Genomic DNA, 288,358 nt, shown 5'->3' on the forward strand with positions numbered 1-288,358 from the left:
ATCCTCATTTTACAGATGAGGTAACTGAGGCCCAGAGAAGTGAAGTGACTTGGCCAGTATCACACAGCAGGCAAGTGGCAGAACAGGGGCTAGAACCCAGGTCCTTCTGAATCCCAGGCCCGTGCTCTATCCACTAGGCCACACTGCTTCCCTTGTGTCATTGCTTGGATAAGTGTTTCACAAGTCGACATTTCTTCAGGGCAGCAGCCGGGCCCCCAGCTCCAATCAGGGCTACACAAAACTGTTCTCTACAGGTTGGGCTGGGGACAAATCTCCAACCATCTTTTCCTCTGGGATTGGAAAATCGGCTTTCCCATCCCATTTGTGTTTCTAACCCGCTGAAAACTTTGGTTAGAATCATTTTGTAATCCAGGAAACTCTTGGGCATGAATTGTGGCGTTCTTTCTGGTCTTCTCATCCTACCATATTTGAATCCGTGGATTGGTCCCGTGTGATGTATCCATGCTTTCCCAGAGCTTCCTGCTGGATTGCCCTTCCCTTCCATGATATCCTGAACAAACACTGAATTTTCCTGCCGTTCTTTGCCTTTCAGCAACCGTGAATTCATTAAATGTTTTCTTTGGAGTGCTTTGTGACGTAGTCATTGTTTTCTCAGTAGGACCGAAGACTATTTATAGAACAACGATAAGACGGGTAAAGACAACCCAGGTGAAGATTTTGGTCAATGTTGATGGTGAAACTTAGGTGCTTTCTGTCAGTTAAACATATTTATCAAACCCTTACTTTGTGCAGAGCACTGTACGCTGCACTAAGCAATATAAGACACAGCCCCGGCCCACAATGAGTTTACAGTCTAGAGGGGGAGTCTGTGGCCTCCTTCTCCTGAAGCGTTCGAAGTCATACCAAACAGGGACTCAGTGGGGAGACTGAGTCAGAAAGTCTTGTGTTCCAGTCCCTGCTTCTCCACTTCTCTGCTGTGTGACCTTGGGCAAGTCACTTGGGTAGATACAAGATAATCAGATCTGACACAGCCTGTGCTGCGGTCTATCAATCAATCAATCGTATTTATTGAGCAGTTACTGTGTGCATTGCACTGTACTAAGCGCTTGGGAAGTACAAGTTGACAACATATAGAGACAGTCCCTACCCAACAGTGGGGTCACGGTCTAATGTGGGGGAAGAACGGGTGTTTAAACCCAATTTTACAGTTGAGGAAACAAAGGCACAGAGTAGTTAAGTGACTTGCCCCAAGTCACACAGCAGAGGAGTAGAGTTGGAATTAGAACCCAGGTCCTTCTGGTTCCCAGGCCCGTGCTCTATCCACCAGGCCACGCTGCTTTCCTGTAAGCTCTTGACTGTAAGCGCCTTGTGGGCAGAGAATATGTCTACCAACTCTGTAACATTATACTGTCTCAAGAGCTTAGTACAGTGCTCTGCACACAGTAAGCACTCAATAAATATGATTGATCGTCGTTCCTGCCAGTAGTGTTCCTGCTGGGACATTGTCTTCCTTAAAATCCTCTTTTCCCTTTCTAAAGACAGGAATCTCAAAAAATGATGTTTCCTTTTGTTCTAATGTATCCTATTTTCTCTTGAGAGTGTGTCACAGGCTCGATGACCAGGAAAACAGATGTACAAGACAGAGATTCCTAGGACCTGAGTTCTCCTTTCTCGTAACATCAATTTTCCACTCTTCTTGGTGCCTGTGGTTCCCTATCACCCTTTCTGAGTAGACAGCCTCCACGGAATGCTAAGACACAAAGGGGCTGGAAGCAAGGAGATCCGCCCTTTCCTCTCCATCCATACCGCTACCCTGCTTGTTCAAGCTCTCATCCTATCCCGTCTGGATTACTGCATCAGCCTTCTCTCTGATCTCCCATCCTCGTGTCTCTCCCCACTTCAATCCATACTTCATGCTGCTGCCCGGATTGTCTTTGTCCAGAAACGCTCTGGGCATGTTACTCCCCTCCTCAAAAATCTCCAGTGGCTACCAATCAATCTGCACTTCAGGCAGAAACTCCTCACCCTGGGCTTCAAGGCTGTCCATCCCTTCGCCCCCTCCTACCTCCCCTCCCTTCTCTCCTTCTCCAGCCCAGCCCACACCCTCCGCTCCTCCGCCGCTAATCTCCTCACCGTTAGGCCTCGTTCTCGCCTGTCCCACCATCGACCCCCGGCCCACGTCCTCCCCCGGGCCTGGAATGCCCTCCCTCCCCACATCCGCCAAGCTCGCTCACTTCCTCCCTTCAAGGCCCTGCTGAGAGCTCACCTCCTCCAGGAGGCCTTCCCAGACTGAGCCCCTTCCTTCCTCTCCCCTTCATCCCCCTCTCCATCCCTCCCATCTTACTTCCTTCTCTTTCCCACAGCACCTGTATATATGTATATATGTTTGTACATATTTATTACTCTATTTATTTATTTATTTATTTATTTGTACATATCTATTCTATTTATTTTATTTTGTTAGTATGTTAGGTTTTGTTCTCTGTCTCCCCCTTTTAGACTGTGAGCCCACTGTTGGGTAGGGACTGTCTCTATATGTTGCCAACTTGTACTTCCCAAGCGCTTAGTACAGTGCTCTGCACACAGTAAGCACTCAATAAATACGATTGATTGATTGGAGAGCAACAAGCAAGTAGGCAGACAGGGTGTAGCACGTTGTGCAGCTCATGGGAAGTTTTTGACATCCATGATCCATTTTCCTATTCATGATGTTTCATGGATCCATGATCCATGAGAAGCAATGTGACTCCTCAGTGGAAAGAGCACGGGCTTTGGAGTCAGAGGTCATGGGTTCAAATCCTGGCTCCACCAATTGTCAGCTGTGTGACTTTGGGCAAGTCACTTAACTTCTCTGTGCCTCAGTTACCTCATGTGTAAAATGGGGATTAAGACTGTGAGCTCCCCCACCCCGTGGGACAACCTGATCACCTTGTAACCTCCCCAGTGCTTAGAACTGTGCTTTGCACATGGTAAGTGCTAAATAAATGCCATTATTATTATTATTTTCATCCCAAGTGACTGTAACATAGTGCTGATACTCCGCTATAGCTCCATATTCCAACAGGTAGTTTTCTTGGTTACCAGTTCGGTAGCCTGGACCCAGGTTCTAATCCCCGCTCCACCACTTGTCTGCTGTGTGACCTGGGGTAAGTCACTTAACTTCTCTGCTCCTCAGTTCCCTCATATAAAATAGGGATTAAGACTGTAAGACCCATATGGGACAGGGACTTTGTCTAACCTGATTATCTTATGTCTGCCCCAGTGTTTAGAGCAGTGTCTGGTGTAAAGTAAACACTTAACAAATACCACTTACAAAAAAATGTAAAGAGTTGGTAGTCGTGATTCCTGCTCACAGTTGTTTTACAGTCTACAGAGGGAGACAGACAATATGGTGGATTAGAGGTAAGGGAAATAGTAGAGTACAAGAATATTTACGTAGGAATTGTGGGGCTGGGATGAATATCAGGGCTGGACAGATGGGTAGAGGCTGGAGAGGTGCCCTCTGAGACGTGTCCTGACCTGAGTAAAAAACACCGTAGCCTAGTGGAAAGACCCTGGGCCTGAGAGTTAGAGGTCATGGGTTCTAATCCTGACTCCGCTGCTTATCTGCTGTGTGACCTTAAGCAAGTCTCCTACTCTCTCCTGTCTTCTACTCATGTTTAGGTATCCGTGGCTCAGTGGAAAGAGCAGGGGCTTTGGAGTCAGAGGTCATCGGTTCAAATCCCGTCTCCGCCGCTTGTCAGCTGTGTAACTCCGGGCAAGTCACTTTCATTCATTCATTCAGTCGTATTTATTGAGCGCTTACTGTGTGCAGAGCACTGTACTAAGCGCTTGGGAAGTACAAGTTGGCAACATATAGAGACGGTCCCTACCCAACAGTGGGCTCACAGTCTAGAAAGTCACTAGACTTCTCTGTGTCTCAGTTACCTCATCTGTAAAATAGGGATTAAGACTGTGAGCCTACATGGGACAACCTGATCACCTTGTAAACTCCCCAGTGCTTAGAACAGTGCTTGGCACATAGTAAGTGCTTAATAAATGCCATCATTATTGTTATTATTATCTCGTGTTTTCAAATCCTCCCCAGTGCTTAGCACAGTTCTTGGCTCATAATCAGTGGCATTAATAAGATAGCACGGTTTTAATAAATGCATTACCTTTTGATTGGAAAAGGCTATGGGAGCAGCGATGTCAGGATGGGGGAAGAAGCACGTTTTATAGCTATAGGAAATCAATCATTTATTGAGCACTTACTGTGTGTAGAGCACTGTACTAAGCACTTGGGAAAGTACAATAAAACAAACACATTTCCAAAAAGTTCCCTTCTTCCCAACAGCTCTCTGGGAAGGATACTCTCGTTCTACACCCCAAGCCTGGACCCCGTGGCTTCCGTTTCCAATATCCTAAAATAACATTTTTTTTTTCACAATAAGTGTACCTACAGAAAAAGGGCAGAGGATGGCACAGTTTGCATTGAGTTTGGCACTCCTCATGGTGAAGGTCTATATTTCTGGTTGAGGAGATTGCTTTTGCCATTTTCAAGGTCCATACATTCTTTTATGGAGCAGTCATGTTAATGTAGCAAAGGGCTTTTAATGAAGCTCAACGTCAAGTTACGAGAGAACGAGAGAAACGTCTGAGGAGAGACAGCAGAAAACTGCAGCTCTGGAAATTCTCAGCTCAAAAAGCAGCTCAAAAAGGAGTTGTCTGAACCGAAAAGAGGCCCTCCCACCCCACCAATCCTTCATTCATTCATTCAATCACATTTACTGAGCACTTACTGTGGCACTGTACTAAGCCCTTGGGAGAGCACTTTGCAACAACAAAAAGACACATTCCCTGCCCGCAACCAGCCCACAGTCTAGCAGGAGCTGAGTCTCTCAAGAACCAGAGGATCCCATTGACAGTAGCATTAGTGACTGAACAGCAAAGTCCTTTCAAGAAGGTTTTTCCAAGGGATCTGAAAAACAGGTTTTCGGGGTGGTGGGGGGAAACTTCTGAGGAAGCAGATGAAGAGAATGAACACATGCATGTATTATAACATAGAATATTTCCTAGAAGGGTTTCAAAGTGAGTATGTGGGGAGACGACGGGGGTGGGATCCTCACCCTGAAATGAATTCACTCTAAGACTCTCACTTGGCTTCCTGGAGTGTATATTTTGGAACTTCTTAGTTTAATTTTGGTAATTCCTTTTTCTCTCTGTCCCTTTCCCAACCTCCTTTTGCTTTTTTTCCACCTTTCCCCTTTCTCCTTCTAATAATAATAATAGTTATTATGGCATTTGTTAAGCGCTTACTATGTGTCAAGCTCTGTTCTAAATGCTGGGGTAGATATAAGCTGATCAGGTTGGACACAGTCCCTGTCCCCACATAGGGCTTCCAGTCTTAATCTCCATTCTACAGATGAGGGAACTGAGGCACAGAGTCAGGTGACTTGCCCTAGGTCACATAGCAGACCAGTGGCAGAGCAGGGATTAGAACCCAGGTCCTTCAGTTTCCTCATTGGTATAAAGGGGATTAAATCCTCCTCCCTCCTACTTAGACTGTGACAGGAACTGTGTCCTACCTGATAATAATAATGATGGTATTTTTTAAGCACATACTATGTGCCAAGCACTGTTCTAAGTGCTGGGGTAGATACATGGTAACCCGGTTGTCCCACGTGAGGCTCACAGTCTTAATCCCCATTTTTCAGATGAGAGAACTGAGGCACTGAGAATAAAAATGATGATATTTGTTAAGGGCTGGGGGAGATACAAATTTATCAGGTTGTCCCAAGTGGGGCTCACAATCTTAATCCCCATTTTACAGATGAGGTAACTGGGGCTCAGAGAAGTGAAGTGACTTGCCCAAGGTCACACAGCTGACAAATGGCAGAGGCAGGATTAGAACCCATGACCTCTGACTCCCAAGCCCGGGCTCTTTCTACTAAGCCACGCTTAGAAAAGAAGGGACTTGCCTAAGGTCACACAGCAGACAAGTGGCCAAGGCAGTATTAGAAGCCATGACCTCTGATTCCCAAGCCCATGCTCTTTCCACTAAGCCACGCTGTTTTTACTCTGTAGTTATCCCAGTGCTTTGAACAGTGCTTGGCACACAGTTAAGCGCTTAACAAATACCATTATGAGACAACACCACCACCAAAAAAAAATCTTGTGCTGTACTCTCTTTTTGAGTGTGAGCTCTCCTGGGGTGAAGAGCATCATCACTTCTCTGACTTCAGAGGTGGCCTGATTTCCAAGTGAAGAGCCCTCTCTCCTGAACCAATTTTCCATTGACACCGTGGGCCACGTTTTCTATTTTCCTCTGCATTTACAGCTTTTTCTGTGTTGGTGCTTTGAGCCTCGGTTTATCTATCCCCTTAATTTGACTGCCAAAGGTACTCTTTTTATTCAGGTTGGGAATAGCAGATCCGGAAAGGCGTTATGAAGGGAGAAACTAAACCACTGTACTGTGGCAATGTCTGTAATGATCACTTTCAAAGTACAGATTCGACTCTGCCAGGATGTGCATGAAAGACACCGGTTTTTGTCTGGGATAATGGTTTCTTTCATATACTTTGATGCACAAAGATATATTCCCCGAAGGACATTGCTAAGAATCCAGAATCACGTTTGGAAGGAATAAGCAAATCTTTGGAGAAAACTCGGGAAAAAACAGCTGGTGAGGAGAGTTTGGTTATTAACTTCCTGATTGGGAATGTTCTTTCATCCTCAAAGTGATCAGCAGTTGGAGTAATAGTGCAATAGTCGGAAGCAGCCTTGCCTAGCGGAAAGAGCCTGGACCCGGGAATCAGAGGACCTGAGTTCTAATCCCAGCTCTGCCACTTGTCTGCTGTGTGGCCTTGGGTAATTCACTTAACTTCTCTTGTTCCTCAATGATCTCACCTGCAAAACTGTGAGCCCCATATGGGACATGGACTGTGTCCAACCTGAGCACCTTGTATATACCCCAGTGCATCTCATGTGGGTCAGTGTCAGTGTTTAACTTGAGAAGTCTGTATAATAATAATGGCATTTATTAAGTGCTTACTATGTGCAATCACTGTTCTAAGCACTGGGGAGGTTACAAGGTGATCAGGTTTTTCCATGGGGGGCTCACAGTTTTCATCTTCATTTTACAGATGAGGGAACTGAGGCACAGAGAAGTTGAACAATTTGCCCAAAGTCACACAGCTGACAAGTGGAGGAGCCAGGATTTGAACCCATGACCTCTGACTCCAAAGCCCGTGCTCTTTCCACTGAGTCACGCTGCTTCTGTATCTGTATCTGCTTCTGTATCTGCCCTGGTGCTTAGTGAGCCCGTTGTTGGGTAGGGACCGTCTCTATATGTTGCTGATTTGTACTTCCCAAGCGCTTAGTACAGTGCTCTGCACACAGTAAGTGCTCATGCAGAGAAGCAGCGTGGCTCAGTGGAAAGAGCTCAGGCTTTGGAGTCAGAGGTCATGGGTTCAAATCCCGGCTCCACCAATTGTCAGCTGTGTGACTTTGGGCAAGTCACTTAACTTCTCTGGGCCTCAGTTACCTCATCTGGAAAATAGGGATTGAGACTGTGAGCCCCACGTGGGAAAACCTGATCACCTTGTAACCTCCCCAGTGCTTAGAATAGTGCTTTGCACATAGTAAGCACTTAATAAATGCCATAGAAAAATAACTAAATACAATTGAATGAATGAATGAATACAGTGCCTGCCATAGAGCAAGTGCTTAACAAATGCCATGTTCTCTTTTTTAAAGAGAGAAGCAGCATGGCTCAATGGAAAGAGCATGGGCTGCCGAGTCAGGTCGTGGGTTCTAATCCTGCTCCACCAATTGTCAGCTGTGTGACTTTGGGCAAGTCAGTTAACTTCTCTGGGCCTCAGTTCCCTCATCTGTAAAATGGGGATGAAGACTGTGAGCCCCACGTGAGTTAACCTGATTACCTTGTATCTACCCCAGTGCATAGAACAGTGCTGGGCCCATAGCGCTTAACAAATACCAATATTATTATTAAAACCACAAAAATCCTATGTTTAAAGAATCAAGCTTTGTTTTCAGTCATACCATGATATCAGGAACCAGACATTTCTCCCACTATGTTTCTGGATTAACTGAAATCCACTATTACTAGGAAACTTAGGGATACGGACACTTAGTCTCTCTTCCAGGACAGAGATCGATGTCCAGTTGGATGGCCACGAGTGGTGTGACCACCCTGAGACAGGCACCCTTGGGCAATATGGCCACCTTGCATAACTTCACAAACTCAAAGCCACAGAATCACCAATAAGTCAATCAAGCAGTGATATTTATTCATCTGTATTCACCTGTCTACCTATTGTGATGCCTCTCTCCCCCTTCTAGACTGTGAGCCCATTACTAGGTAGGGACCGTCTCTATATTCATTCAATCGTATTTATTGAGCGCTTACTGTGTGCAGAGCACTGTACTAAGCACTTGGGAAGTACAATATGTTGCCGACTTGTACTTCCCAAGCACTTAGTACAGTGTTCTGCACATAGTAAGTGCTCAATAAATACAATTGAATGAATGGATTTATGGAGTGCTCACTGTATGCAGAGCACTCTATTGAGGGCTAGGGAGAGTGCAATACAATGGCATTGGTAGACCCATTCCCTGCCCACAATGAGAAGCAGTGTAGCTCATGAGGAGTAGCGTGGCTCAGTGGAAAGAGCACGGGCTTTGGAGTCAGAGGTCATGGGTTCAAATTCCAGCTCTCAAGGAAAGAAAATGGAATTTATGTAAACTGGGTTCCCAAGACTGTGAGCTCGTTTTGGGCAGGAAATATGTCTGCTAATTCTGTTGTATTATACTCTCCCAAACTCACCGTTCAGTGCTCTGCACATAGGCTCCGCCAATTGTCAGCTGTTTGACTTTAGGCAAGTCACTTAACTTCTCTGTGCCTCAGTTACCTCATCTGTAAAATAGGGATGAAGACTGTGAGCCCCCCGTGGGACAACCTGATCACCTTGTAACCTCCCCAGTGCTTAGAACAGTGCTTTGCACATAGTAAGTGCTTAGTAAATGCCATCATTAATGAGCTTACCAGTAAAGATGGCACTTAATTGGAAACCAAGTACAATGTGATTTTTTTTAAAATGGTATTTGTTAAGCACTTATTATGGCCAAGCACTGTACTAAGGACTGAGGTAAATACAGGTTTAACAGGTTGGACATGTGCCTGTTCCAAATAATAATAATAATGACAATAATAATAATAATAATAATAATAATATTTGTTAAGTGCTTATTCTGCACCAGGCACTGTACTAAGTGATGGGGTGATACAAGAAAATAGGGTTGGACAAAGTCCCTTGTCCCACACGGTGCTCATAGTCTCAATCCCCATTTCACAGATGAGGTAACTGAGGCCCAGAGAAGTGAAGTGATTTGCCCGGTCACACGGCTGACAGTTGGCAGAGTCAGGATTTGAACCCATGACCTTCTGACTCCGAGACTTGTGCTCTATCCACTATGCCAGTGATCTTAATCTCCATTTTATAGATGAGGTAACTAAGGTCCAGAGAAGTTAAGTGACTTGTCTAAAGTCACACAGCAGAGAAGTGGTGGAGCAGGAACTAGAACCCAGGTCCTTCTGACTCCCAAGCCCAGGTTCTAACCAATAGACCACCCTGCTTCTCATTCCCCACAAAACATATTCATTCTCAATACAGTCCTTCTTACTGAGCAACAGAGAATGTCAGTGCTACCCAACACGGAGCTCTTCTGCAGAACCCTACACTCCACTGAAACTGCCCTCTCAAAGGTCACCAATGACCTCCTTCTTGCCAAATCCAACAGCTCCTACTCTATCCTAATCCTCCTCGACCGCTCAGCTGCCTTCAACACTGTGGACCACCACCTTCTCCTCAACACACTACCCAACCTTGGCTTCACAGACTCTGTCCTCTCCTGGTTCTCCTCATCTCTCCGGCCATTCATTCTCAGTCTCCTTTGTGGGCTCCTCCTCCCCCTCCCATCCCCTTACTGTAGGGGCTCCTCAAGGGTCAGTTCTTGGTCCCCTTCTGTTCTCTATCTACACTCACTCCCTTGGTGACCTCATTCGCCCCCACGGCTTCAACTATCATCTCTACGCTGATGACACCCAAATCTCCATCTCTGCCCCTGCTCTCTCTCCCTCCCTTCAGGCTCGCGTCTCCTCCTGCCTTCAGGACATCTCCATCTGGATGTCTGCCCACCATCTAAAACTCAGTATGTCCAAGACTGAACTCTTTACCTTCCCTCCCAAACCCTGCCCTCTCCCTGACTTTCCCATCACTGTAGACGGCACTACCATCTTTCCCGTCTCACAAGCCCGCAACCTTGGTGTCATCCTCGACTCCGCTCTCTCGTTCACCCCTCACATCCAATCAATCACCAAAACCTGTGGGTCTCAGCTCCACAACATCGCCAAGATCCACCTTTTCCTCTCCGTCCAAACCGCTACCCTGCTAATTCAAGCTCTCATCCTATCCCGTCTGGACTACTGCATCAGCCTCCTCTCTGATCTCCCATCCTCCTGTCTCTCCCCACTTTAGTCTATACTTCACGCTGCTGCTAGGATCATCTTTGTAAAGAAACACTCTGGGCATGTTACTCCCCTCCTCAAAAATCTCCAGTGGCTGCCTGTCAACCTATGCATCAAGCAAAAACTCCTCTCTCTCCATCCCATCGCCCCCTCCTACCTCACCTCCCTTCTCTCCTTCTACAGCCCACCCCACACCCTCTGCTCCCCTGCCACTAACCTCCTCACTGTACCTTGTTCTCACCTGTCCCACCGTCGACCCCCAGCCCACGTCCTCCCCCTGGCCTGGAATGGCCTCCCTCCGCACATCCACCAAGCTAGCTCTCTTCCTCCCTTCAAAGCCCTACTGAGAGCTCACCTACTCCAGGAGGCCTTCCCACACTGTCCCATTTTTCCTCTCCTCCTCCCCATCCCTCCCCACCCTACCTCCTTCCCCTCCCCACAGCACCTGTATAAATGTTTGTACAGTTTTATTATTCTATTTATTTTACTTGCACATATTTACTATTCTATTTATTTTGTTAATGATGTGCATTTAGTTTTAATTCTATTTATTCTGATGACTTGACACCTGTCCACATGTTTTGTTTTGTTGTCTGTCTCCCCCTTCTAGACTGTGAGCCCATTGTTGGGTAGGGACCATCTCTGTATGTCGCCAACTTGTACTTCCCAAGCACTTAGTACAGTGCTCTGCACACAGTAAGCTCTCAATAAATACGATTGAATGAATGAATGAATAATAGTAATAATAATAATGATGGTATTTGTTAAGCGTTTACTATCTGCCAAGCACTGTTCTAAGCGCTGGGGTAGATACAAGGTAATCAGGTTGTCCCACGTGGGGCTCACAGTCTTCACCCCCATTTTACAGATGAGGTAAATGAGGCACAGAGATGCTAAGTTACTTGCCCAAGGTCACACAGCAGACAAGGGGCAGAGGTGGGATTAGAACCCATGACCTCTGACTCCCAAGCTCGGGCTCTTGTCACTAGGCCACACTGTTTCAGAATTGATCAAACAATCATATTTATTGAGCCCTGTGTGCAGAGCACTGCACTAAGTGCTTCATTCATTCATTCAATCATATTTATTGAGCGCTTACTGTGTGCAGAGCACTGTACTAAACACTTGGGAGAATACAATATAACAGGGTCCATAAATCCTCTGAGTTGCAGCTGTCAATCATGCCAGGACCTTCTAGCAGCATCTCGTAATAATGCCAATATCCATTGGGCATCAGCTGTCAATCATACCAGCATTCTGAGGACAGTTCTGTGGAGAAGCAGCATTCATGCATTCAATCGCATTTATTGAGGAAAGCAGCATGGCTCAGTGGAAAGAGCCTGGGCTTTGGAGTCAGAGGTCATGGGTTCAAATGCCGGCTCCACCACTTGTCAGCTGTGTGACTTTGGGCAAGTCACAACTTCTCTGGGCCTCAGTTACCTCATCTGGAAAATGGGGATTAAGACTGTGAGCCCCCCGTGGGACAACCTCATCACCTTGTAACCTCCCCAGAGCTTAGAACAGTGCTTTACACATAGTAAGCGCTTAATAAATGCTATTATTATTATTATTGAGCACTTACTGTGTGCAGAGCACTGTACTAAGTGCTTGAGGAGTACAATATAGCAACAAATAGAGATAATCCCTGTCCACATGGGCTCATAGTCTAGAAAGGGGGGAGAAAGACATCAGAACAAGTGAATGGGCATCATAGAAAGAGTTATAGATTTATACACATGATTAATAAAAGTAAGTATTACTATAATTATAAATATGTACATATATACACAAGTGATGTGGGGTGGGGAGGGGGCGTAGAGAAAAAGTAGCGAGATGGGGAGGGGAGAGGAGGGGAAGCAGAGGAAAAGGGAGCTTAGTCCTAGTGGGTAGAGCATGCGCTTGGGTGTTAGAAGGTCATAGGTCCTAATTCTGGCCCTGCCACTTGTCTGCTATGTGACCTTGGGCAAGTCACTTTACTTCTCTGTGTCTCAGTTACCTCATCGGTAGAATGGGGATTATGATTGTGAGCTCCATGTAGGACAGGGACTGCCTCCAACCTGATTAGCTTGCATCTACCCTAGCTCTTAGTGTAAATGCTTAACAAATACCATAAAAAACCCCCTCTAAACCTGAAAGCTCCTTGCAGACAGAGACTATATTTCTCAACATCATTTTATTGTACTCTCCCAAAAGCTCTGCCCACATTAAGGGCTCAATAAATTCCACTGATTGACTGACTGATTAATTGATTGAAGAGGGCTGGGGGAGAGCTTGTCTTTCCTTCCAAAGGACTGCCAGAGGACCAGCAGCTGGAGGGGTTTCTAGCCGTGGCATATTGAAAAGCTTCAGATTCGGAGCCTCCTGGTATCTGCTAAATTGCTGGTAAGGTTTTAATAATGGTACTGACAATAAATGTAGTACTTGTTAAGCACTTTCATTGTGCCAAGCACTGTATTACAGGCTGGAGTAGATACAATACAATCAGATGGGCTATAGCCTTCATCTGACATGGGGCTCACAGTTGTAATAATAATTATGATATTTGTTAAGTGCTTACTGTGTGTCAATAATAATAATAATGATAGCATTTGTTAAACACTTACTATGTGCCTAGCACTGTTCTAAGCACTGAGCACTGTCAGCGCTGGGATAGATGCAAGGTAATCAGGTTGACCCACGTGGGGCTCCCAGTCTTAATCCCCATTTTGCAGATGAGATAACTGAGGTACAGAGAAGTTAAGTGGCTTGCCCAAGGTCACACAGCAAAATAGCGAAGTCAGGATTAGAACCCACGTCCTCTGACTCCCAAGCCTGTGCTCTTTCCACTAAGCCGTGCTACTTCTCTACAGTTAGAGTAATTTACATTTTTTTTTTGGTATTAAGCATTGTTAAGTGCTGGGATAGATACAAGATAATCAGGCTGGACTCAGTCTTGGTCACTTGTGCATCTTATAGTCTTAATCCCATTTCATTGATGAGGTGACTGAGATGTTAAGTAACTTGCCCAAATTTACCGAGCAGACAAGTGACAGAGCTGGGATTAGGACCCAGGTCCTCTGATTCCCAGGACTATGTTCTTTCCACTGGACCACGCTGCTTCTGTTGCTTCTTTCTACTTCATGAAAGGTTGGAGGAAAGGAACCCTAAGTAAAGCTCACTTGGTGGGCCTGCTTCTTCTCTGTCCTATCACTTGCTCTCTGCCTCCCTTCTACCTGAACCTCCCACCTCCTTCACTGAACTCAGCTCTCCCCTGTTTTTAAGCCCTTCTGAAATCAGATTTCCTCCGTGAGACCTTCCCTAACTCTTAATTTCCCTTTTTGTATCCCTCAACTCCCACGACATTATTTGGCCACCACTAACTGTGACATGCGTTAGTGTCTGTCTCCTTGTTTGACTGTAAACTCCCTGGCTTTAATACATATATCTAAAAATTATATTAATGTCTGCCTCCCCCTCTCTCAGACTCTCAGGCCTGTGCTCTATCCACAAGGTAACAGTGCTTCCCAATAAGCCTTCTTTTTGCTCTTTCTGATCACCTTCTTTGTTTGGCTTTTCCCCGAAGAGAAAACACCTCCCCAGGCTTAGAGTTAGGTGCTTAATCAGGGCTGTTTATGAGTATGATTACCTCCAACCCCTAAACTCTATTTTGCTTTGCACTCAGGTTCTGAAACTTGGGCAAAAAGCCCTTTGGGTATTTGGTATTTGCCCCACAGCACTTTTTTTTTAATGGTATTTGTTAAACATTTACTATGAGCCAGACACTGTACTAAGCACTGGTATAGATACAAGTTAATGAGGTTGGACAAAGTTTCTGTCCCACACAGGGCTCACTGTCTAAATCCCCATTTTACAGGTGAGGTAACTGAGGCCCAGAGAAGTGAAGTGATTTATCCAAGGTCACACAACAGACCAGTGGCAGAGCTAGGATTAGAAATCAGGTCCTAATGTGCATATACACACTTAATGAGCCTATCTATAAATCTTTCCTTTATATCAATGTCTGTCTCCCCCTCTAGACTGTGAGCTTTATTTGGGGCAGGGAATATGTCTGTTCTATTGTACTCTTCCAAGCACTTAGTACAGTGCTCTGCACATTCATTCATTCAATCATATTTATTGAGCGCTTACTCTTTGCAGAGCACTGTACTAAGCACTTGGAAAGTACAATTCAGCAACGGAGACAATCCCTACCCAACAATGGGCTCACAGTTCTAAGGGGGGAGACAGACAACAAAACAAGTAGACAAGGTACTCGGTAAGCACTCAATAAATACCATTTTTTTGCAAGATGTAAATCAAGGTAAAAAGATCCTGCTTGTTCTCTACAATTCATAGTTAAATGCACAGGTACAAATGGGCAAATCCATAGAGGCTGATTTTATACACTCGTTCTAGGTGAGATTGAATGTCGTAGCAGAAAGCTATAACTGACTGCTCATTAAGCATCAGAGTGTGCTTGCAATAAGTCAATCAATCAATCAGTCATATTTATTGAGCATTTACTGTGTGCAGAGCACTGTACTAAGTACTTGGGAGTGTACAATCCTTGTTGCACCCTGAAAGACTGTCATTATATTCCTGAGACATTAAAACAATTCTTCCAGCCAAGACCCAATGTGCCAGTGGAGTAACTAAAGTGAGTCCTCTTAGCTAATATCCAGTTGTCAACAAAGCGAGTGGTCATTGGCCTTTCTGCGGGATGTGAGTCTCGAATAACAAATAAATGTCCAATTTGGGGTTGCCCATTTGGAGAGGATTGTGAAGAGATTAAAGAGGAGATCAATGGAAGGAAGGCGATAAAAAGACAATTTATGTGGAAAACCTTAAATTAGGGAAATTAAGGTTGAGGGAACCTGAAGCTTCTTGGAAATATAATAACCATCTTCATTTCAGCAAGAAATTAAACTTAAGATAGCAATCCAGTCTCCATCCCTAAAGAGGAGAGGTTTAAAGGAAGAAGAGTTGAATGAGCCTGAGAGGTGTGGCGTTAGATCCAAGGAAGGGTTATTGGAGATTTTGGACACCCTGGTCAAATTTCTGAGAAAGCTTGAGAAATCTTGTTTCCTGGAGATTGGTCTCCTAGAAAGGCAGGCCACGACTCTCCTTGTCTTTAAAATTCTAAATTCTGCCCCAGGAAGCTTTCCCCTGTGACTTCATAACACAGGGTGGCTTAGTGGCTAGAGCACAGGCCTGGGATTCAGAAGGACCTGGGTTCTAATCCCAGCTCTGCCACCTGTCTGCTCTGTGACCCTGGACAAGTCACTTCACTTCTCTGTGCCTCAGTGGCCTCATCTGTAAAATGGGGTTTAAGACTGTGAGCCTCATGCGGGCTAGGGACTGTGTCCAACCTGATTAATTTATATTTATCCCAGTGCTTAGAAGACTGCTTGAAACATAGTGCTTAACAAGTACCATTATTATCATTATTAATAATAATATTATTTAATATATATAATATATAATTTAATATACAATTATATAATAACATAATAAAACCTCATGCTTGAACCTAACAGTCCCCCTTGACAGTTTGGTGTTTTATTCCCATCCTCAGTACTGAGGCACCTATGAATATTTACAGGCATATGCCATCATTTTTTCAGCTTTTTCGCATGATATCCTTGTTCTCTGCTTGCCCATACTATTTAGAGATAATTGTTGCCTGTTTGTCTCCCCCATTAGAAGGATATTGTGCTCTGCACATAATTAAGCCCTCAACAAATACTATGATTGATTACTATGATAGTTGGTAACACCATGTCCCTCTCTGTGGCTCTGAGCCAAGGTGAGACACGGGCCCTGGGAAGGGACTTAGTGTTGTCGTTTGTTGTTTTGTTAACAGATTTGTTAAGCTCTTAACTATATGCTAGGCACTGTACTAAGCACAGGTCAGGGGTTGATTTTAAACAAATTGGGTTGGACACAGTCCCTGTCCCAAGTGGGGCTCACAGATGAGGTAACTGAGGCCCAGTGAAGTGACTTGTCCAAGGTCACTTAGCAGAAAAGTGACAGAGCCAGGATTAGTGAAGGACCTTCCATTCCTCACACCTCTTGCCCCTTTCCTGCTCTCAGAGAGCCATCCTGGCCCCCAGGGGTTCTCCAAGTCCCCACTTCCAGCCACCAATCTATTCAGCCCTTCTGAAACCACAAAGCTGTCGATTTCCCTCTGTCACACCAGCTGAAGCCAAAGTGAAATCTAGCCAATTCCTCCTGGGAAGAGTTGGGGTTTTTTGTTTTGTTTTGTTTTTTAAACGAACTAAAATCTAACAAAATGATGGCAGAACGGAGAGAGGCAGTTCTAAACCAGATATATCCTGCAGAGAAGGTACCACAGATGCCGAAACTTTTCCTCTGCGGTACAAATTTGAGAATTTTTTTTTTCTTCCACAGAGACAGATTAAAGGACACAATCTGTCATAAATGGTGATTTTTAAAAGCCGTCACTTCCAAAACCATGGCAACCCTTCATTCTAGAACCAAAAACAGTGCACTGTAGCTAGAGATATGAGTCCTCCCACAGAACTCTAAATGAGGGAAATGTTCAATGACCTTATTCTCATCGATTAATCTGAAATTAAATTTGATGTATGGCTTTTGAAAACCTAAGTGCTTGGGAGAGTACAATATACAATACAACAGACACATTCCCTGCCTACAGTGAGCTTACAGTCTCTTGGGGGAGACAGACATTAATATAAAGAAACAAATGACAGATATGTACAGAAGTGCTGTGGGGCTGGGCAGGGGGGTGAACGAAGGGAGCAAATCAGGGCGACACAGAAGGGAATTGAAGAAAAGGAAAAGAGAGCTTAGGGAAGGCCTCTTGGAGGAGATGTGAATTACCCCCTTCCCAATAATGAACTGGTTAAATCCAAGTGGAGACTTGGGTTTCCTTTTGACTCCCTTAAGAGCAATATCTGGCATTTTGGGACCTCAATATGAGTTTCCTTTTCTATGACATTACCTGAAGTAAGCCCTTTTTTAAATGCTGCCTCGGCATTCAGAGTGCTAATGCTGTCTGGCATTGAGTGCTTTCGCTGTCTGATATTCATAGAACACTGACCCTGCCATATTTCTATTCATTTGATTGGAGAGCTTTGTACCAAATTGATTACAACCTAAATACTGGGGATCTCCTTACTGCGGTTGCAGAAAGTGTGTGGCTGCTAATAGCTACTAGTGATAGCATTTATTAAGCATCTTATTAAGGAGGTGGGAGAATTGAGAATGAGGTAGAATTTGATACACTGCAATGTCTTGTATTTTGAGGTTTTCTTTCATTGTATCTTCAAAGTATTCTATCCATCTATGTTATTTTAAGTCACTATAGAGCTGCTGTTTGGGCTTTTGTCCATTCTCTTCACATGTCCCACTCAGCAAGTGAGTGATAGATCGAGCGTTACTTTGAGGACTGACTGCAGTCCAGAATCTCAATGTTTGCAATTGTGCCTTGCCCCTTGATGCCAAGTCTGGTGCATTATCGGACACTGGAGTGGAATGTGGCATCTTTGGTGGTTACGGTTCTTGGCTATAAAGAAGGATGGACACTATAATTGCCTGTCAGTCCGGTCTGAATCTTGGTGCCACCCTATCTGTTGGACTCAGAAAGGGCCTTCTTGATTTCACCTCCACCTCTTTGTCCTGGCATCGTTGGACATTGTGTGGTCCAGGTAACCAGACTCAGTGATAGCATTTCTCTCTGGCTGATCCTTGGCTATAAGTGCAGGCTGGGACATAATTGTCAGTCTCTATGGCTGCTGATTCTGAGAAGCAGTTTACCATCGCCTAGTCTTCTTGCATGTGTGCTTCCTAGGCACAGCTAATTCAAGAATTTTCAGTGATACTTTCTGCCTGTTTAGATGGTTTCCCAGAGGTCAGGAATTGTATTTTGGTTCACTTAGACTCCTTTACCTTTAAATCATTCTTCCTCCTCTTTGCTGGGGAAGATGAAACTTTAGAAAGGAGCCTCGCTGTCCATTTCCTCAACTCATTTTAAGGACAGCCTGGACAGTTTATAGCGTGGCTTTGCCAGAAGATGTGCAAATGGTTAAAATCTATCCTTTTTCTACCCCTCTCTGGCATCTCTGTTAAATTGTCTCTAGGCAGCCTGGAGCATGTTATTCTCCTGCTTTTGGAGACACCAGTGCCCAGGAAGACAGATGCACACCTGCTGCTTTATTTAACAGGTTTTGCTAATGACTCCCACGGTACCTGCTCATTGTGAAAATAGTTGCCATTTTCTCCATCTGCTTTCTTTACAGCCTCTCATGAGTCTTTGAGGGGCCTGGATGGGATGCCAAGTGTAAGTCTACACAGAATCCCAGTTCCTTTCTGTTGTCATAGGACTCCTGCAGTTACTCTGTCATCCCACCCTTTTGCTTTCGCAGAAGGGAGAGGGTTGATTTTGCTTCAAAAATGTCTACAAGTTGTGTTGTTGCATGGCGCAAATTCTGGAAACTTGCAGCCACCTGATGATTTTATGGGAGACTTTGAGGTTGGCTATATCTATCACCATCTGCATTCCATCACGGTTAACCAGCGTGGTTCAGTGGAAAGGGCCCGGGCTTTGGAGTCAGAGGTCATGGGTTCAAATCCCAGCTCTGCCGACTGTCAGCTGTGTGACTTTGGGCAAGTCACTTAACTTCTCTGGGCCTCAGTTCCCTCAACTGTAAAATGGGGATAAAGACTGTCAGTCCTACGTGGGACAACCTGATCACCTTGTAACCTTCCCAGTGCTTAGAACAGTGCTTTGCATGTAGTAACAAATGTCATTATTATTATTATTATTATTATTATTACTATTAATCCTTGGCTCTGCAACTGTACCATCCTCCAACCACACACCTCCCACTAACCCCCTCATGAGATTTTTTTTTTTCCCCCTCTGTCCCTCTCTATAGCTTTTGCTTTTCTCCCTTTTTTTAATTTATGGTACTTAAGTGCTTACTATGTGCTGGGCACTGTACTAAGCACTGGGGTAGGTACAAGGTAATCAGGTTGGACACAGTCCCTCTCCTGCATAGAACCCTACCCTCACGTGGGATAAGAGCTTACCTCCTCCAGGAGGCCTTCCCAGACTGAGCCCCTTTTTTCCTCTCCTCCTCCCCACCCCCCGCCCTACCTCCTTCCCCTCCCCACAGCACCTGTATATATGTTTGGACAGATTTTTTACTCTATTTTACTTGTACATATTTACTATTCTATTTATTTTGTTAATGATGTGTATCTAGCTTTATTTTTATTTATTCTGGTGACTTGACACCTGTCTGTATGTTTTGTTTTGTTATCTGTCTCCCCCTTCTAGACTGTGAGCCCATTGTTGGCTCAGGACTGTCTCCATATGTTGCCAACTTGTACTTCCCAAGTGCTTAGTACAGTGCTCTGCACACAGTAAGTGCTCAATAAATACAATTGAATGAATGAATGGACTGGGTGCTCTGCACACAGTAAGTGCTTAATAAATACAATTGACTGAATGAATGGATTGGGTCCAATTTGCTTTGGCTGTATTCATTCATTTCATTCATTCAATCGTATTTATTGAGCGCTTACTGTGTGCAGAGCATGGTACTAAGCACTTGGTAAGTACAAGTCAGCAACATATAGAGATGGTCCCTACCCAACAATGGGCATATCTACCCCAGCACTTAGTACAGTGCCTGGAAATCCATAAATGCTTAAGAAATACGATCGCAAAAAAGAAGTGATGAAAAAGCACAAGTGATGGAAAAACCATTTACATTAAAGTAGCGGAAGCTCAGCTGTCCTGGCTGGTCTGGATGTCTACTGATTTCTGTGTCAGAGTCAATACTTAAGCATCCAGAAGCTGGCGGATGGGGTGTGGAATCTGTCTCCTGCCCATGGGAGATGGACCCTTTGCATGACCAAAGCTGCTCAGCATTCGGATTTTCTTAGCAGGGAAAGGGACTGGAAGATGGAGGAAGGCAGAAGAAGAAAAGCATGGGAAGCAGCCTAGTGGAAAGGGCAGGTGCCTGGGGACCATTGGGTCTGTTTTCCAATCCTGGCTCTGCCTCTTGCTGCATGAACCTGGGAAAGCCCCTTCGCTTCTCTCAGCCTCAGTTACCTCATCTGGAAAATGGAGGATATGACAACTTTTTGAGCTCCTTTTTGGACTGTGAGCTCCATGTGGAACAGGGACTGGGCAATCTGCTTCCATCGGCCTCAGTGCTTAGTATGGTACTTGGCACTTAGTAATAATAATAACAATGGCATTTATTAAGTGCTTACTATGTGCAAAGCACTGTTCTAAGCACTGGGGAGGTTACAAGGTGATCAGGTTGTCCCACGGGGGGCTCACAGTCTTAATCCCCATTTTACAGATGAGGTAACTGAGGCCCAGAGAAGTTAAGTGATTTGCCCAAAGTCACACAGCTGACAGTTGGCAGAGCGGAGATTTGAACCCATGACCTCTGACTCCAAAGCCCGTGCTCTTTTTCACTGAGCCAAGCTGCTTCTCAGGTAAGCACTTAACAAATGCCACGATTATGTTATTATTATTGGACCTCTGGGGTAGGAGATAGACGGGCAGTAGGATGGAGGAGTTCTTTCTCACTCTCCTTTCTCATCATCTACACATTTAGGTCTGTAGCCTATATGTCACTTTAAGCTACTTTGATAGTCACCCCAATTCCAGTCCCTCAGTATTTATTTCATACATCTCCTTATACTCTGCTGCTTCCCATATAGAGAAGCAGCGTTGCTCAGTGGAAAGAGCATGGGCTTTGGAGTCAGAGGTCATGGGTTCAAATCTCGACTCCGCCAACTGTCAGCTGTGTGACTTTGGGCAAGTCACTTCACTTCTCTGGGCCTCAGTTCCCTCATCTGTAAAATGGGGATTAAGACTGTGAGCCCCCCGTGGGACAACCTGATCACCTTGTAGCCTCCCCAGCGCTTAGAAGAGTGCTTTGCACATAGTAAGTGCTTAACAAATACCATCATTATTATTATTATATCTGCAGTTTATTTTATTGTCTTTCCAAATGATAACTGTGGTGTTTGTTGAGTGCTCACTATGTGCCAAACACTTTACTCTGCGCTGGGGTAGAAACAAGATAATCAGGTCCCACATGGGGCTCACAGCCTGAACAGGTATTGAATCCTCATGTTGCAGGTGAAGTGATGTGTCCAAGGTCACACAGCAAACAAGTGGCAGAGCTGAGATTAGAACCCAGGTCCTCTGACTCCCAAGCCTGGGCTCTTTCCACTAGGCCTCGCTGCAGTTAGGTCACAAGCTACTTGAGGACAGGGATTATCGACCAACTTGATTGTACTTTAGCTCCCCATGTACTTACAGTGCTCTGCGCCCAGTAACCACTCCATAAATATCATTGATTGATTAACTGATCATTGTTTCCCAAAAGGAGAGAGAAGGCACCCCAGGAGAGAGGTGGGTAGGATTAGTATAACCAATGCAGGTCAAGGCCATCCACCCTGAAGGAAGATGAAGCAAATCTCATCACTTTGTGAAGTTAAGAATCTCAACAGCTCCAAAAGAGCACAGGTTTGGTTAACCTTTTTATTGCTACGTGCTTCCCAATACAACAGACAGCATCAGTAGTGTACACTTTGAAGAAAAAGGCATGAGTTTGGTAGAAAAGAGCAAAATGATGAAAATTCTAAAGAATATACACATCATTTTTATGGGGTGTGTGTGTGTATGTACACAGATCTCTACGTACACACGAGAGTGAGATAGAGAGAACTTTATTTCTGGGAAATTTTAAGAAACAAATAAGCACATCCTATTTGTCTGTCTGAGGTTCAGGGATTGTCTTCATACAAGTCATAAATCACTAAGTTTATTTGACCATCAAAAGTCTTGCATAAAATAGCAGTAACTCTAGAGAGGTATTGATTGCGTTAGTGAAGTTGTGTATAACAGCTGTTGAGCAAGAGAAGTCTTGCACACTCTGTGTTTTCAGGGTTAATTCAGGTAGATTCTAGACTTCTCAATGTGTTCCAGGCCAGTTTTGGATACTGCCCATTCTTCATTCCAAACAGTACCTAATGAATGCCTAATCTATTTCAACCTACTTTGCGAGGGCTACGACTTTTTCATTTTCCTTTTCTCAAGGACATCTCCTTTCATGGGGGAGAAAAAAATCTCATGCCTTGATAGATTAACTACTCTAAAAACCTAATGTTTCGTCATCAACATTTTCAGGGGATTTCTTTTCAAAATGAGTCGGACAATTTATCAGTCGTTCTAATTTTTGTCTGACACAATGGCCAGGGTCTCTAATTTGGTCTCTCTATTTTACTCAAATCGGTCACTGCTATTAGTGTATATTTTCTAGTACATAAAAATCCTATCAAGAAAAGAAATCAACTTTTAATAAATATCTTCCATTCTGAGTCCTATATACAAGTACTTTCCAGCGACTCCCAGGAGAGAGCTACACTGGCTTAGGGTGAACAGGATGATTTTACTGACATAAATTACTACTTAACAATTGCAGTCAGATGCACCGTGGTTGTGGAAACTTTGAGGCAAACCCTGCTGGGAATAAATAACTCTCTCTGCCCTATGGGCAACATGATAAAATCAAATCCTTTTTTGTTTATTTTGTTTGTTTCTGCCACAGCTCCTCGGACTGTTGCCAATTTGAGCTCTGTTAAACATGCACAGATCATACCAGATAATATTTCTCCTTGGGCAACGCTATGGCAAGTGGGGTCTATTGTGTGACTGCTGCTTTTGGCTACTTCCCCATCATCGGGAATATGAATGAGAAGAAAGCTCTGGAACGAAATCTGCTCAGCACCAGTGAGGCTATCAAATGAAGCAGATCAGAGTTACTTAAAGCTTTCCCCTATCTGCACCTATGTATTCACATCAACGTCCCACTCTACCATTCGGCCGGAGGCTAACGAGGAGAAGGCTTAAATCTATACATCTGCGGTTTCATTTTCTGTTGTCGTTTACGAAGGCGGCATCCAGTGTGGATCCAACCAAAATACCTCATACGAGCACCAGCTCAAATGTATATTCAGATGGAGCTTCGCTTTGTAAAATGCTGTTTGCAAACCAACCTAGGGAACGTAAATAACGTTGTCCTCGACTGTAGCACCTAGAATATCCAGAAATGTAAAAGAGTAAACAACCGCTTGGCCAAACGGATCTCTTAAAAATAATACTGACTTCTGCAATATACAGTATTTACCCAACAGCTACAAATTTACTCATACGCTATCCGTTTCTATAGATAAATAGGAATATAAGTCTTAAAGATCCTTTTGCTCCATTTCAAAAATAACTTTGTCGAAGTGTAAACGTTTGGTTCCTCTTGCGGATTTTTAAAAAATAAAAAATCAGCTGATGTGCAAAACTGGTTCCGGCCCTCCTGTCCCGTCTCTGCTCAGCGACTTGATTCCCTTCTGAGAACATCTTTGGCGCTTTCTTCCGATCGATGCAAGCAAACCAGCGGCGGAGGATGGAGGGAGGAGAAAGTGAACCAGCACTTTTTTTTTTTTTTAATTTTTCTATTTACAATTCCAACGAGCGGATGATCTGCGGAGGTCTGCCTCGGAGAAAGCAGCATACGAACCGTGGTGTCCAGAAGCATCTCCGGTCTCTGGCCCGGCTAAATTGGCTTTCATCTTTCCACGGTGGAGGGCCTTGAAGGACGCCTCCTGTTAGCGGAGACCTTCTCATTCTCCCTGGAGGTCCTGGTGAGAGCTAAAGCACCTGTGGAACCGTCGATAGCCGGCTGGACGGGGCCCCCGGCGGGCGGGGAACCGTGAGGGCCGTCGTCCGTGGTGGAGGCCAGAGAGGGCCCGGGGATGAGCCCAAAAGTCTGGGTTCCCTCAGCACGATCTCTCCTCTGAGGCGCGAGGGCCCCTCCGGGTCTACCGTCCGCGCCGGAAGCCATCCGCGCGTTTGCTTCTTCTTCCGCGGGGAGAATCCCAGCTGGGGCTTTCCTTTTCTGGGCGGCGGGCGCTGTGCGGCGAGGCGTCGGTGTCGCTGGGCCTCGGGGGAGGTCGCTGGGGTGGAAGATGGCATCGTCTTTGGTTTCCGCCGCTTCGGGGAGGTACGGGGGCGAGAGGGTGCTACTGCGTTTGCTGCAAGACTCGCAGCATAATTTGTTGTAGCCCGGGATGGAGCAGTAGCGGGCCAGCACTTCCATTTGGCAGAAGATGGATTTGTCTCCTGAGCACGACTCATCTGCAGGATGACCGAGGAAGGTGTTAGTATCAATCAATCAATCGTATTTATTGAGCGCTTACTGTGTGCAGAGCACTGTACTAAGCGCTTGGGAAGTACAAGTTGGCAACATATAGAGACAGTCCCTACCCAAAAGCGAGCTCACAGTCTAAAACGGGGAGACAGAGAACAAAACCATACTAACAAAATAAAATAAATAGAATAGATATGTACAAGTAAAATAGAGTAATAAATATGTACAAACATATATACAGGTGCTGTGGGGACGGGAAGGAGGTAAGATGGGGGGATGGAGAGGGGGACGAGGGCACCAGGGTGGAGAAATGAGAGGATTTTAAACAGAGTATACGAAGGAGTTCACTTTGCAAACTCTGAGGTTCAGGGATTGTCTTCATACCATTTTACACATCACTAAGTTTATCTGACCATCAAAAGTCTTGCACAAAATAGCAGTGACTCTGGGTAGGTATTGATCGCTTTAGTGAACTTGTGTATAACAGCTGTCGAGCAAGACAAATCTAGCACACTTTGTGCTTTCAGGGTTATTCATTCATCCAGTCATATTTATTGAGCGCTTACTGTGTGCAGAGCACTGAACTTAGCACTTGGGAAGTACAAGTTGGCAACATAAAGAGACGGTTAATTCAGGTAGATTCTAGACTTCTCAATGTGCTCCAGGCCAGTTTTGGATACTGCCCACGGAGTTTATAAAGGAGTTCACTGAGGTACAATAGGGGATGTCAATGGTAATAATAATAATAATTGTGGTACTTGTTTAACGCTTAATATTTCACTCTGCTGCCAGAATCAATTTTCTACAAAAATGTTCAGGATGTGTTTCCCCACTCCTCTACAAACTCCAGTGGTTGCCCACCCACTTACGCATCAAACAAAAACTCAGAGGGGCACTGGACCATTGGGTCAACAATCTAGATCTAAAATTCCTCCCAAAGGGGCATGGCAAGGGCACCTGCATCAGGCAAGGAGGACCGTAAAGGTACAGTCTCTAGATTGCACTCTCCTTGTCGGCAGGTAATGGTTCTCCCAACTCTGCTGCCCTGTACTCTCCCAACCGCTGAGTACTTTAAGAGAAGCAGCGGGACTCAGTGGAGAGATCGCAGGCCTGAGAGTCAAAAGGACCTGGGTTCTAATCCCAGCTCTGCCATGTGTCTACCTTGCTCTTGGGTATGTCACTTTTAACTTCTCTGAACCTGTTATCTCATTTATAAAGTAGGGATTAAGACTGTGAGCCTCCTGTGGAAACAGGGACTGTGCCCCACCTGATTAACTTGTATCTACCCCAGCGCTTAGAAGAGAGCTTGGCACACAGTAAATGCTTAGCAACTACATCATTATTATTACCACAGTGCTCTGCACACGGTAGATGATTGATCGATTAATTGACAACAGCCTCCCCCAGCCCAAACTTTCCAACTTTGCCGGCCCTAACACGATGATAAACTTTCACCGGCCGTGCTCAGCCGGATTTTGGTCTTTGGATGAGTAGGAAGTGGACAATGAGCCGGAACTTTGTCACTTGAGCCCAGAAACTGCTCCCTTCCCCTTAACATTGGTAACTAAAGGGCCAAGCATCACGTACCAGTGCAGGGCGGGAGCTTGCAGGCCCTCACGGATTCGGGTTTTTCTCCACGGCATTCGTCCCCAGCCCGGCAGATGACTTGCCTCATCTCAGTGCCTTCTCCGCAGGTGACAGAGCACTGTGAAAACAAAGGCAAGTGACTCAGAAATGGTACCACTGCTGAGCGATCCCAATACCTGACTGAGGCATGCAGAACTGCTGAGGAGAGGGTAAATACATTTGAGTTGGATGTGCCTGTTTATTGTTGTATTGTACTCTCCCAAGTGTTTAGTACAGTGCTCTGCACAGAGTAAGCGCTCAACAAATATGACTGGATGAATTCAGGGTGCATTAATTGGGGGAAAAGAGCTTGTTGGAGGAGGTGGGACTTTAGAAAGGGAGAGTCATTCATTCAATTGCATTTATTGAGCATTTACTGTGTGCAGAGCACTGTACTAAGCGCTTGGGAAGTACAAGTTGGCATCTGTGCTCTGCCTGGTGTGGGAAGAGAAAGAGGAAGTTCCAAGTCAGGGAAACAGATCAGTAAATATAATAATAATAACAGTAATAATAATGGCATTTGTTAAGTGATTACGATGTGCAAAGCACTGTTCTAAGCACTGGGGAGGTTACAAGGTGATCAGGTTGTCCCACGGGGGGCTCACAGTCTTCATCCCCATTTTACAGGTGAGGGAACTGAGCCACAGAGAAGTTAAGTGACTTGCCCAAAGTCACACAGCTGACAATTGACAGAGCTGGGATTCAAACCCATGACCTCTGACTCCAGAGTCTGTGCTCTTTCCACTTAGCCATGCTGCTTCTCTGAAAGCAGCACGGCCTAGGCGAAAGAGCAAGGACCTGATAGAAGACCTGCATTTTAAGCTTGACTCTGTCAATTGCTTGCTTATGACTTTGGGCAAGTCACTTGACCTCTCTGTGCTTTAGTTTCTTCAACTGTAAAATGGGGATTAAATACTTATTCTTCCTCCTAAACAGACTGTGAGCCCCATGTGGGACAGGGAAGGTGTCCGACCTTATTAACTTGTATCTACCCCAGCTCTAATTCTTTGTTCTTTCTAAAACAATCACTTACCCGTGCATAACTACTCCATGCAGGCAGTAAATGCCTATTGTTATTATTATTATGGTGCTTGTTCAACGCTTACTATGTGCCAAGCACTGTTCTAAATCCTGAGGTAGATACAAGTTAATCAGGTTGGACAAAGAGTCGCTGGATCACAGGAGGCTCACAGTCTTAGGAAGAAGGGGTAGGATTTAATCCCCACTTTATAGATGATGTAATGAGGCACAGGGAAACTAAATGGAGGAGCCGAAATTAGAATCCAGGTCCTCTGCCTCACCGGGTCCATGTTTTTCCACTAGGACATGCTGTTAAACTCCCTAGCAAGTGTTCTGCATACAGCAGGTGCACATATTATGCTCTGCACACAGTAGGCGCTCCATGAATACTGCTGCTGTTATTGCTGCAGTAGCCTCTTTTCATTCATTTAATCATATTTATTGAGCACTTACTGTGTGCAGAGCGCTGGAGTAAGCGCTTGGGAAGTACAAGTCGGCAACATATAGAGACGGTCCCTACTCGACAACTGGCTCACATTCATTCATTCAATCGTATTTATTGAGCGCTTACTGTGTGCAGAGCACCGGACCGTACTAAGTGCTTGGGAAGTACAAGTTGGCAACATATAGAGATGGTCCCTACCCAACAGTGGGCTCACAGTCTAGAAGAGGGAGACAGAGAACAAAACAAAACATATTAACAAGATAAAATAAATAGAATAAATATGTACAAGTAAAATAAATAGAGTAATAAATACGTACAAACATACACATACTGGTAAAGGACCACATAGATGCACAAATAATGATAATGATGGTATTTGTTAAGCGCTTACTATGTGAAAAGAACTGTTCTAAGCGCTGGGGAGGTTACAAGGTAATCAGGTTGTCCCACGGGGGGGGGGGTCACAGTTTTAATCCCCATTTTCCAGATGAGGCAACTGAGGCCCAGAGAAGTGAAGTGACTTGCCCAAAGTCACACAGCTGACAAAGTGGCGGAGCTGCGATTAGAACCCATGACCTCCGACTCCAAAGCCCGGGCTCTTTCCACCGAGCCACGCACAGAGGATCCGTGATCCCTATTCCTCCTGACCCGGGGCCAACTCACCTCATTCCAAGGTCCAGTCTTCCACTGGGCAGGACAGGGCCCCCTATTGCAGGCCCGGCGGCTCTCCGGCCGCTCCCCGACACAGAACTTGTTGTGGACGGAGCGGTTGGTCCCGTCGTGGAGGGGCTGAAGGCAGCGCACGGTGCGGAGCTGATAGCCGGAATTTCCGCAGGTCTTGGTACAGTATTCCCACTCTTCGGCGATCCAACTGTGGGGGTGAACAAAAGGGAAGCGGGCCGCTGGATCAGTCTCCCCCCAGTCTCCAAACCCCCATCCCCCAAACGGCAGCCGAGGCCCTCGTTCTGGCTGTTCCGTCCGCTGGGGCAGGGGAGCCTTCCTGTTAATTCACTTAATTATTACTCGAATTAATTGTTAATAATTGTTAATTATTACTCTATTTATGTATTTATCTTACCTGTGCATATCTATTCTATTTATTTTTATTTTGTTAGTATGTTTGGTTTCGTTCTCTGTCTCCCCCTTTTAGACTGTGAGCCCACTGTTGGGTAGGGACTGTCTCTATATGTTGCCAACTTGTACTTCCCAAGCGCTTAGGACAGTGCTCTGCACACAGACACAGTAAGTGCTCAATAAATACGATTGATTGATTGATTAAAAATCAATCGTATTTATTGAGCGCTTACTGCGTGCAGAGCACTGTTAATCACTATTATGGTATTTGTTAAGCGCTTTCTAAGTGTGCTAAGCACTGGGGTGGGTAGCAGCTTGGCCCAGTGGAAAGAACCCGGGTTTTGGAGTCAGAGGTCATGGGTTCAAATCCGGACTCCACCAATTGCCAGGTGTGTGACTTTGGGCAAGTCACTTCACTTCTCTGTGCCTCAGTTATCTCATCTGTAAAATGGGGATGAAGACTGTGAGCCCCTCATGGGACAACCTGATCACCTTGTAACCTCCCCAGCGCTTAGAACAGTGCTTTGCATATAGTCAGCACTTAAGAAAATGCCATTATTATTATATTATTACTAGCAAATCGGGTTGGACGCAGTCCCTGCCCCATGGGGGGCTCACGGTCTCAATCCCCATTTTCCAGATGAGGGAACTGAGGCCCAGAGAAGTGAAGTGACTTGCCCAAGTTCACCCAGCAGACAAGTGGCGGAGCCAGGATTAGAACCCATGACCTCTGACTCCCAAGCCCGGGCTCTATCCACTATGGTAATAATAATAATAATGGTATTTATAAAGCAATTACCATGTGTCAAGCACTGTTCTAAGTGCTGGGGTAGATCAATCAATCAATTGTATTTATTGAGCGCTTACTGTGTGCAGAGCACTGTACTAAGCGCTTGGGAAGTACAAGTTGGCAACATATAGAGACGGTCCCTACCCAACAGTGGGCTCACAGTTTAGATATATGTCAGTCAGATCAGACACAGTTCCTGTCCTACATAGGGCTTACAATCTAAGTAGGAGGGAGAACAAGGATTGAATCTCCATTTTACAGATGAGGAAACTGAGGCACAGAGAAGTTTAAGTGACTTGTCCAAGGTCACACAGCAGCAAGTGGCGGAGCTGGAATTGAAACCTGTGTTGTTCTGACTCTTAGACCCCAGGCTCTTTTCTCTAGGCCAGACTCCATCTCAGTAATTATTAAGTCATTAAGTAGTTATTAAGCTCTTACTTTGTGCAGGGTACTGTTCTAAGTGCTGGGAGAATTAGAATAGGACGAGGCATAGAATAGAATTAGAAGTGAAATTAGAGAAGGACTCTGTCCCTCGACCCACGGAAAGCATATAATAATAACAGTAATAATAATGGCATTTATTAAGTGCTTACTATGTACAAAGCACTGTTCTAAAGCACTGGGGAGGTCACAAGGTGATCAGGTTGTCCCACGTAGGACTCACAGTCTTTATCCCTATTTTACAGCTGAGGGAACTGAGGCCCAGAGAAGTTAAGTGACTTGCCCGAAGTCACACAGCTGACAAGTGGCGGAGTGGGGATTTGAGCCCATGACCTCTGACTCCAAAGCCCGGGCTCTTTCCACTGAGCCACGCTGCCTCTCTATGACTGATGGATTCCCAATTATTTCTCCAAGACCACACTACATTACACTCCAACCTGGTTTACTTGTATCCACCCCAACACTCAGTACAATGCCTGACGCATAGTAAGCGCTTAACAAATACCACAGTTATTATTATTACACTATCCCGGTGAAAACTGATTTCAACTCTGATCATTCCCAACCACACCAACCCATCGGCACCTTAAACCTCCCGTATTGACCAACCGATCGATTCTCTGGACCTGTTGGTGGGCAGGGACCATCTCTGTATGTTTCCAACTTGTACTTCCTAAGCGCATAGTACAGTGCTCTGCACACAGTAAGCGCTCAATAAATACAATTGAATGAATGAATGAATAGCTGTAGTCTCCTATCCTCGACCATTACACACACATCATTCATTCATTTGATAGTATTTATTGAGCGCTTACTCTGTGCAGAGCACTGTACTAAGCGCTTGGGAAGTAAAAGTTGGCATCATTTTAGGGCAACCACCCCTGCATTGGACACTCAGACCTTCTGGAGTAGCAACTGTCTCGTTCAATTTGGGACGTTTCCCAGGGTAACTGACATACAGGAAGCAGCCCCGATGATGCTGACAACCTCCATCCCAGCACTTAATACAGTGCTTTTCACTTAGTAACCGCTTAAATATAATTTATTATTATTATTATTATCCCAGAACAGGAAGACTTACAGCGGCTGGGTGCATTCCTGGAGATTGCACATTCTGCGGATGGGCTTGGGCTTTTTGTCGGCTTCACAGAAGCTGCGATGCACCATTGCGTTGTCGCTTTTCCGGCGACACCCGTACTTTGTGTACTGGAAACCTAGGGGAGTCTTGGACAGGTTACTTTGGGCCCGACCCCGTTAAGAAGCTTTAAATAATAATCACGGTGATTGTTAGGCGCTTACTCTGTACCAACACAGAACTAGGCTCCGAGGTGGATAAGTTATAAGCAATTCCCGTCTCGATGTGGCTTACAGTCTAAGGGGGTGGGGGAATAATAATAACTGTAGTATTTGTAAGTAATAACTGTACTAAGTGATGGGTGGATACAAATAAGGGGTTTGGACACAATCTTTGTCCAGCATGGAGCTCACAGTCCTGAATTTTCATTTTAAGATGAGGAAACTGAGGCCCAGAGAAGCAACCTAAGGTCACACGGCAGGCAAGCAGCAGCGCTAGGACTTAAGCCCAAGCCCTTTTTTTATTTATAGTGTTTGTTAAGCCCTTATTACATGTCTGGCACTGTACTAAGTGCTGGGGTAGATGCAAGCTAATCAGGTTGGATACAGTCCGTGTTCCACAAGGGTCTCACAGTCTTAATTCCCAATTCATACATGAGGTAACTGAGGCCCAGAGAAGTTAAGAGACTGCCCAAGGTCACACAGCTGACAAGTTGTGGAGTAGGAATTAGAACCCAGGTCCTTTGAATTCCAGGCCTGTGCTCTTTCCTCAACTTTAGTAGGCCTGAAAATTATTGCTGGGATGGTTGAAGATTTCAAATACTTCCTGAAAACGCCCAACAGATGCCTGTTTTGGGGATCTAAAATTCCCAGTATACCTAGGGAATTGGCAGTTTACAGATGCAGAGGGAAACATCTAATTATTTTCCTTAAGGGGGATTATTACAGGGAATTCAGTTACCTCCTCCACAGGGTTTGGAACATTGAGACCAACTCTTCAAAGCCCATTCAAAAGTATCTAGTTCCTCTTGAATGACGTTGTTGCTATTGATTGTAGGCACCGAGTCCTCATGGATAATATACTTGTAGGTCAGACTAGACTTTGTGTCATTCTCCTGAGGAATAATCTATTGAATACACAATGAGGACATGTGTGTTATGTCAAGTTCACTGAATAAAAAGACATATCTACACACACACACACACACACACACAATATACATATATATAACTGCTTCGCACATAGTAAGCACTTAACAAATGCCATCATTATTATTATTATCCCTCCTTCCTCTCCCCCCACCCCCCGCCCTACCTCCTTCCCTCCCCACAGCACCTGTATATATGTATATATGGTTGCACATATTTATTATCTATTTATTTATTTTACGTGTACATATTTATTCTATTTATTTTATTTTGTTAATATGTTTTGTTTTGTTGCCTGTCTCCCCCTTCTAGACTGTGAGCCCGCTGTTGGGTAGGAGCCATCTCTATATGTTGCCAACTTGTACTTACCAAGTGCTTAGTACAATGCTCTGCACACAGTAAGTGCTCAATAAATATGATTGAATGAATGAATATATGTATGCATACATACATTTGTCTGTGTGTGTTTGTATGTATGTATGTATTCACTCACTGGCCTTCTGGGTACTTTTCATTCATTCAATCATATTTATTGAGTGCTTACTGTGTGCAGAGCACTGTACTAAGCGCTTGGGAAGTACAAGTCGGCAACATATAGAGACGGTCCCTACCCAACAACGGGCTCACAGTCTAGAAGCGGGAGACAGACAACAAAACAAAACGTGCTCTCCTTAGGAACAATTCTGTCATTTTCCTACCAGAACCAAATGTCTCCTCGCCAATCTAATCCTGATTGCAACAGAAAAGACAAGGGCAGTTTCTAAACCAAGAATTCATCCTCTTGAAAGTAATTCTTAATAATAATAATAATGATGGCATTTGTTAAGCACTTACTACATGCCAAGCACTGTTTTAAGCACTGGTGGGATACAAAGTAATCAGATTGTCCCACATGGGGCTCACAGTCTTAATCCCCATTTTACAGATGAGGTAACTGAGGCACAGAGAAGTTAAGTGACTTGTCCAAAGTCACAAAGCTGACAAGCGGAGGAGAATCCATGACTTCTGACTCCCAAGCCTATGCTCTTTCCACTAAGCTTCGCTGCTCCTCAATCAACTCCCGATGTGAATAGATCTTTATTGTAAACCACTTTTCGACTCACTCGAAGAGAATACATTCATTCATTCATTCATTCAATCGTATTAATTGAGCGCTTACTGTGTGCACAGCACTGTACTAAGCGCTTGGGAAGTCCAAGTTGGCAACATATAGAGACGGTCCCTACCCAACAGTGGGCTCACAGTCTAGAAGGGGGAGACAGAGAACAAAACAAAACATATTAACAAAATAAAATAAATAGAATATGTACAAATTAAATGCATAGAGTAATAAATACATACAAACATATATACATATATACAGGTTGCTGTGGGGAGGGGAAGGAGATAAGGCAGGGGGGATGGAGAGGGGGTGGAGGGGGACCAAAGTCTTGCCTAAATTGATACTTTTTCCATAGAGCTTTCAACCGAGATAGTGAAATGCTTCAGAATCATCCAGATTCTATCAGTTTCTAAAGGGAGTAGAGCCTATGATAGGGGATTATCTAGCTCAAAAAATCCAAATTGGACGTTCTATGATCTAAGCTTCATCCTGATTAGTGGAGGGAGGGACGGCAGACCCAAGCATGGACATAAACTCCATCCTACGATTACCAAATGCATCCCTGAGACATTTTACAAAACCAACGTGACCCGCAATTCAGCGAGAACACAAAGATGACTGCATTGCACACCCACTGAGATCTCAAATACTATGGTGACCTTTTGTGGATCAATTGGGATTTTCGCCCATCTGGATCCTGCCTGAGAGGCATATTGGACTGAGACCTACAGGAGGACAATGCTCTATTTAGCACACACCAATCACCCATGAAATTGTTCATATTACTATGTTTAGTTAAATAAACAATAGCCACTGTCAACATATAATGACCCAGCCCTCGTGATTCCCCCAATGACCCCTATCGATATTGCCTATCCCGCAATGCCCCCAAATACACACCACCCAAGAGTGCACAATACAAACTGAAAGGATAGCATCTTAAAATGACCATTTACTCGTGAAGGCTGAACCTAAGGCAGCTTGGAAAAAATGAGGTTTAGGGTCATCCTCCAGCCCCACATCACTTATGTAGATATCTGTAACTTTTTATTTATATTAATGTCTGCCTTCCCCTTTAATAATAATAATAATGATGATGATGACATTTATTAAGCACTTACTATGTGCAAAGCACTGTTCTAAGTGCTGGGGAGTTTACAAGGTGATAATGTTGTCCCACGAGGGCTCACAGTCTTAATTCCCATTTTACAGATGAGGGAACTGAGGCACAGAGAAGTGAAGTGACTTGCCCAAAGTCACACAGCTGACAGTTGCCGGAGCCGGGATTTGAACCCATGACCTCTGACTCCAAAGCCCCGTGTTCTTTCCACTGAGCCACGCTGCCTCTCTCAAGACTGTAAGCTCGTAGCGGGCAGGGAATGTTATCTGTTTATTTTGATACTGTACTTTCCCAAGCACACTTAGTACTGTGCTCTGCACGCGGCAAGCCCTCAATAAATATGATTGAATGAAAGAATGAGGCCAGGCAGAGATTGCCTGGATAAAGTTCACATGAATCTGTTGGAGTAAAGTGGATTTCTTCTAAACTGCAAGCTCCTTGTGGGCAGGGAATCCGGCTACCAAATCTGTTCTATTTTATCCTTACTATCAATATTATTATGTTATTGGACAAGTGCTTATTACTTGTCAAGCACTGTTCTAAGCTGTAAATCAGACAGAATTCCTGTCCCAAATGGGGTTCACAGTCTAAATAGGAGGGAGAACAGATACTGCTCTCTCCCAAGTGCTCTGCCCACGGTCAATCAATGGCATTTACTGAGCTCTTATATGCAGAACAATATTCAAAGTGCTTGGGAGAGAAAATAGCAGACACATTCCCTGCCCATAATGAGTTTACAGCCTAGAGGAAGCACTCAGTAGGAATGATTGTTTGATTGAGTGACATTCCAAAGCTACCCCGCAAATAGAAGAGCAAGCCCATGCAACATACCAGGACAATGACAGGATCGTGTAAGGGCCCATCTGTGTGTAGAGTTTCAATGTCGTCTTCTACGTTGTATTCCCACTCCACACCGAGATCAATGAACATCCGAGACCTGGGCTCCTCCCCTTTGCCATTGAGAATGTAGTGTCCAGTTGCCTGGTTCTTAATTGCTAAAAGGAAAGGCATTGATATCAATTATTCTGACTTTAGGGGTTGGGGAATACCCATCTATCTGGTGGGAAAGAACTGCATAAAGCCCACCTTTATAACTAGAAATGAACTTTTTTAAAATAATAAAATATTAATTATTATTATTAATACTGTTAGAAAATGTAGGGATTTTGAATCACCCTCCTATCTAGATCCCACAATTAAAAAATTGGGACGTTAAGCCACTCAGTTGTCAAGAACTTTGAAAAATCAACTATCTTTTGGGGGAGAGTTCCCAAACTCAAATTCCAAATAGTATGAAGTGCTGAGCTTCTCATTCATACATTACTGCCATGTTCTTGCCAAGGCTGGGATATAGAAATGTTCAAATCCTACACATCTTTGATGATGATGGTCAGTTTCCTGGGATGACTAACTTGTTTCAGGCTAACAGGAAAGAATGCTAATTTTCTTTATTTTTCTACCAGCGAATCCCACGTGGAAATGGCGATCTGGCAGAGTAAATACAGCCTGAGGATAATGGTGATGATAATTTAATTCTAATTGAGTTCCCAGGATGAATAGAACACGGTATCAAAAGCTGTTAGGCTGATAACATTGTAGTCTTATTTTCAAGATTAGACTAAAGAGTCTTTAGTTGCTAAATAAAAATCATTTTTGAACACCTGTCCTCTTTATCACATTATTCCTATGATTAAAAAAATCCAATATTTCAGCAGCACTTCATTTGTATGGCATAATAGAAAATAAAATGACATCTATAATGGGAAATGAACGACAAAAAAAGATTATACATTTCTCAAAGCAGATTTTCCAGCCTTCTGCCAGTTGGGAAAAATCACAAGCATGAGCTTATGTGGGGCTGGAAAGGAAGATTTCAGGTGTATAAAAAAAAAGTATACAGAAATCCAACCTGATTAGTTTATGTCTATCCCAGCACTTAGTATGGTGCCTGGCACATAGTAAACATTTAACAAATACCATTCCAAAAAAATTCCATCTGACAACATTCCTCTCCCGTTATTAGGCTGTATGCACTTTTCTCTGAAGAGACAGATGGCATCATTTCAGAAAATTGCCCCAAGAAAAATGGACTTTGCCATACAGCCATGGAGAACAATGTGGTGTAGACTGAGGATAATCCTACTGAATCTAGAAATTTAGAGCTCTGAAGACAGTTGAGATATTTTTATGGATTCAACCCAAATTCTGCCAAGCAGCATCTTTGAGAAAATCTCAATCTCCCAAATTTGTAAGGCAGTAATGAGTGCCCCAGCATTCATAGAGTTTTGGAAATCTAACTTCTGCACTATCCAGGAGAGAGCAGGCTAGGGTACAAGCACTTAATACAGTGCTCAAGAAATACGATTGATTGATTAGGTATAAAATAGAAGTGGGATGCGGTGGGATTCTAAATCCATTTGAATGCCACATCTCCTGGACAGCAGCAAGCTGTCCTTCAACGGATATGGTTGAGGAGTGGAACTATCGTCGCGATGTAAGCGCTCAATAAATGCCACTGATGATGATAATATCATGCAGCCAACAGGTCCATTACCCACTCCAACCTGGGTGGGAATTTTCTCTCAACCCTCCCCTCCCCAAACCACCTTCCCACTCCTGGATGGGCCAACATAGGTGGACTCAGAAGAGCACTGATAATAACAATAATAATACTTGGGGTATCTGTTAAGTGCTTATGATGTGCCCAACACTGTTCTAAGCATAGGGGTAGCTATGAACTAATCAGGTCAGACACAGTCCCTATCTCCCACGGAGCTCTCAGACTAAGTAGGAGGGAGAACATGGATTTCAACCCCATCTCGTAGATGAAGAAACTAAAGCACAGAGAAGTGACTTGCCCAAGGTCCCGCAGCAGATAAGTGGCAGCGCCGCGATTAGAACCCAGCTCCTCTGATTCCCAGGCCTGTGCTCTTCTTACTAGGTCATGCTGCTCTGTGCCTGGGCTTACTCCACGTACCATATCCTTGTCCCCTCAGTCTCCTCTCTCCTCAGCCTTTCTCTGGCCCTGCCTCTCAACCAGATTTCCATCCCGTCTGCAAACGTGCTACGTCTTTCTGGCAGAATGGCTGAGGTTGCAGTCGGACTGATGCCAGATTTCTCAGATCCTTTGCAAATTCTCTTGAAATATTTAGATACGTTTTTGGGGCCCTGAATCCAAATAGCAATGAGATATCCAGGTGAGTGTTACAAACAGATCCATATCCCTGCTCTCGTGGAAAAAGCATGGGACCAGAGGCATTCATTCAATCGCATTTATTGACCGCTTACTGTGTGCAGAGCACTGTACTAAGCGCTTACTGGGAGGCCTGTGTTTTAGTCCCAGTTCTGACACTGGCCTGATGGAAGACCTTGGGCAGGTCACTTGTCCTCTCTGGGTCTCGCTTCCCTGCAGGGACTGTGTCCGCTCTGATTCTCTTGAATCTACCCCAATGCTTAGCACATAGCAAACACTTAATACACACCATTAAAAGAAATCCTTCAGATCACGACCCAAACATTTGCGTCACTATGGTTGGTTGGTTAGTTCCGGGGTTGTCTGAGAAAATGACAGCCAATTCAATCTTGTGCCCATTGTCCCAGAGCAGACATTAAATAGTGAAAAACTGAAGAGGACCACTATACTGACTTTCTAAGTAATTAAGATTTTGTTTGATTTTCATTTTTGCTTTAATAGAGAGTCCGCTTGGGGACGTTGGGGTGATTAAGTGGGCTGAAACGCTCGAAGCTCCATCTGAGCAGAGAAACACTTACCAAGAATATGAGGAGAAGCCTCGTCTTCTTGGATTATCACATGTCTAGCACCAGGGGGGATATCAAACATCTTAAGGTAGCCTTTGGTAAGGCAGGTGCATAATGGAGAAGAAAGAGGAGAAAACAGAAGTGATAGCTGTCGTTAGTAGAGCATTCCATATTCTGCAGAAGAGAACATCCATGGACCTAAAAGCAGTTTCAGAAACAAACTTTGTTCACTGGAAAGGTTTGTAACATTCGCTGTTTGATTAGAAGAAACTTTTTTTTTAAGAAAAGGGGGGGAAAAAGCTAATCTGGTTACAAACCTTATTAGTCACTTATCTTGTTAGGATGATTTTGGCCTGAGACATCCGTCAGGGGCAGCAAAGATATGTTTCCTATGCTCTTTAAAACCATCTGCTCTGTCCCCTCCCCGATTCATTATGGATTGGCCCATAGCATACTTGAAATATTGACAAGTCTGCAAAATCCCTGTGGTTCTCAAACTCTCCCACTTTTAGCTAAAGGCTAAATGATGCACCAGAGGGTCTGCGGTATTAAGTTCAGAAGAGAACCATGCAGTTATCTCCACAGAAACTAGCAGGCCCTTATTTTCCTAGGGATCAGTGGGAAGTGAGCCAATTTTCCCAGTTGATGGGTGTCTGAGCATGCCTTCCGAATAGGACACTTTGATGTGTTGATGTTCTTCATGCTTGGGACACCCTAACTGCTTAATATCTGCACATGATAGGTGCTCAAAAAAATACTCTGGATTGATGTCCCCTACTGTCTGAGCAGCCTGAAATTACCTCAGACAGGACAACAACCCCAGGTCAATCGTCACAGCCTTGAACAAAGCAGTCTCCCCAAGGCCCCATTCCTACCCCGTAGGCCCCGCAAGCAACCTGGAATCTGGAAGTTTGGAATTCCAGGGTGGACAAAGACTCACTGAGCGTCAGGTTGTAGTTTATCCATTTTAGAGGGAGATAGTGGCGTTTGAAAGTCCCACAGTCTGGGTTACTGCTATAAAGCGCTGCTGAAGCCCCTTCTCGGAGAGAGCCATCCTCGCCCCATCCTCTGAGGAAGGGCCACGTTTTGGGCATCTGACGACAGTTTGGCCATCAAACACAGGAAACATAAACATTTTTGCCTGCCCCTGCAATGCCAGGATGTGACTATCTGAGACGCAAAGTGTAAGAAAACCGCTCGGTCTCTGTCATGGATGCTCTTCTTTCCGCAGCTTCCTGCAACTTACCCAGGACATTTTTAGTTTTTCTTGTTTCAGAGAGAGAAATGTCGCGAGCACCTTTGGGCAGAATGATTGCTCCTCTCCTCTTCCCTTAAACAGAACGTCTTTAATTAGTGTCTGGAGAGCAACGCCTTGCCATTTCATTGACCACATTGGCAACCGGGCATTCAATGGAGAAGGGAATTATATTCGCACGTCGCCCGGTGAATGAACCATTCACTTTTAACAATTCATGATTAGCTATAGCCAATGGATCTCGACTGGTCAATGAAAATAAGACAGGCTGAGAGTGACAAATCATATAGGTGAATTTAGTTGGATACTTGCAGATTTCATTTTCCAGCCACTTGAATTCTTTTTGGCACCTCTTGCTTAAATGTTTCCCTGTTGGAAGAGTCTGATTAATCTACGGAAAGACTATTTAACATTCATGCAAAGCAACAGATGTTACATCAACAGTGAACATGACTTAGGGATTTTTATGATTGTTGGAAAGCCATCTCCAGTCTGGGTTCTCCAAAGGGCTTCCTTCGTTCTCCCAGTCTTTGTTTTCGAGACATGGAATTATGTTTGAATGGCTGCAGATGATTTCCTGTCTAAACAGATTAAAATACTACTCTGCTTGGAAACAACTTTTCAAAGGTCCGCATTGGGTTTAACATTGTTATGAGGTTGGCAAACCGTCATAAACTGGAGGACCACTTATATGATTCCATATTTCTATTCTGTATCCTGATAAACCCATCGGGCATATGCTAAATAATCTTGTTACGAAGAAGGTTTGTAGAGACCTGGCCAACGTTGAAGTGGATCTGTACATTAGACAGGAGCAGGATGCAAAAACTACTTGTTCCCTATGGTTTGGGATAATGAAGAGGGAGACAGAGGAACTAATTCTAGTTTCCGCCTCCTACAATGATGTCGGCAGACAGGGTTGGGTAAGACTGTGGACTTTTGCAATTGAGGGGGTCATGATGGAAAAGGAGGAGAGGGCAGGGAAATTCTTAAATCCTTCGTTTGAGTCCTGGGTATGGGAATTGACAGTGACGACCTTTCAAGTACAGTGGAAGTTTTGTCAGGTGCTATTTCAACACAGAACATGTAAACTATTGTGGGTGCCAATATGTTTTTCTCTTCTTTTCCACAGTCTGGCTCCCAGCCCTTCAGAAGGAAGAGACAGACTCACATGTAAAAGGCAGGAAGTTGTCACGCAAAAATCTGTCAGACTCCGTGCTCCACTATCTCATCACTCAAATCTGAAAAATGGACTTGTAGAAAGAACACAAACAAGTTTTCTTGTTCTGCTTCTAGCCACCTTGAGGAAACCTTGCAGAAGCAGTTGTGCAGTCCATTAGTGTCCTGTGAGCGTGGAGGAGGGAATGGCATTTTCTGACTGTTTTCAGAATGTTTTTTCAGAATGTTTCAAGGTGATGACACTGAAAGAAATCCTCCTTTTCATCTTGCGAGTCACCATTTGTAGCTGGAAGGAGCAACCATCATGTCACAAGTGTCCAGGGCCCAGCTAGAAATCCTTTTTTGGGGTAAGGCAAGGATGGAGACCAGCAGCGGGGGGAGTGGGGGGGGGGGCTGTCAAGAGGGGAAGGGGGGAAAAAGTGAACTTTTTCCTTCAAAGACACAGACTTGGTCAATTATGGCTCCCTTCAGCTTTCCATGTTGCCAAACATAGAATGGCATTTTCCAAATTCAAAACCAAAACTATGTTATTGATTGCTTGACTGAAAATAAAAACAATGTTGGCCATCTTGGGTTTATCACAGGGGAACCGAAGTTCTGGGAGGGTCCAGGACTCTTGATCTGGTCGTGGCAACCGGCAAGTGACGTCCACTTGGGATCTCATTTTGAAATGAGAGGAATGTCTCATGCTTCTAGATGACTTCTAGAATGGGAACGGTCCAAGACATCTTCCCCTCAGCTACTTAGAGACGGGTCTGTTTCCATTTGGCACTCTCCTTCTGTCTACGATCAATCTCTTTCGCATCTTTTTAAATCATAGTCTTGACAAAGAAAATTCCAAACAAGTTGGGTACATTTTAAACTGAATCACTTCTTTCTTTGTGTGACTTCCATATTTAAGAGAACATTTATGGAGGATTGTGTTTATTATTCTGTGGGTGGAACTTTTTGCCTTCCAACTTTGACATTCTCTGGCCCTCTCTTTTTGGCTGTGAGCAATTGCTTTCACACCTTTTAAACTCATAGTCTTGACAAAGAAAATTCCAAACAAGTTGTGTTCATCTTAAACGTAATGACTTCTTTCTTTGAGTGGCTTCTATATTTAAGAGAAAAGGGATGGGCGATTGTGTCTATTATTCTGTGAGTGATAGGTAGGTGGAAATTTTTCACTTTGGGCTTAGCCAAAGTGAAAAGGTCAGTATTTTCTCCATCAGTAAAACTAACCTTGTGAGCAGTCTCAGCTCATGCACATATTTTCTTGGAGGGAAGCACTGGACTTTTAATTAATCGTTAGCATTCTTTTTTTTAGAGACCTCATAATTCTATGTTTGAAACCCACTCACTTTCAGACCGTGTAAAATTTGGCTTAGAGCAGGAACTATCAGACACGTCTACTCTGCAAAGCAAAAGTTCAAGCTGAACGATCAAAATCACAAGGGATTTGAGAGAGATTTTTCATTCTCTGACATACCTCCGCATCTTTAGCAATTTGGGCTTTGGAAGTCTTCTGCCAACCAGATTTAAAAAAATAATCGGACCTAGAAATCAGGTTTTCCCTATATTCGTAACTGCTAAATCTAACCATAGAAAAGCGTTCCGTATTTTCTATGTTTTCAGGGCATTAAGCCAGAGTTGGAAGGCCTCTTGGAAAAGAATTCAGAATGACTTGACTAGTCTTCACAAGATAGCACTGCCCCAACCTCCTCTCTTATTAGAAATGCCCCTTGGAATTTTTAGGCTGTTGCTGGGAAAAGGAAAGAAAACATCTCTACTTCCAAGCGTGAGATTGACACACACATAAACAGGCACAACAGAATAGCCAGAAGGGCACAAACGCCAATCATACCAAGCTTCTTGGGTGTTCTGGTAAACGTCCCTTTTACGGTCCGACAGTGGGAATTGTCCCCCTCACAGACGCCACACTTATCTTCTAACTTGTTGGAGCCGATTTCTTTATCACAGCCAACTTTCTGCAGAGGAGAGACAGGAAGTGGTCTTGGTCCCATCAGGATGGGTCAGTGCAGCACAGATAAGTGAAAACATCGGATAATCCAAAACCCCACTGGCTTCCTTTTCCTCCTGGACTGACTGCCGTGCATGAACTTGTAGTAGGAGAATGCGTTTTGGAGCCCAAAGAAGTGAGTTCTAGTGCTCTGCACACTATGTTGCCAACTTGTACTTCCCAAGTGCTTAGTACAGTGCTCTGCACACAGTAAGCGCTCAATAAATACGATTGAATGAATGAATGCACACAGTAAGTGCTAAATAGCAGCATAACCTAGTGATGAGAGCAGGGGTCTTTGAGTCAAAAGGACTCCCAGCTCTTCCAATTGCTTACCAGGCAACTTTGGGCAAGACTCAACTTCTCTATGCCTCAGTTTCCTCCCTTTCTCCCTTTTCTCCCTCCTACTTGTACTGTCCCAGTGCTTAGAACAGTGTTTGACACATAGTAAGTGCTCAATAAACACCATAAAAATACAACTGATTGACTGACTGACTGATAGTCCCAGCTCAGTCTCTGGCCTGCTGTGCAAGCTTGGACAAGTCATTAAACCTCTTAGTACCTTAATTCTCTCATCTGTAACAGGGGAAAAAGATACTTGCTCTCTTTGATTGGGAGCAATGTCTGGAACAGAATCTGTGTCTGATCTGGTTATCTGGAATCTGTCACAGCCCTTAGCAAAGTGGGGGACAAAAGGGTCGATGAACAGTGAAATCAACAGATTCTAGTTTTATCTCTTGCCTTCTGTCTCTCACTTTCCGACAGACTGGATACTGGGAAGATGGCCAGATCCACATGGCACAAAATGAAGTAGACTACTGACAATTATCCAGTTATTTTTCTTTCCATACAACTAGCCCAACTGCATCATTCAGGAGCTGATCCATCAAAGTGGATTTTCTGGCCGATTATAATAATAATAATAATGTTGGGCCGAGGGGAGAGGGAGCATAGGAAAGAGAGGGGCATGACTGATCGGGTAACTTTAGAACATGCCTCTGGCTGCCTATGCACATTTTAATGAAAATATGAGACTGTAAGCAATCACAGCACATTTCCTGCCCACAAAGAGCCATTTATGATGCAACTGGTAAAAGAAGGTGTAACTTCGAGACGTTGGCAAAGAACATTTTCAATCAAGGGATTATAAACTCTTGGGTGGAAAAAAATGCCATCAAGGAAAAACAAACAGCTAATTATCGATCAGCAGGAGCATTTCATCGTTAAATTCAGAAGTCAATGTTCATTCATCAGCCGGTTCAACTCATTCATTCAGTCAATCTTATTTTTTGAGCGCTTACTGTGTGCAAAGCTCTCTTAACAGAATTGTGGAGTCGGTTTCCCCTGACTGGACCAGCCTCCTATCTGAAGATGGAGATGGTCTCTGATGAATCTGATGAACCTGGGGGTCTGGACCATCCCAAAATCTGGGGAAAGGGCTAAAGAGAGACACTGTATTATACTTTCCCAAGCGCTAAGTACAGTGCTCTACACACAGTAAATGCTCAATAAATATGATTGATTGATCTCTTCTGGGCATGAGTCTCTGATGAAAAGACAGGGTCTTTGCCCCATTAGAGATGGTCTCCTTTAGGCAAAGATGCTCCCATCTGATCCAAGACCAGCTTTCCTTCACACATAAACAGGAGAGCATCTCCAAAGGGCAGAAATCCTTCCCCACCCTGTATGCTCAGACCCCTCCTCATTTAAATACCTATGAAACCTCCATTGTAGACATGCCCTATCTAGACAGCCACGAATCTCTCTTCTGTCTGTCCAGGGGCCATTTGGTTGGGCGATGATCTCTTAGAGGCAATCTCAGTGTGGATGGAGATTTGAGGCCGCCTTAACGAGGATGGATCCTCCCTCTGCTCTACTGGTTCGTGCCAGGCAGAGTCGGGTTAAACAGAGTGTGAATGGAGGAGGTAGTAGTAGAAAGAACTGGAGGCGAGGACTGGGCTGGATTGACAGGTATTCACTGATGACTGATAACCATGAATCACTTCACCTGCCTACTCTCCTACTCCAAACCAGCCCACACGCTTCGCTCCTCTGTCAGCCTTCTCACTGTACCTTGATGTCGTCTATCTCGCCGCTGACCTCTTGCCCACATCCTGCCTCTGGCCTGAAATCAATCAATCAATCAATTGTATTTATTGAGTGCTTACTGTGTGCAGAGCACTTTACTAAGCACTTGGGAAGTACAAGTTGGCAACGTATAGAGACAGTCCCTACCCAACAGTGGGCTCACAGTCTAAAAGGGGGGCATGCCCTGAAATGCCCTCCCTCCTCATATGTGACAGGCAATGATTCTCCCCCACTTTAAAGCCTGACTGAAGGCCCATCTCCTCCAGGAGGCCTTCCCTAAGCCCTTCTTTCCTCTTCTCCCACTCCCTTCTGTGTCACCCTGACTTGCTCCTTTCATCCCCCTTCCTAGCCATAGCACATAATAATAATAATATTGGTATTTGTTAAACGCTTACTATGTGCCAGATACTGTAGTAAGTGCTGGGGTGGACACAAGCAAATTGGGTTGGACACAGTCCCTGTCCCACGTGGGGCTCACAGTCTCATTCATTCATTCATTCAATCGTATTTATTGATCACTTACTGTGTGCAGAGCACTGTATTAAGCATTTGGGAAGTACAAGTTGGCAACATATGGAGAAAGACCCTACCCAACGACAGGCTCACAGTCTAGAAGGGGGAGGCAAACAACAAAACAAAACATGTGGACAGGTGTCAAGTCATCAGAATAAGTAGAAATAAAGCTAGATGCAATCCCCTTTTACAGATGAGGGAACTGAGGCCCAAAGAAGTGAAGTGACTTGCCTAAGGTCACACAGCAAACAAGTGGAAGAGCAGGGATTACAACCCATGACCTTCTAACTCTCAGGCCCGTGCTCCAGCCACTATGCCATGCTACATATCTGTAATTTACTTATTTATATTAATGTCCGTCTCTCTTTCTCTAGACTATAAGTTCACTGTGGGTAGGGGATGTCTCTTTATTCAATCGTATTTATTGAACGCTTACAGAGCACTGTACTAAATGCTTGGGAAGTACAAGTTGGCAACACATAGAGACGGTCCCTACCCAACAACGGGCTCACAGTCTAGAAGACGGGCTCACAGTCAAGAAGAACAGTTTATTGTTATATTGCACTCTCCCAAACACATAGTACAGTGCTCTGCACACAGTAAGCACTCAATAAATACGGTTGAATGACTGCGTTTGGTGACCGCTTGGCAGATAAGTGACTTAATGTCTGTTGACTGGATTGGCCGAAGCTTAGTGATTCGTGGTTTTATTGCCGGTGGGTCAGATGGTAGACACCACGGGGAATAACGACAAATTGGGAAGCCACTGTACTCACCACACATTCTCCTCGCACGCATATGCTATAGGGGTCTTTGTATGAGCACCGAGTCCCATCGTGCACCAGCTGCTTCATATAAGCAACGTCTCCTGTTCCTTTGGATTGGCAGTAGAGATGGCACCTCTTGTTGGCTGCAGGGTGGATATGGTAAAGTAGAACATTTATATTAAACCGGAACCGCCCCGTTTGATTTTGTTGGTCAAACACAAAATTTCAGCAAGGTTTACCGAGGAAAAGGATTGGCTCAGTGGAAAAAGGACGGGCTTTGGAGTCAGTGGTCATGGGTTCAAATCCTGGCTCCGCCAATTGTCAGCTGTGTGACTTTGGGCGAGTCTCTTAACTTCTCTGTGCCTCAGTTACCTCATCTGTAAAATGGGGATTGACAGTGAGCCCCCCGTGGGACAACTTGATTACTCTGTATCTACCCCAGCGCTTAGAACAGTGCTTTGCTCATAGTAAGCGCTTAATAAATGCCATTATTATTATTATTATTATTACAAACACACAGTGTGGAGGAAACCCAGAAATGCTCTTGCACTGAAAACTAACACCTCCACCCATCACCTTGTCACCACACAGACATATCCTTCCCCCACCCACCCCCTTTTCCTCTGCTCCTCCTCCCCTCCCCATCACCCCCAGTCCCTCCCTCTGCCCTACCCTCTTCCCCTCCCCACAGCACTTGTGTATATTTATGCATATTTTTTACTCTATTTTATGGATGATGTGTACATATCTATCTATTCTATTGATCTGTTTTGATGGTATTGACACCTGTCCACTTGCTTTGTTTCATTGTCTGTCTACCCCTTCTAGACTGTGAGCCCGTTGTTGAGTAGGGACTGTCTCTATCTGTTGCTGAATTGTACTTTCCAAGTGCTTAGTACAGTGCTCTGCACACAGTAAGCACTCAATAAACACGATTGCATGAATGAATGAATCCTTCATTTGAGAAGCAGTGTGGCCTAGTGGGTAGAGCACGGGCCTAGGAGCCAGGACCACCAGGTCAGAAGGACCCGGGTACTTATCCCGGCTCCTACAATTGTCTGCTTTACGACCTTAGGCAAGTCACTGAACTTCTCTGGGCCTCAGTTACCTCACCTGTAAAATGGGAATTAAGAGTGGGAGCCCCATGTGGAACATGAACCGTCTCCAGCCTGATTAATAATAATAATAATAATAATGGCATTTATTAAGTGCTTACTATATGCAAAGCACTGTTCTAAGCGCTGGGGAGTTTACAAGGTGATCAGATTGTCCCACATGGGGCTCACGGGCTTAATCCCCATTTTACAGATGAGGTGACTGAGGCATGGAGAAGTGAAGTGACTTGCCCAAAGTCACGCAGCTGGCAATTGGCAGAGCCGGGATTTGAACCCGTGACCTCTGACTCCAAAGCCCGGGCTCTTTCCACTGAGCCACGCTGCTTCTCACGCTGATTAGTTTTTATCTATCCCAGTGCTTCAGTACTAAGTGCCCTGGCGTACAGTAAGCATTTAACAAAAATCATAAAAAAAGAGAATTAGTTTCAGTGGACAGGACACACAATTGGCACAGTCCAAGGTAGTCAAAACCAGTTGGACCACGGGCTCTCCTTGCTCCTAGCCCTAAAGGAGGCCCAATAAACACAGACTTGGGCCGTGTGTCCTGTCTCTGAACACTCTCTCTCTTCACATCCATCAGCCAATGACTCTCCCCTCCTTCAAAGCCCTATTGAAGGCCCATCTCCTCCAGGAGGCCTTCCCTGACTAAGCCCTCCTGTCCTCTTCTCACTCCCTTCTGCGCCACCCTGCCTTGCTCCCTTCATTCACTGCTTCCCGTCCCACAGCACTTATGCCCCAATCTGTCATTTCTTTCTTTATATTATATTTATATAAATGAAGAAATTACAGATTTATCAAAATTACTGAACACTTACTGGGTGCAGGACACCATACTAAGCGCTTGGGAGGTACAATACAACAATATAACACACGTTCCCTGCTCACAGCAAGCTTACAGTCTAGAGGGGGTGTTCAATAAATTTGATTGAATGAATCCCCCTGGCCTGGAATGCCCTCCCTCCGCACATCGGCCAAGCTAGCTGTCTTCCTCCTTTCAAAGCCCTACTGAGAGCTCACCTCCTCCAGGAGGCCTTCCCACACTGAGCCCCCTCCTTTCTCTCCCCCTCCTCCTCCTCCCCATCCCCACTGCCTTACCTCCTTCCCCTCCCCACAGCACCTGTATATATGTTTGTACGGATTTATTACTCCATTTTATTTGTACATATTTATTCTATTTATTTTATTTTGTTAATATGTTTTGTTTTGTTCTCTGTCTCCCCCTTCTAGTCTGTGAGCCCACTGTTGCGTAGGGACCATCTCTATATGTTGCCAACTTATACTTCCCAAGTGCTTAGTACAGTGCTCTGCACACAGTAAGCGCTCAATAAATACGATTGAATGAATGAATGAATGAATCTGTTACATTGTTCATTCAATCGTATTTATCGAGTGCTTACTGTGTGCAGAGCACTGTACTAAGCACTTGGAAAGTACAATTCAGCAACAAATAGAGACAGTCCTTGCCCACAACGGGCTCATAGTCTAGAATAATAATAATGGCATTTGTTAAGAGCTTACTATGTGCCAAGCACTGTTCTGAGCGCTGGGGTAGATACAAGGCAATCGGGTAATCCCACAGGGGCTCACAGTCTTCATCCCCATTTTACAGATGAGGTAACTGAGGCCCAGATAATAATAACAATAACAATAATGGCATTTATTAAGCACTTACTATGTGCAAAGCACTGTCCTAAGCGCTGGGGTAGATACAAGGTAATCAAGTTGTCCCACGTGGGGCTCACAGACTTAATCCCCATTTTCCAGATGAGGTCACTGAGGCACAGAGAAGTGAAGTGACTTGCCCAAAGTCACACAGCTGCTTTTAGACTGTGAGCCCACTGTTGGGTAGGGACTGTCTCTATATGTTGCCAACTTGGACTTTTATTTTGTTAATATGTTTTGTTTTGTTTTCTGTCTCCCCCTTCTAGACTGTGAGCCCACTGTTGGGTAGGGACCGTCTCTAGATGTTGCCAACTTGGACTTCCCAAGCGCTTAGTACAGTGCTCTGCACACAGTAAGCGCTTAATAAATACGATTGATAGATTGATTGATTGTACTTCCCAAGTGCTTAGTACAGTGCTCTGCACACAGTAAGCGCTCAATACGATTGATGATGATGATGACAAGTGGCGGAGCCGGGATTTGAAGCCATGATCTCTGACTCCAAAGCCCGGGCTGTGAGCCCACTGTTGGGTAGGGACCGTCTCTATATGTTGCCAACTTGTACTTCCCAAGCGCTTAGTACAGTGCTCTGCACACAGTAAGCGCTTAATAAATACGATTGATTGATTGATTGTACTTCCCAAGCGCTTAGTACAGTGCTCTGCACACAGTAAGCGCTCAATACGATTGATGATGATGATGACAAGTGGCGGAGCCGGGATTTGAAGCCATGATCTCTGACTCCAGAGCCCGGGCTCTTTCCACTGAGCCATGCGGCTTCTCTCCCAAGTGCTTAGTACAGTGCCCTGCACACAGTCAGTGCTCAATAAATATGATTGATTGACTGACGGATGCCCACTGGCTTGCCAAATGCTCAGTACAGCGCTCACCCAAGCCCACCCTGCGCCGGGCCGCCCCGGGGGCTAGGAGGCCGTGCCGCGACCGAGCACTGGGGATGGATGGTGACGGGCTTCCCCTAGGCCACCGCTGGTCTGCCGGGCTCTAGAGACTCACAGTCGGGGTGCTCATAAGGCAGCCAGTGGTGCTTGCCGTCGCGGTACTCGAAGTGGGAGTTGCGCTGCTGGCACTGCTGGGCTCGGAAGTCCTCGAAGCGTTTCTGGCATTCCTCCGTGTTGCACAGCTGGTACTCAAAGTTCACCCCGGGGCAGTCCTGACCCCCGTTGAGGGGCCTGAGGAAAAAAGCAAAGGCCACAAAGGCGTCAAAGGCAAGGCCTGGTGGCAACAGCGCCGGCCTGGGAAGGAGAGACTCTGGGGCCAAGTCTAACTTCTCTGGGCCTCTGTTTGCTCATCTGTAAAATGGGGAGTCAATGATAATAATGATAAGTGCTCTGCACACAGTAAGCGCTCAATAAATACGATTGAATGAAGAATAATAATAATGATGGCATTTATGAAGCGCGTACTATGTGCAAAGGCCACGCGTCAAAGGCGAGGCCTGGTGGCAACAGCGCCGGCCTGGGAAGGAGGGACTCTGGGGCCTAATCCTGACTCCGCCGCCGCTTGTCACCTGGGGCAAGTCTAACTTCTCTGGGCCTCTGTTTGCTCATCTGCAAAAGGGGGAGTCAATGATAATAATGATAAGTGCTCTGCACACAGTAAGTGCTCAATAAATACGATGGAATGAATAATAATAATGATGGCATTTATTAAGCGCATACTATGTGCAAAGGCCACGTGTCAAAGGCAAGGCCTGGTGGCAACAGCGCCGGCCTAGGAAGGAGAGACTCTGGGGCCTAATCCTGACTCCGCCGCCGCCGCTTGCCTGCTGTGTCACCTGGGGCAAGTCTAACTTCTCTGGGCCTCTGTTTGCTCATCTGTAAAATGCGGAGTCAATAATAATAAGTGCTCTGCACACAGTAAGCGCTCAATAAATACGATGGAATGAATAATAATAATGATGGCATTTATTAAGCGCGTATTATGTGCAAAGGCCACGCGTCAAAGTCAAGGCCTGGTGGCAACAGCGCCGGCCTGGGAAGGAGAGACTCTGGGGCCTAATCCTGACTCCGCCACCGCCGCTTGTCACCTGGGGCAAGTCTAACTTCTCTGGGCCTCTGTTTGCTCATCTGTAAAAGGGGGAGTCAATGATAATAATAATAAGTGCTCTGCGCACAGTAAGCGCTCAATAAATACGATTGAATGAATAATAATAATGATGGCATTTATTAAGCGCGTACTATGTGCAAAGGCCACGCGTCAGAGGCAAGGCCTGGTGGCAACAGCGCCAGCCTGGGAAGGAGAGATTCTGGGGCCTAATCCTGACTCCGCCACCGCCGCTTGTCACCTGGGGCAAGTCTAATTTCTCTGGGCCTCTGTTTGCTCATCTGTAAAATGGGGAGTCAATGATAATAATAATAAGTGCTCTGCACACAGTAAGCTCTCAATAAATATGATTGAATGAATAATAATAATGATGGCATTTATTAAGCGCCTACTATGTGCAAAGGCCACGCATCAAAGGCAAGGCCTGGTGGCAACAGCACCGGCCTGGGAAGGAGAGACTCTGGGGCCTAATCCTGACTCCGCCGCCGCCGCTTGCCTGCTGTGTCACCTGGGCCAAGTCTAACTTCTCTGGGCCTCTGTTTGCTCATCTGTAAAATGGGGAGTCAATAATAATAAGTGCTCTGCACACAGTAAGCGCTCAATAAATACAATTGAATGAATAATAATAATGATGGCATTTACTAAGCGCGTACTATGTGCAAAGCACTGTTCTAAGCGCTGGGGAGGATACAAGATGATCAGGTTGTCCCACGGGGGGCTCACAGTCTTAGTCCCCATTTTGCAGGTGTGGTAACTGAGGCACAGAGAAGTCAAGTGACTTGCTCAAGGTTACACAGCAGACAAGCGGCGGAGCCAGGATTAGAACCCAGGACCTCTGACTCCCAAGCCCGGGCTCTTTCCACTGAGCCACGCTGCTTCTCAATACCTGTTCTCCTACTTCCTGAGACTCCAAGCCCCCTGTGGGAGAGGGGCTGTGTCTGGCCCGATTATTTTGTAGTAAATATTCAGCACTTAGTATAGTACTCTGCAAAAAGCAAGCACTTGAATACTACTAAACTAGTACTTTTTTATGTTTTTTCTTAATCACTCACTATGTGCCAGACCCTATACTAAGCGCTGGGATAGATACAAGCTAATCAAGTTGGACAAAGTCCATGTCTCATACGGGGCTCATAGTATTAATCCTTATTTTACAGATGAGGGAACTGACTGACTGAAGTGAAATGACTTGCCCAAGGTCATCATCATCATCAATCATATTTATTGAGCGCTTACTATGTGCAGAGCACTGTACTAAGCGCTTGGGAAGTACAAATTGGCAACATATAGAGACAGTCCCTACCCAACAGTGGGCTCACAGTCTAAAAGGGGGAGACAGAGAACAAAACCAAACATACTAACAAAATAAAATAAATAGAATAGATATGTACAAGTAAAATAAATAGAGTAATAAATCTGTACAAACATATATACATATATACAGGTGCTGTGGGGAAGGGAAGGAGGTAAGATGGGGGGATGGAGAGGGGGACGAGGGGGAGAGGAAGGAAGGGGCTCAGTCTGGGAAGGCCTCCTGGAGGAGGTGAGCTCTCAGCAGGGCCTTGAAGGGAGGAAGAGAGCTAGCCTGGCGGATGGGCAGAGGGAAAAAACATGGAACGCTTCACGAATTTGCGTGTCATCCTTGTGCAGGGGCCATGCTAATCTTCTCTGTATCGTTCCAATTTTAGTATATGTGCTACAGCTGACAAGTCCCAGAGCTAGAATTAGAACACAGGTCCTTCTGGCTCTCAAGCCTGGGCTCTATCCACTAGACCACACTGTTTACTTGACACCATCCCAGCGTGGCTCAGTGGAAAGAGCACGGGCTTTGGAGTCAGAGGTCATGGGTTCGAATCCCAACTCCGCCACGTGTCTGCTGTGTGACCTTGGGCAAGTCACTTAACTTGTCTGGGCCTCAGTGACCTCATCTGTAAAATGAGGATGAAGACTATGAGCCCCACGTGGGACAACCTGATCAGCTTGTATCCCCCCAGCGCTTAGAACAGTGCTTTGCACATAGTAAGCGCTTAACAAATACCATTATTATTATTATCATTATTAACAAATACCATAATTATCAGAATTATTAGCCCAATCCTGGTGCTTGGTATCTTCTGTCCCCAAGACCAGATAAGCACTGATGGGGGTTATAGAATCAAGGGCCTGTTGTGGGCAGGGATTTTGTCTGTTTGTTGCTGAATTGTACTTCCTGTATATATGTATATATGTTTGTACATATTTATTACTCTTTATTTATTTATTTTACTTGTACATATCTATCCTATTTATTTTATTTTGTTAGTATGTTTGATTTTGTTCTCTGTCTCCCCCTTGTATACAAATACTCCTTGTATATATGGGCAGGGAACACATCTATCACCTCTGTCACGCTGAACTCTCCAAAGGCCCAGTACAGTGCTGTGCACACCGCAAGGGCTCAATAAATACAACTGACTGATTGTGTGATGCTCTAGACAGTAAGCTCGTTGTTGGCCAGGAATGCATCTGTTTATTGTTACGTTATACTCTCCCAAGTACAGTGCTCTGCACACAGTAAGTGTTCAATAAATACGAATGAAAGAACGAAAGAATGAAAAGTGCTCTGCTGTACTTTCCCAAGCACTTAGTACAGTGGGCACTCAATAAATCCTAGCTCTTTCCACTTCTCCCCAAGGTGGTCTGTGGCTTCCACAGGAACAACCGGCCGGCCCTCCTCCCCTCATCCGGACATTTCAGAGGCCCCGACTCACATCGGGTTGGTGCACTGGCGCGTTCTGAATCGGACTCCGGTGCCGCACGTCCGAGAGCAGGAGCCAAACTTGGTCCAGGACCCCCAGTTGCCGTCCTGCTTCTGCTGATTGGCATTCTTCCACATGCAGTGTCCCTTATAACACCACTGGAGCGGGCCGGACGACACAGAGAGAAGGTTCGTGAGGCAAGCAAAGCACCGATACACAGGGTCGGGAGTCTGGAGCCCTGGGGTCTGGCCTCGGCTCGGCCCCCTGCTCTGCTGTGTGACCTTGGGTCAGTCACTTAACCTCCATGGGCCAAAGTTTTCTCATGGGTAAAATAGGTAAACCTTATAGGGATGTAGAGAGAATCGATTGACACCTGTCTACCTTATTGACACCTGCCTACTTGTTTTGTTTCGTTGTCTGTCTCCCCCTTCTAGACTGTGAGCCCACTGTTGGGTAGGGACCGTCTCTATATGTTGCCAACTTGTACTTCCCAAGCGCTTAGTACAGTGCTCTGCACACAGTAGACACAGTAGGCGCTCAATAAATACGACTGAATGAATGAATGAATTAAGGTAATTGATAAGAAAGGGTGATGAAGTTAAAAAGTGCTGAACAAAAATGCAAGATATTTCTGTATGATAATATATGCGGCAAGCTCGTTGTGGGCAGGGAATATCTACCAGATCTGTTGAACTGTACTTTCCAAACTACTTTAGTACAGTGCTCTGCACACAGTAAGGGATCAATAAATACCATTGATTGGTTGTATTCAGAAGTAGTGTGGTTTAGTGGTTAGAGCACGGTCCTGGGATTCAAAAGGACCTGGGTTCTAATTCTGGTTCTGTCACTTGTCTGCTGTGTGACCTTGGGCAAGTAATTTAACTTCTCTGTGCCTTAGTTCCCTCATCTTTTAGACTGTGAGCCCACTGTTGGGTAGGGACTGTCTCTATATGTTGCCAACTTGTACTTCCCAAGTGCTTAGTACAGTGCTCTGCACACAGTAAGCGCTCAATAAATATGATTGATTGATTGATTGATCTGGAAATTGAGGATTAAGACTGTGAGCCCTATGTGGGACAGGAACTGTGCCCAACTCAGTTACTTTATATCTACCCCAGAAGATAATACAGTGCCCGGCACATAGTAAGCTCCTAAATACCACAAATATTAGTATTATTATTAGTGATTATTCATCTAAAAGGGTCCATTTCTCTATGTACAATTGGCAATTCAAAATAGACTGCCGTCCTACACAACATGGGATACCTGCAGCATGGAAAGAGTGGGCTTGCTGTGGGCAAGGAGTGTGTCTGTTTATTGTTCTACTGTAGTCTCCTAAGCGCTTAATACAGTGCTTTGCACACAGTAAGTGCTCAATAAATATGATCGAATGAATGAATGAAAGAAAGGCAAGAGCATCCTGGATAAAACCACATTTGCAGAGAGAACGATGAAGGCATTAGAACTGGAGACCAATGATAGAATCATGATAAATCTAATGAAACGTCAACCCTCAAGCCTTACAGATAATCAATCAATCAATCAATCTTATTTATTGAGCGCTTACTTTGTGCAGAGCACTGTACCAAGCGCTTGGGAAGTACAAGTTGGCAACATATAGGGACAGTCCCTACCCGACAGTGGGCTCACAGACTAAAAGATAAGTGAAGAAACACTTATAGTAATGAAATTGTCAGTGTCAAGAAGAATCAATTAAGCACAGAGCGCTGTACTGGTACCTTCTCACTCCTTGAACTTAATTATCCACGGCCTTTGGGCTTCTTAAGAAGCAGAGTGTAAACTGGATGGTAATCCAGGCTAAAGAGTTGACTTGGATGGGTAGCCAGCAGAAATTGTGACCACACGGAGCAAACCAAAGCACACAGGTTTGAGCAGAACTTGAAACTTGATGTCCGGGGATGGGGGGGGGTGTTTGTATGCGAGGGGGCGGGGGGAAGAGGAGAAGATGGAAAGGGGGAACCTCTTTCCCCCAAATCAAATTGAGAGCACAGACACCCTGAAAATGGAAGCCCTGTGGAAACAGGAGCCCTGTGGACTGTGTCCTGAAAAAAGGCTGCCTTCCGCTTAAAATAAACCAGACTTTCATTTCTCTTGCTCACGGACCTTCTATTTCCTAATGGGTTCAGTAAAAACTGGGTACTCACTTTCCCAGGGGCACACTCTGTTCCATCCAATGGGGGGCCTTTCTTGGTCTTGCAGAAGTAGGGATTATCCGGATGACTACACCACAGCTGTTTGCATGGATCGAAAGTCCGGAACTAGAACACAGTCAGGCAGAAGGCTTTAAGTCAAGTACTGGGGAATCCGGCAACGATGAGCTGAATTCATACCAGCTCCAAATCAGGCTTCCTAGATATATCCTTGGGGGATCCAAAATCAGTTCATTTTGGAACAGGAATGTGCTACCAATGGCCTAGACTTGACTTCCCGAGGCCAGTTTAGCCCTCTCAAACAGCAGCGTTAATGAGCAACTGTGGACTTTACAGGGGTTATTGGCTCCTGAAGGAAGCATCTGGATACTGTCACTTTCGCTGCAGTCAAATGTACCTAGCTCGAAAATGAGGAAGGATGATCGGGAATCAAGGGGAAGGGACGGTTGAGAGTTTTGGAAATCGAGGAATTAGGGACGGTCATGCAAATAGCAAAGAAAGCCTCTTCCGAGAAGCAGCGTGGCCTGGTGGAAAAAGCCCAGCCTGGGGAGTCAGAGGACCAGGGTTCTGTTATTTCAATGCTTTGTGACCTTGGGCAAGTCACTTAACTTCTCTGGGTCTCAGTTTCCTCATCTGTAAATGGGGATGATATATTTGTTCTTCCTTCTACTTAGACTGGGGGGTCCCATGTGGGACTGGGTCTGTGTCTCATCTGATTATCTTGTCTCTACCCCAGAACTTGGCATGTAGTAAACACTTTAAAATATAATAGCAATAATAATTACTATAACTATTATTATTGTTATATGTCCTAGCAATTGATACTACTCAATCCTAAGGCGTATACCACAGAAGGTGAGAGCTTTAATATTTTACCAACAAAACGGGGCAGGGACAAAGGAAATGTTATGCATCTCGATTCTAATATTCCATTGTAAATCTAATCCATATTTAATGGAGTGGGATGCAGGTTTCACTAGAATACTTGCAAACAGATCAGCTTAGTATACTGTCACTCGAAAAACATTAGAGAACCAGCCATGCCTTTATCCTATCCTTCCCAAGAGCTTAGTACAGTGTACCACAACAAATGGGCGCTCAATAAATACTATTATGGTGACTACAATAATTCCCTTATCATGAAGGGATGGGGAGAAGCAAATAGAGCTGGTCAACTAGGAATCCTCTCATAGTTCTCTGGACTGGCATGATCTCTCCACACCATTAGCTCCTCGTGGACAGGGAACATGTCTATCAACTCTGCCATACTTTCCTCTCCCAAGTGCTCAGTACAGTGCTCTGCACACAGGAAGCACTCAATAAATACAATAGATCGATCGATTGATCTCTCCCTCGAGGACAGAAGGCGTAGCTCTTCGAAGAGCAACTAGAAGAAAAAAAGTTACCATTTCAGGTCTGAAATGATTCGGCGTGACATACCGCAGTGCACATCTTATAACCGACCCCGAAATCGAAGCGGCATTGTTCATCCATGGAGTAATTGATTCCAGGCAGTTCGGGAAGCTTGGGCCAATCATGTTCAAAGGGATCATCAAGGAGGCAGTCGTAGGAGCTGTGGGAAAGTAGACGGTGGATGCAGCTAAGTGTTTGATCATTTTTCCATCTAGATAATCACAGTTTGCTCAGCATCATTTCAAGATCGCAACACGAAACCACTCCAAATGCTTGGGTTCTTTTCCGAGTCGACGGATGACTCCGATTCTGATTTCACCCTCGACGCGAAGATTGTCTGGCTCCCAAATGTACAAACACTCTATGTTGTTTGTAAATCTAGACCACCCCCAGGCCCCCAAATTCCTCTCACCCAAAACTTAACACCGAGGGTGCCCCCCTATTCCGAGCCTCTTACTGGATGTATCGTTTCAGCTCCTGGCCGCTGCACCGGGACCAGTGGTAGCGATGGAAAGCCGCCTGCACCAGGGGAGCCATGACGCTCCCCATCGCCGTCTCATCTCCGCACCGGTTCCCCTGCCCATCGTGCTCCATCCCCAGCCTGGCCAGAACCAAACAGAGACGGGGTCATGAGACTCGAGAAGCACAGCCACTGGCTTCTCCGATAGCTGTCTGTCAACAGGAACAACTGGATGGAAATTTATCCCTCCCACCTGTAAAGCCCCCTCTAGACTGGAAGCTCAATGATTTAACTCTCCCAACTGTAAAGCCCCCTCTAGACTGGAAGCTCAGTGATTTATCCCTCCCACTTGTAAAGCCCGCTCTAGACTGGAAGCTCAGTGATCTATCCCTCCCACCTGTAAAGCCCCCTCTAGACTGGAAGCTCAGTGATTTATCCCTCCCACCTGTAAAGCCCCCTCTAGACTGGAAGCTCAGTGATTTATCCCTCCCATCTGTAAAGCCCCCTCTAGACTGGAAGCTCAATGATTTATCCTTCCCACTTGTAAAGCCCCCTTTAGACTGGAGGCTTGATGTTGGCAGGGAATGTGTCCTGGTTGTATTATTCATTCATTCATTCAATTTTATTTATTGAGTGTTTACTGTGTGCAAAGCACTGTACTAAGTGCTTGGGAAGTTCAAATCAACAACATATAGAGATGGTCCCTACCCAACAAGGGGCTCACAGTCTAGAAGGGGGAGATAGACAACAAAACAAAGCAAGTAGATAGGTGTCAATATTGTACTCACCCAAGTACTTAGTACTGTGCTCTGCACACAATAAGCACTCAGTATTCAGTCAGTCATATTTATTGAACACTTACTGTGGGTAAAGCACTGTACTAAGAGCTTGGGAGAGTACAATACAATTATAAACAGACACGTTCCCTGCCCATGAAGATTACAGTCCACCACTGATCGATCCAGGAAGTCTGTGACAGACTTGAGTTGAGAGATGAGGGTCTTCTGCATTGGCTATGAAGTTGGGTCCGTACCTACTAAGCGCTCTGATACTCACTCCACCCCCCAGCTCCACCCCCGACAGCATCTATGCACATATCCTTATATTCTGGTGCTTCCCCTATCTGTAATTTAGGCACCTTAAGAGCAGGGAATGTATCTAACAACTCTGTTGTCTTGTACTCTCCCTGGCACTTAGTACAGTTCTCTTAATAAGCACTTAATAAATATCATTGATTGATTGAGTGATCGACAGGTCAAGCATATTCGATGAGGCAGGCTGACCGCCTTTGTGATATGACCACACGTAGATGCCGATTTTGGGTGCGGGAGACAGAAGGGCCCCAGTTTCAAGCCAGTCAAGAGGGATCACCACTAAGAGGGCTCCCTTCATGTTTCTTCACACTGTTCAAAGCCCCGGGCCCTGAAGCGGGTTCTGAAATGCAGTATTTGGGGGCAACAGCAGGATGAAATGAGGTTGTGCTCTGGGTTCCTCAGGGGGAAGGTGCCAACTTACACGTGGCCGGTTTCATGGGCCACAACAAAAGCGGAGGAAAACCCATCCTCGTGGTTCAAAGTGCAGCTTCTCACCGGATGACACATGCCCGTGACTGGAGCGTACCCTATGGAGAAGAAAAACGGTTTTTATTTTCAGTTTCCTGAATAACACATGGGGAGCTGCAGCTTTCTCACCTAATAAACCCAGTGTGAATCTTCCACTTTTTCTTGGGGAAACTTCCAACTTCAACCTCTCTTTCTCTCCCCTCTCTCTTTTCCTCTTTCTCTCTCTCCTCTCCCCCCCCCCCCCCCCCCACCCCCCGCTTTCTCTCTTCCTCCCCTTCCTCCCTCCCACATATTGGTGGTTTTACCTTGCATCCCAGCAGGGCCAAAATCTTGCCTGGTCAGGAAAATTGCGTGATCGTGGTGATCAGCGTGGTTGGGATCGGACCTCTGCTGTTGGCAGGCCCAGCGACATACGTTCTCCAGGCTTTTGGAGGGGTTTCCTCGCTCTATGAGGCTGATGGACTGAAGACACGGAAACAATTACCAGCCAACACCAGCTTCACTTTCCCACAGCTTTTCCCCACCTGACCCTTCTTCCCCCATTCAAGCTTTCAACCCTGGAAAATGGGGATTCTATTTTCTCTCAGAATTTTCTCCAGGGATCTGCTAACTGTGTCTTGACTTGGACACCAGCTCTAACCAGTGAAATCTCTCAAGTCAACTGGGGCCTCCAAAACAGTAGGTGAAAAAAATCAATCAGTGGTATTTATTGAATGCTTTCTGCGGGCAGAGCACTGAAATAAGCTCTTGGGAGAGTACTGTGAAAAAGAATTGAAATATGATCTAGACTCTCTCGGTGTCCATGATGCTGGGGAATGGATTCTCCATCGCAGAACCCATCATCTACCATGCCAACACAAGAGTGCTGTGGAGGCTGGGAGGATGGAGCCATTAAATGGAAGTGGAAGATCACCAAATGGTGATTTCCCCTAGTGGTCTCTCATCTCTCCTCAGCTGCAAAAACCCCAAAACAACTAAAATGCCTCTAAGATACACTATGAACATGATTAATCCTAAAAAAGACCCCTTGGCACCTTGTGGGCAGGGAATGTGCCTACAAACTCTGCTATATTGTACTCTCCCAAGCACTTAGTACAGTGCTCTGCACACAGTAGGCGCTCAATCAATACCATCGATTGATTAATTGAGATTTCCTTTTGGGGCTGGGCTTAGAAGGATCATTGACTACAGTTGGTGAAGAAAGCAGCAAGACCTAGTGGATAGATAATAATAATGATGGCATTTGTTAAGCGCTCACTATGTGCAAAGCACTGTTCTAAGTGCTGGGGGGAATGCAAGGTGATCAGGTTGTCCCACGAGGGGCTAACAGTCTTCATCCCCATTTTACCGATGCGGTAACTGAGGCCCAGAGAAGATAAGTAACTTGCCCAAGGTCACACAGCTAACAAGCGGCAGACACAGAATTAGAACCCATGACCTTTGGCTCCCAAGCCCGTGCTCTTTCCACTGAGCCACTCAGCTTCTATCACAGGCCTGGGTGTCAGAAGGACCTGAGTTTTAATTCCAATTCCATCATTTGCCTGCTGTGTGACCTCAGGCAAGTCACTTCACTTCTCTTTGCCTCAGTTATCACATCTAGAAAATGGGGATTAAGACTGTGAACCTCTTGTGGGGCAGGGACTGGGTCCAACCTGATTATTTTGTATCTAACCCAGCACCTGGCCCACAATAAGTACTTAAGAAGCAGCAGAAGCAGCGTGGCTCAGTGGAAAGAGCCCGAGCTTTGGAGTCGGAGGTCATGGGTTCAAATCCCAGCTCCTCCACTTGTCAGCTGTGTGACTTTGGGCAAGTCACTTAACTTCTCTGGGCCTCAGTGACCTCATCTGTAAAATGGGGATTAAGACTGTGAGCCCCACATGGGACAACTTGATTAACTTGTATCTATCCCAGTGCTTAGAACGGTGCTTTGCACATAGTAAGTACTTAATAAATGCCTTAAAAAAACTAACTTAACAAATACCATAAAAAAGTAGGAGAAAAAAAGATTTGGGCTCAAGAGTTGTCATGTAAGAGAGAGCTGAGGCATTTTTGTCAATTGACTCTTAAACAAATTCCTGCTGGCAAGGAGGTGTGGGTATGACTTGTTTTGGAGCTAATCAGTATTTCAGAAAGCCCTGGGGAGCACTTAGAAAATCACTCAGTCAGTCACTCAATCATATTTATTGAGCACTTTACTATGTGCAAAGCACCATACTAAGCGCTTGGGAGAAGCAACGTGGCTCAGTGGAAACAGCATGGGCTTTGGGGTCAGAGGTCATGGGTTCAAATCCCAGCTCCACCAATTGTCAACTGTGTGACTTTGGGCAAGTCACTTCACTTCTCTGTGCCTCAGTTACCTCATCTGTAAAATGGGGATTAAGACTGTGAGCCCCCCGTGGGACAACCTGATCACTTTATAACCTCCCCAGCACTTAGAACGGTGCTTTGCACATAGTAAGCACTTAATAAATGACATTATTATTATTATTACTATATAACAATATAACAGACACATTCCCTACCCACAACGAGTTTTCATTCTAAAGGGGGAGACAGACATTAATATAAATAAATAAAATTACAGATGTGTACATAAGTGCTATGGGGCTGGGAAGAGGGGGATGAATAAAGGGAGCAAATCAGGGTGGGAAGGGAATGAAAGAAAAGGAAAATAGGACTTAGTCAGGGAAAGCCTTTTGGAGGAGATGTGCCTTCAAAAGTGGTTTTGGGAAGGCCAGTTCCAGCTTCCTAATGGCTAATCCTGTATTGATAGTGACGGGGGAGTTTCCCAACAGGAATGACGAATGGGCCTCGGTCCTGAGACTTCAGGACTGGGAATCTCAGGGAAGGAATTAATTATAGAGCCCGTGGTTTTGCACAGTGCCACTTGCACTCATTCGTCTCTGTCTGGAGTGCTCCTTCTAGAGCCCAGAGTACTCCCACTGGGGCCCACAGTGCTCTCACTGGGGCCCAAAGAACAACCAGCGAGCGAGCGACAAGTCAGGAGAGGTTTAGCCTGAATCAAAATTCCCAAGGTGGTGTTTTCCCTTTCGTTCACGGCCTCTCTGGCTGGGGAGTAAGGATTCAAGTTGAGGGCCCCCATCCTTTGCTTCTATTTCAGAGAACTGCAACTGTTTCCTTTCTTCAAAGTGATACCCGCTTTCCTAAGAAGCAGCGTGGCTCAGTGGAAAGAGCTCGGGCTTTGGAGTCAGAGGTCATGGGTTCAAATCCCGACTCCGCCACATGTCTGCTGTGTGACCTTGGGCAAGTCACTTAACTTCTCTGAGCCTCAGTTCCCTCATCTGTAAAATGGGGATGGAGGCTGTGAGCCCCCCGTGGGACAACCTGATCACCTTGTAACGCCCCAGCGCTTAGAACGGTGCTTTGCACATAGTAAGTGCTTAATAAATGCCATTATTATTATTTTATCAATCAATCAATCGTATTTATTGAGCGCTTACTGTGTGCAGAGCACTGTACTAAGTGCTTATTATTATTATTATTATTATTATTATTATTTCCTAGGTCCCAAGCAAGGACTGTAGCCATCACTTTCCCTAAAAAGTCAAGGGCCACCACCCTGGACCCTTGAACCCAAGCGGGGATTTGCTTACATCTGGGGCACTGAGTTAAAGAAGGGCAGACTGAGGGAGAAATTCCTTGGAAATAATTATAGTATTTATGGTAATAAATCCCATCGATGGATTGATTTAATTAATTATGGCAGTGATTAAGCTCTTTTCATTGGCCAAAATATGGGACCAAGCACTCTGGGTAAATACTGGATAAGCATATTGGAAACAGTCCCTGTCCCACATTGTATCTTATCCCCACGGAAGCCCAGAGAGGTTAATGACTTGTCTGAGGTTCCACAGATGGTCAGTGTGGCAGAGCTGGGATTAGAACCCAGGCCTCCTGTTTCCCAGGCCCACATTCAATGCTAACGTGGGGGTCATGTTCTCATCAGCTACAAATTATCATTACTATTATTTTATTTGTTAAGTGCTTAGTGTGTGTCAAGCACTGTTTGAAGTGTTGGGGTTGATACAAGTTAATAAAGTTGGACACAATCCCTGTCCCGTATGAGGCTCACAGTGTTATAATAATTATGGTATTTATTAAGTGCTTACTACATTCCAGGAGGGAGAAAAGGGATTGACTCTCCACAATTTAGAGTTGAGGAAAAGAAGACACAGAGAAGTGACTTGCCCATGGTCACACAGTAGACAAGGGTCAGAACCCAGGTCCTCTAACTCCCAGGTCTCCCCAACTCCGATTTTGTGATTAAAAGAAATAGAATTCACCCATGAAAAAAAGGTTGGGACTCACTTTGACCCGGATGAGTGGGATACGAAGTCACAAACAGTTCTATGCCACTTAAAATCCAATTTAAATTTAGCTTGGGGCAACAGAGCCTGCAATTGCAAGAGGGATCACCATTTTCTTTTCATTTCTGGATTTCTTTTCATTTTGGATTTCTTTTCTTTTCAATTCATTTCTTTTCTTTTCATTTCAAAAGTGAAAAGAAATTAATCTACAGTAAGAGCTCCACCTCAGGAAACTTACTTTTCCAGTCTGAGGAGGGTTGCCAGGCAAGATTCAAATGGAAAGGACCTCGCTGTAGCCAAAGAGGCAGTTTTACCTTGATTCACATCTATTCCGACTGAGGCAGAAAGTGACCCCACTCCTTCCTGATTGGGTGGGGGCCAACAGGAAGATATCAAACCAGTTCTGATGGGAGAGGAGTTGCCTATGCAAAGAGCATCATCAAAAGCCAAACCTCTCTGGAGCAGAGAGGGCCAGAGTCCAACCAGACTTGGGAAATAGACACTTCTCTGTCCCAAGGTAACCTCCAAGAATTGCCAAATTCAGCCAAATGGCCATTTAATGTGGACCAGTCCATCTATCACTTGTGTTTATTGAGGTCACCTAGGGTGTGCAGGGCTCTGTTTTGGTGCTAGACAGAATACAACAGAGAGAAAAACAAGATTCCTGCCCTCACTGAGTGTACAAGCTAGCAGGGGAGACAGACACTAAAGTACATCACTCTTAAGGGGAAGTAGTAGAGTACATTGATTGCTTGTTAAGTGCTTAGTATGTGTCAGGAACCGTCCCAAGCAAAAAATCAATTGGGACAAATGCAGGTCCTGTCATTCATTCATTCATTCAATCGTATTTATTGCGCGCTTACTGTGTGCAGAGCAATGGACTGTTTTGGAAATACCCATATGGGGCTCACAGTAGAGGGGAGAGCATGTATTGAATCCCCACTTTTGCAGTTGAAGAAACCGAGGCATGGAGAATAATAATAATAATGGTATTTGTTAAGCACCTACTATGTACAAAGCACTGTTCTAAGCACTGCGGTAGATACAAGGTCATCAAGTTGTCCCACATGGGGCTCACAATCTTCATCCCCATCTTACAGATGAGGGAACTGAGGCACAGAGAAGCTAAGTGACTTGCCCAAAGTCACCCAGCTGACAAGTGGCGGAGCCGGGATCAGAACCCACGACCTCTGATTCCCAAGCCCAGGCTCTTGCCACTGAGCCACGCTGAAGTTAAGGGACTTGCCCAAGGTCACCCAGCAGGCAAGGGGGGGAGCCAGGATTAGAACCCAGGTCTTCTAGCTCCCAGGCCCATGCTTTATTCACAAGGCCATGCTGCTTCTCAAGTAGTTATAGTGCTTGAGTTCATGGTTTCTCCTCTCTTGCCCTTCCAGGTGTTCTGCCATTCTTCTCCATTAATAATAATAATAATGGCATTTATTCATTCATTCATTCATTCAATCGTATTTATTGAGCGCTTACTGTGTGCAGAGCACTGTACTAAGGGCTTGGGAAGTACAAGATGGCAACATATAGAGATGGTCCCTACCCAGCAGTGGGCTCACAGTCTAGAATTTATTAAGAGCTTACTATATGCAAAGCACTGTTCTAAGCGCTGGGGAGGTTACAAGGTGATCAGGCTGTCCCCCGGGGGGCTCACAGTCCTAATCCCCATTTTACAGATGAGGGAACTGAGGCACAAAGGAGTTAAGTAACTTGCCTAAAGTCTCCATTAGGAGAAGCAGCGTGGCTCAGTGGAAAGAGCCCGAGCTGTGGAGTCAGAGGTTATGGGTTCAAATCCCAGCTCCGCCAACTCTCAGCTGTGTGACTTTGAGCAAGTCATTTCACTTCTCTGGGCCTCAGTTCCCCCATCTGTAAAATGGGGATTAAGACTGTGAGCCCCCTGTGGGACATCCTGATCACCTTGTAACCTTCCCAGCGCTTAGAACAGTGCTTTGCACATAGTAAGCGCTCAACAGATACCATCATTATCATTATTTTTATTATTATTTCTCTACTCTCACAGTCTCCTGAGGCCCGTTCACCCCTTCAGGGATTCTTACCTTTGCATAGCCCAGCATTACTAAGCGCACCAGGACCACGTTTATATGCACACCAAGGGATTCGTCGTGGTAAATCTCATTCACCTAGGAGTAGAGGGGAAGCTGATTTAGAGGAAAGCGATCACTCATATGAGACCCACAAAATCTCCACGTCTTTCGCTGATCCAAGACAAACCTTGCTGATAGAATAATCAAACATAATTTTCAGGAAACTCTCTGAGTTTCAATCTGGTATCTTTCCCTGCTTTTCCTTACACGATGCTCTATGTTGCGAAGAAAATGCAGTTCTGTGATGTCACTGATTTCAGGTTGTTTGCTTATCTGAAGGAGTGAGGGAAGTAGGAGAAGCAGGCAATCACTGGTATTCGTTGAGCACTTATTGTGTGCAGAGCACTGTCCTAAGCACTCAGGAGAGTACAATACAATACAGTCCTAAATATGATCCAGGAATTTACAGTCAAGAAGGGGTCTAGACTATTTGTTCTTTTTAAAATGCTGGAGTTCTTCATGAACGTTTTCAAGTTCCATAAAGGAACACGTTCACCCCCAAACTTTAACAGATCACAGCATAATATTAGCAGACCTGAGTGAGAAGTTTATCAAAATCCTGAGGAGACTCTACAGGGCCGTGTCTAGTCATGGCAGAGTGAGAAGCTCCAATCAATCTATGATCATTAAAAAAAAAAAAGGTATTTGCTAAGCACTTACTATGTGCCAGGCACTGTGCTAAGCACTGGGATAGATACAAGCTAATCAAGTTGGACACAATCCATAATCCACACAGGACTCTCAGTCTTAATGCCCATTTTACATATGAGGTAACTAAGGCACAAAGAAGTGAAATGACCCAAAGTCACGCGGCTGACATAGTGGCAGAGTCAGAATTAGGACTCAGGTGCTTCTTACTCCCAGCCCCGTGCTCTATCCACTAGGTGCTACAAGCACTTAGTACAGTGCTCTGCACACAGTAAGCGCTCAATAAATACGATTGAATGAACAGGCGGCGCTATTTATTGAGTGTTTATGGTGAGCAGGGAACTTTACTAAGTGCTTAGGAGAGTACAGAGAAGCAGCGTGGCTCAGTGGAAAGAGCCCGGGCTTTGGAGTCAGAGGTTATAAGTTCAAATCCTGGCTCCGCCAACTGTCAGCTGTGTGATTTTGGGCAAGCCACTTAACTTCTCTGTGCCTCAGTTCCCTCATCTGTACAATGGGGATGAAGACTGTGAGCCCCCTGTGGGACAACCTGATCACCTTGTAACCTCCCCAGCGCTTAGAACAGTGCTTTGCACATAGTAAGCACTTAATAAATGCCATTATTATTATTATTATTACAATGCAGCAGAGTTGATATCTCTAACACGTCCTTTCCCTTTCCCCATGTCCAGCAGAGTAAAACAAGGCTGAGCGCCAGGGTCAGTTCTGCTCAGCCACTCCTACGCAGCCACGTTGGAGGTCACAAGAAGCCTTGAAGCTGCTGTAAAGATGATGCCAATCTTCTGGAAAATTATTTCAACTCAGCAGACTGAGAACATCATCAGAAGTGCCAAATCGCTCAGACGGAGTCTTCTATCTGCTGATGTGTGCCTTTGGAAGGCCCCTCACCAGAAGATACTCTCTACTCTGGACCTTCTGGCTCCCAAGTCTGTGCTCTATCCAGGATGCCATGCTACTTCTCCTACGCCAGGCTCCTTAATAATAATAATAATGCTGGTATTTGTTAAGGCTTACTATGTGCAAAACACTGTTCTAAGCGCTGGGGGGAACACAAGGAGATGAGGTTGTCCCATGTGGGGCTCAGTCTTAATCCTCATTTTACAGTTGAGGGAACTGAGGCACAGAGAAGTGAAGGGACTTGCCCAATGTGGGGGAGGAGGGATTCGAACCCATGACCTCTGACTCCCAAGCCCGCACTCTTTCCACTGAGCCCCGCTGCTTAAGAATCCTTGAGTATCTTGCTCCTTCAACTGCTTTGTGAATTTCCCTCACAATGCCTTTACAATTAAGAGAATAATTGGAGTAATCTATTGCCACTAATGTCACCCTGAAATGGGCAGCTTTTGTGAATCGGTTATTCCCCGGGCCAATAGAGCCGTGGCCTTACACCCGTATAATGATATTTTCTAAGTGCTTTCTATGTACCAAGCACTGTTCTAAGCACTGAGATAGATACAATAATAATAATAATGACATTTGTTAAGCACTTACTATGTGCGAAGCACTGTTCTAAGCGCTGGGGGGATACAAGGGGATCAGGTTGTCCCATGTGGGGCTCACAGTCTTAATCCCCATTTTACAGATGAGGGAACTGAGGCACAGAGAAGTGAAGGGACTTGCCCAATGTGGGGGAGGAGGGATTCGAACCCATGACCTCTGACTCCCAAGCCCGCACTCTTTCCACTGAGCCCCGCTGCTTAAGAATCCTTGAGTATCTTGCGCAGTCAACTGCTTTGTGAATTTCCCTCGCAATGCCTTTACAATTAAGAGAATAATTGGAGTAATCTATTGCCACTAATGTCACCCTGAAATGGGCAGCTTTTGTGAATCGGTTATTGCCCGGGCAAATAGAGCCGTGGCCTTGCACCCGTATAATGATATTTTCTAAGTGCTTTCTATGTACCAAGCACTGTTCTAAGCACTGAGATAGATACAATAATAATAATAATGACATTTGTTAAGCACTTACTACGTGCGAAGCACTGTTCCAAGCGCTGGGGGGATACAAGGTGATCAGGTTGTCCCATGTGGGGCTCACAGTCTCAATCCCCATTTTACAGATGAGGGAACTGAGGCTCAGAGAAGTGAAGTGACTTGCCCAAGGTCACACAGCGGCCATGTGGTGGAGCTGGGATTAGAACCCATGACCTTTGACTCCCAAGTTCAGGCTCTTTCCACATGGGAAGTCCCTGTCCCACATGGGAAGCAGCGTGGCATAATGGATAGAGCATTGACCAGAGAGTTGGAAGGTCATGGGCTCTAATCCTGGCTCCGCCACTTGTCTGCTGCCTGACCTTGGGCAAGTCGCTTCATCTCTCCGTGCCTCAGTCACCTCATCTGTAAAACGGGGACTGAGACTGTGAGCCCCATGTGGGACAGGGAATGGGTCCAACCCAATATGCTTGTATTTACCCCAGCGCTTTGTACAGTGCCTGGCACACAGTAAGCACTGAACAGATGCCATGATTATTCCAGATGAGGTACCTGAGGCACAGAGAGACGAAGCGACTTGTCCAAGGTTACCCAGTTGACAAGTGGCGGAGCCGGGATTAGAACGGTCGTCTCCCAAGCCTGTGTTCTTGCTATTCATTTCCACACCAACATGTGTCATATGTCATGGGCCACGGAGTTATCAGCTGACCCCCAAGCTGAGCTCTGGAGCTAGCGCAATACAACACAGATGGTCCGGGGTTGTTTAAGGAGGGTTTTGAGGAAGTTAGTTCCCATAACAGCAGAAATCAGAGGAAAGGCATGCAAATATCATGATAAGAAGCACTCCCACACACGGAGAAATGCACCTCTCCTCCCTCGCAAAACCCTTGAAGTCACAGTACACAATGTCTGACACACCCCATTATCTCTAAAAAAAAAAAAAAATCTTCCATTCGGAACAAATTGTATTTGATTTTGCCTTTCATGTCTTCAAGAGGGACAATCTGGCGGTTCTAAAACACACGCTCTTTTCTTGGAAACCAATTTAACCACTGGCTTATCCTGGACACAGAAGGTCCTAGCAGAAGGGGCAGTGACTTCTATGTATTCTTAGTGCTCGGACCAGTTGGGACTTTAAGGAATGCTCATATTTTGTTTGTGAGGGTCGGTGGAATAAGCAAAGAAAAAAAAAACTGTCCCCTTGTAAGGTAAAAAGGAAATTGTTGAAATTCTCTACCTGCCAACTGTCCCCAAATCATTGTCTGAAGCAGTAAACTTGTTTCTCCCTGGTCTTTTCCACTGCCTGAAAATGTGTCGAAAGGTAATTCTACACTAAATACTGAAATCACAACTGGCAGATCGATCTTGGATTCAATAACAGAACACCCAACCATTTTCATAGGTTATGGGTTCTAATCCCATCCCCGCCACTTGTCTGCTGTGTGGCCTTGGGCTAGTCACTTCACTTCTCCGTGTTTCAGTTACCTCATCTCTGAAATGGGGATTGAGACTGTGACAGGGACTGCGTCCAACCCAATTTGCTTGTATCCACTCCGGCACTGAGTACAGTGCCTGGCACTTAGGAAGTGCTTAAAAAATACACAGTTATAATTATAATGATTATAATTATAATAATGATCACTGTAGCCAGGTTTATTATTATACATTATTATAATTATGATACAACCCTAACATATTATATTATTATATTATATCATACAATATTATAACATAGTATATAGTATAATATGTAATATAATATAAATTATAGCACATTATAACGTATCATACAATATCATATAATAGTAATATATAACAATATATTCTGTAACATAATCCCGGCTCCACCAACTGTCAGCTGTGTGACTTTGGGCAAGTCACTTAACTCCTCTGGGCCTCAGTTACCTCATCTGGAAAATGGGGATTAAATCTGTGAGCCCCACGAGGGACAACCTGATCACCTTGTAACCTCCCCAGCGCTTAGAACAGTGCTTTGCACATAGTAGGCGCTTAATAAATGCCATTATTATTATATAATATATACTATTATATTACAATATTATTATAATAATAACAGAGACTTCAAGGTTGGGTGTTTCACTCAGAAAATTTTCTGCGCTAACTGTTGTTGCCAGAAGATGGCGCTATCCACATTTTGGGAAGAAAACTGTTCATTTCTCATTCTGGGTTCAGGACACTTGGTCAGGACTTTTCAATAATAATAATAATAATGATAACAATAATAACAATAATAATCTTGGTATTTATTAAGCGCTTACTATGTGCCAAGCACTGTTAATGATGGCATTTATTAAGCACTTACTATGTGCAAAGCACTGTTCTAAGCCCTGGGGAGGTTACAAGGTGAGCAGGTTGTCCCATGGGGGGCCCACAGTCTTAATCCCCATTTTACAGATGAGGTAACTGAGACACAGAGAAGTTAAGTGACTTGCCCAAAGTCACACAGCTGACAATTGGCAGAGTTGGGATTTGAATCCATGACCTTGGACTCCAAAGCCTGGGCTCTTTCCACTGAGCCACGTTGCTTCTAAGTGCCACCTTACCTCCTTCCCTTCCCCACAGCACCTGTATATACGTATATATGTTTGTACATATTTATTACTCTATTTATTTATTTATTTATTTTACTTGCACATATCTATTCTATTTATTTTATTTTGTTAGTATGCTTTGTTTTGTTTTCTGTCTCCCCCTTTTAGACTGTGAGCCCACTGTTGGGTAGGGACTGTCTCTATATGTTGCCAACTTGTACTTCCCAAGTGCTTAGTACAGTGCTCTGCACACAGTAAGCGCTCAATAAATACGATTGATGATGATGATGATGGGGTAGATACAAGGTAATTGGGTTGTCCCACGTGGGGCTCACAGTCTTCATCCCCATTTTACAGATGAGGTAACTGAGGCACAGAGAAGTTAAGTGACTTGCCCAAGGTCACACAGCAGACAAGTGGCAGAGTCGGGATTAGAACTCATGTAAACAGTTTTCAGCAAAATCACGCCAAAACTAGTAGTGTTTCCCACAGAAAATAAAGCAGAGACCACTTAAAACTCATCAAAACAATCCAAATGTATTAAAAAACAGTGATTCAAAAAACTTCAATAAATATGATGGGCATCTCCCATCCTAAGTGACAGATGAACCTCAGTCAATAATAATAGTAAAGGGGCTTTGTTAAACACTTACCACATGCCAAGCACTGTTCTAAGCACTGGGGTAGATACAAGTTAATCAGGTTGGACACAGTCCCTGTCCCATTTGGGGCTCACAGTCTTAATCCCCATTTTACAGATGAGGGAACTGAGGCCCAGAGAAGGGAAATTCATTCAATCGTATTTATTGAACGCTTACTGTGTGCAGAGCACTGTACTGAGCGCTTGGGAAGTACAAGTCGGCAACATATAGAGATGGTCCCTACTGATTTGCCCAAGGTCATACAGGAGACATGTGGCAGAGCCGGAATTAGAACCCAGTCCTTTTGAGTCCCAGGCCCGGGCTCTATCCACTAAGCCTAGCTGCTTCTCAGGAAGTCACAAAGACTTTGATATGTAGAACTGGCAAAAAAAAAAGGTTCGATTGTAGTGTGGGGCCATTTATGTGGGCCCTTCAAACTCTTCATCCCTCCTATCATCTCTCTTCATCTTTCATCTTTCTGCTGGAGTAGAGGATATCACAGGTAACAGAGAGTAGTACTGCACATTGAGCTGTGCACGCAAACAAAATAACTGCAGCATCGTGCCAATGTTGTACCAGAACATCAAAGACCAGCAAACTGACATAGCCATTGTACTTGTCTGCTGTGTGGCCTTGGGCAAATCAGTAGGGACCGTTGCTATTTGTTGCCCACTTGTCCTTGCACTTCTCTGTGCTTCAGTTCCCTCATCTGTAAAATGGGAATCGAGACTGTGAGTCCCACAGACAGGGACAGGGACTGTGAGCCCACTGTTGGGTAGGGACTGTCTCTATATGTTGCCAACTTGTACTTCCCAAGCGCTTAGTACAGTGCTCTGCACACAGTAAGCGCTCAATAAATACGATTGATGATGATGATGATGCTGTCCACCCTGATTTGCTTGTATCTACCCCAGTGCTTAGTACAGTGCCTGGCACATAGTAAGAATTTAACTCCCCCTCCTCCCCCTCTCCATCCCTCCTTCCCTTCCCCACAGCACCTGCATATATGTATATATGTTTGTAAGTATTTATTACTCTATTTATTTATTTATTTTACTTGTACATATCTATTCTATTTATTTTATTTTGTTAATATGTTTTGTTTTGTTCTCTGTCTCCCCCTTCTAGACTGTGAGCCCACGGTTGGGTAGGGACCGTCTCTATATGTTGCCAACTTGTACTTCCCAAGCACTTAGTAAAGTGCTCTGCACACAGTAAGCGCTTAATAAATACGATTGATTGATTGATTAACAAATACCACAATTATTATTAGTTACAGTTGAGGACTTCATAACTGGCCTGTTAGTTTCAGGATCAGAAAGCAATGCAACTGTGGTCCAATAATGAAAGATATTGAATTAGATCTTTTTGTGGACCTAAGTGAATACAGTGGCTAATTTTCAAAATGTTCTACTTCACATACTATTCAGCAAAAAGGCAGCTTGTTGCTAAAATGCTAGAGATCTGCTTTTATTTATACTAAATACATCTGCTCTTTTCTATACTACCTTGAAAAAGGTTCTAATTGCTTTACTCAAGTCAAAGTCCTTCAAAGTGAAGGGGAGAGTGTCAAAGTAACTTTGCAGCTATGATTTATTATTAATAGCACTAATAGTAACAGCAATAATAGTAATGATAATGTTCTTTGTTGAGGGCTTACTATGAGCCACGCACGGGTGCATTTACAAGAATCAGGTCCCATATGGGGCTCACAGTCTAAGAAGGGAGGATAAAAGGTATTGAATCCCCATTTTGCAGGTGAGGGAACTGAGGCACAGAGAAGTGCAGTTATTTGCCCAAAGTCACACAGCAGATGAGTGGCAGAGGGGATTAGAATCCAAGTCCTACGACTTCCAGGCCTCCTTCCACTAAGCCACACTGCATCTCTGCTTCAGAACAAAAAAGCCAGGTGACAGAGCACAAGCAACACTTATGTTCGAATTAAACAGAACAAGTTATGTAGAGTTTAAACCTTCTTAATCAGTCATTGGTGTTTATTGAGTGCTTACTCTGTGCAGAGCACTGTACTAAGCATGTGGGAGAATATAGGAGAGTGAATAGACAAAATCCTGTCCTCAAGGAGCTTACAGTTTAGTGGGGGAGACGGAGACTAAAATAAATTGTAGGCAGGGGAATCGGCAGAGTTTAAGAATATGCACATAAGCATTATGTGACTGGGGATGGGATGAGATGGGGGAGATGGATAATAAAACAAATTACAGGTAGGGGTAAGTAACTCTGACTATTGAGAAATCAATCAAATCCATTGTATTTCTTGAATGTTTACTCTGTGCAGAGCACTGTACTAAGCACTTGGGAGACTACAATATAACAGAGTCGGTAGACGTATTCCCTGCCCACAGGGAGCTTACACATTTCTGAGCGGGAGTCTCCGTGAAAGCAAACAAACATTTTGGCTGGAGAAATATGGTCTATTTGATGGTAGGTGAGGACAGCTTCAGGTATACCAAATGGATTCCTCATTTTGTTTCCAAACTTAGATTTCTATGATTCTAATAATACTGTCAATGGCACTCGTTAAACACTTACTATGTGCCAAGCACTGCTTTAAGCCTGGAGTAGACTTATCGATTGACTTGTACGTAAGTTCTGAAAATGGGGATGAAAATGGGGATCAACTCAGGGTACTGCTAATTAATCTGGGATGGCTTGTTGGAGAAAGTGGGATTTTAAGAGGGATTTGAAGGCGAGAAGCACTGAGCCTTGAGAAACACAGGAAAGAGGAGACAGGAATGTGTGAGAATAAACCTAACCCCTAGAGAATTGAGGGAAATAAAGAGGGGTCAGACAACATTTCACTTCAGGGAAACAAGAAAATGATCTTAGAGGAGGTCACTTGGACCAAGAAGAAGAGAGCGAGGTGGGGATGCTTAGTTAGACACATAACACCAGTTCAGTGGGTGAAGAGGCCTTCGTGTCAGAACACGGACCACCTGAATAAAATACCCAGGTGTGGATGGACTACAACAGGCTCTTTTCACCTTAGCAACAGACCAGGCTGAGGCTAGATTTCCTATCAGGTGCCCAGACTGGAACCCTATCCCTATAACCTGGAAGATGAGAGTAAACAGAACATTAATTCCAGTTCGAGATGACCTTAAACTGGAAAGGATTGACTTGATGGGAATAGAAAAGGTAAAATAAAATCGAATATTTCTCCAAGGGCTTTTTCCTTGAAAGGAAAATTCTTTCCAAGTTTGTTCCCGGACAGGACAATTTCTCCCAGGACTTTTCGCTGGCAGGACAGTCTGACCTGCTTTGTCTGACTGGCTGCTCGTCAGACTGGCCTCCACAGACCAAGATGAAGTCTTCTTTCTGACTGGCTCATCCACTCTCCAACTCCAGTACTGATATTTTTGGACTAAACTTTTTTGTGACTCAAAAACTATCTACCCACATATGGGTAGAAAGACAGCGGGCCAGAAGGGAATGGTTAAAAAAGGCTTCTAATACCCGATATGTATTTGAAAGAATCTGGAGATTATCACGTAAATATTATCATGGTGCTGGCATGACTGTTTACCATTTTTTCAATAGTATTTGTTAGGTGTGGAAGGAGGCTTTGCACACAGTAAGTGCTCGGTAAATAATAATAAACCACTTCCTTATTTTTACCAAGAAGACTCTGGATACCCTACTGGAATGACTGCAGATGGAGGTGGGGTGTTCTGGAAGAGATGTGTCCATGGCTCGTTATGGGTCGGAGATGACTCGACGACAGAGGACAAGACATTTGTTAAGCGTTTACTATGTGCCAGGCACTGTAGTATGCACTGTGGGTAGATACAAGTTAATCAGGTTGATCAGAGTCCTCTGCCTCACATAGGGCTTGCAGTCTTAATCCCCATTTTACAGATGAGGTTACGGAGGCCCAGAAGTGAAGAGACTTGTCCAAGGTCACACAGCAGACAAGTGGCGAAGCTGGGATTAGAACCCAGGTCATTCATTCAATCGTATTTATTAAGCGCTTACTATGTGCAGAGCACTGTACTAAGCGCTTGGGAAGTACAAGTTGGCAACATATAGAGACAGTCCCTACCCAACAGTGGGCTCACAGTCTGGAATCCCAGGCCCGGGCTCTAACCAGTAGGCCATGCTGCTTCTTTTTATATTCAATCTTTTTATTTTATGGGCCCAGCCTTCCTCTGCCTCAGCTTCTGTTGCTTAGAAGCAGCCCTGGCTCTCTGGTCAAAAATCTCCAGTGGTGGCCCATCCATCTCAAGCGCTTAGTACAGTGCTCTGCACACCGTAAGCGCTCAATAAATACAACTTAATGAATGAATGAATCTCCACATCGAACCGAAAGTCTTCAACTGTTAGTGACTTGCCCCAGGTCTTACAGTTCTCTGCTGTAAAATGGAGATTAAAATATCTGTTCTCCCTCCTGCTTATGTGGGACAGAGACTATGCCTGGCCTAATTAACTTGAAACTACCTCAGTGCTTAGTGTTTGACACATAGTAATTGCTTAACAATACTAAAATAAAAAAGGAAAACGGGCTATCCTGGCACGCTTGTATTCAACGATGTTGGACACAGCCTGATTTTTGGAGAAAGATTTCTCTTTCTCAATTCTTAGTCCCCTCTAGACTGTAAACTCACTGTGGTTTCTACCAACTCAGTTATATTGTTACACAGTATTCTCCCAAGTGCTTAATACAGTGCCTTGATTAATATGTGAGTGTGTGTGTATTTATTCAGGTTTAGATGTAAAATTTGTCTTTTGGATTCAAAGCATGTTCTGGGCAGAGTAAATGCTCAATGAATGCAATTGATTGATTGGTTCTGATAAGAGGCTCATAATCTCTTGCACATCTGGTGAGGGGCCTTCCAAAGACACACATCGGCAGATAGAAGACTCCGTCAGAGCGATTCGGGGACTTTTGATGATGTTCTCAGTCTGCTGAGTTGAAATAATTTTCCAGAAGATCGGCATCATCTTTACACCAGCTCTAAGGCTTCACGTAACCTCGAACATGGCTGCATAGGAGGGGCTGAGCAGAACTGACCCTCGCACTCATACTTGTTTTATTCTTCTGGAGATGGGGAAAGAACAAGGACCTGGCAGAGATCTCGACTCTGTTGCATGGTATTGTCCTCTCCCAAATGCTTAGTACAATGCTCTGCACACGGTAAGCGCTCACTGAATACCATTGATTGACTGTATTTGGGAGATTACAACAGAAGCCAGATTCATGTTCTTAATCCACTAGGAGCTTATGGGAGCCCAAGCACAATTTTTGCATTTCTCAGGAGCATGCTTTAGTCTCCGTAATGTAAACTCAGACCCTCTAGGGCTATTAGCAGCAATTTAGAGATAGCTGAAAATTCAAGACCCTCCTTCCCACCCCCCAAAATAGAGAGAGTCCCTCTTACTATGTTCATCAGGGTGAGGAGGTAGTTTTGGACGTGCTCTTTGCCATGGAAACGGACCACGGAGTCATCCACGCCTAGTAGCACTTCGATGTTGTAGTCATTATCACCCGCGTGCCGTCGTCGCCTCAGCGTTTCGTTGAGTTCCCGCTCGACGTTGCTGAAAACGGCGCCCAGGTCATCAAGTCGTCCCAGCTCGGACTCTATCGAGAAGCCAAAGAAACCAATCATGTGCCTTGCCCCTTCAATCAATTACTCGCTAGAAATTAGGAAGCCCTTATGGTGGGCAAAATACCGTACTAGTCATCTGTCTCACTGCCCACATCCTGCCTCTGGCCTGAATGCCCGCCCTCCTCAAATCTGACAGACAATGGCTCTCTCCAGCTTCAAAGCTTTATAGAAGGCTCATCTCCTCCAAGAGGCCTTCCCTGACTAAGCTCTCCTTTCCTCTTCTCCCAATCCCTTCTGCATTGCCCTGACTTGCTCCCTTTATTCTTCCCCCCACCCCCAGCCCCACAGCACTTATGCACACATCTGTAATTTATTTATTTCTATTAATGTCTGTCTCCCCCTTTAGACCGTAAGCTCATTGTGGGCAGGGAATTTGTTTATCGTTCTATTGCACTCTCCCAAGCACTTAGTACAGTGCTCTGCACAAAGTAAGTGTTCAATAAATACGACTGAATGAATGAATGGAGAGCACAAGAAAGACAAAGCACTCGGTCCCTGCCCCGCTCTCGGGAGTTTACAATATAACGAGGAAGATCGACACAAAATTACTTAGATTGAGAAGATAAAAGATCCCGAAATGTTCACTCGACTCAGCTCCTTGCACTGAGCTGGCCGTGTTCGTTAGCCTGTTGGCTAGAGAGCATTGAAAAAGGAAAAGTATGGTTTTAATGGGGAAAAGGCAAGCAAGTAGAATTTCTCTGGGGCGCTGCTATCGCAACTGCAAGTTCGGTCATCCCCATTCCATGTGAACGTAACCCAGAAAATCTTCTGCTTATACACCACTTTGCCTTCTCTAGACTGTAAGCTGGTCATGGGCCGGCAATGTGTCTGCCAACTCTGTTGTATTATACTCGCCTAAGCGCTTACCACAGTGCTCAATAAATACCATTGATGATTCATTCATTCAATCGCATTTACTGAGGGCTTACTGTGCGCAGAGCACTGTACTCAGCACTTGGGAGAGTACAAAAATAACAAGAAACAGAAACATTCCCCGCCCACCACGAACTTATGACAGAACCATTCTGACCCAGGTGTTATGTGGGGAACATTTAATCCTGTCCTGGACCTTCAAGCCATTCAAATTAGTGTCTGGCACTGTGGAATGGGTATTACTCCTTTCACCTTCGTGGTTGGGTTGTGTAAAAGAAAGAATCATGTGTCTTGTTGGCTGAGAACAAGGTAGACCATGTCTCCGTCACACGGGATTTGAAGTGGAGGAATTATAGACCCAACCCACACCTTCCCCACCTCTAAAGAGTACACAAAATACACCAACCCTCCCAGCTTTAAGGAGCGACGTGAGATCAAAATACGGACGCTCCGACTTAAGCTACACTGTATTTCGTTTTGAGCGGATCCCAGCTGCTGGCTCACTGACTGGGAATTCTCTCCATCCTGGGAATTTCGGCGGTTCAACAACACATAAATAACTCTCACCACTGTCCACATCCAACGGCGAGGCTTCTTCCAAGTTGCTTTCAATAGCTGTTAATACTCCCCGCAAATCAAGAGGATACACCTGTGGATGGCTTTATAATTCAATCTCGAATCTGTTTGCACTGAAGAGTGAGAACACTGGGGTAGTACATAAGCTCTAATCCCCAACTAAAAATGGGTCTCTGGCAGAACAGTCCAGTGCAGCATCCAATGGAAACATATTTACCATGTCATCATATCATTATGCCTGCTCTATGCATGTTATAGGCTAAATAGTCATTTTGGAAAGGCAGAGTTCTTTGCTCTGAGCTGCATTTGGGTTTGGCCCCTGCATCTTTCTTTAAGTAGGAAGTCTTCAGGTTAGGAAAAAGAAGAGAATCTTTTTTGTGTGTGTGAGTTAGGGATGGAAAGAAAGAAGAAAAAGTTAAAAATTCTAAAACTTTCTTTCCCAAATTAATACCACACATAAATAGTTATCTTTCCTCACACCATTGTTTTCCTGCTTGTGATCTCCAATGAGAGAATGCCATCTTTTCATGAGAAAAATGAGATAGCATGTCCTCACATTTACATGCAATTCATTAATTACTATTTGGAGTAATACAAGTGGTTATAATAATAATAATAATGTTGATATTTGTTAAGCACTTACTATGTGCCAAGCACTGTACTAAGCACTGGAGTAGATACAAGGTAATCAGGTTGGTCACAGTCCATGTCCCAAATGAGGCTCACAGTCTTAATCCCCATTTTACAGATGAAGGACCTGAGGCACAGAGAAGTGAAGTGATCCCTTTATAAGTATCAGCATGCCTATTGAGAAGCAGCATGGCCTAGTGGAAAGAGCACAGGTCTGCAAGCCAGAGGACCTGGGATCTAATTCTGGCTCTGCCACTTGTCTGTTGTGTGACCTTGGACAAGTCACTTAACTTCTCTGGGTCTCAGTTCCCTCATCTGCAAAATGGGGATTCAATACATATTCTCCCTCCTTCTTAGACTGAGACCTCCATGTGAGATCGGACTATTTGGCATCTACCTCACCACTTAGTACAATGCCTGACACATAGTAAGTGTTTATTAATACAAGTGCTTTGGGGTTGGGGGGAGAGGGGTGAATAAAGGGAGCAAGTTGGAGAAGCAGCATGACTCAGCGGAAAGAGCCCGGGCTTTGGAGTCAGAGGTCATGGGTTCTAATCCCGGCTCTGCCACCTGTCAGCTGTGTGACTTTGGGCAAGTCACTTCACTTCTCTGGGCCTCAGTTCCCTCATCTGTAAAATGGGAATGAAGACTGTGAGCCCCCCATGGGACAACCTGATCATTTTGTAACCTCCCCAGTGCTTAGAACAGTGCTTTGCACATAGTAAGTGCTTAATAAATGTCATTATTATTATTATTATTATTATTATTAAGTTAGGATGAAGCAGAAGGGAGTGGGAGAATCTGAAATGAGAGCTTAGACAGGGAAGGCCTATTGAAGGAGCTATGACCTCAATAAGGCTTTGAAAGGGGGAAGAATGAATTGAATGAATGGAAAATGATATTAGGAAAACCAGAACCCCAAACACCATCATTCTGTTTTGTAAGATATTTGTGAGCCAAGTTCACGTCTAAAACTTTATTGAATTGTATGTTCCCAAATTCTTACCACAGTACTCAGCACACAGTAAGTACTTAATAAATATCACTGAATGATTGGAGAGATGCTTTTCACTTTTTCCATTTTCCTCAACAGCAATCACGATCTTCAAGGACCAAAAAGAGTCACTTTCTTGTACCCACAGAAACATTTCTGATGAAAGATTTCAAACCCTGACTGCACCCCAACATTCAGTTTTATGGGAACCTTCCCTTCTTCAGGGTTAAGGTTAGGAATAAGAGGTGGACTATCCCTTCTTCATTAAGATCCCCAACTTTTTTCTGAGGCAGGTCCTCTACTCCAAAGCATCATCATGGAACTTTACAGCCATGTCCAGCCAATCACCGACTGATCTGTTTGCTTGCCTGACTGACCTATTCCTCTAGGAATTCTTGAAGAGTAGTCAAAGGCCCAAGGGAAAAAGAATTGAGGATCCAGTCCTTGCCTCCCTACAGTGACGGCTCAAATAATAGCGGGCAACAGTACTTCTCCATTCTTACTGACTCCCAACCACCACACCCAGACATTTCTCCCTCCTCAAACCTCCTGTCTCTCAGCTCCCTCGTCACTTTTCTCTAATGACCTAGCTATGTACTTCATTGATGACACTGAAACCATCAGGTCTGATCTCTCTAAAATCTCCCCTGCTCCTCTCCAGGGACTCCCTTCTCCTGCCCCCTACTTGACTCTCCTCAGTATCCCAAGTGGAGCTCTCCTGACTCCTCTCAAATTCTACACCCTCTGTGTCTCCAACCCCATCCCTTTGTACCTTACAAAAACACTTGCCCCATTCTGTCTTCACTCCACAACCATCTTCAACTGTTCACTTCTAATAATGTCATCTTTCCCACTGCCTTCAAACGTGCTCATGAATCCATTTTTTAAAAAAGAACTCCCTGGATCCCACAGCTCCCTCCAGCTATCACCCCAATTCCTCCTGCCATTTATCTCCAAACTCTTTAAGTGATTAATCTACACCCTCTCCAATTTGGTTTCCTCCCCTTCACTCCACAGAAACTGCCCTCTCAAAAGGTCTCCAGTGACCTTCTTCTTGCCAAATCCGATGGCCTCTACTCCACTCTAATGCTTCTTAACTGCTCAGTTGCCTTTGACACTTTGGGCCAGCCCCTTATCCTTGAAACATTATCGAATCTCATCCTAACACTGTCCTCTCCAGTTTCTCCTCCTATTTCTCTAATCACTCCTTCTCAGCTCGTTTTTTGGGCTTCTTCTCTGAATTTCATAATGCATTTCTCTGCATTGTGTTGCCAGCTTGTACTTCCCAAGCACTTAGTCCAATGCTCTGCACACAGTAAGCGCTCAATAAATAAGATTGAATGAATGAATTTCACCCCCTAACTGTGGGAATCCCTTAAGGCTTAGTTCTGGGTCCCTTTTTTCCCTCCATCTACACCTACACCCTTGAAGAACTCATTCACTTTCATGGCTTTAACTACCATCTCTACATGGAAAATTCCCAAATATACTTCTCCAGTGACAGACAACCTTTCTGCTTCTCTGCAGTCTCTTATTTCCTCCTGCTTTCAGGACATCTCTCCCTGTTTGTCCTCCCGACGCCTCAAACTGAACATACCCAAAACAGAACTCCTCATCTTCCCACCCAAACTCAGTCCTTCCCCTGTCATTCCCATCACCTAGACAACACCACCACCCTCCCTATCTCATAAGCCTACCATCTTGACATTATCCATGACTCATCTCTCAACCTGACACCAAATCCTGTTGGTCCTATACTTCATGCTGCTGCCTGGATCATCTCTGTGCAGAAATGCTCCAGGCATGTTACTCCCCTCCTCAAAAATCTCCAGTGGCTGCCAGTCAACTTATGAATCAAGCAAAAACTCCTCACCCTGGGCTTAAAGGTTTTCCATCACCTCACCCCCTCCTACCTCACTACCCTTCTCTCCTTCTCCAGCCCAGCCCGCACCCTCCGCTCCTCTGCTGCCGCTAACCTCCTCACTATACCTCGTTCTTGCCTGTCCCACCATCGACGCCCGGCCCACGTCCTCCCCCTGGCCTGGAATGCCCTCCCTCTGCAAATCCGCCAAGCTAGCTCTCTTTCTCCCTTCAAAGCCCTACTGAGAGATCACCTCCTCCAGTAGGCCTTCCCACACTGAGCCCCCTTTTTCCTCCCCTCCTCCCCATCCCCCCCGCCCTACCTTCTTCCCCTCCCCACAGCACCTGTATATATGTTTGTACAGATTTATTACTCTATTTATTTTACTTGTACATATTTACTTTTCTATTTATTTTGTTAATGATGTGCATCTGGCTTTATTTCTATTTATTCTGATGACTTGACACCTGTCCACATGTTTTGTTTTGTTGTCTGTCTCTCCCTTCTAGACTCTGAGCCCGTTGTTGGGTAGGGACCGTCCCTATATGTTGCCAACTTGTACTTCTCAAGCGCTTAGTACAGTGCTCTGCACACAGTAAGTGCTCAATAAATATGATTGAATGAATGAATGGTTCTACCTTCACAACACTGCTAAAATCCATCTTTTCCTCTTCATCCACACTTGTACCATCCAAACACTTATCACATTCCACCTTGACAACTGCATCAGCCTCCTTGCTGACCTCCCAGCCTCATGTCTTACCCTACTCAAGTTCATATTTTACTCTGTTGCATGGACCAGTTTTCTTAAAAAAAAAAAAACAATTCACATCTCCCCATTCCTCAAGACCCTCCAGTGGTTGTTCATCCACCTCTGCATCAAACAGAAACTCCTTTCATTGGCTTTAATGCACTCAGTCACCTTGTCTTCTCCTACCTTACCTCACTGGTTTCCTACTATCACCCAGTCTACACAAGTGCTTACTGTGTGCAGAGCACTGTGTTCCCTGCCCACAACAAGCTTAAGGGCATATGTATTTATTTCCACTCTCAGAGCTTGGTTACAAACAATCTTCATGACTTTGAAGACTTTGATTGAGTTTCCTTTCAGCCTTAGAACTTTTCAGTCTGCCACATAAAGCAACTCCCTTTCAATCCCTATTTTGGCTACTTTTCTCCTCCCTTCTCCTGTGTCATTATATCCTTTTGGGGCAATTGAGAGCAAAGAAACGATTCTTCAAAATATCTTTATCTAGACAAATGGAAATGTCAAATAGCCACAGATTTGGGAATGGAAAAGAAGGAGAAATGTTTAGCAGAGCAATCATGACAACATCCTTTTTAACTAGAAATGCTATTTTTTTTACGAGAATTATTCAACCTATTAGACTTACACTTTGACACTCAGTATCATATGAGGCTGGGAGCATTTTAAGGTTAAGCCACACGGTGAAAACCTCAAACTAAAATATATTCACCTTTCTCTCATTCAAGAATGTGAACTCACTGATTCGCCAGAAACTGATGAAGCCAAAAGGTACTGTAAATGTGTTTACAGAAAGGAACCATCTTCCAAAAATACAGTTTGTCCTTCAGGACAAATGTGGAGGAGGTTCAAAAAATCAAAACCTAAGCAAACACAAGTATTACCTTACATGCCAAAGAACACAGTATTGGACATATTTTCTGAAGATGTTTTGAAGTTATTATTTAGGGATTTAAAATCTGGTTTAAAAAAGCTTTTCAATGAATGATAAAGAATTAGTGAGATGCCAGAAAGCTTAAGAAGGAAACAAAAAATTAGGGTTCATTGGCTGTAAAACCGCACAGTAAAGCTCTGATAACTTTCTCTTTCAGGAAATCTTTACTATTACATGGGACATGGAGAGAGTGAAGGAAAGAACCCATTTGGGATTCCTAAATTCAAATTTGGGGATGGTTAAATTTACATTTTTGAAATTGCTTTTTTTGGCAGAGAAATACATGATGAGGATAATTAATATAATTTTGGCTCTTCATTTCATATCGCAAGAGAAGAAGCATGGCCTAAGTGTAAGAAGCACGGGCCCTGGTGTCAGAGGACCTGGGTTCTAATCCTGGCTCCACCGTATGCCTGCCGTGTGAACTTGGGCAAGTCACGTAACTTTTCTGTGCCTCAGTTTCCTCCACTGTAAAATGGGGATTAAATACCTGTTCTCCCTCCTACTTAGACTGTACACCCCATGAGGCAAAGGAACTGTTTCTGACCTGATTATCCTGAATCTATGTACTTGGCATAAAGTAGGAATTAACAAAAAAAATTATTATTATTTGATTTTAGAAGCAGGAGGGAGTCAATCTATGTACTAGGCATAAAGTAGGAATTAACAAAAAATATTATTATTATTTGATTTTAGAAGCAGGAGGGAGTCAATCTATGTACTTGGCATAAAGTAGGAATTAACAAAAAATATTATTATTATTTGATTTTAGAAGCAGGAGGGAGTCCCTTGGTGTCAAAAGTTTTTTGTAATAATACTAATAGTGATGGTATTTGTTAAGCACTTACTATGTATCAAGCACTGTTCTAAGCACTGGGATAGATTCAAGGTAATCAGGTTGTCCCATGTGGGGCTCACAGTCTTAATCTCCTTTTTACAGATGAGGTAACTGAGGCACAGAGAAGATAAGTGACTTGCCCCAAGTCACACAGCTGACAAGTGACGGAGCCGGGATTAGAACCCATGACCTCTGACTCTCAAGCCCATGCTCTTTGCACAGAGCCACGTTGCTTCTCTGGCAACTAGTCGATTTCACGCTAAAGTCGGTTTATCCGGGGACACTTTCAAATCCAAGCGGCAACTTTGTTTTGCCCACAGCATTCCCCCAACCAAGACAGAAGCCCCGAAGAAGAGGAAAAACAGACGTGAAAAGGCGACGTATAGAAATCTACGCTGGCCGGGGAACTTAATACATGTAGAAGAGGGTTCACCTCCATGATAACACCATTATCCGAGCTGATACAAAAAATACCGCAAATCAATCTTCGCCTTTTCCTTCAGTGGTCTCACAGTCTGGTTAATGTCAGTCGAACAGGAGGGTGTGCTGGGCAGGGCGATATTAGAGCCAGGACTTGTTTTTAGAAATGAATCAAGCACCAAAAGCCTATGCCAGATTTTTCGCCGAAGAATGCCTGTGAGATCATTCCTCAAAAGGCCCTCCTTCCCTCTGCCTGACATGATATAAACGGGGTTGGTATTTACTCATACTGGAAACTCCTTTGTTCCACTTCATAGCTCCTTAAGTAAAACCAGCTGCGGTCGGAGCTAACCTGCTCGACAGAAATAGAGCAAAGATCGCTCTCCAGTCTAAACTATTGCCTTTCGGTTTGATTTGCTGATTCAAAATAAATGCCATGATTTCTGTCTACCTCTGATAACTGGTTACGTTCAGTCTTCGAACATAAGCAATGTCAGATGCCTCGGATTTAATCAAGGACACACAACTCAAGGCTATTAGCTCTCACACAGACCAAGTTCTTTCCAGACCATTTTGGAGTCAATCAGTCACATTTATCGAGGGCTCAATGTGCAGAACACTATAGTAAGTGTTTGGGAGAGTACAACATAACAGAGTTGGTAGACACATTCCCTGCCCACAACAAGCTTGGAGTCTAGAGGACCTGAGGTTGCTGAGGATCTCAATGAACCACTCAAGCTTTCGAATGGAAACAAGGGAGGAAAATAGAAAGCAATGGGAAATCACAACTTACCCCAATTTACCTATAGTATCATGGCCTTCAAGCAACCATGGGGCTTGGTGTTACCAGCTACTCTGAGCAGAGAGGAGTCAGGATCAGGGAGATCCTCTGATCTCCTCAGAATCTCTAAGGAACTTGCACTAGAGAAGCATAAGGGTGACACAGCCCCAATGTCCAAATCTGCTCCTCAGCGGAAGATCTTTTAGCTGGAAGAAGTTTCTTTTTCACTTCTTCATCATTAGAATGATTGAGCACCTACTGTAGTCACAGAAACATTCTTGGAGAAGCAGTGTAAATGGAGAAGCAGCATGGCCTAGAGGAAAGAGCATGGGCTTGCGAGTCAGAGGACCTGGGTTCTAATCCCTACTCCCCTACTTGCCTGCTGGGTGCCCTTGGGCAAGTCACAATTTTTCTGTGCCTCATTTACCTCAGCTGCAAAATGGGGATTCGAAACCTGTTCTTCTTCCTCTTAAACCATGAGCCCCATGTGGGACAGGGACTGCGTCCAACCTGATTAATGTGTATCTACCTCAGTGCTTAGAATAGCGCTTTGACCCTTAGTAAGGGCTTAACAAATACAATAATTATTACTACGCTTGTGGATTATACAACATCAGCTGCTGGTAATAGTAATAATAATGATGGCATTTGTTAAGCACTTACTATGTGCAAAGCACTGTTCTAAGTGCGGGGAGGTTACAAGGTGATCAGGTTGTCCCACAGGGGGCTCACAGTCATAATCCCCATTTTACAGATGAGGTAACTGAGGCACAGAGAAGTTAAGTGACTTGCCCAAAGTCACACAGCTGACAATTGGCGGAGCCAGGATTTGAACCCCTGACCTCTGACTCCAAAGCCCGTGCTCTTTCCACTGAGCCACGCTGGTATGTACTGCATTCCTGCTTTATGCAGAGCATCATACTCAACACTTGAAAGAATATAATAGTAAAGAACAAGGTCCTTGCTCTCCAGGAGCTTACAATCAAATGGGGGATCCGGGCAGACAGAAATTACTTAACCACAGTGGGTTCAGGAGGCAGGGAATGTGTCTGTTTATTGTTATATTGTACTCTCCCAAGTGCTAGATCCAATGCTCTGCACACAGTAAGCGCTCAATAAGTACGATTGATGGACTGATCAGGAGGAAGGAAAATGGAACAACTGGAAACAACCAGAGGTTGGAGAACGATGAATAGATGAATACATAAGGCGTGATCTTCGCCTTTGTGATATGAGTTGACATGACAGAAACACGAGTTGTTCTTTGAACAGTATGGAGTGTTGAAAGTAAGAGACAGGGTCAGTCAGTTGTATTTATTGAGCACCTACTGTGTGCACAGCACTGTACTATGTGCTCAGGGGAGTACAATATAACAATAAACAGACACATTCCCTGCCCACGATGAACTTAACGTTAGGGGGTTTGTTGGACTGAAGAGCAGGAGCTCCGGAATAACAACAGAATTGAGGGGAGAGCAGAGGAGGAATCATTGATAGAGGGGCCTGAAGTCATGGGGAAGTTGACGGTTTGGAGTTTTTACATTAAACAAGAAGCCACTGGAGGTTGCTGATGTTTTCTTCCTTCAGAGAAGCACTACATTTCAGGAAGGCTCCAGTTTCATTGTAGCTCCATCCCCCAGTACCAAGCTTTCAGAATGTCAAGTCAGAAGGGAGCTCAACAAAATTAATTGAGGTTAATCAATCAATCAATGGTATTTTTTGAGCATTTACCTTTTGTGGAACTCTGTACTAAGCACTTGGAAGGGTACAATACAGTTGGTAGACCTGATCAAAATCCTTGTGGGCAAGGAACATTTCTTTATTCTCTACTTCCCAAGTTCAGTTGTCAACCAAGTGGATGCTCACTAAATACTACTACTACTTCCCCTTCCAAAGGACAAATAATCAGAACTAGGAAGTTAATAAGAATCAAATGACTAGGGTGTGAATCTTGCGCATTTTGAAAATCATTATTCAGGGGTAATAACGGCTACATTTTTGTCTTCAATTGACTAAATATCAGATTCGAGAAGCAGTAAGCCCCAGTGGATAGAATGCAGGCCTAGGAGTCAGGAGGACCTGGGTTCTAATCCTGGCTGCACTACTCGTCTGCTGGGTGGCCTTGGGCAAGTCACTTCATTTCTCTGTGCTTCAGTGATCTCCTCTGTAAAATGGGGATTAAGACTGTGAGCGCCATGTGGGACATAGACTGTGCCCAACCTGATTAGCTTATACCTGCCCCTTTGCTTTAGTAGGATGCCTGACACATATTAAGCACTTAAATACCATTAAAAAAAAAAGGTTTCAAATTTAAATTTCAAAAATCCCCCAAATAAGTGGCCTTAGCTTTTCTTTTTATGATGCACGTGAATCATCAGCCTGATAAAGAGTTTGTATACTATCAGTTTCTCCTGATAGTGTTCACAGGTCATGCAGATTACCCCTTGAGGATCCCCACTTCATTCATTCAATTGTATTTACTGAGCACTTCCTGTGTGCAAAGCACTGTACTAAATGTTTGGGAGAATACAATATAACACTAAATAGACACATTCCCTGCACAATGAGTTTACAGTCTAGAGAGTGGGTAGACCCAAGTGCTTGATCATTCAGTCAATCAATTCTATTTATTGATTTCGGTGAGTTGTTGGCATTCGAAGCAGTGTCAAGGCCACTTGGCTTCTTTTAGGGTGAGAGAGTCCAATGTCAGTGTGACACATGACAGCCTCCAAATCCTGGAGGGTGAGGTGAGCTCTATACTGGTGTGAAAACAACCGTGAATTCACCCGAGAGAGAAGCAAACTCTAGTCACAGGCACCAGCTTCCAAGGGAACTCCAGAGTTTTTACAGAGTGCAGAGAAGGAAATTCCCCCAGGAAAAATAAAATCAAGTATGACGCTTTGAAAAATGACCCAGTTTTGCAGGGGGTACCACTTGGGTTATATTGGGTAAAGCCCCATTTCCCTGACGTTCATAGAGTAAGAGTTGATCAAACCCATCTGGTCCTTCTAGCTGGGAATAAACTTTAGAATAATGGAAACTGGTATTACAACCGTACTTCCAATGGAACTGCCCCTATCCCTATTTAATGGGATCAACACTAAACTCTCATCACTCTCTCTTTAGCAGATTTTAAAGTATTTTTAGGGCTGAGACAGGTAGGCCCAGAGATCTAGTCCGGAGAGCTGTCCTGAGCTCTATCTCTAGCATGAACCTGGGAAATTTCCTCTTTGATCCTGACTTCTGGATCAATGGTATTTATTAAGTGGTTACTATGTGTAAAGCAGTCAGTCAACTGTATTTATTCCCTGTGTGCAGGGAATTGTCCTAAGCGCTTTGAAGAGTGCAAGAGAACACAGACATTCCCTGACCACAATGAGTTTATAATCTAGAAGACTATACTGCTTGCGAGAGTATAATGCAACAGAATTAACAGACACATTCCCTGCTTGTAGCGAGCTTACAGTTTAGAGTTCCTCATCAGTGGAGTGGGGAGAGAAGTAATAATAAATAATAATAATAATTGTGGTATTAGTTAAGCATTTACTATGTTCCAGGCACCGTACTAAGTGCGGGGGTGGATACAAGCAAATCGGGCTGGACACAGGTCCTGTCCCACGTGGGGCTCACTGTTTCAATCCTCATTTATGAGGAACTGAGGGAACTGAGGCAAAGAGAAGTGAAGTGACTTGCCCAAGGTCACACAGCAGACAAGTGGCAGAGGCAGGATTAGAACCCATGTCCTCTGACTCCCAAACCTGTGCTCTATTCACTACAACTACTACTAATAATGGTAACTGTTAAGTGCTTACTATGCGCCAGGCACTATTCTAAGCTCTAGGGTAGATACAAGATAATTGGGCTCCCAATCTTCATCCCCACTTTACAGATGAGGGAACTGAGGCCCAGAGAAGTGAAGTGACTTGCACAAGGTCACCCAGCAGGCAAATGACAGTATCAAGATTAGAATGCAGGTCCTTCTGAGCAGCGTGGCTTAGTGGAAAGAGCCCGGGCTTGGGGGTCAGAGGTCGTGGGTTCTAATCGTGGCTCCGTCATTTGTCAGCTGTGTGATGTCACTTCACTTCTCTCTGCCTCAGTTCCCTCATCTGTAAAATGGGGACGAAGACTGTGATCACCTTGTATCTCCCCTAGAGCTTAGAACAGTGCTTGGCACATAGTAAGTATTTAACAAATGCCATCATTATCCCAGCCCTGCGCTCTATCCATGAGGCCATGCTTTCACGTATGACTCACACAGCGCCATGCTTGCAACTGACTAGACCCAGCCCAGGCTGACGAAAGGGGAGACCTCACTGTCCTCCAAGAATATCCGGGGTCCATGAACCCCTTTCTGGGATTGCTATCTGGCAGGGTGCATCTTGCAAATCTTGCGGATAAAAGTGAGGTATCTCTGTGGCCTATGTGGAAAGGAGAATTAGAGTTCCATTTCTGTCATGATTCCTCTAGACTGTAAGTTCATCTTGGGCAGGGAATGTGTCCACCAACTCTGGTGAATTTTACTCTCCCAAGTGCTCTCTACACAAGTAATTTTATTTATATTAATGTCTGTCCACCAACTCTGGTGAATTTTACTCTCCCAAGAGCTCTCTACACAAGTAATTTTATTTATATTAATGTCTGTCTCCTCCTCTACACTTTAATCTCATTGTCGGCAGGGAATATGTCTATTATATCTTAATAATAATAATAATGGCATTTATTAAGCACTTACTATGTGCAGAGCACTATTCTAAGCGCTGGGGAGGTTACAAGGCGATCAGGTTTTCCCACAGGGGGCTCACAGTCTTAATCCCCATTATACAGATGAGGTAACTGAGGCACAGAGAAGTTAAGTGACTTGCCCAAAGTCGCACAGCTGACAATTGGCAGAGCCAGGATTTGAACCCACGACCTCCGACTCCAAAGCCTGTACTCTTTTCCACTGAGCCACGCTGTTTCTCTCTTACTTTCCCGAGAGCTTAGTACAGTGTTCAACACACAGTATGCACTCAATAAATACGTTCAATCGATTGATTGAAAAGCTACCGAGAATACTGGATAACCCCGCCACACTACAATGGAACTCCAACTTAGTAAGAAATGGATCATTTTAGTGTCCAGAGGAAGAAAGCTAAAAATAGACGCAAAAGAGATATGACTAATTATTAAGTGGGTGGTGTAAAAATAAAAAAAAATATTGGAAGGGAAGCTTGATGATATTTTTTCCTTATGAATGCTTTTCTTCCACTCCTCTGTTTCTTCCATCCTGCCTGTTTTCCTGGCTTATTTATTACGTCTTCGGTTATTCATTTCACGAGAATGAGGTGAGTGATTATATTTTTGCACAGTTGAGTCTCCGAACATGTGGAATCCGTTACCATGATGTTTAACGCATGACAAGCCCAACGACTGGCGAGAGGCTTCTTTGGACTGTACCGTATACCACAGAATCCTCATCTTAGCAGAAAAGCTTGCTGACTCCTGTCAGCAGCAATTACTTCCCGTTGCTCCTAAGCCTCTAAGAGATGGCCCGGCCAACTCAGCTCCCCCGGCAAAGCAACGGGACATCAAAATAGAGGGCCAAACTAGCCCACATGCGAATGAGGTGATCAGGTAATAATCAGGAAACACGTGAAAAATGCCGTTTCAGGAGGGATCTGTCTGCTGCGTGACCTTGGATAAGTCACTTCACTTCTCTGTGCTCAGTTACCTCATCTGTAAAATGGGGATTAAGCGTTTGAGCCTCAGGTGGGACAGGGACTGTGTCCAACCTGATTAGCTTGTATCTACCTTAGGGCTTAAAACATTGCTTTACTGTTTTAAGCACATAAATGTGAAGCAGCGTGGCTCGGTGGAAAGAGCACGGACTTTGGAGTCAGAGGCCACTTAGCTGTGTGACTTTGGGCAAGTCACTTCGCTTCTCTGTGCTTCAGTTCCCTCATCTGTAAAATGGGGATTAAGACTGTGAGCCCCCCCGTGGGACAACCTGATCACCCTGTAACCTCCCCAGCGCTTAGAACAGTGCTTTGCACATAGTAAGCGCTTAATAAATGCTATCATTATTATTATTGTGGGTTCAAATCCCCGCACCGCCACTTGTCAGCTGTGTGACTTTGGGCAAGTCACTTAACTTCTCTGTGCCTCAGTTCCCTCATCTGTAAAATGGGGGTTAAGACTGTGAGCCCCACGTGGGACAATGTGATATAATAATAAATAATAATAATAATAATAATGTTGGTATTTGTTAAGCGCTTACTATGTGCAAAGCACTGTTCTAAGCGCTGGGTTAGATACAAGGTAATCAGGTTATCCCACGAGGGGCTCACAGTCTTCATCCCCATTTTACAGATGAGGGAACTGAGGCCCAGAGAAGTGAAGTGACTTGCCCAAAGTCACACAGCTGACAAGTGGAGGAGCCGGGATTTGAACCCACGGCCTCTGACTCCAAAGCCCGGGCTCTTTCCACTGAGCCACGCTGCTTCCCAATGTGATCACCTTGTAACCTCCCCAGTGCTTAGGTCAGTGCTTTGCGCATAGTAAGTGCTTAATAAATGCCATTAAAAAAACTAAATACCATTATTATTACTATTATTGTTGTTTTTAAGTGGCAGAACAGTATTGGAATCCAGGTCTACTGCAGCAAGCCAATATTCTTATTCACTGGCTTTACAGCACTGAATCAGCTCTCTCTCTCTCTCTCTCCTCCTACTTAATAATTGTGGCATTTGTTAAGAGCTTACTTTTTGCCATGCACTGTCTCCCATTACAACCCAGTTCAGCTCTTTCGCTCCTCTCAACCCAATATACTCACTTTGCCTCATTCTCAGCTCTCTTTTGGATCCCCATTTTACAGACGAGGGAACTGAGGCTCAAGGTCATAAAGCAGGTGAGTGATGGAATCTAATTAGTTCTCAGGTCTTCTGACTCTCAGGCCCTTGGTATTTGTTAGGTTATTACCATGTACCAAGCACTGGGGGAGGTACTAGATAGTAATGCACAGGTTAGTGGACATGATCCCTGCATTCAAAGAGTTTACAATCTAGTGGGGGACACAGGGATTAAAACAAATTACCACCGAGTTTAAATGTACTTATTAAGTGGACCAGGGGACATTAGAGTGTCTGGATACCCGGAGAAAAGTGTGGCCTAGTGAGTAGAGCCATCTCCCCCTTCTAGACTGTGAGCCCGCTGTTGGGTAGGGACCATCTCTATATGTTGCCAACTTATACTTCCCAAGCGCTTAGTACAGTGCTCTGCACACAGTAAGCGCTCAATAAATACGATTGAACGAATGAATGAATGGGCCTGGCCACTTGTCGGCTTGCTGTGTGACCTTGGGCAAGTCGTTTCCGTGCCTCAGTTCCCTCACCTGTAAAATGGGGATTACGACTGTGAGCCCTATGTGGGACAGGGACCGTCTCCAACCTACTTTCTAAGCCCCAGGGCTTAGAACAGTGCCTGGCACATAGTAAGTGCTTAAATTCCATAGATAAGTGATGCAGAAGTGCTCAAGTAGCAGTGGGAGCAGAGGATGATGATGATGGTATTTGTTAAGCGCTTACTATGTGCAAAGCACTGTTCTAAGCGCTGGGGGGATACAAGGTGATCAGGTTGTCCCATGTGGGGCTCACAGTCTTCACCCCCGTTTTACAGATGAGGTAACTGAAGCCCAGAGAAGTTAAGTAACTTGCCCAAAGTCACACAGCTGACAAGTGGAAGACAAGTGACAAATGCCATCATTATCATCATCATCATCATCAATCGTATTTATTGAGCGCTTACTGTGTGCAGAGCACTGTACTAAGCGCTTGGGAAGTACAAGTTTGCAACATATAGAGACAGTCCCTACCCAACAGTGGGCTCCCAGTCTAAAAGACATCATTATTAAAGCCAAGGCCAAAGGTGGAAATAACCTCAACATCAAACACGTGACCTTACACCTCATTTGTCACAATGCATGCATCAGCACTCCAATGCAGAGATTTCCATGATTCCTACGTAAAAACTACTGATTTAATGTATTAAATGCTTTTTCCACTGAGCCACGCTGCTTCTCTGGTGGATGGGTAGCCATCACAAAGCCAGTGTGGCTCAGTGGAGAGAGCCCGGGCTTGGGAGTCAGAGGTCATGGGTTCTAATCCTGACTCTGCCACTTGTCTGCTGTGTGACTTTGGGTGAGTCACTTAACTTCTCTGTGCCTCAGTTCGCTCATCTGTAAAAAATGGGGATTAAGACTGTGAGACCCATTTGGGATAACCTGATCACCTTATATCCACCCCCCACCCCCCCACCCAGTGCTTAGGACAGTCCTTGGCACATAGTAAGCGCTTAACAAATGCCATCATTATCAAAGCCAAGGCCAAAGGTGGAAATAACCTCAACATCAAACACATGACCTACTCCTCAATTGTCATAATATATGCATCAACACTCCAATACAGAGATTTCCATGATCCCTACGTAAAAACTACTGATTTAATGTATTAGCAAGTGCTCCCTTTTGGAAACACAATAGCCAAGGGCATTCTCAGACTGAGAACGAACACACAAACAGCTAACTCGGTGCCTCAAGCCAAATTTCCCAAGCACAAAAACAGCAACATTTCGGTCAAAACTGACCTTGACTCTCCTCAGGGTGAGGGGTTGGTAGGGGAAGGGGATTTATGCAATACTTCAGTTGCTTCTCTATAGACTGCAAGGTCGTCCTCTAGACTGTCAGCTGGCCCTTGTGAAAAAGCACATGTTCTTTAGAAGCTTATGTCTGACTCAGCCACGTCAGTGTTTTGCCACTCGACAGGAGCGATTCCTCAGAGGAATTGTGGTTGTTGGAAATTTAGGACTCTGAATTTTCATCGCCAACTGGGCCAAAGGCAGTGCTTTTCTTATCATCTGAAGAGTAACACTGTTCACCCATTGAAAATAACACTAGGTTTCTCCCTGAAAGTCATTGCAAACATTGGAAACACTCGGGTGTAAAAGCAGATGCTCTAATTTAAAAGTAATGTTACATGTCTTTATGAGAGGCTACAAAAAAAGAAACAGACGTCACGTCAGAGTGGGTGGGAATTCCCTGACGGCCTTAAGTAGAGCCATGTCTTCTACATTCATTCAATCGTATTTATTGAGTGCTGACTGTGTGCAGAGCACTGTACTAAGCGCTTGGGAAGTACAAGTTTGCAACATATAGAGACGGTCCCTACCAAACAGCAGGCTCACAGTCTAGAATCTTACACTGAGCCCACAATTCAAATACGCAAGGATGTTTGAAGACAGGACATTGTAAAGAAATAATGAAATTGCTACCTTCTGTACCCCATCTGTGCCACTGCTATGGATGTGGGACTTTTTGATACAACCAACTGCTCCATGCCTCAACTTCCCCCAGGAGGATGATCTACTCTTCCTCTCTGAGAGAGACATTGTGACAAAAGTGTGGACTGTGAAAGGAGGGGGCCATTATTATGTATAAGCTGTAATAATGGTTTCATGTCTCTGTTCTGTTGACGAATTGTACTTTCCAAGTGCTTAGTACAGTGCTCTGCACACAGTAAGCGCTCAGTAAATATGAATGAATGAATAAATGTCTCTTTCACACACCTAAATCAGGAGGTGGTGGATAATTAGATCACAGTACCAGAATTGCCAATCTGACTGCATCTATAACTGGGTTGTATTCTTCCAAATAAGTGCTCTGCACAATGTATATGCTCCATAAATACCATCGATCAGTTGAGTCCGCTAATACAAAAAGCCTGTACAGTTATGTTTCGAATCCTGTCCTTTTCAGCGTGGCTTAGTGGAAAGAGCACAGGCTTGGGAGTGGGAAGTCGTGGGTTCTAATTCCGGCTCCACCACTTATCAGCTGTGTGGCTTTGGGCAAGTCACTTAACTTCTCTGTGCCTCAGTGACCTCATCTGTAAAATGGAGATTAAGACTGGGAGCCCCAGGTGGGACAACCTGATCACCTTGTATCTACCCCAGTGGTTAAAACAGTGCTTGGCACATACTAAGCACTTAACAAATACCATCATTATTATTATTTCCCTATGCAGTGTCATTTTACCTTCTTTTGTGGGCAGAGAACGTGTCTACCAACTCTGTTGTATTGTACTTCCCCAAACTCTTAGTACAGTGCTCTGTTCACAGCAAGTGCCCAACAAATACCTTTGATTGATTGATTGATGAAATCCCATTGTAGTTTCTAACATTCCAGAGTTCTCCAGCTGCTGAGGCCTCTTAGTTGTCCATTGGTTTTTAGATGTCCATGTTTTGTCGGAGTGATCACTGTATCCAAACTGTTGTGATCAGTTATCCTGACTCACCCTCTTAGCTATTATTGAGTCCATGAGAAGCAGTGTGATTTAGTGGAAAGAATACAGGATAATGACTCAGAATAGCTCGGTTGTAATCCTGGCTCACCACTTGCCTGTTGTGTGACTCTGGGCAACTCATTTAACTTCTCTGTGCCTCAGTCTCCTCACCTTAACTACCTGTTCCCCCTCCATCTTAGACCGTGAGCCCCATATGGAACAGAGATTGAGTCTAATCTGTTTATCCTGTATTTTAGTACAATGATTGGCACATAGTAATGGTGATGGGGGGGTACGTAGTCTCATAGGAATGGAGAATAGGTATTTAATCCCCATTTCATAGATGAGGAAGCTGAGACACAGTGTAGTTAAGTGACTTGTCCAAAGTTACACGGCAGGTAAGTGGCAGGGCTGGGATTATAACCCAGGTCCCTTGATTCCTAGGTCCATGCTCTTTCCACTAAGCCACACGCACTGGCCTGTTCTGAGACTGGCAGCCAAGGAGGATGCTCCAGGGTAGATTAATTTGCATGCCTCACAGGGCAAACCTGTGCCCTCGCAAAACCATGGGGCAGACCCACCTGCTCCAATGCCGGCCACAGTAGCTAAAACCCAAATTGGTGTCAGAAAAGAAACGCCAACCTCAAACCCACTTCCAAAGTCTTCAAATTGTCCCTCCTCAGCAATGGCATAAATTGTGTCCTTCCTTTAATGTGAAAACAGAGGTTGGGGGTGGGGGAAGCGTTATGGGTAACATAAGTAACTGGTCATAAGCGTTTCTCAACAGACGCTCAGAATCCAGGAAATCATCATTACGGAAAACGCAGCCCCCAGTATTACATTTCCTGCCGTAATTTTACTCCTAGAACTACCACTTTTAAGGGGTATTACAGGCCCTGTCACTCAAATGCCCTGGCTTAAATTAAAAGAAGCAAGCAGCTGTGGTTTCACTCTACACAGCTGGGATCAGCTCTCTGTTCCCTCCAAACAGGCCCCGTCATTGTTGGGTCTCGGGTTACCTCTGACCTCTTGAGCTAAGGGGCAGGTGGGATTAATGAGAAGGGAGCCCTCATTGGGCTTGGCCAGTGATGCTGAATGTTTGGATTGGGTGGTTACAATCTCAATTCTCCCCCGTGTTCCGGCTGGTGTGAAAGACCTCCTCACAGCTCTCCTCAAATGTGCCCCTTCATGAACAGAAATTCCCTGTTGGCACTGGAATTCTGGAGGGCAGCTGCCTCCTGGTCGCCACTGCTAATGGATGATGGTGGAAAAAAAACCAGGGACTTCATCCCATCACCTAAGAGAGAGGCTAATGGGAAACAGAAGTAGTGTTGCCTAGTGGATAGAGCACAAACCTGGGCGTCAGAAGGACCTGGGTTAGAAAATCCTGGCTCCGCCACTTGTCCGCTGTGTGACCTTGGGCAAGTCGCTTCATTTTTCTGGGCCTCAGCTACCTCATCCGTAAAATGGGGATAAAGACTGTGAGCCCAGCATGGGACGGGGACTGTATCCAACCCGATTTGCTTGTACCTACCCTAGGCGCTTAATCCAGTGCCTGGCACGCAGTAAGCGCTTAAATACCATTTTAAAAAAACGAACAGTGAAGGTTGTCCGATCCTTTCTGATGAGTGCTGGCATCGCAACCAGCCTGTTCGATCAGCCACGACCCTGGGCCAAAGAGTTGTGGTCAGCCAAGGTTTCCAGGTTTAATAACAGCTTCCATCTCCCAGCCCCTGGCGATAGCAGGAAAATCTAACTGGACGGAACTCCCCCTCTGCCATTTTCAGTTTCTTAGAAGATCCCTTAGACTGGAACAGACAGTCACTATCCACACCCCGGATGAAGTTTTCCTGCCCCCTCCTTCCTGCACCCCAAGATTGGGACCATATGTTACCCTCTTCCTTGAGCCTTTGCTCCTCATACTAAGGGAGTGAGAAATCTATCCTCTACAAGGGTTGGGACAAGGACTCGGAGACTAGGAGGAGTCAAAGCGGGAAGGGAAAAGGAAGACAAGGGAAAGAAGGCAATTTCTTGAGCAGCCACTGCTATTCTGGGGGGGCCAGCACCCCTGCTCTAGCTGATTTGTGTACCCCAGATTCTTCTCTCTTCCTCCCCACACTGGTTATTCCCCCAAACCACAGTGATAACAATAATCATCATCATCGCTCTGGTAGTTGTAGCCCTTATTATTGACAAGTACTAGGGAAGATACAAGGTAATCAATCAATCATATTTACTGAGTGCTTACTGTGCACTGTACTCAACACCTGGGAGAGTATATCACAGAGCTGGTAGACACATTCCCTGTCCACAACAAGCTTATAGTCTGGAAAGGGAGACAGGCATTGATATAAATTAAATTATGACTATTTACATAAGTACTATGGGCTGAAGGAGGAGTGAATAAAGGATGCAAATCATTCAATAGAATTTATTGAACGCTTACTGTGTGCAAAGCTCTATACTAAGCGCTTGGGAGAGTACAATACAGCAAATCTTAGTGCAAGGGTGACGCATAAGGGAACAGGAGACGGGCACAGTCTCTGTCCCAAACGTGGCTTACAGTCTAAGAGGAGGGAGAGCAATATTAATCCCCATTTTACAGATGAGGAGCCTGAGGCATAGAGAAGTTAAGTGATTTGCCACGCAGCAGGCAATTGGCACAAATGGGACTAAAATGCAGGTCTTTCTCCCAACTCCCAGGCCTTTGCTCTTTCCACTAGGCCAGGCTGCTTCTCTCTGTTTTGTTTTTGGAATTTAATATAGGTAGCAAGGGGTTGTTTGCTGTTCCTTAATAATAATAATAATAGTGTTGGTATTTGTTAAGCGCTTACTATGTGCTAAGCACTGTTCTAGGACCTAGCTGTTCTGAACCAATTAGGATGTAATTGAAAGAAAACTTTGGCACTGGGTGCCAAAAGTTCTACTAAAAACAGTCGGCTGTTTCTTATCCCTACAAATGAAAAGGAACCATGTCTTCCTAGCTCTCTGAAAGGTAACAAAGTACACTGGTTTTCATTAATACTCATTGAAAAATTGTTTCCTTGGACTTCCACAAAGTATACAGAAAAATTAAGAGTCAGTAATTTCAGTAATCTCTCCCTAACCCCTCCTATCTCTCATCCTTCTCTACCATCCATGGGCTTGAGTCATATCCCCTCAGCACATATCCCTTACTCCAACACTCATCGAATCCCCAGACCAGAATTTATGTATAAATTTTTATATGCATTTGATTCCCCTACCTATAACACATTTTCGTGTCTAGCTCCCCTGTTAGATTACAAATCCCTTGAGGTCAGAGACCATTATGACCTAGTAGAAAGAGCATGGGCCTAGGAGTTAGAGGACATGGGTTCTAATCCTGACCCTGCCACTTGTCTGCTGTGTGAACCTGGGCATTTAACTTCTCTGTGCCTCAGTTTCCTCATCTATAAAATATGGATTACGACTGTGAGCCCCATGTGGGACATGGATTGTGTCCAACCCAATTATCTTCTATCTACCCTAGTACAAAGTACAGTGCCTGGAAAATAGTAAGCACATAAAAAACACAATTATTATCATCTACCGAGTCTACCGTAGTCCCCCAAGTGCTCAGTACAGTGCTCTTTACATAGTAAGTGCTCAATAAATGCCACTGATTGCTTGATGATAGTAAAAGACAAGTGTTAGCTGAGTGAACATTTTTGCAAACATTATGAATCACAAATGGTATGCCTACCTTATCTTTCTCCAAGAAAGGTTTTTTTTTTTCCCCCGAGTTTACGACTTTTTAAACACACTTTTGTTCCATGGCTATTCCTATTGTGGGCAAAGGGGAGTATGGAGAGGGCCACGCAGAGAAAAACAATGAGTGGAGGCCAAGGAGAGGAATTCACCATGAGGCAAGGAAGAGGAATTCAGGAATTTCGTTCACTTAAAAGGATCAAACAAGGGTGTAAAACAGAGCACATATATGGGAAAATATTTACATAGCTTCCAGAAGGAACACAAAGAATTTCAACCCGCTTTCCAATGATGCAACAATTCTCCCATTTCTCCGGGACCCACAATGGCTCACTCCCTTCTAATGTTCACCCTGCCATTAATAATTAATAAGTTTGACGGCCTGATTACTTTGAATTGTTTGGTTGTCCTAAGTGGATTTCAACAGTCCAAGAGCAACAACGAGCTTCAGGCTAGAGAATCCACTTCCCATCGGCTCAGTCCTCAGCTTTCCCATGAACCATGGAGCCGAACCAGCTCCGAGACCAGTCAGGGCCCGGCAAACCATGGCCCTGGCTTAGGCAGCAAAGTTTGCAGGCATGGCAAGCAGCTGAGGACGCTGGAGGAAAGGCCGGGACCTTAAAATAAAAATGCCGCACATAAAGTACAGTGCTCTGCACACAGTAAACACTCAATAAATACGATTGATGATGATAAAGAGAAGCAGCGTGGCTTAGTGGAAAGAGCATGGTCTTGGGAGAGTCAGAGGTCACGGATTCTAATTCTAACTCTGTCACTTGTCAGCGGGGTGACTTTGGGCAAGTCACTTCACATCTCTGGGCCTCAGTTCCCTCATCTGTAAAATGGGGATGAAGATTGTGAGCCCCACGTGGGACAACCTGATCTACCCCAGCGCTTGGAACAGTGCTCGTCACAGAGTAAGCGCTTAACAAATGCCATCATTATTATTATAAGGAGGAGCAGTGTGGCCTAGTGGATAAAGCACGGCCCTGGGAGTCAGAATGGCCTGGGTTCTAATCCTGACTCTGCCCCTTGTCTGCTGTGTGACCTAAGGCAAGTCACTTCTCTGTGCCTCAGTTACCTCATCTGTCAAATGAGGATTAAGACTGTGAGCCCCAGGTGGGACATGGTTTATGTCCAACCTGATTAGCTTGTGTCTATCCCAGCGCTTAGTCCAGTGCCTGACACATAGTAAACATTTAAAAACAAATATCACAAAAAAGGAAAGAGGAAAATGGAAAGGGGAAAGGAAGAGAAAAGTTGGAGAGATGGGTGAGAAGACAGAAGGGACGGGGGGAAAGGAGGCGGTAAGGCGGTCACTGTCGACTGTCAACCATACATACCCTGCAGTTTGGAAGGACATCATTGTTACCATCACTACCCGGATTCTGCCACTGTTCCCATCCACCAGTGCTTTCGCTGTCTAAACCAGATTACAGTTGCCCCCAGCAGCGGGATTCAATACCTGTTCTCCTCCTATTTAGATTGTGAGCCCCATGAGACAGAGAGTGTATCCTACCTGATTAACTCTATGTACTCCTGTGCTTAGAATAGTGCTTTACACATAATAACCATTTAAATACCATAGAAAAAAAATCTGGGAGTGCTGAAAACCCTTTAGGGATGACCATCTGTGACAAATGCACACCCGTCAGGAAGTTATTTTAAAGTTCTTCCAACTTTTGCCATCCACTTTAATTTGATTTCTATTTATTTCAAGAAGCAGCGTGGCTCAGTGGAAAGAGCACGGGCTTGGAAGTCTTGGAAGTCAGAGGTCATGGGTTCTAATCCCGGCTCTGCCACATGTCTGCTGTGTGACCTTGGGCAAGTTACTTAACTTCTCTGAGCCTCAGTTACCTCATCTGTAAAACAGGGATTAAGACTGTGAGCCCCAAGTGGGACAACCTGATCACCTTGTATCCCCCACAATGCTTAGAACAGTGCTTTGCACATAGTAAGCGCTTAGCAAATGCCATCATTATTATTATTACAGCCCACAGTGAGCTTACTTAGCAGACATGTTCCCTGCCCATAATAAGCTTACAGTCTGGGGCGGGGAGAGAGACATTAATAGAAATAAAGCAATTTATAATAAATAATTTAAATGCTACCGATGGATGGGTGGGTATTGGCTTTCATTAGTGCTTCATTATTGACTGACAAGGCATTTAAATACTACTCCAGCTGCCCAGTAATATTAATAATAATAATAATAATGGCATTAAGCGCTTACTATGTGCAAAGCACTGTTCTAAGTGCTGGGGAGGTTACAAGGTGATCAGGTTGTCCCACGGGGGGCTCACAGTCTTAATCCCCATTTTACAGATGAGGTAACTGAGGCACAGAGAAGTTAAGTGACTTGCCCACAGTCACACAGCTGACAATTGGCGGAGCCGGGATTTGAACCCCTGACCTCTGACTCCAAAGCTCGTGCTCTTTCCACTGAGCCATGCTGCAGTAGCACTCACTCTCTGAATAGCATTTCCCTGAAGTCTAGGGATGCCATGTTCAAAACGTCCCGACCTGAGCTCCCTGAGGGGGCTACTGAGAGTCACCCTCCCACCTGTCAGTACAGTAGACGTGTACACTTCTGTCAGTCAGTCAACTGTATTTATTGTGCATTTACTGTGTGCACAGCACTGTACTAAGCCCTTGAGAGAGTACAGTACAACAATAAACAGACACATTCCCTACCCACAACGAGCTTACAGTCTAGAGGGGGAGACATTAATGGAAATAAATAAATTGCAGATACGTGCATAAGTGCCATGGGGCTGGAAGGGGGAATGAATAAAGGGGGCAAGTCAGGGTGATGAATGAAAAAAGAGCAATGAGGAAGGGAGTGGGAGAAGAGGAAAGGAGGGCTTAGTCAGGGAAGGCCTTTTGGCCTTCATTAAGGCTTTGAAGCGGGAGAGATTAATTGTCTGTCAGATGTCTTTCTGTCTTCAGGTGTACAACCTGGATGCTCTGCAGCAGTGGCTCTCTAAGAAGGTTCAACTCCCTCCACATCAAGCAGAAACTCTTGACAGTTGACTCTCAGACCCTCTACCAGCTCTCCCCATATCACATATTCATTCAGTCATATTTATTGAGTGCTTACTGTGTGAAGAGCACTGTACTGAGCGCTTGGGAGAGTACAAAGTAACAAAAAACAGAGAATTTCCCCTCTAACAATAAACACATCTGCTCTGGAACACTCTCCCCCTCCAGATTTGCCAAACTGTGGTGCTTGGTAAGCATATACTATGTTCATTGAGTGCTTACTTTGTGCAAAGCACTGAGCCAAGCACTATAATAAGCTCAGGGGTACATATGAGATAATCAGGTTGGACATAGTCCCTGTCCCGCCTGGGGATCACGGTCTAAATACGAGGGAGAACAGGTGTTTTACCTCTATTTTAAAGAAGAGGAAACTGAAGCACAGAGACTTTTAGTGACTCACTCGAGGTTAAACAGTAAACGTGTATCAGAGCTGGGAATAGAGCCTTAGTCCTCTGATTCAGAGGTCCATGCTCTTTCCACGAGGCAACACTGCTTCTAACAGACCACAACTCTCTCTGAAATCCCACTTCCTCCTACTCACCATCCCCGCATGGAATTCCACCCTTCCAGGTCATTCCAACCCAATACCCACCTACCTTCGCTTTTGAGTCCATGCAACCATCCTTGGCACCTAGGCACACATCCGGCTGTGTTCGCCATTTATTCATCTATTTGTCGATTGCCCCATCTTGTTATTCCAGGTGTATCTGTATCCTTCCTCTCCCACCCATAACAACAAATATTTGCGTCTGCAGGTTAGATTGTACACCCTCAGTTCAGTGCTCAGCACTTAGTAGATGCTCAAAATATACAATTATTGATAATCTAACAATGTGCCGATTGGATCCAGTGATAAACTGATCTAATAACGCACTGAATCGAGGGAGCCAGAAGGTCCTTTAAAAGGAATCAGGTTTGAGAACGCAAAGGAAATCCAGGCCTTCCTCCTTGTTTAGACTTGCTAAGGAGACCCCTGGTTCTCATTTTTCGCTTCACACTGAAGTAATAGGGACCGACCCAAGTAACCGTGTCAAGGGCAGAGTAATAAACCAAACACCCATGGAAAGTTTATGCTTACGTGAGCCAATCAGCAGGATAGGGAGCATGCTACAGTCGGCTTCAGATAAAAGTTTGATTTATATGGCCCCTGTTTGAAGTCGCTTGTTGACTCGGGGAGTTCAGAACCAGTGAAATTGAGGGTGCAATTTCACGGGTCATATCCAAAGGATATCCCACGCCCCCCTTTGAAATTGGACTCCACCAGAGTTCTAAAAGACACCGTACCAAGGAGGGATTCTAAGGTTTCCATGAAAATTACTTCGGGTAAGCCATATTTTTTTTTTTTTGTCTTAAAAAGCCATGCAATCCAGATGTTTTATTGTTCTCTTCTTATATGGTTGCTGTTTCACCAGTCTGAATCCCTGATAATCATCGGTGGCAGCAAACCCCCCACAAAAGAAATACCAAGGCTAATTTGGAAATCTTATGGACTGAAGCCAGCAGAAATGACTATAGGACACTTTGCTAGCCTAGAGAAATTTTAGGTATGGCAATTTGAGCTTTCTGGGGGAAGGTGTGATGCAATTCAAGAAAACTATTAACTAGGTATGAAAGGTTCATTGTCTGAATTGTAACTGCCTTTCAAAGGGAAACACAGCCAGATATGTTCATTCATTCAATCGTATTTACTGAGCGCTTACTGTGTGCAGAGCACTGTACTAAGTACTTGGAAAGTACAATTCGGCAACAGATACAGTTCCTACAGCTTCCCGTGGCCTAGTGGAAAGAGAATGGAGCTAGGAGTCAGGAGGCTTGTGTTCTAATTGTCACTCGCTCACTGGCCACCTGTGTGATTTGGGTTACAATACTTAAAATCCCAGGGCCTTGGTTTCCACATCTGTAAAGTGGGGATAATAATAATAATAATGATGGCATTTGTTAAGCACTTACTATGTGCAAAGTAATAATAATAATAATGATGGCATTTACTAAGTGCTTACTATGTGCAAAGCACTGTTCTAAGTGCTGGGGAGGTTACAAGGTGGTCAGTTTGTCCCACAGGGGGCTCACAGTCTTAATCCCCATTTTACAGATGAGGTAACAGGCACAGAGAAGTTAAGTGACTTGCCCAAAGTCACACAGCTGACAATTGGCAGAGCTGGGATTTGAACCCATGACCTCTGACTCCCAAGCCCTTGCTCTTTCCACTGAGCCACACTGCTTCTCCATAATAATAATAATAGTTTCCTCTACCTCTCAAGGTTGTTGTGAGGATGAAATAAGATAATTTATGGGATGCTACTTTGGCAAAGAGCAAGTGCTCTTCAAAAAATATAACAGATAACAATAGCACCATTCTGGATGACCTGGAACTTTCCATAGGATGTCATAATATCAATCTCCTGGCTACAGTAAGGCTGAAAGAGAGGTCAAAGAGTCTGGACTCACCTTTCTGCATCAGAAAGGGGCCCAAGAGACCCCTATCAGCCAGTTTGTCCATATAACATTTTACACATTCAGGTTAAAGTTGTTGTTTTTTTCAACAGAAATTTCCTTTCAGAAAAAGTCAGTCACATGTAGACACAATCGCTTACTGTTTGTTACAACGTACTAGGACAAAAGAGCGTCAAAGGAAGAACAACCACGGCCCAGATTTTGCAATGCTGGCCCGTCTTCAAGAATCTTATACCTCTTCCGCTTTCCACCCTCAAAATGTATAATTTGCAGGTGCTGCCAACCAGGGATGTGAGTTATCATTAAATTATTAATGGCATTAAATTATTAAATAACATAAATTATTAAATGACAGTGGAGGGGAGCAAAATCATTTCTGCTCATCAAAGGATTAAAAGGTACATCAGTGGGTAGGCAAGGAGGTGGAATGTGGGGTTTAGAAAACGAGCTCCTGAGGCAGGAGGCTAGATCGCTATGCTTGTGATTTGATTCCAACACAACCATCTCAAAAAGAAAGACCTTTAATAGAGTCTTTTCCATTGATTCCAACAGGATGGGAATTCAGATGCCCTGGGGAGAAACTTCATTAGCTAAGCGAGGCAGGAAAAGGACAGGAGGAACTTTTAGTAGTGTTGGGGAAGGGAACGGTGATCGTTAGTGAGTCCGCCACTCAATTAAGAACAACCTCCTTCGGCAATAACGTGACAGGAACAGACTACTAGTCACTCCAATCTGAATTCTGTCTCTCATAGCGGTGATAGGAAGCTGAGGGGAGTTCTTTTTTTTTCTTTTAACGTATTCGTTAAGCACTTACTATGTGCCAGACAGAGTATTAAGCATAGGGGTAGATACAATCTAATCAGGTTGGACGCAGCCCACATCCCACATGGGACTCTCGGTATTAATCCCCCCCACTTTATTATTTTTTGGTATTTGTTAAGTGTTTACTATGTGCCGAGCACTGTTCTAAGCCCTGGGGTAGATACAGGGTCATCAAGTTGTCCCACGTGGAGCTTACAGCCTTAATCCCCAACTTACAGATGAGATAACTGAGGCCCAGCGAAGTTAAGTATCTTGCCCAAAGTCACATAGCTGACAAATGACGGAGCCAGAATTAGAACCCATGACCCCCGACTCCCAAGCCTGTACTCTTTCCACTAAGCCACACTTTTTTACAGATGAGGTAACTGAGGCACAGCGAAGTGAAATGACACAAAGGCTACACAGCAGATAAGTGGCGGAGCCGGGATTAGAACTCATGGTCTGATTCTCAGGCCCGTGCTCTATCCACTAGACCATGCTGCTTCTCTAAGAAGTTCTTATCTTAAGGAAAGTATCCTTCAATCATGCCTCCTCTTAGTCTTCATCTTTCCAGGTCGTGGGCCCTGTATTGGTCTTTCTTCATCAAGAAGCTTCCCCCTCCCAGATCACTGTGATCTGTGAGGGAGGAACAGTCCTGTGACTCAGCAAGGCCCAGTTGGAGGATGTCAAGGAAATGTCTCACATCTGTACGACAGCTGGTTTCCACCTGAAGAGCCGGAGTCCGCTGGACAAGCAGGTCGTTTTGTCAGGACAACATGTTCACCCAGTGAAATCATTTAAACAAAACCCCAAAAAACACAAAGAACCTCTCAAGAGCTCATTTGGATGACTAAAGATAATGAAGTCTAAAAGGGAGGGGACCCTGGGTTAGGTTAAACATATTAAACTGGAAAATGAGGAAAGGCAAACACACGCTCTTAGAAATTCCTCAATTCCCCGAAACATAAACTGAGGGGTCGTCTCAGCTCCGGGGTCGAGGGAAGTTTTCTTTGCCGACTGATGAGCCAGAGGAAAAGAGAGGAGAAAACAGGAGAGAGGCCTATTCTTCCTCAAGCTCTCAGTGGTTCTCAGCAAGAGAAAAATGTCCTGAGATCCCAGATGTCTTTCATTGACAACTCTCCCCGAGACGTTTGACCCACTTCAGCTTATAAAAATATTCGGAATAACGGCTCCACCTTCCAGTCCACAAGAAAAGCTGGGCTTAACCCAGAAATCACCACTCTCTCACCTCGATCTGGGAGGTCTGCCATCAACCTACCTTCCTGGAATGCCGAAAAACCTACTCAATCCCTTTTTTTGGGTAGATCAGTTGGAAATCTTGTTTCCCTAAAAAGTCTCCCACCATCCCGCTCCCCAAGAAAAAGCAACTTACCACACAAATGAGACCCTGTCCTTTGTTAGTTTTCAAGATCACATCTCCTCCAAGAGGCCTTCCCTAAGCTCTTAATTTTTCCTAACCATCCTCCACTCTGCATTGACTATGCATGTACCTGTGTACCCCTTAAGCACTTTGATACTCACCTGAGCCCCAAAGTACTTGATGATGATGATGATGCCCCTTCATTCATTCATTCATTCAATCGTATTTATTAATGTTAACAATAATAGTGATGGCATTTATTAAGCGCATACTATGTGCAAAGCACTGTTCTAAATGCTGGGGAGGTTACAAGGTGATCAGGTTGTCCCTCGCGGGGCTCACAGTCTTCATCCCCATTTTACAGATGAGGTAACTGAGGCCCAGAGAAGTGAAGTGACTTGCCCAAAGTCACACAGCTGACAATTGGCGGAGCTGGGGTTTGAACCTATGACTTCTGACTCCAAAGCCCGGGCTCTTTCCACTGAGCCACGCTGCTTCTCTAAGCAGCTTATTGAGTGCTTACTGTGTGCAGAGCACTGTGCTAAACGCTTGGGAAGTACAAGTTGGCAACATAGAGACGGTCCCTACCCAACAGCGGGCTCACAGTCTAGAAGGGGGAGCCCAGCCTTTAACCCTTCCCCAGGGGATGGTGGTGGCAGTGGCTGGGACTGACTAGTGACAGGACGATGGGGACAAGGGTTTGGAGAGACACTAGGCCAGGCCAGGATCTAGATCGAGTCACCACCCTGAAGCAAGATGATCAAAATAACTGTGGCATTGGTTAAACACTTACTATGTGCAAAGTGTTGTACTAAGCGCTGGGTAGTCACAATGCAGTCAGTTTCTGTCCCAAATGGGGCTCACAGTTTAAAGGGGAGAGAGAAAAGAGACTTGCCCAAGGTCACACTGTGGGGGCCTGGGGGTAAGAGAACCTGGATTCTAATCCTTGCTCCGCTACACTCTGAAGCAGGGTGGCTCAATGGAAAGGAGTCAGAGTTCATGGGTTCGAATCCCGGCTCCGCCAATTGTCAGCTATGTGACTTTGGGCAAGTCACTTCACTTCTCTGGGCCTCAGTTCCCTCAACTGTAAAATGGGGATTAAGATTGTGAGCCCCCTGTGGGACAACCTGATCACCTTGTAACCTCCCCAGCGCTTAGAACAGTGCTTTGCACATAGTAAGCACTTAATAAATGCCATCATTATTATTATTATTATTACTTGTCTGCTGTGTGACCTTCGGCAAGTCACTTAACTTCTCCGTGCCTCAGTTCTCCTCTTTAACCTTCTACTTAGACTATGAGCCCCGTGTGAAACAGGGACTGTGTCCTACCTGATTAGATTTTATCTACCCCAGCACTTAGTACAGTGCCTGGAATAGAGTAAGTGCTTACCAAATACCATTTTTTTAAAAAAAGTGGTGGAGTTGAGATTAGAACTCAGGTTTCCTGACTCCCAGCCCTGTGCTCTTTCCACTAGGCCACAGTATTTCTCAGGGTCTAGTTCTCATTCTACACTGCCAGGGAGTGTTCAGTCTTCCAGAACACGGATAGGGTGGTCAGAAATCTCTTTGGAAGATGAAGCTTTGAGCTAGGATCTCCAGTCTATAGAACACGACAATAATAATAATAATTACGGTATTTGTTAAGCACGTATTATGTGCCAGGCACTGTACTAAGCGCTGGGATGGATACATGTAAATTGGGTTGGACACAGTCCCTGTCCCGGGGGGGCTCTCAGTCTCAATCCCCATTTGACAGATGAGCGAACTGAGGCAAAGAGAAGTTGAATGACTTGCCCAAAGTCACACAGCAGACAAATGGCAAAACCGGGATTAGAACCCATGATCTTCTAACTCGCAGCCCAGTGCTCTATCCACTATGCCATTCTGCTTCATTCCTAGAATGAAGCCAAGTACTGCCTACCTCAAGCTAGTAAACTTTCGAGGCCCAATATCTGAGCCAAAATAGGTCTTATGTTTGCTCAGACCACCGGCTAAAACATCCCACTGAGTGTCAGGCGGGTGCTTGGACTCTGTCTGCCTTTTCTGGAGAGAGACAGGTCCCCGGATGAACAGATTGTTCATCAGCACATGGCAACGTTTTCTTTCTAAGCGAGCGGCCGGATGAACCCCAGTCCCTTCCCCTTGGGTAGGGTGGCAGTAAATTAAAAGCAGTCTATAGCCAAAGGTCATGTTGACCTCACTTTTGTCCAGGCCAATTTTCCCACAGGAAGGGGCAGATTAAAAGGGTCCCTCCCCTGACCCCTCGTTCAGTCAGAAAGCTTTCAGAGAAAGAATGTTTAATGAAGCTGGGAAAGCTCAAACGACCCCAGGACTGTGGCCTTCACGGAAGACCCTCCATTTAAAGTTCCATTAGACCACCCTGGCTTCCTCTGAGGAGTCGGTGCCTTTCGCAGTTAACCACAGCTCAGGGACTCACAAGATTGGGAAGGAGGGGATCTGTCAAAACGCTGCTGTCACGCAAAGGGAAATTAATCTTTGCCCAGATCCTGGACCAGCCCAGGTCCCACAGGAAGCGGGAAAGTAAGTCCCAACTCCGTTCGTTCAGCACCTTGCCATTCCTCACTTCCAGGAGGCCAATGACCTTTAGATATTCCCACTGCCTTTCTAAAATAGAAACAGAATTTTCTTTCCATAAAGGCGCCTGTTCCATTCCCCTCCACCCCCTCTAATATGGTGTTTTCCTCAATAGCCGACTTGTACCTCCCAAGCACTTAGTACAGTGCTCTGCACACAGTAAGCGCTCAATACGATTGAATGAATGGTCAACTGCAATCATTGGGTATTGGCTAGACTCTAGCAACCTAAGCTAGACACTCTGGAAATATTAGTCCGTTTAGAGCCGAAGACACTGGATAACTGCTTGTTCAAACAAAATGGGCTTTTTCCTTATGGATTCAGCTTCATAGCAACAGCCTGGGATAGCAGTCAGATGTCCAAAACTAAGCAATATTCTCTTTGATTATAAGTTAAGGGCAAAACAAATGGAAAAGACTGTCCCAAAGTGTGGAGATTGTATTTATAAAGTGCTCACTATGTGCAGAACACTGTACTAAGCACTTGGGAGAGTATGCTATAACAGAGTTGGTAGACACTGAACTTTCAGTTTAACAGGGGGAGACAGACATGAACAAATCAATTTAGGAGATATGTATACACATACTGTGGAGTTGAAGGGAGGGGTGAATAAAGGAATCAAATTCAAGTGCAAGGGTGGCACAAAAGGGAGTGGGAGAAGAGGAAATGAGGCTTAGGGAAGGCCTCTTAGAGACGTGGCTTTGGAGGTGAAGAGAGTAATTGTCAGATATGAAGACGGAGGGCATTCACAGGCAGGACGTGGGTGAGAGGTTGGCAGCTAGATAGGCAAGTTCAAGGTACAGTGAGTAAACTGGCTTTAGAGCAGCAAGGTGGGTGGGCTGGGTTGTAGTAGGAGAGCAGCAAGGTAAGGCAGGAGAGGGTAATCTATTTTGTTGACCTTTTCTGATTTTACATCACGGGACGTAAGGATGCAAGGATACTCCCCTTTGACCAGCCAAGAAGCGGAAGAGTAAAGGGGAGGCAAAAGACGCCACCCTTGTCCTCAAGGAGCTTGTAAAATAACCAAAGATGCGGGCAGACCCAAATGATTAAAATTAACAGGAGAAACAGAAGTATGAGTGGATAGAACGAGAAGGGTAGAATGGGTGTCTATAAATCAACAGATTTGGTAGTCAGGTACCCTCCCAAGTGCTTAGAACAGTGCTTTGCACACAGCAAGTGCTCAATAAATACCACTGAATGATTGATAATCCCAGGCCTGCTATGTGACTTTTGGGCTAGTTGATTAACGTCTGGGCCTCAGTTCCCTCATCTGTAAAATGGGGATTAAATCCTTCTCCCTCTGATTTAGACTGTGAGCCCTATGTGGGACAGACACTGTGTCCAACCAGATTATCTTGTACCTACCCATGGGTTTAGTACTGTGCTTGGCACCAAGTAAACACTTTACACCAATTACAGTAAACATGTGCACAAACAGAAGAAATTCCATTCTGCCAGAACCTGGGATTGGCTGAAATGTTGCTAGGTGAAATTTATTCGGCACCATGAGTCTATCTGGAAACAGGGATGCTGCAGTATTGGAAGAAATGATTTGTGCTTATGCCCGTGTATATGGAGGGTTAGACGTGATGAGCACAATAGTGTGAGTTTTCCTCAACAACAGTTTCTGTTTTTTACCTTGCTTCTACCCCAGCGCTTGCTACGGTGCCTGGCACATAGTAAGCACTTAACAAATACCACAATTATTATTATTATTTGGAGAAATGTGGTGGATGTAGCGGTGTGGTGGACAGAAGGACTGTAGATAGCTGTAAAAACGGAAGAGCTGAACTGGCTGTTATGATGACAAATGCGGGGAAGTTTCCAGCTGAAATAGTAATAATGGCATGTATTAAGCGCTTACCATGAGTTAAGCACTGGGGAAGATTTATGATAATCAGGCCAGACAGTTTCTGTCCTTGCACAGGGCTAGTAGTCTAAATAGGAAGGAGAGTACATATCTTATCCCCGTTTTACAGATGAGGGAACAGAGGTCCACAGATGTTAAGCAACTTGTCCAAGATCACACAGCAGGCCTGTGGCAGAACTGGGACCAAATCTCATGAATCCTGATGACCAAATCTGTGTTCTTTCCATTAAGATATACTGCCTGGAAAGGCTTCTGAATTTTTAGTTTTTAAATGGTACTTCTGAAGCGTTGACTATGTGCCAGGCACTATACTACTTGCTGGGGTGGATACAAGATTATTGAGTCAGACATTATCCCTACCCCACACAGGACTCACAACCTTAATCCCCATTTTACAGATGAGGAAACTGAGGCACGGAGAAGTTAAGTGATTTGCCCAAGATCAAACAGCAGACAGGTGGCAGAGCTGGGTTTGGAACCCAGGTCCTCTGAATCCCAGGCCTGGGCGCTTTCTACTATTGAAATGGCTCATCAATGGCTCCTCGAGCATCATCTTGATGCTTCAGTATACGCAGTGTGGTCCACAAAACTTACTAGTCCAAAACTGCCAATTGCTGCTGGCCGTATTATTATTATTATCATTAATAATATCAGTTAAGTGCTTTCTACATGCCAAGTGCTACACCTGTCTGCATGTTTTGTTTTATTGTCTGTCTCCCCCTTCTAGACTGTGACCCCTTTGTTGGATAGTGATCGTCTCTATGTGTTGCCAACTTGTACTTCCCAAACGCTTAGTACAGTGCTCTGCACACAGTAAGCAATCAATAAATACGATTGAATGAATGAATGAAAGTGCTGTGTCAAGCCTTGGGGTAAATACAAGCAAATCAGGTCAGATACTGTCTCTTCTCCCACATGAAGCTAAGAGTCCAAGGTGGAGGGAGAAAGGTATTTATTCTATAGACCGCAAGCTCTTTGCGAGCAGGAAATGTGTCTATTTATGGTTATATAGTACTCTCCTAAGAGCTAGTACGGTGTTCCGCACACTGTAAGCGCTCTCTGGGCATGTTATTCCCCTCTTCAAAAATCTCCAGTGGCTGCCTGTCAACTTATGCATCAAGCAAAAACTCCTCACTCTCGGCTTCAAGGCTGTCCATCACCTCGCCCACTCCTACCTCATCTTCCTTCTCTCTTTCTCCAGCCCAGCCCACACCCTCCGCTCCTCTGCCGCCGCTAACCTCCTCACTGGGCCTCATTCTCGCCTGTCCCGCCGTCGACTCCCGGCCCATGTCCTCCCCTTGGCCTGGAATGCCCTCCCTCCACACATCCGCCAAGCTAGCTCTCTTCCTAACTTTCAAAGCCCTACTGAGAGCTCACCTCCTCCAAGAGGCCTTCCCAGACTGAGCCCCCTTGTTCCTCTCCTCCTCCCCATGCCCCCCCACCCTACCTCCTTCCCCTCCCCACAGCACCTGTATATATGTTTGCACAGATTTATTACTCTATTTATTTTACTTGTACATATTTATTGTTTATTTTAATGATGAGAATTTAGCTTTAATTCTATTTGTTCTGACCACTTGACACCTGTCCGCATGTTTTGTTTTGTTGTCTGTCTCCCCCGTCTAGACTGTGAGCCCGTTGTTGGATAGGCACCGTCTCTCTATGTTGCCAATTTGTACTTCCCAAGCGCTTAGTACGGTGCTCTGCACACAGTAAGCACTCAATAAATACGATTGAATGAATGAATGAATAAATACTATTGAATGAATCCCCATTTCAAAGCCGAGTGACTTGGTTAAGGTCAAACAGCAGGTAAGTGGCAGAGTCGGAATTAGAACCCAGCTCTTCTGATTACCCGGTTCTTCCTCCTTCCACTAGGCCTCACTGCTCCTTGGTATGGAACAATGAATCAACTGGCCATCCCTGGGCCACTAGGGACCAAAGATACTCAGGCCAAAAGGAGGCCACTGCAGGCCCCCCCCAACCCACCCAACATCCCCAAAACGGGGCCAAATATTTCAGAACCCGAGTCCAAAGCTCAGACCAGAGAGTCCCGCAATCTGGCTGGAAACATTTCTGCCCGGATCCAAAGAAGCATCGCGCAGGGAGGGCCCGGGCCCCGGCTCGGACGCGTGACTCGGGAATCGGGTTAGCGCCCAAACCGATGGTCAGTTAGCTCCCTCTCTCAAACTCCTGCAATGCATGAAGGGGAGACAAGTGATTCAGAGGACAAAGGAATCTGAGGCCAAAAGACACAGTACACGTGGCTAGACTAGGACAGGCTCGCCACATGGGACCAGAGCCAAGAATGAGCTAGGAATTTGTGAATCAAACCAAAATCGTATTCTCTTCTCCACGGCTTTCTCTCCCTTAGACCACCCAGAACGTTTTCCCCCGCGTGAAGATGGAGGTAGGACAATGGCCCCCCAGCTAACTCTTGGGAGGTTAGCGAGAGGAGCTTGGATGCCAATTTCCTTAGACCGGAATTACGAAACGCAGGCATTGCTGTTAACACTGCTGACTTATCTTGCTCTCGAAGTTCGGCAGTGCACCCAGGGAGAGTTAGGCATGAATCGGGAAAAGTGAGTCACGTTGACTGGGCCAACCATTTCCACGAGGATGGATGCCCAGAAAGGCAATCAATCAATCATATTCATTGAACTCTTACTGTACTAAGCGCTTGGGAGAGTGCAATGAAAGAGAGTTGGCAGACCTGTTCCCTGTCCACAGGGAATTTATAGTCCAGAGCGGGAGAAGGATATCAGCGTAATTTATAATCTATAATTTATAGATACGTATATAAGTGCTGTGGGGCTGAGGGTAGGGTGTCCTGAGGTCACAGATCCAAGGGCATAGATGACAGAGAAGGGAGAGCGAGCAGGAGAAGAGAGGGCTTAACTGCGGAAGGCCAAGATGTGACCTTAATAAGGCTTCAGAGGTAGGGAAAGTGATGTGACCATATGCCTCTTGGTGCTTTGGCCAGAGACAAAACCCTTGCCCTTATGTAACATTCTTTCAAATTGATAAAATCCAATCACATGGCTTGACACCACACACATACGGAATGGTGGAAATCAGTCTCTTTAGGCAATACTTGTGCATGGGTTCCTGCATGTGGCTTTGGACACAGTGAAAATTATGAGCCGTGTTTCCCACAGGGATTGCCGTGATTTAATATCCGCTGTTTTACCACCAGTTCGAAATTCAATAGATTTGAGTTTAATTGATAATCCAACTTATTAATACAATAAGTACGGTTTTCTCCTCCTCCCAATATTCTGAACTTTTCTTTGGAATGGACCAATGTACTAAATACCATTGACTGATTGATTGAGAGAAGCTGCTTGTAAATTCCCCAGTCATGTTTGCATGCTTTCAGTAGGCAGGTTTGTGTGTGGGCGGCAGTGTGTCTGTTCTCTCAATATTGAAGTAACAACCTGAAACGTTTGCATCTCTTAGAGAAGCAGCGTGGCTCAGTGGAAAGAACACGGGCTCGGGAGTCAGAGGTCATGGGTCCTAATCCCGGCTCCACCACGTCTTCTGTGTGATCTTGGGCAAGTCACTTAACTTCTCTGAGCCTCAGTTACCTCATCTGTAAAATGGGGATGAAGACTGTGAGCCCCACGTGGGACAAACTGATCACCTTGTATCCCCCCCCACCCGTGCTTGGAACAGTGCTTGGCACATAGTAAGCGCTTAACAAATGCCATTATTATTATTATTTGAAGGCAAAGACAGAGCTAGAGCTCACTGTGTGTGAGGAATGTGTCTGCTTTTCATTATATTGTACTCTTCCAAGTGCTTAGTACAGTGTCCTGCACACTGTAAGTGCTCAACAAATACAACCGAATGCTTTGGATCGGTGTCAGTCAATCAATCATTCACTGAGCGCTTACTATGTGCAGAGGACCATACTAAGCGCATGGGAGAGTATTCCATTCCGTAGGAGAGTACTCCAAGAGAAGCAGCGTGGCTCAGTGGAAAGAGCCCGGGCTTGGGAGTCAGAGGTCATGGGTTCAAATCCCGGCTCCGCCAATTGTCAGCTGTGTGACTTTGGGCAAGTCACTTCACTTCTCTGGGCCTCAGTTACCTCGTCTGTAAAATGGGGATTTAGACTGTGAGCCCCACGTGGGACAACCTGATCACCTTATATCCTCCCCAGCACTTAGTACAGTGCTTTGCATGTAGTAAGCACTTAACAACTGCCATTATTCTTCTTATTATTATTTACTCAATCATATTTATTGAGCGCTTACTGTGTGCAGAGCACTGTACTAAGCTATAACAGAGTTGGTAGACACATTCCTTGCCCACAACAAGCTTACAGTTTAGAGGGGGAGACAGACATTGATATAACCAAACTACAGATATGGTCATAAGTGCTGTACCGTCCTTCCCTGACTGACTTATTATGCCTGAGAAACAGACATCAGAAAAGAACAAGCAGTTCCAGGACAAAAGTGATTTTTGCTCTTCAGACTTTCATTTATTTCCAACACTGAGTCTAACTTTCCTTAATTTCCTCCTTGTCATTCGTTTCCAAATTAGAAATGGCAGGAAGCTGGAGGAGGAGCCCCAAGAGTCCCTGACTCCTTTTCCTGCTCCAGGGTTCATGAATGCCCTTCAACCTCACCTCAATCTAGGCCAAACTTCCAACCAAACAGACCAAAGTTCTCTCTGGACGGCGGGGAAGATTAGAACACGGGTCAGCCTATCTGACCGGTTCTCATCGCTCTCCTCTTCCAGAATGGGGCTTGCAGATACATGTGTTTGGCAGGTCAACTCGCTGGCCACAATCTCTGGCCCTGGACCACCCCTCTCTATTCCAACCCGGAGAGCTTCCAAATCAACCCTCAGAATGAAATGTCTGTTCTCAGTGGGAGCTCTCTAAGATTTCCGCCACTAGTCCGTTATTGGAACGTGACATTTTCTGTGGGCAAGGTGGGTATTAATGAAGCCTCACTGGCCGACAGCAAGGACACTATTCTGCCCAGTTCTGCCTGTTCTCATAATAATAATAATAATAATGGCATTTATTAATCGCTTACAATGTGCAAAGCACTGTTCTAAGCACTGGGGAGGTTACAAGGTGATCAGGTTGTCCTACGTGGGGCTCACAGTCTTAATCCCCAGTTTACAGATGAGGGAACTGAGGCCACAGAGAAGTTAAGTGACTTGCCCAAAGTCACACAGCTAAGTGGCAGAGCCAGGATTTGAACCCATGACCTCTGACTCCAAAGCCCGTGCTCTTTCCACTGAGCCACGCTGCTTCTCATGATGGTCATTAATTAAATCGAGTCCAACCAACTTTGCCCTCATTCAGCTTCTCATGATTGTCATTACTTAAATCAAGTCCAACCAACTTTGCCCTCATTCAGAGAGCTGAAAACTGAGGAGTTATTACCACTCTTCTTTCTTTTTTCATAATATTTAAGTGCTTACTACATGCCAGGCACTGAACTAAGCACTGGGGTAGATGCAAGATAATCAGATTTGATGCAGTCCCTGTCCCTCATAGGGCTCACAATCTTAATTCCCATTTTACAGATGAGGCAACCGAGGCCCAGAGAAATTAAGCGATTGCCCAATAACCCACCAGACAAGTAACAGAGCCAGGATTTAGAACTCAGGTCCTCTTATTCCCAGGTCCGTGCTCTTTCCACTAGGCCATGCCAACAAAACAATAATACTACCGTGATATATTTTCAGTGATTCCTATCTATATGTCAAGCACTCTACTGTGCACTGGGGTAGATACAAGATCATCAAGTTGGACACAGTCCCTGTCTCATCTGGTCCTCACAGGCTAGTTGGGAGGGAGAACAGGTATTGAATTTACAGATGATGAAATGGAGGTACAAAGAAGTGAAGTGATTTGTCCAAGTTCACACAGCAAGCAAATCGTGGAGCCGCGTTTAGAATCCTGAGCCTCTGACTCCAAGGACCTGGCTCCTTTAGCTAGTAATAATAATGATTGTGGTATTCATTAAGCACATACTCTGTGCCAAGCATCATACCAAGCACTGGGATAGATACAAGATATTCATTTGGACACTTATTTGGGGCTCACAATCTACGTAAGGGGAATAGGTCAAGCAAGTCATCTACACTCACTGACTCGAATTCCTCTCCTCCAACTCTCTCCTGGTCCCCCCCCGGCTTCTGTCCCCTCTACTCCACTGAAGCTGCCCTCTCAAAGGTCACCAATGACCTCCTTCTCACCAAATCCAATGGCTCCTACTCCATCCTAATCCTCCTCGACCTCTCAGCTGCCTTCGACACTGTGGACCATCCCCTTCTCCTCAACACATTATTCAACCTCGGCTTCACTGACTTTGTCCTCTTCTGGCTCTCCTCTTATCTCTCTGGCCATTCATTCTCAGTCTTCTTCGTGGACTCCTCCTCTCCCCTCCCATCCCCTAACTGTAGGGGATCCTCAAGGGTCAGTCCTTGGTTCCCTTCTATTCTCCACCTATACTCACGCTCGGTGAACTCATTCACTCCCATGGCTTCAACTATCGTCTCTACACAGATGACACCCAAATCTACATCTCTGCCCCTGCTTTCTCTCCCTCCTTCCAGTTTCGCATCTCCTCCTGCCTTCAGGACATCTCCACTTGGATGTCCTCCCACCACCTAAAACTCAACATGTCCAAGACTGAGCTCCTTATCTTCCCTCCCAAACCCTGTCCTCTCCCTGACTTTCCCATCACTGTGGACGGCACTACCATCCTTCCCGTCTTACAAGCCCGCAACCTTGGTGCCATCCTTGACTCTGCTCTCTCATTCACCCCATATATCCAATCCATCACCAAAACCCGCCGGTCTCACCTTCACAACATCACCAAGATCCGCCCTTTCCTATCCATCCCAAACATTACCATGTTAGTACAATCACCCATCATATCCCAACTGGATTACTGCATCAGCATCAGCATCCTGTCACTCCCCATTTCACTCTTCTGCCTGGATTATCTTTCTATAGAAACGTTTTGGGAATGTCACTCCCGTCCTCAGAAATCTCCAGTGGTTGCCTATCAACCTCCATATCAAGCAAAAACTCCTCACAATTGGCTTCATCACCTTGCCCCCTCCTATCTTACCTCCCTTCTCTCCTTCTACAGCCCAGCTCACCTCTGATGCCGCTAACCTCCTCACTGTGCCTCGTTTTTGTCTGTCCCACCACTGACCCCTGGCCCACATCCTACCTCTGGCCTGGAATGCCCTTCCTCCTCAAATCCCTCAATCACACATCCCCCCTTCAAAGCCCTACTAAAGACTCACCTCCTCCAAGAGACCTTCCCAGACTAAGCCCCCCTTTTCCTCAGCTCCCCCCATCACCCCGACCTGCTCCCTTTTCTCTACCGCCCCGCCCCATAGCTCTTGTACATATCTATAATTCTCTTTATTTATATTAATGCCTGTTTACTTGTTTTGATGCGTATATATCTGTAGTTGTATTTATATTAAATCCTTTTGATGCCTTTTAACTGTTTTGATGTCTGTCTCCCCCACTCTAGACTGTGAGGCCGTTTTGGGCAGGAATTTTCTCTCTCTGTTGCTGAGTTGTACTTTCCAAGCACTTAGTACAGTGATCTGCACACAGTAAGGGCTCAATAAGTACGATTGAATGAATGAATGAATGTGGGACACAGACTGTGTCCAACTTGATTACCTTGTCTCTACTCCAGTGCTTAGTATAATGCTCTACACATAATAAGTGCTTAACAAATACCATTAATAAAAAGTCCATTCTCTGGCAAACTTAAAATTGTTTCCCTGGTTCCTGGAAACTAACACGGTCTCCTTCATTTTTGATTTTTTTTAATAGACAGGCACACAAATGAGCAAGGGTGGAAAGTGGGTCTTCAGTGAGGATTTTCATTCTTTTTATTTCAAGGGAAAATATTTAAATTTACAAAAGGATTGAAGTATGTAGGAAGAAGAGAAGAGATTCCTGGAGCTTTGGAGCGATGCCTGATCCTGACACCAGCGCTTCGTGCCTGCCAACAACCAACGGCTAAAAATAGGCGTCTCAGGGGCGGAAAATAAGTGCTGTCTTTAGAACACTCCTGGAGAAGGATTGTTTGGCCAGGGTGGATTGGAAAAGCATTTAATATTCTGCTAAAAATAGGGAGTGCCCCTTCTGGATAGGGGCAGTTGGCATGGAGGAAACTAAACAGTTTTGCTTAAAATCTCAGCACAGCAGAAACGCTGATTTTTGATGAGCACATGGGCCTTGTATCCACAAAACAAACAAACCCAAAGAATGAATGGATTTTTAAACCACCCCCCCACCCCCCAAAATGCTGGCATTCTGGGAATTGCTTCATCATTAATTTTTCGGCCAATCATTTGGTAGGGAGAGGGAAAGGGCACGTCAGCACGACTGGAATAGCCTGGGTACTTGATACCAAAATAACACCCTCCCAAACCCAGCTGCTTTTGGTTTACGTAACTAGATTGACACCAAGTGATCCACTTTATCTTCTCCACTCCCTTCTGCGTCACTCTGACTTGCTCCCTTTGTTCATCCCCCCCGCATCCTTTATTTATATTAATGTCTATCTCCCCCTCTAGACTGTAAGCTCATTGTGAACAGGCAATCTGTCTGTTTATTGTTATACTGTACTCTCCTAAGCCTTAGTACAGTACTATGCACACAGTAAGCGTTCAATAGATAGGATTGAAAGGATAAATGCATGAATCTGCTTGAGCAGACCCATCCAGAGTCCAGAAGAAATGGGCTAAGTGTCATCCCTCTGTTCTCCTAGGACAACAGGGGTCTAATCCCATTGGACCCCAGATCTCTGCTGACTCCACTTCAGTCATCTGAAAATAATCAGATTCTGGTTTTTCAGGATTTGTAAAAATGGATATTTGCCCCCAGCTAAGACCGTCTCGGTCTGATTAGAGGACAGAGAAAGAGTGTCAGGGCATTGAGGGCCCAAGTTTCTGGCCAACGACCATTCTCTCCCTGGCCCAGACTTGGCTGGACCTCCTTTGTGGATAGTCTGAGGAGCCCTCAAAGAGAATTATTCATGGAAGGAAACACACATCGTTCTTGAATGGGGGACGCGTTCTGTTTTGGGCTGGTTTTCCTTAACAATTCCACACAGTCTTGCACTGCTCTTCTTTTCTCTGCTAGGCAACTATAGTATAAAATCCAAATCTAGAAAGCCACATGTAACTAGTTGGACACATAATCCTTTACAACAATAATAATAATAATAATAATAATAATAATACTAAAATAATATTTAAGCACTTACTATGTGGGATTTGATGATCTTGTATCTACCCCACATAGTAAGCACTTAAATACCACACAATTATTATTATTATTATCATCATTATTATTGTGTGCCAAGCACTAGCCTAAGCACTGGGGTAGCTACAAGGTTATCAGGTCAGACACATTCCTTGTCCCATATGGGGCTCACAGTCTAGATAGGAGAGAATAGGATTTAACCCCCATTTTTCAGATGAGGAAACTGAGGCACAGATAAGTAAAGTGACTTACACAGCAGACAAATGACAGGGCCAGAATTCAGACTCAGATCCTCTGATTCCCAGGCCTGTGATCTTTCTACTAGGTCATGCTTCTTGCTTTAGGGTGGGACTGGTGTTTAGCACTGCCTTGATCTTGATCATTTTAATTGGCAACACTCTGATATAACCAATTGTATTTACTGAGCACTTACGATATGCAGAGCACCGTACTAAGTGCTTGGGGGAGTACAACATAACAGGTTGGTAGACACGTTCCCTGCCCACGCTGACCGGCGAACTGTGTCGGCTACATGCCACTGATTCCGTCGTACACTGTCCAGTATTTGATTACCCAAGAAAATGTCCCAGCTAAAATGACTTTCTCCTGTTGATTTTAATGCACAATGACTAACTCCTACTACTGTTGCTCTTTGATCAGTGCCCAGGTCATGAGAAAATCCAAAAGCAAAGAGTTATGGGGCCTACCGGTGGGAATCTATCTTTAAGGAATGACGATGGCCTGAGAAGGCCGTAGGAGTGCTAAAATAAGCAAGAGTCTTCCCATTATTCCAGTTTCTGTACCACAGTTTCATTCCCCGGCAACCAGGAACAACTCCCAAATCATTTCTGACTCCTCCAAGCTTCCCACCTGGGACAAAGACCCTCCGCCCCAGCACCATGGCAACCACACCAACTCCACAAGCACTTGAGTGCAGGAGGGAAAATGAAAATCCTGAAAGGAACTGGGAGATAAAGACTTACTATTCCTTGTAAGTAATTACGAAAATTACTTTAACACAAAGCTTTCGGGAGTGAATAGTTTGTGACTTCAGAATTAAAAAAAAGAACCTATCCCCCTGGAAGAATAGAAAATATGAATAGAACTTAATGAAGTTATACAATGTAGACCCCCCAAACACGATCCTAATAAAAGCCGATTTGTGCAGGTTAATCACTTTCTTCCCTCCACTCAAGAAAATACCTTTGGCAGCGTTAGTTACATCTTCCCAGGCCCACAGCCCCTTGTGACCATTTAGGGGTAGGATTTAGCTGCTCTCAAGGATGATGGAAAAGGCAATGCAGAATTCCTCTTTTCTAGAACACCCCCAGAAAATGCTTCTCCCAACGACCCTGCCTGCCGTGGTGAGCACAGGGGGAAGCAGTTCAACTTGTCCACATTGAAATCTTCAAAGACCAATGTTATCTAGCCAACTCCCAAGAAGGCATCAGGAAAAAATTGCAAATTAAATCCTTCCTCGAGGATGGAGTCAGTGAGTCTGGGCATTGGGCCGTGCCAAGGTATTGATGGTTTTTAATGATGCAGAGGGTGTGTTCTGTGATCAGACACTGGCAGGGTTGTCTAGAGGGAGGACCTGCCTGGTCTGACGTCATTCGGGAGCCTGACTCTCGGCTGGCAGGCGGAAATGGTTTTATGTCTCATTCTTCAGCGGGTGAGGTGGAAACCGAGAACCGCTTCTGCGCTCCTCTATTTCAGGATACCTCATTCAAGAAAGCCACCTTTCGGATTCATCACCCACTCTCTCCTATAACGTGGGATCCCTGGTCCACAGGCAGAGAAAAGATACCGATGCCGCACTCCTGTCCCCCAGAGTGATTCTCTTCCCCAGGAAATTAAGAATGGGAAACATTCAATGTAAGACCTGGAGATAGTAACTAAAACATGTCCTGGAAATTAACATTTTACAGGAGAGCTAGAATGCAGGAGTGTTCAGAGGCAGATTTGAGGATGGTTCTGCAGAGATGAATTGGAAAAAAAGGCAGGAAAAAAATAAAGGACCAGCTGTTGTTTTTTAAGTCTAACTGTGTTTTATGAACTAGTTTTAAAAGAAGATATGTCATTTCAAATAAAGATAAATTTTTCTTCCTTGGCCCATAAAAATGTTTTCCCCTCACCTCTAGTACTTGTTAACTGCTTACTATGTGTCTAGCAATGTACTAAGATCTGGGGTAGATACAAGATTGGACACAATCCCTGTTCCACAAGGTAGTCACAGTCTAAGTAAGAGGGAAGAGGGTTTAATCCCTATTTTATAGATGAGGAAACTGAGGCTCAGAGACATTAAGTGACTTGCCCAAGGTCACACACAGACAACTGGTGGAGCCAGGATTAGAACCCAGGTCCTCTGACCATGCTGCCTCCCATTGGGTTCCATCGGAAATTCTGGGAATGGGCAGGGAAAGGGAGAGCTAAAATTTTCTGATTTGAGGCCCTTTGGCAAAAAACTGCACCTCTGGGAGAATGAAATCATTGAAGAAAGCTTCCTCTGAACTATTATTATAAGCAATCATCCATACCCTGGACCCCTCTCCTCCTGTTTCAATCCTCCTTCCAACTTCAAACACCCTATTTCCATTCATCAGCTAGTAATAGCAGCTACTGGGGGAAAAAAAAATCATACCCCTTGGTTCAGTGAGTAAAAGAGCTCCCTAAAAATTTCAGTTGGAAGTGCTATTTAATTCAATTCCAAAAACCACCTGCAAATGGCTTCGACTACCAGATTATTTCTCAATCTGTGTTGGGGACCTTCGTATAATAAAGGCTCAGACTTGACCTTCCTTTTCCTTGGTTTGATAAGTACTTGTAATAGATTAAGATATATTCCTTAAAGGACAAAGAGTGTTCACCTACAACAGTAAACCCAAAGGAGAGCATCATGGTGTTAGAAAGGGCTTTGAACGATCACCTGGCTCATCCCGGTCTCAGACTGCCAAAAATAAGTATCTATTCAATTTTTAAGAAGTTTTCACACTTTAAGACTAATAAGCTTGTTGTGGGCAAGGAACACGTCCATCATCCCTGTTATAATGTACTCCCCAAAACACTTAGTATAGTGCTCTTGCACACAATAAGTGCTCAATAAATACCATTGATTGATGAAAAGAAGGGGATTCCATTACCATTCTCCCCACAGCACCTGTATATATGTATATATGTTTGTACATATTTATTACTCTCTTTATTTATTTTACTTGTACCTATCTATTCTATTTATTTTATTTTGTTAGTATGTTTGGTTTTGTTCTCCGTCTCCCCCTTTTAGACTGTGAGCCCACTGTTGGGTAGGGACTGTCTCTATATGTTGCCAACTTGTACTTCCCAAGTGCTTAGTACAGTGCTCTGCACACAGTAAGTGCTCAATAAATACGATTGATTGATTGATTGATTCTCAAATATTCACTTCAGTCTTCATCACTGATTAGAGTGTCAGCTCCTTGTGGGCAGGGACCATGTTTCCTCCTCTACTGCCCTTTCCCAAGTACTTGATGCAGGACTCTGCCCACAGTATCACTTGCTGGATTACCAGTGGTCTAAGTCAGAAACTTTTTCCTTATATTTAATTCACTTTTACTTGCTGCTGTAGTCTAACCCATTTTTTAATTTAAAGTTTAGAGATTGAGATGATGCCCTGCTCCTACATTAAGAAGAGACCAGCTCCAATATGAAGATACCTAAATGTAGAAGAATAAGACTGGCTCCAGGAAGAAGATGATGGAATTATGGGAAGGAGGCCTCCTGAAGCAGGAGTGTTTTACCTCACGAGGAAAGGGAAGACTATCTTCCAGCTGCTTAGTGAGGAGTCTTCAATTAATTTAGGCTAGAAATGATCTACCGAGACCAAAGACAAGTGAAGTAAAATTTCTACTGTCCTGAGGGGAGTTGTGACGTCTTCACACATCTTGCCCTCTGAGCTGTGTGTTGCTGTGAGCGTTATTCAGTACTGGTAGGCTAACTGCATTCCAGGTCCTCACTGTGGGTGTCCTGCCCTGCCATTAAACGTTGAGTAGAGTCACCTAGTCAGCAAACTCTCCATAAAAACTTTATAGCCTTGAAGAGTTATTCAGTTGCTTTTCAGCCTTATAAAAATAACAATCAGGGCATTTTATTGAGTGCTTACTATGTGCAATAGATACGTAGCTCAGATGCAGTCCCCGCCCCACTTGGGACTCACAAATCTATCTCATCCTCATTCTCTAGAGGTGGAAACTGAGGCCCAGAGAGGTTAAGTGATTTACCCACAGTCATAACACACCTTGGGTGGACATCCAGGCAGATTGTGGTGACAGTGGGGCACTACTGCACACAGTAAGTGCTCAATAAATACGATTGAATGAATGGTGCCTAGCCTCTTTGGATACCAGGCTGTGAGATCTGGGCCTTCTATAGAAATAATCCCCAGCACCTGCAATAGTTTCAGTCAATCAATTGAATTTATTGAGAGCTTACTGAGTAGAGAGTACTGTACTAAGTGCTTGGGAGAGTACAGTGTAACAGAGTTGATAGACTCGTTCCCTGCCCACAAGGAGCTTACTGTCTGGAGGGGGAGGCAGATGTTAATATAAGTAAATAATGGATATGTCCTTTCAGTCTGTGAGTCTGTCAGACCAACCCTGTATACCCTCCCTTTCTCGCCCACCTCTACCTTGACGCAAGAAAAGGATCTTCCTATCAGCCTTGCTTCACTCTCCTGGAGCTGGAGAAAGCGAAAGGATCTTAAAACAGTGGGCTTAGTACAGTATTTAGAGTGCATTGTACAGTGCTCTGCAAACAGTAAGTGCTCAATAAATACCACTGATTGATTGATTGATTGATCTGAGCGCTCAATAAATACAATTGAATGAATGTATGGTGGGGATCTCACCTATATTGTATTGTACTCTCCCTAGTACTAAGAAGACTGCTCTGCACACGGAAAGTGCTTAATAACACACCATGGATTGATTGATTAACTGATTCCACTCAACTCCAGATATCAAAACAAGATTCCCTTGTCTTCAAGCCTTTCTCATGGGACTCCAGACTATTTCACACCTGTTAATAACGGCTTCCTTCTTCTTACTCAGTCTCTGGATCAGCCCCTCTCCTGTCCCCTGGGTTGAGATACAACCGGGTCACTTAATATCAACCACAGGAATAGTAATAATAATAATGGTGGTCATTGATAAATGCTTACTATGTGCCAACTACTATGCTAAGTGATGGGATAGATACAGTACATTCAGATCAGACACAGTTCTTGCCCAACATAGGACTCACTTTCTAAGATATTTAATCCCCATTTTTCAGGTGAGGAAACTGAGGCACAGAGAAGTTATGTGAAAGCTAGGGAAGCAACGTGGCTTAGTGGCTAGAACATGGGACTGGGAGTCAGAAGGGCCTGGGTTCTAATTCCAGCTCCACCACGTATCTGCTGTGTGATCTTGGGCAAGCCACTTAACTTCTCTGGGCCTCAGTTTTGTCACCTGTAAAATGTGGATTAAGAGTGTGAGCCCCATGTTGGACACGGACTGTGTCCCTGTACCTACCCCAGCAATTAGAACAGTGCTGGGCACATAATAAGTGCTTACCAAGTACCGTAATAATAATCATAATAATTATTACTTGCTCCAAGTCACTCAACAGATAAGTAGTAGAACAGGATTAGAACTCAGGTATCCTGGCTCCCCACTCTGTGTTCTTTATGTGTGTGTAATGGCATTTATTAAGTGCTTACTATGTGCAGAGCAGTGTTCTAAGCGCTGGGGAGGTTACAAGGTGATCAGGTTGTCCCACGTGGGGCTCACAGTCTTAATCCCCATTTGACAGATGAGGTAACTGAGGCATAGAGAAATTAAGTGACTTGCCCAAAGTCACACAGCTGACAATTGGCAGAGCTGGGATCCGAACCCATGACCTCTGACTCCAAAGCCCAGGCTCTTTCCACTGAGCCACGCTGCTTCTCTTTCCAAGCGGTTCTTTCCATGAGGCCTCATTGCCACATCTAGGCCTAAGGATTCCTGGAAAACCAGTTCAGCTCTGGAGATCAATCAATCAATCGTATTTATTGAGTGCTTACTGTGTGCAGAGCACTGTACTAAGCGCTTGGGAAGTACAAATTGGCAACATATAGAGACAGTCCCTACCCAACAGTGGGCTCACAGTCTAGAAGGGGGAGACAGAGAACAAAACCAAACATATTAACAAAATAAAATAAATATAAATAGAGTAATAAATATGTACAAACATATATACATAGGTGCTGTGGGGAAGGGAAGGAGGTAAGATGGGGGGGATGGAAAGGGGGACGAGGGGGAGAGGAAGGAGGGGGCTCAGTCTGGGAAGGCCTTCCGGAGGAGGTGAGCTCTCAGTAGGGCCTTGAAGGGAGGAATTCTCATCTTATTGACCGGCAACTTACTTACTCAAATCCCCAGAGAGATTCTGGACCAACGCACTGTTCCTCGGGTCCTTGAAGCCAAGGATGAAAACAGGACCATGACTGGTGGGCAGACCTCTGACTGCAGCAGGACTTTTCCTAAGAGGTCCAAGTTGGCCTGAGTCTCAAGAAGGAGGTGAAACAGATCTTCTACTTGCCCCAGGCTTCTCTCGCTGCCCCACCTATCTGACATGGACATCCACGATCCCTGGAGGCGTTTCTCCAAACAAGAGAGGAAACGATTCATGACATGGGGAGTAGCCCCCCTGACTTGCTCCCATTTGTTCTTCCCCCCTCCCAGCCTCAAAGAATTTATCCAGTTCTTCCCCTTTGATTGTGTTCCATTCTCCAGGAATTGAGCACTCCTCGGTCTTGGTACATAGTAACCACTTAATAAGTACCATAATAATACTGATAATCAGTTTTATTGAATGCCTCCTTTGTGCAGAGCACACATTTGGGTGAGTATAGTAGTAATTAGTCATCGTTAGCATTAGGTGAGTATAGTAGTAATTAGTCATTGTTAGTACTAAGGATAAGGCTTATTCTACTCTGACCTGATGTACTATCTTCCAGACTGTGAGCTTGCTGTTGGGTAGGGATCGTCTCTATATGTTGCCAACTTGTACTTCCCAAGCGCTTAGTACAGTGCTCTGCACACAGTAAGTGCTCAATAAATATGATTAAATGAATGAATATGTTTGTAATTTATTTACATTGTCTGTCCACACGGACCCCCTCCCCCTGCCGCTAGACTATTCATTCAATTACATTTATTGAGTGCTTACTGTGTGCAGAGCACTGTACTAAGTGCTTAATTATAAGCTTATTGTGGGCAGGGAACATGTCTGTTTATTGTTGTGTTGTATATTCCATGGATCAGTGGGAAGAGCATGGGCTTGGGAGTCAGAGGTCATGGGTTCTAATCCCGGCTCTGCTGCTTGTCAGCTGTGTGAGTTTGGGCAAGTCACTTAACTTCTCTGTGCCTCAGTTCCCTCATCTGTGAAATGGGGATTAAGACTGTGAGCCCCACGTGGGACAACCTGATCACCTTGTACCCCCCCTCCAGTGCTTAGAACAGTGCTTCGCACATAGTAAGCACTTAACAAATCCCATCATTATTCTTATATTCCCAAGCTCTTAGTACAGTGCTCTGCACACAGCAAGGACTCAAGAAATACAATTGAATGAATGAATTTTTTTCTAGTAAGTGTGTATATGCTTAGGTACATACACACACATTCTCTATGTGTTGTCGATTTGTACCTCCCAAGCGCTTAGCACAGTGCTCTGCACACAGTAAGCACTCAATACAATTGAATGAATTAATGAATGAGTATAAAGTGGCATTGAAGTCTGCCTGAGGAATCTCTTATCCAGATGTTGCGACTTCATCTTGGCTTCCATTTCTTTTCTCTCCCCTTGACCATAGTTTTAGTACAAAGGGGATGTTTAGTTGCAAAGCTATTGCTATGGAGGACTGGAAGGCAGGGTGGGAGAGAGGAGATCAACCTTCGGACCAAATTCCACATATCCAGGAAACACCACCGGTTTTCCGATGGGCAGCATTGTAAACTGGTGAAGGACACCCACAAGGTTTTTGGAGTTCTCCAAAAGATACAAATGTTCTCTTTCTCTCTCCCCAGTCTAGTAGAAAACCCATTTTCCAACTTTTTAAAAATATGGTATTAATGAAGCACTTACTATGTGCCAGGCACTGTACTAAGCACTAGGGTTTTTGTTGTCATGCTGTCTAGTCGTATCCGACCCATAGCAACGCCATGGACACATCTCTCCCAGAACGCCCCACTTCCATCTACAATCGTTCTTGTAGGGTAGATACAAGTTAATCATGTGGGACATAATCTCTGTTCCATGGGGGTCTCACAGTCTTAACCCCCATTTCACAGATGAGGTAACAGGCACAGAGAAGTGAAATGACTTGCATAAGGCCACACAGCAGACAAGCGGCAGAGCGGGGATTAGAACTCATATCCTCCTGGCTTCTAGGCCCACGCTCTATCCACCAGGCCACACTGCTTCTCTTCTTCCCATCCCACCAAAAATAAAATCTCTATCCTGATCTGTTCTCCCATAAGCTTAGTACAGTGCGCTGCGCACAGTAAGCACTCAATACGAGCCTTGGATTGATGGATTCCTCCCCAAGTGAGCTCTAACATTTTTCAATATGAAACAAAATGGCTGAAGGCTCAACTCTCTTAAAAGTCAGCCGAGGTTGTGCGTCCTGTCAGTGAAATAACAGCCCAAAGTGAAAGAGAAGGCGCCAGGTCCTGGGAAGGCATCATGGGAAGCAGCACGGCCTAATGAGAAGCAGTATAGTGTAGAGGATAGAGGATGGGCCTAAGAGTCAGAGGACCTGGGTTCTAATCCTGCTCCGCTACTTGTCCGCTGCGTGACCTTGGGCAAGTCACTTTACTTCTCTGTGCCTTAGTTACCTCACCTGCAAAATGGGAATTGAGACTGTGAGCCCCCCATGAGACAGGGACTGTCCAACCCGATTTGCTTGCATCCAGCCCCGTGCTTAGTACAGTGCCTGATGATGATGATGATGGCATTAAGCGCTTACTATGTGAAAAGCATTGTTCTAAGTGCTGGGGAGGATACAAGGTGATCAGATTGTCCCATGTGGGGCTTACAGTCTTCATCCCCATTTTACAGATGAGGTAACTGAGGCACAGAGAAGTTTAGTGTCTTGCCCAAAGTCACACAGCTGACATTTGGCAGAGCCAGGATTTGAACCAATGAGCTCAGTCTCTCAATCCAATACTCTTTCCATTGAGCCATGCTGCTGGCACATGGTAAGTGCTTAACAAATAACATACTACTACTACTACTACTAATAATAATAATGAATAGGGCACGGGACTGGGAGTCTGAAGGACGTGGGTTCTAGTCCCTGCTCCTCATTTGTCTGCTGTGTGACCTCGGACAAGTCACTTCACTATGTCTCAGTTCCCTCATCTGTAAAATGGGAATTAAGACTGAGAGCCCTGTGTAGGACAGGGACTGTGTCTGACCTGATTATCTTGTATCTACTCCAGCATTTAGTACAGCCTGGCACATAGTAAGCACTTAACAAATACCACAGTTCTTGATATTATTATGGGAAGCGTACTGAGCATGACCTGGAATCAGACATCTCTTCCCCCTTCCTTTCCCAATACCATCACGTTATCAGCAGACTAAAATTGCTCTAACTTCCGAAAACCAGGAAGTGTGCCAGTATCACACTGAGGTAACCTGGGACCAGACTGTAGAAGAGAAAGTGTGCTAGTAAAAGCGTTATTAAGAGGCATGCTGAAAATTAGCTGCATGCACCCAGAGTCAGGGCTTTTTCCATGTCTCCTGGAAATAACCACTAGTTTACTCATTGCAGGGAAAGTGTAATTTTTGCTCGGGAAGGAGGACGAACAGTTGATTCCCACTGCCGTTGATTCCCACTGCCTTTATGCTCTGGAGGCTCTTTTACGAGGGGAGTGAGTGGAGAGGGACAGAAGCAGCATACACTTTGATGATTTATTATTTGCTCCTACTGAACGTTTTCTATCAGTCTATCAGTCAACGGTATTTACTGAGTGCTTACTATGCGCAGAGCACTGTACGAAGCGCTTGGGAGAGTACAACAGAATTAGCCCATAGCAAACTCACAACCAAACAATGGTAGTCATCGAATGCTGCCTGTGTGCAGAGCACTGTACTAAAGTGTTTGGGAGAGCACAGTATAAAGAGCAGGTATGCTCTCAGGCAGTGTTTCTCAAGGGTGACTTGGCTGTGCACTGGCTTCCAAACCACTTTCGAGCTAATAAAGGAGACAAGGCAGAAATGCAATCTATAGTCTGAAGATCTACTGATGGGGCGAGCCAAAGATCTCTAATTTCCGTGCCCTGCAATGGATTGGGGGTGACAAGTTGAGGGGGCACAGGAGAGAGAGAAAACAGAACATGAGGTAGGGAGAGAGAGGGAAGGAAGAGACCTGGCAAAGCCAGAGCTGAATCCTCCCTCTGTGACTCCTGAATGCTAATGACTGATGAATAAAAAAAATAAAATAAAATAAATGATAGTATTTGTTAAGCTATGTGCCAAGCACTATTCTAAGCACTGGGGAAGATACAAGGTAATCAGGTTGCCCCACGTGGGGCTCACAGCTTTAAATCTCCATTTTACAGACGAGGTAACTGAGGCACAGAGAAGTGACTTGCCCAAAGTCACACAGCTGACAAATGGCGGAGCCGGGATTAGAACCCACGACCTCTGACTCCCAAACCCATGCTCTTTCCATTAAGCCATGCTGCTTCTCATATAGTGGACAGTCCAAAGATCTGAGTTCCAGTCCTAGCCCAGCCACTGATTTTCTGGGTGATCTCAGGGCAGAAACTTAACCTCTGTGCCTCAGTTACCTCATGTGTCAAATGTGGATTCGAACCTGGGATTTAATGGCAGCTCTGCCATTTGTGTGCTGTGTAATCTTGGGCAAATCACTTCACTTCTCTGTACCTCAGTTCTCTCATCTGTAAAATGGGGATTAAGACTGTGAGCCGCATATAGGACATGGACTTTGTCCAGCCTGATTAGCTGGTCTCTACCCAGCACTTTAGTACAGTACCTGCCACAAAATAAGTGCTTAACAAATACCACAATTATTATTATGAGGGACAAGATCATTCAGAAAGGGACCTCAGCACCCCCTAAAATGATTGTATTGAGGCCTTGCTCCCCACAACCAACCCCTGAGAGCAGTTGCACGTTAGAAGAGGGTCTCCATGAGACGTCAAAGGTTGAGATTCTTAACAGGGCTTCTCCCAACCCGAGTCCTCTTTTCTAGTTCTCTGCCCCAGAGGGAAGACCCCTGAACCAGGATTTCAATAGACCAGCTCTTCAACCTCAACAGCTGTTTTCCAGACTTTCTGGAAAAAAAGAAAAAAAAAAAGAACTCACCCTCTCTGCCTGTGCCAGAACTTTCTCTACCTGAGTGCTTCCAGCCTTCTTTGAAATAAGTAGCTGTTTGTTCCTCAACCCCTGGCTTCTTCAACATTTGCAAAAGGTTAGGGGGAGGGGTGAGTCTAAGGTCTCAGAGCAGACTGCGCGGTAATTATTTTCGGATGGACCAACCACGCTGGCTTTGAAACAGAGGCTGATTCTTGGCTCCGTGAAACTCCAAACCCACCAAAAGAATAACTTCTTTGAAAATTACATTCACGTTGCAAAGTCTAGCAGATCCATCTAAAAAGCCTGACTATTTTCACGTTTTTGTTTACTTGAGGACGGAAAAGACATCTTTTACCTAACGCTTTCAACGTCAGCCCAAACAGCTACTTGACCTCAAGAAATATGCACCATGATTTATTCATGAGTAGGTGTGGCCATGGATGGGTGAGCAACTCCCCAGTCACTGGCTTCCGCGTGGATTAAAAGTGGTCGAAGACTTTCCCGTCTCTAAATACAGACTCCCCCTTACTCCTTCTAGCTTATTCGGGAAGGTTCAAGGAGGCTGAAGGTGATTTTGTCCCGTTGCTTTCCGGCTCCTACCTCGGCTGATAAAATCTGGGATACTCTCCGGGGAAGATTGCTTTCTCGCTGATCTCTTGTAGACCACGTGAATCCTTCCTTTCTCTTCTTCCATCTGCTTGCCTCTTTCCAGAGGCTCAATGAAATATTCATCGCTATCCGTTCTTATCATGCCGGCCTGGAGAAAGAACAGAGCATTATTAGATGGGTAAATTTGTAAGCCCCAACAATCTGGTCTCTAACATAAGTGAAGGTCGCTCACAAGTGGCACATAAATTTTGGCCAGGGTTGAATGTGGGGGGGCAATTCCAAGGTCTAAAAATAAACATAACGGGTGCCTTTCCTGCACTTTTAACTGAGAATGTTTTAGTCATCAAAGACAGTAACATATCCCCATTAGAATATCCTTCTTTCACAGTAATGCTACTGAATTTTAATGTGGTCTTTGTTTAAAGTGCTGCCCCACTTGTAGATAACATTCTGGTTTTGCATCATTGGTTCCAATCCCTCCCCTTCCTAACCCGCTCAACCTCTGAAGGATTCTGACCATCTTGAATGGAGAGCTAAAACCCACATCAATATAGCAATAAATAATATTAGATAGCTTGTCTGCTAACCAAGGTGCCTGTTTGCTGAATAGGATGTGAAAGGCAACATTCTGAAAATCAATTCTTTACAAACGTACACATAAAAAAGATCTAGCGCATTGTATTCCATTGTGAGTCCTATTTACATCACTATTTGTGCAGGTTTAGTGGTTAATTATTGATTTTAAATATATTTATATCATTTTGGCCAATTTTTTGGATCTCGGGAATGCCATTACTGCACTTATCTGTTCTTCCGGTGGGGCACTATTTTTCGTTTTCGCTCTTTCACTAAACACTTCATTTTCATGGACTCGATTAAGAACCCTAACATGGGAATAGCAGTAAAGCAAGAGTCGAGATTACATCATCTGGACCAAATTATATGCATCTTTGTCTTTAACCTCAGTTTATAAAGATCAACTTTTCAAAACGTTCATTGCAGTTTGCTCAGATGTTCAGGCACAACCTAAGGTCCCACTGCCCCAGAGGACACTCGGACATTGGCTCGGTAGCATAGGTTGCTTTCCGAACTTTTCCAAATGGAATTGGGGTGCGATAGTCCCTATAAACGGCCCCTGACCCCACTCTGACCTTATCCCATGAGAGCAGGTCGGCATTTTTGTCTCAGACTCTTGGTATGATTACAGTGGATGAGGATTGGAAAAGGAGCGTGGCCCAGTGGCCAGAGCATGGGCTCGGAAGTCAGAGGATGTGGGTACTAATCCAGGCCCCGCCACTTATCTGCTGTGAGGCCTTGGGCAAGTCACTTCACTTCTGTGTCCCTCAGTTACCTCATCTGGAAAATGGGTCCAACCTGATTACCTTGCATCTACCCCAGTGCGTAGAACAGTGCTTGGCACGTAGTAAGTGCTAGACAAATACCACAATAATAATTATTATTATTGTTGTCTGTCATGTGCCTAATTTTATAGGCTAGGCCTCGAACTTCACGAACTCCCTAATCTTGGCTCAGTCACGTAACGCAGTTTCTACTTAAAGTTAATATAACGCTGACTTCATCAAAGCAGTCTTTGGGACAATGTGTTCTGAATAAATCTTGGCATATGCCTGTTTTTTTTTTTATTTATACAGGTTAGTACTTCCTTAAATTGTGAGTCTATATTTAGATCTAACCTAAATACAGAGGAGTAAGAAGAGCAAAGCCAGCAGATTTCTACTGGTTTCCCTTATTAACTACTAACAGATTTATTTGGTGATGAGAGAATAAACATGCAGTGTTGCAGAGGTGATAGATTCCTTATACCTGCAGCTTCATCTCAGTCACTCCACATGCCACTATAAGATGCCAATTCCACATCTTTTTTCAGCTCTCCAATTCAATCTATATAACACACAGTTTCACAAAGGCTCCGTGGAAAATAACAGTTATGACATTAACGATGGGGTTTATTTAGATCTGACTGTGTTCCAAGCACTGTGCCAAGCTCTGGGGTAGATACGAGTTCATCAGATAAGACTTATTGCCATTATTACCATTTTAACGGCAATAAGTGGTATTTGTTAAGCGCTCACTCTGTCCAGCCCTGTACTATGCATTGGAATAGATACAGTATAAACAGATCCAACACAGTCCACTCACTACTTGGAGCTTCCTTCCCTTTTACAGATGAGGCAACTGAAGCACAGAGAAGTTAAGCGACTTGTTCAAGGTCACACAGCAGACAAAGTGGGGAGCTGGGATTAAAACCCAAGTCCATGCTCTTTCCATTAGGCCATGCCCGCTGGCCTCTACCATGACTGTCAAGCAAGGAAATGGGCCAGTGTAGAGTCATCTGAGCACTTCACAGGGCAGACCTGTGCTCTCACAAAGCCATGGGGCAGTCCTGCCTGAGAGGCAGCTTGGCTTTAATCATGCATTTTTTATGATATTTGTTAAGCAATTACTATGTGCCAAGCACTGCACTTAGTAGAAAAAGCAGGGGTCTGAGAATCAGAAGAGCTGGGTACATATCTTGGCTCTGCCAACTGCTTGCTGTATGATCTGGGGAAGTCAATCAATCAATCAATCGGGAAGTCACTTCTAACATCTACATGCCTCAATTTCCTCAGCTGTAAAATGGGGATTCATTCAATACCTGTTCTACCTCCTGCTTAGACTGTGAGCCCCATGTGGGATGGGGGTGTATCCAACCTGATTAACTTGTATCTACCCCAGTGCTTAGAACAGTATGTAGTATGTGCTTAACAAATACAACAACAATAACAATAATGATAATAACATCAATAGTAACAACAGCAACTACAACAACAATAATAATAATCTAATGCCAGCCACGGCAGCTAGAACCACAATTTGTCTGATGCAAACCAGAAAGGATGCGCTTACGCCTAGACCGTGTGCTCATTTTGGGAAGCGAATATATCTGTTTGTTGTTGCATTGTACTCTCCCAAGCACTTAGTACAGTGCTTTGCACACAGTAAGCGCTCAATAGACGATCAAATGAACCCCAAACACACTTCCAGTACTTTCTTACTGCCCCGCCTCTGCAATGACATAAATTCTGCCCTTCCATGAATGTGAGGAAGGAGGAAGGTGAGAGGCCTGCATAAACATCTACCCCTTTAAAAGATGGCTTCTCCTGTGATGGACATCTGCCAAACCTCGGTCTGGTCACAAGGACCCTGACCCTCCTCTAGTGGCCTCCAAGGTGGCCCCTCACCTGCTCTTGGCCCGGCCAGTGGCTTTCCCACCGGGCCAGCGGACGCAACGAGTGAATAGCCGAGCAGGGAGTCAACCCATGGCGAAATGCAGGTGGGAATTTGTTGCAAAACACCTCACTAAGGCTACGACATTGTCGACCCAATTGACCAGAAGAGCCCTCTTGCTAGCCAACTCGCTATCCCCTCGCTACCCACTGTGATTTTAGCTGCCTAGTTTAGCCAGCAAGTCTTTTTAGTATTCCTGCTGAACCTGCCGATCATGTGAGATGCCCTAAATATTAATAATGATAATAAGTTGCTATTCTATTTATTTTGTTAATGATGCACATTTAGCTTTAATTCTATTTATTCTGACAACTTGACACCTGTCCACATGTTTTGTTTTGTTGCCTGTCTCCCCCTTCTAAACTGTGAGCCCGTTGTTGGGTAGAGACCATCTCTATATGTCGCCAACTTGTACTTCCCAAGTGCTTAGTACAGTGCTCTGCACACAGTAAGCACTCAATAAATACGACTGAATGAATGAATAATTACAGTATTTGTTAAGCACTGAGTATGTTCCAAGCACTGTTCTTAGCCTGGGGTAGATACAAGTTAATCAGGTTGGACGCAATCCCTGTCCCACATGGGGCTCACAGTCTTATCCCCATTTTCCAGAAGAGGTAACTGAGGACCAGAAAAGTGAAGCGACTTGCCCAAGGTCACATAGCAGACTTGTAGTGGAGCCGGAATTAGAACCCACATCCTTCAGACTCCCAGCCCCAAACTCTACCCACTAAGCCACGCCGCTTCTCTCAGCAGTTCTTGGGCCAGAAATCTTCAACAAAGATAACCTTATCCCATTCAAGACACTTCCCTACGTTTGGCAGTTTCACCAGCAACCCACCGAGAAGCAGTGTGGCTTAGTGGCTAGAGCATGGGCCTGGAAATCGGAAGGACCTGGGTTCTAATCCTGCCTCTGCCATTTGTCCACTGTGTGACCTTGGGCACTGGGCCTCACTGGGCCTCAGTTACCTCATCTGTAACAAAAATGGGGATTAAGACTGTGAGCTCCAAGTAGGACATAGACTGAGTCCAATCTTGTCTCTACCCAAAGCACTAAATACAGTGTCTGACATATAGTAAGCATTTAAGAACCATTCAGAAAAATCCTTGGCCAACATCTCCTGCCCTACTGCGGACCTCCTGGTATCTTTGTACGGGCCCTGCAGCTCCCAGGCAGAGGAGGCTCTTTGGCCTTCGAGGGAGTGCTAAGAAGAACTTTGGCTGGACTCTGTGCTGGGGAACTCTACAAGGCAGAGTTCATTGGATTTTGCTCTGCCAAGATCATCTTAATACGTTTGGTATCCCCATGTGTGGTTGGCACACTGGAAAAAAAACGCAGGTGCCAATTTGAAGGGAAATATGGTGAGGCCAGACTGAACTTGCTCCGTCACTTTCCTGCATGTTGAAAGTTTAACTGCTGCCCCTTGAAGCACTGAAATGGCCAGCCATCATTTCAAATCTACAGATTTGAGACAGCAGCTAGCTTTCCTACCAATCAGTCAATGCCTACGGCGTGCAGAGCACTAAACGGTATTTTCAAAGCACTCGCTGCATGGCAAATACTGTGCTGAGTGCTGGAATAGATACAATCAGATCAGACGCAGTCCCTGACCCACGTGGGGGCTCACAGTCTAAAAGGAAGGGCGATCGAGTATTCAATCCCCTTTTACAGACGAGGAAATTGAGGCACAGAGGAAGGAGCTAAGTGACTTGCCCGAGGTCACACAGCAGGCAAGTGGCAGAGCCGGGATTAGAACCCAGGTCTCTTGACCCACAGATCTTTGCTCTTCCCACTCAGCCATTCTGCTTCCATGGGTCCAGAGTGGAAATGGATCCCTGCTCCGGCTATGAACTCCAGTTACGCGCGTCCAGTTTGGGCTAGTACAGAGGCAAACACAGTCAATCAATCAATCAATCAATCGTATTTATTGAGCGCTTACTATGTGCAGAGCACTGTACTAAGCACTTGGGAAGTACAAATTGGCAACACATAGAGACAGTCCCTACCCAACAGTGGGCTCACAGTCTAAAAGACTGTCAGTCAGTACTGATAGCCCTAACAGTCTCTTTTCTCTCTTATCCTGAGGTAAGACAGCCATCATAATGGTCTTTTAGACTGTGAGCCCACTGTTGGGTAGGGACTGTCTCTATATGTTGCCAATTTGTACTTCCCAAGTGCTTAGTACAGTGCTCTGCACACAGCAAGCGCTCAATAAATACGATTGATGATGATAATGGTCGTGTTTTTTAAGCGCTTACTATGTCCCAAGCTCTGTACTAGAAAAGCAGCGTGGCTAGAGAAGCAATGTGGCTCAGTGGAAAGAGCACGGGCTTTGGAGTCCGAGATCATGGGTTCAAATCCCGCTCCACCAACTGTCAGCTTTGGGCAAGTCACTTCACTTCTCTGGGCCTCAGTTACCTCATCTGGAAAATGGGGATTAAGACTGTGAGCCCCCCATGGGATAACCTGTTCACCTTGTAATTTCCCCTTGTAACCGCCCCAGAGTTTAGAACAGTGCTTGGCACATAGGAAGTGCTTAATAAATGCTATTATTATTATTAAGTACTGAGGTTATGACAATATAATCAAATCAGAAACAGCCCCTGTCCCAGATGAGGCTCCCACTCTAAGGGGGAGAAGTAGCAGATATTTAATTCCCATTTTGGAGATGGGAAAACCGAGGGACAGAGAAGTTGACTCAAGTCACACAGCAGGCAAGTGGCGGAGCCAGGATTAGAACCCAGTTCAACTGATCATTTAGGCTCACCACCTCCATCCTGTGTGATTTTTCTCCACTTGAGTATTGTGAAGATTTAATAAGATTAGGCCAGAAACTTCTTGAGGGCGGGCTCTGGGTATATTTTTCTCCTCTATAATTTCCCCAGCCATTCCAAACAGTACCTGCATAGGGCAGATCTTTCTTAGATACTGTTCAATAAAAGAGTAATTTATGTACTAAGTGATTCATGACCTTAGATGATAAGCTCATTGTGGACAGGAAACGTCTACTAACTCTGCTGCATTGTACTCTCCCAAACACTTAGTACAGTGCTCTGAACACAGTAAGCGCTCAATAAGTACCATTGATTGCTTGATTGATTCTGCCCCAAGAGGAAATAAAGAACATCTGTGAACTTTTCCAACAATGGAACCAAATGAGAGGATCAGAGTTGAAACCTTTGACTGGTCTCTGAGCCAGAACAACAACAGACAGGCTTAGCCAAACCACTTTTCTCTCTCATAACTGGATGAAGTCATCTGCACAGTCAAAAGACACCAGGAAACATGCTGTAATTCTGTTTTCCTGGGTTACAAGATCCTAATATAGATTGTGACTGGGGATAGTAATAATGGTATTTAATAAATCGCTTCTATGTGCCAAACAGGTTGCTAAGCACTGGGATAGATATAACATCATTCAGCCAGGCACAGTCCTTTTTCCACTTAGAGTTTACAATCTACATGTAAGAAAAAAGGCATCTTATTCCCATTTTACTTTCCCAAGGACATTAGAACCTAGGTCTCCTGATTCCCCTCCCATTCTCTTTCCACTAGTTAATGCCACAAAGACTGGAATCTGATCGAATGCTTCTTTTCCTCTTTTTTCTCTTATTTTTCTTGATGCATTCCTTCTTCTTTATCCTCCCCTTGCCCACCCCAAATACATAAATGAATTCCAGGCAACCTTTTTTTATGGTATTTGTTAAACACGTACTATGTGCCAGGCACTGTACTAAGCACTGGGATATTGTTGTTGTCTTACGCTTTTGAGTCGTGGCTGACACATATTCATTCATTCATTCAATTGTAGTTATTGAGCGCTTATTGTGTGCAGAGCACTGTACTAAGCACTTGGAAAGTACAATTCAGCAATAAAGAAAGACAATTTCTGCCCACAATGGGCTTACAGTCTAGAACTGGGGGGAGACAGACATCAAAACAAGTAAACAGGCATCAATAGCATCAATATAAATATAATTATATACACACACACAAAAACAAGTAAATAGGCATTAATATAAATAAATAGATTTACAGATAATGTACACATATACAAAAGTGTTGTGGGGCGGGGTGGGGGGGTAGAGAAGAGGGAGTGAGTCAGGGGGTGGGGAAGGGAGGGGAAGCTGAGGAAAAGGGGGGCTTAGTCTGAGAAGGCCTCCTGGAGGAGGTGAGCCTTCAGTAGGGCTTAGGAGGGGAGAAGTGTGGTTGGCAGATTTGAAGAGGGAGGGCATTCCCGGCGAGAGGTAGGACGTGGGCCAGGGGTTGAGTTGACGATCGGACAAGCGAGAATGAGGCACAGTGAGAAGCAATGTCATGGACGTATCTCTCCCGGATCACCCCATGTCCATCTGCCATCGTTCTGGTAGTGTATCCACAGAATTTTCTTGGTAAAAATACAGAAGAGGTTTACCATTGCATCTTTCCACGCAGTAAAACCTGAGTTTCTGCCCTCAACTCTCTCCCATGATGCTGCTGCCTAGCACAGGTGAGTTTTGACCTGTAGCAGATTGCCTGCCACTCGCTAGCCACTGCCCAAGCTAGGAATGGAATGGATAGGCCTCTGCTTGACTCTCCCTCCCATAGTCGAGACTGGTAGAGGACTGGAAACTCTCCAGGTGCGACCCTGAGTCGTGGAAGCACTGAGATGGATGCAAGATAATCAGGTTGGACCATTATCTGGAAGTAGTTGCACAAACATTTTTCACTCTGAAAGAAACAAACCAGTTGACACCAAGCACAGTTCGAGTACCCGTGATCCCCATGGGCTCCCAACCCTCACCACCTAAGTTGGAACACCGAATAACTTATTTCCAAGGCCTCAGTTTTTGACACCGACACTGCTCCCTTTCAAGGGCAGCCTGTGGCGATTGAAATGTGCTGGCCGTTAGGTGACCATCATCATCATTGATAATTATGTGCAGAGCACTGTACTAAGCACCTGGGAGAGTACGATGCAACAGTGTAGACAGACACATTCCCTGCTCGTCATGGATTTACAGTCTAGAGGGGGAGACATTAATATAAAGAAATAATTTATAATCTATATTTTAAAGATATGTACTTAAGTGCTGCAGGGTTGGGGAAGGGGTGAATATCAAGAGTCCAAAGGTCACAAATCCAAGTCCATAGATGGTGCAGAAAGGAGAGGGGACCGGGGAAAAGAGGGCTTAATCAGGGAAGGCCTCTTGGAGGAGATGTGACCTTAATAATGCTTTGTAGGTGGGGAGAGTGGTGGTCTGGCGTATATGAAGGGGGAATTCCGGGCAAGGGGGAGGACAAGGGAAAGGGGTCAGCAAGAACTGTTTAGCGATGGCATTCTTACAACGGGAAACCAGCACCAGAGATGTTTCTGAACATTAGCGTCAGCTCTCATTCATTCAGTTCATTCAATTGTATTTATTGAGTGCTTACTGGATGCAAAGCACTGAACTAAGCTCTCCCCCAGGACCATGTCCCATTTGCAGATCCCATCGACATGCTGAGGCAGCTAGCTCTCCCCACCCCTGTGTCTGGTGGGGGTCGATCCTTAGAATAAGATGGTGCCTGTGACACTGCCCTCGATCTCTGGAATCTACCTTTGGGATAGATCTCCTGCTCACCCTTAGTCTTCGTCCACAATAATAATAATAAAAGAAATAATCATTGTGGTATTTGTTAAGCACTTCCTATGTGCAAAGCACTGAACTATTTATTTCTATTCTATTCTATTTATTTTATTTTGTTAATATGTTTTGTTTTGTTCTCTGTCTCTCCCTTCTAGACTGTGAGCCCACTGTTGGGTAGGGACAGGGACCGTCTCTATATGTTGCCAACTTGTACTTCCCAAGCGCTTAGTACAGTGCTCTGCACACAGTAAGCGCTCAATAAATACGATTAATTGATTGAACTAAGCTCTCCCCCAGGACCATACCCCATTCATGGATCCCATCGACGTGCTGAGGCAGCTAGGTCTCCCCAGCCCTGTGTCTGGTGGGGGTCGATCCTTAGATGGCACCTGTGACACCGCCCTCAATCTCTGAATTTTCTACTTTTGGGATAGATCTCCTGCTCACCCTTAGTCTTTGTCCACAATAATAATAGGAATAATAATTGCGGTATTTGTTAAGCACTTACTAAGTGCCAGGCACTCTACTAAGCACTGTAATAGGCACAAGGTAATTGGGTTGGACATAGTCCCTGTCCCACATAGGCCTCACAGTCTTAGTCCCCATTTTCCGGATGAGGCAATTGAGGCCCAGAAATGCGAAGTGACTTGCCCAAGGCCATACTGCAGAAAAGTGAAGAGCTGGGATTGGAACCCAGGTCCTTCTGACTTGCAGGCCCGTGCTCTAACCACTAAGCCACACCGCTTCGACCCAATTCTAGATTAGAATATTATTGACAATATTCTTGGCATGGTCAGCCCTCCCTGTGGAAAACTGGGGCTACTGCATTGTCCAGAATTCCAGCTATGTGGCACTGACCTTACCATGCTCCCTGGCCCATCAATCACCCAACAAGGGGCACCCTATGCAACCCTTCATGTTTCATATCTTGGGTCCTTACCACTGAACCAACAGAACCCAAAAATAAGGCCGCTGTGCCACAGTGACCAGACAAAAGTCCCATGAATCACCAGACCAAATTCCTAGTCCCGAATCTTAACTAAAATCCCTTTCGCTTCCGGGACAACTTACCCTGAGCCCCAGAGAAAGGCTATAACTTCCTCAGATTGAATTAAGGCTTCAAAAGAGATTGACTGCCCGTAGCATCCTAACTTGGCTTTATTATATTGGAGTGCCAAACCACATGATTGGCCCTCATCACCCTTACGGCTTCCTTTAAGCAAATAGTCCAGGAGGATGACTAACTGTTCAGGCAAGTAATAGAGTCATCTGTTCCCATCATTTCTTCATTTTTATAGTTAATACATTTCTTCAATCCTACACAATTTACTGAACTGAGAGAACTCTTGTCTTCACAGAACCCTTCTGGCTTGTGTTCTGACAGAATCATTCCGTCCCTCGGGTTCAAAATGTCAGGACGAGTGCAGTCAATGTCACAGTCGAAGGGTCTTTCCTTGATGGTTAATTGGCAGCACTGGCCTGGCAATGCCCAGTTCCTTTTCAGACTAACGAGTGGCTTTCCTGCCACCTTTCTGGGCAAAATTTGGATTTTGCACCGCTCGTTGCTAGGTTACTGGCGTAAGACCTTATCTTGGCAGGGGGCTTTTGTTTAAATGATCCATTTGCTGCAGATTTGTTTTGCCTCTGCTTGAAAGTATCTGTTTCCATCGACTGGAGACAGTCCAGAAGCTTAACTTGGCTTCCCTTTCCAGCTTTAGTAGTTGAATTCCCTCCCCCCATCCTGCTCCCCTCCATATTCAGTCTACAAAGACACAGAAGCTTGTAATCATATCCAGGAGGGGTAACCCCCTCCCTCTGCCCCCCCACTGTTGTTGTTGTTTTTTTTTAACAGGGTTTGTAACTTGTGAGGCTGAAGTGGAATTCCAAATTTCTACATTTACGACAATTGAACGAAAGGTGATTTAAAGCCATTGATGTATTTGGATTAGGGGGAGAGACTGAAGCTGTTTAGTTGAGGACTTAGTTTTGGGGAAGGTTTCTTTCTAAAGAATGACTATTACAATAATAACAATAATAATAATGATGATGGTATTTGTTAAGTGCTTACTATATGCAAAGCACTGTTCTAAGCACTGGAGAGTTACAAGGTGATTAGGCTGTCCCATGGGGGGCTCACAGTTTTAATCCTCATTTTACAGATGAGGTAACTGAGGCCCAGGGAAGTTAAGTGACTTGCCCAAAGTCACACAGCTGACAGTTGGTGGAGCTGGGATTTGAACCCATGACCTCTGACTCCAAAGCCCGTGATCTTTCCACTGAGCCATGGAGGATGTCACCCTGGCAGATACATTTATACACGCAGACACTCCCATATGCATACACACATACACACACGTATATATAAACATATATGCATATATAAACACAAATATGGGTGTATATATATATACATTTATATTTATATATATATATATATAAAATCCTTAATTTTGAAGATGATGCTGCTGCCCATAAGATTCTATCAATACATGTTCTCATGTTTGCCCCATAATGAACCTACCTCTGCTTTTGAACTGGACTCTAGACCACCTGATCTTCACGAAGCCTTTTTCCTAAAAGAGCAATTCAGTCACTCAATCAATAGTATTTGTTGAGCTCTTATTGTGGGCAGAACACTGCACTAAGCACTAGTGGGTGTACACTAGAAGTAGAAAACAAAATTCCTGCCCTCAAGTACCTTACAGAGTAGTAGCGTGGCTCAGTGGAAAGAGACTGGGCTTTAGAGTCAGAGTCATGGGTTCTAATCCCGGCTCCACCGCTTGTCAGCTGTGTGACTTTGGGCAAGTCACTTCACTTCTCTGAGCCTCAGTTCCCTCATCTGTAAAATGGGGATGAAGACTGTGAGCTCTACGTGGGACAAACTTATCGCCCTGTAGCCCCCCAGAGCTTAGAACAGTGCTTTGCATATAGTAAGTGCTTAATAAATGCCATCATTATTATTACAGTCAGTGTACTGTGCGTAGTGCACTGTACTAAATGCTTGAAAGAGTACAAAAGAGGTAGATAATAACAATTATAATTATTATGGTAGTTGTTAGGTACTTACTATGTGCCAGGCATTCATTCATTCAATCATATTTATTGAGCGCTTACTGTGTGCAGAGCGCTGTACTAAGCGCTTGGGAAGTACAAGTTGGCAACATATAGAGACGGTTCCTACCCAACAGCGGGCTCACAGTCTAGAAGGGGGAGACAGTACTAAGCGCTATCCCTGCCCAAAGGGAGTTCATCTAAAGGGGAAGACAGACACAGATTAGATTACAGAAAGGAGAAAGAAGTGCTTCCTTCTCATGACTTCTGAATGTCAAGGGCAACCATTCCACTCCAATGGTCTAGCCTGTAAGCTCATTGTGGGCAGGGAATGTGTCTGTTTTTTTTTATAAGTGTACTCTCCCAAGCGCTTAATACAGTGCTTTGCAAACCGTAAGCACTCAATAAAGGATTGAATGAATAAACGAATGAATGACCCCCCCGCCCCAGCTGCTAAATACTGCTTGGCACCCAGATTGTCCCAAAACAAATTAACAGTGCACCCCTCTACATGCCTCTGGTGAATTGCCAGATGGTAAGTGCACAATTCTTTCCCAGCCAGCAGTGAAATCAATCTTCAAATCAATGAATGTATTTTCAGCTGCTGGAATTGACCCGCCAAAGTGTCAGAAGCGATCACGGATGTGATCGTCAGGTGGGAATTAAAGGGTCACTGAAATGAAGGTCAGATCAAACTGGCAAACCATGGACAAAACAGTTTGAATTTAACCTATAGGTCCCCTTTTAGGGCAGGTCAGTCGCAAAGTTCTGTGGGTCTATCAAGTCTCCTTATTGAGGGTCTTGGGGCATGGTTTTGTCCCCAAAAGCCTAAAACACACACAAAAAGGGATCAGCTAACAGGAGTAGGAGACAGGAAAGAAGGGAAAGAGGATGAGGGTCAACAGATTGTCAGGCAGTCAGACAATCTTATTCATTGAGTACTTATTGTGTGTGGAGAGCACTGTACTAAGTGCTTGGGAGAGTACAATTTAAAAATATAGTTGAGTGAGTTGGCAGACACATTTCCTACCCAAAATGAGCTTCCAGTCTAGATGGGGAGACAGACACTAGTATAAATAAATTACGGATATGTACGTAAGTGCTGTGGGTCTGAGGGTGGGGTGAATAAAGGGACTGAATCAGCATAGCCTAGTGGATAGAGCACGGGCCTGGGGGTCAGATGGACCTGGGTTCTAATCTCAACTCTGACACTTGCCTGCTGTGTGAGTTTTGGCAAATCACTTAATTTCTCTGTGCCTCAGTTACATCATCTGTAAAATGGGGATTAAGGGTATGAGCCCCATGTGAGACAGGGACTGTGTCCAACCTGATTACCTTGTATCTACCCCAGTACTTAGAACAGTGCTTGGTACAAAGTAAGTGCTTTACAGATGCCATTATTATTATTATTGCTACCTGTCTGCTGTGTGACCTTGGGCACATCACTGCACATAATAATAATAATAATAATGGCATTTATTAAGCGCTATGTGCAAAGCACTGTTCTAAGCGCTGGGGAGGTTACAAGGTGACCAGGTTGTCCCACTTGGGGCTCACAGTCTTCATCCCCATTTTACAGATGAGGGAACTGAGGCCCAGAGAAGTTCAGTGACTTGCCCAAAGTCACACAGCTGACAAGTGGTGGAGCCGGGATTTGAACCCATGACCTCTGACTCCAAAGCCCAGGCTCTTTCCACTGAGCCACACTGCTTCTCTGTGCCTCAGTTCCCCCATCTGTAAAATGGGGATTGAGACTGTGAGCCCCATGTGGACAGGAACTGTGTCCAACCTGATTTGCTGGTGTCCACCCCAGCGCCCCCCTTCTAGACTGTGAGCTCGTTGTTGGGTAGGGACCGTCTCTCTATGTTGCCAACTTGGACTTCCCAAGCACTTAGTACAGTGCTCTGCACACAATAAGTGCTCAATAAATACAATTGAATGAATGAACAAATACCCCAGTTGTTATTATAGCAAGCATTTTAATAACATAATAATCATTATTAACACTACTGCCAATGCCACCACCCATACTGCCAACCCCCAACATCACCACCGATGCCACTACCGCTACCACGATCTCCATCACAACCACTGTCAATGCCAGTGACCACCTTAGGCTCAACAACCCCAGCGCGTATCTATAAAGAAAACGGGCCAAACTGGCAACACAACACCACAAAGGTCACAAGGATACCAGTTGTCGCAGCTCCCACAGCCCCAGCTGAAAGAACAACGACCTTCACTCCGTTCGGAGGGCGAATCAATCTAGCCCTGCACACTACTGCTGGTTTCGCTTCTGAGGAAAAAAAACACCTAAACGCACAGAGAGTTCCTTCTACAGGACCCTAGTGGAGCAGTTCCTACAAAAACACACACAGAAACTCCCCCTATCCCATTAAAATCTAAAAGGGAGGGGAAAGCGTATTGCAAATATTCTGTACACAAATCAACGTGGGTGACGCACGATTGAAAATGATTCCCCTTCATGTCTTTCCAAGATCATAAAAAATAAGTTGGTGGCTGTCATCTGGGTCTTATCCTGGCTCTGAAAGGAGCAACAGAAAATACCACGCTGAGTTGTGTTTTTTTTTTTTTCCAATTCATCAGTAAATTCAGTTTCCTACCGACTGCCTGTGTAGGCGATTAATGGTTTTACAAGGTTCAATCTTATTCCAAATCGCCCTAAATCTGCTGAACCCAGCTTTTTGAAAAGCCATAAACCCCCACCAACGGATTAAGCAGTTGATTAACCGACACAAAACGACAGTTTCCCAAGCGGCCTATTGCTACCTGGTGTGATCAGGGTATGCAACAAACAGAACAGTGTGGGTTTGATTAAGAGGAGCAGATTTTAGAAACATCCATTCAGAGAGTGGAGGGTCGGATGTTGGAAACATATATTCAGATACTGGATTCCCAGATTTTAAAACTCTGCATTAGTATTGAGCCTTCTAGAGAAGCAGCGTGGCTCAGTAGGAAAGAGCCTGGGCTTTGGAGTCAGAGGTCATGGGTTCAAATCCCGGCTCCACCGATTGTCAGCTGTGTGACTTTGGGCAAGTCACTTAACATCTCTGTGCCTCAGTTCCCTCATCTGTAAAATGGGGATGAAGACTGTGAGCCCCCTGTGGGGCAACCTGATCACCTTGTAACCTACCCAGTGCTTAGAACAGTGCTTTGCACATAGTAAGTGCTTAATAAATGCCATTATTATTATTATTATTATTATTGATTACACAGCAACAGGCCTAGGACACATTGACTCTTTGGAAAGCCTGTTTTCAAGAGTACCCTTGGTTCCTGAAGGGATCAATCAGTGCTACTGACAGTGCTTACTGGGTGCAAAGCACCGTTAAGCACTTGGGAGAGTACAATATAACAGAGTTGGTAGATGTGTTCCCTGCCCACAACGTTTTCACTGCAAAATAATGAATTAATGTAACTCAAGAGAGGTCTCAGCAGGTCTGGAGGGCCCACTCAGCATTCCCTGTCCCAGGAATCTTGAAGATACAGAAGGCAAAACAATATACGGCCGGTGAGTGGGTGACAGTTCTTCTGGGTAACCCCGGCTTCTGCGCCTAACTTCTCATTGAAAATTCCCAGCCTGGTATAATGGAAACAGGAGATTTATCTTCTAATTCTAGCTACGCCGTTCGCCTACTATGTGACCTTGGACAAATCTCTTAAGTTCTTTCTCTGTGCTCCAGTCTTCACACCTACAAAAAGGGAATAAAATACCTGGGCCACTACCCGGCCTATGCAAGAAGACCGAGGCTTTCCGATGGAAAGGTGGACTCCATTCACAACCAGTCCGTTAATGAATTGACGGTACCTTTTGAGCGCTCACTGTAGGTAATAATAATAGTAATAATAATAAAAATAATAATCATAATGGCACTGTTCTAAGCACTGGGGAGGTTACAAGGTGATCAGGTTGTCCCACGGGGTGCTCACAGTCTTAATCCCCATTTTACAGATGAGGTAACTGAGGCATAGAGAAGTGAAGTGACTTGCCCAGAGTCACACAGCTGGCAGTTGGAGGAGCCGGGATTTGAACCCATGACCTCTGACTCCAAAGCCCAGGCTCTTTCCTAGTAGAACATTGGACTAAGGGCTTGTCTCCCAGGACTCACACTGAGCCCCTTGCAAGCTCGCGGAGACCTGCAGGTAGACACGTGGACAGATTGGAAGCCCCAGAGAAGCCAAGCTTTTTCGCACTGGCTCTCTCGGGCAACTTTTCAAATATTTTCAATCAATGAAACCAACCATAAAACCCAATATGTTCTGGCAAGTTATTTTTATAAATATTTATGCCTGCATAATCTAAGGGACTTTTCGTCTGTATCTTACATTTATTTACCTAGAAATCACCAGGCTTGGGGCAGAGACATTTGATATTCAAGGAACCTTTTAAAAAAGGTTTATGTTTTCCTATCAGAATTTCACGTCAGAGAGAGAAGTGGAGAGTAAGACGTGTTTGAGATGGACTGGAAACTCCCAGTCCAGAAATGCTGAATGGGGTTCTTCTCAAAAGCATTCCTGTGAAAAACCAGATCTCTATAAGGAGTTCTCAAAGCACTGTACTAAGCGCTTAAGAGTTGCTAGGCCTGATTTCTTACGGCACTTACCAGGAGCTGCATCATAACACTACGTTCCTCTGTGCTTCATCATGTCCAATCCACAAGAAACATTAAAGAGCTGCATCATGCATTATTCTTCTTTTTATAGTGATATTTGTTAATGTTTTATTAAGCCGCAAGCACTGCTCTAAGCGCTGGGGTAGATTCAAGTTAATCAGGTCAGAGACTTGTCCCACATGGGGCTCACAGTCTAATAATAATAATAATTGTGGTGTTTGTTAAACGCTTACTATGCTTTAGGCACTAAGTGCTGGGTTGGACACGGTCCCTGTCCCACATGGGGCTCACAGTCTTAATCCCCATCTTACAGATGGGGTAACTGAGGCACAGAGAAGTGAAGTGACTTGCCCAAAGCCACACAGCAGACAAGTGGCAGAGTCGGAATTAGAACCCAGGACCTTCTGACTCCAAGGCCCATACTCTATTCATTATGCCTATTCCCCTAGGAACAGGAGGGAGAACAAGTTTCGAATCACCCTTTTCCAATTGAGGAAACTGCGGCACAGAGATGTTAAGTGACTTTCCCACGGTCACACAGGAGGCAGCTGGCAGAGGCGGAATTAGAATCTAGGACCTCTGATTCCCAGGCCCATGCTCTTTCCACTAGGCCACACTGCTTCCTTAACTCAGGGAAACCCTGGTGGTATTGAGAGCGTTCTCCTATAAAGGGAGGGTTGAGTTGTAAAATTCACATTAAGGAAAACGCACGCTTTAGCGCTCACCATTTCCGTTGCCCTTCCTATCTGCACAAACAGATCTCCCAATACGGAAAAGGCCTGTACTGTTAGTGAATGTCCCCCTGAATACCTAAAACTGAAGTCCCCATAGCATTTACATTTACATCCATAAGCTTCTTGTGAGCAGGGAACGTGTCTACCCACTCTGTTAAAATGTATTATCCCTAGTGTTTGGTACAGTGCTCTACACATAGCAAGTGCTCAATAACTACCACTGAATGGTTAACAATCTTCTTGACAAAATATCTACTGAAAACACATGTTGAGGCAGAACTGAGTGCAGAGGAATTCACTATTAGAGGCAATACTTTGGCACAATTTACCTCAGGACACAGTTGGACCTTTCTGATGAATCCTCTCCCCCTCATCCCCCCTCCATCCCCCCCCATCTTACCTCCTTCCCTTCCCCACAGCACCTGTTTATATGTATATATGTTTGTACATATTTGTTACTCTATTTATTTTACTTGTACATATCTATTCTATTTATTTTATTTTGTTAGTATGTTTGGTTTTGTTCTCTGTCTCCCCCTTTTAGATTTGTGAGCCCACGGTTGGGTAGGGACTGTCTCTATAAGTTGCCAACTTGTACTTCCCAAGCGCTTAGTACAGTGCTCTGCACACAGTAAGTGCTCAATAAATACGATTGATGATGATGATGATCAGATTAATCTAGAAGGGAGGTGTCGAACTTCCTCCGGATGTTGGGGAGGTCAGACTAGGTGAGGGAGAAGTCTTTCCCCAGGCTAGAACTATCAACTTCAAGAGGCAATTTTGGATGGTGCTCAAAAGAGCCAAATCTTTTGACATTGCTGAGGCTAAAGTGTGTTCTGAATTATCCATTATGCATACTGAAAGTTGTGCTATATCGTGGGGCTGCATACAATTACCACACCTTGCTTAATCAGGTTTACGGTATGTGACTGCTCTGAGGGACATTTCTGCTGAACATTTACTTTCAGGAAAAACAACAGCAAAAAAGTCAAGCCAAGAAAACCGAGTGCCATCTTCTAGCACCGTCAGTGATATTTTTGAGCGCTTGTTGTGTGCAGAACACTTTACAAGGTGCTTAGGAGAATACAATACACGAACCTTGGAGTCAGAAGGTCAAGGGTTCTAATCCTGACTCTACCACTTGTCTGCTGTGTGGCCATGGGCAAGTCACTTCTCTGGGGCTTAGTTCCCTCATCTGTAAAATGGGGATTGAGACTGTGAGCCCCACGTGGGACAGGGACTGTGTCCAACTCGATTTGCTTGTGTCCTCCTCAGGGCTTAGTACAGTGCCCGGCACAAAGTAAGTTCTTAACAAAAACCATCATCAATACAACAGAACTGGTAGACGTGTTCCCTGTCCACAGTGAACTGACAGTCTAGAAGATAGAGGGGCGTTATTATAAAAAAAAAAATTCCAGAAAGATAACTGACTATATCAGTGTGCAGGGAGGAGGAACCAAACTCCAGCAAAACCCGAGCTGGGGGAAGGGAGAAAGGCAGAGAGGGAGATTCTTTGCTAATCATGATAACTATGGTAACTATTAAGCACTTATCGTCTACCAAGCACTTGACTATGAGCTGGAGTAGATATAGCGTATGCAGACCGGACACACAATCTGTGACTTAGTAGAAAGAGCAAGGGCTTGGGAGTCAGGGGTCGTGGGTTCTAATCCCGGCTCCACCACTTGTCAGCTGTGTGACTTTGGGCTAATCATTCAACTTCTTTGTACCTCAGTTACCTCATCTGTAAAATGGGGATTAAGACTGTGAGCCCCACGTGAGACAACCTGATTACCTTGTATCTATCCCATGCTTAGAACAGTGCTTGGCACACAATAATAATAATAATAATAATAATAATAATAATAACAATAATAATAGCATTTATTAAGCACTTACTATGTGCAAAGCACTGTTCTAAGCACTGGGGAGATTACAAGATAATCAGGTTGTCCCAGAGGGGGCTCACAGTCTTAATCCCCATTTTACAGATGAGGTAGCTGAGGCACAGAGAAGTGAAGTGACTTGCCCAAGTCACACAGCTGACAACTGGCGGAGCCAGGATTTAAACCCATGACCTCTAATGCATAGTAAGCGCTTAACAACTACTATCATTATTATTAATATCCCTGTCCCACTTGGGTCTCACAGTTTAAGTAAGAGAGAGAACAGGAATTTCATCCCTACTTTACAGATGAAGAAATTGAGTCCCAGAGAATCAATCAATCAATCAGTTGTATTTATTGAACGCTTACTGTGTGCAGAGCACTGTACTAAGCGCTTGGGAAGTACAAGTTGGCAACATATAGAGACAGTCCCTACCCAACAGTGGGCTCACAGTCTAGAAGGGGGAGACAGAGAACAAAACCAAACATACTAACAAAATAAAATAAATAGAATAGATAGGTACAAGTAAAATAAATAGAGTAATAAATATGTACAAACATATATACATATATACAGGTGCTGTGAAGAAGGGAAGGAGGTAAGATGGGGGGGATGGAGAGGGGCACGAGGGGGAGAGGAAGGAAGGGGCTTAGTCTGGGAAGCCCTCCTGGAGGAGGTGAGCTCTCAGTAGGGCCAGAGAAGTGACTTGCCCAGGGTCCCAGAGTGGGCAAGTGGGAGAGCTGGGGTAAGACCCAGCTCTTGTGACTCTGATGTTGGAATCGTTTTCCAGTAAGATTGGTAGAAATCAAATCAACACTTGAAGCAGTCTTCTTTCTCCTTTCACCCTGGCACCATTCCTCAGTGCCCTCTTCTGGGCACCATAATAATAATAATAACGATGGCATTTGTTAAGCACTTACTATGTGCGAAGCACTGTTTTAAGTGCTGGGGGGGGCGGAGGGGGGGATACCAGGTGATCAGGTTGTCCCACGTGGGGCTCACAGTCTTCATCCCCATTTTACAGATGAGGGAACTGAGGCACAGCAGAAAGGAGAGGGCAATGAGAAAAAACAGGGCTTAGTCTGGGATGGCCTCTTGAAGGAGATGTGGAGTGGGGATGGGAAAAAAGAAATCAAGAGGACCAGTGGCTGCTCCAGAGACCATGGCCCACCCCGTCTGTCCCTGAATCAGTCACATTTACTGAACACTTACTATGTGAGAGCACTGTACTAAGTACTTGGAAGGGAACGATACAACAAGTTGGTAGATACGTTCCCTGCCTACTACAGGCTTACAGTCAAGAAGAAGTGGACGATGCCACAGCAGGCAAGTCTGCCTGGAAACTCTAATTCTCTGTCTTCCCCTATTGGATCAGAAAGCCAGGGAAGAGGAGGAAGAGGAAGAGGAGGAAGAGGAGGATCTGTCGGGCAAAGATCTCCAGAATGGACCATATCAATTTAGCGCCTTTCGCTCTCAGAAGGGGTCCGCTATGCTTTGCACACAGTAAGTACTCAAAATATCAATCATATTTATTGAGCACTTACTGTGTGCAGAGCACTGTACTAAGCGCTTGGGAAGTACAAGTTGGCAACATATAGAGACAGTCCCTACCCAACAGTGGGCTCACAGTCTAAAAGACTGTGATCAAATGAATGAATAATAATAATAATAATAATAATGGCATTTATTAAGCACTTACTATGTGCAAAGCACTGTTCAAAGCACTGAGGAGCTTACAAGGTGATCAGGTTGCCCCACAGGGGGGCTCACAGTCTTAATTTCCCATATTACAGATGAGGTAACTGAGGCCCAGAGAAGTTGTCTTACCTAAAATCATACAGCTGACAATTGGCAGAGCCGAGATTTGAACCCATGACCTCTGACTCCAAAGCCCGTGCTCTTTCCATTGAGCCACGCTGCTTCTCGGCGTGAATGAATGAAGCTGGGAGTAGCCTCCAAGTTCGGACAAACCCGGCCCTAGCAGCGGGGTTAGGGTTCTTCTCCCCCTTTTAGACTGTGAGCCCACTGTTGGGTAGGGACTGTCTCTATATGTTGCCAACTTGTACTTCCCAAGCGCTTAGTACAGTGCTCTGCACACAGTAAGCGCTCAATAAATATAATTGATTGATTGATTGATTGGTGGGCTGCATCTCTCCGGGCTTCACCCTGTTGCTGGGAACCTGATTGGCTACATCTCCCAGTCTCCACCCTAATGAATCACCACCACCTGGCTACAGGTTCAAGCAGGGTTGGATATGAGGAGTGGAAGCTTCCCTACTTAATAATAATAATAATGATTGTGGTACTTGATAAGTGTTTACTATGGGCCGAGCACTGTGCTAAGCAATGGGCTATATAAAATACAATCAAATCAGACACAGTCCCTGTTCCACTTGGGCCTCACAGTCTATGGAAGAGGGAGAACTGGTATGGAATTCCCTGTTTACAAGGAGGAAACTGACTCCGGACCAATAATAATAATGATCACTGTGGTCTTTCTTAAGCACTTACTATGTGCCAGGTACTGTATTAAGTGTTGGGGCAGATACAAGCTAATCTGGTTGGACACATGGGGCTTACAGTCTTAATCTCCATTTTACAGATGAGGGAACTGAAAAGTGAATTGACTTGCCCATGGTCACACAGCAGGCAGGTGGCACAATCAGGATTAGAACCCAGGTCCTCTGGCTGCCAGGCCCCTGCTCTTTTCACTAGGGCTAGGCTGCTTCTCGGGTTGGGATCCCTTAATAATAATAATAATAATGATAACAACAACAATAATAATAATAATAATGGCATTTCTTAAGTACTTACTATGCGCAAAGCACTGTTCTAAGTGCTGGGGGGATACAAGGTATCAAGTTGCCCCACATAGGGCTCACAGTCTTAATCCCCATTTTACAGATGAGGCTCAGAGAAGTTAAGTGACTTGCCCAAGGTCACACAGACGTGACAGAGCCGGGATTTGAACCCATGACCTCTGACTCCAAAGCCCGTGCTTTTTCCACTGAGCCATGCTGCTTCTCTTGATCATATGAATGGACTGACGTCCTTTACATTATTTTCTTTGGGAAAGTAGACTTCACTTAGAGGTCATCACATAACACTCTAAAGGGAACCAATTAAACGTGCTCATGGTTGTGATGTAATAATAATAATAATAATAATAATAATAATAATAATAACAATAATAATAGTATTTGTTAAGCACTTACTATGTGCCAAGCACTTTTCTAAACTCTGGGGTAGATACAAGATAAGCAGGTTGTCCCACGCTTGCTTGGATCTGGGGAGAAGGTGGGTCACCATGATATGCAGGCACCGTGATGTCCCATGTGATCTGACATCACCCTGTGCCCCCAGAAAAGCAGCACAGCCTAGAGGAAGTATCACGGCCCTGGGAGTCAAAGGACTGGGGTTCGAAACCTGACTCCATTACTTTTCTCCAGTGTGACTTCAGGAAATTCACTTCACTTCTCTTTGCCGCAATTTCTTCGTCCATAAAATGGAAATTCAATGCCTATTCTCCTTCCTACTTTGAGCCCCATATGTGACGGGGATGTGTCCAAACTGATTACCTTGTATTTACCTTGGTCATGGGTTCAAATATATGTATATATGCTTGTACATATTTATTACTCTATTTTACTTGTACATATCTATTCTATTTATTTTATTTTGTTAATATGTTTGGTCTTGTTCTCTGTCTCCCCCTTCTAGACTGTGAGCCCACTGTTGGGTAGGGACTGTCTCTATATGTTGCCAACTTATACTTCCCAAGCGCTTAGTCCAGTGCTCTGCACACAGTAAGCACTCAATAAATATGATTGATTGATTGATTCAAATCCCGGCTCTGCCAATTGTCAGCTGTGTGACTTTGGGCAAGTCACTTAACTTCTCTGTGCCTCAGTTACCTCATCTGTAAAATGGGGATGACGACTGTGAGCCCCAAGTGGGACAACCTGATCACCTTGTATCTTTCCCAGCGCTTAGAACAGTGCTTTGCATATAGTAAGCCATCATTATGCCATCATTATTATTATTATTACCTGCTAAACTGTGAACTTGCTGTGGGCAGGGAATGAGTTCATTGTTGTATTGTACTTTCCCAAGTGCTTAATACAGTGCTCTGCACACAAAAAAGTGCTTAATGTGTACAACTGAATGACCACCCGAGCATTTAGTATGGTACCTATTATGTATTAGGAGCTTAACTAAGGCCACTTTTATTACTATTACCCACTCTCTGAACCTTATTTCTACTACAGTGCTTGGAACAGTGTTGGCATATAGTAAACGCTTGCAAATACCACAATTATCATCATCATTATAATCACTATTACTATTACCCACCTCTCCTAGACACCGGGCATCCTGGAGGTCAGTGCAGCCCTGGGGGCGGAGGAGGCAGGCAACCATGAACCCCAACCCAGCCCAACCTGGTTTGTGGGGGCAACTGAATTTAGGAGCCAGAGGAGACCCCAAATGCCCTCAATCTCCCCATCCAGGATTCCTATTCGCTCTCCTCCCCGCTGCACGGAGCTCCGCCTCGAACGCATTGGTCTGGATGCAACGAGAGCTTTTCCCGAGAAACATTCAAATGCGGGAAGCCAAAAGCCTGGCCCTGCTACAGCAAAATCTCTTTAAGTCAAAATTCAAAGGGCTGGGAAAAACCACTCTCTGAATGAACTGGTTTCAGATTATCTGATTTTTTTCCCTTTAATTAAAGAACAATGGGGCATCTAGTCACTGGGGGAGAATTCCATCTGCTTCAAATTTTGGGTTATTTTGAAAAACTTACTATGAACTTTACTTTTGTATGTAAAGGCCCATGGATTCAAAGCGTGCTTCTTCTGCGGAGGCATGTTGATCCTACAAACTAGTTCAAGAAATCAACTGGCATTTGAAACACAACAGAATCATCCTTTGGTGCCAAGGGCCAAGTAGAAGATTAGAAGCAAAGCCTTGTGGAAACAGCACAGAGGTGGGTGTTGGGAGACTTAGCTTCTAATCCAGCCAGTGTAACCTTGGGCAAATCGCTAAACTTTTCTGTGTCTCAGTTTCCTCATCTATAAAATGGGGATTCATACCTGTTCTCCTTCAATCAGTCGTATTTATTGAGTGCTTACTGTGTGCCGAGAACCGTACTAAGCACTTGGGAGAGTACGAAATAACTGAGTTGGTAGACACAATTCCTGCCTGCAATGAGTTTACAGTCTAGAGGGGGAAATAGACATTAATATAAAGAAATTACAGATATGTACATAAGCACTGTGGGTCTGAGGGAGGGGTGAATAAAGGGAGCGAATCAAAGTGATGCAGAAGGGAGTGGGTGAAGAGGAAATAAGGGCTTAGTCAGGGAAGGCCTCTTGGAGGAAATGTGCCTTCAGTAAGGCTCTCAAGGTTGGGAAGAGTGATCCTCTGTAGAACATGAAGTGGGAAAGCGTTACAGGCCAGAGGTAGGATGTGGGTGAGAGGTCGGTGATGAGACAGAAGAAACTGAGGTACAGCTAGCAGGTTGGAAATAGAGTAGTGAAGCATGTGGGCTGGGTTGTAGTAAGAGAACAGTGAGGTAAGTTAGGGGGGATCTAGATGAATGCCTTAAAGCCAATGTTAAGGAGTATCTGATGCAGTGGTAGGTGGGCAACCACTGGAAGTTCTTGAGGAGTGGGGAAACAGGGACTGAAACTTTCTGTAGAAAAATGATCTGGGCAGCAGAGTGAAGTATTGACTGGCGTGGGGAGAGGCAGGAGACAGGGAGGTCAGCGAGGAGGCTGAAACAGTAATCAAGGTGGAATATAAGTGCTTGGATTAACATAGTAGCAGTATGGATGGAGAGGAAAGGATAGATTCTAGCGATACTGTGAAGGTTGAACTGACAGGATTTAGTGAGCGTTGAATATGTGGGTTGAAAGAGAGATGAGTCAAGGGTAATGCCAAGTTAATGGGTTTGTGAGACAGGAAGGATGGTGGTACCGTCTACAGTGATGGGAAAATCAGGGGGAGGACGGGGTTTAATAAGATGGGGAAGCAGCATGGCTCAGTGGAAAGAGCCCGGGCTTGGGAGTCAGAGGTCATGGGTTCAAATCCCACAGCTGCCGCTTGTCAGCTCTGTAACTTTGAACAAGTCACTTCACTTGTCTGGGCCTCAGTTACCTCATCTGTAAAATGGGGATTAAGATTGTGAGCTCCACATGGGACAACCTGATCACCTTGTATCCTCCCCAGCACTTAGAACAGTGCTTTGCACATATTAAGTGCTTAACAAATACCAAAATTATTATTATTTTTATAATTATTATTATAAGGAAGTCTGTTCTATACATGTTAAGTTGGAGGTGCTGGCAGGACATCCAAGTAGAGATGTCTTGAAGGCAGGAGGAAATGTGAGACTGCAGAGAGGGAGAGAGATCAGGGCTGGTGAGGTAGATTTGGGAATCATCCACATAGAGGTGGTAGTTGAAGCCACGGGAGTGAATGAGTTCTCCAAAGGAGTGGGTGTAGATGGAGAATAGAAGGAGACCCGGAACTGAACCTTGAGAGACTCCCACAGTTAAAGGATGAGAGGCAGAGGAGGGGGCCGTTAAAGAGGCTGAGAATGAGCAGCCAGAGAGATAGAACCAGCAGAGGACGGAGTCAATGAAACCAAGGTCGGATAACGTTTCCAGGAGAAGGTGGTGGTCGACAGTGTCAAAAACAGCTGAGAAGTCAAGAAGGATTAGGATGGCTGATATCAAGGGGAAGGCCTAGGTCCAATCGGATTATTTTACATTTACCCCAGTGCTTAGTTCAGCTCTTGATACGTACTATGCGCTTACATTCCACAATCATTATTAAAGCCTCTCCCTAGCCATCTCTGATGCTCTCCCCTTGACCGTTCTATTCTCACAACATCTGTTTACCCTCTCTTTTAATTCCTGAATGCCCAGATTATGTCTTCCTGTCTTCCCCATTATATTGAAGACTCTTCAAAGGCAAAAATGACATCTTATCTGCTTTTTCGCTATGCCCGGTGTTCACCACACAGTAGCCACTCGGCAGTGTTGGAGATGGGAGAAGCAGAGTAGACCAGTGTAAGCTCCTTTAAGGGCAGGGATCAGGTTGACCAATCAATCAATTGTATTTATTGAGTGCTTACTGGGTGCAGAGCACTGTACTAAGCACTTGGGAAGTACAATCCTCTTGTACTCTTCCAAGAGCTCAGTACAGAGTTCTGCACACAATGAACACTCAAATACTGTTGATGGATTAAACAAAAGTGCTCTGTGCCGACGGCTTGAGAGTGAGGCATCACAGGGACTGGATCCGATCTGATTATTCTGTAGCTACTTGGGCATTTAGCACATAGTAAGCACTTAATAAACACCACCATCATTATTATTATTTTACGGTCCCTCCGCATTTCCCACACACATGAAAAACTGCAACTATAGAATTTACACCCAACAGACTTTAAAAAAAAAAGAAAAGAGATTTACTTAGGCCATAAGCAAAGCAAAACGGATCACTCCCAGGATAGAAGAACGTTGCCCTTTTGTATGAATTCCCAGCACACACAAAAAAAGGGCGAGGAGAGTGCCTTTTTCATTCACATTCCCCCTTCCTCCCGGCAACCTATTTTCTCTTAGACCTTGACAATTGCAGGTGTCTGACAGCAGAGAGCTCAGCCCTGCCATTATCTAAATAGAAGCCCCACTGAAAAAAGGATCAAAAGCTCTGCGTTTCATCAATTTAATATCCCGGCATGAGCACCGGCCAAGCCGACACTGGTCATCCAGGCCAAGACAAACACGTGAGCCTGGGCTGAAGGAAGCCGGGGCCTGGAGACAGCCCTACAGTCTAAACTTCTTAAGGAGTCGGGATAAGCGCACTTTTATTGAAAAGGTACTGCTCCACCTAAGGAACACAGATTCGGCTCAAAACACTGCCCCTTTTGACTGCCCGTGTTAGCTTAAGGTGTGTTCAGTTCAGTGACGGCGCAAAACCTGCGTCACGACTACCTGCCGCTCGCTCATTTCGTCCAGAGGTGGACCCTTGTGGAAACCATGCTGAACACTGCGCTGATTTATCGAGAGGAAAATAAAAGCGGAGGGACCTCTGGCCGGAGTTCTTGGTTTCCCACCCACCCAGCCCCAAGCAAACGGGGCTGTGGGAGGTCAATCATTGATTATAGGTTCCCCGGGTCTCTAGAGCTCTGGGGACGGGGTTTAAACTTAGCGTGCGGATATTATTCTTTCATACAACTCGGGGTTAGATTCTGTCTGGGATGAAAGGCTTCAGAAATTTCTAATCGTCTCCCAGACACAGGGATGGGACGGAAATTCCCGTTCCACGTTTCTTCCCACTGAGTGTACGTCACCCGCCTCTCCCCAGTTAGATCTTAAACTTCTTGAAGGCAGGGACCCGAAGCCAGCTTGGGACAAGAAGCAAGGGAAGCAGCTGCTTCTGGGTGCCCTGTCAGCAGCGGGCAGCATTGCAACTCTGCAGGATTTAGTGGCAACAACTTTCTCTTCGGAACGCTTGAAGCTTGGTGAATTGGATCCCTTAATCAATAATCAATGGTATTTACTGGGTGCTTTCTGCAGGCAGAGCACCATACTAGGCCCTTGGGAAATATAACATGATAAAATTGGTAAAGACATTCTCTGCCCTCAAGGAGTTTAAAGTCTAGCTGGGCAGACAGTTGTTAAAAAGAAATTACAGATGGGAACCGACAGGGTATGAGGATAGGAATATCACACATAGGTGATGCAGAGGGGAGAGTAGGCAAGGTGGGGAAAAGAGAGGTTAGTCAGGGATAACCTCCCGGAGAAGATACTATTTTATGTAATTGTAAGATTGCAATCATTAGTGGTTGGCATTGATCTTTTCCTTTACTATCATGATAGTCTTGAGACAGGGCTGGCTGACTTAGGCGGTCTTCCCCCAAATCATGTGTGTGACGTCCTTACGTTTCCCTGTGTTACTGGCCACAACGCACACAGTGTCAGGTGCCATAATTCTCTCTGATCTCCCATCCTCATGTCTCTCCCCACTTCAATCCATACTTCATGCTGCTGCCCGGATTGTCTTTGTCCAGAAATGCTCTGGGCATGTTACTCCCCTCCTCAAAAATCTCCAGTGTCTACCAATCAATCTGCGCATCAGGCAGAAACTCCTCACCCTGGGCTTCAAGGCTGTCCATCACCTCGCCCCCTCCTACCTCACCTCCCTTCTGTCCTTCTCCAGCCCAGCCCGCACCCTCCGCTCCTCTGCCGCTAATCTCCTCACCGTACCTCGTTCTCGCCCGTCCCGCCATCGACCCCCGGCCCACGTCATCCCCCGGGCCTGTAATGCCCTCCCTCTGCCCATCCGCCAAGCTAGCTCTCTTCCTCCCTTCAAGGCCCTACTGAGAGCTCACCTCCTCCAGGACGCCTTCCCACACTGAGCCCCTTCCTTCCTCTCCCCCTCGTCCCCCTCTCCATCCCATCTTACCTCCTTCCCTTCCCAACAGCACCTGTATATATGTATATATGTTTGTATATATTTATTACTCTTTATTTTACTTGTACGTATCTATTCTATTTATTTTATTTTGTTACTATGTTTGGTTTTGTTCTCTGTCTCCCCCTTTTAGACTGTGAGCCCACTGTTGGGTAGGGACTGTCTCTATATGTTGCCAAGTTGTACTTCCCAAGCACTTAGTACAGTGCTCTGCACACAGTAAGCGCTCAATAAATACGATTGATTGATTGATTGATAATTGGCCATTTCCAGGATGGGGTGACAACAATTTCCGGCCTCAGAATGGCCAAATGCCTCAAGTTAGCGCTGCGGCAACTGTCTTCAACTTATCTGTACCATCTCAAAAAGACAATAATTCATTCATTCATTCAATCACACTTATTGAGCACTTACTGTGTGCTGAGCACTGTACTAAGCACTTGGGAAGTACAATAATTATAATAATGATTGTGATAGTTGATGAGCGCTTACTATGTGCCATGACCTGTGTTTAGGGTTAGGCAAGATATAATACAATCATAGCCATCGCAGTCATTCATTCATTCAATTGTATTTATTGAGCGCTTACTGTGTGTAGAGCACTGTACTAAGCACTTGGGAAGTACAAGTTGGTAACATATAGAGACGGTCCCTACCCAACAGCGGGCTCGCAATCTAGTCCCTCGTTCGGGGACTAAGGGGGAGGAAGAACAGGTATTTGACCTTTACAGATGAAGAAACTGAAGCCCAGAGAATTTGAGTGACTCACCCAAGGACACACAGCAGGTCAGGAGCAAAGCTAAACCCAAAATTGTGCTCAATAAATGTGATTGATTGATTAATGGCTCTACACACAATAAGGGCTCAGTAAATGCCATTGACTGATTAACTTTGGGGCACAGAGAATTTATGCCCTTGGTGATAAAGCGGCCCCTCTGCAAGCCACATTGCACTTGGAGGCTACATCAATGCTACCGTTTCACTCCAGGATTGTGTTTGGGCCCCCCTCTTTCTTTTCCCCGATTTGATGGGAGAGACAGGCTATCCCCCTCGGAGTGGAGTAAGGGGTTTAGGGGATGGGAGGTGTTTATCTGTATGCCTCTTGGCTTCCCCGGTCATGATGATTCCACAGCGCGGCTCAGTGGAAAGAGCATGGGCTTGAGAGTCAGAGGTCACGGGTTCAAATTCAGGCTCTGCCATTTGTCAGCTGTGTGTCTTTGGGCAAGTCACAACTTCTCTGTGCCTCAATTACCTCATCTGTAAAAAGGGGATTAAAACTGTGAGCCCCACATGGGACAACTTGATCACCTTGTATTCTCTCCAGCGCTTAAAACAGTGCTTTGCACATAGTAAGTGCTTAACAAATGCCATCATCACCTTCATCACTAAAGGAACAACACCAAAAATGCTGGAAAGTGCCCAGGGCATAACCAAACACAAAGGCAATGATATGGAACAATTTTTTTCTCCGCCCCTGAAGCACAGCTGCAATGGGGAGGGTGTATAGGCCTAAGACAGAGAGCAAGTGATCTCACTATCACAAGAAGTTGGAGTCAGAAAGTCACCAGACCAGAGAAAAGTGAAAAAGTCACAAGACTCACCAGCCATGGCAAATTTTTAATCACTTCTATGAAGCATGCCAGATCTTTCTTTCTCTCTCTCTTGCTGTCTTCCCTCCAGTGCCCCTACCCCCACACCAAATCAGGTTAAACCTTTCAGGATCAAGCTTAAAATGCTTTTTAATTCACAGGGAAGGACACAATCTAAAACTCCCCTCCACCACCTGCATCTGTTCCCCAGCCCCACACCCTCAACCTTGATCTATGAGGAGCCCTCTATTTCCTTCTCCAACCGCAAAGCACAAAGGGCCAAGGGTGGATTTCAGATCCTGGTCAGAACAATCCTGAAAAAAACAGGGGATGCCAAAAAGAAAAAAGGAGGAGAAGGAAGGAAGAAGGAGGGAAAGAAGGAAACAGGATAAGGAGGAAAGAAGGAAAAGAAGAAGAATGCAGCTATTTCTGAATACGCTTTCTATATTGAAATCCAGTTTTCCATTCAGGAAAAACACTAGTCTGTAAGAAACTTGATTGAGACCTCGGGCCATTTCAGAATCTATTTTCTTTCATTTAACAGGGTTCACATTTTATTCTATGAGTGCCCAATTCAGATTAGGTTGTCGGGGAGGGGCAAGTGTGTGTGTGTGTATGTGGGTGCACAAAACTAGAAAAGACCAGGCAATAATAATAATAATGATGGCATTTATTAAGCGCTTACTATGCGCAAAGCTCCGTTCTAAGCACTGGGGAGGTTACAAGGTGATCAGGTTGCCCCACACGGGGTTCACACTCTTAATCCCCATTTTACAGATGAGGTAACTGGGGCACAGAGAAGTTAAGTGACTTGCCCGAAGTCACACAGCTGACAAGTGGCGGAGCCAGGATTTGAACTCATGACCACTGACTCCAAAGCCCGTGCTCTTTCCACTGAGCCACGCTGCTTCACAGGCAAGTTACCCAGCCTGTTATTGATTACTGAAATAGAAAAAGCCATAGTTGTACTTGCTAATTTTAATGAGTTTATGTTTATATTTCGGGAGCTGTGAGTTGAGAAAGAATTTCGGCAGCAAACACTACATTTGTAACCAAAGCAGAAAACTAGAAGGGAAATTATGAGCCAGGGTGCCCTTAAAGCCCATGTTGGGGACATGGCCAAGGCGACGATTCAAGACCCGTTCCAAAACAAATACCTAGGGAAGCATCCAATCACCACCGACTTGTTTCAGCTCAGTTAGCTTTTAATTACCTGCATCAAAACCCAGCTCTCCCAAGGGAGTTTAGATCTATGCCATTTCTTCCTTTCCCCAACTTCAACAGACAAAAACAGGAACCCCATTTCCCCATCTGATATCCAAAATGGTGCCCTATTATTTTTAATGGCATTTATTAAGTGTTTACTATGTGCAAAGCACTGTTCTAAGCACTGGGGAGGTTACAAGGTGATCAGGTTGTCCCATGTGGGGCTCACAGTCTTAATCCCTATTTTATTCGAGGAAGGGCAGGAGGGTGAAGGAGAAAGGAAAAAAAAAAAAAGCTATCCCCTTAGAGAATTTGGAGATTTTTCCCTCTGGCTGAATGTTGCCACATAAAGTAGCAGTAACCTTGCCCAGCAAGAGAATGTGCATCCGACTTACTGGTTCTCTGGCTCATGGTTTCTCTTCCATCTTCCCTACTCAAATGAACTCATGAAATAGTTCTCACTTTATTCTCTGCGATGAGTCAGATTTTCACATTGGGAATTTTCACTGGCCTCTTCCAAGGGCCAGGTGCAGCCCATAAAATGACTGAATCCGAAAGAAACTCCACTTCCTCTAATGGGGTGAATTTTCAACCTTTGTACAGGGAAGAGATGAGGGGATAACGAGGAAGAGATGAGGGGATAACGGGGAAGAGATGAGGGGATAACGGGGAAGAGATGAGGGGATAAAAAACTGGAATGATTAGCAAGGTCGCCCACAGCCAGTGTTTTTGATGTCTGACTCTTTGGGAATAATTCAGATGAAAGGAGAAAAGGCTGGGCACCGTGAATTTGAATGTTCCCCACATCCCTTAAGTTTTTTGACCTGAGAGGAATTATTCCCAAGCACTTAGTACAGTGCTCTGCATACAGTAAGCGCTCAAATACGATTAAATGAATTCCCCCATCCCCACCCATGGCCTAGTGGCTAAATCACAGGCCTGAGAGTCAGAAGATGATGGGTTCGAATCCCAGCTCCTCCACTTATCTGCTGTGTGACCTTGAGTGAGTCACTTCACTTCTCTGGGCCTCAGTTACCTCTCCTGTAAAATGGGGGTTGAGGCCGTGAACCCCAAGCCCATGACTGTCAGATTGTGAGGCGGAGGAGGGAGCTATAAATCACAGGGAGGACACGGGCAAGGGATGGATGGTGACATGGTTGAAATTGAGGTACAGTGAGTGTTCCAGTGGAGGAACAAAGCATGTGGACTACAGAAGGAAATCAGCCAAGTAAGATCAGAGAGGGTGAGCTGATTGAGTGCTTTAGAGATGATTATAAGGAGTTTCTATTTGAGGCAGAGGTGGGTAGACAACCACTGAATGTTCTGAGCAGTGGAAAATACATGGACTGAACCTTTCTAAGAAAAATGATCCAGACATCAGAGTGAAGTATAGACTGGAGTGGGGAGAGACAGGAGGCAGGGAGATCCGCAAGGAGGCTCATACACTAATCAAGGTGGATGGGATGGAATTCATTAAATCGTATTTATTGAGCACTTACTGTGTGCAAAGTACTGTACTAAGCGCTTGGGAGAATACAATATAACGCTAAACAGACACATTCCCTACCCACAACGAGCTTACAGTCTAGCAAACGACTACCTAAGTGTTTGACCAAGCAATCAATTCTATTTATTGATTAAGGTGGGTAATTCTACCAACCCTGATAGCAGAATGTGTCATTAACTTCCAAGGATGAGGAAAGAGTCACTCTCTCCAATCCAAGCTTCAGTTTTCCCTGAGAGAAAAATTTGGTGACAGTTTTGCACATAAGAATAACAAACGCTGTGCTTTTGACTTCAGCCACAGAGAATCTGCATTTGAAGAATACCGGTACCTCAGAAATAGTAGTAGTAGTTGTTGTTGTAGTAAAAGCATTTATTAAGCACTATGTGCAGAGCACTGTACTAAGTGCTGTGAAAGAGTACACAGCCCCTGTCCCTTAAAAGGCTCCTGGTCTGAAAATAAACAGATGGAGGAGGGGACTGACAATAGATATATATATATATATAAGGACAAGCTCTCTGAGAGCAGGGATCATGTCTACCAATTCAAATATATTTTACTCTTCCAATTTATTTTATGATCTTTGCTAAGCACTTACTATGTGCTAGGTACTGTTCTAAGCACTGGTGCAGATATAAAATGATCAGGTTGGACACCATCCCTATCCCACATAGGGCTTGTAGAGAAGCAGCATGGCTCAGTGGAAAGAGCACAGGCTTTGGAGTCAGAGGTCATGGGTTCAAATCCTGGCTGCGCCAATTGTCAGCTGTGTGACTTCGGGCAATTCACTTAACTTCTCTGTACCGCAGTTACCTCCTCTCTAAAATGGGGATTAAGACTGTGAGCACCCCTGTGGGACAACCTGATCACCCTGTAACCTCCCCTGCGCTTAGAACAGTGCTTTGCATATAGTAAGTGCTTAATAAATGCCATCATTATTATAGGGCTTGCAATCTAAATCCCCATTTTACAGATGAGGTAACTGAGTTACAGAGAAGTGACTTGCCAACAACAGACAAGCGGTGGAGCCGGGATTAGAACCCAGGTCCTTCCGACTTCCAGGCTCGTGTTCTCTCCACTAGGCCCTGCTGCTTCTCCTTACTGTATTCATTCATTCATACAATGAATCATCATCATCATCATCAATCGTATTTATTGAGCGCTTACTATGTGCAGAGCACTGTACTAAGTGCTTGGGAAGTACAAATTGGCAACATATAGAGACAGTCCCTACCCAACAGTGGGCTCACAGTCTAGAGGGGAGACAGAGAACAAAACCAAACATACTAACAAAATAAAATAAATAGAATAGATATGTACAAGTAAAATAAATAAGTAAATAGAGTAATAAATATGTACAAACACATATACAGGTGCTGTGGGGAAGGGAAGGAAGTAAGATGGGGGGATGGGGAGGAAGGAAGGAGCTCAGTGTGGGAAGGCCTCCTGGAGGAGGTATACTCTCAGTAATAATAATAATGATGGCATTCACTAAGCGCTTACTATGAGCAGAGCACTGTTCTAAGCGCTGGGGAGGTTACAAGATTATCAGGTTATCCCACCGGGGGTTGGGGGGGCTCACAGTCCTCATCCCCATTTTCCAGATGAGGGAACTGAGGCCCAGAGAAGTGAAGTGACTTGCCCAAAGTCACACAGCTAATTGGCGGAGCCGGGATTTGAACCCATGACCTCTGCCTCCAATTGAGCGCTTACTTTGTGCAGAGCACTGTACTAAGCTTTTGGAAAGTACAAGTCGGTAACATATAGAGACGGTCCCTACCCGACAACGGGCTCACAGTCTAGAAGGGGGAGACAGACAACAAAACAAACCGTGTGGACAGGTGTCATCAGAACAAATAGAAATAAAGCTAAATGCACATCATTAACAAAATAAATAGAATAGAAAATATGAACAAGTAAAAAAGAGTAATAAATCTGTATCCTGTATCTGTACGTATCACTGTATGCTTAGTACAGTGCTCTGCACATGGTAAGCGCTCACTGACTGATATATACCTGCAAGCCCTTGAAGAACATGGTCCACATCTAACTCCCACCTATGTACTCTTTCCCAGTGCTCAGTACAGTGTTCTGCACACAGAAAGTTCTCAATCAATATTATTGATTGAAGTGTGGCTCAGTGGAAAGAGCCCGGGCTTTGGAGTCAGAGGTGATGGGTTCAAATCCCAACTCCTCCACTTGTCAGCTGTGTGAATTTGGGCAAGTCACTTAACTTCTCTGGGCCTCAGTTCCCTCATTTGTAAAATGGGGAATTAAAACTGTGAGCCCCCCGTGGGACAACCTGATCACCTTGTAACCTCCCCAGCGCTTAGAACAGTGCTTTGCACATTGTAAGTGCTTAATAAATGCCATCATTATTATTATTATTGACCACACTCCACTCGGCATGAGAAAAGGAAATTCCTCCTATCAGGCCATTTTGAAGATGGTCTTCTGGGGCTCAGACGTGAACTAGTACTCATAAACCAAATGATGTGAGAACATACTCTGTCCACCACAAAAATAAACAAACCACCCCCATTAATGGGCAAACCGACTTCTCCCCCAAAAATTTGCTTCAACCCTGATCGTATGTACCCTGAGGGCTAATCAGGCTTCTTCGCACGCTCACTTTTAGGAGAGAGGGAATTTCATCTATAGATCCCTTTCTACTTTCAAAGCGCTTCAGAAGATTTTGGCGGGGGGCAAGATGTGAGAACCCCAAATCGCCCAGAAAGTTAGTAAGAGAGAGGGAGCATAAGAGACCAAATGTCCTGATTGCCAAGCCAATGGATGCTTCTGCTCATTTTGGAGAACAGCTCCAATTTTTTTTCTTTTAATGGTATTTGCTAAGTGCTTACTATGTGCCAGGCACTGTTCTAAGCCCTGGGGTAGATACAAGCTAATCAGGTTGGACACAGTCGATGTCCCACGTAGTGTTCATTGTCTTAATCCCCACCAAGCAGCCAGCCTGGTTTATGAACTCTACACACCCCCTTGCAGCATAGGAAGGCATTTCATTGATTTAGCAGTAAAAATGACTATTAATTAGCTGAAGGAAATGGACTTCAACTATTCATAATCATGCTGTGCACACAGTAAGAGCTCAATAAATAACATTTATTGGTGGATGTGTCAGCCATTTGTTTCAGTGACGGAGGTTTCCGAGACTCACTCTTCACTCTTGTCTTCTTTTGCTCGGCCCCAGTTACTTTAGACAACAATAACCAACCTCTACTTTTCATCTCCTCCAGCACTTAGCACAGTGCTTGTCATCTAGTAAGACAGCATTTTGAACATTCCACATTCTTCCCAAAAGAAAGTTCGCCCTCCAACTTTGTATACTTTCCTCTCAAACCACCTAGAAGCCCACAGATTTAACAAAACCTGGCTTAACCACCTCCCTTCTCAGTAAAAACAGCAATACGTCTTTCACTGGGAAAGGATGATGTGAATGCAGTTGTTTCGAAATGATTGGTCCAACTTCCTCTTAAATCCTCCTTCTCCTGCTTTCACGGTCTGTAAATAACTTTTGTCCGTCTCATCTATTAGACTGCAAACTCCTTGAGAGACTGATGCCTCACATCCCACAGTCTTTTAGACTGCGAGCTTTTAGATTGTGAGCCCACTGTTGGGTAGGGACTGTCTCTATGTGTTGCCAATTTGTACTTCCCAAGCGCTTAGTACAGTGCTCTGCACATAGTAAGCGCTCAATAAATACGATTGATTGATTGATCCCACTTCCTTGACCTTAGCAGAAAGACCTTCTTAAAGAAGCAGCATGGCCTAGTGGTTAGAGCACGGGCCTGAGAGTTAGAAGGTCGTGGGTTCTAATCCCAGACTCCACCACTCATCCGCTGTGTGATCTTGGGCAAGTCACTTAACTGCTCTGTGCCCTGGTTACCTCATCCGTAAAATGGGAATTAAGATTGTAAATCCCAGGTGGGACAGGCATTGCGTCCAACTAAATTTGCTTGTCTCCACCCCAGTGCTTAGTACAGTGCTTGACACTTAACAAATGCGACAATTATTTGGCAGTCTTTATTGCTTAGGGAGGCAGTGTTGCCTAATGGAAAGAGCACAGGCCTGGGACAGCCGAGTTTTCATCTCAACTCCATGCTTGGCTGCTGTTCAATTCCTTGGGGAAATCAGTCAAGTCACTTAACCACCCTGTGCCTCAGTTTCTTCATCTGTAAAATGAGGATAAAATGTTTTTTCTCCCTTCCTCTTAGACTGGAAGTTACAGTTAGGACAGGGACTGTAACCAACCTCTACTTTTCACAGAGAAGCAGCATGGCTCAGTGGAAAGAGCCCGGGCTTTGGAGTCAGAGGTCATGGGTTCAAATCCCGCCTCCACCACTTATCAGCTGTGTGACCTTGGGCAAGTCACTTAACTTCTCCAGGCCTCAGTTCCCTCATCTGTAAAATGAGGATGAAGACTGTGAGCCCCACGTGGGACAACCTAATCACCTTGTAAACTCCCCAGCGCTTAGAACAGTGCTTTGCACATAGTAAGGGCTTAATAAATGCCATTATTATTATTATTATCTCTTCCAGCACTTAGCACAGTGCTTGTCACCTAGTAAGTGCTTAATAAATGCCATAGTTATTTCCCTTCAGTCAGGTGGGATACTATGTGCTTTGCACATAGTAAGCAGCGTTGCTCAGTGGAAAGAGCACGGGCTTTGGAGTCAGAGGTCATGGGTTCAAATCCCGGCTCCTCCACTTGTCAGCTGTGTGACTTTGGGCAAGTCACTTCTCTGGGCCTCAGTTCCCTCATCTGTAAAATGGGGATGAAGACTGTGAGCCCCCCGTGGGACAACCTGATCACCTTGTATCTCCCCAGCGCTTAGAACAGTGCTTTGCACATAGTAAGTGCTAAACAAATGCCATTGAGAAGCAGTTTGGCTCAGTGGAAAGAGCACAGGCTTTGGAGTCCGAGGTCAGGGGTTTGAATCCCGGCTCCGCCACATGTCTGCTGTGTGACCTTGGGCAAGTCACTTAACTTCTCTGAGCCTCGGTTACCTCATCTGTAAAATGGGGATTGACTGTGAGCCCCACGTGGGGCAACTTAATCACCTTGTATCCTCCCCAGCGCTTAGAACAGTGCTTTGCACATAGTAAGCGCTTAACAAATGTCATCATCATCATCATCATCATAAAAGACTCAGCCCATTTCTCCCTGGCAATTCAACTATACAAAAAGAACATAAGGATTGAGAAATTCCTATTGAGGATAAACGGTTAATAGTACTACATGGGATGATATCAAAACAGTCCATGAGGATAGTGGCCTCTGTATCTCTCGCCTGGATTAAATTCCACCCTGGAGAGTGTGCCCAAGTCGAGGCCAAGCTCTGTAGCTGGAGGGAAGCCAGGGGAGTCACAGACCTCAAGAGAGGGCAGGCCTCCACATGTTGCAGGCTGTAATAATAAGGCGAGCAGAGATCTCCGCGGCAACAAGTGGGAACGGAAGCCAGGGCACATTACTGGAAGTGAGAGAACGGAGGGGCGTTCCCAGGCGACTGACATTTCACAATCAGAGAGGAAACTGCACATCCTCTTAACTACACACGATTCCATAATTGGCCCCCACAAAATATTAAAGCCAAGTTTTCTCTGTCCCCCATTACCCTTTAGAAGAGGAGGAGGAAGAGGAGGAGGAGTGGGTAGAGGCAAATATTTCCCAGAAGGCCCTGATCTTTATAGCACCTGGTCCACAGCATTTCCTGGGGCCCCAGAGGCCACTATATAAAACTTAATCCCATATGCGTCTCTCTCTAGGCAACGTATGGGCTCCATTGGCAGCGATCGCACTCTATCAATGGAATGGATCGCACTGCTGGTTGTGCGATTTTGGCTCTAACCCACCTCACATGACAGGACAGTCCTCGTAAAAGAAGAGCTTTGTTTCATAGGGCACCAACTGGGGCATGGTGAGAGGTGGGGGGGGTAAGGAGGTGGACTGGATGACCTCAGAGGTCAGTTGCAACACTGCTATCCCATCCAAATAGTTCCTGTGGTCCACAGGCCTCAGTAATCTATTCTGAAGCCAGGACCATCTCATTCCATTTAGCATTAATTGGATTCTGGCCTCATCCACCTTCTCACCAAATCAAGGAAAGCATACTCATACCGGTTCGATTATATGCAAGCAATTCCAAGTCCTTGACCTAACACGGTGTTTTTGGAAGCATGGAAGGGGGTGAGTCATATCCAGGGCTTTTTTCCACCCCCCTGGAAGGGCAGACTGGAATTGGATTCCGGGTTCTTGAATAACGGAGAAGATGGAACACACTTTCTAGGTGACTGATTCCTTAAACATTTACTATGTGCCAGGCACTGTTCTAAAGTGCTGGGTAGATACAAGATAAGTCTCTGTCCCACACATGGGGTTCACAGTCTTAATTCCCATTTTACAGATGAGGGAACTGAGGTACAGAGAAGTTAATAATAATGATGGCATTTATTAAGTGCTTACTATGTGCAAAGCACTGTTCTAAGCGTTGGGGAGGTTACAAGGTGATCAGGTTGCCCACGTGGGGCTCACAGTCTTAATCCTCATTTTACAGATGAGGGAACTGAGGCACAGATAAGTTAAGCGGCTTGCCCAAAGTCACACAGCTGACAATTGGAGGAGCCAGGATTTGAACCCATGACCTCTGACTCCAAAGCCCATGCTCTTTCCACTGAGCCATGCTGCTTCTCAGTTAAGTGACTCCACCACCTGTTGTGTCACCTTGGGTGAGTCAGAATTAGATCCCATGATCTTCTGACTCTCCGTCCTGTGCTCTATCCACTAGGCCAGGCTGCTGCCCTCCCTAGGAAAGGAGAACTAGAAAAGTGGATTTTTTTCAAAGCATCATCCCTGAATTCTACCTCCAACCACTTCTGCCAGATGAGAAGGTCCTCCTATCTTCCCTCATCATCAACACCCCCAGCTTTGGACTCTGACACCAAGAGCGCTTGCCATGGTGACCATCATCCACAGCCCTGAACCACCATGATACAACAGAGGTGAAAGATCATCATCATCATCATCAATCGTATTTATTGAGCGCTCACTGTGTGCAGAGCACTGTACTAAGCGCTTGGGAAGTACAAGTTGGCAATATATAGAGACAGTCCCTACCCAACAGTGGGCTCACAGTCTAAAAGGGGGAGACAGAGAACAAAACCAAACACACTAACAAAATAAAATAAATAGAATAGATATGTACAAGTAAAATAAATAAATAAATAGAGTAAACCTGTCCTTCACGAGCTGACAACCTAATGGATGAAACAAGTACGAGCTGCCAGGCAAACAATGGGCAGAGGATGAGCCCATACTTGTTAGAGAAGCAGCGTGGCTCAGTGGAAAGAGCATGGGCTTTGGAGTCAGAGATTATGGGTTCAAACCTCGGCTCTGCCAATTGTCAGCTGTGTGACTTTGGGCAAGTCACTTCACTTCTCTGGACCTCATCTGGAAAATGGAGATTAAGACTGTGAGCCCACCGTGGGACAACCTGATCACCCCGTAACTTCCCCAGTGCTTAGAATAGTGCTTTGCAAACAGTAAGTGCTTAATAAATGCCATCATCATTATTATTATTATTTAGCACGTAAGCATTTATGGTATCTGTTAAGCAAAAGACACAAGGAACGATTAGGAAATTAAAGAAGAAATAAGCAAATAATATATGCAGGTGCTTGGGAGGCTGATGGGATAGTAGGAGTGGGAAGCAGCATGGCCTGGTGGAAAAAGAAGGGCCTGAGAGTGAGAGGGTATGGGTATTAAACCCAGCTCCACCATTTGCTGTCTGACCTTGGGCAAGTCACTTCATTTCCCTTGCCTTAGTTTCCTCAACTGTGAAATGAGTACTCAATACCGGTGCTTTCTTCTACTTAGAATGCATGCCCCATGATGATGATGGTATTTGTTAAGTGCTTACTATGTGCAAAGCACTGTTCTAAGCCCTGGGCAGGGGGGGGATACAAGGTGATCATGTTGTCCCATGCGGGGCTCACAGTCTTGATCCCCATTTTACAAATGAGGTAACTGAGGCACAGAGAAGTTAAGTGACTTGCCCAAAGTCACACAGCTGACAAGTGGTGGAGCTGACAAGTATCCCATGACCTCTGACTCCCAAGCCCGGACTCTTTCCACTGAGCCATGCTGCTTCTCTACCCTGATGTGGGACAGGGACTGTCTTACCTGATTGATTTGTATCTAACCCAGTGCTTAGAACATTGCTTGACACATAGCAAGTGCTCAACAATTACCATTTAAAAAAAAGGGGGGAGGGGGAGTTGGTTGCCCTTGGAGATGATGTTTTAAATGGTGAGTGATATGGTTTGGTGAATTAGAGGAGGAAGGGAGTTCCAAGCAGGGAAGGATTTTTTTTTTATGGTATTTGTGAAGCGCTTACTATGTGCCAGTTAAAATTCTAAGTAGAAAAACGTTAACCTTGTGATAGACAAGAGGAACACATCTGAGGTACAATAAAAAAGTTAACTTTGGAGGAGGGAAGAGTCCAAGCTAGTGTGCAGTGGGAAGAGAGAGTGGATGGTAAGAGGCAGACAGTTTATGAAATGTCTCGATCCCAGTGGCTAAGAGTTTTTGTTTAGCCAGAAAAGATGGATTGTCACTGGGTAATTTTGAGGAATGATGTATGCTGCTCTATGTTTCAGAAAGGCGACACACATGAGGAATAAAATGAAGAGGGGAGAGGCTTGAGGAAGAGAGATGACAAAAGTGTTGTAGTAAGCCAGCAGGGACATTCATTCATCCAATAGTATTTTTTGAGCGCTCACTGTGTGCAAAGCACTGTACTAAGCGCTTGGGAGAGTACAATTTATTTATTTATTTTACTTGTACATATCTATTCTATTTATTTTGTTAGTATGTTTGGTTTTGTTCTCTGTCTCCCCCTTCTAGACTGTGAGCCCACTGTTGGGTAGGGACTGTCTCTATATGTTGCCAACTTGTACTTCCCAAGCACTTAGTACAGTGCTCTGCACACAGTAAGTGCTCAATAAATACGATTGCTTGATTAATTGATTGATACAATAAAACTACTAACGTGATGCAGCCTTGAGTTAGAGGGAGGGCGGAAAGGGTAGAGAGAAAGAAGCAAATCTGGAAACTATTATAGAGGAGAAACAGACAAGAGATTGGGAAGTAAACAATTGGGAGGAGTCAAAGAGGACACCAAAGTTGCCAATTTCAATCTTGCCAATTAGACAAGGATGGCGGTTGTGTTGTGGACACTGATAAGAAAGTTTGGAAGGGGAAAAATGTTCAGAGGGAAAATGAGTTCAGTTTTTGATACATTGAGTTTAAGGAGCCAGTAATACATGTAAAGATGTCCCAGAGGCATTTAAAAAATAAAAAGATTGCAGAACATTACTAACTCCTTTCCAACTCTCCTCGACCCCAAACCGGTGTTATATCCTGTAAGCCAACTGTTCTGAGGTCACCTTTCCTAGGGAAAATAAATTCCACTGGTCTCAGTTCTCATATAAAGATAAAATAACCCTCATCTGCCCATATGACCTAAGAAAAAAAGGGCTACTGATGAATACTTCCTCAGCACTACAATAGAGCCAGCTCTAACAGATGTCCCACAGATGTGTGGTGGGATTTAACAATTATCCCTTAAAGAAACCTCTGACCCTCCAAAAGAGAGGTGTCTCTAACATGTGCGTGCGCACACACACAGACACACACACGATCTAGATGCCAACCTTTCATCGGGGAGGGAACGAGACAGGAATTTTAGCAGGATGGGGATGGGGAGGAGACCGGCTTTTCAAAAGTCCCCCTTCTAGACTGTGAACCCGCTGTTGGGTAGGGACTGTCTCTATATGTTGCCAACTTGTACTTCCCAAGCGCTTAGTACAGTGCTCTGCGCACAGTAAGCGCTCAATAAATACGACTGACTGAATGAATGAATAAATGAATGAATGAAAGAGCTAACAGATGACAAAGCTACCATTTTAGTTCTTATCTGACTCGATTTGAAACTCTCAGGTTCTATTCGAGATCTGGGGGCCCAGCTCACAGAAATGCAGGGGCCACCACCCTCATCACACCTATAGAGTTGACATCTACGTGTATGCTTATGCACACAGAGACACACAGACACTGCCCCCCTCCCCTCCTCCCTCCCCCAAAATGAGTTGGAAATGAGTTGGTGTCTGAACAGGGTAACCTAATGTCCAACAAAACTGGGTTTCTACATGTTGCACCTAGTACAGCCTCATCTCAAGATTACATCCTTCTCCTCCAAGTCCGGCTATACTCACAAAACCACAACGAAGGAATGTAAATTTTTAATTCCGGATAAGGCAACCAAAGATGGACTTTTTCCAATCCACATTAAAAAACTGTGAGGCGGGAGAGGAAAATAAACGCTTGTAATTACAGATCATTCTATTTTCCTTGACGCCAGGATAATTCCTTTTTCTCTCTGGCCCAAGCCACCCTAATGCCAGAACAATTTTGTCCTGTGAACATTTGTAGACTGCAATATGCACATAGGCCAAACTGACAGTAATAATAATGATGGGATTTGTTAAGCGCTTACTATGTGCAAAGCACCGTTCTAAGCGCTGCGGGGGGTGGGGGGAATAAAAGGTGATCAGGTTGTCCCACCGGGGTCTCACAGTCTTAATGCCCATTTTATGGATGAGGTAAATGAAGCACAGAGAAGTTAAATGACTTGCCCAAAGTCACAAAGCTGACAAGTGGCAGAGGCAGGAGTAGAACCCATGACCGGACTCCCAAGCCCGGGCTTTTTCCACTGAGCCATGCTGCTTCTCTATGCTAACTAAGCTTCTCTATGCTAGACTATGCTAACTAAGCTTTCAGTCGAGTCATAAGAGAAGGAATTAAAAAAGATGTCTCATTTCATCTCCCTAAGGGGAAGGAAATAATTATTCAAATAGTTTCACTCACTTCCTTTTTTTCTTCCAAGTAGAATGCAGAACTGTTGACTTCTGGGTTCAGACTGCTCTATCTTCAAAACCTTACTAAAATCATATCACCTCCAAGAGGCCTTCCCAAACTAAGCCCCCATTTCCCCTCCTCCCTCTCCCCTCAGCATCAATTCATATTGTCTATCTCCAGTATAGACTGTAAACTCTATGTGGGCAGGGAACGTGTTGACCAACTCTGTTGATAGTACTCTCCAAAGCACTTAGCACGGTGTTCTGTACCCTGTAAGCACTCGATAAATACCGTGGATTGATTGATTGACCGAAGAGGGGAAAGTTGATCGATACTGTGGGTTGTGGAAGCTAGACCTGGAGAACTTCCATGGAGAAGACAAATCCTCAGCTAAACAAATGGGAAAAGATCAATCAGTGAGCAATTCCCATGATCAAATTCAACCTGCAGTGTTCCAAAGTGCTCAGGATAGGCATGACTAAGTCTGGGAAATGTTTAGGATTTGGGGAGCTGGGAACTAACTGGAAACCTAGAATGCTCTGTCAGTCTGCAGGGCACTGTTTGCAATGGGGGAAAAGAGACAAAAAACAAAACACGTTGGGGCCTCAAGCATCACAACATAGTGGGAAGAGCATGGACCTGGGATTCAGCAGGACTTGGATTCTAATCCCAGCTCCGCCACACGCCTGCTGCGTAACCCTGGGCAAGTCACTTCACTTCTCTGTGCCTAGGTTACCTCATCAGTAAAATGAGGATTAAGACTGTGAGCCCCATGTGGGATAGGGATTGTGTCCAACCTGACTAGCCTGTATCTGCTTAGAACACTGCTTGACACATAGTAAGTGCTTAACAAATATCATTATAATCATCATTAATTATTATTAGTAGTAGTGGAAAAGTTTTCAGTCCCTTGGGCAGAGAAGTTGCAGAATCAACCAAAATCGTTTGGTTTTCTTGTTTGGGGAAGGAAATTTCTCCCTCCTTTCCTCTCCTTCCCCACTCCGGCTGTCCTCGACCTGAACCTCATCCAGGACTTGTAAAGCTGGGCAAGTTTCCAAATGGCAAAGGGGCACTGAACTTCATGGAGCCCAAATCAGAGTGTAGAGTGAAGGATCCTTTTCATTTGTCAGCTGCGTAACCTTGGGCAAGTCACTTCGCTTCTCTGTGCCTCAGTTACCTCATCAGTAAAATGAGGATTAAGACTGTAAACCCCATGTGGGACAGAGATTGTGCCCAACCTGATTAGCCTGCATCTACCCAAGCGCTTAGAACAATGCTTGACACATAGTAAGCACTTACCAATATCATTATAATCATCATTAATTATTATTATTAATAGTGGAAAAGTTTTCAGTTGTCATTTTTTTTTCCTTGAAAATCTGCTTCCTAAAATTTGCTGCACTAGACCAGAGCCTGTAGGATGTATTGGGAAATTTGTCACTGCACACCAGCCACGCATAGCTTTCCAGTACATCTGCTTGTGATGATGATGATAGCATTTGCTAAGCGCTTACTATGTGTGAAGCACTGTTCTAAGTGCTGGAGCTTAATGCAGTGCCTGGCACATAGTAAGCACTTAATAAATACCATTAATGTTATTATTATTAATCACTTTCACTGTACAACACAAAGACCAGGTATTGAAAAAAAGGAATCATTCATTCATTCAATTGTATTTATTGAGTGCTTACTGTGTGCAGAGCACTGTACTAAGCGCTTGGGAAGTACAAGTTGGCAACATATAGAGACGGTCCCTACCCAACGCTAATCGTTACCGCTGGCCTGGAGCAAGAAAGAAGAGAACCTCAACTGGTCTCAGCATGGAGTGGGGAAGCCTCAGGTTTTAGTCACCTGTCACTTTTTCTTCCTTCAATCTGGGCTAGAGGTCTATTGCAAGCCCACCCACTACCTAGGTTAAGTTCCTCCCAGCCGTTCCAGCTCAAGGATGTAAACCAAGTAGAGAAGCAGCGTGGCTCAGTGGAAAGAGCCCGGGCTTTGGAGTCGGAGGTCATGGGTTCAAATCCTGACTCCGCCAACTGTCACCTGTGTGACTTTGGGCAAGTCACTTAACTTCTCTGTGTGCCTTAGTTACCTCATCTGTAAAATGCGGATTAAGACTGTGAGCCCCCCGTGGGACAACCTGATCACCTTGTAACCTCCACAGTGCTTAGAACAGTGCTTTGCACATAGTAAGTGCTTAATAAATGCCATCATTATTAAGTACCCTCACACATTTCAATGAAAACAGGTAAAAAGACTAAAATTCTGAAAAGGAAAAAAAAAAAGAATCAGTGACTTATTTCTTGACCCGGGAACATCCCACTGGCATCAACATAGATTGACTCATTTGACCCAAAATGACTCTCCCCACCTAGACTGAAGAGCCTTGTGGATGGGAGATATTCATTCATTCATTCAATCGTATTCATTGAGTGCTTACTGTGTGCAGAGAACTGTACTAAGCATTTGGGAATTACAAGTTGGCAACATATGGAGACGGTCCCTACCTAACAACAGGCTCACAGTCTAACTCTGTTGTACTGTACTTTCCCAAGCATTTAGTACAGCGTTCTGCACACAGTTAGTATTCAATAAATACCAGTGATTGACAGATTGACCCCTTGAGTGAGGGCACAGCATCATTGGATGAGGAAATTTGGCTAGTGGATCAATTAACCGTATTTTATTGAGTGGAACACTGTATTAAACACTTGGGAGTGTATAATATATATATATATATATAAAACAATAAACATGCCCTGCCCACAATGAGTTTACAGTCTAGAGGGAGAGAAAGACATTAATATAAATAAATGAATATGTATCTCTGGTCAGATTTGTACTAGCGAATAATTCAGGTCACAAAATGCCTTTTGCCCTCTATTATCCAGGTATTTCAGTCCTGAAAACCTTTAGACTATAAGCTTGTTATGGGCAAGGAATGTGTCTGCTCATTCTGTTGTACTCTCCCAAATGCCTACTACAGTGTCCTGCACATACTAAGTGCTCAATAAATACAATTGATTTATTGAAAAATGCAACAGAGGAAGTATCATTTGAGTAATAAAAGGGAATTCTTCCTTAGCAAGAAAAAAAAAAAAGCAGGGAAACAAACGAAACACAAATCTAAGATCCCACAACATCTAACTCGCTCGCAAGAGGCCTGGCTCATCATCTCTTTTCACCAGACAATATCCTTTCTGGATGAAAAGTTTAAGGACACAGATTTAGTCATTATCCAGAAACCTGACTGTAATTGGTAGAGTTATGACTGGCGTCAACCAAACCCCACCATGCAAAGTATTTGTTCTTCCTTCTCAAATTAAAAACAGCAAAAACAACTTATTTTTACTCTGATGGGAAATCTGGATTTCCATTGATTGGCAATTTGCTCGCCTCTGCACTGGATCTGCAATTCCCAAATCCTGAGTTTAAAGCAAGAGGCAGAAGGGGAGGAGAGTCTGGGCTTTAGTTTTGGTTTATTGATGACCAAGGGTCTCTACCCGAATCAGCAAGAGAGTTGCTTGCCCTTGGAAATTAATTGAGTGGTGTTTTTTATTTGTTCATTCTTTGTGGTATTTGGTAAACACTATATGCCAGACACTGTACTAAGCACTGGGGTAGATACAAGCTGATCAGGTTGGACACAGTCCGTGTTCCACGTGGGGCTCAGTCTTAATCCCCATTTTCCGTACGAGGTAACTGAGACCCAGAAAAGTGAAGTGACTTGCTCAAGGTCACACAGCTGACAAATGAAAAGGATCCTTTACTGTAAACTCTGATTTGGGCTCCATGAAGTTCAGTACCCCTTTGTTATTTGGAAACTTGCCCAGTTTTACAAGTCCCGGCTGAGATTCAGGTGGAGGAGAGCCGGAGTGGGAAGGAGAGGAAAGGAGGGAGAAATTTCCTTCCCCAAACAAGAAAACCAAATGATTCTACAACTTCTCTGCCTAAGGGACTACAGAATCAATGCTTCTGCTGATGACCTCAGTTCTCTTGGGCAAAAATCCCTGGGCAGAACAAGAAGAAATCCAGATGAAGACTCTCATCATACTGGCTTTTTGAGAAGGCAAGGGAAGGATTTGAGATTCAGAAGATTTATTCAACAAACCCAGGCAGAAGAAACTGGGCAAAAGGAATATATCCCAAACCAGAATCCCTAAAACCGGATTTATTGTTCATATTTGGGAGAAGTCTGTTTCCTTCTGAGCACAAAGTAGACCACACCTGAGCTATAAGTCCAGTAAAACAGTGTCTTTAAAGTCACTGGACAGTGACTATCAAAACAGCCCTGAACTGATGTTTAAAAAGGCTCTATTGTCAAGGTCACTCAGTTCTATGATAATGCACAGCCTCACAAGAAGGAAAACAGCAACGAGAAGTAGCGTGCCTTGGTGGCTAGAGCACAGGTCTGGGAATCAGAAGGACCTGGGTTCTAATTCCGGCTCCACCACGTCTGCTGTGTGACGTTGGGCAAGTCACTTCACTTCTCTGGGCCTCAGTTACCTCAACTGAAAAAATAGGGATGAGAGTGTGAGCCCTATGTGGGACAGGGACTGTGACGAACCTGATTAACTTGTATCTACCCCAGCACTTAGTACAGTGCCTGACACATAATGAGCACTTAAATTCCACACAAAAAAAGCTGTCACCAACAGCCTTTGATAAATTCTTTGCATTCCACCGTGGCTGGTATCAGCATCTTCCTAATAGACTCAGCCTTCTTAATAATTGTTTTCTTTTTGTGAAGCGCTTACTGCATGCCAGGCACTGTACTAAGAGCTGGGGTGGTTACAAGCAAACTGGGTTGGACACAGTCCCGACCCCACGTAGGGCTCACAGTCTCAATTCCCATTTTACAGATGAGGTCACTGAGGCCCAGAGAAGAAGTGAAGTAACGTGCCCAAGGTCACACAGCAGAAAAGTGGTGATTAAAACCTATGACCTCCTGATTCCCAGGCCCGGGCTCTATCCACCACGCCATGCTGCTCCTCAAATGCGAAGTAGGTTTTTGAGGAAGGAAGCCTAGCCTCATCCCAACAACCTGGGACCGGAGGCACGATTCTAGAACCGGTTCTGCCACTGGGCTGCTGTGTGACCCTGGGCAAGTCACCGAACCTCTCTGTGCGTCCATTTCCTCATCCATCTAATAAGGGGTGCTCTACCTCTAAAACTTTGAGCTCCACGTGAGGTGCATGCTTTTTCTAGGCAGGGACCATGCATTGTGCTTTTGTTGTACTCTCCCAAGGGTTTAGTACAGAGCCTTGCATTCGACAAGCACTCAATAAACCCATTATTATTTCTGCTACAAGGACTGTGTCTGATCTCATTATCTTGTATCTGACCCAGAACGTAGCTGCCTCCTGGCAGATAGAATATGCTTAGTATATAAAATCAGCATAACTACTATTCTTCTGATATACAAGCAAACATACTTTAATGATTACTACCAGTGGCTCTGCGTTTATTTTGGTCCATGCTGACTGCTTCACATTCCTTCCTTTTAAGATTCTAGTCTCTCCATTATGCAGGAGTTAAGCACAACAGAAGATAATGGGAGTTATCTCATTTTCCTAGCCCCATCAATCCATTTTGTACTAGTTTGGCAACAGGCTTCTGATTCCCTCACTTTCCCCAAATCCACTATTCTAACCAAACCTTGTGGGCGAGTGTCTTGTCTTCAAGACATTTTCCTAGAATAAAATTGTTAGTTTTCATCTTATAATCTTCTAAAATAGTATTTGTTAAATGCTTACTACGTGTCAAACACTGTCCTAAATGCCGGGGTAGATTCAGGTTATTCAAATCAGACACAGGCCCTCTCTCACATGGTTGTTTGGCACCCACTCAGCATTTTCTATATGCTAAGCAGTCAATGTGTCTGAGTGTGTGTGCATATATGTATGTGTGTGTATGTTATGTACAGCATTATATATGTATATAAAATCATCACAACCTCTATCCTGTTGAAGAAACTGAAGCCCAGAGCATTTGGCACTGTTGGCTAATGGATAGAGCACAGGCCCGGGAGTCTGAAGGACCCGGGTTTTCTAATCCCAGCTCTGCCGTGCATCTGCTGTGGGACCTTGGGAAAGTCATTTCACTTTTCTGTACCTCAGTTCCCTCATCTGTAAAATGAGGATAAAGCCTGTGAGCCCCATGTCGGACACGGACTGTGTCCATCTTGATTAGCAAGTTATCTACTCCAGTGATTAGAACAGTGCCTGGCACATAGTAAGCATTTAACACATACCATTATTATTATTACATAGCCCACTGCTTAGCACGGTGCCTGGCACAAAGTGCTTAACAAATACCATTTAAAAAAAAAAGTGACTGGCCCAAGGTTACACAGAAGGTTAGGGGCAGAGCTGGGCTTAGAATGAGAGTCTCCTGATTCCAGTCCCATGATCTTTGCATTGAGTCATTCATTCATTCATATTTATGGAGCGCTTACTGTGTGCAGAGCACTGTACTAAGCACCTGGGAAGTACAAGTTTGCAACATATAGAGACGGTCCCTACCCAACAGCGGGCTCACAGTCCCCGGCTTCCCCATAAAGAGAGTATAAAACCGACCTAGATAAAGCTACAGCCAGAACCAGCTAATTACGTAACCCAGTCTTAACCAAGCCAAGCTTGCTTTAACTGATTAAGATCTCTCTTTGAGTAACTTAAGAAATATCTATGCTCAGTCACCCCATAACCCCGTCCAGCCGGACTGTTGTGTTTGTAGCCATACATCCACCACATCGGGTTCAGATTCGTTTTTGTTGGTGGGTTTTAATTTGATTTTAGGTTAGTAATCACTGGCCCCTGCCCTCCAGAACAAACAAAGATTAGATCTGTCAAATGGGCTATGAAACAGTTACCATTTCCTAAGGGACATAGCCCTCTGCCTTTGCTGAGGCTGTTCTTCCCCTGATTCAGACCGCTGTGATTAAGAATACATAGGCCTCAGAGTCAGCAATGCCGAGGTGAAGTATTTATACAAGTCTCCTTGTGGTTCCCCAGGCTAAGGGGTGGCGAAAGCAAGTTGAAGGGGCAGACTGAGTTGTTCAAACCAGCCGCCGTCGCTTCCTCCTCCTCAGCTGTTTCTGAAAGTGAGGACTGGTTGGTCCGCCTCTAAGTTCCCAGGGTTAAGGAATGTGTCTATCAACTCTGTTGCAATAATAATAATAATAATGGCATTTATTAAGCCCTTACTATGTGCAACACACTGTTGTAAGCACTGGAGAGGTTACAAGGAGATCACAGTCTTAATCCCCATTTTCCAGATGAGGGAACTGAGGCCCAGAGAAGTGAAGTGACTTGCCCAAAGTCACCCAGCTGACAATTGGCGGAGCCGGGATTTGAACCCATGACCTCTGACTCCAAAGCCCGTGCTCTTTCCACTGAGCCTCGCTGTACTGTACTCTCCCAAGCGCTTAGTACAGTGCTCTGCACACAGTAAGCTCAGTAAGCTTTAACATACTTAGAAAAGCTTCACGTGAGTTAGCCAACATGCCCAAAATTTGGCTGGAGAGCAGGAAATCGAAATCTGACTCCTCTTGCTTTGGAACTGAAATTCCTCATGATATGGATTCTCTACCAAACAGAGTAGTCAGATTTGAACTCATTAGGAGGGAGTGGAATTCCCATTTCTTCACACTTCGTCATTTATGATGGAAACTTGCCTTTATTACTGTGAAGTGAACTGAACCATTTTAAGAGAAGCAGCGTGGCTCAGTGGAAAGAACACGGGCTTGAGAGTCAGAGGTTGTGGGTTCTAATCCCAGCTCTGCCACTTATCAGCTGTGTGACCTTGGACAAGTCACTTCACTTCTCTGTGCCTCAGTTACCTCATCTGTAAAATGGGGATTTAGACTGTGATCCCACTGTTGGTTAGGGACTGTATATGTTGCCAACTTGTACTTCCCAAGCGCTTAGTACAGTGCTCTGCACACAGTAAGCGCTCAATAAATACGATTGATGATGATGATGTTGCCAACTTGTACTTCCCAAGCACTTAGTACAGTGCTCTGCACACAGTAAGCGCTCAATAAATGCGATTGATTGATTAGACTGTGAGCCCCCTGTGGGACAACCTGATCACTTTGTAACCTCCCCAGCACTTAGAACAGTGTTTTGCACATAGTAAGTGCTTAATAAAGGCTATTATTATTATTATTATTGCATCCCACCCACCCTTCCCGCCCGACGGAAATACAACACGTGCAATGAGCATTCCCTTCCACATCCCTAGTGTACAGTATTGTTCACCTACAGCTAGCAGCTCTCTGTAAGGATAAGTCATAACATGACAAAAACATCCCTCCTGGATATGAGAAGCCCAAACTAGGCTCTTTGTTCCACTTCTGTATTCATGACCTTTCAGACTTGATTTTGGCTTTGGGTTCCGGGGACTAAACTGAAAGGAGCTGTTTGTTCCTGGAATTCGACAGTGTCTTCAAGGAAGAAAGTTATTTGTACAATATTTTGCGTGCTGATCAACTTATGAATTTATCGATCATGTTGCTTTACCCATTCAGTATGGGTCAGGGTATTTAAAGCGGCATCACCAGAGTGGTCTAGTGGACATAACACGGGCCTGGGTTCTAATCCCGGCTCCACCACCTGTCTGCTGTGTGACTTGTGTCAAGTAACTTAACTCCTCTGTGCCTCAGTTACCTCATTTGCAAACTGGGCACTAAGATGTGAGCCCCATGTGGGATATGGATTGTGTTCAACCTGATTAGCTCGTATCTACCCCAGAGCTTACTACTGTGCCCGGCACAGAGTAAGCACTTAACATAAACCATTAAACGCAGAAGAGAACTTGGCACAGTGGGAAAACATATTTTACTATAAGAGTGATAAACTCCTGGGATGAACCATTAAGAAAGCTGGACATCTTTAAGAAGAGACTCCTATCTAATAATAATGGAGAAGCAGCATGGCTCAGTGGAAAGAGCCCGGGCTTTGGAGTCAGAGGTCATAGGCCCAAATCCCGGCTCCGCCAACTGTCAGCTGTGTGACTTTGGGCAAGTCACTTAACTTCTCTGGGCCTCAGTTACCACATCTGTAAAATGGGGATTGAAACTGTGAGCCCCCCGTGGGACAACCTGATCACCTTGTAACCTCCCCAGTGCTTAGAACAGTGCTTTGCACATAGTAAATGCTTAACAAATACCATCATCGTTAATAATAATAATAATAATAATAATTATGGTATTTGTTTAGCACTTATTTTGTTCCAAACACTGTCCTAAGCCCTGAGGTAGATGCAAGGTAATCAGGTTGCCCCACGTGGGGCTCACAGTCTTAATCCTCATTTTACAGATGAGGTAACTGAGGTACAGAGAAGTGAAGTGACTTGCCCAAGGTCACACAGCAGACAAGTGGTGGAGCCGGGATTAGAATCCACATCCTCTGACTCCCAAGCCCATGCTCCATCACCTGATTATTGTTATGGCTTTGTCATCCACCTTTTTGGAGGTAGTCAGTCAATCATATTTATTATTTACTGTGTACAGAGCACCATACTAAGACTTGGAAGAGTACAACATAACAAGACCCCAAGGCTTAGAACGGTGCTTGGCACATAGTAAGTGCTTAACAAATACCATAATTATTAGTATTATGACTAAGCACTTAGGAGAGTACAATATAACAATAACCCAGCGCTTAAAACAGTTCTTGGCACATAGTAAGTGCTTAATAAGTACCATAATTATTATTATTATGACTAAGCACTTGGGAGAGTACAATACAGCAATATAACAGACACATTTCCCGACCACCACGAGCTTATAGTCGGAAGTCTACACAGCATACCTTCAGCTTGGGTTTAAAAGATTCGACCCCCTGATTTTTTCGAAGAAACACCGACTCCATTGGTGGTTTGAGAGACCCGCAGCAAAACCCCCTTCCCGCCTAAGCTCAGCCCTCAAACCAGCCGGAGCTTCCTCCGGCCCTCTGGTGTGCCCAGGCCAGGCTTCATTCATTCAATCGCATTTATTGAGCGCTTACTGTGTGCAGAGCACTGGACTAAGCGCTTGGGAAGTACAAGTCGGCAACATATAGGGACAGTCCCTACCCAACAACGGGCTCACAGTCTAGAAGAGGAAGACAGACAACAAAACATTTACGAGAGCACTCGGTAAATAGGATGATTTGAAGGATTTATGAAAGCGTTCAGTAAATAGACTGATTTTAGGGATTTACGAGACCGCTCAGTAAGTGGGCTGATTTTAAAAAGTTACGAAAGTGCTCAGTCATTACGGTTTTAGGGATTTACGAGCGCTCGGTAAATGGGACGATTTGACAGATTTCCGAAAGCGGTCAGTAAACAGGAGGATCTTATGGATTTAGGCGCGCTCAGTAAATAGCTGACTTTACAGATTTACGAAAGCTCTCAGGAAATAGGCTGAGTTTAAGGAGTTCAGTCATGATGATTTCTCAGCGCTTACAACAATGCTCAGCACGTAGTAAGCGTTTAACAGATACCACCGTTGACAAATTGCCGAAAACGCTCAGTAAATAGGAGGATCTGACGGATTTACGGGCGCTCAGTACATCATCATCATCAATCGTACTTATTGAGCGCTTACTGTGTGCAGAGCACTGTACTAAGCGCTTGGGAAGTACAAGTTGGCAACATATAGAGACAGTCCCTACCCAACAGTGGGCTCACAGTATAAAAGGGGGAGACAGAGAACAAAACCAAACATAGTAACAAAACAAAATAAATAGAATAGATATGTACAAGTAAAATAGAGTAACAAATATGTACAAACATATATACATATATACAGGCGCTGTGGGGAAGGGAAGGAGGTAAGATGGGGGGATGGAGAGGGGGATGAGGGGGAGAGGAAGGAGGGGGCTCAGTCTGGGAAGGCCTCCTGGAGGCTTCCCAGGGAGGGAGACAGGGACTCGTCCCGCAACATCAACCCACAGAAACTCAACAGGATAAACCTTACCAGACCGTCGCAGTTGCTAATGGCCACCGATGTCCCCGGCATATCCGGGACGTCTCCGACATAGGCGCAGTCGGTCCTTAAGGGCTCCCGCTCCCAGAGCCCCTCGGAGCCGCTTCCATTTGCAGGGCTGGGGTCTCCTCCGTGCCACTCCACCATCGCCCCGGGAGCGACCAGGAGGCCGTTGGGCCTCAGCCGGAGGTGGAAGTCCCGGCCGAACGCCGTGAGGTTGAAAAACAGTCGCTCGGAGCTGGGGGTCACGGCCCTGGGGGCCCTCTTCTTGGGCGTGGATGACAGGATGTGGGAGAGATAACGGCCTTCGGGGTTGGTGCTGACCGGAGTCACCAGTTCATAGTCTCCCCATCTCTTGGTCACTGAGGCTAGTCAGAGGAAAAAGGAAAAAACAGCAACAACAAAAAACCCTGTTAAACTCTGCGCTCATTTACTTCACACGAGCGCAAAGGTGGAAGGCATGGCGTGGAATCAAACAGGAGGTGATTCTGGATTATTCACTCCGATGGGGTCAGGAAGAGGGTAAATCAATAATCATCACGATGGCATTTGTTGAGCGCTTACTATGTGTCAAGCCCTGTTAAATGCTGGGCTCGATCCAAGCTAATCAGGTAGGTCCAGTCCCACAAGGGGCTCACGGCCTTAATCCCCATTTTACAGATGGGGGAACTGAGGTCCAGGGAAGTGATTTGCCCAAGGTCACCCAACAGACAAGTGGCGAAGCCAGGATTAGAACCCAGATCCTTCTGACTCCCAGGGCTGTGTGCTATCTACTAGGCTACACTACTTCTCTTGTGATTCTGGAATTGTGTCCCACGAACATACATTCATTCAATTGTATTTATTCATTCATTCATTCAATCGCATTTATCGAGTGCCTCCTGTGTGCAGAGCACTGTACTAAGCGCTTGGGAAGTACAAGTTGGCTACATATAGAGACGGTCCCTACCCAACAACGGGCTCACAGTCTAGAAGACAAAGGAAGAAGACACAGCTTGGATCGAAACATAAGGTGATCCTTGATTATTCACTCTGATGGAGACAGGAAGGGGGTGGGTAAATGAAATGATGATGATGATGGTATTTGTTAAGCACTTACTATGTGCCAAGCACTTTTCTAAGCGCTGGAGTATTCATTCATTCATTCAATCGTATTTATTGAGCGCTTACTGTGTGCAGAGCACTGTACTAAGCGCTTGGGAAGTACAAGTTGGCAACGTATAGAGACGGTTCCTACCCAACAGCGGGCTCACAGCCTAGAAGGTAGATATAAGGTAAACAGGTTGTCCCATGTGGGGCTCACAGTCTTAACCCCCATATTACAGATGAAGTAACTGAGTCACAGAGGAGTGAAGTGACTTGCCCAAAGTCACACAGCTGACAAGTGGAGGAGCTGGGATTAGAACCCACGACCTCCGACTCCCAAGCCCAGGCTCTTTCCGCTAAGCCACGCTGCTTCTCAAATCTGTGATATCTGTGAAATCTACAAATCATCCAAAAAGCTCAGGTTGATATTTCCCATCCTCTGCAAACCTCTGGCCTCTTGGAGCATTGAAGATCTGGATGATTTAAGAATTCCCTTGCCTTCTGCTGTTATATCTTGGATGGGCTAGCCGAAATGGAAGATCAGTCACTGGATAGCGGAGAGTTGGTGTATCCTCATTTTGTACGTTCATTCATTCATTCAGTCGTATTTATTGAGCACATACTGTGTGCAGAGCACTGTACTAAGCGCTTGGGAAGTACAAGTTGGCAACATATAGAGACGGTCCCTACCCAACAATGGGCTCACAGTCTTGAAGGGGGAGTCAGTCAATCAATTCTATTTATTGAACTCTTACTGTGCGCAGAGCACTGTACTAAGCACTTGGAAAAGTACAATTTAACAGAATTGGTAGACACGTTCTCTGCCCACAATAAGCTTACAGTCTTGCATATATGCACTTACATATTTATTGCTCTATTTATTTATTTATTTTATTTGTACATATCTATTCTATTTATTTTATTTTGTTAGTATGTTTGGTTTTGTTCTCTGTCTCCCCCTTTTAGACTGTGAGCCCACTGTTGGGTAGGGACTGTCTTTATATGTTGCCAATTTGTACTTCCCAAGCGCTTAGTACAGTGCTCTGCACATAGTAAGCGCTCAATAAATACGATTGATTGATTGATTGATTGTCTTAAAGCAGGTACCCCATAAAAGTACGCATTTCTTCCCCATTCAAGACGCAGGAAATCGGAGCAGTGCATTTTTCAAAAAGCATTATCCTGCGGGTGGCTTTTAAAAATCAGAGGTTTGTTTTTTTTTTTTAAAGAAGCAATGCCGTTCCTAGTTTTACATTCTAAACAATCTGCTGCAGTTGCATTGTTCCCAATTACATCTGGCTTAAAATACCCCTAGAAAACCATGCTCCTCGAACACCAGTCAGCAACTGTAAGTGTTTAGCAGCTTCAATTCTTAACTTTTTTGAGTGGGTTATTGTTGCAGTTCTCCCACCACCCATGAAGGACTTCATGAACAGCTTACAAATGCAAGACCAGCACGATGACTGTCTCAGCTGCAAGTAGATTCTCCCAGGCAGGAGGTAAAAGACCGGCATTAGGTACAATAATAGTAATGATCATATTTGTTAAGCGCTTACTATGTGCCAAGCACTGTTCTAAGCGCTGGGGTAGATACAAGATAATCAGGTTGTCCCACATGGGGCTCCCAGTCTTCATCCCCATTCTACAGATGAGGGGACTGAAGCACAGAGAAGTTTAGTGATTTGCCCAGAGTCACACAGCTGACAAGTGGCAGAGGTGGGATTAGAACTCACGACCTCTGACTCCCAAGCCCGGGCTCTTTCCATGAGAGGTCTATGAGAAGCAGTGCGGTCTAGTGGAAAGAGCCCAGGCCTGGGATTCACAAGGTCATGGGTTCTAATCCTAGTTCCACCACATGTCAAGGTCATGGGTTCTAATCCTAGGTCCACTACATGTCAAATCCCGGCTCTGCCACTTGTCAGCTGTGTGACCTTGGGCAAGTCAATTCACTTCTCTGGGCCTCAGTGACCTCATCTGTAAAATGGGGATTGACTGTGAGCCCCCCGTGGGACAACCTGATCACCTTGTAACCTCCCCAACGCTTAGAACAGTGCTTTGCACATAGTAAGCGCTTAATAAATGCTATCATTGTTATTATTATTAGGTCTGCTGTGTGACCTTGGGCAAGTCACTTCACTTCTCTGGGCCTCAGTTGTCTCATCTGTAAAATGGGGATTGCGACCGGGAGCCCCACATGGGACAGGGACTGTGTCCGGCTCTATTTGCTTGTATCCACCACAGCGCTTAGTACAGTGCCTGGCACATAGTAAGCGCTTAACAAATACCATCATTATTATTATACTAAAAACTTTACAAATACTATAAAATAAGCAGGAATTATAAAGTATAGTTTCCTATAAGAAGAAATGTCTAGTACATCGGTGTGTTTTCGTGATCCAAAACAATAAAAAGAATATCAAAATACACCACTAAATAAACTCAGTAGAGTGAAACAAACAGCAATGTAAATATGTACCAATAAAAGATTTAGAATTTGATGTTTTAGTGTACATTTGTAAATATTTACTTGACCAAGTTTATATTTCAAATCCTATTTTGCCAAAAGATACCCTGTGCTTACAAACTAGAGCTCTATCATTAACCTAATGCCAAACAAAGAACAAACAGCTGTGGAAAAGGAGTTTTAATCTTTCTATTCGGTAAGTTAAAGTATCTGAAAGAGTGAAGTGGTGAGCACGGACAGAGTGCTCCTAGTACAGTGCTCAAGGAGTGTGGCTTAGATGAAAGAAAAAGTTCCTGGGTTCTCATCCTGGCTCTGCCACTTTGTCACCATGGACAAGCGGAAAGCAGAGTGGTCTACTAGATAAAGCCAGGTCCAGGAGTCAGAGGATCTGGGTTCTAATTCCAGCTCCGGCACTTGTCTGCTGTGTGACTTTGGACAAGTCACTTTACTTCTCTGTGCCTCAGTTACCCCATCTGTAAAATGAGGATTGAGAGTGTGAGCCCCATATGGGTCATGGACTGTTACAACCTTGTATACAGCTCAGTGGAAAAGAGAACAGGCCCTGGAGTCAGAGGTCATGGGTTCAAATTCTGGCTCCGCCAATTGCCAGCTCTGTGACTTTGGGCAAGTCACTCAGTTATCTCATCTGTAAAATGGGGATTAAGACTGTGAGCCCCCCTTGGGACAACCTGATCACCTTGTAACCTCCCCAGCACTTAGAACTGTGCTTTGCACATAATAAATGCTTAATAAATGCCATCATTATTATTATTACTATATGCCAGCACTTAGTATATGCCTGGCACATAGTAAGCACTTGAATGCCATAAAAAAGTCACTTCATTTCTCTGTGCCTCAGTTTCCTGATTTGTAAAATGGAGATTCAATGCCTGCTGGGACAGGGACTGTTTCTGACCTGATTATCTTGAAACTTACACAGCGCTTAGGGAAGCAGCATGGCTCAGTGGGAAGAGCCCGGGCTTTGGAGTCAGAGGTCATGGGTTCAAATCCCAGCTCCGCCACTTGTCAGCCGTGTGACTTTGGGCAAGTCACTTCACTTCTCTAGGCCTCAGTTACCTCATCTGTAAAATGGGGATTAACTCCTCAGCGCTTAGAACAGTGCTTTGCACATAGTATGTGCTTAATAAATGCCATTATTATTATTATTATAGTAAGTGTTGAACAAAAACCATTATTATTAATGACAACACCACTGATTGAGGAAGATGAGCCAAATTAAACTTCGCATGGGCTGCAAACCAGAGGGTTACGGAGAAGTGAGAAAGCGTGCTCCAAAATACCAACATTAAAATTCAACAGCACTCTCATGAAAGAGTATTAAACGAAGAGTGTTATAGCAGGGGATCCTGTCATAGGCTGTTCAAACAGCTTGCTCCTTAACACCTGCTGTGAGGAAATAAAGTGTTCCTAGATAGCAAGCCTTGTGTGTGTGTGTGAGTTTGTGTATTGTGGTGGGAAAAGAGTGTCTGAGAGGGGAAGGGCTCTAGTCTCTAGGGCTCTAGAGAAGCAGCGTGGCTCAGTGGAAAGAGCCCGGGCTTTGGAGTCAGAGGTCATGGGTTCGAATCCCGGCTCTGCCACATGTCTGCTGTGTGACCTTGAGCAAGTCACTTCACTTCTCTGAGCCCCAGTTACCTCATCTGGAAAATAGGGATGACGACTGTGAGCCCCACGCGGGACAACCTGATCACCTTGTATCCACCCCAGCGCTTAGAACAGTGCTTTGCACATAGTAAGTGCTTAACAAATGCTATCATTATTATTATTATAGTTTGCACAGAGTCTGTGACACCCACCGAGGGCTGGGCTGAATGCTTGACTCCACAGTTTTGGGAGACAGAAGCCCCGAAAGGCAGATGAATATACAAGACCTGACACCTCGTTCCAAGGCAGGATTCAAAAGTTGAGGTAAATGAACAAAGTCGCACACAGTGCCGGCTCAATTCTGTCTGGCGATTGGGTGATTTTTGTCAATCAATCAATCGTATTTATTGAGCGCTTACTGTGTGTAGAGCACTGCAGTAAGCGCTTGGGAAGTACAAGTTGGCAACATATAGAGACAGTCCCTACCCAACAGTGGGCTCACAGTCTAAAAGGGGGAGACAGAGAACAAAACCAAACATACTAACAAAATAAAATAAATAGAATAGATATGTACAAGTAAAATAAATAGAGTAATAAATCTGTACAAACATATATACATATATACAGGTGCTGTGGGGAAGGGAAGGAGGTAAGATGGGGGATGAGGGGGAGAGACGGAATTAACTTCCCATCCAAGCTAGCCTCGGTTTAGATAAACAGTCAATTCAGCAGCCTTCCTGACACCCAAAATGTCAATTTGGTGTTGGTCCAATGGCCCAACGAGTATTTTGTCTCTGACAGTGATAACTCACTTCTCTTTCAAAAGGCTTTCCCCTACTCCCTGTCCTTTCTGTGTCACCTATGCCTTAGAATGTATCCTTCATCCACTTAATAATAATAATGGCATTTATTAAGTGCTTACTATGTGCAAAGCACTGTTCTAAGCCCTGAGGAGGTTACAAGGTGATCAGGTTGTCCCACAGGGGGCTCACAGTCTTAATCCCCATTTTACAGATGAGGGAACTGAGGCACAGAGAAGTTAAGTGACTTAGGTGACTTGCTCAAAGTCACACAGCTGACAATTGGTGGAGTAGGATTTGCACCCATGACCTCTGACTCCAAAGCCCAGACTTTTTCCACTGAGCCGTGCTGCTTCTCTATTTGATAGTCACCCCACCCTCAGCCCCTCAGTACTTATGTACATATCCATAATTCATTTCCGTATCCGTCGCCCCTTCTAGACTACGAGCTTCTTTCTGGTGGGTAGGAAATCATCAGTCATCATCGATATTTACTGAGTGCTTACTACAAACTGAACACTGTATTAAGCGCTTCACAGAGCACACTGCAACAGAACTAGAAGACACGATGGTTTATGCCCACAATAAACTTACAGTCTAGAGGGGGAGATGGACATTAATAAGTAATTTATAATATATAATTTAAAGATATGTACATAGGTACTTTGGGGTTGGGGGTAAATATCAAGTGCGCAGAGGTGACAGATCTAAGGTGAGGAGGGCAGCGTGGCTCAGTAGAAAGGGCTCAAGCTTGGGAGTCAGAGGTCATGGGTTCAAATCCCAGCTCTGCCACTTGTCAGCTGTGTGACTTTGGGCAAGTCACTTCACTTCTCTGAGCCTCAGTTACCTCATCTATGAAATGGAGATTAAGACTGTGAGCCCCACGTGGGACAACCTGATCACCTTGTATGCCCCCAGCACTTAAAACAACACATCACACATAGTAAGCACTTAACAAATGCCATCATCATTATTATTATTAAGTCTACCCATTCCATTATATTGTATTCTCACAAGAACTTAGTTTAGCACTCTGCAGGTATTAAGTACTCAGTCAATAGTATTAATTAATTGAGAAATAAAGTGGTCACTGCCCTCCTGGATATGCATTCTCATGGTTTAGAGCGGATCAGCTAATATCGCTAAACTTTTCTCCAGAACATTTCTGACTCTTCCTCCGGGAACCCATTTTGGCCCACATCCCCAGGATCGCTCCAAATCCCTCTTGACCTTACTGATATTCTCAGCCCACTCAGCTTCCTGTGGTAAGGACTTCCATATGCTTACCACACTCTGGGTGAATCTTGCCCTTTGTTCATCTCCTCCCCATCACCCTCAAGCCGAATTGTTTCAGTGCCTCTATGAACAATGCAGAAGCCTGGCTGCGCTGCTTGGCTCTTGAGCAGAAATGACGTTGGCAAAGGTTTGCAGGAATGGAGAAAGCAAATTTGCACAAATTTGAGACTCTCTATTCAAGGCAAAATCATCTTGATTGATTTCATCTGTCCCTGGTGCTTTTCCTGCAAACCTTCTCCATGTGATCCAGGTTTCTCCTGAGGAGGGGAGGCCACGGAACCAATCAAAAGTCTTTATTGAGCTCTCACCGTGTGCAGAGCACTGATTGATGCTGAAGTAGGGAATACGATGAGAAGCAGCATCGCCTAATGGATAGGGCATGGGGCTGGGAATCAGAAGTGAGCAGCGTGCCTCAGAAGAAAGAGCCCAGGCTTTGGAGTCAGAGGTCATGGGTTCAAATCCCTGCTCCACCAAATGTCAGCTGTGTGACTTTGGGCAAGTCACTTAACTTCTCTGGGCCTCAATTCCCTCATCTGTAAAATGGGGATGAAGACTGTGAGCCCCCCGTGGGACAATCTGATCAACTTGTAACCTCCCCAGCACTTAGAACAGTGCTTTGCACATAGTAAGTGCTTAATAAATGCCATTAAAAAAAAGTGATCTAGAAGGGCTTCTAATCCTGACTCTGTCACTTGTCTGCTTCTGACTTGGACAACTCCTTTCACTTCTCTTGGAGAAGGAGCATAGCTCTGTGAAAAGAGCACGGGCTTTGGAATCGGAGGTCATGGGTTCAAATCCCAGCTCTGCCAATTGCCAGTTGTGTGACTTTGGGCAAGTCACTTAACTTCTCTGGGCCTCAGTTCCCTCATCTGTAAAATGGGGATTAAGACTGTGAGCTCCCTGTGGGACAACCTGATCACTTTGTAACCTCCCCAGCACTTATAACAGTGCTTTGCACATAGTAAGCACTTAATAAATGGCCATCATTATTATTATTATTCTCTGTGCCTCAATTCCCTCATTTGGAAAATGGGGATTAAGACTGTGAGCTCTATGAGGGACAGGGACTGTGTCCAACCTGATTAGCTTGTTTCTACCCTGGTGCTTAGTATAGCACTATCCCCTTCTAGATTGTGAGCCCACTGTTGGGTAGGGACCATCTCTATATGCTGCCAACTTTAATTTCCCAAGTGCTTAGTACAGTGCTCTGCACACAGTAAGTGCTCAATAAATACGAATGAATGAATGAATTAATGCACAAAGGAAAGCGCTTAACAAATACCATGAAAAAAATTGCATCTTTGGAGGCCACTCTGTAATTTTTCTAGTGGTAAATTCATCTCCGCAAAGAGGGAGGGAGTTACTTTAATCATCTATAATGCCAATCACCTGTTAGGAAATTCAGCAGGGGCTGAAAGAGGTGGCTAAGAGAGCATTGGATCAGAAGATCGGCTGCTTTTGGCCAAGCCTTCATTACCTCATCTGTAAAATGGGGATTGAGACTGCAAATGCTCTGTGGGACATGGTCTGTGTCCAACCTGATTGGCTTGTATCTACCCCAGTACTTAGTACAGTGCCTGGTAAATAGTAAGCACTTAACAAATACCATAAAAAGTAGTATTTATTGATCATTAGTGCAAGAACAGCACTGTACTAAGCACCAGAAGATAATACACAGGATGGAATTAGACAAAGTCCCTTTGTTCCTAGGCAACTAAACTGAATCAGGCCATTCTGAATCTTAGAGAAGCCCAGGCGCCTTTGCTCCTTCCATCCTCTCTTTGCACTTCTCCATTCAGTGAGGCAAAATTCTTTAGCATATAGTTACAGAGACTTGATTTGGTTTTAAGCATTCTTTGATCAACAATTTCAACCGCCTCTTGTGTTTTTTCCCATTTTTAGGAAGGAAGCAACAAGGAGTTGTGAACTTGCAGATTCCTTTCATTTTTTCATCAGACTTCTTGCTAAACTTGTGTAATAGTTGCTCAATACATATTGTCCAAAGGAGCTATGCAGTGCATAACAGCACAGTTTTTCTGTGTCAAAAAGATATAAAAGCACATCTCCTCCAAGAGACCTTCTCCAACCACTTTCTCATTTTCTCTCCTCCCACTCCCTTCTGTGTCACCCTTGCACTTAGATTTGCACCCTTTATTCACCCCACTCTCAGCCCCACAGCACTTATGTACATATCTGTCATTTATTTATATTAATATTTGCCTCCCCCTCTAGTTTGTAAGCTCATTGAGAGCAGGGAACGCGTCTACCAACTCTGTTTTATCGTACTCTCCCAAGCACTTAGTAGAGTGCTCTGCACAACAGAAGTGCTCAATAAATGTTTGATTGACTGACTGATTGATTGTAAACATGCAAGTGGGAATGGGGAATCCCTCAGAAACATAACAGGATCTTAAGGAAAATGTATAGAGATTTTTGCTCCATCACTGCGAGGCATAAGATGAGAATTGTCCCAGTAGATACGGTGATGATTCTTCAAGAAGGAGGTTGAACCTTAGCTCCAAAACTGTAATGATCTTATTTTTTTTCCTCAGTTCTCTAGGTCAGAGAATGAAGAGAGACAAACTTGCTTAAGGACAGAAGCAGAGTGAAGTCAAGCTGAAATTACAAGTTGGTTCTAGGGGCCTGAGACCCTGAAGACAGAGGAGAGAGTTGAGTGTAGGAAGGATGTCAATCGATTGATCGATCGATCAGTGGTATTTATTGAGTGTTTACTTTGTGCAGTGCACTGTACTAAGCGCTTAGGAGAGTACAGTAGAGTTGGTCGATAGAATCACGATGGTATTTGTAAAGCACTTACTACGTATCAAGCACTGTTCTAAGCACTAGGGTAGATCCAACATAATCAGGTTAGACACAGTCCCTGTCCTACATGGGGCTCCCAGTCTTTGTCCCCATTTTACAGATGAGGGAATTGAGCCCCAGAGAAGGGAAGTGACTTTCCCAAGTGGCAAGTGGCCCTGCCCTTAAGGAGCTTACAGATGACTGGGGATAATAGATTTGCCATTGTCCTGTTCATTGATGGAACTTAAATCTGAATTATTTGGCTTCTGAACCATAATAACAATTGTGGTATAGACTAAAGGCCTACTTTGGGCCAAGCTCTGAGATTCATTCATTCAATCATATTCATTGAGTGCTTACTGTGTGCAGTAAGCATCAGATCAGACACAGTCCCGGACCCACAAAGAACACACTAACCTTCTCACTGGGCCTCGTTCTCATCTCTTGCCAACTACCAATCAATCAATCAATGGTATTTATTGAGAGCTCACTGTGAGCAGAGCACTGTATTAAGCGTTTGGAAGAGTTCAACACAACAGAATGGTAGGCATCTTCCCTGCTCACAAGGAAATTAAAGCCTAGAGGACTTGTACTCTCCCAAGGGCTTAGTACTGTGCTCTACATGTAGTAAGCACTCAATAAATATTATTGATTGATAGACATTCCCCTGGTTCAGTCCCCCGCTCTCCCTGGAACACTCTCCCAACAGACCACAGCTCTCCCCATCTTCAAAACCCTTCTGAAATCACATTACTTTCACAAGGTCTTCCCCAACAAATTTCTCACCACTCCACCTTATATCTCCCCATCAGCAACTTCACCGCTTTCTCACCCTCCAAGCACTTAAATACTCACCACCCTCCATAGCACTTATATATTATGAATTATTTATTATATATTATAAATTATTTAAATCTAGGTCATAGATTATTTATATATTTATAGCAATGTCAGTCTCCCCCTCTAGAACGCAAACTCGTTGTGGGCAGGGAATGTGTCAGCCAACTCTTCTATTGTACTCTCCCATGCCCTTAGTACAATGGGCTGCTCAATAAACCTCATCGATGATGAGGATAAGCAGCACTTGCTTGCTACTTAGAGTGGAGCCTCAGTGCTCACTGGGAATCTGGCTTAATGATTCTAGCAACAGGACTTGGCTGAGGTGAAAGGAAATAGAATTTGAACATAAGGAATCAGTTCTGGGCATTCAGAGAAGAATCTGTGTCTTCCGTGCCCCTGAAAACAAGAAGTAAATGTCACGGTGCTCTCCTCAAAGTGCACTGTCTAATTAGGTCTGCACCCGTCGGCATTTATGTCCAAATTCTTATATCTGCTGCTTCCTCTAGCTGTAATTTTTTCATGTCTGTCTCCCCATCTCGATTGTAAGCTCCTTGTGGGCAGGGATCATGTCTCCCCACTCTATTGTACTGTACTCTCCCAAGCGCTTAGTACAGTGTTCTGCACACGGTACGTGCTCAGTCAATACCACCGACTGAAGGGTGCCCAACCTGCTCAAACCCAGGATGCGGCCACATGAAGTCCCAGGACTTGCCCCTTGGAATTTCCCATTCTCGGAGATTTCTCTTAATCATGTTCCCTCCTACATCCCCTCACTACTCTCCTCCTACCACCCATCCATCTCACTGCAACCCCTCACCCACGTCCTGTCTCTGACCTGGATCACTTTCTCTCTTTATGTCCAACAGGTGATCCCCCGGCCCACCTTCAAAGCCTTACAGAAGGCCCATCTCCTCCAGGAGGCCTTCCCTGACTAAGCCCTCCATTCCTCTTCTCCCACTCCCTTCTGAGACACCCTGACTCGCTCCTTTTATTCCACCCCTCTCCCAGCCCCACAGCACTTAATAATTATGGGATTTGTTAAGCACTTACTAGGTGCCAAGCACTGTTCTAAGCGCTGGGGTAGATACAAGCTAATCAGGTTGGCCCACAAGGGGCTCGCAGTCTTAATCTCCATTTTATAGATGAGGTAACTGAGGAACAGAGAAGTTAAGTGGCTTGCCCAGGGTCACACAGCGGACAAGTGGCATTTAGCTTTAATTCTATTTGTTCTGATGACTTGACACCTGTCCACATGTTTTGTTTTGTTGTCTGTCTCCCCCTTCTAGACTGTGAACCCACTGTTGGGTAGGGACTGTCTCTATATGTTGCCAACTTGTACTTCCCAAGCGCTTAGTACAGTGCTCTGCACACAGTAAGCGCTCAATAAATACGATTGATTGATTGATTTAGCTTTAATTCTATTTGTTCTGATGACTTGACACCTGTCCACATGTTTTGTTTTGTTGTCTGTCTCCCCCTTCTAGACTGTGAGCCCGTTGTTGGGTAGGGACTGTCTCTAGATGTTGCCAACTTGTACTTCCCAAGCGCTTAGTACAGTGTTCTGCACACAGTAAGCGCTCAATAAATATGATTGAGTGAATGATCCAGGTTTAGAACCTACGTCCTCTGACTCCCAAGCCCGTGCTCTTTCCATTAGGTCCGTATCTGCAATTTTGTTTATTTATATAATGTCTATCTCCCCCTCTAGACTGTAAACTCATTGCAGGCAGGAAATATGTCTGTTATATTGTAATACCAGCCGCTCCCAGCAGCTTAGTACGGTGCTCTGTGCCTGGTAAATAATAAATACGATTGACTGCACACAGATATCGTCAAGTTGCCGTGCCTCTACAGCCGGCATCTCCTCCACAGTCAGGGTGACCAATACACTGCCCTCATCAATCCCGATCCGCTGCCTGCCCAAACCATTTCCTGACTCAGAAATCAAAGGGTTCTTTGAGGAATAGCGGAATTGGATCAATCGCGTTGCAGGATGCATACAAGCATATAGGTGCACATATACACAAACTACACTACGCTACACACATATACACACACTACTGGGAAGCAGCGTGGCTCAGTGGAAAGAGCCCGGGCTTTGGAGTCGGAGGTCATGGGTTCAAATCCCGGCCCTGCCAACTGTCAGCTGTGTGACTTTGGGCAAGTCACTTAACTTCTCTGTGCCTCAGTTACCTCATCTGTAAAATGGGGATTGAAACTGTGAGCACCCCCGGGACAACCTGATCACCTTGTTACCTCCCCAGCGCTTAGAACAGTGCTTTGCACATAGTAAACGCTTAATAAATGCTATCATCATCAACTGGGGAACAATTCTGTGTTCTGCCGAAACCCTTCCTCCTTTCGTAAACTTCAAGCGTGTCTCAACTCTGTTGCATTGTACTAGCCCAAGCATTTAGTCCAGTGCTCTGCCCACAGGAAGTGCTCAATAAATATCGATTGATTGATATCTCCTCTCCCTGATCTTCACCTCTCCGAAGTGAGGTCTGAAAATGACCGTAATAACGTAATTATTATCATTAGTATTATTATTACACGTCTCTTCGGGTGGAGGCCCTCAAATGCTGTCTGACCACGGTGACCATCGATGTGTATATGGAGATGCGGTCTCTCCCCCTCCCCCTTCCCTCCCAATTCCTTTCCAAGAGCAATGTTTGGCTCAGAGTTGACCACTGACTGAGCCACAGGAGGGATAGGAGAGGAATAGGAGGAGGAAGGATGGCAGGAGGAAGGGCAGAAGGGTGGCGGGAAAGCTGGGCATGATATCTGAGGGCGAGACAAGCAACAGAGGCAGTACCAGGGAAGAGAGTCCAACTGGGGAGGGAGGGAGGGTACCACAACCTCATCTTTCATTCATTCATTCATTCATTCATTCAATCGTATTTATTGAGCGCTTACTGTGTGCAGAGCACTGTACTAAGCTCTTGGGAAGTACAAGTTGGCAACATATAGAGATGGTCCCTACCCAACAGCGGGCTCACAATCTAGAAGGGGGAGACAGACAACAAAACAAAACATATTAACAAGGTAAAATCTGTCTCACTACCGACCCCTTGCCCACGTTCTCCGTGTCCTGGAACTCCCTTCTCCTTCATAAGCGCTTAGTACAGTGCTCTGCACACAGTAAGCGCTCAATAAATACGATTGAATGAATGAATATATGACAGACCACCACTCTCCTTGGTTTCAAAGCCCTCCTAAAATCACATCTCCTCCAAATGGCCTTCCCTAAGGCCTAATTTTCCAGAGTTGGTAGACATGTTTCCTGCCCACAAGGAGTTTACAGTCTAGAAGGATGCCCAATGTCCCTATGCAAGAAGTCATCTTGAGAGCAAAGGCATCTTCCCCATCTTTCCTCCGGGTACTCAGGGCTGTGGTGGCACCTTTGTCCCTGTGGAGTGGGGAATCAACCAATCAGTGATATTTATTGAGCACTTATTGGGTGCAGATCATCATACTGAGCACTTAGGAGAGGCACTAGAACCCTTGCACTCTTACAGTTTTTATTAATAATGATAATAATAATAATGGCATTTATTAAGTGCTTACTATGTAAAAGCACTGTTCTAAGCGCCAGGTGTGTACTATATGACAGAACCTGATGAGGACACCATTCTCAGACCCTCACAGTTCACAGCAACCAAATCCTCTCAGTTAAAAACTTCAACCACATATAAAGACCCCAGAAGTGCAAAATGGAGGCCTTACTGGGTCTGTCTAGGCAGCTAGGACATCAACCCATTCATTCATTCGCACTTATTGAGTGCTTTCTGTGTGCAGAGCACTGTACTAAGTGCCTGGGAAGTAGAAATCGGCAGCATATAGAGAAGGCCCCTACCCAATAATGGGCTCACAGTCTAGAAGGGGGAGACAGACAACAAAACAAAACAAGTAGACAGGTGTCAATACCATCAGAATAAATAGAGTTATAGGTATATATACATCATTAATAAAATAAACAGAGTAATAAATATGTACAAATATGCATAAGTGCTGTGGGGAGGGAAAGCGGGTAGGGAGTTAGGGAGTGGGGGTGATGGGGAGGGGAGGAGGAGCAGAGGAAAAGTGGGGGCTCAGTGTGGGAAGGCCTCCTGGAGGAGGTGAGCTCTCAGTAGGGCTTTGAAGGGAGGAAGAGAGCTAGTTTGGCGGATGTGTGGAGGGAGGGCATTCCGGGCCAGGGGGAGGACTCGGGTCGGGGGTCGACGGTGGGACAGGCGAGAACGAGGCCCAATGAGGAGGTTAGTGATGGAAGAGGAGTGGAGGGTACGGGCTGGGCTGGAGAAGAAAAGAAGAGAGGTGAGGTAGGAGGGGGCGAGGTGATGGAGAGCTTTGAAGCCGATGGAGTGCTTTGAAGCCCCATCCGTCCTTCCCTCTCTGTCACAGATGCCAGGCAAGCACAAAACCCAGTACAAAGTTCATGTAAGGGAATTTCCCACGAGGCCTATGGGATCAGGGCAGCTTTGTCCATGGGATGAAAGGGTTTGGGGCTCTGGACCACTTTGCTCCTACACTGAAGCTATTCATCTGCTGGAAAGAGAGGATATTCCAGCTCCAAGCATTTTCCTTCTCTTCTCCCTTGCCTGCCTCCTGCCTCCTGCCAGGTTTAAAAACACCAAAGGGAGAGATGGGAGAGGGGGGGAGTTTTAAATCCCATCAATAAACCTCTCTCCCCCGCATACTACTCCATTTGAAAACATCCCTGAGGGCACCCAGGGGGCAGGGAGAATTTTGGGCAAGGAAAGGGCCAACATAGTCCTGCAGAGTTCAGGGCCGGTGGCAATAAGAACAGGTCAGAAGTGGGTTGACTTTCCTGGTCATTAGCCACCTGAAGACCCCCTCCAAATAATAATAATAATGATATTTGTTAAGGGCTCACTGTGTGCCAAGCACTATTCCAAGCACTGGGGTAGATACAAGGTAATCAGATTAGACACAGTCCCCATTTTCCAGATGAGGCAACTGAGGCACAGAGAAGTTGAGTGACTTGCCCAAGGTCACACAGCAGACAAGGGGCTGAGCCGGGATTTGAACCCAGGTCCTTCCTGGCTCCACCACTTGTCTGCTGTGTGACTTTGGTCCGCTCCAAGCTGAGGGTGAACCCAGGTGAACACGCTGTCCGGCTCTTGGTTGGGTGAGGAGAGGGCAAGGGGAGGGTCTCTGAGACACCTCTGGAGGAGGGAAAATAAGGGGTCCCTCAACAACATGATCAGCTTTTGAGGTTCCCAGGGGGGTCCTTCTGATGGCAGACTGGCTTTGTTACCTGCGTCCTGAAAACGGGCACCGGAAAACGTAACGATCTTGCTGGTTCGCACCACCCCATCACTTCTGGCCTGGAGAGGAGAAGAAGGAGCCGTTACCTGACTTTGTTCCCACCTAGAGCCCCCACGTCCTCAGGCCCGGATGAGCTCTTATGGAGACCCCCAAGATGAATCACTCTGTCACAGTGGAGTAGTGCTCTTCCCTCCGAGTAGGGGCAGGTGGGGAGAAAAACTTTCTTTGGGTCACCTTCCAGGTGGGGGAGAGGGGAGGTGGATGAAGCGGGGCGAGCCCTTCCCTGAAAAATGAAAATCAATCAAAAGCATTTCCCGCATGCTTGCTTTGGGCAGAGCACTCTACTAAGTGCTTGGGAGAGTACGAGCTCAGTGGAAAGAGCACGGGCTTGGGAGTCAGAGGTCATGGGTTCTAATCCCGCTCCGCCACTTGTCAGCTGTGTGACTTTGGGCAAGTCACTTCACTTCTCTGGGCCTCAGTTACCTCATCTGTAAAATGGAGATTAAGACTGTGAACCCCAAGTGGGACAACCTGGTTACCTTGTACCGCCCTAGTGCTTAGAACAGTGCTTGGCACATAGTAAGCGCTTAACAAATACTATCATTATCCCAGCTCTTGAGGAGCTTATGATCCAGTGGGACGTGAATTGAGGGGCGGGGAGCAGATTCGTACTACATTCATTCATTCATTCAATCGTATTTATTGAGCGTTTACTGTGTGCAGAGCACTGTACTAAGCGCTTGGGAAGTACAAGTTGGCAACATATAGAGACAGTCCCTACCCAACAGTGGGCTCACAGTCAAGAAGGGGGAGACAGAGAACACAACCAAACATGTTAACAAAATAAAATAAATAGAATAGATATGTACAAGTAGAATAAATAGAGTAATAAATACGAACAAACATATATACATATGTACAGGTGCTGTGGGGAAGGGAAGGAGGTAAGGGGAGCGCTGGGGAGGTTACAAGGTGATGAGGTTGTCCCATCGGGGACTCCTAGTCTTCACCCCCATTTTCCAGATGAGGGAACTGAGGCCCGGAGAAGTGAAGTGACTCGCCCAAAGTCACCCAGCTGACTGTTGGCGGAGCCGGGATCGGAACCCAGGACCTTTGACTCCAAAGCCCGGGCTCTTTCCACTTCTCTTTCCAGAGAAGCAGCATGGCTCAGTGGAAAGAGCCCGGGCTTTGGAGCTAAAGGTCATGGGTTCGAATCCCAGCTCCACCACATGTCAGCTGTGTGACCTTGGGCAAGTCAGTTAACTTCTCTGAGCCTCAGTCCCTTCATCTGTAAAATGGGGATTAGGACTGTGAGCCCCCCGTGGGACAACCTGATCACCTTGTATTCCCCCCAGCGCTTAGAACAGTGCTTTGCACATAGTAAGGGCTTAACAAATGCCGTCATTATTATCATTATTATTATTATTTCCACTGAGCCAGGCTGCTTCTCAACGTGGTTGTCCCCGGGGGTCCCCAAGGCTCCCCACGACCCCCAGCCGCCGGGGGGCCACGGGGCTCTGCGCAACCTCCAGGGTCCCCCCCCAAATAAACACACACACACACACACACACACACACACACACACCCACACACACACACAGAGCAAGGTAGCCCCCTTCCCTGAAGAGCAGAGAGAGAGAGAGGGACCCCGGGCTGGGATCTCCTTCAATCAATCAATCAATCGTATTTATTGAGCGCTTACTATGTGCAGAGCACTGTACTAAGCGCTTGGGAAGTACAAATTGGCATCACATAGAGACAGTCCCTACCCAACAGTGGGCTCACAGTCTAAAAGGGGGAGACAGAGAACAGAACCAAACATACCAACAAAATAAAATAAGTAGGATAGAAATGTACAAGTAAAATAAATAAATAAATAAATAGAGTAATAAATATGTACAACCATACACACACACACCCCGGAGACCCAGACACAACCAACCCCCATGGCCAGCTCACATAGGCCCGTGCAGGAGTATACACTTAGACACACGCGTGTACACGAATGCAACCCATTCACTCCCCAGCAGGACATCACAGCCCCAAAAGCCAGGAGGGGAAAGGGGGCTGGGGAAGGGAGGTAAAGGGGGGGAGGAGATGAACTTTTTTTGGGGGGGGGAAAGGGGTGGGTTGGGATTTTTGTTGTTCCACTTACTTGTCCCCGGACTGCAGTCCTAACCTCTAGCAGGGCGACTGCCACCAACCACAGTGCCAAGATCACCATCACGCCTGGATTCCCCCTGCCCAGCCCTGGGCACAGCCAATCAATCGGACGCCCCCAAAGAAAGCAACCCCCAGACCTCTCCAGGGGAGACCCACCCAAAACCTTTGGAAAAATGAAAAAAGACGGTGCTCTTCTGGGGCTTTGCTCCACCGACAATGAAATGTGGGCTTTTATTGCCTTCTTCTCCTCCTCCTCCTCCTGGCCTCTCCTCCTCCTCCTCCTCCTCCTCCTCCCTCCCCCTTCCCTCTCCCCAATCTCCCCCCCTCCCTCTTCTCCCGAGTGTGCAAAAGAGGAGAAAAGAGGGAGAGGGAAAGGAGGTGGCTCCAGGGGAGAAGGGGAGGGAGGAGAAGGGGGCTCACTCCCAACTCTCTCTGGCTCCAAAGGAGGTATTCCTTAGGCATCCGGCCCCAGATGGAGAAGCCCGGATCGCTTTGATCTTGGACCGGGTGGGAGGAGGAGGTAGGGAAGGGGGAGCAGAGAGCAAGGACAGAGAGAGGGAGGACACAAACACACACAGAAAACACAAGACACAGACACACACAGGCGCTCAGAGAGGGAGAGGGAGTCCCTGGCTCGCATAGGCGCACGCCTGCAGAGGTCGGGGCGGAGGGAAGGAGGAGGGGAGGAAGGAGGAAGAGGGAAGTAGGAGGGAAAGAGGAGGGAAGGAAGGAGGAGAAAAAGAGGAGGGAAGGAAGGAGGAAGAGGGAAGGAGGGAATGAGGAGGGAAGGAAGGAGGAGATAAAGAGGAGGGAAGGAAGGAGGAAGAGGGAAGGAGGGAAGGAAGGAGGAAGAGGGAAGGAGGGAAAGAGGAGGGAAGGAGGAAGGAGGAGAAAAAGAGGAGGGAAGGAAGGAGGAAGAGGTAAGGAGGAGGAAAAGAGGAGGGAAGGAGGAGAAAAAGAGGAGGGAAGGAAGGACGGAGAGAAGAAGGAAGGAGGAGGCAAGGAGGAAGGAGGAGAAAAAGAGGAGGGAAGGAAGGAGGAAGAAGTAAGGAGGAGGGAAAGAGGGAGGGAAGGAGGAGAAAAAGAGGAGGGAAGGAAGGACGGAGAGAAGAAGGAAGGAGGAGGGAAGAGGGAGGGAAGGAAGGAGGAAGAAAGGAGGAAAGTGGGAGGGAAGGAAGGAGGAAAGGAGGGAAGGAAGGAGGGAAGGAGGGAAGGAAGGAGGGAAGGAGGGAAGGAAGGAGGAGGGAAGGAGGAAGGAGGAGGAAAGGAGGATGGAAAAGGAGGGAAGGAAGGAGGAGGGAAGGAGGAAGGAAGGGGGAAGGAAGGAGGAGGGAAGGAAGGAGGAAGAGGGAAAGCGGAGGGAAGGAAAGAGGAGAGAAGGAGGAAGGAAAGAAGAGGGAGGTAAGGAAGAAAAAAGGAAGGATGAAGGAGGAAGGGAGAGATGGAGGTGTTTTTTGCAAGGCGAGAACCCCCGCTGGTCAGGGGTGGCAGGAATTCTGCTGCAGCCCCCACTTTGGGTATGGGGGTCTCCCACCTCCTGATTCCCCCGTCTCTGGTCCATACTGGAAAGAGCACGAGCTTGGGAATCAGAGGTCATGGGTTCTTATCCTGGCTCCGCCACTTATCAGCTGTGTGACTTTGGGCAGGTCACTTCACTTCTCTGTGCCTCAGTTACCTCAGCTGTAAAATGGGGATTAAGACTGTGAGCCTCACGTGGGACAAACTGATGATCTTGTATCTACCCCTGAGTTTAGAACAAAGCTTGGCACATAGTGACCACTTGATAAATAGCATTATTATTATTATTATTATTATTATTATTATTATTATTATTATTATCATTACTTTTCTCTGCTGCAACATCTTTTTGTGCCCTCCTCCAATACCTCCCATGGTTGCCCCATCTGTCTCCATATCAAGCACTGTCAGGCCCTCCATCAACTCTCTCTTATCCCAGTTCCTCTTCCTCTAAAACCTAGCCCGCACATTTCGGACCTCTAGAAGTAATGATATTCATTCATAGCAATGGTATTTATTAATGTTTTCTTTAGGCAGGGCACTGTACTAAGCACCCTATACCAATCTACTCGTCGTCCCTCTGTCTCGTGTCACCTACCTTTGCCCCCTTGCTCACTCCTTCCTGGAATTTCATCCGCCTTCATATCCATCGGACCAGCAGATTCCCTATCTTCAAAGCCTTACTGATATTGTATTTCCTCCAGGAAGCCTTCCAGTATTAAGCTCTCATTTCCCAATACTATTTCCCCTCCCTACTGACTATCCCATACACTCGTTTCCACCCCTGAAGTCCTTACGTATTCCCCAATCCCACAGCACTCAGGCACATATTCTTATACCCAGTAGCTCCCCTTTTTTATTCATTAATTCAACCTTATTTATTGAGTGCTTACTGTGTGCAAAGCACTTTTTCATGATATTCGTTAAGTGCTTACTCTGTACCAGGCGCTGTACTAGGTGTTGAGATATATAATAACAATAATAATGATGGCATTTGTTAAGTGCTTACTATGTGCCAAGCACTGTTCTAAGCACTGGGGGGATACAAGGTGATCAGGTTGTCCCACGTGGGGTTCACAGTCTTAATCCCCATTTTTACAGATGAGGTAACTGAGGCTCAGAGAAGTTGAGTGATTTGCCCAAGGTCACACAACAGACATGTGGCGAAGCTGGGATTAGAACCCATGACCTCTGACTCCCAAGCTCAGGCTCTTTCCACTGAGCCATGATATGCAAGCTGATAAGGTTGAACACAGTCCATGTCCCACATAGGACTCAGAGTCTTCATCCCCATTTTACAGATAAGGGAACTGAGGCACAGAGAAATGAACTGACTTGCCCAAGGTCACACAGCAGACAAGTGGCAGAGGTGGGATTAGAACCCAGGTCTTTCTGACTCCCAAGCCATTGCCCTTTCCACTAAGCCATGCTCCTTCCCTTATCTCAATTTATTTTATGCCCATTCTCCCCATTAATTAGATGGTAAATTCCTTGTGCATGCAGCGTGGCTCAGTGGAAAGAGCCTGGGCTTTGGAGTCTGAAGTCATGGGTTCAAATCCCGACTCTGCTGATTGTCAGCTGTGTGACATTGGGTAAGTCACTTCATTTTTCTGTGCCTCAGTTACCTCATCTGGAAAATGGGAATTAAGACTGTGAGCCCCCGTGAGACAACCTGATCACCTTGTAACCTCCCCAGCGCTTAGAACAGTGCACTGCCAACTGTCAGCTGTGTGACTTTGGGTAAGTCACTTAACTTCTCTGTGCCTCAGCTACCTCATCTGTAAAATGGGGATTAAGACTGCGACAACCTGATCACCTTGTAACCTCCCCAGTGCTTAGAACAGTTCTTTGCACATAGTAAGTGCTTAACAAATACCATCATCATCATCACATAGTAAGCACTTAATGAATGTCATTATTATTATTCATTCATTCAATCGTATTTATTGAGCACTTACTGTGTGCAGAGCACTGTACTAAGCACTTGGAAAGTACAAGTTGGCAACATATAGAGACAGTCCCTACGCAACAACGGGCTCACAGTCTTGTAGGGGGAGACAGAGAACAAAACAAAACATATTAACAAAATAAAATAAATAGAATAGTAAAATATTAATAATATTATTACATAGTAAAATATTATTATTATCATTATTACTCTCCCAAGCATACAGTGCTCTGCACAAAGCACGTAGTCCATTGATTGATTGATCGACTGATTACTTCTTCAGCATCAACCACTTTGGTGATTTCTGGATTCCTGTTTCTGTAGACAAACAATTAATTTGAGAAGGGCTCAGTGCCAACCCATTCTAGGGGAAAAGTATTTTGCTGGAAAGATTTCTATGCACTGAAGGGTACTTGAGCTCACCAAGTACTAATTCAGTATCGTGTCTCTCTCTGGCAGTGACAACAGAGCCTTTTGGAGGAACCATGTAATGTTTGGCCTCTGGGATGTGCATCCTCATGGCTAGGATAAGGACCATCAAGCGTCTATAACTTTTTCTCAACTCGCGATATTATCCTACATATGAAGGAGCTTGAAAGGTCTAGGAGATGGATGGGCCGGAGCAAAAGAACTCTAATCAAGGTAGGAGGAAATGAAAAAACAAAGATTGTCAGCCCCAAGGTCAATGCTATGTGCAACTCCTCAGACAAGATAGGCAGGTTTGATTGATGGGAGGATTTGTAATCCAAAAAGCACAAGAGAGTGGGTAAAAGTCAAAAGTGACACTAGCTTAGAGATGGGAGAAGTTAAGAAAGAATGAGGTCTAAGAATGAGTTTGGCTGACTTGAGGAGGACAGACCGAACTAGGGAGAGTTGAGAAGAGGCTAGAAGAAGCTAGGAGGCTGTTGGAATTGGGCATTTTGCACATCAAGTAGGATTGGAAAGGAAAGGCCAGTTGTACAAGATGTTATTTGAGTCAGAATCAGGAAGATTTGATGATTGATTGGAGGGAGCAGTTGAAGAAGAGGGAAAAGAATTAAGGAGGACCCCTAGGAAAGAAGTACAGGTTACGATGTCAGGAACAATGGTGGAACAGTTGAGGAGGGTGGGGTAATTGAGGGTGGGTGGACTCAGGGGTTTGAAGAGAAGACAAGGTCCTCAATTATCAACAACTGGGGTCATAGATGGTGAGGGGTTCACCAAGCAGAGGTATGTCACATCCATGTTTCTCCTCTTGTCCCCACCACATGTATGTTGTCTGTCTCCCTTAGATTGTAAAGCTCGCTGAGAGCAAGACTGATGCCTTCTATTTTCAAAGTAGCCAGTAAGCTATTCTACCCTCATGAGGTACTCAATAAGTGATGACAATGATGATGATGAAGATGATGATGATGATGGAGGAGAAATCTGAGACAAGACTGCAGGTAGATGATGAAGAAATCATGGAGACAGGAAGACAGGTTGATGATGGAGACAGGAGAGCAGGAGGGTAGGTGTAATTCAGGTGACAGTGTGGAGGTAAACGTGTTGGAAAGGATTGCCCAGTGGTGATTTCTGGCTAATTATCACATCCATGTTCCAACCCCCAAGAGCCGACCCGACACATCTCTCAAAATGGAGCACATCGTGAAACAACCCAGCCTTACGAAAGCCTCCAGATTTTCAGCCTTACCAAAACCGAGGAGCGTGAGGGTTGTCTGTGCCCCTCTGTGGTAGCACTTTAGGAGTTGGCAAACTACATTATTCCTTCCAGATGAGTAGGGGAGCACTAGGTGTTTTATGACAGTGGTGCAAATGCCCCTGAGGGTTCTGAAAGAAGGCAGATTGAATGTTGCTTCCATTGGGTATGCATGTGAGGGAGTGATTGTCATAATAATAACAATAATAATATAATAATGATGATATTTGTCAAGTGCTTACTATGTGCCAAGAACTGTTCTAAGTGCTGGGGTAGATACAGAGTAATCAGGTTGTCCCATGTGGGGTTCACACTTTTAATCCCCATTTTCCAGATGAGGTAACTGAGGCACAGAGAAGTTAAGTGACTAGCCCAAGGTCACTTAGCAGACAAGTGGAGGAGCTGGGATTAGAACCCATGTCCTCTGACTCCCAAGCCCGTGCTCTTTAAACTAAGCCACCCTGCTTCTCTGTAGGGGTGTACCTGTTTGGAGGGTGCGTACCACCGGGAAATGAGGCCCAGGGACTTATCCCCAAATTCACGGCTAACCTCTAAAGCCCCGGGTCGGCGAAGGGTGAACGAGGTGGAGGCAGCAGCTGTGTTAGAGGGAATGACTTCAACGTCGGGTCCTTTGCCGAGTTCCAGAAATTCCTCTCCGCAACATCCTTCCCACAATTGGAGAATTCCTGGACAGAGGGTCATAGGAATAAGAGATTGGAAAAGCCCTGTTAGGAAAAGGAGCCCTGTTCATTGGCTGGCAAGTAAGTGCCGGTCTGTTCCCTGTTGTCTTTTCCTACACAGGGAACTCACGGAGTTGGCCAAAACCAATTTTCACTGCCCAGGGCTTTCCATCTCATTGTTCCCAGGTGGATGGAGGAGGATTCCACAGAGTAATTAGCCTCACAGGAATTCTTCCCCTCACGCTCCTTGTCCTATGTTCATTATTTCCCCTTGCTCTGCCCCAACGCCTGGCTTACCCCCTCCCACCCTTAGTTCCTTCACCATTCTTTTTCCTTCCCTAAATAAACTAACATGTTCTCTTGTTCCTTCCTTCTGATGCCAACAGACCCTGTAGCTGTCTTTCCTTGGGAATTAAATGCCTGTGTCTTTGTCATCTTTTTCAATGGTCAGAGAAGAGTACAATACCACAGAATTAGCATCTACTCAAGCACTTAGTACAGTGTTTGGTGCAATGTAAGCGCTCATCAAATACCACAGTTATTATTAGTACAGTGCTCTGCACATAGTAAGCACTCAATAAATACGATTGATGACTATAGAATTGCACTTTCAAAGGAATTCCGTGGTTTTGATCTGGGGGGTTGGGGAGGGGGCATTGGCTTGGAGGAATGATAGTGAGACCCTCTCTCCCGAAAAATCATGCTAGAGAAAAAATTTGTAGGGGGAGGGAAATCCATTTTTGTCTTGGTTGATTTTGTTTGTGGTCTTCTCTGAAATCCTCCAAGGGGGTCACTTGTGGATTTGGGGTTTGTCTAAGTGGAGTCCTGGGGTCTTCTTGCCCCGTAAACATAGGTAGGCCTTGACCGCTGCATTAATAAATATGATGGATTGATTGCAGATTAGAATGGAGAGCTGTGAGTTCTAGATTGCAAACTAGAGAAGCAGCATGGCTCAGTGGAAAGAGCCCGGGCTTTGGAGTCAGAGGTCATGGGTTCAAATTCCGGCTCCGCCACTTGTCGGCTGTGTGACTTTGGGCTAGTCACTTCACTTCTCTAAGCCTCAGTTACCTCATCTGTAAAATGGGGATTAAGAGTGTGAGCCCCCGTGGGACAACCTGATCACCTTGTAACTTCCCCAGAGCTTAGAACAGTGCTTTGCACATAGTAAGTGCTCAATATTAGCCCACTCATCTAGACTGTGAGCCCACTGTTGGGTAGGGACCGTCTCTATATGTTGCCAACTTGTACTTCCCAAGTGCTTAGTACAGTGCTCTGCACACAGTAAGCGCTCAGTAAATACGATTGATTGATTGATTGAATATTATAAAACAAACAAACAAAAAAACTAGATTGGAGAGTTAAGCATTCTAGATTGCAGGCTGGACTGGAGCGCTGAGCATTCTAGAGTCCAGATCAGCGCTTAGAACAGTGCTTTGCACATAGTGCTTAACAAATACCATTATTATTATTGTTATTATTATCAGGCAGTGGATTTAACAGCTGTGTATTCTAGATCACAAACTGGATTGGAGAGCTGAGCCTCCTAGATTGTAAATGGTAGCAATTAAGCATTCTAGATTGTAAACAACATCCAAATTGTAGACTGTAGGCCGGGTTATAAAACAGAGCATTCTGGATTGTCGATTGCAAACCTGATTGGAGAACTGAGCAGTTTAGATTTCAGGTTGCGGGCCTGTTGTAGAACTGAAATTTATAATTATACTACTACTACTACTACTACTACTACTAATAATAATAATAATAAATTTGTTAAGCACTTACTATGTGTCAGGCACTGTTCCAAGTGCTGGGGTAGATAGAAGGTAGTCAGGTTGTCCCATGTGGGGCTCACAGTCTTAATCCCCATTTTATACACGAAGGAACTGAGGCTCAGAGAAGTTAAATGACTTGTCCAAGGTCACACAGCTGATAAGTGGAAGAGGCGGCATTAGAACCCCCATCCTCTGACTCCCAAGCCCATGCTCTTCCCACTAAGCCACGCTGCTTCTTTAGATTTTTCTTTTCTAGAGTGTAGATTGAATCCCTGAATATTGAGTTGTGCATCACCAGGATGGGAATTGTGCCTGATGATCTTGTATCAATCAATTAATCAATCAATGGTGTTTACTGAGTGTTTACTATATATAGAGCACTGACAAAACACTTGGGAGAGTACAATACCACAGAATTAGCATCTACCCAAGCACTTAGTACAGTGTTTGGTGCAACAGTGTGGCTCAGTGGAAAGAGCCCGGGCTTTGGAGTCAGAGGTCATGGGTTCAAATCCCAGCTCTGCCAATTGTCAGCTGTGTGACTTTAGGCAAGTCACTTAACTTCTCTGTACCTCAGCTACCTCATCTGTAAAATGGGAATTAAGACTGTGAGCCCCGTGGGACAACCTGATCACCTTGTTACCTCCCCAGCGCTTAGAACAGTGCTTTGCGCATAGTAAGCACTTAATAAATACCATTAAAAAATGTAAACACTCATCAAATACCACAGCTGCTATTAGGAATGACTGAAGAATTGCACTTTCAAAGGAATTCCGTGGTTTTGATTTGGGGGGATGGGGAGGGGGCATTGGCTTGGAGACATGATAGTGAGACCCTCTCTCCTGAAAAATCATGCTAGAGAAAAAATTTGTAGGGGGAGGGAAATCCAATTTTGTTTTGGTTGATTTTGTTTTCGGTCTTTCTTACTTTATTTCTAGAATCTGAACTTCAGTAGTTGAGTCCTTTAAAGACATCTGGAGGGCTTCCCTGGACATAACCCATACTGCTACAAGTAGAAGCAGTGTGCCCTAGTGGAAAGGTCACGGGCATGGGAATCAGAAGGACCTGGATTCTAATCCTGGCTCCACTACTTGGCGGCTGGGTGATCTTGGATAAGTAATAATAATAATGCTAATATTAATTATGGTATTTGTTAAGCGCTTACTATGTTCCAAGCACTGTTATAAGCACTGGGTCACTTCACTTTTCTGTGCCTCAGTTACTCCATCTGTAAAATGGGGATTAAGACCGTGAGCTCTATGTGGGCTCCCTTCAAAGCCCTACTGAGAGCTCATCTCCTCCAGGAGGCCTTCCCAGACTGAGCCCCCTCCTTCCTCTCCCCCTCCCCATCCCCCTGCCTTACCTCCTTCCCCTCCCCACAGCACCTGTATATATGTATATATGTTTGTACATATTTATCACTCTATTTTATTTGTACATATTTATTCTATTTATTTTATTTTGTTAATATGTTTTGTTTTTGTTCTCTTTCTCCCCCTTCTAGACTGTGAGCCCACTGTTGGGTAGGTATATGTTGCCAACTTGTACTTCCCAAGCTCTTAGTACAGTGCTCTGCACACAGCAAGTGCTCAATAAATACAATTGAATGAATGAATATGTGGGAATTATACTTTCCAAGCACTTAGTACAGTGCTCTGCACTCAGTAAGCACTCAATAAATACAATTGAATGAATTGAATGTATTCAATTCCCCTCCTTCCCTTCCTTCCTCGTCCCCCTCTCCATCCCCCCGTCTTACCTCCTTCCCTTCCCCACAGCACCTGTATATATGTTTGTACATATTTATTACTCTATTTATTTATTTTACTTGTACATATCTATTCTATTTATTTTATTTTGTTAATATGTTTGGTTTTGTTCTCTGTCTCCCCCTTCTAGACTGTGAGCCCACTGTTGGGTAGGGACTGTCTCTATATGATGCCAACTTGTACTTCTCAAGTGCTTAGTACAGTGCTCTGCACACAGTAAGTTCTCAATAAATACGATTGATTGATTGATTGATGAATGACTGTGTCCAACCTAAATATTTTGTGTCTACCCCAGTGCTTAATATGGTGCGGGCTTAGCAAATATCACTAAATAAAAAAAAAATAGAGGAAGGCTGATTGGGGAGAGGATGGGAGTTGAGGGCTCACAGCTTAATTGCCAAAAACCTTCCACTAGCACTCTCCAAGCTCCTGCTCAGATGAGAGTAGGCTGAGGAAATCCCTTATTTTCCATTTGCTGGCCGCCATCCTTGAGAAGATGTCATTTCTTTCACGGTGCTTGAAAGGAAGGCGGAAGGCCGGTATTCCTCACCAAATTTGGAGTCTGCAAGGGATGGACTTCATTCCCAAGCGCCATTGCAAGAGCCAAGTCCTGAAGCTCTTAGCGGTGGTCAGGCCGACGTCCCATGAGCTCCGGGGCAGAGCCCGCTGCCCAAAGCCGGCACGATCCAGTCCCAGCCTGCGGAAAAATTCACGGACCGAATCCCGAACGACTGCGGAGATTAAATTCTCGTCTCTCCCTACGCAGATGAGGATCGAGTAGCCCCGAGGGGACGAGCTGCCAGAAAAGGAAAGACACTTATCCTTCATAAATGATACCTTTGCTATGAACCAAACATCTAAATGAGCTTTGAAAAACAGTTCCTCTTCCCAAGTTGCTCACATTGCCAGTATCTAAGACTCTGGTGAGCAGCCTCACCTGGCATCTTGTGCCCCACTTCAGTCATGGGGTGACATCCCAAGCACTTAGTACAGCGCTTTACACACAGTAAGTGCTCAGTAGATATGATTGGATGAGTGAATGAATGACGTTTAGTCTACCGCAGGGCCTACCTACCATCGTGCGACGCAGTGAGATTCTTTCAAAGCAGATGACACCCTGAAACGCCTGTAGGTTGCTGAGAAACTCAAATTTGCTACAAAGTAGCATTCTTTCAAGTAGCACAGCTCACGTCAGAGTCAACACAGGTGAAGTAAATCAACCTGACTTTCGTCTGATTCACATTTCATCGGCAGGAGTCAGACAACGGGAAACCATTACTGAGTCCGTGATCACCGATCCTAAAACAGGAGAAGGGCAACTGCAATCAATCAGTCAATCAATCAATTACATTTATTGAGTGCTTACTGAGTGCAGAGCATTGCACTTAACACTTAGGTGAGGACTTTATAACAGTTGGTAGACTGGTTCCCTGCCCATAAGTGGCTTAGAGTCTGGAGGGAAAAACAGACATTAATAAAAAGCAGTAAGTAATGTCACGCTTAGTGTCATTTCTGGAGCCGAAAGGGAAATCCGAGCTTGCAAATGTCAAATGCGGGAGCTACTCTGATAATAATAATAATTGTGGTATTTGTTAAGCAATTACTATGTGCCGGGCACTGTACTAAGCACTGGGGTGGATACAAGCAAATCGGGTTGGACACAGTCCCTTTTCCATGTGGGGCTCACGTTTTCAAACGCCATTTTACAGATGAGGTAACTGAGGCACAGAGAAGTGAAGTGACTTGCCAAGGTCACCCAGCAGACAAGTGGTGGTACCAGGATTAGAACCCAGGTCATTTTGATTCCCGGGCCCTTACTCTATCCACTAGGCCACTCTGGATTTGGCCACTGCTTGCCAAGTTATCTATCCCTGAAGCTGGAGGGGAGAGGCAGGTGGGCAAGTGAGAGTCAGAAGGACCTGAGTTCTAATCCTGGCTGTGCCACTTGTCTGCTGTGTGACCTTGGGCAACTCACCACACTTCTCTGTGCCTCAGTTTCCTCATCTGCAAAATGGGGATTAAGGGTGTGAGCCCCATGTGGTACAGGGATTGGGTCCAACCTGATTATCTGGTATTTTCCCCAGTATTTAGAAAAGTGCTTGGCACATAGTAAGCACTTAACGAGTGTCATTATTATTATTATTATAGCAACAAGGTCCCGCTCTTAAGCCATGCCAAAGGTCTACCCAGAAAATTTCTGGCTTAATCAGTTTCATCTGGGTTTACTGTGGGCAGATTTTTTTAAGGGGCTCTGTCAGTGACCTTTCTCTTTGCCAGTTTGAGATTCCCTGGTGTTTGCGTGAGTGGCGTCCAGGGCGGGGGTCCACCTTCCAGCCCGCCCGCCTGGTCACCAGGTAACGACCTCCATGTGCTCTAGTTGTGAGGTCCGGGGAAGGTGCTTTGTACTGAAAACAGAGCGGCCTTGGCTCCGTGGGGGGAAGAGTTCCCTTGTCTCCCGGTCGCCTAGCAACAGAACGGCATTTCATTGATGGAGAGCGTTCCTACGAGAAAACAGCTTTATGAAAGGTGTCAGGGTCATCCTAAGAAGCCAGAAAGAAACAAAACAAAACCATGCCCTCAAACCCCCCCACCAACCTCCAAACCTTGCCACCATGAAGGCTGAGGAAAAAAAAAACCACACACACCCACGACTCAATTATTCAGTGGTACATAGCTGGGCCCGTCGGGTCTGAAGACAACCTCCCCCTAATTTAATAAAGTTTGCTCTTACGGCTTGAAACGGCTGTGTCACACCGTCCCTCAGTACTCGGATGAAAAGTCCAGAATTGGGCAGCAAGAAGTCCTTGTGGAGAAGGACCCAAAATCCTGACATTAGGTCATTCCTCCACCCCTCGCAGATAACCTCTCTCCGGGGGCGTTGAGAATCTGGCTGTGGGAAGAGCGAAGCCAGATGGGAATAATCATTCCTGGAAAGGCTGCGGCCATATTAAAATTCACTTCACAAGAAAAATAACTGGTTCCCCTAGAAGAGGAGTGTGTTTTCTCTCTCTGAGCCTCTCCAAATAAACACACCGCTGAGTCCAAGCTGGAATCTAAGGGGGGTTTGCGAGTCATGGACGGGGTTGGGGTGAAGAGAACTGAGGTATAGTCTCACCCATTTCTCTCTTTTCTGCCCATTCACCACACAAGGCACTGAGAGTCCTGTCCAACAGAGATCAGCGTGGCTCAGTGGAAAGAGCCCGGGCTTTGGAGTCAGAGGTCGTGGGTTCAAATCCCAGCTCCGCCAATTGTCAGCTGTGTGACTTTGGGCGAGTCACTTAACTTCTCTGTGCCTCAGTTCCCTCATCTGTAAACTGGGGATTAAGACTGTGAGCCCCCCATGGGACAACCTGATCACCTTGTAACCTCCCCAGCGCTTAGAACAGAGCAGGGCACATAGTAAGTGCTTAATAAATGCCATAATTATTATTATTATCAGAGTTGGACGAGGTCACATAGACATTCATCGCCCTACTCTGTGCAGTGATGAAACCCAAGGAACCATTTTGCCAATGGGGGCAGAGGTTGACCTACCATCAGGGTGACACCCGATAATAATGAATAATTATGGTATTTGTTAAGTGTTTGCTATGTGCCAAGCACTGTACTAAGCGCTAGGGTGTATACAAGCAAATTGGGTTGGACACAGTCCCTGTTGCACAGTTTCAATCCTCATTTTACAGATGAGGTAACTGAGGCCGAGATAAGTGAAGTGACTTCCCCAAGGTCCCGCAACAGGCAAGTGGCAGAGCCACGATTAGAACTCATGACCTTCTAACTCCCAGTTTCGTGCTCTAGCCACTACATCATGCTGCTTCTCTCTTCGTCATGCTGCTTCTCAATCAATCGATTACATTTATTGAGCACTTACTGTGTGCAGAGCACTGTACTAAGCGCTTGGGAAAGTACAAAAGAACAGAGTTAGTATACACATTCCCTGCCCACAATAATAATAATAATAATAATAATAATTTTGGTATTTGTTAAGCGCTTACTATGTGCCAAGCACTGTTCTAAGCGCTGGGGGAAATACAAAGTAATCAGGTTGTCCCAGGGCCTCACAGTCTTAATCCCCACTGTACAGATGAGGCAACGAGAAGTTAAGTAACTTGCTCAGTCATACAGCTGGTGGAGCCGGGATTAGAACCCATGACCTCTGACTCTCAAGCCTGGGCTCTTTCCACTGAGCCATGCTGCTTACAGTCAAATTAATGGCCTGTCAACCTACGCATCAAACAAAAACTCCTCACTCTGGGCTTCAAGGCTGTCCATCCCCTCGCCCCCTCCTACCTCACCTCCCTTCTCTCCTTCTCTAGCCCAGCCCGCACCCACCGCTCCTCTGCCTCTGCTCACCTCCTCACGGGGCCTCGTTCTCACCTGTCCCGCCGTCGACCCCCGGTCCACATCCTCCCCCTGGCCTGGAATGCCCTCCCTCCATCAGGCTAGCTCTCTTCCTCCCTTCAAAGCCCTACTGAGCGCTCACCTCCTCCAGGAGGCCTTCCCAGACTGAGCCCCCTTTTTCCTCTCCTCCTCCCCATGCCCCCGCCCTACCTCCTTCCCCTCCCCACAGACCCTGTATATATGTCTGTACAGATTTATTACTCTATTTATTTTACTCGTACATATTTACGAGTAAATATTTATTTTGTTAATGATGTGCATTTAGCTTTAATTCTATTTATTCTGACGACTTGACACCTGTCCACATGTTTTGTTTTGTTGTCTGTCTCCCCCTTCTAGACTCTGAGCCCGTTGTTGGGTAGGGACCGTCTCTATAGGTCGCCAACTTGTACTTCCCAAGCGCTTAGTACAGTGCTCTGCACACAGTAAGTGCTCAATAAATACGAATGAATGAAGGAATGAATGGCAAGGGGCTAATATGACTCATTGCTGGGATTCAGGTGCCAGTTGCCAGGAGCTGGACTCCTCAGAGCCAGATTGGGATCTTGAGAGAGGGCATGGGGGAAGACATCACCTACAGCAGTGATCTGCTCATAATAAGTGCTCAATAAATATCACCGATTGATTGAGTGATTGAGAGGAAGATGGGCGGCATAGTGGATAGAGCAAGGGGCCGAGAGTCAGAAGGTCTTGGGTTCTACTTGCGCTTCTGCCACTTGTCTGCTGTATGACCTTGGGCCGGTCCCTTCACTTCTCTGTGCCCCAGTTACCTCATTTGTAAAATGGTGATTAAGACTGTGAGCCCCATGTGGGACATGGGCAGTGGCCAACCTGATTACCTAGTATCTACCCCAGAGCTTAGAACAGCACTTGACACATAGTAAGCGGCTAACGAATACCATCATAATTGTCAGAGACAGAAGATGGAGATGGCAGGATAAATTTTGTACTCCAGCACTGGATTGCTAATGCTCTCAAGTTATGTCTATGGACAGCTCTGCTAGAGGAATGGATTCCTGTATTGTGAGAAAATAGAAGACTGAAATATGGGGATTGCCAGATCCTCCGCAGGAAACTACTGGGTTATCTTATTGCGGCAGAGGTCAGGGGTTCAAATCCCAGCTCTGCCAATTGTCAGCTGTGTGACTTTGAGCAAGTCGCTTAACTTCTCTGGGCCTCCGTTCCCTCATCTGTAAAATGGGGGTTAAGACTGTGAGCCCCCTGTGGGACAACCTGATCACCTTGTAACCTCCCCAGGGCTTAGAACAGTGCTTTGCACATAGCAAGTACTTAATAAATGCCATTATTATCATTTATTCACTTTTTGCTTACTTTTGCATGGCTCAGTGAAAAAGAGCATGGGCTTTGGAGTCAGAGGTCATGGGTTCAAATCCCAACTCTGCCAATTGTCAGCTGCGTGACTTTGGGAAAGTCACTTAACTTCTCAGTGCCTCAGTTACCTCATCTGTAAAATGGCGATTAAGACTGTGAGCCCCCCGTGGGACAACTTCATCACCTTATAACCACATGAGCGCTTAAAAGAGTGCTTTGCACATAGTAAGCGCTCAATAAATGCCATCATTATTATGTAATGGTCATATCTGGATTTTCCCTTTCATTCCTACATATGGCACATTAAGCGCTTAATAGATGCCATTATTAGTATTATTATTATTGTGAAACAGCTTCTAGCTTTGTAGTACTCTCCCTACCTTACTTCATATGAAGAAATGAAGTAATATGGGTGAAGTGTATGGGGATCTTTGGCTGAAAAGTGCTACTTAATTTGAAGTATGATAAGAGGCGCAGCAAACAATAAAAAATAAAAAAGCAATATTTGTTAAGCGCTTACTATGTGCCAGGCACTGTACTAAGCGCTAGGATGGATATAAACAAATTAGGTCGGACACAATCCCTGTCCCACGTGGGGCTCACATTTTCAATCCCCGTTTTCCAGATGAGGGAACTGAGGCTTAGAGAAGTGAAGTGGCGTGCTCAAACTCATGCAGCAGACAAGTTGTGGAACTGGAATTAGAACCCATGACCTTCTGACGCCCAGGCCCTTGCCTTCTGGGACCTTCCACCCGGTTCTCATAGATTTGAGGCCACGAGCAGGAAGAGTGAAGGGTCTTAGAGCCCCTGAGGTTGGGGAGGGGCTCAGGGGCTCTGAAGGGGTCCCTCCCTGAACTAGACTTCTAGACTGTGAGCCCATTGTTGGGTAGGGACCATCTCTATATGTTGCCAACTTGTACTTCCCAAGTGTTTAGTACAGTGCCCTGCACACAGTAAGCGTTCAATAAGTACGATTGAATGAATGAATGAATGAACTGGAACCTCACCTAATCTGACCCCCTGAAGGATACACATAGACAAGAGCACACCTGGCTCAGGTAACCACAGGATACAGTGACACTTACCTCTTGGGGACGTGTTGTTGCCAGGGACACCCAGGAGAGGCCAGGGTCCTCCCACCAAACAGTGGCACTCAGAGTCTTTTCAGTACATCTTCATTATCATCGTCACCATCGTCATGATGATGATGATGATGATGGCATTTATTAAGCACTTACTATGTGCAAAGCACTGTTCTAAGTGCTGAGGAGGTTACAAGGTGATCAGGTTGTCCCAACGGGGGGGCTCACAGTCTTCATCCCCATTTTACAGATGAGGGAACTGAGGCCCAGAGAAGTGAAGTGACTTGCCCAAAGTCACACAGCTGACAAGTGACGGAGCCAGGATTTGAACCCCTGACCTCTGACTCCAAAGCCCGGGCTCTTTCCACTGAGCCACGCTGCTTCTCATGGAACAGCTGTCTAATGGAACAGGATCAAGACAATACAAAGTGGTTCAAATTCTGGTTTCCCCTGCAAGGTAACTTCCTTCAAGCCAACCCTCTTCTGAATCTCATTTGTATTACTAGGCATAACTCCTGTCCCCACTTGCTTAGAGAACACTCAATTTCAGGGAAATTCAAGGCCCTGGGCTGAGTTGACTAGGCCTGTGAATAATCATTTACAAATTAAACTAAGGCTAATTTCAGAACATTCACGTACTTTACTCATAGAACCCAATGTCACATTGGCTATATTTTTGAGAGCCCTGGAATCATTCATTCATTCATTCATTCATATTTATTGAACACTTACTGTGTGCAGAGCACTGTACTAAGCACTTGGGAAGTACATGTTGGCAACATATAGAGACGGTCCCTACCCAACAGTGGGCTCACAGTCTAGAAGGGGGAGACAGAGAACAAAACAAAACATATTAACAAAATAAAATAAATAGAATAAATATGTACAAATAAAATAAATAGAGTAATAAATCCGTACAAACATATATACATATATACAGGTGCTGTGGGGAGGGGAAGGAGGTAAGGTGGGTGGGTGGGGAGGGGGAGGAGGGGGAGAGGAAGGAAGGGGCTCAGTCTGGGAAGGCCTCAATCAATCATTCAATCCATCACAATGATTGAGAATAGAAATAGATTCAGCAACACTCAGCTTTTTTCTTTTTTCAGATATTCATTCAATCATTCATTCAATTGCATTTATTAAGCGCTTACTGTGTGCAGAGCACTGTACTAAGCGCTTGGGAAGTACAAGTTGGCAACATATAGAGACGATCCCTACACAACAGTGGGCTCACAGTCTAGAAGGGAGAGACAGAGAACAGAACAAAACATATTAACAAAATAAAATAAATAGAATAAATATGTACAAATAAAATAAATAAATAGAGTAATAAATACATACAAACATATATACATATATACAGGTGCTGTGGGGAGGGGAAAGAGGTAAGGTGGGGTGGGGAGTGGGAGGAGGGGGAGAAGAAGGAGGGGGCTCAGTCTGGGAAGGCCTCAATCAATCATCATCATCATCAATCATATTTATTGAACGCTTACTGTGTGCAGAGCACCGTACTAAGCGCTTGGGAAGTACAAGTGGCAACATATAGAGGCAGTCCCTACCCAACAGTGGACTCACAGTCTAAAAAGGGAAGACAGAAAACAGAACCAAACATACTAGCAAAATAAAATAAATAGAATAGTTATGGACAAGTAAAATAAATAAATAAATAAATAAATAAATAAATAAATAAATAAATAAATAGAGTAATAAATATGTACAAACATATATATATATACGTTTGTACATATATATATACAGGTGCTGTGGGGAAGGGAAGGAGGTAAGATGGGGGATGGAGAGGGGGATGAGGGGGAGAGGAAGGAAGGGGCTCAATCAATCACAATGACTGAGAATAGAAATAAATTCAGCAACACTCAGCTTTTTTCTTTTTTCAGATAGTATTCATTAGGTCCTTACAATGTGTCAGGCACTGTTCTAAGCACTGGGAATCAGGTTGGACGTAGTCCCTGTTCCTCTTGGAACTCAGTCTAAGTAAAGGAGAGAACAGTTATTTCATCCCCATTTTACAGAGGAGGCCACTGAGACATGGAGAAGTTAAGTGACTTGTCCCAGGTCACAGAGCAGGCAAAGAAGTGGAGCAGGGACTAGAACTCAAGTCCTGAGGCTCCCAGACCCGAGCTGTGATGCTTCTCCGCTCCCTCGTAGGAGAATGCCTTGAGAAATCTCTTTCTTCTGGATTATTTGGATGGACAGACGCTTCCTCGAGTTGAACAGAATAAAGCGATTTGCCTCTCTGGACCACGGTGCCTGACTTGACCCAAGGAAGGAGTCTACTTATGAGAAGCAGCGTGGCTCAGTGGAAAGAGCCCGGGCTTTGGAGTCAGAAGTCATGGGTTCAAATCCCGGCTCTGCCAATTGTCAGCTGTGTGACTTTGGGCAAGTCACTTCACTTCTCTATGCCTCTGTTACCTCATCTGTAAAATGGGGATGAAGACTGGGAGCCCCACGTGGGGCAACCTGATCACCTTGTAACCTCCTCAGTGCTTAGAAAAGTGCCTTGCACATAGTAAGTGTTTAATAAATGCCATCATCATCATTATTATATTTCTTTGATATAAAGGAATGAAAGCCTCGGGGTTCGTGTATCAAGATTACACACTCGGTGGACAGTGCCCTCACTGAAATCTCCTCTTTTCCTCCTTGTGAGTTCCTTTGTGCCCAGAGAGAGATGTGGCCAATCCTTGGCCATTCACCAGGCTTATGCAAAGGATTTAGGCCCCTTCCTTCACGTGGCATTAAAGATTCTCAGGGTGCGGAACTCACCTCTGCCCTTGGATTCCTTGCCCGGATGGCCGTGTGTCTCAGAGAATGAGCTCAAGTCACACCGCCTCGGGGTTGAAGCTAATTCTCCAAGAGAAACAGCAGTAGCCACTGGAGATGACCAGCTGTTTCCAGGAGCTTCTGGATCCTGGGGGTTATTTTCTTTCCACCAGGAGGTAAATTCGGTGGGAACCTTTCACAGAGGAGGCAGTTTCCCGGTACTTCTAGCTGATATTTCAGTTCCTTTGTGTCTCATCCCTCCTACGGGGGAAGAATTTGGGACAAAGGCAGTTTAAGCCCCAAGCTGCGATCCCCAAGGCTACGCTGGGGTTCCCAGGCCTGTATGGTTTTCAACCAACATTCAGCTTGTTGGAATATAAAACCCTATGGGTGTGAAATGTTCCATGATTCCTCAATCCCATCTTTTCGGGACAGGGGAGGAATTCCTCTTCCATTAAGAAATGTTCCAGGAACATTCACATCCATTGCCAGAATCTCTTAAAAACGGTGGGACTGCTAAAGCACTCCCTAAGTGCCAAGCACCGGTCCTAAGCACGGAGATAGACACAAGGTACTCGTCCCAAACAAGATTTACATTCGAGAAGGGAAGGAGGACAGGTGTTTCATCCCCATTTTTCAGATGAGGAAATTTAGCCCAGGGAAGATAAGTGATTTACCTGAAGTCACACAGCCGGCAAATGGTGGAATGGGGAAGCAGCATGGAATAGTGGATAGAGCATGGGCCTGGGAATCAGAAGGTCACGGGTCCTAATCCTGGCTCTGCCACTTGTCTGCTGTGTGACCTTGGGCAAGTCATGTCACTTCTCTGTGCCTCAGTTACCTCATCTGTAAAATGGGGATTAAGACTGTGAGCCCCTTGTGGGATAGGGATTTTGTCTAACCTGATTACGTTGTATCAACCCGAGTGTTTAGAACATAGTAAGTGCTTGACAAATACCTTTATTATTATTATTATTACTATCTGGGATTAGAACCCAAGTCTGCTGATTTTCAGGCCTGTTTTTTGTCTACTAGCCAGTAGAGACACCATTTTGATTTCTCCTCTTACCAGTAAGAATGACATACTCCATCATCGGGTGAATTTTCACTGGCTCATAGAAAACCCTAAAGACTTGAAAGGATATCTTACTATCTGTGCCTATGCTACTATTCATTCATTCATCATCATCATCAGTGATTTTTATTGAGTGTTTACTGTGTGCAGAGCACTGAACTAAGCACTGGGGAGAGTTAAATATAACCAAATTGGTAAACACATTCCCTGCCAACATATCTTCATTGGACAAGACATGGGAGGAAAATGGCAACATCAGGATAGCACAATGGCTGCTTTATGGGGAGCTGAACTATAGTAATCAATCAGTGATATTTATTGAGTGCTTCTTACGTGCAGAGCTCTGTACTAAGCGGTTGAGAGGGTATACAATGCCCAGGTTCCCCATCCATAATGAGCTTGCAGTCTAGACATTAATATGGACTAATGTTAATATGTTAATGTTAACATATGTTAATATGTTATATGTTATGTTAATATGGACAGATGTTAATATGAATAAAGAAGTCATTTATAATATATGTCATTTAAAGATATGTACATAAATATGGCAATATGGAAATCCTATAAAAGGTTGGGCTTTAAAGACACAATGAAGCAAAGCCTCAAACCATGTGGCGGAGGAATGGAAAGTTGAGGGACACAACAGAAGACGGGTCAGCCTAGTAGACAGTGATCAGAAATAAAGTGGGAAGCAGCATGGCCCAGTGGATAGCGCACCTGCCTGGGAGTCAGAAAGACCTGGGTTCTGGTCCTGGCTCCGCCACTCGTCTGCTGTGTGACCTTGGGGAAGTCACTTCACTTCTCTGTACCTCAGTTACCTCATCTGTAAAATGGAGATTAAGACTGTGAGCCCCACGTGGGATAGGGACTTTGTTCAATCTCAGAGGTTCAAATCCCGGCTCTGCCAATCGTCAGCTGTGTGACTTTGGGCAAGTCACTTAACTTCTCTGGGCCTCAGTTACCTCATCTGGAAAATGGGGATTAAGCCTGTGAGCCCCCTGTGGGACAACCTGATTGCCTTGTAACCTCCCCAGCTCTTAGAACAGTGCTCTGCACGTAGTAAGGGCTAATAAATGTCATTATTATTATTATTATTATTATTATTATTAGCTTGTATCTGCTTCAGCGATTAGTACAGACCCTGGGACCCTGTAAGTGTTAACAATTACACAAAAAAGGTGACTGACAGTGCTCTGCACACAGTAAGCGCTCAATAAATACGGTTGAATGAATGATTTGTTCAGAGGCTTCTGAAAGATTGGCACCTTTTAGACTGTGAGCCCACTGTTGGGTAGGGACTGTCTCTATATGTTGCCAATTTGTACTTCCCAAGCGCTTAGTACAGTGCTCTGTACATAGTAAGCGCTCAATAAATACGATTGATGATGATGATTGGCACATCTGAGAGGGAGGAGCAAAAACAGCAGCAGCCACGGTGGGTAATGAATGCAAAAGTGTAGCAAGGGATGATCTTTCTATGAATGCCATTTATCAGTCATATTTACTGAGCTCTTAATGAATGCAGACCACTGTACTGAGTGCTTGGGAGAGTACAGAGTTGGTAGATGCCTAAGTAGTTTGTCATTCACATACTAGTTGAAGCAGCGTGTCTCAGTGGAAAGAGCCCAGGCTTGGGAGTCAGAGGTCATGGGTTCTAATCCCAGCTCTGCCACTTGTCAGCCGTGTGACTTTGGGCAAGTCATTTCACTTCTCTGGGCCTCAGTTCCCTCATCTGGAAAATGGGGCTGAAGACTGTGAGCCTCATGTGGGACAACCTGATCACCTTGTATCCTCCCCAGCGCTTAGAACAGTGCTTTGCACCTAGTAAGCACTTAACAAATGCCATGATTATTATTAGTTTTATCAGTGGCTCAGTGGAAAGAGCACGGGCTTTGGAGTCAGGGGTCATGGGTTCAAATCCCGGCTCCGCCACTTGTCAGCTGTGTGACTTTGGGCAAGTCACTTAACTTCTCTGGGCCTCAGTTCCCTCATCTGTAAAATGGGGATTAAGACTGGGAGCCCCCCGTGGGACAACCTGATCACCTTGTATCTCCCCAGCGCTTAGAACAGTGCTTTGCACATAGTAAGCGCTTAACAAATGCCATCATTATTATTATTATTATTATTATTATTATTATTCCGAGGAAATCTAACCCTCAAATGGCACCTTTGACTCTGAAGGTTGGCTAGATACAGTCAGAAGAAGTGATTACTAGAGAAGGCTCTGTGAAGCAAAACTGACTAATTAGCTTTCAAGGGTCAGCGAATTCCTGTCATATTCTTCCTGTTACTTACTACCACTAACCGCTGGACTTAGTCTACAGGGATTTTGTCAGGTCTTTTAAAACTTTGGGACCGAGGAACCGAATCAGCTATTAAATGTTCCCAAAAAATCTTGGCTGTGAGATGAAATGTGACCTCACTTGACAAGCTGAACTGAAATTCCCCACTTGAAAAGTGAAAAGTGCATCTTTCCTTCCTGGTAATACAGAGTTGACTGGAAATCCCAGCCAGTTCACATCAACCCAATACCTCCCCCAGCATTTATGCATTGCTTTCTCAGTTTAGAGAAGCAGCGTGGCGTAGGGGATAGAGCACGGGCCTGGGAATCATTAGGTCATGAGTTCTAATCCTGTCTCTGCCACTTGTCTGCTGTGTGACCTTAGGCAAATCACTTCACTTCTCTGTGCCTCAGTTACCTCAACAGTAAAATAAGGATTGAGACTGTGAGCCCCACTGGGCAGGGACTGTTCCACTCCAGTGCTTTGTACAGTGTCTAGCACATAGTAAGAGCTTAACAAATACCACAGTTATTATTAGTGCTTTCCTGTCCTTAACACTAATGCACCTTTGTGTATTTTTATTTGTATCATTGTCTATTCATTTGCTTATTTGACTGTTTTCATCCTGATACATTTATGGCTTTATGGTTCTTTTTAAGTACTTACTTCACACCAGGCACTGTATTAACCACTAGAGTAGATACAAGATAATCACACAAAGTCCTTGTCCCACATGAGACTCACAGTCTAAATAGGAGGGAGTAAGGTTTAATCTCCATTTTACAGATGAGGTAACTGAGGCGTATGCAAGGTATGCGATTTGCCCAAGGTCACCCAACAGACAACTAGCAGAACCAAGAGAGGCAGCGTGGCTTAATGGAAAGAGCCCGGGCTCTGGAGTCAGAGGTCATGGGTTCAAATACCGACTCCGCCAACTGTCAGCTGTGTGACTTTGGGCAAGTCGTTTCACTTCTCTGGGCCTCAGTTACCTCATATGTAAAATGGGGGTTAAGACTGTGAGCAACCTGATTATCTTGTATCCCCCCCAGCACTTAGAACAGTGCTTTGCACATAGTAAGCGCTTAATAAATGTCATTATTATTATTATTATTATTATTATTAAGATTAGGATCTTGGTCCTCTTGATTTCCAGACCTGTGCTCTTTCCACTAGGCCACACTACAACCTTGTTGGTCCTCCTATAAATCATTGTCCACTCTCTGTCCACTTTTTAGATTAAAAGCTCCTTGAGGGCAGGCAACACGTCTCTGGCTTCTGTTGAACTCAATAAAGCATTTAAAACACTACTTAACACTTCACAATTATTCTCCACAGCCACCTCTCCATGTCAAAAACGTCCTCAACTTATTTTATTGCTTGACTGCTTCTGTTCTAACCCCCACTTGGCACTTGCTCTTTATACTCTTTATTTCTTCCTACCTCTAATTTATTTTAGTGTCTATCTTCCCCTCTAAATCGTAAGTTCCTTAAGGGCAGGGATCTTGTCTGCTATCTCTACTGTCCCTCACAAGTGCTTAATACATCGCTTTGCACTGAGTATTCTCCCAAGTGCTCAGTACAGTGCTTTGCACACAGTAAATGCTCAATAAATATGATTAAATGAAGCAAACACTCAATAAATACTACTGATCAATTGATTGACTGTATCTTGGAGTCTTCTCCTGCCTGAACTCTCAAAATGATAATCACTTCAAACCCTGGGAGAATTATGGGAGAATTATTTCATTAGCCTCAGAGAAGAAAACCTGTGTTCTAATGCTGACCCTGCCAATGGTTTGCTATGTGGTCTTGGGCAAGTCATTTAACTTCTCTGTGCTTCTGTGCCTCAGTTTCCTCAGCTGTAAAGTGGAAACTAAATACTTGTTCTCCTTCTTTCTCAGACTGAGAGTGGATAGGAACTCCGTCCAATGTGATTAATTTATAATCTTTAGAAGGGTGCTTGGTACATAGTAAGCTCTTAACAAATGGCATAATAATAATTAGCACCGGGGAAATGCTGCTGTTTCCTTAGTTGGCATCAGAGTAACATTTCATATTTTATTACATTCATTCCAAGCAATGCTGACCATTGTATTTGACAAACTGTCAAGAAATCATCTTTAATGAGTGCTTATTGTATGCAGGGCACTGTATTTTCATTCATTCAATCGTATTTATTTAGCGCTTACTGCGTGCAGAGCACTGTACTAAGCACTTGGGAAGTACAAAAGCGCTTGGGAGAGTTCAACATAGCAATTAATCAATCAATCGTATTTATTGAGCGCTTACTATGTGCAGAGCACTGTACTAAGCACTTGAATAACAGAGAACAAGACAATCATCCTGCTAAATGAATTGGTTTGTCATAGCCGACCTCTTTCCACAGGCAAATATCCATGCTTCAGAGTAACAATAGCTTGTTGCAATGTACCTCCTAATAATAATAATAATAATAATAATAACAATAATTATGGTATTTGTTAAACACTTACTATGTGCCAGGCACTGTTCTAACTGCTGGAGTGGATACAAGCAAATCGGGCTGGATGCAGTCTCTGTCCCACATTGGGCTCCCAGTCTCAATCCCCATTTTACAGATGAGGTAAATGAGGCCCAGAGAGGTTAAGTGACTTGCCCAAAGTCACACAGCGGATAAGTGGCGGAGCCAGGATTAGAACCCATGACTTTCATGCTTTATCCACTATGATATGCTGGAACAGATCCAAATCCCAGAACCAGCTCTGGTAGACTGAGCTCTCTAAGCTGTAAGCTCGTTATGGGCAGGGAATCTGTTTAATGTTAGATTATACTCTCCCAAGTGCTTAGTACAGTGTTCTGCTCACAGTAAGTGCTCAATAAATACGATTGGCGGGCTCAGCTACCCTGATTGAGCATCCCAGGAGGAGGAAACCAGGATCCAGCCAGTGAAGTCATGTCGCATCCCTCTGTTGGAGGCCCCGTTTGGGATGCCCACAGGGCCCAAGGACCTCTGGGCATGTTATACTCTTTATTTCCTCTGGTCATGCCCAGAGTGGGCAATAAACATGTCATCATCATCATCATCATCAATCGTATTTATTGAGCGCTTACTGTGTGCAGAGCACTGTACTAAGCGCTTGGGAAGTACAAGTTGGCAACACATAGAGACAGTCCCTACCCAACAGTGGGCTCGCAGTCTAAAAGGGGGAGACAGAGAACAAAACCAAACATATTAACAAAATAAAATAAATAGAATAGATATGTACAAGTAAAATAAATAAATAAATAAATAGAGTAATAGAGTAATGTCCTCCTGGATGTTTATTTTCCCGGCAGCCTCTGCTCCTTCATGTTCCTCAGAGGAAGAGCATCCCCCACCCCCAGAGCACGTACACCGTATAGGTTCAGTTGGGATTTGTTTGTTTATAAAGATGAAGCCAACAACTACAGTGCTGAACAAGGGATTTACCAAATGAGAGCTTGGGCATAAGTTCAAATCTTCTGGGATTTCCCTTCCCAGAGTCTCTTGCTCAACACTGGGTCTCTCCATGGAAGTTTAACTCTCACTCTGCCATCAAAAAAAAAAATTGCTTTTACTGTGGGGGCCATTTGAATGATTTAGCAAGCCTGTTGGAAACTTCCACTTCCACTTAAACTTACAGGGAAGCAGGGTTGACTAGTGGATAGTATAGGAGTCAGAGGAACCTGGGTTCTAATCCTGAGTCCACCATTTGCTTGCTGTGTGACTTTGGGCAAGCCATTTTACTTTGTGCCTCATTTACCTCATCTGTAAAATGGGGATTAAGACTGTGAGCCCCATGTGAGACAAGGGCAGTGTCCAACTCAATCACCTTGTGTCTACCCCAGCGCTTAGTACAGTGCCTGGTAAATAGTAAGTGCTTAACAAATATCATGATTATTATTATTAAGGATAAAAGACCCTTCATGTAGACCCCCACCTTCCAGGGTAAGGGCTTCCAGGGGTCAGGGTTAAAGGTCAGAGGAAAGGAAAGGTAAAGGAAATTTATGCCTGTCACCTTATGTGCATAATGACTTCTGTAACTGCTTACTCATTTGGAGAAGCAGCGTGGCTCAATGGAAAGAGCATGGGCTTTGGAGTCAGAGGTCACGGGTTCAAATTCCGGCTCCACCAACTGTCAGCTGTGTGACTTTGGGCCAGTCACTTCACTTCTCCATGCCTCAGTTACCTCATCCGTAAAATGGGGATGAAGACTGTGAGTCCCCACGTGGGACAACCTGATCACCTTGTAACCTCCCCAGTGCTTGGAACAGTGCTTTGCACATAGTAAGCACTTAATAAATGCCGTTTTTATTATTTATTCACTTTTTGCTTACTTTTACATGGCTCAGTGAAAAAGAGCACGGGCTTTGGAGTCAGAGGTCATGGGTTCAAATCCCGACTCTGCCAATTGTCAGCTGTGTGACTTTGGGAAAGTCACTTAACTTCTCAGTGCCTCAGTTACCTCATCTGTAAAATTGCGATTAAGACTGTGAGCCCCCCGTGGGACAACCTCATCACCTTATAACCACATGAGCGTTTAAAAGAGTGCTTTGCACATAGTAAGCGCTCAATAAATGCCATCATTATTATGTAATGGTCATATCTGGATTTTCCCTTTCATTCCTACATATGCGTGTTATCTGCATATACCCCTTCACCCCCTCTCAGGGCCAGAGTTTGAGACTTCTCCTTATCTTTTATGCTCCCAAGCCCTGCTTAGTTCAGTGCTCTGCATGCAGGTCACACTCAATAATTACTGAGGAGGAGGAGGAGGAGGAAGAGTAGGAGGAAGAGGATAGGAGGATGATACAGGTACCAAAACACACAAAGAAACTCAAAGTTACAGAGAAGACCCAGAAATAGATCCAGAGACACTGGTTAAGAAGCAGCGTGGTCTAGTGGGAAGAGCAATGACCTAGATTCTCTGCTGATTGTTCTGCCATTCGCCTGCTATATGACCTTGGGCAAGTCCCAGACTGAGCCCCCTTTTTCCTCTCCTCCTCCCCATCCCCCCCGCCCTACCTTCTTCCCCTCCCCACAGCACCTGTATATATGTTTGTACAGATTTATTACTCTATTTTACTTGTACATATTTACTATTCTATGTATTTTCTTAATGATGTGCATTTAGCTTTAATTCTATTTGTTCTGACGACTTGACACCTGTCCACATGTTTTGTTTTGTTGTATGTCTCCCCCTTCTAGACTGTGAGCCCGTTGTTGGTGAGGGACCATTTCTATATGTTGCCAAGTTGTACTTCCCAAGCACTTAGTCCAGTGCTCTGCACACAGAAAGCGCTCAATAAATGCGATTGAATGAATGAATGAAAGTCACTACATTGCCCCAGTTCCCTCATCTGCAAAATGGGATTAACACTGTGAGTGCCCTGTGGGACAGGGCCTGTGACCAACCTGATTATCTTGTATCACCAGCGCTTAGTACAGTGCCTGGCATAAAGCGGTGCTTAACAAATGCCGTTAGATAAAAAAAATGTTGGTGTAGAGGCAAAAAGACAGAAAGAGAAGCAAGTGAGAAAGAGACTGAGGTAGCATCACTTTCGTCTCTGCAGTGAACGCCCCAAACTGCTCCAAGCTCTGGCTCTTTCTATTCCCAGCACTTAGAACAGTGCTTTGCACATAGTAAGTGCTTGATAAATGCCATTATTATTATTATTATTATTATTATTATTATTATTTCTTCGGCTCCAGACCGAATCAGTGCGTGAGGGCACGAGGAAACTCCATGGTAGGGACCCCCTCCAATCAATCAGTGCTATTTATTGAGCACTTACTCTGGGCAGAGCGCTGTACTAGCCATTTGGGAAAGTGCAATACACTAGAATTGGATGTGATCCCTGCCCACAAGGAGCTTACAGTCTACAGGAGGAATTTTTTTTAATGACATTTGTTAAGTGCTTACTATGTGCTAGGCACTGTATTAAGCTCTTGGGTAGGCACAAGATAATCGGGTTGTACACAATCCAACACAGGGCCCACAGTCTTAAACTCCATTTTTCAGATGAGGTAACTGAGGCACAGAAAAAGGAAGTGACTTGCCTAAGGTGGCACAGCAGACACGTGGTGAACCTGGGATTAAGATCCAGGTCCTCTGACTCTCAGAACTTGGGCAAGTCAGTTCACTTCTCTGGGCCTCAGCTACCTCATCTGTAAAATGGGGATTGAGACTGTGAGTCCCACGAGGGACAAGGGACTGAGTCCGACCCAATTTGCTTGTATCCACCCCAGCGCTCAGTACAGTGACTGGCACATAGTAAGCGCTTAACAGATACCATAATTAATATCATCATTATTGCTATTCTCCCAGCGTGCAGATCCGGTCTTACGCTCCATTTTGTGGGATGCGTTTTAAAGAGAATCGCTTTCTGTCTGCCTCGGAGTGGAGGAGAAAGCATCCTTTACCTTAAGTTCCTGAGCCTCTGGGAGGTATAGGTTTTATTCCTCCCAAGCATGCCATTTCAGCTGTACACCACAGACTAGACAGAAACATGAACTCCCCACTATCATACTGTTGGTGTTGGCTCTCCGGCTCTCATGAAACCCGCTCCACAGGAAAGCCTAATATTTGAACTTTTCACTCTTCCCTCATTTTATTAGACAGCAGTGAAGGTTAGCTTTGTAACCGGGCTCTGAGCTGCAAACTGAACCCGGCCCTAAATCAGCCCCACAGGCTTCACTCTCCACCCCCTCGCTCCCCCACCGCCGCCTCGGCGAGGGCCAGTGAGAGGGGGCAAGGCCGCTGGCCTCCAGATAATTAAAAATGGATTGGAAACGTCCCTCTGATGCCTGTGGCGACGAGAGCGGGAAGATCACGAGGTGAACGAGGCCACCCAAGGAAACCGATATTACGTCCCTCTCCCGGTCTTCCGATCTATTAAATGCATTTTCGCTCCTGACCCGAGCGTCCTGGGCTGGGAGGGAAGGAAGGAAGGGAGAGAACGGGCAAGCTCTGGCCTAGGCCCCTCCCGCCGCCCCCGTCCCTGGCCCCCAGACAAACCCTGAGGAGTTCCGTAATGGAAGCCCAAACTTGCCAATTGCAATCAGCCGGCTCCCTACCTTACTACAGCCACGGAGCCCCAGCGTTAGACAAACACAGAGGAACCACAGAGTGAGGCGTTCCAGATGGTCGGGCTGAATCAAAATGGAAACCAAAATAAGGGAAACGAGGTAGCAGGGGGACGCCGGTGGAAGACAAGTGAAGGTGGGGTGGGGGAAACCCAGTCATCAATCAATCAATCAATCAATCAATCGTATTTATTGAGCGCTTACTATGTGCAGAGCACTGTACTAAGCGCTTGGGAAGTACAAATTGGCAACACATAGAGACAGTCCCTACCCAACAGTGGGCTCACAGTCTAAAAGGGGGAGACAGAGAGCAGAACCAAACATACCAACAAAATAAAATAAATAGGATAGAAAGGTACAAGTAAAATAAATAAATAAATAAATAAATAAATAGAGTAATAAATATGTACAACCATATATACATATATCCAGGTGCTGTGGGGAAGGGAAGGAGGTAAGATGGGAGGATGGAGAGGGGGACGAGGGGGAGAGGAAGAAAGGGGCTCAGTCTGGGAAGGCCTCCTGGAGGAGGTGAGCTCTCAGCAGGGCCTTGAAGGGACCCCCTCGGGTTGATTTGGGTTGCTAGGCCTGCGAGGAAATGAAAACGATCTTTCGTTTCCATCTAAACGCGCCTCCTTCAAACCCAGAATAACGCCGCTTCCCTCTCTGTTGCCTCTGCATATCGACGAGTTCTGCGTACACTCCGTTTCAAATCGAACAGGACTCACCCGAGCGATTAGTATAGTGCTGCGCACACTGTAAGCGCTCAATAAATATGATTTCACAAAGAACCGATCGGCCGCTAAGCCCTGGAGTGCTCTGAAATGACTACTGTCAAAATGCACTGTTTGTTGACTTCCATTCTAGTTATCATCCAAACATAGCTGTTCTCCAGAGAAGGCTAATGCTCTAGTTGTTTTCTTAAACAATGATTTAAGCAATCAAGAAGATAAACTCAGGAACGGAATCTACAGCTGGGTCTCAAGGAGTCCATCCTCAAATAAAGACTCCCCAAGTGAGGGTTACGCTAGTTAAAAAGTGCTTACTGTGGGCTAATAAGTGGGAGTGGCAGATATATCATGCCCATTTCACAGATGAGGAAACTGAAGGAAAGAGAGGTTAAGTGACTTGCCCAAAGTCGCACAGCAGATGTAGCTGTGCTGTGATTAGAACCCAGTTCTTCCACCTTCCACTCTCATGCTCTTTCCACTCTGTCACACTATCTCAGGCAGGGTGAGTACTACTCTTTCTTTTAATTGTATTTGTTAAGAGCTTACTGTGTGCCAGGCACTGTACTAAGCCCCGAAGTACAAGCTAAGCAGGTTGGATGCAGTCCCTGTCCCACGTGGGGCTCACAGTCTCAATCTCTATTTCACAAATGAGGAAACTGAGGCACAGAAAAGTGAAGTGACTTGCCCAAGACCACCCAGCAAACAAATGGCAGAGCCAGGATTAGAAGCCAAGGACTCTGACTCCCGAAGCCGCTGTTGGGTGGGGACCGTCTCTCTATGTTGCCAGCTTGTACTTCCCAAGCACTTAGTACGATGCTCTGCACATGGTAAGCGCTCAATAAATACAACTGAATGAATGAATTCTATTTATTTTATTTTGTTAATATGCTTCTTTTTGTTGTCTGTCTCCCCCTTCTAGACTGTGAGCCCGCTGTTGGGTAGGAACCGTCTCTCTATGTTGCCAACTTGTACTTCCCAAGCGCTTAGTACGGTGCTCTGCACACAGTAAGCGCTCAATAAATACTATTGAATGAATGACTGAATATCTGAGTTCTATCCACTAGACCACACTGCTTCTCCAGTCATCATCATCATCATCAATCGTATTTATTGAGCGCTTACTATGTGCAGAGCACTGTACTAAGTGCTTGGGAAGTACAAATTGGCAACATATTTGTGTGGCAAATATGCCACACAAAACTGTGTGGCAGTCCACACAGGGACAACAACAATAACTGTGGTATTCGTTAAATGCTTCATTCATTCATTTATTCAAGTGTATTTATCGAGTGCTTACTGTGGGCAGAGTGCACTGAACTAAGCACTTGGAAAGTACAATTCAGCAATAAAGAGAGACAATCCCTGCCCACAGCGGGCTTACCATCTAGAAGTGTCAAGCACTGTTCTATGAGCTGGGTTAGACACAAGTTAAGCAAGTTGGACACAGTCCCAGTCCCACAGGAAGCTCACACTCTAAAAAGGAGAGAGAACCGAAACATTAAGCGATTTGTCCAAGTCGCTCAACACAGCACACGGCAGGCAGATGATGGACTCAGGATTAGAATCCAGATCCTCTGAGCACCAGGCCTGGCTCCTTTCCACTGGGCCACACTGTTTTCGTGAAGTGCTAGCTCTCTGCGTGACTTTCAGCAAGTCATACGGGCTGCCTCAGTCAGGGGGTGGGGCTCTGAGAGGTGGGATTAACTCAGTTAATAATTAGAGTGCCTTGAAACCACGAAGTCTCCTTACAAAATAAAAAAAAAAAATAGCTGACGGCGATGTGAAGCTAAGTGGAGCAGTGCTCCTTGGGATCGTGTCCATTCCCGGAGGGTTACAAGTGTACGGAGTCATAGAATAACGGGAAAGAATGAGGTGGCTGTGAATGTCTGGTTTCTGAGGTCTCTTCCTGTCACTTGACATAGCTCTGAGGGAATGAGTCCTTCCCCTCTACATCATTTGCAAGCAGGAAATGTATCTCCCAACTCTCTTATATTGTACTTTCCCAAGCACTTAGTACAGTGCTCTGCACACATAAGTGCTCAATAAATCATCATCATCATCATCATCAATCGTATTTATTGAGCGCTTACTATGTGCAGAGCACTGTACTAAGCGCTTGGGAAGTACAAATTGGCAACATATAGAGACAGTCCCTACCCAACATTGGGCTCACAGTCTAAAAGGGGGAGACAGAGAACAAAACCAAGCATACTAACAAAATAAAATAAATAGAATAGATATGTACAAGTAAAATAAATAAATAGAGTAATAAATATGTACAAACATATATACATAAATGCAGGTGCTGTGGGGAAGGGAAGGAGGTAAGATGGGGGAATGGAGAGGGGGACGAGGGGGAGAGGCACTTACAGTCTAGAGGAAAAGTCATCTAACAAGTTGTGGGCACAGATTTTCTCTCTTTATTGCTGAATTGTACTTTCCAAGCTCTTAGTATAGTACTCTGTCCACAGTAAGCATTCAATAAATATGGTTGAATGAATGAAGTAGACACCTAAAGCAAACATACAGTTCTGAACCTCCTTTTCCTCTCCTCCTCCCCATCCCCCCAACCCTTCCTCCTTCCCTTCCCCACGGCACCTGTATATATGTTTGTACAGATTTATTACTCTATTTATTTTACTTGTACATATTTACTATCCTATTGATTTTGTTAATGATGTGCATTTAGCTTTTATTCTATTTGTTCTGATGACTTGACGCGTCCACATGTTTTGTGTTGTTGTCTGTCTCCCCCTTCTAGCCTGTGAGCCCGTTGTTGGGTAGGGACTGTCTTTATATGTTGCCAACTTGTACTTCCCAAGCGCTTAGTACAGTGCTCTGCACAGAGTAAGTGCTCAATAAATACGATTGAATGAATGAATGAATGAATGAATGAAAACAAATATTTCAGTGACCTAGGGGGCAAAGAATCAGGCAGTATAGTGGCAGGGACTGGTACTAGAAGCCCTGGGTGATAAGCAGCTTGGAGATATTCAGATGAAAATACAAAGTACTCAAGACAATTAGAGAATCATAGTTTCCATATCCAAAAAGCCATTTAACTTTTGTCCCCCGACAGGTCCGTTTTATACATTCTGTGATTAATAGTGTTTAGCATTCATTTCTGGATCCTGCCTTGGCCTCTTGGATCTGACACGGGACAATTATGTGATTGCTTATTAAACATCAAAGTTTTGCCCTCTAATGGCCTTACCAGTGGACAGGAGTGGGTAGGTCTTTTCCCTCCAGTTGAGGCGAGACACCTGGGAAGTTTGTACCAGCATATACTGCACATTCCTCTTTGATTTTATTTGGTGGATGGTTGGCAGATGGCAGGTCTGCTTTTCCCATTGCTATCAAGCGGACAGTGCCATGGCCAGTCTGCCTAAAGCTAGTTTTTGTTTGTACGGGGAAATACAGCACTTGTGCCCAGGACAGCCCATTTCTTGGAAGTCCTCTTGAGATATTTAGCTATCCTGCTCTCTCTCTCTCTCTCCTGCTCTCTCTAGCCCCCCCAGCTCTTTCCCTATCTCCCTCACTCTCACTCTCTCACTTTTTCTCCCCATGCAGCAAAAAACTCTCCCGGGAAGGGACCAAAAGATTTCCTTCCATGAGCAGAGTATTCATATGTTGACTCACCTGTCTGAGGACAGCTAGTGTGGAACTATGACCTGGATTATTGGCATAGAATGGTCCCCGGAGATGGATCGGCGTTGAACTGTTGATTGGACCTTCTCCAACGAAGGCCGGTTCTATAGCACATCCCCCTAGATGGGTTCTGCTATCTGAAGGGAGAGTTTGGGTAGTCCTCAGTGCGTGCCCTGGCCCCAATTCTCAAGCATCAGGGAGGAAAGAACACGGCCCAGCGAGCCAAAAGACCTGGGTTCTAATTCCAGCGCTGCCACTGGGCACGTCACAACTTCACTATGCCGCCATTTCCTTAGCTGCAAAATGAGGATTCAATGTGTGATCTCCCTCCTCTTAGACTGTGAATCCCATGTATTTCAGGACCTGTGATTGATCCGATCGTATTTGTATCTGCCCCAGTGCTTAGTCCAGTGCTTAAACCCCAAACCTTTAACCAGCACTTGTTCTGATCAGTTTATTTTATAGTGCCACTGGCTTTCGGAGCTAAAGCTCTCCAGGGACTTAATAATAATAATAATAATGGCATTTATTAAGCACTTTCTCATTTATTCATGCTTTCTTTGTAAGAAAGCATGAATGCCTCTGGGAAATGGCTGCAAATGGCATGTGGAGACCAGTAAGAGGCCATGACTCTTCTCCAGGTGTCTTGTTTACACGGGTTGCTAGAGATGTGACCAACCAAGGAAGCCATGGTCCTTTAAGCTTTTATTAGAAGATGAGCCCAAGGCTATCCACACACCCAGGAGAGTTTGAAGAACTTGTAAAATCTGACCCCACCAAGAGACCCAGTGGGATTAGATTGGATGCTTAAAAATAATTCTCCCTTCAGACAGCAGAACCCATCTAGAGGGATGTGCTATAGAACCGGCATTCGTTGGAGAAGGTCCAATCAACAGTCCAAAGCCGATCCATCTCTGGGGACCATTCTATGCCTGTAATCCAGGAATTTCATAGTTCCTCGCTAGCTGGCTGGGAATGCTATGCCATAATCCCTGGCATTTGGCAGGAGAGCATCTGTATCTCAAAGGATTAATGCCCCCAAAAGGGCTAGCTCAGAGAAGTCATGTGCTTAATGTTCCTTAGGTGCCCCGAGTTTGCTGTAAGGGAAATGAGCATCGTTACTAAGCCTCTCGATCATTTTTCCAGACTGTCAGCCTGATGCTTCCCGGGTTTGGAAGTGCTTAATAGAGTGTTCTGCACCAAGCAAGCACTCAATAAATACCACTGATTAAGACGAAAAAGACAGGAGTTGTCAGGTGTCGTGTAGTTGAGCAGTTAAGGTCTGTATAATATAGCTTGCAGATCATAATTAGGCTACAAAATGTATAGCTCCTATTGCTTCTGGGTCAATAGCCTGGGAATCTTTGAACTCCTGACTTTTGATCTTATAATAATAATAATGGCATTTGTTAAGCGCTTACTATGTGCAAAGCACTGTTCTAAGCTCTGAGGGGGATACAAGGTGATCAGGTTGTCCCATGTGGGGCTCACAGTTGTAATCCCTATTTTACAGATGAGGTAACTGAGGCTCAGAGAAGTGAAGTGACTTGCCCAAGGTCACACAGCAGACATGTGACAGAGCTGGGATTAGAACCCATGACCTCTGACTCCCAAGCCCGGGCTCTTTCCACTGAGCCACGCTGCTTCCCTAAAATCAACTCATATTTTGCCAACTTCCTCAGGCATTCCCAAATTGAATGATTTTCAGCATTGTAGATCTGCAGAGCTCCATTCAAATCATAAGCTTCTAGAGAGCACAGATCATGTCTACCAATTCTATTGTGTAGAGCATTGCATAGTGCTCTGCACACAGTAAGTGCCCAATAAATACCACCAATTCCTTGATACTAAGGGAGCTGAACCTTGAAGACACTGTATGAACTGAGTCCACAGAATTAGATCAATCGGTGGTATTTACTGAATATTTACTGTGGACAGAGCACTGTTCTAAGTAAGGTTGTATATACTGCATATGGGGTAGTAACTTGAATTTTTTTAAAATGGTATATGTTAGGCACTTACTATGTGCCAGGCACTGTGCTAAACGCTGGGGCAGATACAAGCTAATCAGGTTGAACACAGTCCATGGCCGAAATAGGACTCACAGACATATGTTTTGTTTTGTTGTCTGTCCCTCCCTCTAGACTGTGAGCCTGTTGTTGGGTAGGGACCGTCTCTATATGCTGCCAACTTGTACTTCCCAGGCGCTTAGTACGGTGCCCTGCACACAGTAAGCGCTCAATAAATACGATTGAATGAGTGAATGAAATAAAAATTTTAAAGATGGGAGAAATGAGGCACGGAGAAGTGAAGTGACTTGCCTAAGGTCACACAGCGGACATTTTGAATGCTAACCTAGCGTGGTAGAATCGTCCAGCCTCCCTCCATGGGGTAGGAAGGAAGTTAGCTTTCTAGCCCCAAAGCTAATTCTCCATAAACTAGGTCAGTCAGTCAGGTTCTGGGGAACTCCCTAATTGGTGAAGTATGTGTTGCAGTGTGTCTAGCGATGATTTCGAAACAAATGATATCCAAATGTGGGTTATTAACCTTCCGGATTGCGAATTGTGACTAATGCATTCCAGGAGGCCAGAAACCATGCCTGCTCAAATCGAGGCAGTGAGATGAACAGTCGTTCCAGGTGCCCAGACCAGAACGCTATTCAGAAGGGGAAAAAAGGTTTATCTTTCATTTCCTAAGGAAAATGCATCACTCTGTTTATCGCTAGGTCGGGGAATAATGTGTTAGGAAGCTAGTACTCTCCGCCTCCCCCTCTAGACTGTAAGCTTGTAATGGGCAAGGAAGGTGTCTGCTAATTCTGTTATACTCACCCAAGCGCTTAGTACAGTGTTCTGCACCTAACAAGTGCTCAGTAAATACCATTGACTGAAGAGGGTTCGTACTGAGCTTTTACGGCACAATTTTCATCTGGGCTTATCCGTAATTCTGACTGCTCAAGGCTACGCTCTCCTTCCCCAAAATTTTAGAGAGGCTGTTCTGAAGCTTCCCGACTTCTCTCCTCATCCTGAAATCTAAATCCTCAAAAGCAATTCTTTCAAATTAACACCTAGGTTTTACCACTTTCCACCAGTGAAAAACATATGGACCCTGACACGAGTCAAACTTGAATCAAGTTCTAAAGGAATCCAACTGGCTAAGACTATTTCCCCAGACTCTCTGGACTTCAGAAAAATGGAAACGTCGTGGCGGGAGACACAGTGGGGTGAAGCTGGGAGAAAAAAATAAGAATTCCGGACAGAAATCACTGTGGGGCACATGGACATACAAGGAATTTTGCCATGGTCTCTGTTTTGTTGCTAAGTTGCAGGAGGCCTTCCCAGACTGAGCCCCTTCTTTCCTCTCCCCCTCGTCCCCCTCTCCATCCCCCCGTCTTACCTCCTTCCCTTCCCCACAGCACCTGTATATATGTATATATGGTTGTACATATTTATTACTCTATTTATTTATTTATTTATTTATTTTACTTGTACATTTCTATCCTACTTATTTTATTTTGTTGGTATGTTTGGTTCTGTTCTCTGTCTCCCCCTTTTAGACTGTGAGCCCACTGTTGGGTAGGGACTGTCTCCATGTGATGCCAATTTGTACTTCCCAAGCGCTTAGTACAGTGCTCTGCACATAGTAAGCGCTCAATAAATACGATTGATTGATTGATTGATAAGTACTAAATGTAGGGTGCAGATGGCAATATAAAAATTCTTCCTGGAACCTTTCATCATGAATAATAATAGTTATAATAATAATGATGGTCTTTATTAAGTGCTTATTGGGCACCAATCACTCTGCTAAGCACTGGGGCAGATAGAAGATAATGAGATCAGCGTGGTTTAGCGAATGGGGCACGGGCCTGGGAGTTGGAGGACCCGGCTCTGCCACTTGTCTGCTGTGTGACCTTGGGCAAGTCGCTTCATTTCTCTGGGCCTCAGTTACTTCATCTGTAAAATGGGGATTGAAACCGGGAGCCCCACGTGGGACGGGTTTTGGAAATGAGCAAAAGGAATTAATCCTGATTACTAATAGCTATTAGAATCAAGGGAAGCAATTTCTTTCCAGCCCCTGCTTCCCAGTAGATGGTGCTGCAATCCTTGCTGACTGACTGGAGGAGAAAACTAATTACTAATTTGTCCCTTTCTGCTCTCAGCGCAGCAATGCAGCGAAGAAAACCAAAGTGGCACATGCCCATCTTGGCCCCAAATGGGAAATGATCGTGGCTCCAGTGGAAAGAGCATGGGCTTTGGAGTCAGAGGTCATGGGTTCAAATCCCCACTCTGCCACTTGTCAGCTGGGTGACTTTAGGCAAGTCACTTAGCTTCTCTGTTCCTCAGTTATCTCATCTGTAAAATGGGGATTAAGGCTGTGAGCCCCATTTGAGACAACCCTAACCACCTTGTATCTAGAACAGTGCTTGGCACATACTAAGCACTTAACAAATACCAACATTATTATTATTATTATTATTCTCTGGACCTCAGTTCCCTCATCCGTAAAATGGGGATTAAGACTGTGAGCCTCCCGTGGGACAACCTGATCACCTTGCAACCTCCCCAGCGCTTAGAACAGTGCTTTGCACATAGTAAGTGCTTAATAAATGTCATTAAAAAAAATGATGGGAATATCCATTTCAATTTTGGTGGGACCAGTTAGGGTCAAATACACCACCCAGTCATTCCCATCTTCTCTAAGGTGCAGGGACAGTCAATCTACAAACCCTATGTTTTGTTTAGATGATGATGATGGCATTTATTAAGCGCTTACTATGTGCAAAGCACTGTTCTAAGTGCTGGGGAGGTTACAAGGTGATCAGGTTGTTCCACAGGGGGCTCACAGTCTCAATCCCCATTTTACAGATGAGGTAACTGAGGCCCAGAGAAGTGAAGTGACTTGCCCAAAGTCACACAGCTGACAACTGGTGGAGCCGGGATTTGAACCCATGACCTCTGACTCCAAAGCCCGGGCTCTTTCCACTGAGCCACACTGCTTCTCTCTGTTTTGTTGTCTGTCTCCCCCTTCTAGACCGTGAGCCCTTTGTTGGGTAGGGACCATCTCTATATGTTGCCGACTTGTACTTCCCAAGCGCTTAGTACAGTGCTCTGCACACAGTAAGCCCTCAATAAATACGAGTGAATGAATGCATGAATGAATGAATTGAGTACTGACTGTGTGCAGAGCACTGTACTAAGTGCTCGGTAGAGTACATTATACAGAAGCTCGCTTTAAATGTGTGACATAGTGGCTACAGCCCAGGTCTGGGTGTCCAAAGGTCATTCATTCAATCGTATTTATTGAGCGCTTACTGTGTGCAGAGCACTGTACTAAGCGCTTGGGAAGTACCAGTTGGCAACATATAGAGATGGTCCCTACACAACAGCGGGCATCTGGCTCTGCCACTTGTCTGCTGTGTGACCTTGGGCAAGTCACTTTGCTTCTCTGGGCCTCCGTTACCTCATCTGTAAAATGCGGATTGAGACTGTGAGCCCCACATGGAACAGGGACTGTGTCCAACCTGATTTGCTTGTAGCCAACCCAGTGCTTAGAACAGCGCTTGGCACTTATTAAGAACTTAACGAGCCATTATTATTATTATTACTATCTCTAATTCTAGACTTAAGCCACACTTACAGACATGGGATTCCCTGTTTCCAATCATGTTCCATTTCCAGATCTTTTCTTTTTTTGCTCTCTCCTCTTTTGATTTCCTTCTTCCTTTCTCCTCTCTCTCCATCTCTCTGTCTCTCCATCTCTGTCTCTTTCTCTGTCTCTCCTTTTTAGAAAAATCGCTCCTCCAGCTTCCCCCCAACCCCACACTACCCTCCGCTACTCCCCTGGGCTCCTCAGCCTCGGTAGTAGCCTTGGAAACATCTGCACTTTCAGCAGCTCTCCATCAGCATCACCTGGGAAACCCATGTGGGACAGGAACTGCGTCCAACCTGATTCGCTTGTACCCACCCTTACTACATTGCCTGGCACATAGGAAACATTTAAAAATATCACAATTATTACACATTGAGGAAAATTACCCAGAGGGAAGGGCCTGGAGGAGATGATGCCAGATCTTGGAAATCCCTCAAGGATGCTCTCCAACTTTGCCTTTTTCAGAGACAAAGAGGACAGAGCAGTGGGACTCTAAAGAGAGGGTGGTCTATCTCTTAGGGAAGCAGCATGGCCTAGTGGAAAGGGCACGAGCTTGGGAGTCAGTGGATCTGAGTTCTAATCCCGGCTCTGCCATTTGTCTGCTGTGAGACCTCGGACAAGTCATTTCACTTCTCTGGGTCTCGGTTTCCTCATCTGCGAAATGGGGATTCGACATATGCTCTCCCTCCCACTTAGGCTATGAGCTCCATATGGGATAGAGACCGTGCCCAACCTGATTATCTTGTATTTAATCCAGTGCTTAGTACGATGCGTGGTACGCAGAAAGCGTTTAACAAGTATCATTAAAAAAAAATATTTGGAGCCACTAAGAGAGCCCTATGACCGGTCACATCAGAGTTACTCATCAGAACAGCGGGAGCAAACATCTCCACCTCAGTCTGGAATGGTTTCATCCTGGAAAAATCACTGGAGAGAAAATGAGGTGGGTTTGAGTAGAGGCATGGAAGAAGTTGGGCATTGGAAGGAGTTCCTATGGACATTCAAGTTTCATTCCCCATCGAACTTTGCCAGAAAAAGGACATAGTTGTGCTAGCTATAGTTGGGATTTAAATGTATGCCACTTAGGATCAAGATTTGAGTTGATTTAGATCTTTCTTCATTCCCCCCTCCCTCAGCCCTTACATATATATCCATAATTTATTTACTTTTTTAAATGTCTGTCTCCCCCTCTAGACAGTAGCTCTTTGAAAGCGGGGAATGTGTCTACCAACACTGTTATTTTGTACTCTCCCAAGTGCTTAGTGCGATGCTAAGCACTCAATAAATGCAACTGATTGATCTAAATGGGCAAAAGACATTCACATCCCAAGAACTAACAGCCACTCAGAAGGTAACAGACCTTTGCATCCTGAAGGAATTTAAATCTAGAGGCAAAGATCTCCATAAACCCCTATCCATCACGTAGAAACATCCGGGCCTCCAACGATCTTCATGTCGTTTTCTGGGTTTTCTCTCCGTGGATACGTACGGGAGCATTACATAGCTGCCCATGTTCCAAGAAGAGATGAATGGTCATTCCAGATGCACAAACACCTTGGGTGTTTCAGGAATCACGTAGCCAAAATCCACTCGAAACGGAATTCATCCAGAACGGTGACATTGGGAGGTTCCGCCCCACCTCTGCGGAAAAACAGAAATAGTTGTTAGGGTCAGTTTCCCCTAGTTAACCAAGGACGAGCCAGCTGCCAATTTCACTAATGGGTAAAACTATGTAAAGGGAAGGGAAAGAGGCAGTTGAACAGAAGCAGAGAGAAAAGGAAGGAAGGGAGGAGAAGGGCAGGATAAGACTAAATGGAAAAAGTGGAAAAGATGGAGAGAGATCAAAAACATGTGAGAGCGAGAGAGAGAGAGAGAGAAAGAGAGAGAGAGAGAGAGAGAGAGAGAGAGAGACCGAGCGAGAGAGAGAGACTGAAAGAAGAAAGGAAACCAGAGAGAAATTAACAAAGGAAAGAGAGAACATTTAGGAGGGTTTTCACACAAAGAGAGGGATACAAGAAACGGCCTAGAAGAAAGACTAACAGGAGGAATTAGAAAGAATTAGAAAATGACAGATAGATAAAAAAGGGAGATTGGAACTTGGTATCATGAAAAAAATCCAGGACAACAAGAAAGTGAGGTGATAATTAAACCCAGAACCACCATCACATGTTAAAAATGTTAGGTCCACTGTTGGGATTACTTACAAAAACGACCGGTGATATTTTTACTGTTTTTTTTTTTTTTGGTCTCTATTCTTTGTTTAACCAAGAGTGGCTATGTTTTCTTGCACAAACTGTGACTGTAGATGAGACTGGAGATGAGACTCACCTCCAAATTCCCAGGTTTATGGCCCTGGGAAGGAGTTTGACCGCTGACATGCTTGTGAATATTTTATTGTCTGTCTTTCCCAGTGGAATGAAAGCTTCCAGTGGGCAGGATATGTATTTGATGTTTCTACTGTACTTCTCAAGCTCTTAGTATAGTGCATGTGCCCAGTGAGTGCCAAATAGAGACCATTACTACTGCTAATAATAATAATGATGGCATTTATTAAGCACTTACTATGTGCAAAGCACTGTTCTAAGTGCTGGGGAGGTTACAAGATGATCAGGTTGTCCCACTGGGGGCTCACAGTCTTAATCCCCATTTTCCAGATGAGGTAACTGAGGCCCAGAGAAGTGAAGTGACTTGCCCAAAGTCACAAGACTGCTGTTTGTCTTGTCTTATGCCGTCGAGTTGTTTCTGACCCATAATGACATCATGGACACATCTCTCCCACAAGGCCCCACTCTCCATCTGCAGAATGAGATATAAATGAGAATAATCTGCAGAACAGAGAAGCAGCATGGCTCAGTGGAAAGAGCACGGGCTTTGGAGTCAGAGGTCATGGGTTATAAACCCATCTCTGCCACTTGCCTGAGGTACGACTTTGGGCTAGTCACTTTAGTTCTCTGTGCCTCAGTTTCCTCATCTATGAATTAGGGATAAAATACCTGTTCATTCATTCAATCGCATTTATTGAGCACTTACTGTGTGCAGAGCACTGTACTAAGTGCTTGGGAAGTACAAGTTGGCAACATATAGAGACGGTCCCTACCCAACCACGGGCTCACAATCTAGAAGGGGAAGACAGATAGCAAAACAAAACATGTGGACAGGTGTCAAGTCATCAGAATAAATAGATATAAAGCTAGATGCGCATCATGAACAAAATAAATAGAATGGTAAATATGTACAAGTAAAATAAATAGAGTAATAAATCTGTACAAACATATATACAGGTGCTGTGGGGAGGGGAAGGAGGTAGGGCGGGGGGGACCTGTTCTCCCTCCCACTTAGACTTTGAGCCCCACAGAGGACAAGGCTTGTTTCTGATCTCTTTATCTTGCACTTACCCTGGCACTTAGTAGTGTTTGGCACATAGTAAATGCTTGTTGGGTAGGGACCGTCTCTATATGTCCCCAACTTGTACTTCCCAAGAGCTTAGTACAGTGCTCTGCACACAGTAAGTGCTCAATAAATATGATTGATTGATTGATTGATTGATTAACACATACAACAATTATTATTATTATTGTTAAAGCCACTACCAGTCCCTGCCCTGACTGGGTGATGGAGGAGAAGACCAAAAGGGCGAGACGCAGAGGAGGAATGCTGAGTAGGGTTGGAAGGAGAGGTGCAGAGAAAAACTGATCACCCCTGTTAGGGGTGTTGCACAGATTTCCATCTGAGAAAACTAGGGGCTTGGCGGGGGGTCCCCAGTAGCAATCATCAGGGGTCTCAATGGTATCATCAATGATAACTTGGCCGCTAAATTATAATTATCATTATGATTACTATTATTTTTAATGGCATTTATTAGGTGCTTACTATGTGCAAAGCACTGTTAACAATGATAATAATAGTATTATTATTGTTAATGGTACCTAAGCACTTACTGTGTACCAAGCATTGTAATCTTAATAATAATGATGGCATTTAGTAAGTGCTTACTATGTGCAAAGCACTGTTGTAAGCGCTGCGGAGGTTCCAAGGTGATCAGGTTGTCCCAGGTGGGGCTCGCAATCTTAATCCCCATTTTCCAGATGAGGGAACCGAGGCCCAGAGAAGTGAAGTGACTTGCCCAAAGTCACACAGCTGAGAATTGGCAGAGCCGGGATTTGAACCCATGACCTCTGACTCCAAAGCCCGGGCTCTTTCCACTGAGCCATGCTGCTTCTCTATTATTACTGTTACTATTATTATTATAATAATTGGTATATATTTTTTTCCATTTCTGCTTCCCAACCAGCCGGGACTCAGGCCTGAGTTTATTAGTAACAGCCAACACCCTGGCTGGAGAGGGAGAGACAGAGGGGAGAGACAGAGGTAACTGAGACTACCAGAGGTATGTTGGAGCTGGACAGAGACAATAATAATAATAGTATTTGTTAAGCGCTTACTATGTGCAAAGCACTGTGAAAGTTACAAGGTGATCAGGTTGTCCCACGGGGGGCTCACAGTTTTAATCCCCATTTTACAGATGAGGCAACTGAGGCACAGAGAAGTTAAGTGACTTGCCCAAAGTCACATAGCTGACAGTTGGCAGAGTTGGGATTTGAACCCATGACCTCTGACTCCAAAGCCCAGGATCTTTCCACTGAGCCATGCTGCGTGTCACAGTGACTTCAGTGCAGCAGCGTGGAGTCAAAAAATCCAGAACGAGTGAAGCATTTTGGAGGATAAGAGGCTCTTTAGGTCTCCAGCTCCTCCCGATCAGACTAACAGGCCTCCCAAGCTCACAGCTGGCTTCAGAGGCTCACTTCATGGAAGCTGAAGTTGAACCTGTACATTTTTTTTACATTTTCAAACATTTTTTGAAAACATCTGATGGGTAGCTTTAGCTCTTTATCGAGTTTTCAGGAAAGAAAATCGATCTGTTGCGAGAACAGCTCTACAGGAAGTCAGCAATAAAGAGTAAGCGGAAAAAAATTCTAAAGAAGGAAGAAACTTGAGTCCTGGCAAATTATAGCCCCTTTTCACACACGGTCAAAGCGTCCCAAGGTTAATATCTAACTCTCCTGGAATGGCCTCTCTGTGTATCCCTAATAACAAGGCCAGTCACGAGAGTGTCTGCTAAACGCTACTGGGATTCAAGAATGCCATGGTCCCATCCCATGGAAAGTACTGTTTGAGTTCTTTACGTACAAAGACAAGACAAATAGGCCAAGAGCTTTGTTGGAAGCGGTGAAGATGTTGCTAATCAATCATTCAATCAGTGGCCTTTATCGAGTGTCTGTGTGTGTAAAACACTATGCTAAACACTTCAAAGAGTTAAATGGAGTCAGTAGACACAGTCCCTGCCCTTGAGAACCTTGCAGGAGAAGACAAATTTTATGTTTCCCGGTTAAAACACAACTCAAACAGTTAAGTAGTCCAGCTTTATCAAGGATGAGCAGGTCTGGATTTGCTTTTCAATCAGTCATATTTATTGAGCACTTCCTGTGTGCAGAGTACTGGACTAAATGCTTGGGTGAGGACACTATAACTGAGTTGGTAAACACGTTCCCTGCCCACAGTGAGCTTTCTTTGTTCACCAAGAGGAGGAAAGGTTATATCAGTGTGGCTTAGAGATTAAAGCACAGAACTGGGAGTCAGAGGATGGGTTCTAATTCTGGCTCCACCACTTCCCAGCTGTGTGACCTGGAGCAATTCACTTTACTTTTCTGTGCCTCAGTTCCCTCATCTGTAAAACGGGGATGAAGACTGTGAGCTCCAAGTGGAACAAGGACTGTGTCCAACCTGGAGCAATTCACTTTACTTTTCTGTGCCTCAGTTCCCTCATCTGTAAAACGGGGATGAAGACTGTGAGCTCCAAATGGAACAAGGACTGTGTCCAACCTAATTAGCTTGTATCTATCCCAGTGCTTGGTACAGTGCCTGACACATCTAAATGCTTAAAGAATATCCATTCATTCAATTGTTTTTACTGAGCACTTACTGTGTGCAGACCACTGTACTAAGTGCTTGGGAAGTACGTCGGCAACAGGGAGAGACGGTCCCTACCCAACAACCGGCTCACAGTCTAGAAGGGATTTCATATAATACAAATATCATATAATATCATATAAAACAAAACCCCAAAAAACCCAGAAGGTCATTGGGATTGGAGGACACAAAAGAGCTCTTGCAAAACAGCATCGCGATGAGTTTGATGTAAATGAGTCAAAAACATTTGGATTAAATAGCTATCAAAGTGCACTCAACCTGGATTCAGTGATCAAGGAGAAAGAATCTGGGCAAAATGAATCTATCTGGAGCCAAATATTGAAATAACAGTTTTATGGTATTTTTGCCAAATCCAATACAGACAGACTAGATAGTCCTTTAGAACAGTACAGATACCAGAGCTGAATGTGCATTTTCAATCTATCCGTAACCAAGGGCAGAAAATTCAGTCCTGGCTCAGGGAGACCTGAAATTCTGACTTGGATACTTTTGTGTAAAAGTTTTTTTTACAACTCTTTGCTGGAAAGAGGGAGGTTTGGGAAGTTTGTCCTTATATGAGCTCATTCAGGGCTCACAGTCTGAACAGGAAGGAGAACAGATATTTAACCCTGGGTTCTACTCCCAGCTCCTCCACGTGTCTGCTTTGTGATCTCAGGCAGTCATTTCACTTTACTTACTGCATCAGCCGCCTCTCTGATCTCCCATCCTCCTGTCTCTCCCCGCTTCAGTCTATACTTCACGCTGCTGCCCAGATTATCTTTGTACAGAAAGGCTCTGGGCATGTCACTCCCCTCCTCAAAAATCTCCAGTGGTTGTCTGTCAACCTACAAATCAAGTAAAAACTCCTCACTCTTGGTTTCAAGGCTGTCCATCCCCTCGCCCCCTCCTCCCTCCCCTCCCTTCTCTCCTTCTCCAGCCCAGCCCACACCCTTCGCTCTTCTGCCACTGCTAACTCCCTCAGTGTACCTCGTTCTCGCCTGTCCCGCCATCGACCCCTGGCCCACGTCCTTCCTCTGGCCTGGAATGCCCTCCCTCCACACATCTACCAAACTAACTCTCTTCCTCCCTTCAAAGCCCTACGGAGAGCTCACTTCCTCCAGGAGGCCTTCCCACACTGAGCCCCCTCTTTCCTCTCCTCCTTCCCATCCCCCCCCACCCTACCTCCTTCCCGTCCCCTGTATATATATATTTGTACAGATTAATTACGCTGTTTATTTTACTTGTACATATTTACCATTCTATTTATTTTGCTAATGATGTGCATATATGGGGCAAGTCACTTCACTTCTTTGTGCCTTAGTTACCTCATCTGTAAAATGGGGATTAAGGCTGTGAGCCCCAAGTGGGACAAAGTGATAACCCTGTATCTACCCCGCACTTAGAACAGTGCTTGGCACATAGTGAGCACTTAACAAAAGCCATCATTATCATTAGTAGTACAGCCCTCACTTCCTCGTCTCATTCATTCAATCATATTTATTGAGCGATTACTGTGTGCAGAGCACTGTACTAAGCACTTGGGAAGTACAAATTGGCAATATATAGAGACAGTCCCTACCCAACAACGGGCTCACAGTTGCTTCCCTTATTCAGGTCCCTCTCAGCCCCACAGCGCTTATGTACTTATTTGTAATTTATTTACTTATATTAATGTCTATCTCCCCCTCTAGACTGTAAGCTCACTGTGGGCAGGGAAAGTGCCAACCAACTCCGCTATATTGTTACACTGTACTCTCCCAAGTGCTTGCTCTACACGCAGTAAGCATTCAAAAATTCAATTGATTGATTGATTTCAATGCCCTACACACCAAAAGAACTGAGCAAATACTCTTGATTTTTTTCGATAGCATTTATTAAGCGCTTACTATGTGCAAAGCACTGTTCTAAGCGTTAGGGAGGTTACAAGGTGGGCAGGTTGTCCCACGGGGGGCTCACAGTCTTCATCCCCAATTTACAGATGAGGTAACTGAGGCCCAGAGAAGTGACTCACCCAAAGTCACACAGCTGACAAGTGGCGGAGCCGGGATTAGAACCCATGACCTCTGACTCCAAAGCCCGGGTTCTTTCCACCGAGCCACGCTGTTTGATTGATTAACTGATTGATGATGATCAGGTTAAGAGGAGGCATGTCCGTAAACAGAGAGAGGAGCAAAACCAGAACTTGTCGCTAAGCGCAGCCAATATGGGCAGGCTCCGTTAGCCTTCCATCAGTCTTTTCAGTCACACTTGTGCACCTGGAAAGAATCTTTTCATTAACAACATCAGCTTCAAAAACAGGCAACCATAGATACCGCAACTAGTTACTGAAGAAGATCTGATAAATGATAAAAACAGAAGGACTGAGGGGAAAATGGAAAGGGAACAGTGGAAGGTCTGGGTCTTATTTCTGGTTCTAACTACTTAGTGTATGCATCTTGGTTCCAACGTCTGACTGGTGAAGAAAGGTGGGTCAGATTTATTTACACAATTTCCTGGAGAGGACCAGGAGGCTGGGTTAATTTATTTACCACACAATTTTCTGGAGGATTCTAATCCTCCAGGAGGAACTTCATTCTAGGAAGTGTAGAGTTTGTATGGCATTCATAGGTTCTGCTTTACCTAGGCAAAAAGAGGGCAGTTTTCCACCGCAAAAGTGATGGGGATCAATCAATCAATCAATCAGTCGTATTTATTGAGTGCTTACTGTGTGCAGAGCACTGTACTAAGCGCTTGGGAAGTACAAATTGGCAACATATAGAGACAGTCCCTACCCAACAGTGGGCTCACAGTCTAAAAGGGGGAGACAGAGAACAAAACCAAACATACTAACAAAATAAAATAAATAGAATAGATATGTACAAGTAAAATAAATAGAGTAATAAATATGTACAAACATGCATACATATATACCAACTCCATTACATTGTACTCTCTCATTCATTCATTCAGTCATACTTATTGAGTGCTTACTGGGTGCAGAGCACTGTACTAAGTGCTTGAATCTTGCACTGAATTTTACTTGCCTTAGTACAGTGCTTTCGGCACCCAGCAAGTGCTCAATAAATACTACTGATTGACTGACTGATTGAAGTCTTCGTGACCAGATTGAGGCTCCTCTGTTGCTTATGACACCTACGCATTGCTAAGGATGAGAAGTCTAAATAATTTGTAGGTGATGTGCCCCAGCATGCTTTCTAAATCAGATCTGGGGACACCTTGAAAAGTTTGAGCCACCTAACTGTAAGTGAAGCATGAAAATCAAAACTTATTTTCCAGGCTGCCATTTATTAGGGTATTACAAATAGGCTTTGAGGCATAAAATGTCTATCTCCCCCTCTAGACTGTAAGCTTACCTTTTAGACTGTGAGCCTTTTAGACTGTGAGCCCACTGTTGGGTAGGGACTGTCTCTATATGTTGCCAACTTGTACTTCCCAAGTGCTTAGTACAGTGCTCTGCACACAGTAAGCGCTCAATAAATACGATTGATGATGATGAGTAGGGAATATGTTGGCTAATTCTGCTGTATTGTACTCCCCCATCACTTTAGTAAAGTACCATGAACATAGTAAGCACTCAATAAATTGACTGATTGAAAAAAAATGATTTAGACTCTTCGATTATCCCTGAAGTTCTGTTTGAGAGGAAAAGAGGTTGAAACAAAGTGTTTAAGGTCTTGTTAAATGCAAAGCATTTCAAATTGGAATTGACTTAGTTGCAAAGTTAGATTTCAGACTGAATTCCCACCACCGGCCCAGCCCGGCTTTGCCATTTGGGCAACTGAGGCAATTTGAGGGATTTGAATCCGCCTCGATGTCTCACTCCAACTTCCTATTCTCTCCTCAGGAATCCCCCCGTTGGGAGCACTCAAAGAAAGGATGTTTTCCAGAAGATCTGAGGCAACTCCTCCTAGACACACATAACTAATTTCCAGCCCACTAGGCTTTGTGATCATTTAACGTGCATTTGCGACTGAGTGTGTATGTGTGTATGTATATGTGTGTCTACATGTCACATACACCCAGATACACACACACACACACACACACACACCCCTACCTTTTGGTTCAAAGACAATAATAATAATAATGTTAGTATTTGTTCATTCATTGATTCATTCAATCATATTCATTGAGCATTTACTGTGTTCAGAGCACTGTACTAAGCACTTGGAAAGTACAATCTGGCAACAGAGACAACAAACTTACTATGTGCCAACCACTGTTCTAAGCGCTGGGGGGGATACAAAGGCAATCAGGTTGTCCCACGTGGGGCTCACAGTCTTAATCCCCATTTTACAGATGAGGTAACTGAGGCACAGAGAAGTTAAGTGACTCACCCCAAATCACACAGCTGACAAGTGGCGGAGCCGGGATTCGAACCCATGACCTCTGACTCCTAAACCCGGGCTCTTTCCACTGAGCCATGCAGCTTCTGATAGTGCCACTGAAAGTGAGATTTCCATCCTCATGACACAGCCTAAACAGAGACCAGGAGGTTCTCTTGCATTGTACCCTCCCAAGAGCTTAGGACATAGTAAGCGCTCAATAAATTCCATCGTTTGATGGATTCACTGCAGATGAGTGCCGTGCTCGGTTTGTTTTCTTGACCTCCATCGCGTCTGGCTCGTCGGAGAGCCGGGTTCTGTAAGGACAATGAGAAACTGGCAACTGAAAATGTTGGCATTTCAAAGTAAGGCATTTCCCGGTTGCTTTTCCATGTAGCACCGCTTCATTTTTCCTTTGGGTGCAGACAGAATCCCTGCCGCTAGCCATCAGTGTGTCTATCAAGTCAAGGAACCCCTCCCTTCCCAACCTCCCATTCCTCCTCCGGTCCCCACCACCAAAAATATCTCCCTGCTGCTTTGCAGAGCATAAAATTTAAACAGCAGCTCGTCAGCTCCTCCATCTCTTTCCAGAGGCTCACCTCCCTCCCGAGCCCCTGTTAACACACCCCTTACTCCGCAGCACTAGAATTGCCTATAAAATATCTGCTATAAGTTTGAAGTGATCATCCATTAGAAGCAAGGAAAAATTTATTGAATTTAATGTTTGGTTTGGGAAATCTGTTTTGCTCCATTATAACCAATTACAAAATGCTCTCCAACAAAAATATCTCCTCGTGTGTTTTCCATTATGATTAGTTGTCCATGTCTCCAATGAAGAATTTAATGAGGCAAATCTCAACTGTGTGTTTATGAATCATCTCAATCAATCAATCGTATTTATTGAGCACTTACTGTGTGCAGAGCACTGTACTAAGTGCTTGGGAAGTACAAGTTGGCAACATATAGAGACAGTCCCTACCCAACAGTGGGCTCACAGTCTAAAATGTATCTCCTAATGCATTGGACTTTTCCCTGTGGGGAATTCATTAAAATGATTATATTTTTTGACCCCTACAACGTTTTCCTGAAAGTGTTGCCATAATGCTCATAGCTTCCCTGTCTTTGAAAGACAATGATGGAGTTGGAATGGACCCTCAGCAACAGAGGATTAAATCATTATCGAGAAGCAGTGTGGCTTAATGGGTAGGGCATGGGCCTGGGCATCAGGTAGACCTGGGATCTGATCCCAGATCCGCCAGTTGTCCGCTGTGTGAGGTTGGGTGAGTGACTTGTTTTGTCTGTGCCTCGGTTCCCTCATTTGTAAAATAAGGATTAAGACTGTGAGCCCCATGTGGGACATGGACTGTGTCCATCCTGATTAGCTTGTATCTACCTTTATCTTGTACAGTGCCTGGCAAAGAGTAACCCTGAACAAATTATTATTATTATGAAGTGCCATCAAGTGGTTTCTGAACCAACTGTTGAACAAATACCGCAAGAGAAAAGACTATTCTGAGATATGTCTCAAAACTTTCCCCCCATCAGACTCCTCCCGGTGTCATCCCTTCTCTGGAATTAGTTCCTATCTCATTAAACCTTAATTTTTGCTTTCCACAAGAAAACAAGCTAACTGCCCCGTCCCCAGTGACTCACTGTTCTCCTAGCCAAAAACATCGCTGTTGGGTGAGAGACAGGTGGATTCGGAGTTTGATTTCCCCAGCTGGGCATTTCGGCTAAGTCCTCCGGGATTTCGAAAGAGGCGTGAATCCAGCTCTGCAGTCTGGCACAGTATCCGCCCCCCTCACAAATAATCACCGTGCCTCAGCTTGACACCTTTCCTCCGCTCCACCTCCCGGCCCGAGCTAGAACGCTTTTCAAAAATAGAGGAGATGTAACACTCATTTTGAATGGGACAGGGAAGAGTGCAGCTTTTCACAGGAATACAAAGTGGTGCTAAGTTTACCACAAATCCTACTTCGCAGACACAAAATCCCATTGCCCTTTTCCAACTCCATGTCTCCTCCATGGAGACCAGTGGTCTTCATAAGCATTGGACATTTGCTTGCAACTTTGCAGTACAGTAGTTCTAGCAATTACAGTATGTATTGATCACCCACACATACAACATACTGCAATAATTGCTTGGGAAATTATATGGGAAGCTCAAAACATGTTCCCTGCCCACAATGAGTTTACCCTCTGATAGGGCAGGGAAATATAAACATATTTACAAGTAGAGCCACCTCTCAGAATTGCATCTGGAGAGATTTCTGTCCTCTACCAGTCTCGGCTAAAGGAGGGAGAATCAAGCAGAGGCCTACCCTTTCCATTCCTAGCACGGGCAGTGGCTAGTGAGTGGAAGGCCATCTGCTACAAGTCAAAACTCACCCGTGCTGGACGGCAGCAGCACAGGAGAGAGTGGAGGAGAAAGACTCAAGTTTACTGCGTGGAAGAAGGCAACCGTAAACCACTTCCAGAAAACTCTATGGATACACTACGAGAACGATTGCAGATGGAGAGTGGGACATTCTGGGAGAGATGTGTCCATGAAGTCTCTATGAGTCAGAGACGACCCAACAGCATAAGACAAGACAAGCAGAGTAATAATGATGATATTTTCTAAGTGTTCACCACGTGTCAAGCACCATACTAAGCACTGGGGTAGATACAAGACAATCAGACCCCACATGGGGCTCACAGTCTAAGTGGGAGAGAGATAACAGGTAATAATGAATCCCCATTTAACAGATGAGAAAACTGAGGCATAGAGAAGTTAAGTGACCTGCCCAAGGATACACAGTAGGTAAGTGGCAGAGTCAGGATTAGAACCCAGGTGCTCTTTCTGCTAGTCTACGCTGCTACCCACATAATAATTAATTATACAATGTATTATAAATATATTACATATATTCATTCATTCAATCATATTTATTGAGTGCTTAATGTGTGCAGAGCACTGTACTACACACTTGATACATATATATTTACATATGTGATCTATCCACCTTGCCAAGCTACTTCCCTTTCTGTATTTCTGCAGTCCAGGAGAACTTTAAGGCCCTTTGAGGAGAGGTCAAAAGAGGTTCCTTGGTTAAAAACTGAAAGGCATTCATGATGATTCGGGGATGGCAGGGATGAGGCTGGATTAGGTTTTTGTTTATAATCATCTCGTTGAAAAAAAAGGAAATCTGGGCTCTGTAAAGGCGTGTACCTGCATCAGGGCAAAAATGCATTTTTCATCGATTGCTTGGCCAAAGCTTCAAGACGCCGAAGCCTATAAACTGCTCCAGGGAACCAGATGGAATTCATATCAGAGCCCCAAACCTCACAGAGAGGGTGATCTTCAACTCCAATTAGCCCTTTGGCAACAAGGCCCCAGCTGGAGGGATGCAGTGTACTCAAAGCTTCCAAAAATCTGTTGTCTAGACTTATCCACCGTAGCTTTCTCTGGGGAGAATCTCCTAGCCTTTCGAGGTGATTTTCTATTATCTGGAGAAGCAGTGTGGCTCAGTGGAAAGAGCCCGGGCTTTGGAGTCAGAGGTCAGGGGTTCGAATCCCGGCTCCGCCACATGTCAGCTGTGTGACTTTGGGCCAGTCACTGACCTTCTCTGGGCCTCAGTTACCTCATCTGTAAAATAGAGATTGACTGTGAGCCCCACGTGGGACAACTTAATCACCTTGTATCCTCCTCAGCGCTTAGAACAGTGCTTTGCACATAGTAAGTGCCTAACAAATGCCATCATTATTATCATTATTATTATTATTATTGTAGGGCAGTTTTGAAGATGCACCTCGGCTTTAAGGGCTTGTGTCCCCAGTTAATCCACCAAGCAATCGATGGTATTTATTGAGTGCCTACTGTGTGCTGACACTGTACTAAGGAAGTACCTAGTCTGTTAGGGCAGGAACCCTAATCCTTCTGGGTCCCCAGGTCTACCTTGCTAATTATTGTTCCGTGCAACAGCCAAAAGACAATCCCAAAATATATCAGTCTGCGTTAAATTACTAAAATCAATCAATCGCATTTATTGAGCGCTTACTGTGTGCAGAGCACTGTACTAAGCGCTTGGGAAGTACAAGCTGGCAACATAGAGAGACGGTCCCTACCCAACAGTGGGCTCACAGTCTAGAAGGGGGAGACAGAGAATGAAACCAAACATATTAACAAAATAAAATAAATAATAATAAAATAAATAATCCCTGCTCCGCCACTTTCCCGCTGGGTGACCTTGGGCAAATGGCTAATTCCTCTGTGTCTCAGTTTCCTTATCTGTCAAGTGGGGATTCAACTTCTGTTCTCTCTCCCCCTTAGCCCAGAGGCCCCATGTGAGGCAAGGCTAAACAGATACCCCCATTATGACCACAATACAGGCCGGGGGGAAGGGGGAAAAGCTCCAGGAACAGCAATAGCCTGAATGTTAGGGACCAAAACTGTTTTATATAATGGTTTCTTAGTAGCATTAATGTTCTGACATTTTGGAGCCCATTTATCTGTGACATAGATATTGTAAAACAACTCATCCTTCTCGTAAAATTTCAAAGACAATACACGATCATAAAAAAACGATTGCGTATGTAGCAAAATCCATAATGGTTGCCTGAGGGTTGTCTCTTTTAGACTTTCCTCTTAATTCTGACTTTCTCGCTCTCTGTCTGCTCTCAGTCTGTTCTCCATCTGCCTCCTTCTTACTTTATCTCTCTGCCTGTGTTTCAGTCTCTGTGTGTGTTCTCTCTCTATCTCTCTTTCTTTCTTCCTCCACTTATTTCACTTCCTCTATCTGGAAGCCCTAAGACTGAGAACCCACACACTGGAAATAATAATAATAATAATAATAATAATAATAATAATAATAATAAAGGCATTTGCTGAGTGTTGAGGTAAATACAAGATAATCAGACACAGGGGTGTCTGATAATCAGCCCCACATGGGGCTCCCAGTCTAAGGGGCAAGACAGAACAGGAATTTAATCTTCATTTGACAGATGAGGAAACTGAGACACTGAGAAGTTAAATGACTTGTCCAAGGTCACACAACAGGCAAGGAGCAGAACCAAGATTAGGGCCCAGATCTCCTGACTCTTTCTACTAGACCATGCCAGTGGAACTGATGGTAGTGCCAGTGGCATTGTGTATGCCCAATTATATACACAATGTTATCGGCACTTTCTCATCCCTCTGTGCCAATCATGTTTTCCACTAGGGCATGGAGGGCAATCAATGAATAGCAGGAAGGGGTTGCAGTAACTCTTGCCCCCTGCTCTGACTGCTAAACCAGTGAGAGACAGAAAAGAGGGAGAAATATCTGAGGAAGAATAAAGAGGGAAAGGTTAAAATCAGAGTCATCAGTGGGAATATTTACCCAGATAATAATAATAATAATGATGGCATTTATTAAGCGCTTACTATGTGCCAAGCACTGTTGTAAGCGCTGGAGAGGTAACAAGGTGATCAGGTTGTCCCACGGAGGGCTCACAGTCTTAATCCCCAGTTTACAGATGAGGTAACTGAGGCACAGAGAAGTGACTTGCCCAAAGTCACACAGCTGACAATTGGCGGAGCGGAATTTGAACCCATGACCTCCGACTCCAAAGCCCAGGCTCTTTCCACTGAACCACACTGCTTCCCAATGAGGTCACAGTTCACTCAATCGTATTTATTGAGCGCTTACTGTGTGCAGAGCACTGTACTAAGCTGAGGTGAGTCTCCGGAGGGAGAAAGCCCATGACGATCTGATTAACCTGTGGGCTGTGTAACCTTGGGTATGTCATTACCTTCCCTGTGCCTCGTTTACTTCATCTATAAAATAGGGATTAAGACTGTGAGCCCATGTGAAAGAGCCCAGGTGAAAGTAATCAATCAATAGTATTAATTGAGTGCTTACTATGTGCAGAGCACTGTACCAAATGCTTGGGAGTTAGTAGACAAGTTCCCTGCCCACAACGAGTTTACGGTTTAGAAGGGGAGTCGGACATTAATATAAATAAATGATATAATATGGTATGTAACTGAAAGATATGTACATAAGTGCTGGGGGGTTGAGGGTGAGGTGAATATCAAATGTTCCAAGTGCACAGATGGTGCAGATGGGAGGTGACAGACTTCCCTGAAGTGATGAAGAAAGGAGAATGGAATGAAGCAGTGTGGCCTAGTAGAAAGAGCATGAGCCCTTCAGAGTCAGAGGACCTGGGTTCTAATCCTGGTGTGGCCTTAGACAAGTCTTTTAACTTCCCTGTGCCTCAATTCCCTCTTCTGCCAAATGGGGATTCAAACTTGTATCCCCTCGTAGTTAGACTGTGAGCCCCATGTGACACCTGATTAACATGTCTCTACCCGAGCACTTAATATAGTGCTTGGCACATGGTAAGTGCTTAACAAATACCGCAGTGATTATTATTATCAGTCATTGTTCCATTGGGCATATCTTATTTTAGGAGGGTCATCTTAAATCCAGATTTAACTTGGTTTCTGAACAATCCTATGCTATTGCTGAAGCCACCCCAAATTATCACAAGAAAACAGAAACAGATGTCAGGAAGATTACTTAGAGATCAAAGATTCCTGGAAGAGACGGGCTGCATCTTGAAACCATCAGGCAAAGGAAACAAACAGTGATTTAAAGATAACTACAGGGAAATGAGATAACAGCGGATTACATACCTACGGAAGCAGCCTGGACTAGTGGAAAGAGGATGAGTCAGAGGATCTGGATTCTAATCCTGCCTCCACCACTTTCCTGCTGTGTGACCTTGGGCAAGTCACTTAACTTCTTTGAACTACCGTTCTCTCACCTGCAAACTGGAAAACTTGCAAAATGTGTCTCACATTGTAATAATAATAATAATGATATTATTTTTTAAGCGCTTACCATGTGCAAAGCACTGTTCTAAGCACTGGGGAGGCTACAAGTTAATCTGGTTGTCCCACGGGAGGCTCACAGTTTTCATCCCCATTTTCCAGATGAGGGAACTGAGGCACAGAGAAGTGAAGTGACTTGCCCAGAGTCACACAGCTGACAGTTGGCAGAGCCAGGATTTGAACCCATGAACTCTGTCTCCTAAGTGCTTAGAACAGTGCTTTGCACACAAAGTGCTAGGTAAATGTGATTGATTTATTGATTGATTGGAGATTCAGTGCCTGTTGTCCCTTTTACAGAGACCGTGAGCCCCGAGTGGGACCTGATTATCTTGTATTTGCCCCAGCACTTAGAATAGTGCTTGGCACATAGTAAGCACTTAATGAATAGCACAATTATTACTGAGGTTATGGCATTAGGATTTCTTTTTACTGCAGTCAGCACTAACTCTGGGCTAATAACCCAAATTCCTCCTGGAGCCATTTGATGAGCTATTGATTCCCTGATGTTACTTTATAGGCATTATTAAAATAGTAATTGCAGGCAAGGGAATTACATTCCCATACACCTCCATATTACAGTCTTAGAAATATGAGCATGGTGTGAAATTGTATGAAAAAGTTAAAGTAGTACATGGCTTCCACCACCCTAGGTAAAATTCAAGAAGTTTGTAGAAGACAAGAAGGCTTTATAAGGTTAACTTGAAGTGATCTATTATACATCACCTGTTTCTCTGACATTCCTTTGACATTCATCTCTCAGTAGTACAGTGCTTTGCACACAGTAAGTGCCCAATAAATATGATTGAATGAATGACTAGCACCTCATGGAGAACAAGTTGGCACCAGCAAACAATTAGATTTAAATACTCGAAGTGTATTTAAGCAGAACACATGTTTTTACTATGCACTGATGGCAGAATTAGAGAACATTCTTCCCATAACACATGTTTGTCTGGATAGAAAGACTGTAAGCTTGTGGTGAACGGGGAATGTATCTACCAACTCTGTTATACTATACTTGCCCAAGCACTTAAGTTTTTTTATGGTTTTTGTTAAACCCTTATTATACACCAGACATTATACTAAGGCACTGATGTACAAGCTAATCAATTTGGACACAGTCTATATCCCACATGGGGCTCACAGTCTTAATCACCAATTTCCAGATGAGGTAAATGAGGCACGGAGAAAGTGAAGTGACTTGCCCAAGCAATTGGCAGAGCAGGGATTAGAACCCAGGTCCTCTGACTGTTTTCTTTCCTCTAGGTCATGCAGCTTCTCTTCGTCTTGTATCCAGACTGAGCTCTGGGTCCCTGATTTGGCATCTAAGGAGATAGACTACTTTTGAACAGCAAAATTTTCACAGGAATGGCTTAAAACAATTCAAAAGAATAAAAAAATCCACAAAATTTGTGGTTGTGCATCTCATGTAAATTATTGGCAAAGTGAGAAGGATTTGAGGAGAAATCGTGCCTCATTAGTAAATGTGCAGGGTTGGAACTCCAGTAAATTAGTGTAGCTCGACGGTATCTCAGATTTAACATCCTTAAGAGAAGCTTCTAGAGAAAAATAAAAAAAAAGATTCCATCAGTTGGTGGGATTTGATAGAAGAGGTTGGAACACATCCTGAGATTTCCCAAAATAGCAGGGATTCACCTACTGCTGAAGTGAGTTCACTCAAAAACACACCTGTTAGCACTAGAAAGAGACCACTGCACTGCATTAGAGAAGCAGTGTGGTGCAGTGGAAAGAGCTTGGGCTTTGGAGTCAGAGGTCATGGGTTCAAATCCCTGCTCCACCAATTGTCAGCTGTGTGACTTTGGGCAAGTCACTTCACTTCTCTGGGCCTCAGTTACCACACCTGTAAAATGGGGATTAAGACTGTGAGCCCTCCCATGGGACAACCTGATCACCTTGTAACCTCCCCTGTGCTTAGTACAGTGCTTTGCACATAGTAAGCGCTTAATAAATGCCATGATTATTATTGTCAGAGAGAGGAATTTGTGGAATAGCCTTCAGATGGACATAACACTAAGGATATTTGGAATTGAAAATAATCTAGGGGCTAGAAAGCAAGCAATCCTAGTCCAAGAGGAATCTTTTGTTTTAGTTCTCTCTTTCTCTTTTACAAAATCACTGGAAACAGGCAACTTGAATAAATGAGGGCAAACAGACTGAATGTTTTGTGGAGGGGATCATGTCCATCAGCTCGATTGCATTGCATACTCTCAAGCTTTTAGTACAGTGCTCTGCACACAGTAAATGCCACTGACTTGACTGAATGATTGATTGACTGAAAAATATCTTCCCCCCGTCTGTCTCTTTTCCTTCCCTACTCTACTAGGTACACCTCTTTAAAAATAACTTTAATAATTCCTTCCTCATTTAATCAGACATTTTTAAAAGGAACTTGAATAGATTGCTCTCCATTTAATAGATTTTTGTCGACCATTTCAGTTTATTACGCTTTTCAATCAATCTATCAATAAAATTTATTAAGCCCCTCCTAGGTGCAGTGGACTCCAATATGTGTTTAATAGAGTAGAACCCCACCCACAATTCGGGTTCAATTTAAAAAAATCAATTTTCTCACATCTAATCCCTCAGTAATAATAATGACAATTGTAGCATTTATTAAGCACTTCCTACACGCCAATTACAGTAGTAAACACTGGGGTAGATGTAATATAAACAAATCAGACCCAATCTCTACTAGGTACTCCTCTTTTAAAATAACTGTTTCCTTCCTCATTTAATCAGACATTTTTTTAAAAGGAACGTGAATAGATTGCTCTCCATTTAACAGATTTTGTCGACCATTTCAGTTTATTATGCTTTTCAATCGCTCTATCAATAAAATGTATCAAGCCCCTCCTAGGTGCAGTGGACTCCACTATGTGTTTGGTAGAGTACAACCCCATCCACAATTCTGGTTCAATTTTTAAAAATCCATTTTCTTACATCTAATCCCTCAGTAATAATAGTGACAATTGTAGCATTTATTAAGCACTTCCTACACGACAAGAGCAGTAGTAAGCACTGGGATAGATGCAATATAAACAAATCAGACCCAATCTCTATCCCACTTGAAGCTCGTAATCTAAGAAGGAGGAACAAGTGTTTTTCCCCATTTTACAGATCAGTCAATCGTATTTATTGAGCCCCTACTGCGGGCAGAGCACTGCGGCCTGTGACCAAGTTTACACAGCAGGAAAGTGATGGAATTGGAATTAAAACTCAGGTTTCCTGACTCTCAGGCATGTCCTCTTACCACTCAACCTCACTGCTTCTCAGCTACTCCTTCTCTAGACCACACTGTTTCTCAGCTATTTCTTCCCTAATTCTTTGAAACATAAAATTAACCTCCATAATCTGAAAACATTTTCTGCCCTCCTATCAGCGAATCTGCGCTCCCATTTGATTTTAAATTTGGGTTTCTTTGATTTTCCCTCCGCTCCAGTTCTGTTTTTGAGTCTCTGAGTGTCTGTCGTTTCTACATAAACACTTTTTCCCGTTTATGCCTTCTAAAAGCGAAGAAAGACGGCGTTGTCTTAACCAGCTTCCTTGGCTCCTGATTTTGCTTTGCTACACTAAGTGTCAGATTTTTGTTTTGGGTGGAGGGAAACAGACTTGCGTTGATTTCCCCTCAGTCTGGAACGGGTTACTGTATTGTGTTTCCCATTTAGAAGGTCCCCGTTTGCTTCCACTCCATTCCAGAGCTGGCTCCTTCTTTGTGCGCCTTTGATCCTTCCCTGCTCGGGAATTCTGCTTTGGCAGGGAATCAGAGGGAATGACTGCGATGACAATCAACGCGGTCCCATCTCTAATTATTGCCTAAGTTTATTTCAAGACTTTCCGATCCTCCTGGGTTGGGTATTGTTTCCAAGAGAACAGAAAGAAGCGAAGACAGAAAGGAGTCATTGGACTCCTCCTCCTTTGTCCTGGTCAACTCTGAGAATCCGCCAGGTGGTATCCTGATGCCCATGTCCCCTCCAAGCAGGCTGGCAGAGAAGTTAATTCCCATTCTTCCTTTATTCAGTTGTATTTCATTGTCATATTTATTAAGAACTTACTGTGTGTGGAGCACTATACTAAGTGCTTGGGAAAGAACAATACAACAATAAACAGTGACAATCCCTGCCCACAACAGGCTCACAGCCTCACAATGCCTGATGTATTTTGTGAGACCTTGGGCAAGTCACTATACTTCTCTGGGCCTCAGTTACCTCATCTGTAAAATGGGGATTAATCAATCAATCGTATTTATTGAGCGCTTACTGTGTGCAGAGCACTGTACTAAGCACTTGGGAAGTACAAGTCGGCAACACATAGAGACAGTCCCTACCCAACAGCGGGCTCACAGTCTAGAAGGGGGAGACAGAGAACAAAAGCAAACATACTAACAAAATAAAATAAATAGAATCGATATGTACAAGTAAGATAAATAAATAAATAAATAGATTAATAGATAAATTAATAATGGTTTTTGTTAAGTGCTTACTATGTGCCAGGCACTATACTAAGCGCTGGGGTGGATGCAAGCAAATCGAGTTGGGCACAGTCCCTGTTGCACATGGGGCTCAACGTTTCAATCTCCATTTTCCAGATGAGGGAACTGAGGCCCAGAGATATGAAGTGACTTGCCCAAGGTCACATGGCAGACAAGTGATGGAGCAGGGATTAGAACCAGGGATTAAGACTGTGAGCCCCACGTGGGACAGAGACCGTGTCTAACCTGATTACCTTGTATCTATCCCAGCGCTTAGAACAGTGCCTGGCATATAGTAAACATTTAACAGGGACCATCGTTATTATGATTATTATTAGGTTGGAGATTATGGGTGGCGAACCTGAAGAGGGTTAGGAGACAGTGGATCCACCTCAGAGGTTAGGCTGATAATAACAATGGTGTTATCTGTTAAGCGCTTACTATGTGCCAAGCGCTGCACTAAGCACTGGAGTAAATGCCACGTAATCAGGTCAGACACAGTCTCTGCAGTCTAAGTAGGAGGAACCAGCACTGAATCTCCATTTTACAGATGAGAAAACTGAGGGCCAAGGAAGTGAAATGACTAGAACAAGGTAACACAGCAGGCAAGTGGCTGCGCAGGGAGCAGAACCCAGGTTCCTTGATTCCTCGACCCGTGCTCTTCCCACAGGGAATGTATCTGTTATATTTTTACATTGTACTCTCCCAAGTGCTCAGTACAGTGTTCTACACACTGAGCCCCCTTTTTCCTCTCCTCCTCCCCATCCCCCATCCTACCTCCTTCCCTCCCTGTATATGTTTGTACAGATTTATCACTCTATTTGTTTTACTTGTACATATTTACTATTCTATGTATTTTGTTAATAATGTGCATTTAGCTTTAATTCTATTTGTTCTGACGACTTGACACCTGTCCACATGTTTTGCTTTGTTGTGTGTCTCCCCCTTCTAGACTGTGAGCCTGTTGCTGGATAGGGACCTTCTCTATATGTTGCCGCCTTGTACTTCCCAAGCGCTTAGTACAGTGCTCTGCTCACAGTAAGCACTCAATAAATGCGACTGAACGAATGAATGCATACACACAGTAAGCGCTCAATAAATACGACTGACTGACTAGGCTGAGAGGTTCTTTCCCCTCCCACTCCTGACCAGACCCAGGCCCTCCCCGGGCCTTGTGGGCGGGAAGGGGGATGCTCCTCTCAATCAATTGTATTTATTGAGCGCTTACTGTGTGCATAGCACTGTAATAAGCGCTTGGGAAGTACAAGTTGGCAACATATAGAGACAGTCCCTACCCAACAGTGGGCTCACAGTCTTGAAGACTCTCCTGACACTATTCCAGTCAGACAAGTTTGCACCATCCCCTCCTCTGAGAAAAACTGGTCCCTCACCTGCTGCTCTAAGCACGAGGCTTGAACACAACGCTAGTATTTTCCCCTGCACCGCGGCCGACCACCCGAAATGCAAATAGATTTGGATACTTTTGGGATGGCCTGATTTTAAGAGTCTCCAGGGTGGCGTTAACCCAGACTGGCTATTAGTCGGAGAGGGAAAGGGGTGGACGGTTCGGATCCATTTGGGAAGAAGTAGGGAAGGAGCGGTCCCCGGAGGGGAGATGCAGGAAACCAGGAACAGTCCTGTGGGACCTGGAGGGAGTCATTTAACTTCTCTGGGCCTCTGGGCCTGATGGTGATCAGAAGTCTTTGGAGCCAATAGGCAAAGGATGTAGAAATGCCACCTTTGAAGGTGAAGCAGGCTTTCTGGGGGTTCTCCGTCTCTCCATTGGAAGGGAATGGGAAGCCAAGTGGTCTAGTTGTCCAATAATAATAACAATAATGGCATTTGTTAAGTGCTGTTCTAAACACTGGGGAGGATACAAGGTGATCAGGTTGTCCCACGTGGGGCTCACAGTCTTAATCCCCATTTTACAGATGAGGTAATTGAGGCATAGAGAAGTTAAGTGACTTGCCCAAAGTCACATAGCTGACGATTAGCGGAGCTGGGATTTGAACCCATGACCTCTGACTCCCAATCCCATGCTCTTTTCACTGAGCCACGCTGCTTCTCTAATGCCCACCTTCCCACAGCACCTGGATCTCATCTGTCTCACCGCCAATCTCTCACCCACTTCCTGCCCCTGATCTGGAACTCCCTCCCTCCTCAAATCTGACAATTACACTCTCGTGCTTCAAAGCCTTATTGAAGACACATCTCCTCCAAAAGGCCTTCCCTAAGCCCTCTTTTCCACTTCTCCCACTCCCTTTTGTATTCCCTGACTTGCTCCCTTTATTATCCCCCATCCCAGCCCCACAGCACTTATGTGCATATCTGTAATTTATTTGTAGAAATGTCTGTCTCCCCCTCTAGACTGTAAGCTTTTTGTAGGCAGGGAATGCATCTGTTTTTTGTTACATTGTACTCTCCCAAGCGCTTAGTCCAGCGCTTAGAACAGTACTTCGCACATAGTAAGCGCTTAACAAATACCATCATTGTTGTTATTACAGTACACATTCTCAGTCATGACCTCTCAGGGCTCAGTGGAAGAATGCCCCCATCTTCTTTAGAAGCTCAGGGTATTTTCTGGTCCAAAATAAATATCAACAAAGATTAATTTTCCTCTCTAAGTTAGGTAATTGGCTCCCTTAAAGGTGGGGGTGAGAGGTGGTTACATATTCGGAATGGGGGTGTCTATCATACTGTACCCTCCCAAGTTGTTAGTACAGTGGTCTGCACATAGTAAGTGCTCGATAAATACTGTTGAATGAATGAACTGATGAATGAATATAGCCCTCAATTTCTCTGCTTGCACAAAGGCAGCCCTTGATGTTGGAGGTTTCGAGCTAAGAGGAACAGAACAGATAAATGGAACTTTCTAGACTGTGAGCCCACTGTTGGGTAGGGACCGTCTCTATATGTTGCCAACTTGTACTTCCCAAGCGCTTAGTACAGTGCTCTGCACACAGTACGCGCTCAATAAATATGATTGAATGAATGAATGAACTTTTGATGTTTCTTCATTTTCATCCCGTTTCACCTTTGTAACATTTATCTCCTTCCTAGCCCTAGCTCCAGAACGATGGGAGATGGGAAGTAGAGTCCAGAGGACTTAGGGGGAAATCAAGAAACACTTTTCAAAAAGGCAATTGGGGGAGAAGGGGAAAATCCAAAGAGAGCAGTTGAGGGGGATGGAGCGGGATGGAGTGGGAGCAACAGTAATTTATATTGATGCATTTTTCTCCCGTGTCCTGAGAGAGGTCTTCCAAACCCTCAGGTGTGCTACTTCATAGCTCTGATTCGATCTCGTGCCGGTAACCAAAGATGAATTCTCCTCCATAGCCCCTTTTAGACTGTGAGCCCACTGTTGGGTAGGGACTGTCTCTATATGTTGCCAACTTGTACTTCCCAAGCGCTTAGTACAGTGCTCTGCACACAGTAAGTGCTCAATAAATACGATTGATTGATTGATTGATAGCCCAGGAGTTGCGTGGAAAAGGTTGAGGGAGATAACTGGTTTCCCTTTGCTGAGTCTCAGCACTCAGGAAGAGGTTAAGAGGAAGGAAAGAAAATTAAAAGTTTAATCTCTGGCCCTTGAACTGCTTCATACTTCCAGCTAGCTCTGAAGAGAGTGACTTTAAAAGGTGTTTCTTAGAATTGTCCCCTTGGGTGGGGGGGTGGGGGGGGTGATAGGAAGAGACAGAGAGAGAGAGAATGAGAGGAACAGAGGGAGGGAGACAGAGAGATTTTAAAAAAAAATTTTTATGGTACTTGCTGAGCGCTCACTATGTGTCAAACACAGTACTAAGAAGCACCACGTCTCAGTGGAAAGAGCCTAGGCTTGGGAGGCAGAGGTCATGGGTTCTAATCCCGGCTCAGCCACATATCTGTTGCGTGATCTTGGACAACTCACTTCACTTCTCTGAGCCTCAGTTCCCTCATCTGTAAAATGGGTATTAAGACTGTGAGCCCCACGTGGGACAACCTGATCTCCTTGTATCCCCCCAGTGCTTAGAACAGTGCTTCACACATAGTAAGCACTTAACAAATGCCATTATTATTATTATTATTATTATTATTATTATTATTATTACTACTAAACACTGGGGTGAGTATAAGTTAATTAGCTCAGACACAGTACCTGTCCCAGGACCTGAGACAGAGACACCATCCCCCCCGCCTTACCTCTTTCCCCTCAATCAATCAATTGTATTTATTGAGCACTTAATGTGTGCAGAGCACTGTACTAAGCGCTTAGGATATGTATATATGTTTGTATGTATTTATTATTTTATTTATTTATTTTATTTGTACATGTTTATTATATTTATTTTATTTTGTTAATACGTTTTGTTTTGTTCTCTGTCTCCCCGTTCTAGACTGTGAGCCCACTGTTGGGTAGGGGCCATCTCTATATGTTGCCAAATTGTACTTCCCAAGCGCTTAGTACAGAGCTCTGCACACAGTAAGTGCTCATTAAATACGATTGAATGAATGAATGAATGAAAGAAGGGGCTGGTGGGAGGGGAGGGGGAGAGAGAGAGAGAGAGAGAGAGCGAGAGAGAGAGAGAGAGAGAGAGGGAGAGAGAGAGAGAGAGAAAGAGAGAAAACTATGTGCCATGCACTGAACTAAGCACTCAAGTGATACAAGATAATCATGTTGAACACAGTCCCTGTCCCACATTGGGCTCACAGTTTTTTTTATCCCCATTTTACAGATGAGGTCCCTGAGGCCCAGAGAAGTGAAGTGACTTGCCCAAAGTCACACAGCAGACAAGTGGAGAAGCCAGGATTAGCCCCCTCCTTCCTCTCCCCCTCCTCCCCCCCATCCCCCCCCACCTTACCTCCTTCCCCTCCCCACAGCACCTGTATATATGTTTGTGCAGATTTATTACTCCATTTTACTTGTACATAGTTACTATTCTATGTATTTTATTTTGTATGTTTTGTTTTGTTTCTTGTCTCCCCCCTTCTAGACTGTGAGTTTGCTGTTGGGTAGGGACCGTCTCTATATGTTGACAACTTGTACTTCCCAAGCACTTAGTACAGTGTCCTGCGCACAGTAAGCGCTCAATAAAAACGATTGAGTGAATGAATGAGTGAACCTGGTTCCGCTGACTCCCAGCACCATGCTCTTTCTACTAGGCCACGCTGCTTCCCACGCCTGCTCTCTGATGAATGGCAGAGCTGAACTAGAACTCAGGTCCTTCTGACTCCCAAGCCTGTGCTCTATCCACTAGGCCATGCTGCTTCTCCTAAACCATTCTATTTATGATCTCTCTTCTTCCAGCTTCTTGAAGAAACCCCCGAGGCTCAACGTTTGGGGCCCCCTGAGGCAAAGTGTATTAAGCACTTAGTACAGTGCTCTGCACACAGTAAGCGCTCAATAAATACGATTGAATAAATGAATGAAAGTGTACACCACTTGCAACATAATAGCCTGAGGCAGAACAACCTGCAAAATTTTATCCATTCTCCACTCATTTGCCCAACTGAGGAAAAAGCCATTTTTGCTGCAATGGTTTGACTGTTTTCGAGAGTGTGACTTCTGAATGCTTACATACGCAGCTGTATTTTTTGCCCTGTAATAAAGCAAGGCCCCCACTGGTCTTATAACATCCCCAATTGCTTACAGTTTCTAACCACAGCCTTTTACGGGGGGAAAAAAAATCCCGGATGGAGGAAAACAAATATTCAACATTTTTCTCCTCTCCCCAAAAAGTGAGGAGGGGTGGGGGCATCTTTGTGATTGTCACAAAGCAGGATACAAGCAAATCATGGTGGACACAGTCCCTGTCCCAAATGGGGCTCACAGTCTTAATCCCCATTTTACAGATGTGGTAACTGAGGTGCAGAGAAACAATAATAAGTATGGCACTTGTTGAGTGCTTACTATGTGCTAAGCACCGTTCTAAGTGCTGGGGTAGATACAAGTTAATCAAGTTGGACACTGTCCCTACCCCACATGGGGCCCACAGTCCTAATCACCATTTTACAGATGTGGTAACTGAGGCGCAGAGAAACAATAATAAGTATGGAACTTGTTAAGTGCTTACTATGTACTAAGCACTATTCTAAGTGCTGGGGTAGATACAATTTAATCAAGTTGGACATTGTCCCTACCCCACATGGGGCCCACAGTCTTAATCCCCATTTTACAGATGTGGTAACTGAGGTGCAGAGAAACAATAATAAGTATGGCACTTGTTAAGTGCTTACTATGTACTAAGCACTATTCTAAGTGCTGGGGTAGATATAATTTAATCAAGTTGGACATTGTCCCTACCCCACATGGGGCCCACAGTCTTAATCCCCATTTTACAGATGAGGTAACTGAGGCCCAGAGAAGTGTAGTGACTTGCCCAAGGCCATAAAGGACAAATGGCAGAGTGGGGATTAGAACCCATGCCCTACTGACTCCCGGCCCCGTGCTCTATCCAATTTGCCATGTTACTTCCCCTCTCTCAGGATCAGCCTCTCCCTGGACACCCCCCCTCCTTGGAAAAGGTCCTTTGGATGCTGGGAAAATTCCCTTCCCCGAAAGAGTCTCTCATCTCCACCCATCCATCTTCCATGACTCTCCCCTTAGCCCATTTCCCACACAGTCCTCCCACCACATCCTCTCCCGGGACAGACTCCAACTCCTGGAAAACTCCTTCCTGCCCTGGATGAATCCCACCTCAGGACCCCCACCCTCCTGTCTCCAGTCAACCTCAGGGTTGGCTCCGATTCCTGGCTAATCCCCAGAAACATGCCCTCCCACTTCCCACACACAGCCCTCGCCCCCTCAGAATTCCCAAGCCCCTACTTAGCCTGGTGCATCTCTCCCAAACCAGGATGCCCTTTTCTTTGGAAAAATGCTTTCTGTTCATTCATTCATTCAGTCGTATTTATTGAGCACTTACTGTGTGCAGAACACTGTACTAAGCGCTTGGGAAGTACAAGTCGGCAACATATAGAGACAGTCCCTACCCAACAACGGACTCACAGTCTAGAAGGGGAAGACAGAGAACAAAACCAAACATGTGGACAGATGTCGTCATCAGAACAAATAGAATTAAAGCTAAATGCGCATCATTAACAAAATAAATAGAATAGTAAATATGTACAAGTAAAATAAATGGAGTAATAAATCTGTACAAACATACATACAGGTGCTGTGGGGAGGGGAAGGAGGTAGGGCAGGGGGGATGGGGAGGAGGAGAGGAAAAAGGGGGCTCAGTCTGGGAACCACCTCTCTTCCTGGCCCTCCATAGAATATGCATGAGCGTTGGCTGGTTAAAAGAAAAACCAAATTAGAGCTAAATTCCTCCTGGTTCAGCATATGGGCTAAAATGGTCTGTATGTCTCCACCTTGACCTCTAGTGATCAGTGTGGCTCAGTGGAAAGAGCCCGGGCTTTGGAGTCAGGGATCATGAATTCCTCAACAACAACTCTCTCCTCGACCCCCTCCAGTCTGGCTTCCGTCCCCTTCATTCCACGGAAACTGCGCTCTCAAAGGTCACCAATGACCTCCTGCTTGCCAAATCCAACGGCTCCTACTCTGTCCTAATCCTCCTCGACCTCTCAGCTGCCTTTGACACTGTGGACCACCCCCTTCTCCTCAACACGTTATCTGACCTTGGCTTCACTGACTCCGTCCTCTCCTGGTTCTCCTCTTATCTCTCCGGTCGTTCTTTCTCAGTCTCTTTTGCAGGCTCCTCCTCCCCCTCCCATCCTCTTACTGTGGGGGTTCCCCAAGGTTCAGTGCTTGGTCCCCTTCTGTTCTCAATCTACACTCACTCCCTTGGTGACCTCATTCGCTCCCACGGCTTCAACTATCATCTCTACGCTGATGACACCCAGATCTACATCTCTGCCCCTGCTCTCTCCCCCTCCCTCCAGGCTCGCATCTCCTCCTGCCTTCAGGACATCTCCATCTGGATGTCCGCCCGCCACCTAAAGCTCAACATGTCGAAGACTGAGCTCCTTGTCTTCCCTCCCAAACCTTGTCCTCTCCCTAACTTTCCCATCTCTGTTGACGGCACTACCATCCTTCCCGTCTCACAAGCCCGCAACCTCGGTGTCATCCTCGACTCCGCTCTCTCATTCACCCCTCACATCCAAGCCGTCACCAAAACCTGCCGGTCTCAGCTCCGCAACATTGCCAAGATCCGCCCTTTCCTCTCCATCCAAACTGCTACCCTGCTCATTCAAGCTCTCATCCTATCCCGTCTGGACTACTGCACTAGCCTTCTCTCTGATCTCCCATCCTCGTGTCTCTCTCCACTTCAATCCATACTTCATGCTGCTGCCCGGATTATCTTTGTCCAGAAACGCTCTGGACATATTACTCCCCTCCTCAAAAACCTCCAATGGCTACCGATCAATCTGCGCATCAAGCAGAAACTCCTCACCCTGGGCTTCAAGGCTCTCCATCACCTCGCCCCCCTCCTACCTCACCTCCCTTCTCTCCTTCTACTGCCCAGCCCGCACCCTCCGCTCCTCCACCACTAATCTCCTCACTGTACCTCGCTCTCGCCTGTCCCGCCATCGACCCCCGGCCCACGTCATCCCCCGGGCCTGGAATGCCCTCCCTCTGCCCATCCGCCAAGCTAGCTCTCTTCCTCCCTTCAAGGCCCTGCTGAGAGCTCACCTCCTCCAGGAGGCCTTCCCAGACTGAGCCCCTTCTTTCCTCTCCCCTCGTCCCCCTCTCCATCCCCCCGTCTTACCTCCTTCCCTTCCCCACAGCACCTGTATATATGTATATATGGTTGTACATATTTATTACTCTATTTATTTATTTATTTATTTATTTTACTTGTACATTTCTATCCTACTTATTTTATTTTGTTGGTATGTTTGGTTCTGTTCTCTGTCTCCCCCTTTTAGACTGTGAGCCCACTGTTGGGTAGGGACTGTCTCTATGTGATGCCAATTTGTACTTCCCAAGCGCTTAGTACAGTGCTCTGCACATAGTAAGCGCTCAATAAATACGATTGATTGATTGATTGATCATGGGTTCGAATCCTGGCTCTGCCAATTGTCAGCTGTGTGACTTTGGGCAAGTCGCTTCACTTCTCTGTGCCTCAGTTCCCTCATCTGTAAAATGGGGATTAAGACTGTGAGCCCCCTGTGGGACAACCTGATCTTCTTGTAACCTCCCCAGTGCTTAGAACAGTGATTTGCACATAGTAAGCGCTTAATAAATGCCATCATCATCATCATTACGGATGCGAGGGTCTTACTACCTAGCCCCATCCCCCTTGTCTCCCTCTTGTTTTATTGGTATTTGTTAAGCGCTTACTATGTGCCAAGCACTGGGGTAGATACAAGCTACAAGCGAGAAGCAGCGTGGCTCAGTGGAAAGAGCCCGGGCTTTGGAGTCAGAGGTCGTGGGTTCGAATCCCGGCTCCGCCACATGTCTGCTATGTGACCTTGGGCAAGTTGCTTAAATTCTCTGAGCCTCAGTTACCTCATCTGTAAAATGGGGATGACCACAGTGAGCCCCACGCGGGACAACCTGATCACCTTGTATCCCCCCAGCGCTTAGAACAGTGCTTTGCACATAGTAAGCGCTTAACAAATGCCATTATTATTATTATTATTGGAGTCAGAGGTCACAGGTTCAAATCCCGGCTTTGCCAATTGTCGGCTGTGTGATTTTGGGCAAGTCACGTAACTTCTCTGTGCCTCAGTTACCTCATCTGTAAAATGGGGATTAAGACTGTGAGCCCCCCGTGGGACAACCTCATCACCTTGTAACCTCTCCAGCGCTTAGAACAGTGCTTTGCACATAGTAAGGGCTTAATAAATGCCATTATTATTATTATTATTATCATTAAGCTAACCCACGTCCCACATGGGGCTCACGGTTTTAATCCCCATTTTACATATGAAGGAACTGAGGCACAGAAAAGTTTAAGTGACTCACCCAAAATGACAAAGCAGAAGACTGATGGAACCGGGTCCTTCTGATGCTCAGGCCCGTGCTCTATCCATTAGGCCACAGTTCCATGAGTTTCTACGGTGTGAGTCCATGACCTCAGGATTTGGGTTGAGATGACCTGTCCAACACAAAATGGACTGGCCCTTAAACCCCCTCTAGATTGTGAGCTCACTGTGGGCAGGGAATGTCACTGTTTATTATTGCATTTTCCCAAGCGCTTAGTATAGCCTTCGTACAGTAAGCACTTAATAAATGCGATAGCATGGATGAATGAATGAACTGTCTTGTCATGACACTCAAATCAATCAATCAATCGTATTTATTGAGCGCTTACTGTGTGCAGAGCACTGTACTAAGCACTTGGGAAGTACAAGTTGGCAACATATAGAGACACTCAAATGCAGCGACTCTTGTCCTAGGCCCTCAGGGAATTGGCTATTGTCTAAGTGCTCAACAAATACCACGGAGAGCTTCTTTTTGACCCATTCCATTTCACCATATCCCACACAGAGTTGACAGACCCTACAGGAAATAAAATAGCAGCATGGTAATATAACAGAAAACTGCAAATTATAGACGCGGAGCTGGAAGGGACCCCAGGAGGTCATCTGGTCCAGCCCCCTGCCTTCAAGGTGGGTGAGTGACTAAATAAGGGTCTGCTTTATCCTTAGACATCTCAGAAGGTAGAAACTCTAAAGCCTTTCCTTTGAAGCATGGCCCAATCTAGCAATCAATAGTACTTAGTGAGTCTTATTCTGGGCAGTGAACTGAATATAATCACAATCACTGCCCTTAAGGAGTTTACAATCCATAGGTTTGTAAATTCGGCCCGAGGGGCAGATATGTGGCTCCTCCGGATAGAAACTTCTTCTTTACCTCTAGTCTTATGTGGCTCTTTCTTTAATTTGAGTCATTTACAGGTTCATTCAATTTTATTTATTGAGCTTTTACTATGTGCAGAACACTGTACTAAGCACTTGGAAAGTACAGTTCAGCAACAGAGACAATCCCTGCCCACAACAGGCTCACGGTCTAGAAATGGGTTCACAGACTAGAAAGTCTGAGGTTCAGTCCTCATCATCATCATCAATCGTATTTATTGAGCGCTTACTGTGTGCAGAGCACTGTACTAAGCGCTTGGGAAGTACAGGTTGTCAACATATAGAGACAGTCCCTACCCAACAGTGGGCTCACAGTCTAAAAGGGGGAGACAGAGAACAAAACCAAACGTAGACATTCTCCTCACACAAACCCTTTAAGGTTTGAAGACTCAGTTCAGTATCTTAGGTTTCTCGTCGCCGGGATAATGGCTTTAACTTTCCTTCTAGGTCCTAGTTTCCATTCCTGTAATGATTTCTGACATTCTCCTCTGGACACTTGCCATTTTCTCCACATCCTTTTTGAGGTGTGGTGACTGGACATATTACCCTAATAAGGGCCTGAACGGAGCGAAGCAAAATGGAAATAGTACTTATTCGGTCTTGAATTCCGTAATCCTGTCACTGTTTCCCAGAATCTGGTTGCCTTTTTAAATAAAGGGTGTTACATTGCTTCTCATTCATCTTAGAGTCAGCTATGATCCCCCGGATCTTTTTCTGCTGGTTCTTATCAGCCAGCCAGCCTTCCCCCATCTTGTATTTACATTTTTGTTTCACATCCAAAATGTAATGTTAACTTGCACTGGCTTCCGTTACATTTCAGTCTGCCTCCGTTAGCCTGGTTTTCCAATCGATCAGGTCACTTTGAATTGTATTCTTGTCTTCCCAAGTGTGATCAGCCCCTCTCAATTTAGCAGCATCTGCAAATGTAATTAACATACTCTCAATTCCTCTGCCCAAATCAACAAAAAAGATTTTGAATGAGAACCAGCCATGAGAAGTTCCATCCAATGTATCTGCCCCGGGTGCTGGGGAGCAACGTTATGGGAGAGAGTGGAGGGAGGAGATTCAAGTTTACTGTGCAGAAGGAGGCAATGATAAACCATTTTCATATTTTTACCAAGAAAACTCTCTGGATACACTACCAGAATGATTGCAGATGGAGGTGGGACATTCTGGGGGAGATATCATCATCATCAATCATATTTATTGAGCGCTTACTGTGTGCAGAGCACTGTACTAAGCGCTTGGGAAGTACAAGTTGGCAACATATAGAGACAGTCCCCACCCAATAGATATGTCTATGGCGTCACTATGGGTCGAAAACGACTCGACAGCATAATCCAAGACAAGATTGCAGACAACTCTATTGTACTGTACTTTCCAAAGTGCTTAGAACAGTGCCCTGCACTCAGTAAGTGTTCAATAAATGCCACTGAGTCACTGATTAGAGAAGCAGCATGGCTAAGTGGAAAGAGGCCGGGCTTTGGAGTCAAAGGTCATGAGTTCAAATCCCAGCTCCGCCAATTGTCAGCTGTGTGAGTTTGGGCAAGTCACTTAACTTCTCAGTTCCCTCATCTGTAAAATGGGGATTAAGACTGTAAGCCCCCCGTGGGACAACCTGATCACCTTGTAACCTCCACCTTGTAAGCTTAGAACAGTGCTTTGCACATAGTAAGCGCTTAATCAATGTCATCATCATTGATGATGTACGTGAAGTACGTTCTCAAGGAGCATACAATCTACTGGAAAAGGAAGACAGACAAGAACATTTTTCTGATGGTGTGACCAAAAGGAAGCAGTTCATATCAGGATAAAATAACGGAATAAATGAAGCAATAAACAAATGAGAACCCAAATAAAATTATACCTTTGTACATATAAATACTATAATTATTACTATCATTATTATTATTATTATCAAGAAAGTGAATGAAGTTATTTGATAAAATTGTTCCATGGCCTCTTACAATGAATCAAGTGAGTCAAGATAAACATAGTGACAATAGACAAACGGATTCATGTATATGACAATGAACTGCTTACTGAAAAGGAGCCTGAAAGTTCAAAGAAGGTTTGGTGTTAGCACAACTGAGGGGAAAGACTTAGAACAGCGCTCTGCACATAGTAATCACTTAACAACTGCCATCATTATTATTAAAAATAATTTTCAGGATAGGAAAAAAAAATCCAGTAGAGAAAGGCTGGGCTTGTAAGTGAAGATAAAGTCAAACTTTGATCAAGTCCTAAGAAATGTATTTCAGAATCTATGGAGCTGAATGAAGTTGAAATATAAAAAATTTACCTGCTTATTTATGGTATTTGCTCTGCACTTACTGTGTGCCTTCTCTCCATCTAAATCTCAGCCCGCACACGCTGCTCCTCTGTCACTAACCTTCTCACTGTGTCATCATCATCATCATCAATCGTATTTATTGAGCGCTTACTGTGTGCAGAGCACTGTACTAAGCGCTTGGGAAGTACAAATTGGCAACATATAGAGACAGTCCCTACCCAACAGTGGGCTCACAGTCTAAAAGGGGGAGACAGAGAACAGAACCAAACATACTAACAAAATAAAATAAATAGAATAGATATGTACAAGTAAAATAAATAAATAAATAAATAAATAGAGTAATAAATATGTGTCTCGTTCTCGTCTGTGCCGCCGTCAACCCCTGGCCCGCTACCTCTGGCCTGGAATGCCCTCCCTCCACAAATCGGCCAAACAATCGCTCTTTCCCCCTTCAAAGCCCTACTGAAGACTCACCTCCTCCAAAAGGCCTTCCCAGACTAAGCCCCCCGTTTCCTCAGCTCCTCCTCCCCTCCGCATCGCCCTGATTCACTCTCTTGGCTCTACCCCCTCACCCCAGAATACTTAATAATAATAATGATAGCATTTATTAAGCGCTTACTATGTGCAAAGCACTATTCTAAGCGCTGGGGAGGTTCCAAGGTGATCGGGTTGTCCCACGGAGGGCTCACAGTCTTCATCCCCATTTTACAGATGAGGGAACTGAGACGCAGAGAAGTGAAGTGACGTGCCCAAAGTCACACAGCTGACAAGTGGCGGAGCCAGGATTTGAACCCATGACCTCTGACACCAAAGCCCGGGCTCTTTCCACTGAGCCAAGCTGCTTCTCACTTGTGTATATATGTACTTATCTATATTCTATTTATTTATATTAATGCCTGTCTCCCTACTTCTAAGATTGTAAACCCGGTGTGGGCAGGGATTGTCTCTCTTTATTGCTGAATTGTACTTTCCGAGCACTTAGTACAGTGCTCTGCACACAGTAAGGATTCAATAAATGTGATTGAATGAATAAAGTGCTCAATAAATATGATTGAATGAATGAATGAATGAATGACTATGCCAAGCACTGTGTTAAGGTGCTGGAGTAGATACAAGATCATCAAGTTGGAAATAGTCTCTGTCTCCCAGGAGGAGGGAATGTCACCGAGGACATTGTTGCTAACAATCCACGTGGATGGCGATTATAAAGTATTAGGTTCTGACTTACTGCAAAACCTTTTCAGATGCTCACCTCAGCACAAGGAACTTTTGCAAGACGTCTCACGAAAATGCTGAGTGACACTAAAGAAAAGCCGAATTTTATGCCCTCTTAAAAATACGGTTTGTTTTTTCCGAGGCGTAATAATACTTTCCAGCCAGCGAGATGTGCGCTGATTTCATTTTATGCTCCCCATCAATCAATCGTATTAATTGAGGACTTACTATGTGCAGAGCATTGTACTAAGCATTTGGGTGAACACAATATAACAGACACATTCCCTGTACATGACGAGCTCGTATTTATTGGGTGTTTACTGTGCACAGAGCTTGAGACACTGCAGTGTAGCAGAGTTGGTAGACACATTCCCTGCTACAGTGAGTTTATGGTTTAGATGGGGAGACAGATACTAATACAAGTGAATAAATTAAATTACGGATGCATATATAAATGCTGTGGGGCATAGGTTGCAAATTCATTCATTCATTCATTCAATCGTATTTATTGAGCGCTTACTGTGTGCAGAGCACTGTACTAAGTGCTTGGAAAGTAGAATTTGGCAACAGGTACAGTCCCTACCCAACAATGGGCTCACAGTCCGTCTGCACCCTATTAATTTAATTACTTCCTTTTTCATCATTTGGATCATGCTATATTAATAGTAGTTGGGGGAGCGTTGGTAATTTTCCAAAATGCTGGGCTCCATCCGAGGGACTGTCTCTATACGTTGCCAACTTGTACTTCCCAAGCGCTTAGTACAGTGCTCTGCACACAGTAAGCGCTCAATAAATACGATTGATTGATTGATTGATCCAAGGTGTGCCACGTCTCTTGATGATGATGACATTGATTAAGCACATACTATGTGCAAAGCACTGTTCTAAGCGCTGGGGAGTTTACAAGGTGATAATGTTGTCCCACAAGGGCTCACAGTCTTCATCCCCATTTGACAGGTGAGGGAACTGAGGCCCAGAGAAGTGAAGTGACTTGCCCAAAGTCACACAGCTGACGGTTGCCGGAGCCGGGATTTGAACCCATGACCTCTGACTCCAAAGCCCCGTGCTCTTTCCACTGAGGCACGCGGCTTCTCTCTTTAGTTGGCACTGACTTGTCAGGCAGTGGGTTGTGGTGGTCTGGATCTCCAGGACCACCAAGGGTACCCCGAGATCGAGGAAGATCTTAATCATCCCAACAGAGACCCCACCTCTGAACGAGCTTCAGAGAGCTGGGGAGTTGGGGCAGTGGAGACCCAAACTGAGAGGGGCCCAAGTTCAACATACCCTACTGGAAAGACTGGAAAGTCAGGGGACCTGGGTTCTAATCCCTGCTCTTCTCCCTTCCTGCTGTGTGACCCTGGGCAAGTCACCTAACTTCTCTGGGCCTGTTTCCTCACCTGTAAATCGGGGATTCAATACCCGGTTCCCCTCCTGCTTCCACTGTGAGCCCCAAGTGCGATAGGGTCTGTGTCCAATCTAATTATCTGGTATCCACTCCACTGCTCAGTATTATTCAGAGAAGCAGGGTGGCTCAGTGGAAAGAGCCCGGGCTTAGGAGTCAGAGGTCATGGGTTCAAATCCCGGCTCCGCCACTTGTCAGCTGTGTGACTTTGGACAAGTCACTTCGCTTCTCTGGGCCGCAGTTACCTCATCTGTAAAATGAGGATTAAGACTGTGAGCCCCCCGTGGGACAACCTGATCACCTTGTAACCTCTCCAGTGCTTAGAACAGTGCTTGGCACATAGTAAGTGCTTAAGAAATACCAACATTATTATTTAGAGAAGCAGCATGGCTCAGTGGAAAGATCATGGGCATTGGAGTCAGAGGTCATGGGTTCAAATCCCTGCTCCGCCAACTGTCAGCTGTGTGACTTTGGGCAAGTCACTTAACTTCTCTGGGCCTCAGTTACCTCATCTGTAAAATGGGGATTAAAACTGTGAGGCCCCCGTGGGACAACCTGATCACCTTGTAACCTCCCTAGCGCTTAGAACAGAGCTTTGTACATAGTAAGTGCTTAACAAATACCATTGTTATTATTATTGTTACTATTATGATGGTTATTTGTTAAGCGCTTACTATGTGCCAGGCACTATACTAAGTGCTGGGATGGACACGATCAAATCAGGTTGGAGACAGTCTCTGTCTCACATGGGGCTCACAGTCTTAATCCCCATTTTGCAGATGAGGAAACTGAGGCACAGAGAAGTGAAGTGACTGCCCCAAATCACGCAGCAGATGAGTGGCGGAGGCAGGATTAGAACCCAGGTCCTTCTGACTCCCTACCCCATGGTCTATCCACTAGGCTAGATAGCTCTATTTATTTTACTTGTACATATTTACTATTCTATTTATTTTGTTCATGATGTGCATTTAGCTTTAATTCTATTTGTTCTGACGACTTGACACCTGTCCATATGTTTTACTTTGTTGTGTGTCTCCCCCTTCTAGACTGTGAGCCCGTTGTTGGGTAGGGACCGTCTCTATCTGTTGCCAACTTGTACTTCCCAAGAGCTTAGTACAGTGCTTTGCACACAGTAAGTGCTCAATAAAAACGATTGAATGAATGAATAGCTTCTCTTAGTACAGTGCTTGGTACATAGTAAGTGCTCAATAAATACCACAATTATTGTTACCGTTTTTGTCCCCGAATGGTTTTATCTAGCCTGAGTGTCTGTCCTCCCTTCTCTTAGGCTGTGAGCCCCCCGTGGGACAACCTGATCACCATGTAACCCCCCCCCCCCCCCCCCAGCGATTAGAACAGTGCTTTGCACATAGTAAGTGCTTAATAAATGTCATTATTATTATTATTAATAATTAGTATTATTAGGCTGTGAATTCCCTGAGGGTCGGGAATGGTGTTAGAACGAATATCTACATGTCCTTCCTCACACTCAGCTTTGAAACGGTCAAGGCCTAAAGAACATCATAAATGTCCAGAGGACAAGGATTATGTTGACCATCTCTCTCCCAAGCACTTAGTATAGTGCCCTCCACACAGTAAGTACTCAATAAAACCACTGATAGATTGATTGATCAGCGGATTGATTGGCTTTACCCCCATTGACCAACACCTTCTCCCCTTCAAAATCACACTCTCCTCTTCCAATGGCTCAGTATACTGGTTGATTTAAAAAATGATTAAAAATCCCAACATGTGCTTTCAATTTATGCCTACAGGCTTCTCCTCCATCTCCAGATCCCTTTATAAAGGAAATCCTACGGAAAAGGAATAAAAGGAAGAGCAGAATATACTCTGATTTTACTAGAGTGCTGGATCATTCCCTCCTGGCCCATACATGCAGGCTCCAGGCATTTGAACACGTGCTAATTTTCATGGACGGTTTAACGGCTTCAGAATCTGACATCTCCCACAGCTAACATACCTGTCCAGGAAACACATTTTTTCTCCTAGCTGATGATTCAAAGAAGGGTTTCCATGTTTTCTGGGAAACTTTGCACCAAAGAAGGGTTGCTGGACTTTCTGGGATGATTTGACATAATGTCATGTGATTAAATACAAAAAAAGGAGGTTTTAAATATCGTTTTCATTTTTACTGTCCGCTTAACGTTTAATGTTAACATTTAACATTTTAATGTCCGCTTAACAGTAACATTTGCTTAATGTTAGGAATCACCCCTTCCCTCTAGCACCAGCAATCTGATCTCTCCCCATTTGGCAAACATTGTCATCCTTCTCCCCGCACTCCCTTCCCCTATACCTCTCCTCCGCCACCCACCCCGTCGGATTTTAAGTGGAAGAGAAATTTGCATTACTTACCGATGGTACCGTAAGAAAGCCCATATATCTCTCACACAGGCAGCAATTACTAGCAACAGCAACTTTCCTTCTTACTAACAAAGTGACATCACCTAGTAATTCCAGCAAGAAAGGTCCGTGTGCCAATTATAGTGGGAAGGAATAATTACTAATGACATGGGCCACAGAATCAAGCGGCTATTGATTATCGAATAGACCAAGATCTTATCCAAAGACTTATTGAGGGCAGCAGATTTTTTTTAAAAACTTGTTATATTACCCAGCTTTACGGGGTAAACACTACCTCTCTTGATGTTGTGTATATAGTGAGGTCAGATCTACGCACTCAGGGACTAGGAGAAAAGAGGAGAGGGCAGATTTAGTCCGTCCCTCCTCCTGTTAAAGGTTCTGACATCTCAGAAAGATCACTGAGAGTCAGAAGCCACGGAGGTATCTGGCTAGTTTGTAGTAGCGTGGCTCAGTGGAAAGAGCCCGGGCTTTGGAGTCAGAGGTCATGGGTTCGAATCCCGGCTCCGCCACATGTCTGCTGGGTGACCTTGGCCAAGTCACTTAACTTCTCTGAGCCTCAGTTACCTCATCTGTAAAACGGGGATTAAGACGGTGAGCCCCACGTGGGACAACCTGATCACCTTGTATCCCCCCCAGCGCTTAGAACAGTGCTTTGCACATAGTAAGCGCTTAACAAATGCCATCATTATTATTAGTAGTAGCACCCTTCCATCCCACCCCTCCCACCACTACTACTACCAGCATCATCATTCATTCATTCATTCATTCATTCATTCAATCGTATTTATTGAGCGCTTACTGTGTGCAGAGCACTGGACTAAGCGCTTGGAAAGAATAAGTTGGCAACATAGAGACAGTCCCTACCCAACAACGGGCTCACAGTCTAGAAGGGGGAGACAGACAACAAAACAAAACACGCGAACAGGTGTCAAGTCATCCGAATAAATAGAAATAAAGCTAGATGCATATCATTAACAAAATAAATAGAATAGTAAATATGTACAAGTAAAATAGAGAAATAAATCTGTACAAACATATATACAGGTGCTATGGGGAGGGGAAGGAGGTAGGGCGGGGGGGATGAGGATCATCATTCTCACCACATCTTTATTATGTATTCACCATCATTTCCATCATTATAATTCTCACCATCATCCCCATCATCATCATTCTCACCATCATCTCCAACATCTTTATTCTCATCTTCAGCAGCATGGCTTAGTGGAAAGAGCCCGGGCTTGGGAGTCACAGGTCGTGGGTTCTAATCCCGGCTCTGCCACTTGTCAACTGTGTGGCTTTGGGCAAGTCACTTCACTTCTCTGTTGCCTCAGTTACCTCATCTGTAAAATGGGGATTAAGACTGTGAGTCTCATGTGGGACAACCTGATTACCTTGTATCTACCCCAGCGTTTACAACAGTGCTTGGCACATAGTAAGTGCTTAACAAATACCATCATTATTATTATTATTATCTTCTCATCCTCATCTCCAACATCTTGATTATCCTCTTCATCATTATCATTCTCCTCATCATCACTATCATTCCACTATCATCATTTTCATTTTCATCATCCTCCTCCTCACCACCCCCGCCATCATCATTGCCACCATCTTCATCATGCCCATCGTCATCCTCAGCCCTACCACGGCGATTGATCGCCATTATGCCACTCACTGGACTAGGTGCCAAAGTCAAGACACTGTTGATTGGCAGGTGCAGGTCCCACTCTCAGGGAGCACCCAATTCAAAATGGAGGGGAGGAGAGAACGCTTAGTCCAGTGCTCTGCACACAGTAAGCGCTCAATAAATACGATTGAATGAATGAATGAATGAATATGTTTGTACGTATTTATTACTCTGTTTTACTTGTACATATTTATTCTATTTATTTTATCTTTATGTCATCATCATCATCATCAATCGTATTGATTGAGCGCTTACTATGTGCAGAGCACTGTACTAAGCGCTTGGGAAGTACAAGTTGGCAACATATAGAGACAGTCCCTACCCAATAGTGGGCTCACAGTCTAAAAGGACTGTTTATGTGCTTTGTTTTGTTGTCTGTCTCCCCCTTCTAGACTGTGAGCCCGCTGTTGGGTAGGGACCGTCTCTATATGTTGCCAACTTGTACTTCCCAAGCGCTTAGTCCAGTGCTCTGCACACAGTAAGCGCTCAATAAATACAATTGAATGAATGAATGAATGAATGAACACAGAATGAACACTCAAATAATAGATGAAGTCAATATCAATCCCTGCAGCCATTAACAACTGCCTGCTCTGGGCCACAAGGAGCCCACCAAAATCCACCATTACCAACAGAGATAAAGGCTGGATAATGGGCTCCTTTGACCCTTCCTTCTTAGTCTCCTTTTTTCATTTTTAATGACTCTCTTGAACGCTTACTTAGTACTTACTAAGAAGCAGAGTGGCTCAGTGGAAAGAGCCCGGGCTTTGAAGTCAGAGGTCAGGGGCTCAAATCCCGGCTCCACCAACTGTCAGCTGTGTGACTTTGGGCAAGTCACTTCTCTGCACCTCAGTTTCCTCATCTGTAAAATGGGGATTAAGACTGTGAGCCCCCGTGGGACAACCTGATCACCTTGTATCCCCCCAGCGCTTAGAACAGTGCTTTGCACATAGTAAGTGCTTAACAAATACCATCATCATTATTATTATTATTATTACCAAGCACTGTACTAAGCAGTGG

At 44.8% G+C, this 288,358-nt stretch overlaps 1 protein-coding gene and 3 non-coding genes across 4 annotated transcripts; 1 reads left to right on the top strand and 3 right to left on the bottom strand.

The window, feature by feature from the left end:
• Positions 1–22,062: 22,062 nt before the first annotated feature.
• ADAMTS3 (ADAM metallopeptidase with thrombospondin type 1 motif 3) lies at positions 22,063–206,544 on the bottom strand. The gene is made up of 22 exons (XM_038758782.1): positions 206,476–206,544; positions 204,310–204,379; positions 188,133–188,509; positions 133,242–133,398; positions 76,903–77,102; positions 65,668–65,751; positions 59,582–59,738; positions 59,230–59,335; positions 57,712–57,855; positions 57,282–57,414; positions 55,836–55,949; positions 53,683–53,828; positions 49,883–50,058; positions 46,101–46,234; positions 42,568–42,691; positions 38,300–38,380; positions 35,360–35,523; positions 32,119–32,284; positions 31,165–31,297; positions 28,442–28,649; positions 26,275–26,392; positions 22,063–24,674 (listed from the first exon to the last, which is right to left on the bottom strand). The coding sequence occupies exons 1-22, from the start codon at positions 206,542–206,544 to the stop codon at positions 24,106–24,108; spliced, it is 3,630 nt and encodes a 1,209-aa protein (XP_038614710.1). The 3' UTR covers positions 22,063–24,105.
• LOC119939877 lies at positions 52,538–52,645 on the bottom strand. Its single transcript, XR_005454832.1, has one exon. It is a non-coding gene; the product is annotated as a U6 spliceosomal RNA (small nuclear RNA).
• LOC119939826 lies at positions 141,039–141,176 on the bottom strand. Its single transcript, XR_005454789.1, has one exon. It is a non-coding gene; the product is annotated as a small nucleolar RNA SNORA7 (small nucleolar RNA).
• A 51,904-nt stretch (positions 206,545–258,448) lies between the features above and the next one.
• LOC119939793 lies at positions 258,449–258,586 on the top strand. The gene has a single exon (XR_005454756.1). It is a non-coding gene; the product is annotated as a small nucleolar RNA SNORA7 (small nucleolar RNA).
• The last annotated feature ends 29,772 nt before the right edge of the window (positions 258,587–288,358 follow it).

This window comes from Tachyglossus aculeatus, chromosome 17 (genome assembly GCF_015852505.1).
Source record: "Tachyglossus aculeatus isolate mTacAcu1 chromosome 17, mTacAcu1.pri, whole genome shotgun sequence".
NCBI lineage: Eukaryota > Metazoa > Chordata > Mammalia > Monotremata > Tachyglossidae > Tachyglossus > Tachyglossus aculeatus.

Bases quoted from the DNA above. Each gene is read 5' to 3' on its own strand.
- ADAMTS3 (XM_038758782.1), bottom strand. From the start codon at position 206,544: ATGGTGATCTTGGCACTGTGGTTGGTGGCAGTCGCCCTGCTAGAGGTT. The intron at 55,950-57,281 runs GTATGTCACGCC...ACTGTGTTCTAG, and splicing joins GTTATAAGATGTGCACTGCG to TTCCGGACTTTCGATCCATG. The intron at 28,650-31,164 runs GTAAGTCTTCCT...TCACCCCCACAG, and splicing joins CAGGAATGCACCCAGCCGCT to TTGGATCGCCGAAGAGTGGG.